This window comes from Chiloscyllium punctatum, chromosome 38 (genome assembly GCF_047496795.1).
Source record: "Chiloscyllium punctatum isolate Juve2018m chromosome 38, sChiPun1.3, whole genome shotgun sequence".
Classification (NCBI taxonomy): Eukaryota; Metazoa; Chordata; class Chondrichthyes; order Orectolobiformes; family Hemiscylliidae; genus Chiloscyllium; species Chiloscyllium punctatum.
Genome location: NC_092776.1, coordinates 27,825,513 through 28,084,368, shown reverse-complemented (window position 1 = coordinate 28,084,368; position 258,856 = coordinate 27,825,513). Strand labels below are relative to the sequence as shown.

At 39.4% G+C, this 258,856-nt stretch overlaps 1 protein-coding gene and 1 long non-coding RNA gene across 16 annotated transcripts; one reads left to right on the top strand and one right to left on the bottom strand.

The window, feature by feature from the left end:
* Positions 1-25,363: 25,363 nt before the first annotated feature.
* Positions 25,364-41,415, bottom strand: LOC140463476 (uncharacterized). Its single transcript, XR_011954686.1, has 3 exons — positions 40,529-41,415; positions 30,136-30,259; positions 25,364-29,973 (listed from the first exon to the last, which is right to left on the bottom strand). It is a non-coding gene; the product is annotated as an uncharacterized lncRNA (long non-coding RNA).
* Positions 39,455-222,879, top strand: LOC140463474 (fibroblast growth factor receptor 2-like). 15 transcript variants are annotated; one of them, XM_072557468.1, is made up of 20 exons: positions 39,455-39,597; positions 46,303-46,367; positions 46,750-46,800; positions 134,203-134,438; positions 157,345-157,611; positions 158,520-158,594; positions 169,003-169,172; positions 174,268-174,391; positions 190,556-190,746; positions 191,253-191,403; positions 194,198-194,401; positions 201,306-201,453; positions 206,959-207,080; positions 207,480-207,590; positions 209,458-209,648; positions 210,479-210,601; positions 212,911-212,981; positions 215,910-216,047; positions 217,192-217,297; positions 218,462-222,879. In XM_072557468.1, exons 4-20 carry the CDS (start codon positions 134,273-134,275, stop codon positions 218,624-218,626), a joined length of 2,523 nt encoding a protein of 840 aa, XP_072413569.1. In that variant the 5' UTR covers positions 39,455-39,597; positions 46,303-46,367; positions 46,750-46,800; positions 134,203-134,272; the 3' UTR covers positions 218,627-222,879. The 15 variants fall into 15 exon arrangements, with proteins under 15 accessions (XP_072413569.1, XP_072413573.1, XP_072413570.1 ...); XM_072557469.1 differs by lacking the exon at positions 39,455-39,597 and adding an exon at positions 43,792-43,917; XM_072557472.1 differs by lacking the exon at positions 46,750-46,800.
* Positions 222,880-258,856: the final 35,977 nt, after the last annotated feature.

Here is a 258,856-nt window from a genome sequence, read left to right as displayed (position 1 = left end):
TATTTGCTCTAATTACCATTGCTAGCACTTCATGGGATCTGTCATCTATATCACTATGTGGCACAGGGTAAGGGTTGTTTTAGGGTAGTTTGCTGCCACCAATCCTCCTTTGTCTATACAATGCCGTGGACCTTTCTAATTATCAGTGGTAGAGGATAAACCATTGGTGGGTCTAAACAGAAGAGGCTGTTGTGTAAGTGAACAATAGTTTATTGCATGATAGCAATAAATACAGTTTTTTGTTACTCATTACACATAATTACTAAAGACTCGGGAGTTGTACAGCATACGTCTGCTCCACAAGCAACTAGTGTCGAACTTCTTGCCTCCTCACAAAGACTATATGTATTGTCATCAGATTAGGTGGAGCTAATGCAACTTGAACATGAACTCTTTTAGAACCATTACCTTACCCATATCCCCTGGTGACTTCTCCATTGTTATCCTAAGGAAGGAAGTACTGTGTCCTTAGTTCCATATGTCTATTTGATTGCCTTAACAAAATAGTCATTTGGTCTGGCGATAATCATGAGAACAAACCCATATATTATTCTGCGAAAAGAACAGAAGTAGACCATTCACCCCATCTAGTCTGCTCTGCCATTTAATATGATCATAGCTGATTGAACATTTCAATGCCTTTTTATCCACACTCCCCAAAATCCTTTACACCACTGGCATCAATAGTTTATCAACCTTGAGCTTCCACTGCTCATTGGGGTAGAGAATTCCAAATATTCAGTACCATCTGAGTGAAATGAAACTCCTCATATCTGATTTAATTGGCATCCACTTTATTTTGAAATTGTGCCTCCTGCTTCTATATTCTCCAAGGAAACATAGCTCCTATGGCAGAACTCTTTGGGCAGCAACTGACCAGACTAGTTGCTCTCTACGATCTAGAGATCTTGGAATGCAGGTTCATAGTTCCTTGAGAAAGGAATCACGGTAGATAGAATAGTGTGGAAGGTTTTTGGTATGTTTCCTTTATTGGTCAGACCATCGAGTGTAGGAGTTTCGAGGTCATATTGCGGCTGTACAAGACATTGGTTCGGCCACTTTTGGAATGCTGTATAATTCTAGTCCCCCTCCTATTGGAAGGATGTTGTGAAACTTGAAAGGTTGAGAAAAGATTTGTAAGGATGTTGCCAGGTTTGGAGGGTTTGAGCTCCAGTGAGAAGCTGAATAGACTGGGGATATTTTCCCTCGACCATTAGAGGCTGAGGGTGACCTTATAGAAATTTATAAATTCATGAGGGGCATGGATAGGCTAAATAGACAAGGTCTTTTCCCAGGAGTGAGGGAGTCCAGAAGTAGAGGGTATAGATTTAGGATGAGAGGGGAAAGATACAAAAGAGATCTAAGGGGCAAATTTTTCAAGTAGAGGGTGGTGCATGTAAGGAATGAGCTGCCAGAAGAAGTGGTGGAGGCTGATACAAATACAACATTTAAAAGGCACCTGGATGGATATATCTATAGGAAGTGTTTAGAGGGGTATGGGCCAAGTCTTGGCAAATGGGACTAGATTAGGTTAGGATATCTGGTCAGCATGGACAAGTTTGACTGAAGGGTCTGTTTCCATGTTGTATATCTCTATGCCTCTAGTGTGATTCCAAAATGATTATGTCTTGTGATATATTGCTGCCCACTTTTTTTTTATTCTTTGCAAGCAATTTGAATCTCTATCAGTCATAGATAAAGACATTTTTTATTACATTTATGGGATTTTAGGATTTAATTTTTTAGGTTTGGGGTTTAAAGCAAAGCATATACATCCAATCTTTTTAGTAGAAAATGTGCTGAGATGAAATGTGGAGGAAATTCCAGTGAGCTAAGCTTGAAGCTCTTTCTCTAGACTGAGGACAATCATGATATTGGTCATTGACTTGAAAGATGCGCTAAGAGTAACCGAACTACAGAATATACTTTGGGGATTCATTAGAAAAGTGATTTGGAAACAATACTTCTGACCAAGCTAGCCAAGTTATCAGGCTAGATTTTAATGGTTGGCTGAAAGTCCTAATGCAGATCATTTACAGACTTGCAGTTGGATGGTGGAATATTTGCAGCAATCTTCTGCTTTGTGGCCAATTGGTGTCCAGCCAGCAGAAAAGCTGATCACCATGGGATAGTGGGCAGAGAGGTTAATGGCACAATCTTTAAAAGCCAGTCTGCATTCATCAAGCTGACTGCACACAGAGAGGCAAAGAAGAGGCTGCAGCAAAAAGAAAAATTATGGAGAAATGACTACATTTAGAATAAAGGTGGCTCCATATTTCGGTGGTGCCTTGCTGGAAGTGCTCTTGCAGGTAGTGAGGCATTCCAATATATAGGTGATCATCTGCACAAATATGGCTCCAGTGGTGCGAAAATTTCAGTGACCTATTAAACGGTTTTTCAAGGCGATAGCCCTGCATGCCTGCCTTGACAGCCAGGAGATGTAAGGTAAGGTGATTAACCTAAGCAATTGACTTACCAAGGATCAGTGTGTGCACTAAGTGGCCTCACACTAGAGAATTGTGGTCAGTAGGATGCACATGCTTCAGAATAAGCATGTATAACTGGGTTCACACTGATGTTTATGTAGCTCTTCTGTGGCCCTTCATGTTGATAGGAAGCTATGAGTTAGGGACAGGCAAAGAGAAATGCTTGGATACAGAAGCTGTTAGACAAGAATACATGTCTATCCCATAGTGGGTGAGTTGCCACTGAGAGCAGATTGAGGGGTCAACATTGCAATCCATTTGGTGGAGGTGCACCACAATGCTGCGAGGCAGGGATTTTCAGGATTTTGACCCAGAGATGCTAAAACAACAATGATATATTTCTCAGGATGATGAGTAACTTAGAGGGGAGCTTGCAGATGGTGGTGCTACCATGTATCTGTTGTTCTTCTGATGGTTGTGGTCATGGGTGTGGAAGGTGCTGTCTAAACAGTCTTGGTGATTTTCAGCTGCACAACATGTAGACGGTACACACTGCTACGACTCTGCATTGGTGATGGAGGAAATATTTGTGTATGTGGTACTAATCAAGTAGGTTGCTTTGACTTTGATAGTATCATGAACTACCTGTATCTACAGCCAAGCTTTTTTAGTACAGCTGCAACTATCTGACACAGCAAAATTTCCCAGCTATGCCCTGGCCACAAAAAGCAGAAGAAATTTATCTTGTCTAAGATAACACAGTAGGCTACCCTCTATCATCAGTTGAGTAGAGGCTGTTACCTAAGTTCGGTACCCATAGGGCGGGATCCTCAACCGGGACCTTGGGTTCATGTCACACTATAGGTGACCCTATTGCACTGTATATACATAAACACACACAGGCACTCTCTCTCACACACTAACACATATACAATCTCACAGACACTCACAAGCCCGCACCCCACACGCACACATACGTTTGTGGGGTGAATTTGTACTTGCAGAGTTACATTGTACTTTGCTCAAAAACTGCATGAATCCATGTAAGATTCTGTTAATTCATTTTTAAAATTAGAATCAGTCTAAACATTATGGCACAGACAGCATCACACAGGAGGCTAACACCTTCAACATATTGTCTGGGCTGGCACCAATTGTTCAAGTTAACCTGAGAATGTAACTTGTAAAAAAAGTTTTGTGATTTATATATGAAAGAAGTGAAACTAACATGGTCATTCTAACAGATGAGAGACTTAACAAACAATCAAGATATTTTTCAATGTATAATTTCAGTTCTACCACACTGTAAACTTTTGCTATAAATTCTGTCTTACAATTGTGTACTCCACAACCACCTGATGAAGGTGCAGCGCTCTGAAAGCTAGTGCTTTCAATTAAACCTGTTGGACTATAACCTATTAAATAGCACTTACATGCCAATAACTTTTTCACTGATATTCAATTTGGATTCTAACAGGACTACCAGCTTCAGGCTTCATTGCAGACTAGGTATAATAATGAACAAAAGAGATGAGAATGATTGCTCTGATTTGACTGAAATTGTTATTACTTGTAAACTTGAAGTCAATGTGCATCAGGGAAGAACACCCTTTATTGGTTGGAGTTATAGTTGGTACAAAGTAAAATGATTGTGGTTGTCGGATACCACTAATCTCAACCCTTCAAGGGACATTACCCGTCAAGGTAGCGTTCGAAGATTAATTGATGACTGTCCTTTAATCATAAGGTTAGAAGTGGGGATGTTCTTGTATGTTGCTCAGTTAGATTCACAACTCCTTAGATAATGAAGTATTCTGTGCTTACATACAGCAAGACCTGGAAAACTTCAAGCTTGGGCTGATAAGTAGCAAGTAAGTTTTAGTCTACACCAGTGCCAGATAATGACTATCTCCAACAAAAGAGAATCTAACTATCTCCCCTTAAATTCAACAAAATCACCATCACCGAATTCTCCACCGTCCCTGTTAATCAGGAACATAAATAAACCAGTCACATCAACAATATGGCTACAAGATATGGATAGGAAAGGATTAGAAGAATATGGGCCAAGTGCAGGGAAAAGGAGTTAGCATGGATGGATATTTTGGTCGGCATGGACCGGTTTGGGCCAAAGGGCCTGTCTCCATTCTATAGAACTCTATGACTCTAAGAGCAGAACAGAAACTTGGGTATTCTGTATTGAGTAACTCACTACCTAATTCCCCAAAGCCTTTCTTTCATCAAAAAGGTACAAAGCAAAATGTGATAGAATTCCTCCCACTTGCTTGAACTTGGAAATATACTGTTGTTCCTTCATCATCACTGTGTAAAGTGTATTGAACTCCCTACCTAGTAACACTATGGGATAAGTTACATGACATGGATTGCAGTAAATTTGGAAAACAGCTCACCACAACCTTTTCAAGCACAGTTGGAGATGAAGTACAAATACTGGCTTTGACGGTAATACCCATATTCCATGAATCCATTTTTAGAAGCTGCCTTGTTAATTGATAAACACCTCACATCCTTTGCATTAAGTTCCTGATCCCAGGCACTTGGCAGGAATTTTCCTGCCTAAACTCTCCCTGTCTTGTCACGAACTCTGGAATATAAAATTAAGGAATAATATACACACAGACACACAGGATTTTAATGAGAAAGACACTTAGGCTTTAAGCAAACTCAAAATTAGAAAGCAGAATCATAGGCAAATAAGTTGCTTAGATCTAGCAACATATCACACTGGGGAAAATCGGATTTAGTTTTTTGGCAGAATTGTGCAAACATATAGGGCAGTATTTTCCACTGGAATTAAGAAATGAACATCAGGTCTGTTTCCACATCCCAGTCCTATCTCTGGAAGAAGCTGCCAGAGTTCCAGATTTTCTCTCGAGCGGATTGTCAGTTGTTTGGAGGGTGGGCTTTGAAAGCAGGAACAGAAGCAAACAGAAGGAGAGCAGACCTGACCTGAACCCACCACAGCAGTTATTGGGGCTGCCACTTCATTAAACTGCAGTACTGTCATAGATGGAGCAGGTGAGGCAGAGCACTGGCTACAAGGACAGAGTGGTTCTGTGCTTTTTCGATGATGATGTGAAGGTCAGTCTTGAAGTAGTAAGGGAGAGAAGGACAATATTCTTTGAGTATGGCAACTTCAGAGTCTAACTGGCCTTGATTAAGGTTGTAGAAATATTATATTGATGAAATATCGTCTGGGTCCAGGTGCCAGAAGAAATTCAAATGGCCTTATTTGCTTTAATAAAGTGAGTGCGACACCTAAACCCCATTCCTCAGAACAATCTCTGTGTATTCAACCCCAGCTAAAGAAACCTGAAAGTGCATACTGCTCCTGAACATGGGAACAATGTGCACATAAGGGATCTACTGACACTTTAGCAAGGAATCCTCGAGCTACGTTGCTGTTGAGGACTTGCCAGCACTGATATGCAAAAGGGATTCACATGAAAATGGGTTGCTGCCATTGGCCACTGAGGCTAGCAGTGTCTTAACACTTTCACTTTTGTCTGCGCAGAAGAAACTGGCTCATAATGCATACTAAAATATCCAGATAGGAAGGGTGCTTTCCTTCTCACACACCATCATCAGATTGGAAGAGAAGTCGGGGGTTCAGCAATGTCATTGGACATGAGCAGCTGGGACAGCCAAGATTACCATCACTGTTCAAGTGACAATTTGGAATGTGCAGATTTAGGCGGACGGTGGGTATTTAGAAGGTGTGGGGGGGGAGGGGGGGGCGGCGGGGTTAGGTGTGTGTTTGGGGGGCAGGGGGGGTGGTATGTGGGGTGGGGTGTGGATAGTGAGTGGAATTTGTATATTGCACCACCAGCCCATCCAGCACTATGCCAAACACTGCTGTATTGAGAAGCTTTACAACTGAACAGCACAAATCTAAGTTCAATTCCACCTTTGGGCAACTGTCTGTGTGTGATTTGCACATTTTCCGCATCTGTGTGGGTTTCCTCCAGGTGCTTCGGTTTTCTACCTCAGTGGAAAGATGTGCAGGTTAGGTGGATTGGCCTTGCTCAATTATCCAGTGTCCAGGGATGTAAGGGCTAGATTAATTATCCATGGGAAATGCAGGGTTACAGAGATGGGGTGAGCCTGGGTTGGTTGCTCCTTGGATCTGTTTGATCTGTTTCCACACTATCGGGACCTATGACTTATTTCATCTTAGAATGCAACTAACATTGATAAGGCCAAACAAGTTTTAATTGCCTTTTGCAAGTTTGGGAAAATGTGTGGTGAAGAAACAGCAATTGCATCTCAAGCTAGGATGATGTGTTACTTGGAGAACTTACAGGTGATGGGGTTCTCTTGTCCTTCTGAGTGACAGATGTTGTGATTTTAGAAACTACTCCTGAACAGGCTTCAGCAAACTGCTGCAGTACATTTTGTTGGTTGTACACATTGCTAAAACTGTATGTAGATGATGGAGGAATTTAATGTTTAAGGTTTGCATAGGGTATCAATCAAGTACTTTGCTTTCAAGAACAAAAACAGAAATTGCTGGAAAAGTTCAACAGGTCTGGCAGCATCTGTGAAGAGAAATCAAAATTAACGTTTCAGGTCCAGTGACTCTTCCTCAGAGATACATTGTTTTGACTTGGATGGTGTTGAGCTGCTTGAATGTTGTAGCTCCACTCATTCAGGCAAGAATACAGTATGCTATCACATATCTGATTTGTGCCTTATAGATGGTACATATGTTTGATATTTCAACAGAGGGGTTACTCACCACAATTTCAAGTCTCTGATATGCTCTTATAGCAGTAGAATTTATTTGGCTAACTCAGTTTCTGGTCAATAATTACCTCCAGAATGTTGATTGTGTGCGATTCAATGATAATGGTATTAATGTCAAGGAAAGTGATCATTGTCTAGAACTTTTATGTGAATGTTACATTCCACTCATCAGCCCAAGCCTGAATGTTGTTTAATTTTATTGCATGTGGACATGGACAACTTCTGTTGTGGTTCTGTTTGCCGAGCTGGGAATTTGTGTTGCAGACATTTCGTCCCCTGTCTAGGTGACATCCTCAGTGCTTGGGAGCCTCCTGTGAAGCGCTTCTGTGATGTTTCCTCCGGCATTTATAGTGATTTGTATCTGCCATTTCCGGTTGTCAGTTCCAGCTGTCCGTTGCAGTGGTCCGTATATTGGGTCCAGGTTGATGTGCTTATTGATTGAATCTGTGGATGAGTGCCATGCCTCTTGGAATTCCCTGGCTGTTTTCTATTTGGCTTGTCCTATAATAGTAGTGTTGACCCAGTCGAACTGCCGGAGGAAACATCACAGAAGCGCCTCACAGGAGGCTCCCAAACACTGAGGATGTCACCTAGACAGGGGACGAAACGTCTGCAACACAAATTCCCAGCTCGGCAAACAGAACCACCACAACGAGCACCCGAGCTACAAATCTTCTCCCAAACTATGGACAACTTCAATACCTGTGGAGTCATGAATAGTGCTGAACATTGTACAATCATCAGCAAACATTCCTACTTCTGACCTAATGTTGGAGAGAAGGCCATGACAAAGCAATTGAATATGTTTGTCCTGAGATGCCCCTGACAAATTCCTGAGATTGAGATGGCTGATCTCCATTAACGACAACCTTTGTGATCAGTATGTCACCAATCAGTTGGAATGTTTCCCCTAGATTCCCATTGATTTCAATTTCACTGGAGCTCATTAAAGCTATTTGATGTCAAGAGAAGTCTCTGTTGCCTCACCTCTGCATTTCAGCATGTTCTCCATGATCGGGCCAAAGCTGTCATAAGATCAGGAGCTGAATGCCACTGGTAGAATCCAAACTGAGCATCAGTGAGCAAGTCATGGCTGAATAAATGCCACTTGTTTAGGAAAGATTCCATCACCATCTTGATTAAGAGTGGATTCCTGGGACATTATTTAGCTGATTGAATTTCTATTTTCTTTTTGAAAAGGTGATACTCCTGGGCATGTTTTCCTACATGTTAGAGATCTTTGAGGTGATGCTGCCATGTGTTGAGAATGGAGTCCATTCAGCTTTTGGACATTATGATGGCTCAGGGTTTAAGTGCATGAACTTCTTCACTGAGAGGATGCAGAGCTGGGCTGGTAAGTGGCAGATGGAGTTCAACCTGGAAAAGCGTGAAGTCATTCACTTTGGAAGGTCGAATTTGAATGCAGAATACAGGGTTAAGGGCAGTATTCTTGACAGTGTGGAGGAACAGAGGGATCTTGGGGTCCATGTACACGGATCCCTCAAAGTTGCTACTCAATTTGAGAGGTTTGTTAAGAAGGCATATGGTGTGTTGGCTTTCATTAGCAGGGGGATTGAGAGATGTGAGGTTATGCTGCAGCGCTGTAGAGCCTTGGTTAGACCACACTTGGAATATTGTGTCCAGTTCTGGTCGCCTCATTATAGGAAGGAGAAGGAAGCTTTATAGAGGGTTCAGAGGAAATGTACCAGCATGCTGCCTGAACTGGAGGGCATGTCTTATGAGAAAGGTTGAGGGAGCTAGAGCTTTTCTCATTGGAACATAGATGGATGAGAGGTGACTTGATAGAGGTGTACAAAATGTTGAGAGGCATAGATGAGTGGATAGCTAGAGACGTTTTCCCATGGGGGAAATGTTTATCATGGAGAGGGCATAATTTCAAAGTAATTGGAGGAAGGTTTAGGGAAGATGTCAGAGGTAGGTTCTTCACACAGAGAGTGGTGAGTGTGTGGAATTCACTGCCAGCATTGGTAGTAGAGTCATATACATTAGGAACATTTAAGCGACTCTTGCATAGACACATGAAGATAGTACAATGAGGGGTTTATAGGTTAGTCTGATCTTAGAGTAGGATAAAAGGTCGGCATAACATCAGGGTCGGAGGGCCTGTACTGTGCTGTACTGTTCTATGTTCTATGGGAGTCACCAATCTCATGGAGATTCAAATTTGACAGTACTTGGAGTGCATCCAGAAGTTGTGCAATGTGTGCTAAGGGATGTGCGTATGTGATTTGTACATTAACATTTTTTTTGGAAGAGTTTGGTTTCACACTAGTGGCAAATGTGCATCAGTCTGTTTTATGAAGGAGTTGAATAATTATCAAATCAGTCTTTATGGAGCCATAAATTCATTCCGGTACGTGTTAGACAGAAGGTGACTGCAGGGCTAATATTTTGTTTATATTGTGGGGTTTACAACATGAGTGAGAAAACACTCAAACATTAGTTTGCTTTTCGGTTTAGAATAACCTCAAGGATAGAGTATAGCTTAGAAAAATCCAGAGAGTGGAAAGTTATTGAGCAATTTGAAGGAGACCTGACTGAAGTCAGATGCAAGTGTAGTTTCTCAAAGATAAAAGAGATTGTTCAGAGCAATTAAGGAAATAAGTTACCTCAGTGAAAGGGTATAGTTCATGAAACCTTCATTCCACCAGTGTAAGGTTAGAAATCTGTATTGGATACTCAAAGCTGAGAAATTCCAAGATTTCAGTTGTGTGAGGATTCAAGAAAAAAGGTTCTCAGGTCACAGGCGGGCTTTTATATTTGGTACTTCTTTTAAAAATTCATTCGTGTGATGCCCCTGTTGCAGGCTCGGCCATCCCTAGTTGAACTCAAGAAGGTGTGAATTCTTGAATTGATGCAGTCTATGTGCTGTAGATAGATTCATTAGGATCTGTCATTAGGGAGGGAATTTCAGGATTTTGACCCAACAACACTGAAGGAATGGGGTGATATATTTCCAAGTCAGGAAGGTTCATGACTCTGAAGTTGTCCGTGTCCACATGCAACAAGGCTTGGAGGGGAGCATGAGGGTCGTGGTGTTCCATGTATCTGTTGCCCTTGTCATTCTAGATGGTAGTGGTCATGGGTTTGGAATCTAAAGAGCCTTGATGAATTTCTACAGTGCATCTTGTAGATGGCATACAATGTGGCTACTGAGCATCAAATGTGGAGGGAGTGGATGTTTGTGGATGTAGTGCCAATGAAACCAGCTACTTTCTCCTGGATGGTGTCAAATTTGTTGAGTGTTGTTAGAACTGCACCCGTCCAGGCAAATGGGGAGTATTCCATCACACTTTTGACTTGTGCCTTGTTGATGGTGGACAAGCTTTGGGGAATAAGGATATTACTCTCCATCCTTGCTGCAGAATTCCTAGTCTCTTGTCCTGCTCTTGTAGCCATTGTAATTATATGGCGAGTCAATTCAGTTTGTGGTAGACCAAGAGGAATTTCTCTGGTTTTTGACTAAAGGGAAAGTGGCCATTTCCTTCCCAGACCATAGAACTGCTCTCTTATTAGAGAGAGATACCTGGCGGTACTTTAACATGAGGATCACCACAAACCAGGTAAGACAAGAGGTTGAGAAGGACAGTCCTTCATGGTAACCTCAGCCAGTGCAGGAATTAAACCTACACTATTGGCATTTCACTGCATCACAAACAAGCCATTCACCCAAATGAACTAACCTTTTAGAACATAGAACAGTACAGCACAGAACAGGCCCTTTGGCCCACAATGTTGTACCAAGCATCTATCTTAATCTAAGATAAACCTAACGTACACACTCCTCAATTTACTGCAATCCATGTGCTTGTCCAGCAGTCACTTAAATGTCCATAATGTCTCTGACTCTACTACCATTGCTGGTAATGCATTCCACACACCCACCATACTCTGTATAAAGAACCTACCTCTGACATCTCCCCGTACCTTCCTCCAATCACCTTAAAATTATAACCCCTCATGACAGCCATTTCTGCCCTGGGGAAAAGTCTCTGGCTATCTATGTTATGTACACCTCTATCAAGTCACCTCTCATCCTTCTTCTCTCCAGTGTGAAAAGCCCGAGCTCATTCAACCTCTCTTTATATGACAAGCCCTCTAATCCAGGCAGCATTCTGGTAAATCTCCTCTGCGCCCTCTCTAAAGCATCTACATCCTTCCTACAATGAGGCGACCAGGGTTTTATAGAGCTGCAGCAAAACCTCGTGGCTCTTAAACTCAATCCCCCTGTTAACAAAAGGCAAAATTTCATACACCTTCTTAACAACCCTATAACCTGGGTGGCAACTTTGAGGGATCTATGCACTTGGACCCCAAGATCCACTGTTCCTCCACACTGCCAAGAATCCTATCTTTAACCCTGCATTCAGCCTTCAAATTCGACCTTCCAAAATGAATCACTTTGCATTTATCCAGGTTGAACTCCATCTGTTACTTCTCAGCCCAGCTTTTCATCCTGTCACTTTCTTAATATAGCCTGCAACAGCCTTTGACACTATGTACAACACCACTGACCTTTGTGTCATCAGCAAACTTACGAACCCACTCTTCCACTTCTTCATCCAAGTAACTTATAAAAACTACAAAGAGCAAAGGTCCAAGCCAGATCCCTGCAGTGCACCACTGGTCACCGAACTCCAGGCAAAATACTTGCCATCCACGATCACTTGCTATCTTCTTTCAGCCAGCCAATTCTGTATCCAGACAGCCAAATCTCCCTGTATCCCATAACTTCTAGCTTTCTGAAAGAGCTTACTGTGGGGAACCTTATCAAATGCCTTACTGAAATCCATATACACACACCCACTGCATGACCTTCATCAACTTGTCTTGTCACATCCTCAAGAACTCAATAAGGCTTGTGAGGCACTGGAACTGAATCATCATAAGCCTACTAATTGTCCTTGTGAGCTTAGATTTTGGCAATTCTGTACCTCTATCTTAGATTATCATGGAAGTGAATAGCTATTTTGGAAGTTGGAATGAAGAGCTGCACAGTGTGAACTGAATGAGGAGGAAAGTAAGAACACCAATGCATAAGGTTTGTATTCTGGCCACAGTCCAGCTAAACATTGAGAGAATGGAGGATCTTTTTAGAGATGATTCTTCCTGGGTGTGTACTTAGTGCCTTGATGGCTAGATGGGTGCAATCAATGATGCCCAGTGTTTGGGGATATCCAGCAATAGAGGTGATTATGCTACACTTTGTCATTGCGCTGCACTCTATCTGTAAATTTTAAGCATGGCACAGGTTTTGCAACAAGGACATCAGTGATTGGTGGGATGTGATGATATACAGATACCTGTGTGATGCTGGAGCAGTACACTCTTTAAAATGTACAAGAGATGAAGAAGTTCAAGGCCACAGTAACTTTGATGGCTCCTGGCAAAGGATGGTGAATCGTGGTGTGAGATCTTCCAAGGTGAAGACACAAATCTCTGTGACCATCTGCCTGAAGAGTTGCAGTTTCTCCCAGCATTGGTTCTCTGTCATTAGGTCATATTGGTGATAAATGCAATGTGAAGGTATGGCTTCTGTGGATTTTCTGACCTTGTGCTTTTTTTCTGCCCCATAATACCTGGACTATTTTCTTCCTGTGAAAGATGTTGCCCCTTATTGTCATTGGATGCAAAGATAGAGAGTTGTTCTCCCATTACAAGTTGCTGCCCCTGTATTCAGGTTGGAAGCCTTGACCTCTCCTCTCAGACCTAGCAGTGCCAGCAAAGTGACACTACTTTTGTTACCTGAGAACTTATCGACCATTCTTCCTACGGCATGCACTTACCTGATGGCAACTGGGCCACCCTCTGAAACATTCTCCTTTTTATACATTTGCTAACTTCTGAGGGTTACAATAGCTGGCTCCCCATGTGTATCTGCCTTCATGCACCAGGGTGGCTCTAAACCCGAGTACAGCTCTAAAACCACCACAATCTGAACATGGCCCTCAAAGAGTAAATTGACTCCATCTGCTTTGGTGAATCTTGCCATTGCTGGTAACTATAGCTAAAAACTAGCAGGGCAGTCAGCACAGTTTTTGTCATTCACCCACCTCCATTGTGGAGCCTAGAAATCCATCTATTGTGTGAAGTGAATGAAGTATGTTCTTTGCAACTATTTCTCAGACTGCTTGCTTGCTGCAATGAACCCAAACAACTTAACAATTCATATCCAACCTCATCATATCCACCTTTAAACTGGCGAGACAGCTTTACGAAAGAACACACACAAAAGTACCAGATTTACAGTTCACAATAAATTCTACTATTAAAACTTTGATTTATGCTATTGTGCGGTTATTTTGGCGTAGCAGAAGCATTATACAAAATATAAACATCCAATCGTTTACTCAATCTATGACCCAAACTTGTAATGGCTGGGTTGTGGATCATTCAGAAAGCCTTTTATAATAAACATCAAATTGATAAAGATAAATTTTCCATCATCTTCTCCCATGTGCTTGTCTTTTTTTTTTATTTGCTCTGTGCGTATCTCCAGAACTGTATGCCTTGCTTTAACATGAAATAAAATAATTCAAATCTCAGCTGGATAACTTAAATTGGTACAATTAATGTTCTCTCATAGTTTGAAATGCCACAATTTATTTATGCAGAACAACATTTTTTAAAAGAAGAAAGCCAGTCAGTTCTTACTGTTACCAAAATATGAATAAACAATCACTAATACCTCTCATGTTGAGCATGTTTTCAGAAAGTGGACTTTGTGCCTTTCAACAGGCAATCCAAATGATATCTTTGCAACCCAGCAGCAGAATAATGTTGCATAATTATAATAATTATATTACATTAGTGCTATTTCCAAAAACAGTATATTCTATGACACAATGAAGAATTGTCACTAGGAGAATCGTACGTTTAAAACTTTGATATTTGTACTTCAAAATATATAATTTCAGGTCAAGTAACACTCCTCAACCTTACCAGGATCGTGTTTAGCAGGTTGAGCAGGCTGCAACCTAGCCTTTGTTTTCATGACATTGTCACATGCAGCAGTAGTGCCTTGTTCCAATTTACCTTGAAACAACACTGCTATTTCACTACTAAAATATAAATGCAAACTATGTTGTATTGGGTATCTCAAGCATTTAAGGTGGGGGAGATATTCCCATTACTGTCTACTGTCCAGTAACTCCTATTGGTTGCACAATTGGATAAAACAGAAATTATTTTGTCTCTGATAGCTCACCACCAAATAGCATAGTGATTATGAAAATTACTAACTGTACTTGATGGCAGTGATACTGGTGCCCAGCTTATTGTGTGAGGAAGGTTTTTTTCATTTCTCAGCATCCTTTTTCAAAACACAAATGTTTAAAATTAACTTTTCTGCTGATTGCTTTTGTTTAAAACATTTGGGGAATATTTTGCCTGAAATGTTATTGTATTCAAGAGTATCACTTTATTAGGTAAAGCTGGCTGGCAGTAATAACTGAATCCAACATTGTGATTTAACAGAAGATTTATGTATTAAGATTTCGTGAGCCCAAAAATCTAAAATTAATTTCCACTGCTGTGGAAATCCTCAAGATTGCAAAGTGATGCTCCAGACAACATGTGCATTCTGGCTTGTGTTCAACACCTCAGGGCCATGTGTTTGAAATTAACTGAAGAAGGTTTTGTAAATTTTCCATCCCCATGGAAACTGTTATTTGTTTCAACATGATTGTTCCTTTAAATGTGAGCTTGATTTTAAAACATTTTTGTATTATGCTGTCCTGCAAAGTTAGCAGTCTCCATTCTGTACTCATGTGAGTCATGTGAGTTGTCATGTGACTAATATTATAAATTAACTTTCTCAGTGTGTTGTCAGACCACACTGCAATCTAAGGCATGTTTAGCTTTTATGAGACTTATCAGGGTTAGTGTGATGCTTTTAGAAGTACACCTCCTATGAGCTGATCATAGTAGTTCAGTAATTGCAACATTGCAGAAGAAATCTGTCGACCATAGACGGCTGCCTCCCTGGACCAATACGTAGGTTATGGTGGATGGAGGAGACCCAAAAGTAGAAAAAGCATGATACAATAGCATAAAAAAGTGGTACCCTTTTAGAGGGAGCAAATCCAATGGTAAATGTAGATTATATGCCCAAATTGGGAATAAACTTAGACCTTGTCTCTATTTTAATAATTTACAGTTTATGGCCTGAGAACAGGATGCTGATCTAATGTCAGCACAGAGGAACCTCGATCATCCTGCATTCGATTATCTGAATTTTGGATCATCCAAACAAGATTGCAAGGCCCCGATGCTTGGCTAAACTGTGTTACCCAGAATTTGATTACCCGAATATTTGATTTGCTGAACAAAATACTCCCCGCCCATGTCAGGCAGATAATCGAGGTTCCTCTGTATTCCATTGTTGGGCCTCTTGTCTCCTGCAGCAACCCTCAGGTGAATCTTAGGATTCCGGAAGGTGGAAAATAATGGGATGGAGATGGATCGAGGCTGACACTTGCTGTCAGGAGCATTGTGGAGTCAGATTAAGTATTACTCCTTACTCCACATTAATGTTTTTGTAAATCATATTTTAAAGTGCTAGTCACTGTTTAGGCGACTGGATTCTGGATTAGTGGTGCTGGAAGAGCACAGCAGTTCAGGCAGCATCCGAGGAGCAGTAAAATCAACGTTTCGGGCAAAAGCCTTTCATCAGGAATAAAGGTTTATTCCTGATGAAGGGCTTTTGTCCGAAACGTCGATTTTACTTGCTCCTTGGATGCGGCCTGAACTGCTGTACTCTTCCAGCACCACTAATCCAGAATCTGGTTTCCAGCATCTGCAGTCATTTTTTTACCTACTGTTTAGGCAACAGCAAGCTTGAAGAGTGACACAAGCCTAATTTGTATGCATCTGATCAACAGACTCTGATATATATACAAATAAGTAAAGATTTGATACAGGATGATTTGCATTCCAAATAGCATAAGTAGCATGCAATAAAGCTAAGCAATCCCAAAACTACTAGATAAAATCTAACCTCTGCAGTTCAGTACATCAAGTCATAAATAATGGTAGTCAGGTTGCTGGAGATGCTTCCACAATATCCCCGTCCTCGATGAAAGTGCCAACACCAGTGCAATAAACAAGACAAATCATGTAATAGTGCAGTATTGATCTCTCGATAGTCCAACAGCTATCAATATTCTGTTGGCATTTTTAAATTCATTTATGGATTTGGGTAGCAGCATTACCCATCCTTAATTGCTCTTGAGAAGTTGGTGAACCACTGTATTGAATTTCTATATCACATGGGCAGTTAGATATGCTCAAAGTGCTGTTAGGGAAGGAGTTCCAGGATTTTAACTTAGTGACAGTGAAGAAAAGGTGATATAATTCAAAATCAGGATATTGCGTGGCTTGGAGCATAACATTTAGGTGGTAGTGTTTTAATGCATCTGCTGCCCTTGTCCTTCTAGGTAGGAGAGGCAATTAGTTTGGAAGTTGAAGTAAAAGCATACGAGATAACCACTTTGGAACATTTAGATCAGGAGTTTGGAAACTGGAAAGGCCCTTGGCAACAATGGAATTTGTGAAGACTCTTGCAAGTGGAAGCGATTTTCTTCCAAAATGTATAATTAGTTAATATGACAATGTGCAACTCAAAGTTCTTGAATATAACATATTGCCGTAGTTGATATTGATGCTAAGGGAAAGGCACTGTCGAATTTTCCTAGGCAATAAGAGGCAGGTTTGAATATGATGTCAGGAATTATATCCACTAAATGTGATGATTTGTGATTTAACGGATGGGAAGAATCCTGACATCATCCTTCCTGCTCCAAGATTTATTGCTGTCAGATTGAAGGTAGTCCGGGAATGTCAGTGTGGGGCTTACCATTTGAAACTTCTTTGCCAATCACCTATCTTGCCCCCCAAGATCCTAGATTCTCTGTCTCTAGCACTGTCTATAGGTTTGCAGATTACATTTCTACTGCTGTTTTATTTGGCCACTTCCATCCACAAGTGTTTGGTTGGAGAGGCCTCCCATCCTTGTCTCCCATGATAATACCCATGAGGATGGCCTCAACCGGGACCTGGGGTTCATGTCACACTACAAGTGACCTCACTACACTATACATTCTCTCTCTCACACACACACACACACACACCCTTACATACTCATGCACTCACGCACACTCTCATACACACACACATACACCCCCCACACTCACACCCACGCGCACACCCTTATACTCTGTCACACTCACATACATACATGCTCACACACACTCACACACTCTCCTTCACCTCACACACTTTCTTTTTCTCTCCCTCACATGCACACATAAATTTATGGGGTGGATTTGTATTTGCAGATATATTCTATTTTGCTCAAAGAACACACAATCTGCAGGCAGTCACTGCTGGCAGTCTATCTATGTGATATTTTATAAATTCTGACTTTGGAAATAAAACCAGTCTGACTCAAGGTTGGAATACATACAGACTCTAACCTCACACCTTTAATGCATTATCTGAGCTGAGATGTCACCTTTTATTTTTATAAAATCTTGAGTTATCTTGGGAATGTGACTTGAAAGAAGTTCTGGGATTTAGACATTAATGAATCGAAACCTGTAACCCATTCTAAAACATGAAAGACTTAACAGCAATCTAGGTTTGTTCAATATATCGTATCAGTTGCATGACAATATGATCTTGTGCTATAGATTCTGTGTCCTATGATCCTGCCCCACTAGCTACTTGACGACACAGCAGCGCTCCAAAAGCTATACTTTCAAATAAACCTGTTGGACTATAACCTGATGTTGTGTGGTTTTTAACTTTGTCTACCCCAGTCCAACACCAGTACCTCCTGCAGTCCTCAGATGTCACAGTTGGGTTTTTAATTAGTCTGTACTACATCCTCTGCTTGCTGCAGCCTGAAAAAAATCCAAGTGCTGGAGAACCACTGTAACCCTTTTATTTTTAGATTAGATTCCCCACAGTATGGAAACAGGCCCTTTGGCCCAACAAGTCCACACCAACCCTCCGGACAGTAACCCACCCAGACCCATTCCCCTAACCTATATTTACCCCTGAGTAACGCACCTAACACTATGAGCAATTTAGCATGGCCAATTCAACTGACCAGCATACATCTTTGGATTGTGGGGGGAAAGCGGAGCACTCAGAGGAAACCCACGCAGACACGGGGAGAATGTGCAAACTCCACAGAGACAGTCGCCCGAGGTGGGAATCGAAACCAGGTCCCTGGTACTGTGAGGCAGCAATGCTAACCACTGAGCCACTGCGCCACCCCAGAGAATATCATATCAATATTCTCTGACAGCGACATGTGTTTTACAAAATTAACTCAAATTTGGCAGTCATAAAGGGAGGTTGTATGTGTTCAGTTAAATTTAGCAACAGTACAAATAAAGTTAGTTCAGCAAATGCAGTACATGAATGTGATCTGTTGAATTATTTTCTCAATCAAAAAAGTTGTTCCTCAGAGCTTGAAAACTCATTTGTGCCTACATTTTAGCATCTCTGCTAGAGATCTCTGTACATCTTTATATTCCTTCTCTTCCATATATTGTTGCTTCTTCTGAAGTTTGGTAACTTAGGTCCTTTTGAAGCATACAGCATACTGCACAGCAATGTATTTTGGGAACTGCAAGATCTTACGACACCAAGCAACCTAAGCATCAAAATATTACTTCAAGATCCTAAAAATTCACTTACTGCTTTTGTCATCATGTACTTGTACAAACAGAGGTTGAGAAATGTTAAAGTCACAAAATTCTAAATTTTAACAGATAAACATACGAGGTAAAAACAATGATTGCAGATGCTGGAAACCAGATTCTGGATTAGTGGTGCTGGAAGAGCACAGCAGTTCAGGCAGCATCCAAGTAGCTTTGAAATCGACGTTTTCCTGATGAAGGGCTTTTGCCCGAAACGTCGATTTCGAAGCTACTTGGATGCTGCCTGAACTGCTGTGCTCTTCCAGCACCACTAATCCAGAAACAGATAAACATAGTCTATTCAAAACCCGCCTTGAAACTTGTCTTCAAGATAGAACTGTGCTACAAAGCTTTGCCTCAAGAATTAGGTGCAATTAGTTCTATCAGGAAAGGGTGTATGAGTGAACAATTTTTGAAATGGTGAAAAGGGGGGCAAAACACATTCTATTGAAAAATGATGTGGGTGCCAGTGTTAGATTGGGGTGGACAAAGTCAGAAGTCACACAACACCAGGTTATAGTACAACAGGTTTATTTGAAATCACATAAGCTTTCAAAGCACAGCCCCTTTGCCAGGTGTAATCTCCATCAGATGAAGGGGCTGCCCTCCAAAAGCTTGTGTGATTTCAAATAAACCTGTTGGATTATAACCTGGTGTCATGTGACTTCTGACTATTGAAATATGACATTGCTAGTGCTTGTGTATGCAGTCTATTATATCTCACACTCTGGCAAAACCACCACAGGCACAAAGTTAAGACTGTTTCCTTTGTTACTACTAGCAACCCCTGCTGAGTTGAATAAAGGTGTTGTGATATTGGAGGTGGGCATCTGTGGTCTCTTTAATGCTCTAACTGACAGTATATTCATTCACACCAGTTATATTTCTTGCAGCTGCCTGGAATGAACCAGCAAAATGAAATTTCAGATATAAAAATGGAAAATACTAGAAACATTCAAAAGTCTGAAAGTATTACATAGAACGTAGAACAGCACAGAACAGTACAGGCCCTTTAGCCCACTATGCTGTGCCAATCACTTATCTTAATCTAAGATCAACCTAACCTTCACACCCCTCAATTTACTGCTGTCCATGTGCTTATCCAGCAGTCACTTAAATGTCCTTAATGCCTCTGACTCTACTACCACCGCTGGCAGTGCATTCCACGCACCTACCACTCTCTGCGTAAAGAATCAACCTCTGAAATCTCCCCTAAACCTTCCTCCAAACACCTTAAAATGATGGCCCCTCATGGCAGCTATTTCTGCCGTGGGGAAATGTCTTTGGCTATCTACCTATACCTCTCATTACCTTGTATGTCTCTATCAAATTACCTCCAGTGTGAAAAGCCATAACTCACTCAACCTCTCTTCATAGGACATGCCCTCCAATCTAGGCAGCATCCTGGTAAAGCTCCTTTGCACCTTCTGGTCACCTCGTTATGGGAACCTTCCTCATTTGTGAGACAGAAACAGAGTTAATGTCCTGGGTTGATGATCATTCATTATTTAAATCTGTTTCTTCGCAGATATAGCCAAACCTGCTGACAATTCTGTTTGGATTTCAGATTTTCAGCATTTACATATTTTTTGCTTTATGGCTATATCAAAATTTAGTGTGATTTTCACTTCCATTGCCATAATTAAAGCATCTCTAAGTCTAGTTGAAGAAGGTGGTATACATCAATGATTGGCACTTTTAGGTCGCTTGATTCAGTTGGTAGAATTCTGAGCCAGTGCCATCATTCTCACGACAGGAGTTAAGCACGGAATCTGAACCACCATCTATATACTTCTGGTACCAATTCATAAGCACTCAAAATAGCCTGTTCGACATCTGCATAATCTCTTGACCCCTCATCTGACAGCGCTGCAAATATCTCATTAGCACTGCCTACCAGTTTAGTCTGAACTAGCATTACTCACAAGTTCTCTGACCATTCCTTTTTCAAATGAAATAAAGAAGGTTTTGACATCTTTCTCATCAAAATGTGGCAATATTTTAACATATTTGATTACATCACTACCTTCACTCTTCATCTCATCCTGTTAACTTGACTTTCCTGACTAATTAACAACTTCTGAAGTTCAAATTCTCTCCCCCTTTCTCCTCTCTCTTTGCTCAGCTAAGAACCCTCTCTCCCTTTTTGCTCTTTCTTTCTTCTCTCATGGCTCTTGTTTCACTTTCTTTATCTTTTAACTCCATTTGCCTCAATTGTACTTTAAGTTTTTCAACTCTACTGCACTTGTCTGTTTCTCTGATACACCTAAGTGCTTGACCAACTCCATTACAATTTCAGCTTTCCTTTTGTCCCTGGTTAAATCCAATTCAAACTTACTTGCTAATTCTAAAAATATGCCCTTCCTCAGTCTTTATAAACTTTTTGGCAAATTTGGGAAGCATTTTCAAACTCCAGAGCCTCTTTAGCAATATCAAGAGGCAGTTCCCTCACTTTTAATTTAACCAACCACAATTAACCAAAATTATATAAATTGTCTCACCTACATTTTATTTAAAGATCTAGGACACTAATCAGCAAGTTTTAAATCTGCTGGGATCTTTTGTACCCCAAATCTGCCCAAATCTCAGATTGGATCTGTCTAAACCTGTCCAATTTCTAGACAAGCCCCCAAACTGTTAATTGAACCAAATACCCAGATAAACTCACCTCCCTCGTAATCTGTTAAAATGAGTGACAGAGAACTCCTAAATTCCAAATTTCCTCAAATTGAAAATAACATTAATTTATTTTTTAACTCTAAAAGTGAACATTAAACAACTATTCACAACTCTAAGCTCCCCTTTCTTTTGACTGCTTATTACCTGCCTCCAATTCTATAACAATATAGTGTTCCAATAAGACACTTATTAAACTTATATCAACTTAATTTCAAAACCACACAGAGGCTGTTGTCTCCAGTGTCTGTCTTCTTCTGGCTGAAGATCTCCCTGGTCATCTTTTTTACTGCAAATATGTTTCATGTGAAAATATACCTTTGATAGAGTGTTTCCCAATTTTTTGGATCTGTGTTGATGGCCGTTGCTCTGTCTCCAATTTTCAAAATGTCTGCATTTTTATATCCCTAACATTGGATTGTCTCATTGGTTCAATGTTGGCAAAACAATAAATTCAAACTCAATTGGGTTTTAGTACCCTGGGGCATAATTTAAATTGAATGGTTAAATTTGAATTGTTGTCAAAACAGCAACCAAACCTCAGGTATCCATTTCACAGCAAAATGTTACATATTTCCAATTTTCTAGTACACTCTGAGACTGTCATCCAATCATACCACAGGTCCTTGTAAGCTGTCAGTTCCGAACAGCATTCACTGTCTCTTACAGGTACAGTACATGTCTTCAACTTCATAACATGCATAAAGAACAATATTTCTTTTCCTTATGCCCTAACATTTATTCCTCAATCAATACTGCAGATAATTGCTTTTCTCTTTAGGGCAGCACGGCGGTTAGCACTGCTGCCTCACAGCGCCAGGGACCCAGGTTCAATTCCTGCCTCGGGTGACTGTCTGTGTGGAGTTTGCACATTCTCCCAGTGTCTGTATGGGTTTGCTCCGGTTTCCTCCCACAATCCAAAGATGTGCAGATCAGATGAATTGGCCATGCTAAATTGCCCATAGTGATAGGTGCATTAGGTAGTGGAATGAGTCTGGGTGAGTTACTCTTCAGAAGGCTAGTCAGGACTTGTTGGGCCGAAGGGCGTGTTTCTATACTGTAGGGAACCTAATCTAATCATTGTTGTAGATAGATTTTATTCTATGCAAAACAGCTGGAACATTTTCTTTCTTAATAATAATCATTAAGCTAAAAAATGAAGTGCTGGTTATATACATTTTAATGTTTCTGAAAGATGTGCTAAGGCTTTACCTAAATACCATAAGGCCTAGGAGTAGAAGTAGGCTATTCAGCCCATTGAGTCTGCTCTGCCTTTCAATGAGGTATGGCTGATCTGAAAATCCTCACATTCACTTTCCTGCCTTTTGCCTGCAACCTTTGATTCCCTTATTACTGACTAAAGATCTGTCTATCTCAGCCTTGAATATTCTTAAGAACCCAACCCTGACAGTGTGCAGTAAAGAATTCTAGATTCATGACATTCAGAGGAGAAATTGCTCCACACCTGTCTTAACTGAGATTATGCTGTCTGGTCCCACAGGGGGAAACAACCTCTCTGCATTGGTCCTTTGAGCTCCTTAATCATCCTATATGTTTCAGTAAGTTTGTTTGTAAATATGTTTCTGCTCATTCTAATAGACTCCAGTGAGTAAAGGTCTAATCTACTCAACTTTTCTTCATAGGAAATCCCTTCATACCCAGAAACAACTCTGAACTTTCTCTGAACTGCATCCAATGCCAATATATCTTTCCTTAGATAAGGGGACCAAAATTGTTCACTGTATTATAGGTGTAATCTGACGAGCACCTTATACAGTTTCAGCATAAATTCTCTATTCTTACATTGCATTCCTTTGAAATAAAGGCCAGCAGTCCATTTGCTTTCACTTTACCTTTTGAATTTGGGTGCTAACTTTTCATGATTTATGCACAAGAACTTTCAACTTCCCCCATGCTGCTGCTCTTTGCAACATCAATCTATTTAAATAGTATTCATCTCTTCTATCTTCTAAAGTACATGGCCTCACATTTTCCTACATTATATTCCAAATGCCAAGTTTTCAACTCCTCACTTAGTCTATCTATAAATTCCCTCTATTGACTCTTCTTTTGTCATCCTCACCATTCACTTTCCCACCTATTTTTGTGCCATTCACAAACTTGACAATAGTACATTCATTTACCTCACCTAAGTCAGGATTAAATATTGTAAATAATTACAGCCCCAGCACTAATCCTCTGTGGTACTCCACTAGTTACAATTTGCCTTCCTGAAAATGCCCACTTTATCCCAACTCTTACCTTCTATTAGTTGGCCAATCCTTTATCTATGCTGATATACTACCAGTGACATCTCAGACTCTGACCTTATTAAATAGCCTTATGTGTTGCAGTTTATCAAATGCTTTTTGGAAATCCAAATATATTTCATTGACTAGTTCTTCTTTATCCATTTGCTCCTTAACTCCTCAAATAATTCTATTAAATTGTCAGGCATGATTTCCCCTTCATGAAGCTATGCTGACTCTGCTTGATTCCATTACGTATTTCAAATGCTCTGCTGTTGCTTCCTTTATAATAGACTCCAACATTTTCCCAATGGCAGATATTAAGCAAACTGGCTTATTATGCCCCCAACCGCACCTTTCCACCTCCCATTTCAAATAAGGGTGTTAAAGTGAGTTTTTTAGTTCCTTGGGACTTTCCCAGAATCTCATGATTCTTGTAAGATTACCCCCATTAACATCTCTCTGCAGCTACTTTCTTTAAAATCCTAGCATTCAACCCATCAGGTCAAGGAGACTTATCAGCCTTTAGCCACATTTGTTTCCCTAGTACTGTTTCTCCAGTGCTAGATATTGAATTTATTTCCTCACTCACAATCCACTTTTGCCCTTGGATTCCTTGGTATTATTGAAATGCTGTTTGTGCCCTCTTCCACGAAAATTGACGCAAAGTATTTACTCAATTCTTCTGTCATTTCCTAATTCCTCATTATTATTGCCCCTGCCTCATTGTCTAAGGGTGTCTCTTTCTGAGCCTCAAGTCATCTTTAATATGCAGCACAGTGGCTCAGTGGTTAGCATTGCTGCCTCAGATCGCCAGGGACCGGGGTTCAATTCCCACCTCGGGCAACTGTGTGTGTGGAGTTAGGACATTGTCTGTATGGGTTTCCTCCGGGTGCTCTGGTTTCCTCCCACAGTACAAAGACATGCAGGTTAGGTGAATTGGCCATGCTAAATTGCCCATAGTGTTAGGTGGATTAGTCATTGGTAAATGTAGGGGAATTGGTGGGCTGCTCTTCGGAGGGTCGGTGTGGACTTATTGGGCCGAAGGGCCTGTTTCCACACTGTAGGGAATCTAATCTAATCTAATCATGCTTCCTCATGAAGGCCCGTTTAGGTGTGGTAAGACACAGTGTGGAATTGATCATGTACTACTTCTACTGCAGTTCCTTCTTCAGAATCCATATTAATTTGAGGCTTAGTACACTGCTACTGCGCAGTACACAAGGGCAGATTTCTTGCTACACCAGCTTCTTGGTTACAATACAAAATATTACAGTTCAAACAGTTTTTAATTGGCACAAAACAAGAAAATGAGTCACACTAAAAATTATAGATAGTGAACTTTAGTAGACTTTTTAAAGCTACTTTTCTATGGAAATAGCATTTCAATATGGAACATTCATGAAATTATAAACATTAATGCAGAATTTTCAAAGAAGAACTGGCAAGGAGGAATTACAACAAATGTTGGTGTTTATTAATAATTCATTGTTTTACAAAAATATGGTTTCTGTACAAACAAAAGTAATACAAACAAATATATTTAGTTTAAGAAAGTTAGGTATATTAGTGCTCACCATTTTGTTTCAGCTATATCCAAAGTCAAAACATTACTTACTGTACACCAACTGTGAATAGTGATAGTCAAATGAATGTTTGGTAGGCACATTTCATTAAGTTCCAAACACCGTCCTGTTTCTGAAAGGGAAATGAGGCAAAGTAGAACTACATATCTCTCCTGGAGAGAGGAAAATGGTAAGAGCTGTACAGTTTCTTGCAACTCCTAGTAACTGACCAAATATGAGCAAGGTGATGGCCCACTGATATCATCACTAGGGCCAGTTAATGTTCTGGGGACGCTGGTTTGAATCCCTCCATAGAAGGTAGTCAAATTTGAATTCAATGAAAATCCTGGAATTAAGAGTCCATGAAACCATTGTCAATTGTTGGAAAAACCCATCTGATTCAATCATGTCCTTTAGGGAAGGAAACTTTATTCACAAAGCCATCCTTATTCAGTCAGGCCTGCATATGACTCCACACTACAGTCATATGGTTATTTTTTAACTGCCCTCTGAAGTGGCCTAGCCAACTATTAAGTTATAACAATTGATAGAAAATCGCTAAAAAGGAAATGAAGCTGAACTTACCATGTGGTGTCTACCTAGGCACTAGAAACAACAAACTTGATTAGTCCTGCAAAGTCCTCCTTACTGGGGGCTAGTGCCAAGATGTGTCTCACAGACAAGCAACAGTCTGATATAGTCATATTCATGAGATCATACCTTACAGTCAATGCCCATAAATAACATCACCGTCCCTAGGTGTGTCCTGTCCCACCAGCATAGCAAGGCTCAGTAAAGGTAATGGCACAGCAGTATGCAGTGGAAGTTTCCCTGGAGTCCTCAAAATTGACACTGGACAGGATGAAGTCTCATGGCACAAGGTCAAATGTAGGCAAGGAAAACTCCTGCTGATAGAATGTGTTATCAACAGCATCTGCTCAGCAATAATCAGCTCACTGATGTGGACAGTTTCTAAAGCAGATTTTATTTCAAATAAGGAGACCAAAAGTGCACACATTACTCTGGATGCGGTGTCAGCAACACTCTGTACAGCAGCAGTAAAACATCTATATTTCTCTTATATCTTACCTTGGAGGCTTATTTACATATTAATTAAACCCAATCTCTACACAAATGAGATTGGATGAATGATGGGTAACAAAGAGTAGTGATAAATTGTTGCTTTTCTAAACAGAGGAGTTTTGTTGTCAGAATCCCTAGGGGCTTGTTCAGATCCTTGCTTTTCTTAATACATAATGACTTAAGTGTACAAGGCACAATTTCAAAATTTGCAGGTGATCCAAAGCTTGGAAGCAGTGAAGAGTATAAAAGTCAGAAGGATAAAGACAAGCTTATGAAATGACTGGACAACTTGCAGATGAAATTTGTGTGAAGTATGAAGTGATTTCATTTGCTAGAAAGAGGAGGAGAAGCAATATAAATTTGGGCAGCACAGTGACTCAGTGGGTAGCACTGCAGCCTCACAGCACCAGGGACTAGGTTCGATTCCAGCTTCAGGTGACTGTCTGTGTGGAGTTTGCACGTTCTCCCTGTGTCTGCATGGGTTTGCTCCAGTTTCCTCCCACAGCACAAAAGATGTGCAGGTTAGGTGGATTGGTCATGCTAAATTGCCTGTAGCATTAGGCGCATTAGTCAGAAGGAAATGGGTCTGGGGTGTTACTCTTGGGAGGGTCAGTGTGGACTTGTTGGGCCAAAGGGCCTGTTTCCACATTGTAGGAAATCTGATCTAAACTAAAATAAAGAAGGCCAATGAGCAGAGGAACATGCCAACTATATGAACACAAATCATTGAAAGTGTCAAAGAAAATTGAAAGATGGCTTAATAAAGATTGCTTAGGAGACAACCAATGTCTCACGTGGGATTTGGAACTTTACAAATACGACAGAATACAAAACAGGAATTTTACGACAAACCAGAGATCTAGCACGGGGATGATGGGCAAAGTAGTTCCATTCTGTGTGGTAATTACCCATTGTCCCCAAGAGACAATGGTCATTTCTATCCTTTTAGAAAGAGACAACTTGAGGGGCACCACTCTGCATCAATGTGGGTCAAGCCAAGGCAGGCCTCAATGAACTAAATACTGGTACAAGTACTTAACATGTGCACTGGCATTATTTTGTACCATCCTCTAGTCATCTGCCCAAATGAGTTTAATGCCATGCTGTACTATTACTACCAAATATTTTAGGTAATATGTGTACCTTTATCAGTAAGTATTTTGAAGAAACTTACAAACAAAGAAAACAAAAATTAAATCAGCTGATCTATATCTCTATCTCATTAACTTCACCGGTTATGAGAAAGTTCTTTGTGTGCTGAATGATTAAATTGTGCATACTGATATGGATAAACAACTAGTTAACTATTTACATAGTTCTTTGAAGTTTACCCAGTCAAAATCCTCAATAAGATTGTGATGATTATGATCATTTCTGTAATGCATTCCTTTTAGTCTGAAGTAGATTATTAATTATGATATCGTTATAACATTATGAAAACTATAACTAAGCATAGTCTCTGGGAAAATTTATGGTAAACAGAGGAACTGAAAATAGAAACAGATAAATAAAGATATAAAAATGTTCAGTGTGCTGCAGTCCAAATATTTCCATAAATCAACCCCAGAGATTTCCTGTCACCTAAGGCCCCTGTAGAAGTAGAGTAGATTTCAGGCATGATTGAAGGCTGAATTACCAATTATTAACTGTACTGAATTAACTTTGTCATTCACCAGTTTCAGCAATAATAAAATTCAATACAGGCATGAAACTCAGCTTAGGAGACAACCAATGACTCATGCAGTATCTCAACTATAATTCCATCAGATCTGTTATCAAAATAGTCCAAACACTGAATTGTCTGGCTGTGCAATTATGGTCTACCTGGACAAGGATAGATGTTAGGACAAAATCTATTTTTCCCCCAAATGTATATTTGAAATCACGACAGATTAACAAAATGTGGATGAGTATTGCCCATGTTTTTGTGTGCTATGATTGTTCACGATCGTTTAAAGTAAAGTCCAGGGTATTCACACAGCTAATTCTGGTGCAACTCATGGTGGATGAAATTTTGGTGAGGATAACAGTTAGCATCTTCCAGGACGTAGAGTAGTCAGATCATGAAATCAGCGTTCAAAGCTGATTGAATGCCAGTGCTGTTGTTTCAGAGCAGTGTTCCAGTTAGCATCCTGGCTTAAATGTTTGTTCAGCCTTAGATGATGATTAGCAGAAAAGTCCATTCCCCCAGAACTATTGAAAATGATCAGAACCATTTTCAGGTTTGTTATTGATTGTCACAAGTGCCAGTAGAAATCAATCAAAGAAGTCTTTGGTATATACAGAACTTCTTTAATATTTTTAAGGTATGCAATGAGTGATATGGTAAGTGCTAAAGGAGTTCATCCTGATTCAAGACTGTGGTGCCAAATTATGGGTGCAATTGTAAGTATTTCCCTTGCAAAATGGCATGCTTGGGAGAATGAGCAGCTGTAATACAAAGCAGAACCAGTTACTACATCAAGAAGCAGAGAAGAAAGAGCTTTCAGTTGAAGGACATATCTGTTCAGCATGCTCAGCAAGAAGTCTTATTACCAAAAGCTTAGCAAGGAATCTTGTGCCATACATTTATGCTTCACTGTAATATGTTATTATTATAAATTGTAATATTGTATGTACCTTAAATATGCTTTGTGCATTTTCTTGGTGGCAGTCCTCCATATGCCTTTGGCTGTTCTGATGCTCCAGTTTGGAGTAGTTCTACTCCAAAGGCTGAAGCATGGTTATAGAAGGCTATTAACTTCTAGTGGAGAAAATTACCTATGGCCTTGTAGGATGATATTTAGCAGCTCTGGGAGGAGATAGTTCAACTTTGCACCATCTCAGCGGACCTCTGGATTTGCTGGCTGATGAATAACAGCAAAGGCGCTGCTGAAATGTTAAGGAGGTTGGTGGCAGAGTGCTGTCAACCTGGAAGAGCTCCATAGCCCAATTGCTACTCCCCCAGGGCAGGCCTAACAACCAAGAAATCTGTTGGAGGACAGATTGCTTATTTTGCAAAAGAGGCTGAGACATCAGTTGTCAATAGCTATATGTTGGGTGGGTCCATAAGTGTGCTAATGGAATTGGTGCGAACTTACATCTTGCAAAGCAGATTCTTCAAGAAAAACCCTATTCCATGTTGGTATGGACTCTGCCAAGCACTTTGATTTTCAAGCAACCTTCTCAATGCTTCAATCATTGTCTTTGCCTTCAAACCTTCTTCTCTGAGAACATTGACGGTGTATTCTGAGTCTTCTACAGCAGATGTTGAGTGAGCTAGCATTAGCTAGATTCTTGCTCCATACACTGACTGCCAAACATTCGTGCTTGCTGTTTCAGCATATGTCGACCCCACCTCTAACCCTTGAAGATACCTGCATTGTCAGTTCTGAGCTGGTGGTTGAAAGTGTGAAATCAAGTGACAATGTATTCTCATCATCACTCTGTTCATAATGTTTCTCTATTGACTGGCCAGATTGGATCTCTTGGGTGTCTGAAAGGAATAAGATACAAGGGTAAGGCTGCACTGACAGGAGAGGGGTATTGTAAGAGATATATGCTTAGACTATCTGCAGAATGTAATGTAGAAATTTTTGTGAGATGAGGAAGCAGGAATGAGAAGGTGGATTAGGTAAACACCGCAGGATACCATTACCTTCAGTGGTTTCAGCCACATTTTCATCAATGGCCAGCACCATCTTCTCCAATGGGGTTAGATCATGTATGTCCACCTCTCCTGATCTGATTCATTAAGAACTTTGAGTGTACAACGCCTTCTTCTGCAAGAGAGAGAGAGAGAGGTGTGTCAATGAATGTGTAGCACAGTGACTCAGTGGTTAGCACTGCTGCCTCACAGCACCAGAGATCTGGGTTCAATTTCAGCCTTGGGACACTGCCTCTGTGGAGTTTGCGCATTCTCCCCGTGTCTGCGTGGGTTTCCTCCATGTGCTCTGGTTTCCTCCCACAGTCTAAAGATGTGCAGATTAGGTGAATTGGTCATGCTAAATTGCCATAGTGTTCAGGGATGTGAAGGTTTGGTACATTAGTCATGGGAAATGTAAAAATAACGGGATAGGGGTATGGATCAGGGTGAGATTATCTTCAGAGGGTCGGTGTGGACTTGTTGGGCCAACTGGTCTGTTTCCACACTGTATGGATTTTATGAATCTAGTTCTATGACCTTCCGTGTGGGTTTCCTCCGGGTGCTCTGATTTCGTTCTACAATCCAAAAATGTGCAGGTCAGGTGAATTGGCTATGCTAAATTGCCCATAGTGTTAGGTGCATTAGTCAGAGGGGGAATGGGTGTGGGTGGGTTACTCTTTGGAGGGTCGGTGTGGACTTGTTGGGCCGAATGGCCTCTTTATACACTGTAGGGAAGCTTGAAAAAAGATTTAAGTGATAAAATCCTGCCAAGATTGTTCAAGCTGTTCGATGTTGATGTGAGGGTTTCAGCAGGACTAATGTGAGTGTGAGACTAAGCATTATGCTTATTAGGAGTGAGTACTAATTGGTAAGACTGGAGGAAGTTAAAGGATGGAGAATGTGGTGAATTGAGCAGTAGTTAAAGCTAATCATGCAGTTGATGGAATTTGTCATTTAGAGATACATACAGTGTAGACATCCCAGAAACTGGAGACATGCTCTAAAACTAACCATATCCCCACCAAGCTATTCCAGTACAACTACAAACACTGACATTGAGGTTAAATCCAATCTAGTTAATTACTGCCTCATCAGCCTCCTCTCAATCATCAGCAAGTGATGGAAAGGTGTCATCATCAAGGTTATCAAATAGCATGTACACTGTAACAACTTGCTAAGTTTAAGTTCTACCAGGCTCGCATGGCTCCTGATTTCACAGATCCAAAAATTGATAAAAGAGCTGAACTCAAGAAGGGAAGCAGTATTTGATAAATTTAGTATCAAGGAGCCCTGGTAAATTTGAGATCAATAGCAACTAAGGGGAAAATTCTCCACTTAAGCACAAAGGAGGATGGTTGACTTTGTTGGCAGACAAACACTTGAGTAGCAAGACATTGCTGCACGAGTTCCTCAGAGTAATATCCTAGTCCCAATGATCTTCAGCTGTTTCATCAATGGCTTTCCCTCCATCGTATGTCTGGAACTCAAAATGTTTGCTGATTGCACAATGTTTAGTACCATTGCATACAACTTAATGCATCCATATCTATATGCAGCAGGACCAAGGGAATATTGGGTTGGGATGGTAAATGGAAAATAACATTTATGTCACACAAGTATCAGACAATGTCTACTTCCAACAAGAAAGAATCTAACCATCTCCCTTTGAAATTAAAGTGCAGGACCACCACTGAATCTGCCAATATCAATATCTTGGAGGTTACAATTGACCATTCACAGAAATGCTATGACAGGTCGTAGACTGAGGATTCAGAAACCATATAACCCCTGACTTATCACCTCCTGACTCTACAAAGCCTCTATAAGATACAGGTCAGTAATGCAGTTGAGTACTCTTCACATGCCTGGATGAATGTGCCTCCAATAACACTTAAGCTTGACACCAGTTGATGCCAGTTTGCTTAATCAGTGCCTGATCCACATTCACTCCCTCCATCACTGTGGTGTTGGTGTATACCACATACAAGAACTGCTGCAGCAACTCACCAGGTTTCTTCAACAGCACCTTCCAGACCCATGACCTCCAACACCAAAAGCTACATGGGACCAGAGTGGTAATTTCCTCTCCAAGCCACACACTATTCTAACTCAGAACTATATTGTCATTTGCTCACTTTCACTGGATCAGCATCCTGGAACTCTCTTCCTAACAGCATATTGGGAGCACATTTATTAGATGGACTACAGATGGGTCACCCCCACTTTCTCATGCATACGTATGCCAAGTCCAGATTCTCGAGTCATGTGTAGCTACTGAAGGTCATGTGTCCAATGTTGACCATAACAAATGAGTGATTAGTAAAGCTGGTCACTATCTACAGCTGGACATTCAACCATTCGTTGGCTTATGGCAGAGGAAAGGTGACTGGGCTGGTTGGAAGATTCAGCCCTTGCCCATGAAGGGTTATGTTAATCTGGCCTTGTGAGGGTCTGTGAGCTGAGTGTCCTGACTGAGCGGAGATCATGTACGTTAAAGATCTTGCTTAAACTGCACTGTTTTCACCACCACTGTGTCCACAACCAAATTATTTCTTTTGAAGCTTTTTTTAATTCACTCATGGCTGGGACTTTTCAGAGTCGCTGGCTGGGCCAGCATTTATTGCCTATCCCTAGTTGCACTTGAGAAGATGCATGATGAGCTGCCTTCTTGAACCACTGCATTCCATGTGCTGTAGGTTGACCCACAATACCCTTAGGAAGGGAATGCCAGGATTTTGACCCAGCAACAGTGAAGGAATAGCAACGTATTCCCAAATCAGGATGGTGAGTGGCTTGGAGGGGAGCTTGCAGGTGGTGGTGGTGTTCCTATGTGTCTGCTGCCCTTGGGAAGGTGCTGTCAAAGGAAATGTGATGAATTGTTATGACTGTGCTGATAATCCAGCTCCACTCCCCCTCTTTATCAATGTTTTGATTCAATCAAGTGGCCAACTAGTTCCCTTGGGTGTTGCCATCCAGAAAAAAAAGGCTTTCATCAGGCTTCAAAAGACTCAATCAATCTATTAGTAACACAAACGGTGGTGAGGTCACATTTGGAGTACTGTGCAAAGTTCTGAGCACCCTACTATAGGAAGGATATTATTAAACTGGAGAAGGTGCAGGAAAGATTTACAGTGATGTTACCAGGACTGGAGGATTTGAGTTGTAAGGAGAAGGTGGGACCATTTTCACTGGAGCATAGAAGGTTGAGGGGTGACCTTATAGAGATTTACAAAATCAAGAGAGGCATAGATAAGGTGAATAGCAAAGGCCTTTTCCTGAGGAGGGGGATTTCAAAACTAGAAGGCATATTTTTAAGGTGAGAGGAGAAAGATTTAAAAGGGACCTGAGCAGTAACTTTTTCATAGACGGTGTTTGTATATGGAACGAACTGCCAGAAGAGGTGGTAGATGTAGGTACAGTTACAATACTTAGAAGATATTTGGACAAGTATGTGAATAGGAAGGTTTTAGAGGAATATTGGCCAAATTGGGCAAGAGGGATTAGTTTAGCTTGACAAACTTGGTTGGCATGGATGAATTGGACCGAAGGGCCTGTTTCAATGCTATATGATTCTATGACCTGGAATTTAGGAGCAGAAGTAGGCAATTTGGCCTGTTGTTTTGCTTCACCATTCAATAATATCATGGCTGATCCAATTGTGTCCTCATTTTTCTGGCTATACCTGATACCTTTAGACTTTCCACAATCTGGGGAAGAATCCAGTCCCATTACTCTGCAGGAAAAAAAAAATTCTTCTATTCTCTGTTTTCAATGAGAGACCCCTTATTATTAAACTTTGCCCTCTAATTCTTGTTTCTTGCATAGTGGAAAACATCTCAGAATTTATCAAGTTCCTAAGAATCACCTCTGACTCTTTTGAAATGGATACAGGCCCCAACATGTCCAAACTTTCCTCATAAGGTAGCTCCATCATCCCAATAAACAATTATGTAAACCCTTTCTGAAATATTTCTAATGCAATTACATCCCTTCTTAAATGAAACCAAAACTACATAATACTCTTATGATCTCACCATGTACAGCTGTAGTAAAATATCACTGAGATACCTAATTCCCCTTGCAATAATAGCAATATTCCATTTGCCTTCCTTATCACTTGCTATATCTGCATAGTAACTTTTTTGTAATTCATGAATCAGGACCCTTAAATCTCTATCTCAGAATTCGACAATCTCTCTCCACATTAGTTGCAAGTCAATTAACCTACCTAAATCCCTTTGCAGTCTCCCTAAGTCCTCTTCACAATTTACTTTCTTTCTTATCATTGTGTCATCTTCAAGTTTAGCAACTATACATTTGGTCCTTTCATCCAAGTAATTTTTACAGATTAAATTATTGAAGCCTCAAAACTAATCCCTATAGCACATCACTAGGTATTCCCAGCTAGACTGAAAAATCCATTTATGCCTATTCTCAGTTCCCTGTTAGCTAAGCAATCCTGTAGCCATGCTAATACTTATCCTCCTACACCATGGGCTCTTATTTTGTGTAGTAACCTGTGATGTGACATATTATCAAGGGCAATTAACCCTTGATGCCAACATCACACGAAAGAAAGATGCAATATCATTGAATTTGAGGACTTTGTTCGGTTTCTTGGGCTCGACTGCTGCCACAGCTATCTGTCCCCACTGCTTTTTCACTATGTGTCTTGAAGACTTGCTGTAGAGTACATCTCTCTTTTTTTACCATCCCCTGTTTAAGAACTCAAATACAGCATTAGAAAATATGTACTTGTGCTCTCCAATAACATGGTAAATTTTCTGTGCTTTCCACTTCAGAGACCACTCAAACAGGTCTCCCAAAACTTGTTTCAACAACAATACATCTTCCCTAAAAGAGATGCAAAATAAGTAATATCAACAAGTATTGATTTTGGTGCCATGCTGATGAATGTAGCCAATAATCAGCAGGTTTATCACGAACCAATGGTATGAAGACGTTTTGTTGCTTGCATTACATTCATACATCATGATTCCTGCATCTGTTTTCAGGAACTTTCTAACTTGGCCCTCCCAAACCCCTGTAATGTTTGGTACTGGCTGTGATTGAAGTACTTTATAAAGTGCATTTTGGAAATTATGATGATAACATCAATTTCACTATCTTCCTATTCTGGTCATGGCCTTATAGAACTCCATGACACAAACAAGGCAGACTTCATTTTCTGAAGATATGCTAAATATCTTCAATAAGTATATAATTTATCAAGTTACACATCCTGCATGAAGTTTCCAACACAAAATAAATCACATTCATCCATAGTTTTGAAGGCCTAATCTTTGCTTTCTTAAATAGAGTCAACAAATGACCATTCTCTAGTTACAGAGAACAAAATTAGACCTTATTGAATTACTAAGGATATAAGCAATGGCTCATACTGGATTCCAGTGACTTGGAGCATTTTGAAGTAAGTGACATTATGCCTATTCACTATCAATCTTAATTCATTAATTATAACTAAAATCAATTCCAGTACTAAATGGAAGCAATTTTGTTGCACATCTATTAATTAACACTGGGATTGTAGAATTGTCTTCAGAAATTAACACTGAAGAAAAATAACATGCCATGCAACCTTTCCCCTGTTCTTTAGCTCTTTCTATCATGATTACAAAAAGCATTGTCATCATTGATTGCAATTATTTGTTTCCCTTTTATTTTCTAATGCTATCTCAGGAATTTAACCTTTTTTAATATTTTGGTGTTAACTATGGTTCAGAGGTAGCTCTCTTGGATGTAAGTCCGCAGTTCAAACCCCATGGCAGAAACTTGAATATTGAATCCTGGATGATTTGGATGAGAATATAGAGGGCATGTTTAGTACGTTTACAGATGACACCAAAATTGGTGGCAAAGTAGACAGTGAAGAAGGGTTTCTAAGATTACAAAAGGACCTTGATCAAATGTGTTATGGGCTGAAAAATGGCAGATGGAATTTAATCCAGATAAATGAAAGGTATTGCATTTTGGTACAACAAGCAAGGGTAGGGCCTTCGGTAGTGTTGTAGAACAAAAGGACCGAGGGGTTCAGCCACATAATTCTTTGAAGTTTGCATCATTTATAGACAGGGTGATTAAAAAGGCATTTAGCACGCTTAACTTCATTGCTCAGTCCTTTGAGTATCGGAATTGGGAAGCCATGTTGAGTTTGTATAGGACATTGGTGAGGCCTCTTCTGGAATACTATGTCCATTTCTGATCACCCAGTTATAGGAGGGATATTATTAAGCTGAAGAGGGTACAGAAGAGATTTACCAGGATGTTGCCAAGTATGGAAGGTCTGAATTATAAAGAAGGCTGGATAGCTGTGACTTTTTTCACTGGAGCATGGGAGGTTGAGAGGCCACCTGATAGAAATTTATAAAATAATGAGACTATACATGGAGTTAATGGTAGATATATTTTCCCTAGGATGGGAATTTCAAGACTAGGAGGCACATTGTTAAGGAGAGAGGAGAAAGATTTTAAAAAGATGTGGGGACAATTTTTTTCAAACAAAGAATGGTTCGTATGTGGATGAAACTTCCTAAGGAAGTGGTAGATGTGGGTACAATTATAATGTGTAAAAGACACTTGGATAAGTACATGAATAGGAAAGGTTTGGAGGGATATGGGCCAGGAGCAGGTGGGTGGGACTAATTTAGTTTGGGATTATGTTTGGCATGGACTGGTTAGTCTGAGGGGTCTGTTTCCTTGCCGCATGACTCATGATTTTAGTGGAACGTTGCTGTGCAACACTGACTTACAGTCAGAACTTAATTGGTTGTAAAAGGTTTTGGGACTTCTTGCATTCATAATTTTTTTGAAGGTAACAAATCATCCTGAACCCTATTTTTTCTTCAAATACCTATATCAATAATGATTTAGAATCATTTTTCAACATTAAATTAATAGCTTTATTTATCTACAAGACCTTACTATTCATTTTAAATGATATTGTACAGGAGTCTGCTCAGTTCCAAAGATCTTTTTCAAACTTAAAATGAATTTAATTTTTTTCATCACATTCAAATCTTTACTATGCAAAATAACTCAAGGAAGATAATTGGGTAAACTGATGTGAGGTTATCAACATTGCAACAAAGAAATCAAGCTGTGTAATTGGTTATCAATCTAAGCTGGGAGGCTGCTGAGCAAGGTGAGGGCCCATGGTGTTTGAGGTGAGCTGCTGGGATGGATTGAGGATTGGCTGTCTAACAGAAGGCAGAGAGTTGGGATAAAAGGTTCTTTTTCAGAATGGCAGCCGGTGACGAGCGGTGTCCCGCAGGGTTCGGTGCTGGGGCCACAGCTGTTCGCATTATATATTAATGATTTGGATGAGGGAACCGGGGGCATTCTAGCGAAGTTTGCCGATGATACGAAGTTAGGTGGACAGGCAGGTAGTACTGAGGAAGTGGGGAGGCTACAGAGGGATCTAGACAGGTTGGGAGAGTGGTCCAGGAAATGGCTGATGGAATTTAACGTGAGCAAGTGCGAGGTCTTGCACTTTGGCAAAAAGAATAAAAGCATGGACTACTTTCTAAATGGTGAGAAAATTAATAAAGCCAAAGCACAAAGAGATCTGGGAGTGCTAGTCGAGGATTCTCTAAAGGTAAACATGCAGGTTGAGTCCGTGATTAAGAAAGCGAATGCAATGTTGTCTCTTATCTCAAGAGGGCTGGAATATAAAAGCAGAGATGTACTACTAAGACTTTATAAAGCTCTGGTTAGGCCCCATTTGGAGTACTGTGTCCAGTTTTGGTCCCCACACCTCAGGAAGGACATACTGGCACTGGAACGTGTCCAGCGGAGATTCACACGGATGATCCCTGAAATGACAGGTCTAGCATATGAGGAACGGCTGAGGATACTGGGATTGTATTCGTTGGAGTTTAGAAGATTAAGGGGAGACTTAATAGAGACGTACAAAATAATACATGGCTTGGAAAAGGTAGATGCTAGGAAATTGTTTCCGTTAGACGAGGAGACTAGGACCCGTGGATACAGCCTTAAAATTAGAGGAGGTCATTTCAGAACAGAAATGCGGAGACATTTCTTCAGCCAGAGAGTGGTGGGCCTATGGAATTCATTGCCACGGAGTGCAGTGGAAGCCGGGACGCTAAATGTCTTCAAGGCCAAGATTGATAGATTCTTGTTGTCTAGAGGAATTAAGGGCTACAGGGAGAACGCTGGTAAGTGGAGCTGAAATGCGCATCAGCCATGATTGAATGGCGGAGTGGACTCGATGGGCCGAATGGCCTTACTCCACTCCTATGTCTTATGGTCTTATAAGCGACCCAAACCTGCACAAGCCTTAAGTAAATATACAGAGGGGGTAATACAAATGTTGGGGATGGCAGATCATAGTTTGAGGGGAGAAAACAGTGCAGTCGTCGAAATTTTGTCACAATACTAGTTTACAAGATGCAAAAATAGGCAAGAAAAGAAATATATTATTGTTCTAATTCCAATCAAAAACAGAAATTGCTTGAGAAATTCAGCTGGTCTAGCAACATCTTTGGAGAGAAGCAGAGTTAACGTTTCAAGTCCACTGACCCTTCTTCAGAACTGACATCAGTTCAGAAAAGAATGGAATATATGCTGAAGATAGGGGCCGGGGAACGGAGTGAGAGGACTAGCGCAAACGGAGGTTGGAGAGATAATGACTCGCTCTAGGCTCCATCTCTGCGTATCTGTTAACTTCCCCCATTTCCGGCTCCGCCCCATGTTCAGCATACACACCTTTTCCTAACTTCTGTCAATTCCAAGGGTCACTGGAATGGAAACAATTTAGCTTTATTTGCACAGATGCTGATAGACCTGCTGACTTTCTCCAACAATTTCTGCTTTTGTTTTAGATTTTCAGCATCCGCAGTTCTTCATTTTATTGTTATAATCTATATAGTCTCAATGAGAAAAAAAAATCAGAGTAGAACGTAATAATTCAGAGTTTACGCTTGGCAATTAATTAAATCAATAAAAGAAGAAATCAATTAATACGAAAACTGACTGGTTATTATCCAACTTGGTGATTACTATCAGGGGAAGGCAGCACAGAGGAAAATCTGCACGCCAATTAACCTGTCACAGACGTTTAACAGGTTTCTCTGATGCGACATTAGCACAGACCCAAAAGCAAGCTTTCTGCTAGATATCCCAAAACGAGTAATAACATAAGAACATGACAAGGAAATGGGAAGCTAAAGAAAAAGGAATGAATAAACATGAAAAGTGACGTCTTCACATTTGACACGCAAGCTTGGAGTGAAACAGTCGGAGAGTTGTTAGGAGTTGATAGCTTGCTGCCAGCGCCTGTGGAAAGCGCAGTTTGCTGGATGAGTGTTGCGGGCTGAGATCACGTGAGGAGAGCAGCCCTGGAATTCAGTTCAAATGGCAAGTGGCTGAAAGTTTACGATTCGCTGAACGCAGCCAAGAAACGCTGTTAGTGTTAACAAACATATAAACACTCAGGTGAGTGCAAAGCAACCTTTTGCCAATCTGCAGGCTTCCACTTCGCTGCAAGAAGAATAAATTGGACGAGTCTCGCAGATGTCAAGGGAAAAAAAACTTGGGAGCGTGTTGTTAGAAAGAAAGGTTGTTGCCAGTGCAGATTTAATCAGAAAGTAGCAGAAGATGGCGACTCGATCACCTTTTTTTTTAGTTGCCCTGGATTGAAGCGAATTGTGTCGATGTCCTCTGATAAGTAGTATGTTTGGAGAAGCGAGCTTTTACAATGCAGCCTCCCCCTCTTAATTTGGCGTGAAATGAATGAGAATCTAAAATGATTGGGGGGGAGGGTGAAGGTGGTTAAACTTCACTGTGATAATCGCTGCTCAGGGAAAATAAACAAGAGGCAGGTACCACTGCATTTCTATCACACTTAGCCTGTATTTCTTTTCATGTTTCCTCTCCCTATTTAATAAACATACTAATAATATTCTCACGTGAGGAACTGGGTGTACAGTCAGGTCTAATAGAGAGATGGAGAAAATTAGGCGTTCAATGCAAACTTATGTACCAAATGACAGCACGGATACGAAGCAAGAGTTTCCAGTTCGAGCAGGGAGGCGGGGAGGAAGATTCAGTAAAAACACTCCGTCCAAATGAAGACCTCGTTAACTTTAGGATGAAATAAGCTCTCACTCCGCCAACTTTGAGAATAAAGTGATGATTGGGGAGGTGGTGGGGGATACAGCAGCAAGTAATTTGGAGCGAGGAGTGGAGGGCAATACTTTTCGCTCTGGAGAGCCAAATTTTAATCATCTGAGAGACAGCGACGGAGGAAAAACGTTAGGGGGCCGCTGGGCTGAGGTTAGAAACTAGAAGGTGGACCGAATCGCCTCAAAGTCGCTGCTGTAGACTCTGAGCTGAACCCACTTCGATCAAAAAAAAAGAAACGTACCTGTAGAATGATCGGGTAAACGCGAGGAATTTAAAAAAACCTGCCGGGCAAATATTAAAAACACCAAACCGCATCGAAACGTCGCTTTTCTTTCCTCCAGCACTTTCTGCCATTCAATACAGCTCGGATTACTTCATCCATTTTCCGCTAACTACCCACCATTAGATGCCCGATAGACATTTACGATGGGGTGTAGTTTTTTTGGGTGGGGAAAAATGACCATTTTCTGATTTTGTTTTAAAAAATGCTTTTTCTCTCTTTCGGCGTGATGCTTGCACCGAAGGAATTTCCTTTGCTGCAAGTTCCCCACATTCGGGACTGACCTCCCGACAAAGGGAGGAGTGTGTTAGGACGGAGGGGGACGGTTGGTAACGGTTTATTTAAACCAGGGGCCTCCTCGCGCGGGGAGCGGGAGTTCTGTTTCCCTGTCTGTGGTCGCCTCGCGGCGGGGCGCCCTCTCAGGCTTGTCCGAGCTCAGCTTTTACTACGGAGGCTGTTTCATCGTTGGCACTGGACATGGGCGAAATGTTAATGGAGCAGACGTAGAACTACAACGGCGCCTTAGCATTGGGCATCCCTACAGTGCGGGAGCAGTCTATTCGGCCCATCGAGTCCAGACCGACCCTCTGAAGAGTATTCCACTCAGACCTACGCCATCCCCATAACCTTGCATTTTTCCCTAGCAAATCCATCTAGTGTGTACATCACAATCACCTGATGAAGAAGCAGCGCTTCGAAAGCTAGTACCTCCAAATAAACCTTTTGGACTATAACCTGGTGCTGTGATTTTTAACTTCATCTTTGGACTGGTGAAGGAAACCCATGCAGACACACAGAGAATGTCTGTGTGAAGTTTGCCCACCCCCTGATGCTGCCTGACTGACTGTGTTCTTTCAGCCTCCTGCCTGTCTATCCTGGCGCTTTGAGGAAGTAGTGCTAACCATTATGCTATTACCTTCACATAGATATACGACTTCTGCAAAAATGTGTTCAGGGTGGTAGGGTATTTGGGTAGAGTTTTATAATGAAACAAGCCCCTCTAATTTGCTATCTCCGTAGCTGCCTTTGGAAATTCTGATGTTTTACGTTTTAAATTTGTTTTTTGTTAGTGTGATGTTGATTGGTTTATCCAAATTAAAGAGAAGGGCGAGAAGCTGAAAATTTGGTAGACATCCTGGGGAGCCTTAAATGGTCTGGAAACATATGTATAATTGTTCTATATATTCATATCTTTTGATACCTTTGCAAAAAACGTGAAGATTTAATGTTCAAGGCAAAAATTTGAAATGGTCACCAAAAAGGTCTATGTGAATTTTTCAATATTTGTCAATTAGAAAATAATTGTTTTTTTTAATCCTGTCTTAACCATATGTTCCCACATTCATTTAGGTAACTGTCACGATTACAAGACCACCAAAGTTATGATCAGGTTAAGGATCAGTAACTTTCAAACAAAGTTTTGTACTTAACAGAGCCATAGGATTCTGCCATTTTGGACAAATAGTAAACTTTTTACAATACAAAGTTAGTAAAATAATATGCTAAATATGCAATTTAGACTCAACATTGAGGATTAACTTGAAATAAATATGAATTAACAGGCAAACTGGTCATTCCCACAGAGCATTATCAAATAATAGACACAGTTAAGATACAACCCACATATTTTACTGCTGCCCACCCAGGCATTGCTATGTGGCTCATCAAATCTCATTAAAGCTCCTGTTCTTCTGTTTCAAAAATTCAGCCTTGAAATTTGCTCAAAACTGCACTGTCATGGACTGCCTCAATGAATAAATAACCAGAACTTTTCCCAAGACCCCATTCCTACCAATTCCTGACATTGCTAGAATTTGCCTTTATATGCCAGCATAATTTCAGCTTTTTAACTAGACAGCTAGCTTCACTGAGCTGATACTATGAATTTCCCTGAACCTGCAAACCCTACCTTCTTGATTGTCTTTTTCATTTTAGTTGTCCTACTTCTGCGACTATATCACTCAATTTCACATAGCATCTAATCATTGACAGTTCTAGCTCTCTAATTGCTCTGAATAAAACTTTGTTCATTTTGTCCCAACTCCCTGCATCCAACTAACAGGATTATTTTAACAAGATGGAGTTAGCTTCCCTGATTCTTTCCCACTGACTCATGAACCACTGTTTACTGGTTGTGAATTTATTAATAGGTAATTCAATACAACAAGCCCAGGTCTTGTTCCTCGGTAGGATTAAATGTAAACATCAGTGGAACACCCTGTGCCTTGATTGTTATAAATGTACAGGATTGGATACAATTGATTGGATACAAAAAAAGGATTTTGTTACATAAGGAAATACAGATCTTCAGCCCATTACTACTTTGCCATTTCTGTTGAGAACACTGACTGCAACTAAACATGAGGCAAATATGTTGCCCTCTCAGTGGACATTTCCGAAGCAAAATGTAAAAAGATTGTCAGTTGAGAAGGCAGTATATTTATGTAATAAATGGAGCACTCTGAATATTAATACAGGAATGAATTAATGTTGCATGACACAGGACTGGTATTCAGTAACCAAGTTGATTAAATGAACTGGTATAGGTACATACTAAGGAAAAAAAAAGGAGTTCTGATTTGTCACAGTATTTCTTCTCTTCATCCTGTTTCTGGCTTAAACAATGACAGGAAAGCCAGGTTTCATTGCTTAGGTAAAGAGGTATGGTTTTGAATGCTAGTGGTAAGTATGTACACAAATGACAAGTATCTGGCAGGATTGCTCTGCTTTTTATCATACATTTCTCTCCTATTTGATAGATAAATAGCAGAATTACAATAGTTTCTTTCTCAGACTTACTCAATGGTACTTCACATTACATGCTTTAAATAAACACCCAATAGAAATAATATGAATGTCTTCAATCTGTAAAGCATTGAAGATAGCAACAGATGTGGGAGTAGAGCTCTTTTTAAAATAGCTCTTTATAATAAAATTTTTGTTCAGTTTTACATGATTATATTGATAGCAACGATTGCATTTTTCTTGAATATCACCAATGGCATCTCTAAAGCAAAAAAAAGCTTATTCTGTCCTAAGTTCTAATAATCATGCTTTTATCCAACTTCAATCTTTCAATGCACTTTATTTTTGAGAGATAAATTTGAAATTGCAGATAATTTATTTTCTTTTTTGAATTATGAACTTTCCATCCTGTCACCACTCTTACCATTGTACTCATTTCTTCCAGATTGCTTTCTTGCGTTGAAGTACAATTAAATGGTCTGTTTCGCTTACTCTTGGGTCTCTACGTTTCTTCTCTGGCTGCTTTTTTACATTAATGCTTTGGAATATCAGTCCTGCTTATTTGGACATCTCCACATTAAACATTGACGTTTCATCCCTGAGAGGTATGGCTATCCTCCTAACATCTCCAATCCAGTGTGTCTCTCTTAACTACAGTTAAATAGTTTTGTTTCTTTCATCAACATTGGTGTTCCTGGCAGCATTAAACAAATGTCCCTGAAATAAAGGATGACATAAACAATGACAAACTTTGTGCTATAAGACCACAAGAAATAGGAACAGGAATAGACCTCAAGCCTGCCACACTATTTAATAGGATCATGGCTGATCTGAAATTCCTCATGTCCACTTTCCTGTGTTTTCCCTGATTTCTCTACTGATCAAGAATCTATCTCAACCTTAAATACACACAAAGAATTTGTGCTTGCAGCTCCCTGTGGCAAGCTGTTCCAAAGACACTCAACCCTCTGAGAGAAGAAATTCTTCCTCATCTTAGTCTTAAATTGACACTCCTTCATTCTCTGACTGTGCTGTTTGGTCAGAGAATCTCCCAAGAGGGGAAACATCATCTCAGCATTTACCCTGTCAAGCCCCTTAAGAATACTATATGTTTCGATGAGATCTCCTTTCGTTCTTTTAAATTCCAATGAGTAAACTCCCAATATATTTGCTCATAAAACAATCCCTCCGTACTGTGGGATCTCCAAATGAGCATTCTCTGAACTGCCTCCAATGAAATAATATCCCCTTAAATTACGGGACCAAAACTGCTCATATTTCTCCCAAATTTGGTCTAATTAGCAACTTGCAGCAAGACTTCCTTACTCTTATGCTCTAGTGTCAACGTTCCATTAATGTCCTGATTACCTTTGTACTAGCATTCTCTGTTTTGTGCACAGGTTCCCTCAAGTCCTTTTGTGTTGTAACTTACTGCATATTTTCTCTAAATGGATAACACTCTGTTCTTTTATTCTGTCTTGCAAATGAATAACTTCACATTTTTCCACATGATTGAAGATTGTTAAAGTCCTCGTGAAATCCTAACATTTAAATTAGATAAACTAGAAGACCTTTGGGTAAGTAACTGAGCTAGAAACATAAAGAAGGACTGAATGGCCTGAAAGTTTGATTTTTGTAAATCAAATGTACATTTCAAAAAAAATCCTTAATGTGATTGGGGGGAATTGAGCAATAAGTTGTCGCATCTTTGGTTGAAGGCAACGAATTTTGTATGTGTGATCACTCCATACACAGAAATCAGTGAGTGGGATCCAGAGATCCCAAAAGCTTCAATGCAAATATGATGGCACATGTAGAAATAAATACAGAACACTATTTTCTACAATCTGCATCACTGGATTCCTATACCACTCTACAGTATATTTAATCAAACCTGCCATACTAAAGGTGAGTGTGGTGACTGATTGACAGGATCCTAGAGTGTGGGAAATTTGATACATCTTTGAAGTTAGTACGGTGGAAAAATAGCATCAGCTTTGCTAGAAATGTGAAGTTATGTTAGGTAACCTTTGTAAAACTAATATTCTATTTGTAAGTAATGCTAAAATTCTAATAATTGAAAGACGCGATATATTCACTACTCCATAATTAACTAATGTCACACTAGTTAAAGGCACAGAGGCGTAATGGGGATTATTTTGCTGAGAGTTAATATTTCCCTGTATTTGTTAAACTGTGTACATATTCGAGTTGTCCTGATTAGATTCACAATTTTGCCATAGTTGCCTTCAATATGAATTGAATTAGGGACACCTGAAAACAATTAATCCTGCTTCAGTTAATATGTGATTAATATATATATATGGGTGGTCCATGCAAGAAGAATTTTTATTCTGAAGGAAAGACTGGATGATTGGTGAGCAAAACTGTTACAAAATATTAGAAGTTATAGTCAAGAATTGGGTTATAGTTGAGAATTTAGTTGATTCTTTTCCTGTTTTACAGCTCTGTGCCAGTTAAGGCTGAAGTGTAAAAGCCCAATGCTTGCTTCAGGATGCCTTCCCAAAGTGGTAGTCTCTTCAGTGGACTGGGGATTGGGTCTCTTGTGCCTATGATAACTGACTCCACATGCAGCCTGACCAATGGTCCTTGAAAGTTGCATTTCCATGCATTTGGTTGTTTTAAAAAGTTTTGTGCCTCAAGAGCTCTTTAATTCCATCTCTTGAAAGCTGTTTTGTTTTGGGCGGGCTGTTAGTCGCTAAACTCATTGCAGATTTTGGAAGAGGACTAAAATGTGGATTTTAACATGGTTAATGTGTGCATAAACATTTAGGGAGTGATTGAGTCAAGGGTATTTTCTGACACATTCACTGTTTATTTTTATGATAAAATATAGCATCAAGACTGTGTTTGGATTACTTGACAGGAAATCGCCTTGTAAATTATTTTGGGATGTGGACTGCAGAGCTGCAAAAGTCCCTTTCTGTGATTTATTAAAATATTTAACAAGTCACTACATTCCTTTCCAGGCAAGATTATGCAATCAATATTCAGTCACTGGGTGCACTGCGTAGGCTTCCAGCACGTACCAAAGGTATGTACTCTACTAATATTGGAAGGATTTGGTGCATGAAAGCTTCAAGCCCCATTTATGACAAACTGATGCGTGTGCAGAGTTTGCATGCCATCACATGTTATGTGAAGTAGAGTCAACAGCTTGCAAGTTTCCCCAAGTAGATTTTAAAAGTTTGTAAATAACTATACCTACTGTTTTGAATTGCATATTTCATAATTGTTTACATGTGTTTAACAAAAGGAAGTAACTAACTCTGTCTAAATTGTTTTTAGTCATTGCTGTCAGTGCAGAATATCACAATAGTTACCATCAGATGAGAATATTGATCACTTCAAATCTTATTTTGACTGTAATGTTTTGAATTGTTTCTTCATGTCAAGTGCTTTTTTGACCATTTTAGATTAAAATGATTTGCCGTGAAGTACTTTAATTGAGAAGAAGGAACCTAAATGTGAGTTTAAAATTCATTTTCAGAAGGAATTTTGATTATATGAAATTCTTAGCCTTAACTCTAAAAGTGTAACTGCAAAATATATGTTTTGATTTCTGCTTCACTACTTTTAGATAAAAATTTAAGCATATGCTTAAATGAAAGGCCACACCACATAGTATTGTTTGGGTGTGGCAAATTCTGAAATGCAATCTGCAGTTGAAATCAAAATTTTTTTTTTCAAATTTAAGATGTTGTTCACAGCCCTTTGTGTAGTGAAGTGTTATAATTATGCTCTGAATAACATGAATTAGCGGAGCAATTCTTTTCAGAATATCAAACAAGTTAACTGAATCACAATCTTATAGTAAAGGAACAGGGACAAATGAGACTGCTTGTTCCAGCAGAATGGATAAAATAAAACTGAAATTGCAAATTAGATTATTAGTACTCAGAACACAAGAAACACAGTTAATAGATTCATCCCCTTCTTCATGCGGATTTCAGGCTGTGATGGACTGCAGGTTACATTAGAACTCTAGTAGTTCAACTGAGAGTCTATGCTTGAACTTAGCCCGTGATTGTCAGCATCTTGTTTGACAGTCTGAGCCAAGTCCAACCCTACTGTCATCCTTCATTGACATGCATGCGTTCAACTGGGAGAGTCAGAAAGCAGTCAAGACCAGGAATCCTGGCCAATTTTTCTACTCTGTCATCCACGGACAATTGTAATGCTGCATTATCATCCAGTTTCAGACCAGTTGGCATTACACTGAGTGCACAAAGCAATCAATCCAAGACCTTCCTGCTTTATATTGTAAAGAGCCAAATTATGCGTTGATTGTATTGTTACTTGCCCATTGACTCAACAGGAAAAGCATATCTGTACAGCTTATTTCTTTCTATTAGTAATGTTAAGAGAAGGTACTGCAGAAAGATTCAGTTTAAACATTATCTAATACATTGACTATAATTCAGTGGAAGTATGGTCTCTATTTTTTTAAATGCAAGTTTATGAAAAATCCCGATAACCATTCTTCATTCAGTTGGTTTGTAGTGACTCATTTGATCCAAACATTTCAATCTTCTTCGTTTATTGTAGATTTTTAACTAGTTATTCTGACAAAGACTCTCAGTTGATCTCCCAGCAAAAGAAAAAAGCGAGGAGAATGCAGCTTGTCTTTTTGAGAAATTGAAATTGTAGCTTTCCAGCAAAATAAAACTCTTAAGGACAGTTGGTTTTGGGGGACGTGAGGGAAAATGTGGTTGGAATAATAAATTACTGTGGTGTCTCTCTATCTCTGCTCTGTTTTTCCTTTTGAAAGTAATTCCTGCTGGTTACCCAGATCTTGTAAAGGGTATTCAGGTACTTAGTGAGTTTTCTTCAAGCAAAGAGAAACTCCACAGTGCCTACAGGTTGAAACAAAAGAAAATCGTGAAGCAAAACATGCAATCATGATTAGGTGATGTTCAGTTTGTCAACGGAGGGAAGAACCCAAGGCCTTTCGATACATTTGGAATCCTGGGAGAGAAACTATGTTCTCCATTCATGGAGTGTGGGTATCGCTGGCTAGTCCAGCATTTGTTGTCCATCCTAACTCCACTTCCTTTGGGAAGGAGTTGTTCAGTTGTTGCGTTGAACTGCTGCAGTCCATATGGAGTAGGTACACCACAATGCTGTTAGGAAAGGAGTTCCAGGATTTTGATCCAATGACTGTGATTAAATGGCAGTATAGTCCCAAGTCAGGATGAGGTGTGGCTTGATGCATAACTTGCAGGTGTTGGTGCTGTTGTGTGTCAGTTGCCCTCTTCCTTCCTTATGGTTGAGGTGGTGAGTTTAGAAGGTGCTGCCACAGATGCTTGATGAGTTAGTGCTGTAAATTTTTTAGATAGTACATATTGCTACTACTGTGCCTCAGTGTAGGTGTGTTGAATGTTGAATGTTGGGGTTCCAATTAAACAGGCTGTCCTGGATGGTGTTAAACTAGAATGATGAATTGTGTGATTTTAGGTATGTGAAATATATCATAGAATCCCTACAGTGTGGAAACAGGCCCTTCAGCCTGACAAGTCCACAGTGCTCCTCCGAAGAGTATGCCACCCAAAACCATTCCCCTACCCTTTTTACTTTACTTTTACCCCTGACTAATGTACCCAAACTACACATCCCTGAACACTATGGGCAATTTCGCATGGCCAATGCACCTAACCTGTACATCTTTGGATTGTGGGAGGAAACCAGAGCAGCCAGTGGAAACCCACACAGACACTGGGAGAATGTGTAAACTCCACACAGACAGTCGCCTGAGGCTGGGATCGAACCCAGGTCCCTGATGCTGTGAGGCAGCAGTGTTAACTACTGAGTTACCGTGCCGCCCCAATAACATTTATTTTGGATTTTTGAGTTTTGAGCTTGTGGCATATGAGTTTTCTGTGTGTCTGAGGGGATTTAATTAATAACGTGCAGGTATTTCGGTGGCCATGGAGATGTTTAAAAGATCCATTAAAGTGCGTTAGGGCATGCTAATGGAAATTTTCTTACTGGAAAGTTTTTGTATGCAGACAAATTAAATTGTTGTGCATTAGATTTTCAGTTTAGAAAGGTCTCACTATAAGAAAAATGAACAGGACTAGGCCATTCAGCCCTTTGACCCTGCTGTGCCATTCAGTAGAGTCATGGTTAATTAGACATTCCTCACGTTCTCTTTCCTGCTTTATCCCTATAATCCTTGATTCCTCTACTGATTAAGAATTTATCTCAGCCTTAAATATACACAATGACTCTGCCCCACAGCGTCTTGTTCCAAAGACTCTCAACCCCCTGAGAAAAGAAAGTCCTCATCTGAGTCTTAAATTGCCACCCCTTTATTCTTCTGGTCCTGGACTCTCCCTTGAAGTCAGAGGTATTTATTTCTTGTGATTTGGACAGCCACCAATAGGTTGTGAAAGAAAACATTTTGGTTTCATTTGGACTGTTTGCCCAAGTCTTTTCTGATACTGGATGTGTAAAATGGTTGCTCCTGAGAAGGTTCCAACTGTTAAGAAAGATGTTACCCCAGTGTGAACAGTTTAATTTGAAACTCCCTGATCAGACATGTTTGGTTACTCCCCTGAAGGGGCATATGAATCTGAGAAAGTGTAAGCACAATTTGTATGACAAATCAAAGAAGAGGTTATCAGATTCTCATGACCAGGAATTGAAGTAAGAGCTAACTTGCACTTTGTGGGAGAGAGAAAGGATTTCTTCCTGGTGTGAGTACCGCAGAGGAATATTTTTGGGATTAATTATACATTACCATGTGTTTCTGAATCTTTAACCATGTTTTATGTAAGTAGTTTGGTTTGTTCAATTTTATCTTTTCTTTTGGCTAATAGACTTCCATTTTATTGTTGAAATCAAATCTGTAGCATTCTATGCTTGTGTTTCAGTGAAGGTTAAAACTGTTTAAAAAAAATGTATCAAGCCAGATTTCAGTCGAGGATCTTGCTTGTCCAGTAATAACATCAGCTGGAATCATAACGAGTGTTCATTTCAAACAATGGGATGCACTTTAATAAGGAAGAACCATGTGAATTGAAATATTTGCAGGTTAACATCAATGAGAAAATTTCAGGGTAGACCAACGGTTTGAGAGAGCTGAAGTAATCACATGACTACAGTTTGGAAGCAGCAGGAAGTTTCAAATAGATAAAGTGGTTGCAGGTTAGAATTGAGAACTAATCAGCTATCAGATCTGCTTTTGATTTGTATTATGTCTAGGCTCATTCTTCTCCCCGTTCACCATGTATTTGGAACTTAAGCCTTTATGGAGAGTTATTGACGGAAGAAAATCGGTTGGCATAAAAGATGCAATAGCTTGTTGGAGACAGCTTTAGCAATGGAACAGATCTGGAAATGTGAGATGAAAGGTCTTAAGCAAGATTAATGATATTAACAGATGAAGTTCAACATGGGATAGATTCATCAGACATGAGAACTAGGAACTGTTTGTATTATATAAAAAGGAATTTTTATCTACCCTGTGGCGGGCTTTAACCACTTTCCAAAAATCCTGGGCTGTGATTATTATCCCCTAGCAGATGGATACCTGTCCACTTTTGACACAGTTTGAGCAGATATTTGAACATGGTTTTCACAAGGATTTCATTGTAACACTCTGTAATATAAATTGAGCAGTTAAAGGTTCTTGAAGTTCAAAACTGGCCAGCTTTTAACTTTCTCATCTTAGCAATCAATTTTTTTGGAAAAATGACTGTTTCCTTTAACACAAGAATTGGATATTATAAACAAGTATACCTATATCATGCAAGCACATTGTCAAGTGAGACAGAATAAGGTGAATTTGATAGATGGTATAACTTTGATATTCACTCCTATATTAGTGATGATACATGCAAAGGAATGAATAATGGAAGCAACCCACCTGAAGCCAAGATTATGATGCTAACAAATGAGCAAAGACCTATTGTCACTCTAAATTGGCTAGCCTTGCTTGAGTATCCAGTTTATGTACATTAAATATTCCTAAAAGTATGAATTTCAAGGTTGTTAAATACTTGAATATTTGAATTAAACAAGATTCCACCATGGAAGATGTGAAGGTGGGCCATGATGCTAATTCACAAAGCCACTTAGACAGGTTTGATTTTGGGCTACATTTTGAGTTTTGGGACCTACGTTTTCATTCTTAGAAACTTTCTATTAGGTAATACAGTCTCTTAGTAACTTCTGTAATTGAGTTTATATAGGAAATGTTTGGACTTACAAAGGAGCACAATTAGAAGAGTTCAACAATGTAGTCAAAAATCCCCACTGTTCCATTTGTTATAAAGCCACAGTGCACCAGAAAAGCATTATTCAAGACACCGCAGTATTTAAATTGGTATGCGATAACAGTCATTGGTTAGCAACAAATAATTTTTTAAAAATAAGACCCACACATACAGACCATAAACAAGCTGTCCATAGACTGGAGCCATCAGAATTAAATAATTGCATATTTGTCACTAACACATTCAGTGCATTTCAAGTAACTTATAGTATGTGAGGCTGTTTGAGATGTGATAATACCAAAATGTAAATGTTTATGAAACATAATTGTTCATTATTAGATTACTGTTGTAGTGAATATTGTGATTTGAATAATATTCATGTTATAAACTCTTGCTTTTAAAAGGTTAAAAATAGCTTTGTCCCTTTGCAGCCATTCTGCACCCCCAGTGCCTTTCTATAACCACATACAGCCACCTTTTCCATAACTGCAGCCCCTGGTCTTGCCAGCCTTGCTTCCCAGTGCCAAAGCTCATAGTTTTGGTCCTTGAAGATATAGTTTTGCTCAGCCCCTTGCTCCATTCTCACTTATCCCAGCTTTGGCAAATCTGTAAATCACCACCACCTCACTATATTTCTGTTCAAAGATTGATTCTCTGCTATGTTTTCTGCTGATAGACTCACAGCCTTTAAGGAACAAGCATTTATCTGATTGGTTGATCCCATGCTTGAATTTTCCAGAATAATTTTGGGGCTTTTTAGGTTAGATTTGCTCTTCTTCCCTCTGTATTTTGAGCTATGCCACTCAGATTGTGGGCATTGGCCAATAAGGAATTACTAACAAAATAGTGTATAAACACTATTAATGAGTAGAGTACATGATTGAAATGAATAAAGAATAGGAAGGGCTTTGGGATACTATCCTGGGAATTGTTGAGTTAAAAAAGTTGAAGGAGAAATTCTATATTCAGCACTTCTGTGGTAATCAGCGTGAGTTCAAAGATAAATTAAATAACCTTAAGTAAAACGTTCGGAGAAAAGCCTTTCTTTGTTTCTTGCATAGAAGGTGAGTTGAGAACCGGCTACAAGGTTTTCAAAATTATTGAAGTATTTTGAAAAGTGAATGTTTAAAGCTCCTGTTAACCTCTGAGTTGGAGATTTGAAGACTTTGAAATCCAGACTTTCTAGTACATTTGACTGAAGCATCACTAATAGGTTAAAATTAACATTCCCAAGAGATGAAACAAAACAAACACTTGTTTGTACTTTTTTAAAAAATTTTGTTTGCAAGTGAATTATTCAACTGAAATATTTATTTTAAGGATGCAGTGTGTCAAAATAATATTTTCAAGCTGTAGAAATTGCTACTCACGTCAAAATGAATATCTAAACTTCAAAGCACAGTTGGGAAAAGTAGCGCAACTATGTAAACCTGAGTATATGAGGTTTCTTGTGGATATATCAGAATTTTTCTTTACTGGCACTCAGCTCTTTCTTTTACTGCTCTTGTGTAGTCCACAAACTAGATGATAAAAGTTGGGGAGGAAATATCATTTGGTGTTTGTTAACTGCTTGAGTATAATTAAAGGATTAGCACTGTAGGAATGTCAAAATTATCTGCACTTTGTTTGTTGCAGCTAAAATGGTTAAAAATAACTAGGAAACTTAGTGCAAAATTGTATATCCCAATGTTAGTGGTTTGACTAGTTTTGGAAAATAATTTTATGTAGACTGCTCCTTAGAGTCATAGAGATATACAGCATGGAAGCAGACCCCCCCAGCCCAACCCATCCATGCCAACCAGATACCCCAACCCAATCCAGTCCCACCTACCAGCACCCGGCCCACATCCTTCCCACTCATATACAATCCAAGCACCTTCCAAATGCTGCAACTGCACCAGACTCCACCATCCACCGGCAGCCCATTCCACACACGCACCAGTCTCTGTACAAAAAAGCCGGCCCCAGGTCTCCCCCACATCTTTCCCCTCCCACCCCAAACCCAAGCCCTCCAGCCTTGGACCCCCCGGCCCCAGGGAAAAGACTCCACCCACCCACCCTATCCATGCCCCCCACAATTCTGCAAACCTCCACAAGGTCACCCCTCAGCCTCTGACGCTCCAGGGAAAACAGCCCCAGCCTGCTCAGCCTCCCCCCACAGCCCAGATCCTCCAACCCCGACAACAATCCTGCAAATCCCCTCTGAACCCCCTCAAGTCCCACAACATCCCCCCGACAGGAAGGAGACCATAAATGCATGCAAAACTCCAACAGTGGCCCAACCAACGTCCTGCACAGCCGCAACACGACATCCCAACTCCCGCACCCAACACTCTAACCAATAAAAGAAAGCATTCCAAACGCCCTCCCCACCATCCCATCCACCCGCGACTCCACCCCCAAGGAGCCACTAACCTGCACCCTAAGGTGTCTCTGTTCAGCAACACTCCCTAGGACCCCACCATCAAGTGTATATGCCCTGCAACCAGTATTCATTCAGGGGTAAAACCACACCAAAATATACTCAAAATAACAGCAATGGATGAAATATTCATGTGAAAGTATGGTAGTTCCCCAGGACCAAATAATTTCTATTGTAGTTTTACAAGAAGTGAGTGAGAACCCCATGTCCCAATGTTTGCTATATTTGGGAACCATTTCTTTCAATTGGAAAATTTTGCATGTTGCTCCACTACTTAAAAAAAGGTGAGTGGGGAGGAACGAACAAGGGAATTATAGACCAGCTAGCCTAACATCTGTTATTGGGAAATTGCTAGAGTCAATAATTAAGGATAGGATTACTGAGCACCTTGAAAATGTTCAGCTGCTGAGTGTGCTCTGGAATGGATCTATAATGGATGGGTCATGCCTGAAGGATCGGTTTGAAATTTTTGAAAAGGTGGCTTAACATATTGGACAGAACAACATCCATTCAAGTTACGTATATGAACTTCTAAAAGGCATTTGATCCTGAAAGTCCCTCATGAGTCACTGTTAGCTACAAATAAAGTTCATGATACTAAAGGCAAATTATTGATCTAGTGATGATATTGGCTGCGCAGTAAGAAACAGACCAAGAATAATAGGCAGGTACTCCAATTAAAAGGATGTTATTGCTGGTGCACCATAAAGATGGGGTCTCAAATATTCAAATTTGTGAACAATTTAGATATTGAAATATAAAACTACACATCCAGTTTTTCTGATGATAGTATCATAAGCAGTATGAGTCAACAATGCAGGCATTTGTGAAGTCATCCACTATGAACTTAAATACAGAACAGAAGTTTTCAAATGGCAAAAAGCTAGAAAAAGTGGATGTCCAAAGAAATTTGATGGTCCAGGTATATTGACCATGAAAATACCATGAACCGCTACAGAAATTAATTTGAACGGTAATGCTTCAATCATAAAATGGCCTGCTTAGACATTAACTGCAGTACTGACAGCACTTCTAGGCATCATACCTTAGGCAGGGAGGGAACACAGATCAGTTGAGAAATAGCCATCAAGAGTATACCATGGAACTAATGCCCTTCTGTGCTTTTAGTTAATTCAAAAAACACGCAATGCCCAGATCAGTTTCCTTCTCCTGCCAAGGTCAAGTCCCTATCTATGAATATATATATATAAGCTTTCAGCAAGTGGAAGTAAACTACATTGCAAGGACAAATAATAATCTTAAACTAGTTGTTAATGTAACTTTTATCACACTTCAGATGGTTCAGCAATTGATGTCTAATCATGGAATCAGAGACATTGTTTTGTAAGCATGGACTGGTTGAATACTTTTAGTACTCTATTAAAATTGTCAAAGGGACTTGCTGTTTTATATAGTCTGTCAGCTGTTGAAAGGTATGAACACACCTGGCATTGCACTGGCAGTGAAATTCAGACTTCAAAATGATGCTTGCACTTGGTCAAAGAAGCAGACATATAGATAAAAATTTAATATAGAAGCGTAAGTGGTAACATTTGGTAACAAGAGGGGCAAATTAAGGGACTTAATGTCTGTATAAACTAAATTAATTTAATTTTTGAAAACAAATGTATGAGCTGAAGGTTCCACATTAGTGAATATAAAGTAACCAAGTTAGGGCTGTAAACTGAAACACTGGTTTAGGCTCCATTTAGTACAAGACACTATCATGGTAAAGAATTTGAAACTTTCTGTAGGAATGCTTATATATTAGGCTGAAGTCAGTTACATATTTTCCTGGTGCTCATTATTGAGGCTGCATGATACTTTGGTAGATAGTGCTTCTTCAAACATTGACCATTTGATGGGAAGTAAATAAGTTATTGCAGAGAATGTACTCCTTAAAAGGTACATCATGTTTTCCTGTTAACTCGCTGTTGGAGATTTGAAGACTTTGAAATCCAGACTTTCTAGTACACTTGACTGAAGCATCACTAATAGTCCACCAACATTTATTCTGGAAATTGTTTGAGGACTTAACTTTAAAAAGTGCAAGTGCCATGCTACTCTACCTTATTAGCAGTCACTAGAAGAAAGATAATTAATTAATTCTAAAAGAGGTCACACGTGGTCTACAGTAGGAATGAGAAAACACCGTGGGCGGCACGGTGGCACAGTGGTTAGCACTGCTGCCTCACAGCGCCAGAGATCTGGGTTCAATTCCCGCCTCAGGCGACTCTCTGTATGGAGTTTGCACGTTCTCCCCGTGTCTGCGTGGGTTTCCTCCGGGTGCTCCGGTTTCCTCCCATACTCCAAAGATGTGCAGGTCAGGTGAATTGGCCATGCTAAATTGCCCGTAGTGTTAGGTAAGGGGTAGATGTAGGGGTATGGGTGGGTTGCGCTTCGGCGGGTGCGGTGTGGACTTGTTGGGCCGAAGGGCCTGTTTCCACACTGTAAGCAATCTAATCTAATCTAATCATGAGACCATGGCTTTGCTGCAGGCAAATGATTCCTTCCTCTACACAAATACACCCCATCACCACTCCAACCACAAATTCAGGTACAGGACATCCCTGCTCCTCTAGATCTTCTCCATGAGGATGGAGAAACTGCATCCTGTCAATTGATTGCTGTGTCAGCCAGCACATTGTACAATTTCAATGGAATCGCATGAGTAGAATCGATATATACTCAGAATGGAAATGAATTTGGTTCAAAATACCTATTAAACATTGGTTGCGGCCTGAATCCAGTAAACCAAAGAAGATTAAGTCATAAATGTTAAGAGTAAGTCCATTAAGCAGTCATTTTCAATTATATACCTAATAAACTGGTCCTTTAATTGTGTGGCATACCTGATTTTTAACCCATGAAAATTAATGGGTTAAAAATAATGTAGGGAAAAAGTGAGGACTGCAGATGCTGGAGATCAGAGCTGAAAATGTGTTGCTGGAAAAGCGCAGCAGGTCAGGCAGCATCCAAGGAACAGGAGAATCGACGTTGCGGGCATAAGCCCTTCTTCATTCCTGCCGTATCCATATTGCCGAATACGCACGGTATAGGCGAGAGTCATATTTGCTATCAGATCTGCTCATTTTGTAACATGCCCAAGAGATGATTTGGAGATGCTGGTGTTGAACTGGGTTGTACAAAGTTAAAAATCACATAACACCTGGTTAAAGTCCAATAGGTTTATTTGGAAGCACTAGCTTTTGGAGCACTTCATCAGGTGCTCCAACCACCTGATGAAGGAGCAGCGGTCCGAAAGCTAGTGCTTCCAAATAAACCTGTTGGACAATAACCTGGTGTTATGTGATTTTTAACTTTATATGCCCAAGAGAGTGAGAGGTTCTGCAAAAAGCCAATTGACCTGGTGATCCAGGGTAATTGAACTGAAATGAGTGAGAAAGGTTTTTCTGTGATCTTAATGGGGTGGTTTAAAGTATCTTTCCTTTTATCCTGGCTTGTTCTTGTAAATGAGTCTCCCAAGTTTTAAAATGAAAAATGTACAGTTTGAAGAAATGCTTACAGCAGTAATACTGAATATGTAAGTATTTAATTTATACTTATGAAAATTAAATTGAATATGACTGCTTGAGCAACAATCATATTCAATAACAGTCTGACAAGTTTGTATATTTTGAGTGCTGCTTGTTTGGATATTTAAGGTTGTACAGTGTTGAGGCTGTAAAAGTGTTTGCTGTGACCTGGTGGTTGTACCTCTGCCAGTAAAAATAGGGAACTGAAAGGCTAATCTAGAGACCTTGACAGCCAGCTGCCTGCTTGGTTTCGGTGCTATGAAAGCACCTGGCAAAGGGTGGAAATTTTCTAAGCAATAACAGTGGTTGCAATTTTTTTAAAATTGCAATTCAGACTCTATTGAGGCAGCCAAGAACTTGCAAAGAAAACTTAATCAAGTTTGTACTAGGGTGATCAATAATGATTAGCATGGACAAATGCAACTTTTAAACATAAGGAGCATATATACTCAGTGGGTGGGATTGAACCAACCAAATACTCAATGGGTGGGATTGAACCAACTAAAATGGATGGTGGGAAAGACCATGGGATATTAGTAATTTTGGCACTCATAATATTCCATCAAGCTAATTGACAACAAGGAAAGCTAGCCTTTTATTGGGAAATCAGATGCATTCAAATCTCCAGATGCCATGTTAAACATTATATAATGTGGTTTGGCCAGATTTAAGCAGTATGTAATTCCAGTACCATGATGTAAGGGAGCATGACATAGAGGCAGTGCAGGGAGGACCAATGAGGATGATCTCAATTTCATGGGAAAAATTGTAAGCAAAACATTCTGATCAACTAGAGATCATGAGTGAAACTGGAAATTGTTCAACCTTTTCTGCTGCCCAACATATGTCATCCTTGTACCGTGAATTACTCAACAGATTGCATGGGCATGCGAGCCACTAGTTCTCACCACTTATAAGACCACCTGGGTTCGAAGGGTCTTATGCTATATTTAAAGACCCACTGCCCATCATATCAGAGGCTGCAAGCCAAGAATATCTCCTCAGCCTGTCTTCCCAGCTACAACACAACAGATGCTAGCAAAAAGAACGTCAGTTAGCTCCCTGCTTCTCTCACAGTACTCTGCAGTTGTTATGGATAAAGTCATAGAAAGACAGAACATTCTTTTCCTGGTGGATAGAATCAAAAGGACATTGCATCATGCCTACTCAGTGTGGTGGCAGATAGCAGCACAATTCAGTGCTTTTGAACTCCACAAAAGAGATGATAAACAGTGACTGAGGAAAGGGGAAGCAGTCTTCTCTCTGCTATCTCACACTCTCGGAGCCCACTCAGTCTAAACTCTGCCAATGCAGTGACGCCTCACAAAGCCTCAGTCTGCAAGCATCAGCATCACGTGTATGCTGTCCACTCATGATCTCAAGCTACTAAGTCTTCCTGCCGTCTGCACTTTCTGAACAAAGGGCATCTGTGACCTTTTGGGCTACTGCAATAGAATTGCCTCCAGTCATTGAATGCAAGTCCTTGTTCACATGTTGGCTAATTGGAAATATGAGGTTATGCTCAAAAGTGCCTTGTTCCTATGTCTTTCTGAGGTCAGAAATCACAAGATGGTAATCAGTTGGACAGTGTGCTCCCCATCATTTCTTCATGAGTGCGTTTCAGAAATGGATGCTCTGACAAATATTGACATTCAGATTGACTGTGAATTGAAGGCAGATGAATATCATTGTTTAATTGTTGGAGTCATGATGACTGCAGTAGCCCCATGGAGGGCTTTGCATGCCAGCACTGCGCACTGGTCTGCTGAGCAAACAGTAAGAGAGATGACTGCCTTTTTAAAGGGATACTTGAACCCTGACATCCCTCAAAATGAAGCTGCATGTTATACCTGCTCAGAAGATACTTCATCTGCTTTGAATACAGTTTGTTTCAAACTGATACCTTTATTATGCAGTTGATTTCCAAATCAATATGGTGAGGTCCAACTTTTATGATTTATATGAGTGACTTGCAGGCTGCACATGCGAAATGTGATGCATGAATTAGTCCCTATTCTTCATGTCTTTTATTGTGTTATGATCCCTGTGCCCTCAATAGCCCTCACTCCTTAACCTCCCTCTGTTTTGATTGAGCCCTTTTCACATTACCATAAATGTACCTGCCTTATGCCTGGATTCCATATCTTTTGATGTTGTGGAGCCTTTGTTGGGCCTCACAAGTGACTGTAACTTGCCTCATTCCCCTGCTTCAAAGAGGCGCAGTCCTCTCTGACTGAAGCTACCAAATCAAGTCTCCCTCTACTATCTCCGATTGCCCTCCTGACTATGCCTATTCCCTTGGAGACAAACACTGAGACCGATTGACAGTCTTGAGCATGCCCATAGTTCCTCCTCTCAACCACAGGCTGCCTCTGCTTGCAAAAGCTACCTACGAGAGCATAAATGCTACCTACGCATACCTGGTAACAAACAACCAACCTTCTGAGGCTGATGCATTGCAGTTTCCCAGCTTTGTGAACCTGCTGCAGATTCATCTAAAGAGAAGAGAAGGAAGATGGCTTTTTAAAAATTTCAACAATATAGTTTATTCATATAAGTATCTTTATATGCATACACAGGCACTACAGCAGTTCACTAGAGCATATCAAGAACAAACAAACTTTGGAGTTTGACTCTCTCGACTGTCCCAACAACCCAAATGCATTTCTTAGTTATGCAACATATTATTTACGTATATTTGAAGAATTGGGAGAGTGTGATAGCTGAATGGACCCTCATTGTAGTTTGGCCAAAAGACTTTAGACAGTGGTCTTTTCCAACTGCACCTTGATGGCAGCTGCCCCAAGCTCTAGTGTGTCACTCACTGTCCCTGGAACTTGGAATGTGCCAGTATGCAACACTCGGTTAGGTCAACTCCTTGCTCCGGAAGACCAACAAGCTTCGGGCAGAAAAGAGCATTTTTCACCGAGTTAATGGTCTTCCAGGTGCAATTGTGTTTGTCTTGGTGTGCGTCCCAGGGAACAGACTGTAGAGCATAGCGTCCTGCATCACAGAGCTGCTTGGAACAAACCTTGGCAAAAACCACTGCATCTCTCTCCAGACTTCCTTTGCAAAGGCACATTCCAGCAGAAAGGAAGATGGCTTGCACGGCTGTGAACTACCAGGACTTGTGTTGAATGCCAGAGTGGGCTTCATGCCCCAAATGGCTTACTCCTGTTCCTATTTACTATGTTTCTATGTTAAGACTCAACACTGAACACCCAACTCAGAAGGTACCCTTTTGAATTTCATAGGTGAGCTTTTGAAGCATCAGAATTCTCAAATGGGCAGAAGTTATTTGAGAAGGAGAAGTTAATACTGATTTTTTTAATTAGTGAGATGCAAATCTGATGAAATAGGCTACAATTGGAATTTGATCTCACTACCTGAGGAGGGAGAAGTTAACTGTGACAGTTTAACTTGATAGGGAAGCAGTGGCGAAGTCATAATGTCACTGGTAATCCAGAACCCCAGGCTAACGTTCTGAGGACATGATTCGAATTTCATTGTAAAAGATGATGTTTGAATTCTATTGAAAAAACTGCATTAAAATGCTTGTCTAATAGTGACTACAAAAGTACTGTTGATTTGTTATAAAAGCTCACCTGGTTCATTAATGCCTTTTAGGTGATGTCATTTGGTATCTCTACCTGGTCTGATCTATAGGGGGCTCCAGGCCTAAAGCAATGAGGTTGACTCTTAACTGTCCAATTGGCAATTAATTCAATAAATACTGGCCCAGTCAGCAAAACCTTCATCCCATGATAACATTTATTTTTAAAACCCTCACACTCAGAATATTGGCCCAATTAAATCTTATTCTCACCAAGACAGGAGCGGAAAATCATGCCCATTGTCAGTGTTGATAAATGGCCATAAGCTAACATTCTACAGTATGATCTGCAATTTCCTGATGCTGATGGTCAAACAAAATTCTTTGCAGATGCAGGTAGTTCTCCTATAACGCATGTTCATGAAATGTGATTTGTCTGTAATGCAATTTGTGAATTGTCAATCCCATTCACTGTTACGCGATTTTCACCCCCGCACTAAGTGTCATGGTGTGCAGAAGACTGGAATTTGCATCAGCATCATGTGATCAGTTAGCTTGTGCGCTTTCTTGTGAAGGGCTTTGTGAAAGGTATTGTGAAATGTTTGCGCTTGTGGACTTCAAAAAACATCGTGAAAATGACTCAATAGCCTGAGGACAAGAATCTCGGAGAAATCTGTTAATGAAAAAACTTAGACTTGAGATAAGAGTGAAATTTCACTGGAATTGACTAACCATAAAAGGACAGTGTTAAGGAGCAGCTTGAATCTTGGCTTTGCTGTTTGAATTAAGAGCTGTTTTTCTCTGTGTTTGAAAAACATGTTCAAATGTTAAAGACTATCTGCAGACTGATGTGAATCTGTTTCAGTAACTAATTATGATGGTAACCAACTGCAAAAAATACCAGTACAGAGGCTTGAACATGGTCAGTCAGCTGCTCAGGGTGGTCAAAGTCAGGAAACTCTGCACATTGTGGGTGAGAGAGAGAAAGGTGGGAGGCACACTGTTAACTTCGGTGCATGTGTGGAGATGTCCTCTGGGGTGAGTAGGCTACGCAGAAGAGATTCAGGATTAGTCAGGGTCAGATGTTAGCTAGGATGAGTAGGGATGATGTTGCAAGAAATGGTAGATACAGTAGTAGAGATAGTGTGAGGTATTGACAAGAAGATGGTGGCACTTTCACTAGCAGAGTGGAGAAGATCATTGATCTTTATAGATTCTGTGCATTCCTTCAGATAATCGAGACTGCATTGGCCTGGATGGTAACTGTGGTCCAGGTTAGTGTGCTTCCAGTAGAGTGGCGTCCTCTGTCAGCCTGGGAGAAAAGGACATCCTGCCTCTGCATCATCTCCTCCCCATCAGCAGTATCACCACGTCCTTACCCACAAAGAAAGGCACCAATTTTCCATTGTCTGCCACATCCAGTGTCAATGTCAGGAGCAATGCAGGGCAGCTCTCGACTGACAGCCCTTGCCTCGGTGTACAATATCTATTTAAAGATGGTGCTACACCACAGATGTTGGTCAGTTCTGGGATATCCAGGAAGGGTGAGTTCTTTTGGAAATGGCACAGAGTATGATAGTGCTAGAATGTGTGAGAGGGACACCAAACAGTGGGGTAGGTAATAAATGAGGCGGATTTTGTAAAATAAGGTGATGGACGTCTCCAAGCATCACAATTTGAAATCCTCCAAAAAACTTGACAAAACTGATATTTAGCACAATAAGTTAAGATTCAGCTCTTGATCTATCAGGGCAGGTTTCATTCTGGGATCTGATTGATGCAGTGTTACCATTGGATAGGATCAGAAGACTAGCTAGAATGTAGTGCAGCCAGCAGATATAAATGCCAGTCGAGAGTAATCAGTTAAAGATTCTGATGAATTATACCATACAACACCACATAACAAGTCAGTTACAACAGGTCAAAATTTACTTAGACTATGCTATCGTTTGTACTAAGCTAACTACTATTTTTGTTTTGATTTTGACTGGTATTTTTGGTGGCTCGCCCCAACCCTATTTTTTTCATAGGCCCAATTTATTTCTGTTGTACAATTTTCTATAACAAGGTGTCGCACGAGAACACAACTATAGTGGTAGATTCTTATCACTTGTCATTATTCCTCAGTACGTACTGTTTTGTTTTATTCACTCATGGGATGTGGGCATTGCTGCCTGACCATGATTTATTGTCCATCCCTGGTTGTCCTTAAGAAAGTGATAAATAGTGATCTGCTTTCTTGAACCACAGCAATAATATGCTGTAGATAGACCCACAATGCCATGAGGGAGGGAATTCCAGGATTTTGACCCAACAACATTGAAGGAACGGTGGTATGTTTCCAAATCAGGATTGTGTGTAGCTTGAAAGGGAACATGCAGATGATGGTGTTTCCAGGTACCTGCTGCCCTTATCCTTCTGGCTGGAAGTTTGAACATAGAAGGTACTGTCTAAGGATATTTGGTGAATTTCTGCATTGCATCTTGTAGATAGTTCACACTACTGCTACTGAGCGTCTGGAAAAGGAAGTGGATGGTTGTGGTTGAACTGCCAATCAGTGGGCTGCTTTGTTCTGGGAGGAGTTAAATTTCTTGAGCATTATTGGAACAGCAGTCATGCAAGCACATGGGGGGTGTCCCACCATACACCTGACTAGTACATTGTAGATAATAGGCAGGCTTTGGGAGTTGGGAGGTCAGTTATACACAGCAAAATTCCTAGCCTCTGATCTACAGTTGAAGACACAGTATTTAGAGAGCAAGTACGTTGACTTTCTGGTCAATGGTTAATCCCAGGATGTCGATAGTGGGGCATTCAGAGATTGTCATCCACCATTTAATGGTGTTGCAGTGAGATTCTCTCTTGTTGGAAATGATTATTGCTTGGCATTAAGAGTTATCGAGATGTACAGCATGGAAACAGATGCTACGGTCCAACTCGTCCATGCCAACCAGATATCCTAACCTAATCTAGTCCCATTAATCAGCACTTAGCCCATATTCCTGTAAACCCTTCTTATTCATAAACCTATTAAATGCTGCAATTGTACCAGCCTCCACCACTTGCTCTGGTAGCTTATTCCATACATGCACCACCCTCTGCATGAAAACGTTACCCCTTAGGTCCCTTTCATATCTTTCCTCTCTCATCCTGAACTTATGCCGTCTAGTTCTAGACTCCCCCACCGCAGGGAAAAGACCTTGTCCAATCCTTGCCCCTCATGATTTTATAAACCTCTATAATGTCACCCCTCTCAATGTTACTTGTGGCATTGTCAGTTTTAAATGCAAGTAGATGCTCTCTGTAGATAACCCAAAGTCATTTAACAGCAGCAGAGAGCAAAGTATGCTGAAACATGTCATTGCCAGTCACAGCCCTGTTTGGCCGCATAATGGATCTCCAAGGGTTCTGACCAGCTCAGGTTTAGCTGACCTTACCTATCATAGAGTCATAGAGATGTACAAAGTTTGGTAGAAGATTTGTAGCTCGGGTGCTTGTTGTTGTGGTTCTGTTCGCCGAGCTGGGAATTTGTCTTGCTGTACATCTCGATAACTCTTAATGCCAAGCAATAATCATTTCCAACAAGAGAGAATCTCACTGCAACACCATTAAATGGTGGATGACAATCTCTGAATGCCCCACTATCGACATCCTGGGATTAACCATTGACCAGAAAGTCAACGTACTTGCTCTCTAAATACTGTGTCTTCAACTGTAGATCAGAGGCTAGGAATTTTGCTGTGTATAACTGACCTCCCAACTCCCAAAGCCTGCCTATTATCTACAATATTCATATACCCATCCAAAAGCGTTTTAAATGTTGCAATTGTACCAGCCTCCACCACTTCCTCTGGCAGCTCATTCCATACACGTATCACCCTCTGTGTGAAAAGGTTTCCCCTTATGTCTCTTTTATATCTTTCCCCTCTAACCCTAAACCTATGCCCTCCAGTGCTGGACTCCCCGACCCCAGGGAAAAGACTTTGTCTATTTATCCTATCCATGCCCCTCATAATTTTGTAAACCTCTATAAGGTCACCCCTCAGCCTCCGACACTCCAGGGAAAACGGCCCTAGCCTGTTCAGCCTCTCCCTGTAGCTGAAATCCTCCAACCCTGGCAACATCCTTGTCAATCTTTTCTCAACCCTTTCAAGTTTCACATCTTACCGATAGAAAGGAGACCAGAATTGCACGCAATATTCCAACAATGGCTGAACCAATGTCCTGTACAGCCGCAACTTGACCTCCCAACTCCTGTACTCAATACTCTGACCAATAAAAGAAAGCATACCAAACGCCTTCTTCACTATCCTATCTATCTGCGACTCCACTTTCAAGGAGCTATGAACCTGCACTCCAAGGTCTCTTTGTTCAGCAACACTCCCTAGGACCTTACTATTAAATGTATAAGTCCTGCTAAGATTTGCTTTCCAAAAATGCAGCACCTCGCATTTATCTGAATTAAACTCCATCTGCCACTTCTCAACCTATTGGCCTATCTGGTCAAGATCCTGTTGTAGTCTGAGGTAACCTTCTTCGCTGTCCACTACACCTCCAATTTTGGTGTCATCTGCAAACTTATTAACTGTATCTCTTATACTCACATCCAAATCATTTATGTAAATGACAAAAAGTAGTAGACCCAGCACCGATCCTTGTGGCACTCCACTGGTCACAAGCCTCCAGTCTGAAAAACAACCCTCCACCACCACCCTCTGTCTCCTACCTTTGAGCCAGTTCTGTATCCAAATGGTGAGTACTCCTTTTATTCAGTGTGATCTAACCTTGCTAACCAGTCTCCCATGGGGAACCTTGTCGAACGCCTTCCTGAGGTCCAAATAGATCTCGCCCACTGCTCTGCCCTCATCAAGCCTCTTTGCTACTTCTTCAAAAAACTCAATCAAGTTTGTGAGACATGATTTCCCACGCACAAAGCCATGTTGACTATCCCTAATCAGTCATTGTCTTTCCAAATACATGTACATCCTGTCCCTCAGGATTCCCTTCAACAACTTGCCCACCACCGATGTCAGGCTCACTGGTCTATAGTTCCCTGACTTATCCTTACCACCCTTCTTAAACAGTGGCACCACATTAGCCAACTTCCAGTCTTCCAGCACCTCACCTGTGAATAAGGTGATACAAATATCTCAGCAAGAGGCCCAGCAATCACTTCCCTAGCTTCCCACAGCGTTCTAGGGTACACCTGATCAGGACTAGGGATTTATCCATTTTTATGTGTTTCAAGACATCCAGCACTTGCTCCTCTGTAATATGGACATTTTTGAAGATATCACCATCTATTTCCCTACATTCTATATCTTCCGTGTCCTTTTCCACAGTAAACACTGATGCAAGATACTCTTTTAGTATCTCCCCCATATCCTGCAGTTTCACACAAAGGCCGCCTTGCTGATTTTTGAGGGCCCCTATTCTCTCCCTAGTTACCCTTTTATCCTTAATGTATTTGTAAAAACCGCTTGGATTCTCTTTGGCAAATAGAGTTAATGCATTGAAACAGTTAAGAAAAATGTTTACTAGACTGATACCTGGAATGAGTGGCTCACCTTATGAGGAGTTTCCAAGAGTCAGTTGACTTAACTGAAACAGACAAGATCCTGAGGAGACTTAACTAGTGAATGTGGAAAAGACAAATCTAGAAGTAGAGGTCATAGTTTAAAATTAAGGGGTCGTCCACTTAAGACGATGAGATGAGGTAGTTAGTTAAATCTTGATAACTAAGGAGATGAAAGATTATTGGATAAGCAGAAATGTAGATTAGATTCCCTACAATGTGGAAACAGGCCCTTTGGCCCAACCAGTCCACACCGACCCTCCGAAGAGTAACCCACCCAGACCCGTTTCCCTCCAACTAATGCACCTAACACCACAGGCAATTTAGCATGGCCAATTCACCTGACCCGCATATCTTTGGACTGTGGGAGGAAACCACAGCACCCGGAAGAAACCCATGCAGACACTGGGAGAACGTGCAAACTCCACAAAGACAGTCACCCGAGGCTATAATTGAACCTGGGACCTTTAGTGTTGTGAGGCAGCAGTGCTAACCACTGAATGACCGTGCCACCGAAGGTTAAAATCAGATGAGCCATGGTCTTACTGAACGAAGGAGCAGTCTCCAATGGATGAGTGGCTTACTCTTCTATGTTGTTCTTGTGTTCACATGGACCCATCCAGTCACTGATGTTCCAAACTCCTAGCTATGAGAAAATAGCTCCACTGCCTAATGGTACCTAGAGACAGTTGGAGGCTGGAAGTAAAGTCTGAAGCTGAGCCCAAATATTGACCAATTTCAAAACAGGACACTGCTTCAACAATTTCTACAACCAAACCACTGTCAAAGGTAGTGAGTGACATTCCTTTCAGACTCGATCTGTAAGGCTGAGATGGGGACCATGACATCTGTGCAGCCCAGAGCCCCTATAAAGTTTGTCCAGGCTTTCATTCTGGAAAAGACACTTTCGCTACACTGTATGGCATTAACATGATATAGCAGTAATGAGTGATAAGACTAACTCCACTGATGTAGAGAATAAGTGCTACAGGCTGTCTCTCTCTCTGGATGGAAGACACCATACTGATCAGCCACAGCCAATCTCGAGTCGGGCAGACCTTGACTAGTAAGGTGACGACTCTCCACAATCCATCTGCTTCAATGGGTAGTCAGTAAGTTAAAGGAATCTATATCACCAGGCAAAATAAGTTAAGATATTAGCTCTTCGATTGGCAAGCTGAAAAGTCAGGACCATGTACACAGGTGTGACATAAAACTTGAAGCTAAGCATAACCATTGTGATGGCATGGAACTGGATAGGTTGAATGTCGATATAATATCCCTACAAAGATATCAGGCTCACCATATTTATCTGATAGGAGAAAGGTTCAGTGGAATTGTGATTACAATGCAGGCTTCACTGTAAGGAAATTATGTCATGTGCTAGAACCCCATATAAACATTTCAGAATGTGTTCTTTCCATCAATCTCTCAATATAAACAGTTAATCTCCAGAGCATCCATGTTACAACTCTGATTGCAACGGGATCTTGATCATATGGGCCAATGGGCTGAGAAGTGGCAGATGAAGTTTAATTTAGAGATGCTGCATTTTGGAAAAGCAAATCTTAGCAGGACTTATACACTTAATGGTAAGGCCCTGAACAGAGACCTTGGAGTACAGGTTCAGAGCTCTTCGAAAGTGGAGTCGCAGGTAGATAGGATAGTGAAGAAGACATTTGGTATGCTTTTCTTTATTGGTCAGAGTATTGAGTGCAGGGGTTGTGGCTGTACAAGATATTGGTGAGCCCACTTTTGGAATATTGTGTGCAAATCTGGTCTCCTTCCTATCGGAAGGATATTTTGAAACTTGAAAGGTTTCAGAAAAGATTTACAAGGATGTTGCCAGGGTTGGAAGATTTGAGCTATAGGGAGAGATTGAATATGCTGGGGCTGTTTTCCCTGGAGCGTCAGAGGCTGAGGGGTGACCTCATCGCGGTTTATAAAATCATGATGGCCATGGATAGGGTAAATAGACAAGGTCTTTTCCCTGGGGTGGGGGAGTCCAGAACTAGAAGGCATGGATTTACAGTGAGAGAGGAAAGATATAAAAGGGACCCTAAGAGGCAATTCTTCAATACAGACAGTGGTACATGTATGGAATGAGCTGCCAGAGGAAGTGGTGGAGGCTAGTACGATTGCAACATTTAAAAGGCATCTGGATGGGTATATGAATAGAAAGGCTTTAGAGGGATATGGGCCGGGTGCTGACAGGTGAGACTAGATTGGGTTGGGATATCTGGTCGGCTTGGACGAGTTGGACTGCAGGGTCTGTTTCCATGCTGTACATCTCTATGACTCTCTGACTGTATTAGCATCCTTTTGAAAGTACGATGACCAGTGCTGTACACCGTACGCCACATGAGTTTCACCAATGTCCTGTATAACTAAAGCATACCCTACTCTTGCATTCAATTCCCTCTGCAATAAAGCATAACATTCTATTAGCTTTCCTGATTACCTTCTGTGCCTGCATACTCACTTTCTTCGATTCCTGCACTAGGACAGCCAGATCCCTTACCATCTCAGAACTCTGCAATCTCTCGCCGTGTTGACAATATTTTTTATTGTGTCTGTCAAAATGGACAATTTCATGCTTTCCCATATAACACTCCATTTGCCAGACTTTTCACTTGTAGGCTTCTTCTGTCCACTTGCTGAGATGTCTACACACTGTAAATCTGGCGACCAATCCTCCTCTGAAGTTTTAATGTGTGGCCTCAAGAGATCCAGATTTCATATGTTACCATGAGGAAGCACAACTGAGATGGACTGATGGAGTAGCTGTTTATGATGCACATTTGACTCTCTTTCTTTTCCGTTACTGCTAGCCAGCAAGTATGGGTTGAACATGAGAAGCGAACTAGCACACTAAACAAGTGAGCTGAATACTTTTACCTACACACTAGTCAAATCCAGTCAAGCTGTCATACACAGCATTTAGTAAACAAAGCCTCTAATTGGACAGTGCTCAGATTGATATTTAGAATGAAGAACCTTTGATAAAGGTTCAGTCTTGATAAATGTTGAGGTTAGTCAGAATTTGTCGATTGGAATATCTAGCTATTAATGCAGTTTTGTCACTGAAGAAGGCTCTCATTATTATCCAGAATCATCACCTGCTTGTAGAACAAACCTGACTTCTATTCATGAATTATTTGGTAATTCAAAATTTGATTGCTAATTTGGGTACAGATTGATGCAGCCCACCTTGATGTATACAAACCGGTAACAGTCCATTGCTAAGCATTGTTGTTCTTTCATTTACAGTCATGGAAATATCTGTTCTTATGATATAACCCATTCTGCTAGTGAGCCTGAATTAAGCATGATATCTAGTACAAATCGCTACTGATGCCCCCTTACTGGTAACTACAGTCATGAAGTGATAAAAGTTTGATTGCAAATTATATACTGGTTAGGAATGCATAAAATGTGCCTAAGTTAGTAAGAGCAGATTTTGAATAGAACTATAAATGCATTGGAAGTAGCACAGAGAAGGTTCTTCAATGATTCTTCAGATGAAGGTGATTTCTCATGATTGAACAAGTTGGGCTTGAATCCATTGGAGTTTAGCAGAATGGGAGTCAATCTTATTGAAGTATACAAGATTCTGAGAAAAGTTGAGTGTACGCTGAAAGGATGCTTCCCCTTATGACAGGGACAGTTTAAAAATAAGGTGTATACAACTGATGATGGGAATTTTTTGTTTGAATATCATAAGTCTATAGAACTCTTCCCAAGGAGGCAAGATATTGAAAGCAGAGGTCAATAGTGTACAAATCCAAATTAGAGCATCAAAGCAAGGAAAATATTGCTACACTTCTGCAAATCATTGGCTAGACAACCTTTGGAGTATTGTGTTCAGTTTTGGACCCCTTATTTAAGCAAGGATGTTAAAGCCCTGGAGAGAGTGCAAAGGAGATTTTATTAGAATGATACCAGGAACGAGAGATTTTAGAAACAAGGAAAGATTGGAGAAGTTAGGCTTGTCCTCCTTGAAGCAGAGAAGGTTAAGAGGTAACCTTCTTTAGGTGTTCAAAATTATAAATAACTTTAACAAGGCAAAGAAGGATATTCTGTTTCCACTAGTTGATATGTTTGTAGCTAGGGATCACAATTTTAAGACTGTCAGCAAGAGAGCTAGGAGTGAGTTGGTGAGAAACTTCTTTACTTAAGGAATTGTTTGGATTTGGAATGCACTGCCGAGGAGAGTGGTGGAGGCTGATTCTGTAGAGGAGTTTTCATAAAACAGCTGGATATATGTTTGAAAGTGATGAACTTAGAGGACTATGAAGTTAGGACTGGAGAATGGGACTCACTGGTTAGTTCTTTTGGGAGCCGGTACAGAAGTGTTGGGCCAAGTGGCCTCTGACTGCAATATAACGTTCTATGATACAATGATTCTAATAGATTCTTAACTAACAAGGAAGTCAAAGGGGAGATAGAATAGGCAGGAAAGTGGAGTGAGATCACAATTAGATCATCCACACTCCTATCAAATGGCGGAACAGGCTCAACGGGCCAAATAGCCTATTCCTGCTCCTATTTGAACTGATTGTGTGTGTATATATAAAGCTGCATTTGTGTATAATCTAAGACAAGTAAATTTTCATAGATAACCCCATTAATAGTATACTTTGACTGTCAGTTTTAGCTCCGCTGATGTCTGAAAACCATGGTTTCTACAAATTGTGGATTGCACAGTCAAAAACAATCCCATTAAATCAATTAATATTTTCACTAATACATAGCATGGTGCATATACAAAAGGTCAAATTATTTCAAGCAACAGACTTGGTCTAACAAAATATCAAATTGAAACCCTGTGTGGCATAACACAAAAGGAGCTGGAAGAGATTAATGTAATAAATCTCAGGACTTAGAGTAGTTTTGACTCTGCTTCATGGAGCTGAATTTTCTATCTGCTGTTCATTTTGAGTGAATTAATTGCAGATACAAAAAAAAATCAATTTTGCCTGAGAAGTAGCTGTTTCTACTGCACTACAATTCACTGTTTGTTTTCATGTTAAGTCATTCACGGTAGAAATTTTGACATTATTATGGAGATGTACAAGAGGTTGAGGGGTTAGTGAAACAGATGCAATGGCCTGGGTGGTTGACGGTTGGTGCCATGCAGGCTTTTGTTATAGCAACTGACAAAAAACACAGGCAAGGTAATGGAGGGAAAAAAGGGCTCTCTGTGGGAATGAGTAGGCAGCAGTTGCTGTGATTCGTGCTGTGATTTTGTTGCTATGGACTGCAATTCAGGCTTAAATGTTCATCACGAGTTGGTACCTTGACTTTAGAACATTTGCAAATTCCACAAATGAGCTCTTGTTCAAAGTAAGCAGTTACTCTCTGAATATCAATTGAGTGGTAAAGGTACAAATGTAAAAGTTGTACAGGATATTGGTCATTATGGTGTCATGGACCAAATTTGATTCAGAAATATTTAATTATTTGGTTGATTTTAAGATATCCTAATTTGTCAGGCACCCTAATGAAACTAAGGTGGTTAGGAGTGTGGTTGGTAGGTGTTCAGAGGATAGCGTATCACTGTCTTAACTCTAGGGATGTGTTGCATAGTTACTGAATGCACTTACATCAGCTAAGATATAAAGTGTTGAATCTAACTGAACAACATTGTGAAAGAAAATAAAGAGCTCATATATTCTAAACAGATTTCCCCCGTTTTTAAATTTTATAAGTATGGTGCTTTAAAATGCTAAGTGGTAGGTGCTAATTAAAATCAGATTGTCCGAAAACTGTTAGAATAATTTGGTAAAATGTCCATTATTTGCATTATGAATAATCCGAATAGACTGTAACATCTTCAGTTTCAGTCCTGTATAATAAACTACATAACCTTATTTTAAAAAGAAATATTTTACATTTTTATTTGTTACAAATCATTTCACGAAACAACTTTTTTCTAATTTTTGTAATATGTAAGATTGATTTAATGTAATTGTCAATTTTTAAGCTCATGACCCAATTAAGAAAGCTAATAACCTCTGAATTTATCATTAAATTTGTGGCATTTGTAAACATTCTGAATTGTTTTCACAGATGGTTAAAAGGTCAGGCAAGCTTCATTAATAGATGTATGATCTTCCTCAGCCAGTTTTCGTATCAACATTGTAAGATGTATGAAATATATTATGAAAATGCTTGTTTCATTTGTGTGTTTTACATGGTTTTTTTGAATTAATTAGAATTATATTTCAGAATTCAAAATTTTCTATTGTTTTTCAGCCTTTGTCTCAATAATAATATGAAATTAAATATTTCAGTGTTTTAACTGTAGAAATGTGACTAGAATTTGGCCTTGGTCATATGCCAAGAATTTTAAGATATTTTTGCTATCTTCCTGTTAAGTGTGGGCTTCTGCTGCAAAGATGTGCAGTATTGTACCATTGCAATATCTCAGCATTTGAAGAATAAATGCTTTGCAGACAGACTTTGGCTTATATAACTTTGGGAACTGCGGTCCAATTCAATGATAGTGTGGTGATTTAACTTGGAATGCTGTGCTGTAGACCACAAAGCTTGTGGTTGTCTTGATGGTTGGAAACAAGAAAGAAAAGTATTACCAGCAGGCTGTGTAAATAGTTTTTTTTTGGAAGGCTTAGACTGCAGAGTTTTACTTAATTTATAGTTTTGGTGGCTTAGCTGGTTAGAAGAAGGTGAAATCGCTTACTGCAAAATTTGATAGCTGCAGTTTTAACTGAAAACGCGTATATGACAGACTTTGCTGTTTCATATGTTTGGTATCTGTAGGATGGACAGCTGAAAAACATTTGCTTCAAAGATAATTGTGTGACTTAATTAAAAGTCTTGACAGTGGGGTGATTCTGTCCTTTTGGAAACTTTTGAAGAGACAGTGCTTTGAAGTTTGAGAATTTAAAAATAAATTTGTTTTTTCCCTCAACTAACTTTTTTGTTTTTATTGATTTTTTTTTAACCTGCTGGATATACTTACATTTGCTTAAGGAATCATTTTTATCAAATATAAACAATGAAACATGAAAATGCTTGAAATGTTTGTCATACTGATCAGAAGTAGAAAGCAAAGGAAAAAAATTAGCTTTTTAGACATGATTCTTTCTATCAGTGTGTGTCACACTGGAATAGTTGTATTCCTATACTGGTTCTAAATTTCCAGTAATATCTAGCTTCATTTCAGATATTTGTCAGTCATAACTTTTATTTTATCTCAGCAAATCATGCTGGTCTAAATTAAGCACTGCATATTCAAACCTGCTAGATTGTAATGTTGATTAGTGACATGAATGCAGTTGTGGTCTGGGAATGTTTATAGAAAATTTGTTAAAGGCTTTTTTAAAAAAAAAGTCATCTGACTGGACATGAGGCTGACAGCTACATGTCACCTTACTACATATCTCTAAATTCCACACAAATTACTTAGAGACCATGCCTCAATATGTAACAACTCTCATTTTGAAGATGAGAATTGTTTGGCAACTCATTGTGAATGTAAATTAGGTATTGACCATTGGGTCATAGAGATGTACAATGGAAAAAAAAGCCACAGGCCAAAGAATAGCTTCTGGAGTGCCAGTGTCTTGTATGGAACATGAGTGAGTGCACAGCTCACCCAGTAACAACATGCCAGCAGATAAAGAGCAAATCACTTTGAATCTTTTGGGGGAAAAGCAAACACCTCTCTATGCAGAAATTGTATAAGGATGTAAGAGGAGAGACCTCTCAAAGTGGCTAGGTCCATTACAAAATATTTGGGCAGTTAAAAGTTCCATGCCTGTAGATCCAGAAGGGGTGTGCGGGGGTGGCTGTTAAGTGAAGGAAGAGTGGACCAGGGTGTCCCAGAGGGATCGGTCCCTGCGGAAGGCGGACAAGGGAGGGGAGGGGAATGTATGTCTGGGGCATCTCACTGAAGGTGGCAGAAATAGTGGCTGATGATCTTCTGGATGTGAATGCTGGTGGGATAGTAGGTAGCGACAAGGTGAACCCTATTGCTGTTGTGGGAGGGGAGGGAGTAAGGGCGGAAGTGTGGGAAATAGGTCGTACTTGTTTGAGAGTCCTGTCGACATGCTGCTGGGGAATCCTTGGCTGAGGAAGAATCCTTGATCTTGATTGTTGTGATAGTTAGATTATGTAATTTTGAATTGTTTGGATTTTTTAATGAAGTAAGCATCACACCTGATTTTAACCTTTAATCATACATTTATGATCAGCATTACAGGTTGAGTTGCTATGTTATGCTCATAAAATTGGATAACTCTACAAATAATGTGTATACTTTGGAACAGTTCCAATGGATTTGGAGGGTAGCGAAACTTTTTTTTTAAAAAGGTGGTAGACAGAAAACAGTGAATCATAGACCAGTTAGCCTGACATCAGTAGTGAGGAAAATGCTAGCCATTATAAAAGGTTTAACAGCAGAACACTTAGAAAGGTGTCAGGATTGGACAAAGCCAGCATAGATTTATGAAAGGGAAGTCATGCTTGGCAAGTCTACTGAAATCTTTCAAGAATGTGACTCGTAGAATTGATAAGGGTGAGCCAGTTGATATGATTTACCTGGGCTTTCAGAAGGCTTTTGATAAGGTTCCATATAAACATTTTGGTTGTAAAATTAAAAGGCATGAGATTGAGGGTTTGCAGACGGGAAACAGATAATAGGAATAAGCAGGCTTCCTCCTTGAGTGGCCAGTAGTGACAGCAGGGGTATCGTAGGAATCAGTGCTAGAACCCCAGCTATTCACAATGTATGTTAATGATTTGGATGACAGAATGTAATATCTTCAAGTTTGCAGAAAACACAAAGCTGGAGGGTCTGCTGAACTATGAGGGGGATGCAGAGAAGCTTCATGACCATCTCTTCAATGCCAGTTTCCCACATAATCTATATATTCCTTGATGTTATCAACCTCCAGAAACCTATTTCTGTTTTAAACTTAATTGATAATTAATCTTCCACAGCTGTTTGTGGTAGAGAATTCCAGGGATTTAGCATCTTCTGAAAGAAATTCTGCTCATCTCAGTCTTAAGTGGCCTGCCCTTATGCTGAGATTATGTCACCAGCCAAGGGAAACATCTTGCCTATATTCACACTGTAATGCCTAATGAGAATTTGTAAGCTTTTCAATGGTATTATCCCTCATTCATCAAAACTCTAGGGAATACAGATCCAGATTTCTCCCATCTGTCATTATAAAGCAATCCTGCCATCCCAGATGACTCCAGAAGGTAGTCTATGCTTCTGTTCTTCCTCACACTTTCCATGTTGTGTCCCATCTGCCACTTCTTTACACACTCTGCTGGCATGTCCAGGTTCCGCTGCGGTCTTTCCACTACCTGTTCCTCCACCTATCTTTATCTCGTGTGCAAACTCAGCAACAATGCCCCCAGTTCCTTTGTTCAGATTGTGAATATATAACATGAACACTTGTAGTCCCAACAAGGACCCCTATGGAACTCCACTAGTAACACTGGCTGCCATCCTTAAAAAGACCTTTTTTATCCTTACTCTCTGCCTTCTGTCAGTCAGACAATTTATTATCCATGCTAGTACCTTGTCCCTAACATCATGGGTTCTTATCTTATTTTGCAGCCTCCTATGCAGCATCTTTTCAAAGGCCTTCTGGAAATCCAAATAGATCATGTCCACTGGCTCTGCTTTGTCGAACCTCCTTATTACCTCTTCAAAGAATTATAACAGATTTGTCAGGCATGATCTCCCCTTGACAAAGCCGTGTTGAATCAGCCCAGTTTTACCACGCACTTCCTAGTACTTTGCAAACTCACTCTTAATAGTAGACTCTAAAATCTTAGCAAAGACTGAGGTCAGGTTAATCAGTCTATAGTTTTCTGTCTTCTACCTTCCTCCCTTCTTTCATAGGGATGTTACATTATCCATTTTCTGTCCTCCAGGACCCTTCTTGATTCCAGTGATTCTTGAAAGATCAGCATCCATGTCTGTACAATCTCTTCAGCCATCTCCTTCGAAACTCTGGGGTGTGGTCTATTTGGTCCAGGTGGCTTATCCATCTTCAGACCATTTTAGCTTCTCCAGAACTTTCTTCTTCGTGATGGCCATTGTAATTATCTCTGCCGGCCTCAATGTCTTGAAGTTCTGGTATGCTGCTAGTGTCTTCCACTGTGAAAACTGATGCAAAGTACTGAATCAATTCCTTTGTCATTTCTTTGTTCCTCATTTCTGCTTCTCTAGCTTCATTTTCCAACAATCCAATGTGCACTTTTGCCTCTCTCTCTCTCACCTTTTTAGGTATGTAAAGAAACTTTTTCTGTCTTTCATATTACCAGCTAGCTTAATTTGATATTTCCTCATCTTGTCCCTTTCTTGCTTTTTCAAATTTTCTTATTGCTGGCATTTAAAGGTTTCCCAACCCTCTGGCTTCCCACTAATCTTCACCACATTGTATGTTTTTTCTTTTACTTTTATTCTGTCCCTGACTACCCTTGACAGCTGTTGTTGCTTCTTCCTCTCCTTAATAGTTTTTTTCTTCCTTAAGACGAATTTCTCCTGTGCTCTCCAGTGCATTTTATTTTATTTAATAATAATAAGACATTTTATTTAATAATGTCTTGAGTGATACCTTATCAAACATCTTCTGAAAATCCACATTCACAGATTCTCATTTGTTTATGCTACAAGTAACGTCCTGAAAAGCTCCAAATTTGTCAAACATGATTTTTATTTCATAAATCCATGTTTGCTCTGCCACATTTTGCCATTCTTTTCTAAATGTTCAATTATCGCATTCTTAAATAGGAATATTTCTAGAATCTATAGAATTACAAAATACAATCATCAATGCACCTGCTATTTCTCTATTGCTACTTAGTTCAACTTTTAGGGTGAGGCTCATCTCATCCAGGATATTTATCAGACCTCAATCCTGCAATTTATTTCAAGTACTACCTCTTTTTACTAATTTAGTTTAATTCTTCCGTTACACATATCCCCTACTCCCTTAGTATTATTGGGATGTTTTCTGTTTCTTCTTCCATGAAAACAGATATAAAGTTAACCATCTAATTTCTCTGCTATTTATCTGTTCTCCACTATAACTTCTTCTGTTACCAGCCGTAATGGCTCCACATTTCTCCTTGTTCATCTTTCTCCTTTCATATTTTAAAGAAGTTTGTACAGTCCAGCTGTACCTCACTAGCTTGCATTCATATTCTTTTCATTAGCGAGTTGTGAGAAGGTTTGTAGCTCAGGTTGAGGTTTTGGATGTAGATTTGCTCGCCGAGCTGGAAGGTTCATTTCCAGATGTTTTGTTCAACAGGAACTCTATCAACAAATACGTCGAGTTAGACCCCATCTACCATCCCCTGAGAAAAGTAACAGGAAGTGACTTCACCACAGGAAATAACATCACAGGAAATGACATCACCAACCCAAAGAAACCCAAACATATAAATAGAAACCAGGAATTTTCAGCATTGCCTCACCTGAGGCCCACTGAAGATGTTACCTAGTAGGGTAACGAAATGTCTGGAAATGAACCTTCCAGCTCAGTGAGCAAACCTACTTCCAAAATTCTTTTCATTCATTTTTCCTTTTTCTACCAGTTTCTTGGCTCAAATATACTAGTCTCGAAATTGTTCCCAATCCTCAGATTTGTCACTATTTCTGGAATTCTTCTAAACCTCTTCCTTTGATCTGATGCAGTCTTTAACTTTCCTTCATGATGGTTAATTCATCTTATTCTATAGGCATTTGTGTTTTGGAGAAATGTACGGCTGTTATAGACATTGTCATATTTGTTTAAATATCATTCATTGTCTCTTTACCATCAAATATTTGGGCTACTCTTTACAAACTACCTTAGCCGACTTGTCCTTCAAATCTAAACAATTTTGTTTACTCAAATTTAAGACCCAAGTTTGAGATTTAACATGCTGATTTCAGGATGAACTACGCCTAATATGAATTTTATGTATGTATGGATCCATACATACATGATCAATGTATAAACATAAATTCTGTATATTGTCGAAAACAAATATGTAGTTCAGCAGTACTCAAGAAGACTTGCAGTTGCTAGTTTCACAAGTTATTCAGCACCTCATAACCTGTTCTAGAGATTTCTCCATCTGTCTCTTCAGCCCCGGCATCCCTGCAGCTTCCCAGACACATTTTGTCTATTGAGATTGGGCCTTTTACATGGACTCACTGTTTTGAGAATTTTAAAGGACTTCTGAGTAACAATATGAAAGCTTCCCTTTCAGTATGATATCTGGTAAATGTTAAAATGGGACTGTATTTAAGTTCTTTTTACAACTTTTAAAATTTAAGAAACAGTCCCAAAACAAATGATGAAATTAAGCAAAAAAACAGTATTGCCTGGCAATAAAAATGGGAATAATGATTTGCCAATCCACTTTACACCTCACCTGGTTTTCTTTTCTGATTGAGCGATGCTTAAAAACTATCAAATTTCTATTTTTTGACCTTGGAGAGAATGTAGAGCAAAATCAAAAGAATCATTAGAAATTATGACTGCATTTACTCCCCTTGTCATAGTGGCTAGTGAGTGACCATCAAGCTTTATGTTGAGGGATTGTTCCTCAGGCCTATGAAGGAGATATAAGTCTTGTTACATAGCCTGGAGATAATGTTTTGGAGAAATTATGTGAGAAGTAATTTCACAATTGTGCTTTTCTAACACATGAATACATTTAAATATTTCCTGATCTATCCAGCTCGTACTATTTGGCTCTAAAAGTAAGCACAAACATTCTTTATCTCGATGAAAAAAATTTAAATATTTTAACAAGTTGACTTTGTTTTTCAGGAAATGCCTTTGTAATAATCAATCCCTACTTGTGAAAAACAACGTTGTAAATTCAAATTGCTGTGACGTTATTCAGTTTCTGTTTTGCAATAGTTTCTGAATTCACTTTGCAGTAAAAGTTGTAAACAAACAAGACATTAGTAATCAAAATATTGTCCTATTTTAGTGCTATAATAAATATTATGAACAGTTCAGCTTTTTATTGATGAGGCAGCTTTACATGTGAAGTAAATAATTGATACATGTTGAAAATAATTCTGGTGTTATGATCAATATTATTTTGGTTTATTGTATTTTTCTAAAACTGCGTATTCTCTGACGTAAGCAGAATGTCATCACGTCTCTTCAACTATCAAATCTTCTGCCATTTCTTTCCTTTTCAAGATCCTCCACCTTGACCAACGCTTGGTCACCTCTCTTGGCTGTAGCATAATACTTATTGTGCTTGTCTGAAAGCCCTTGTGATTTTTTCTAATGCTAAGGATATTATTTAAATGCAATTTATTATTGTACATTGCCTGAATCAATTTTTCAAAAATATATTAAATTTGGTAACAGTCTCTGGCAGGGCCCGTAGTGTTAGGTAAGGGGTATGGGTGGGTTGCGCTTTGGCGGGTCGGTGTGGACTTGTTGGGCCGAAGGGCCTGTTTTCACACTGTAATGTAATCTAATCTAAAGATACTATAGCCATGTATTGTATCACAATTTGGTTAGAGAAGTGACATTGCTTATTATTTTTCACACATTAACTTTTCAATCCCATTTACGATCTTACTAAGATGAAAGATACTATGTATAATCCCTCAGTTTTTCCAACTAAGTCTCAATTCCCCATGCAAATCAGTCTGGTTATTGTGCAATCTTTATTGGCAGCTGTTTGACATCTGAAGTTCTTAGAGATAGTTAAAAATCACAACAACACCAGGTTACAGTCCAACAGGTTTATTTGCGGGCACTAGCTTTTGGAACGCTGCTCCTTCACCAGGTAGCTGATGAAGGAGCAGCACTCTGAAAGCTAGTACTTCCAAATTAACCTGTGATTTTTAACTTTGTCCACCCCAGTTCAACACTGGCACCTCCAATTATGGTTTTTAGATATAGGTAACATTGGCAAAGCACAAATCTATTAATCTTTCCTCACATGCATTGTGTCAATCCTGGTCAGGATGCAACATTCCAGACATTTTTCAACTGAACAGATAAAATGCTCAGATCACGATCTGATCCTCTGGTACAAACTGTCAGGTGCATGGTCTTCCTGTGTTTTCAGGATTCAGTTTTATCTCTGTTTTATGTTGCTTCCAGAAAGAACCTCTGGAAGTTTATTTTTACTCTTACTGTCAAACAAAAAATTGACTTGTATTTGTTGGGCACGTGGCAGACTCCTAAACATACCAGGCGCTTGATAATTGTGTCCTGTTACAGCAGCCCTTTGTGTTTGTATCTGTACACACATTTCCTTCTGTATTCAGCTGTCCCATGCCTTCCTGTTGGTATTGCTTCTAGGTTATATGAGCTTGTAATCTGCATTATCAGGAAAATGATAATTGATCACCTTACAATTGGTGCCAAATCTTAAAAATCTTGTGCAAATATTCTTAGAAAGCATTAAAGATTCCAGACATTGTAAATAAATTACATTACATTTTATCTTGACTATACTGGCTCCTGCTCAAAGATACACAAGTACTTAACAAATGTATTGCAACTTGTAATATGTCAGGTATAGACAGGAGAGATCGAGTGAATCCTTAGCAGAGCATAAAGGCAGTAGGAGTATACTTAAGAGGGAAATCAGGTGGACAAAACGGGGGCATGAGATAGCTTCGGCAAATAGGATTAACAAGAATCCAAAGGGTTTTTACAAATACATTAAGGACAAAAGGGTAACTCGGGAGAGAATAGGGCCCCTCAAAGATCAGGCAGCATTTGAGGACCAGAAAAATCGACATTTCAGGCAGGAGCTCTTCCCAAATGAAGGGTTCACACAATTCGTGATGAAGGGCTCCTGCCCAAAACGTTGATTTTCCTGCTCCTCTTATGCTGCCTGACCTGTTAGGCATTTCCACCATCACTCTAATCTTGACTGTAATCTCCAGCATCTGCAGTCCTCACTTTCACCCCTCAAAGATCAGCAAAGCAGCCTTTGTATGGAGCTGCAGGAGATGGGCAAGATACTAAACGAGTATTTTGCATCAGTGCTTACTGTGGAAAAGGACATGGAAGGAATGGAATGTTAGAAAATAGATGGTGACATCTTGAAAAATGTCCATATTACAGAGGAGAAACTGCTGGATGTCTTAAAAAGCATGAAGGTGGATAAATCCCCAGGAACTGATCAGGTGTACCCTAGAACTCTGTGGGAAGCTAGGGAAGTGATTGCTGGGCCCCTTGCTGAGATATTTGTATCATTGATAGTCACAAGTGAAGTGCTGGAAGACTGGAGGTTGGCTAACGTGATGCCACTGTTTAAGAAGGGTGGTAAGGACAAGCCAGGGAACAATAGACCAGTGAGCCTGACGTCGGTGGTGGGCAAGTTGTTGGAGGAAATCCTGAGGGACAAGATATACATTTATTTGGAAAGGCAAGGACTGATTACGGATAGTCAACATGGCTTTGTGTGAGGGAAATTATGATTCACGAACTTGATTGAGTTTTTTGAGAAAGTTACAAAGAGGATTGATGAGGCCATTCCGGTGGACATGATCTATATGGACTTCAGTAAGGCGTTTGCCAAGGTTTCCCATGGGAGACTGGTTAGCAAGGTTAGATCTCATGGAATGCAGGGAGAACTAGCCATTTGGATGCAGAAATGGCTCAAAGGTAGAAGACAGAGGGTGATGGTAGAGGGTTGTTTTTCAGACTGGAGGCCTGTGACCAGTGGAGTGCCACAAGGATCGGTGCAGGGTCCACTACTTTTCATCATTTATATAAATGATTTGGATGTGAATATAAGAAGGTATAGTTAGTGTAGTTTGCAGATGACCCCAAAATTGGAGGTGCAGTGGAAAGCAAAGATCGTTACCTCAGATTACAACGAGATCTTGATCAGATGGGCTAATGGGCTGAGGAGTGGTAGATGAAATTTAATTTAGATAAATGTGAGGTGCTGCACTTTGGGAAAGCAAATCTTAGCAGGACTTATACATTTAATGGTAAGGTCCTAGGGAGTGTTGCTGAACAAAGAGATCTTGGAGTGCAGGTTCATAGCTCCTTGAAAGTAGAGTCACAAGTAGATAAGATAGTGAAGAAGGCGTTTGGTATGCTTCCTTTTATTGGTCAGAGCATTAAGTTTAGGAGTTGGGAGGTCATGTTGTGGCTGTACAGGACATTGGTGAGGCCACTTTTGGAATATTGCATGCAATTCTGGTCTCCTTTCTATTTGTGAAACTTGGAAGAGTTCAGAAAAGATATAAGGATGTTGCCAGGGTTGGAGGATTTGAGCTACAGGAAAGGCCGAATAGGCTGTGGCTGTTTTGCCTGGAGCGTCAAAGGCTGAGGGGTGACCTTATAGAGGTTTATAAAATCGTGAGGGGCATGGATAAAACAAATAGACAAAGTCTTTTCCATGGGTTAGGGGAGCCCAGAACTAGAAGGCGTAGGTTTACAGTGAAAGGGGAAAGATATAAAAGGGACCTAAGAGGCAACTTTTTCTCACAGTGGGTGGTGCGTGTATGGAATGAGCTGGCAGAGGAAGTGGTGGAGGCTGGTACAATTGTAACATTTAAAAGGAACCTGAATGAGTATATGAATGAGAAGGGTTTAGAGAGGTATCGGCCAAATGCTGGCAAATAGGACTAGATTAGGTTCGGATATCTGGTCGGCGTGGACAAGTTGGACCAAAGGTTGTGTTTCCGTGCTGTGCATGTATATGACTCTAAATAGAATCTATCAATGTTGTAAAATACATAAAATCAAAGTTGCAAAAAGAAGTACTTTTAAATGCTTTATACGAAAAACTGCAGAGAAATGTATGTTTACCAATTGAGCATGTCCGATGGATTTTCATAGAATGCCTGCAGTGCAGGAAGAGGCCATTGCCCATTGAGTTGGCATTGACTCTCTGAGGAGCATCCAACCCAGACCCAGCCTTAAAACCCCACCCTATCCCCATAACCCCCTATTTATCATGACTAATCCATTTAACCTGCAGACACTGGGAGAACTGCAAACTCCACACAGGCAGTCACCTAAGACTGGAATGGCACCCGGGTCCCAGGCACTTTGAGGCAGCAGTGGTAACCACTGAGTCATTGTGTTTGCCATGCATCCTGCTTTCTTCTGAGTCTCCATTTTCTTTCTGTTGTAACTTTCCTTTGGTTCCTTTTGTACATTGCTGGTTGAAGTCAACCAAAAAGCAAATATTGTGGCAACCCACTATGACCCGATCATCAGGAACTGCACTGTCATCACTGCAACTCCACTGTTGTCTCAAACTGCTGGTTGGCCGAACCGTTGCATGAGTGTAGGAGGAGATCCAGTCATTAAGAAGCCTGGGGCAGGCCTGCCACTGACAGCATAGGTGAGGTATGTCCAGAGCAGGCAGGTTAAAAAGTCTGCCTCTGTTACTGAAAAGCCTCAGTCCAGTAATTCTGAGGCAATTAATGACTCATTTAAGTTCAGTACACTTTTCTGACCATTTTAAAGGTCCCTTACCCATTTCAGCATTCACCCCCTCAGGTGTTATCCATTTTATGAACAGAACTGTTTTATGTAATTTGGAAGCCATTCTATAGCTCTTAAAGCTCTGCATAAACAAGCAAACATTTCACGTCAAATTAGTAAAAAATGTGACACACGTAAAATGATTTAAGTCAGACGATTCCATCTAAAAGTCGATAAAACGTGCTGAGTAAACATGTAGACTTAAGAACTTCAGTCTCAACAGAGACTAAAAATGTAAAAGCAATGGGAAAAAATTTAAACATTTACTCTCTGTTGTCATACTAGGCTGTCCTTTCAATGATGTGAAATGTACTTTGTTTTATCCATTTAGATGAGCTTTATAAATTAATCTGAAGATTTTTTAACATTGCAATGTTATTCTTTTATTTGACAGGAATAGCAATCTGGCAAACATTGTTGAAGGACTACTTACATCTTTCAAACTCAGCACTCTCATAACTCACTTCATTGAACACAAATACATCTCATGCTACCATGCCTCAAGCTGAATGTAAAGAAGACAAAATCAATCCATTTACCTTTCCAAATTCTCTTCCGCCTTTGATCCTTGGTGAATTTCTCCATGCAGCTAGTTAGTGTAAAACCCAAGAGTTACTGAAGTCTGGCCATCTCCATGAGAGTTTGCCCCAGTTAAGTTTAATTTTCAATGACCCCACAGTAAGCTTGCCTGTCTGCCATCTTTAATGTAATATAATTAACAATTTAATTATTTTATTCAGTTCTATATCTAATTACATTTTTCTATATTAACCTTTTACACCAGTTGCTATATTTACACTTTACACATTTTCAGCACTCTTTTTTTATTGCAGCTATTTCTTGAGAATTTCATCCTTACTTCAAAAGGTGTCCATCACCATTGTGATGCATGGGTTTTTTAAGAAGCCCTTGTAGAGCACAAGTCTACTTCTACAAGCCAGTCAATACAACCTGGGCTGGGTTGTGATCATGTACCCCCAAAGTAAGCTGTTCTCACACCCTTTGTCTGAACTAAAATAGAGAAGGCAGATATGGGAACCATCTCAAAGTCATAGTTGCCATTGAACTTTGGACTTCTGCACGAGAAATCTGAGATTTTTACAAAATATAAACAACCCTCTGAAAGAGAACTGTTATTTTCACTTTCCTTTGGCAACATGTCACTTTTGTCCCTAATTCTGCTCTCAAATTTCAGCCCCCTTGAGGACTTCAAGCCCAAATGCCTAATTATGTGAAAAAGGAGTAAAAGAAATAATAGGCTGTGCTGAAAAAATGAAGAAAAGAGGAGTGTATGACAACATTGGCTCACCATTCTTCACCTTTGTGTTCTGGCATTTATTCATTTCTGAGCATCTGTATGTTGAAGGATGTTCAGGTATTGCACTTCTTTGATCACTTGTTAATTTTTCACAAAGCCACTGATGGTATCCTGGCTGGAATAAATGAAATCCATTTAACCTTAATTTCACTGCTGTATGGTAGTTTAGCAGTTACAAGTCATTCTATACTGAATATAAATGTAATATTTTGACAATTTAGTACATTCTTAAAGCAAAAATATTAGGATGCAGTAAAATACTTATTGACCTCTCTGTGTTTCAATTTTGAAAACTGTGAGTGTGTATCTTTGTAGTCACAAAAGAATCTTCAGAATTCTGAAGCAAGATGAAAATGGGAGTGACTTAGGTTTATATAAGGATTATACTTTGGTATAGACCTGGGACAATTTTTCTGAGCAGTTTGAACATAATACAAACATTATATGCAATACTTACTAAATGTCAGAAACCCCCATCTTCTGATTTTGTCTTTTACAGCCCATTTGACATCCCTTCTTAAATATTTATACTATTCAGTTACTGGATACCAAGTAACCCTGATCTAACTTGGTGTGAGATGGTGGTTGATAAGAAATCTTAAAGCTTTGGGAACGGAATTAATCATTGTTTACGTGTGATGTACCCCAAATCTGGTGTGTGTCGTGTGATCATTTAGTTTTTTTTTGAGGACTCTTTCCCTTTGCATTACTATATTTTAAGCTGGGACATCACACTTGCATTGGCATTTGTTAACTTGGAAAGGTCAGAGCAGGTTTAAAGTAAGTAGAAATTGGGATAGGGGATGTGTGTGTGGGAGGGAAAACAAACCACAAGGAGGACCAGGAGAAGTACTTATGCTCTTTTTGACCCAAAAAAATACTTACTACTTGTTGTGGTTCTGTTCGCCGAGCTGGGAATTTGTCTTGCAAATGTTTCGTCCCCTGTCTAGGTGACATCCTCAGTGCTTGGGAGCCTCCTGTGAAGCGCTTCTGTGCTGTTTCCTCCAGCATTTATAGTGGCCTGTCTCTGCCGCTTCCGGTTGTCAGTTCGAGCTGTCCGCTGTAGTGGCCAGTATATTGGGTCCAGGTTGATGTGTTTGTTGATAGAGTCTGTGGATGAGTGCCATGCCTCTCGGAATTCCCTGGCTGTTCTCTGTTTGGCTTGCCCTATAATGGTAGTGTTGTCCCAGTCGAATTCATGTTGCTTGTCGTCTGTGTGTGTGGCTACTAAAGATTGAACAAGTTGAGGCTCCATTCTTTGGAATTTAGAAGAATGAGAATCTCATTGTGACATATTGAATTCTTAATGGTCTTGACAGGATAAGTGCTGAGAGAATGTTTCTCCTCGTGGGAGAGTCAAGGACCAGAGGGCATTGTCTCAGAAATAAGGGGTGCCAAGTGAAAATTGAGATGAGGAGGAATTTCTTCTCTCAAAGGATTGAGAGTCTTTGGAACTCTACAGAGATTTGTGGGGGTAGAGTCCTTGTGTATATTTAAGGCTGAGGTAGATGGATTCTTGACCAAGGTTATAGGGAATGGTCAGGAATGTGGCAGTGAAGTGTGCTGGATCAGCCGTGATCCCATTGAATGGCAGAACGGGCTTGAGGGCCCAAACAGCCTACTCCTCCTATTTTTCATATGGTATTATGAATATAGGGAAAATGTGAATAGGCTGTTGAGTTGGATGATCAGCCATGAGCAGCATGAATGATTTGAAGGGCCAAATGGCCTATTCCTCCTATTTTCTGTATCTATGTCTTTTCAAGTGTGAGTGTACAAATTTCCTACGCAACCTGACTGAACCTTCTCATTGTCTTTCCTTTAAGCATGAAAATATGCTGTCTAACTGCCCCAGTAATTCTTTATTAGTTAGTTGGACTGCAGGAGGTTTGCTATGTAAATTATCTATCTCTCCTTCTGCCACATTCTTAATGTCTATGTCATCCTCCACAATTTCTACCACCTGACATTTGCTGTTTTTAATTTTTGTAATTATGATGATATCACCTCCAATGTGTAGATATGACATAACCAATTATTATTCCTGTTATCGGGAATATCTACCAGATAAGTCATTTTACCAACCCTCCTAACTGCGTTGAATGGACCACTGAACCTCACTTTCAGAGGCTGTAAAACCAAGAACACTATCTCCTGTTTGACGTATTCTAGTTATAACATGATTGCTTGCACAGTCTTTTCACCTTTGCCTGAAGTTTTCAAATGCTCTGTGCTATTTGCATGCTCCTGTGAGCCTCTCAGGAAACAGGGACACATAATTCATCAGAGGATTTATCTCTATTATCTCTTAATGTTTCCTTCGTCAGTTTTACTAGATCTCTTATCTCATGACCATAGATCAATTCAAATGGATTAAATCCAGTAGAATTATTTGGAAGATCAGTGGTAGCAAATAATAAGAAATCTAACCCTTCATCCTGGTCTTATTGGTCTTCATGACCAAATGCTTTAAATATTGTTTTAAGAATCTGATGGTAATCCTCTAAATCTCCCTGTGTTTTCAGGTGATAGGTGGTGGGATTGATCTGTTTTTAAACCTGAACTGCCTAAATACCTCTTAAAAGTTGTTAGACATAACGATAGTCTGTATTTCAATTGGTAGTCCATAAGGAGTAAAAAAAACTGAGTTAAGTTTTCTACCATTACCTTTGCTGCAGTTGTCCTCGAAGGAAATTGGGTTGTCATATTCGTAAGTGTGAGGATACAAACAGGTATCACATTTTTGTTCTTGCTAATGTTCCTATACAGTCTGCTAACACTGGACAGAATGCTTCTTCAAAAACTACTTTGAGAATTAAAGATGCCAGTTTGTTGTATAAATGTTGAGGTTTTCTCACTAGCTGATATGCATGACCTGTTTTATAGATCTGCTATGCCCTTATGAAGTTTACAAAAGTTTCTCAATGCTTGAGCTTTTTGTATTCCTAGATGTCCTACCATTGGAATTACATGTGCTATCCACAATATCACCTTACAGTATTTGGGCAGTATCACTATATGATGAACAACCATCCCTCTCTTGTCTATTAGAATGTTTCCACATTCTCATCAGAACTATGTTTCTAATATAATAACACTGGATCTCCTTCAGCCTCCACTTCAGTGTGAGCTGACCGTATTAATTTTATTAATTGCAGATTTCCTTACTCAGCTTCAGTTAACAAAGACATAATGAGCACTTGCTCGTCTATGAAGAAGGTTTGATGACTCTAACATCTACTTGCAATATTGCTTCCACCTCTGATGATTGACTTTGTTTAGCCATTATTCTGGTCACCTCAAATAGTGTAAAAATATCTGGAACTTGTTCCTGTGACAGTTCCATCTCTTCAACTCATTTGGACTTTTTATAAATATAGAGTGTGGTGCATGCTGGAAAAAGCACAGCACGTCAGACAGCATTCGGGGAGCAGGAGAGTCAATGTTTCAGGCATAAGCCCTAGTGCCCAAAACATTGACTGTGCTGTTGACTCTCCTGCTCCTCTAATGCTGCCTGACCTTTTTCCAACACGACACTTTTTGACTCTGACTCTCCAGCATTTGCAGTCTTCACTTTCTCCTTTTTTATAAATATAGGTGAAGCAATAACCTTCACTCCAACCAAAGAGTAAGAGCAACTAGTAGTGTGATATGTTTGGATTTCCAAAAGATGTTCAGTAAGGTGCTACACATAAGGCTACTTAAGATAAAAATCTATGGCGTTATGAGTAGCATATTAGCATGGATAGAAGATTGGCTAAGTGAATGCAGAGTTGGGAAAAGGGAGGAATTTTCAGGATTGCAACCTGTAACTAGTGAAATGCCAGAGTGTTGGGGCAACAGTTAGTTTCAATATATATTCATGATTTGGATGACAGAAGTTGAATGCATTATTGCCCAGTTTGTTAATGACACAAAAATAGATGGAAGGAAAAGCGCTGAGCCTGACAGAGTCTACAGAGGGATATCTGTGATGAGTTGTGAGTGAATGAAATATGGCAAATGAACTATAATGAGGGGAAAGTATGAATGTATGAGAAGACAGTGGATTGAGGCTGAGTGTGAATGTCAACTGTTCAGACAGGGACATGAGTAAGTGCCTGGAGGGAAAACATTAAGTATAGCATTCCTCAGACAGACCCATGTTACTGCTATGTGGGAAAATGCTAGAAAAGGCAGAGTGTCCGGTTTGGCACCTGACCTTACTGTGCTATTCACCTTTGTTGCTCTCCTGAGGCCCTACATCTGCTTGCTGCATTGTCTACAGTTTGAAAGGGCCATACTTCTCCTGCGATTTCTTTGCCACTTGTCAGTCACTTTTACCGATGTGTGTTTGGCTGGCGAGTTTGTTGTCCTCCTCCTCCTGGCTGTTGTTCCTCTGATCCATCAGCAAGACCTTGAGGTAAAATTGAGAGGTCTGAGGAGCAGCCTTCCCAGGTCTATTTTCCGTTCATATGATAGCTGCAGCATTAAAATTTGAAGTCTAGTTGAGTCCTTCTAACCAGTGCTAGGGTTTGTTTAATCAGAACTTTCTTTTGGCACATCCAGCACATTATCCCATTGTCCTCCATCTACTGTATTTTGGTGAGAAAAAAAATCCATTTAATTACTTTTCAAAGCTACTAGCTATGCTATATTTCTTGCATATACTAAATTGCTCAGGTTCCAAATTTGTTATCACAAGGTCTGAGGAAGGATCACTGGATAATGATTATTCAAATGTACACTGCATCTTAACAGCACTGATGTAGGACTTTGCATGGTTGAAATTTTGGGTACAAGTTTTCTGTCCATTTAAGTCATGTTATTTGCACCCAGATTCTGGTTATGTGTTCCTTTCACGAGAAACCTGGCATCGGGAATGGTAATCTGATCTAGTTGCTACTTCAGGGAATTCCAATTGACATTGATTTTTTTTGTTTGTTCCTTCTCATGTGTCAGGAATTTGGATTAAGTTACCACCCTGATCCGGGCAAATAAATCTCAAGATTCTGATCTGACAAGTTTCATATGTGAAGGAAATAAATGCCTTGACAAGCCTTTACAAGGTGTTTAGTTGTAAAGATGCTTTTGACGGATCTGTTGCATACTTTCGTTTGGGGAGTTTTTTGCAGGTAGTCACTCATCACACAAATAAATGAGGGGTCTGTTAGAATTCTGATGATGTCAATGACGCCAACTGTAGCCAATGTTTTCACTTCACCATGCTAAAACCATCGCCCCTCTGTTCAGAGTGATTACAATGAGGCTCACACTGTGCGCAGCTGCAAATGAAGAGGACACTGGTTTATTTACATTATAATAAACGACAGTGCATCAGAATCTCATCACAAGGGAAGGACAGCCTGATAGCTGTTGCAATTCAAAGATGGGTCTCTTCAGCATTTGAGCATTTTTTTGAATAAGAGTAGCAAAAATACCATCTCCCTGCTGAAAGGTGTTTCACTTTGCCAGTATAAATCGAAGTGTTTATGGTACAGGTTGTAAAATGATTCTGAATGACATTACGTTCACTCCCAAGACATAAAGTCTGATGAAAATATGGTTTGAATGTAATAATATAAATGTTTCAGTAATGCTTGCCAGACACATTCTTGAAATATATTAAAATTGGCAGGAACCTCAAGGAATTCAAGCAAATCCAGGGAATTATCTGTAGGATACTGCCACATTCTCTTGAAGGGTTACATGCAAAACGTCAACTTCTCCACCTCCTGATGTTGCCTGGCCTGCTGTGTTCTTCCAGCCACCTGCCTGTCTATTTTGGATTCCAGCATTTGCATTTTCTTTGTCTCTAACATTGTCTTGACCAGCAATACATCCTCTGCAAAGATGAAGATTCCTTGTTATATTTTTGGGAACTCTTTGGGTCAGAATCTCTACTCATGTCTTAACAGACCAGTGACTTCAGGGAATGTAATTGGGAATAGGAGGAGTCAGAGGTTTTGCTATTTGGTGTTATCACCAAAAGCTGGTATTCCAAAAGAAAAGAGACATTCTAATCTTGTGATGGGCTCGATAGGCTACACCAGAGAGGTTCCAGGGAAGAACACTGAATTAGACACTCATGACTCACTGGATCGTACACAGCAAATTGAGTCCCGCTATTCATGAAGACATTACAAATTTGAAAAGATTTAGTCAAACTCTAAAGTCCCCAATTTACCTTACTGATGAATTGGGTTAAAAGAAAACACTTACCACACTTCAGTATTTAAGAAAATACCTTTAATGCAAACAATTTTTTTAACCAGTGTCATTTACAAAATATGAATTGCTAATTTATAACACTGTAGCTTAACTCCACTCTTTCATCAATTAACTCCATGGTACTTGCTTTTGCTCTCCCTGTTCCAAGAGAAAGCAAGATTACATACAACTCAGAGTGCTCCAATAGACATGATACATGATTTTTAAACTGGAGCCATCATTTTACTTAGAGTCCCTGCTTTAAAGTCGTACCTTTTCTTAATCCACAATCCAAAACCAAAGGAAATAAAAACATGTATTTACAACATCTGAGGAAACTTACAGATCCCATGTAACTGCCGATGCACAATTATAGTGGTTTAGCACTGGAGGGTATGTGATTCTGCAGATCAAGATCTTGGCATGTGCATTTTCTGGGCTGGTATTTAGTCCATGGTAATCTAATTGTGATGCTGAACGTAAGAGTAAAGATCACCTCATTGTCCTAAAGGAATGATGTTTTTGCAGCTGGTGATTTTTTTTTTAAAAGCGAGTTATTTTTATTGTTTGAAAATAACATATGATGCAAGGTAGCAATTTATTTGATTAATGTGGAGCCTGAAAGTATATTGGATTTATAATGGAGAAGTTTCATTCTTAGAATGCTTTCTTTGTACTGCGTTACAGGTGTAATTCATCTGCATGACTTAGCCCTTTTAAAAAGATTCTAATGTTTTCATGGGGAAGTTTAAAATAAGGACATAATTTATGAAGATCCGCATTTTATCCCATCTCTCAGCACCACTTTCACTTCTAATTTGAGAAGTTAGTATCCATTTGCAAGCCCCAAAACTGATGGACCATTCTCCCCAAAACTCTAACCTTAGAAATTGCTTCAGACTACTAAATGCCAGAACAAATTCCAAAACCCACGATCTATACCACCCAGAAGACAGGAACAACACGTACATGGGAACACTACCACCTGAAGGTTCCCTTCCAAACTACACAACATCCTGAATTGGAACTATATTGCTGTTTCTTCAGTATGCTGGGTCAAAGTCATGCAGCTGCCTCCTGAACAGTACTGTGGTGACCCTACACTTCAAAGACAGTATCTGTTCAGTGTTGACCTAAAGAGATGTGCTCAGAACTTAGAGCTTTAAACTAAATGAGGAGTAACTGTTTCCACTAGTTGCTAAGCCAGTAATTAGAAAGGAAAGATTACATTAAAATGAATGAACTGGGAGTTTGGAGGACAGTTTTCTGCATGTAAAGGTTGTTGCAAAAATTGTAGTAGAAGCAGAATTCATAGTAGCTTTTAAGATAAACAGATAAGTATTTGAAAAAGAAAATAAAGGAGAACAGCTGGTTCTTGAAATTGGGGTGTTTCCTGTGAAATTATTGGGATAATAATTGAGGGTTGTGGGGATGCGGTTGACTGCTAATCCACGGTTGCAAAATGACTGCAGTTAGTATGTGGTATACCAATAAGAATGGACAAAAGGTGGAACTGGAAAAAGCACAGCAGGTCAAGCAGCATCAGAGGAGAAGGGGGAGTAGATGTTTCAGGTTGGAACCTTTCATTGGGACTATGCTTGACCTGTTGTGCATATTCCAGCTCCAATCTTTATCCACTCTGACTGTCCAGCATCTGTCCAGTTCTCACTATCTCGAAGTACACCATTAAGAAATATGGTTTTTTTTCGGCATTTGGTAAGATGTGACCCAACGGTGTAAAGGGCTTTGTTTTCCATCTTAATAGGACCACTATCAGTATGCTGAGAAAAGTTTGTAACCAAATTACTCAGGACTAGCTCAGACATGGGCAGTGCCTATGATTATAAACGATGTAGATACCTGTTTATATTATAAAAGTCTATTGAATCTTTAAGTACTGTTATCCATAGTTCTAGTTCTTAGGTTAAGGGAGCTAACATAAGTATTGCCTGACTGGGTTACAACTACGCTGTAGGTGAAAATCCTATCTCTGTATCTAAGGCAGGTCATATCATGGTATAGTAGTAGTAAGCAGCAGTAAACTACTTATCAAAGACTCCAAGATCTCATTTGCTGATACTTGGAATTTTCATTGAAGATTAGACAGCCTTGGACTTCAAAGTATTTGGAAGACTAACAGCATACCTTTTTGAAGGTTTGGATCTGCAAATTAAAAGCCATGAAGAAGATTGGCCTCCTTTCTACCTAAAATTTAAGTCCCATCAAGCCAGAAGCCATGTAACTATGCATTTTCAGAAGTAAAATATCAGCCTGCTTATTAAAAATAAAAACAGCAGCCTAATGCTGCATAGTTTTAACATGTAACCCTCCTGTTCAAAATAAATAGCTTTTTAAGCTTTAAATCCTGATCTCGTGAACGAAGGAGGCCTACTTTTGTGCAGAGGCCAGTTGGCTTTTCCATTTTGTCCCTGATTCTAGCAGTGTTCTGTGATGTCATCACTCCTTATTTGGTATGAATACCATCTGGTGGCTGCACCCAGCTACTGTAGGCCTTTAGTTCTTAAAGGCATAATCCCAAAGGCATCAGTGCTCATGTAAAGGGACTGTGACATTGTACAGCAATAACATGGAAACAAAAAAGAAAAAAAGGGGTAGCAAACAAAGTAAAAGAAAGGAACAAACAAATCTTGCATTTAACTCAGAAAAAAAACGATAGTCAAGAAATTGAAGATGAGTATTTCATTGTGAATTTTAGCAGCAAGTCACAATTTCACTGAATTACAGCTATTTAAGCAATATATGCAGCTTTTCTTCACAGGTTAAGCAATACATAATCCTGAGAAGAGTTCTCTGAACAACTTGCTACTGGAAAGGAGGGGCTTGGCAGAATAAATGCATCTGCACTTTCAGAGTATGATAGAATAGATCCAGATCATGGACTCTTTTTGATAGTAGTTACTGCTGCTTGTCACCATGATATAACCTGCCTTAGATACAGTGAATGGATTTCCACCTTCAGCAATGAAGGGATTTTCCCCTTACCCAGTCAGACAATACTTATGGTGGCTCACAACGTAAGAACTAGATGTGGACAGAGTACTGAAAGATTCAATAGACTCTTATAATAGCTCAAATTGTGCAGGTATAAATTTGGGAAGAAAGCTTTGTGCCATAATGCTGAATAACGGCAACCAACAGCAAACAAGATGAATTCAATTTCGCCGGGGGAAAATATATGATCACCAGATCAGGACAAGTTTGTCAAGCTCAAATGTTAAATTTGAAATTTAATAAGGTTAGCAATTCAACTTTGTTTTACTTGTTTATATAATTATTGAATTGACAACACATGTTTGTATACAACTGTGCAAAACTGTTTGGGATTTATGTTTTTCTTTGGAAAAATTGGAATGTTTTGTTATGTCACACAATTAGTATGTGAAAATCTTTAACAGGCATTTTCATGCTATAGTCACCAAATAACCCAATGACATAAAAGACTCAGTCTCCATCTCACTGGGGCCACTTCTAGTATGATAGGTTGAGGGAAGCATGTTATAGTTTGTAACTGAGTTAACTCTGTACTAGGCCATAAACAATAATACCTTTGATTGCCTGATCAGACTGCGTTTGGAATACTGTGAGCAGTTTTGGGCCCTGTATCTAAGGAAGGATGTGGTGACTTTGGAGGAGGTCCAAAGGAAGTTTGTAAGAATGATCCTGGGAATGAAGGGCTTGTCATATGAGAAATGGTTGAGCATGCTGGGTCTGTACTGGATGGAGTTCAGAAGGGTGACAGATATATATATAGATACCAACAGCTGTAGTGAAGGTTTATAGAAGTACCACATTACCAATGTTTGTTAAGGGGGTTAACATAATTATTGGGTGACTGGATGCAAATGTTCCACTGAAGGCAAAAAGCCCAGCACTGCATTTCAACATATCAGTCTCCTTTCTTCCATTCTCTCCCACACTGAATTAAGCAGCCTTGTCATCACAGTACCTGAGCTCAGTAGTATATGCTCCCAATGCTGTAGGTAGGCCTATCAAAGAGACAGTCATGCATCCGAGTTTGAGGAAAGTTATTTAGTTTTGGTTGGGCAGGGTTTAGTATTAGAGGGTAAAGTATTGGTTGGTAGGAAGGAAGAAGAGTACTATCTTTTCAAAGGGTACTCTAATGAGCAAAGAACAGTGTTCAAACACCAGAAGATATAGGTGCAGAATTCAATCACTTGGCCCAATAAGTCTGCCCACCATTTGATCACGGCTGATTTATTTCTCAGTCCCATTTATTCTGCCTTCCCCCATAACCTCAGCTCCCCTTACCAATCAAGAACCTATCTATCTCTGTCTTAAATACATTCAATGTTATGGCCTTCACAGCCTTGTGTGGCAGTGAGTACCATAGATTCACCTCCCTCTGCTGAAGAAATTCCTCCTCGAACTCCTGAAAGGTTGACCCTTTCCTCTTAGGCTGTATCCTTGAGGCCAAGTCTTTCCTATTGGTGGAAAAATTTCTCCCTGTCTATTATATCCAGGCCTCTCAGTACTGTATAAGTTTCAATAAGATCTCCCCCTCATCCATCTAAACTCCATTGAGTACAGACCCAGCATCCTCAAACATTTCTCATAATGACAAGCCCTTCCTTTCCAGGATCATTCTTATAAACCCCCTCTGGCCCTTCTCCAAGATCAGCACATCCTTCCTTAGATATGGAGCCCAAACCTGCTCACAGTATTTCAAATCCAGTCTGACCAGTACCTTATACAGCCTCAGCAGCAAATTCCTGCTCTTGTATTCTAGCCCTCTCAAAATTAATGCTAACATTTCATTTGCCTTCCTTGCTGCCAATTGAATCTACATGTTAACCTTATGAGAATCCTGAATTGGGACTCCTTAGTCCCTTTGTACTTCATATGTCCAAAGCCTTTCTCCATTTAGAAAATAGTGTATGCCTCTGTTCTTCCTACCAAAATGCATAACCTCACACTTACCCACATTGTATTCCATTTGTCAGTTCTTTGCCCAGTTGGTATCCCCACTTCCTCCCTGCTGTTTTAAAAACATGTTTTAAAAATGCTGCACATTTCAGCCTGGCTGCCCATGTCAGCTGTTTTATGATGTTATAGAATCATTAAGTCATACTGCATAGAAAAAGGCTCTCCAGCTTACCATGTCTTTGCTGACCATCAAACACCTAACTGCGTTAATCTCGTTTACCTGAATTTGATCCATAGCCCACTATGTCCATCATTTTAAGTGCTCAACCAGATGCTTCTTAAATATTGCAAGATTACCTGCCTCTACCACCACCTCAGGCAGCTCCTCTCATTTATCTCTCCACCCTTCAGGCACTCTGCCTGTATTCCTGATGAAGGACTTTTGCCCAAAACGTCGATTTTACTGCTCCTCGGATGCTGCCTGAACTGCTGTGCTTTTCCAGCACCACTAATACAGAAGCTTGTTTAATATTTCTACTGCCCCCTGGCTGAATTCGTTTTCCTAAGATCTCTTCTAAACCACTTACTCCTCACCTTAAGCTTTATGCCTTGTGGTCTTAGAGCTTAGATCTGATCCATTGGTTGTGGAATCACTTGGCTCTGTCTTTCACTTGCTGTTTGGCTTGCAAAAATTCCTGTTTTGTAACTTCACCATGTTGATATCTCATTTTCATGTGTGCCAGATGCTGCTCCTGGCATGCCCTACTGCAATTTGCATTGCACCATACATTGGCTTAATGGTAATAGTAAAGTGGGGAATATGTTGGTACTTGAGGTTGCAGATTGTGTTGGAGTACAATTGGCTGCTACTGAGAGACCACAGTGCCTAATGAATACCCTGTCTTGAGTTGCTAGATCTGTTTGAAGTCTGTTGTTCTCTCAATGGTGTCACTCTTACAAATACTATTCACAGGTATTATTGGGATCAATGAGCTTTTAATGAACTTAATTGACCCTCAATTGTTTGTTTACATATGGTGGGTGAGCTGCTCCGTCTCAAATATGAGGTTTGCCACTTGCTTATTTTATATGTCCCGCGCTGAAAACAAACACAAGTCGCAGTGGCATGTGACATTCAGTCCCATAAGTCTTTCTTTAAACCAGTCCATGATGGATGGTCCAAATGGTTCACTCTGCAAAATTTCATCAAATATGTTACCGCAGCAAGTGGTGTCACACCCAGCTATCAAACATTCAAAATAAAATGCAACTTTCCCCAGCACACGAAGAAATATGCATAATACTCCATTGAGGTATTAAGCTATACAAATTATACTTTGTGTAAAATACAGTACACCTATATTATATTTCATAGTAATTTATTCGAGCTCATATTCCCTCTACTTCTAAAGCTCTACAATTATATAAAACGTCTTCCAGCATACAATTCAATCTCATTTTCAGTAATTTCAGGTTCTCATTTTTCGCTAACATTCAATATATCTGCACACTAATGATATATTCTAAATTACACCATATAATCCTCTCTTTATCAAGCACATGTCCTCTGAAATTGTCACAAATGATTGACTGAATGTTGCTTGTTACAATGTGCTAGATTATTTACAGAACAACTAACCATTGTAACTGAATATAGTAAAGAAAGTTATCTGTACCTTCCATTTCGTATAGTACAGGTTTTAAGGAATTGGGTATCTTGGCATATAATGAATGCTTTATGACTTTATTTATCTATTATACATAATAAGTCTTGAATGTAACACCCTTTGTAAAGTTTTCATTTCAACATCATTATCATTGTCATAGAATCAGAGAGTCGTACAGCATGGAACTTCGGTCCAATTAGTCCGCGCTGACCATGTTCCCAAACTAATCTCACTTGCCTGCATTTGACCCATATCCCTCCAAACCTTTCTTTTTCATATACCTATCCAAATGTCTATTAACTGTTGAAATTGAAGGAGCAAATTGCTGCAGATGCTGCAATCTGTACTGAAAACAACAAATGCTGGAGATCACAGTGGGTCAGAGCACATCCCTGGAGAGAGATCAAGCTAAAGTTTTTAGTCTAGATGACTTTAGTCAGAGCTAGACTCAAAACCTTAGTCTGCTGTCTCCCCATGGATGCTATCTGGCCCAAGTGTTGTAACTGTGCCTGTATCCATCACTTCCTCTGGCAGTTCTTTCCACACGTCAACCAGTGTCTGTGTAAAAATGTTACCCCTCATGTCCTTTTTAAAACTTCTCACCTTAAAAATATGCTTCCTAGTTTTGAACTCACCCACCCTAAGGAAAAGACCCTTGCTATTCACCTTATCTATACAGGTAAAAACAATTATTGCAGATGCTGGAAACCAGAGTCTAGATTAGAATGGTGCTGGAAAAGGCACAGCAGTGAAGGCAGCATCCGGGGAGCAGTAAAATCGACGTTTCGGGCAGAAGCCCTTCATCAGAAATACCTTATCTATTCACCCCAGTATTTTATAAATCTCTATAAGGTCACCATTCAACCTTCTACTCTCCAGTGAAAAAAGTTCCAGAACTAACTGGCCTATTTTTCTAACACAAACCCTCCAATCTTGGCAAAATCCTGGTAAATCTGTTTTGAACCTTTTCCAATTTAAATAATATCCATTCCATTGAGGTGACCAGAACTGCACACAGTACTCCAGAAGAGGCCTCAGCAACGTCCTATACAACCTCAACATGACATCCCAACTCCTATGTTCAAAGTTCTAAGGAATGAAGGCAAGCATGCTAAATGTCTTCTTTACTACTCTGTCTACCTATGATGCAAATTTCAAAAGAATTAGTGCTTGAACACCTGCATTGTCTTTATTAAATACATTAATCTCTCACAAATGTTTAATGTAAGAACAAAGCAAACTATTTGACGCTATTTTGTAATCCTGTTGATAGTGTATGTTTGCATTTAGAATTAATAGGCTGACGAAATTGAAGGTAGTATAACTTGTTTGTACTTTTTTCTAATACAAGCTGCTGCTCACAGTCAAAAGATCATCTTCAGATTGTAGTCCAAAACAAAAATTGATAAAATAATATAAAAATCTTGAAAAACCAATGAGCGTTCTGATATAATCATGCAATGTTTCAGCAATCAACTTCCTCTGTGACCACTTTAATATTACCTGAGCTGGAATTTGGGAGAATATAGCCTTCATTTTTGGCCATTTGCTCCTAAATATTGTAACAACGTTGGTTTGATGGTTTTACTGAAATGGTAATAATTTAAGAAATAAAACTTTGATTTTGTGGCAAACCAACAACTGCTTTGAAACAGCAAATTTCAAAATGCATATGCCTGCTGTAGTGATTATAATAAGGTCAGCCAGGTGGACCTCACAAAATATGAGTTCTCTGATTGGGCCTGTTAATCTGATCCAATCAGGGAGCCCTGGCTGACAAATAAGAGCAGGAGTGTAAGAGGTTTTGTTCACTCTGAGAGCTGGCTGTGAGAGAACTGGATCAGTGTCAAGGGCTGTCCATGTATAGGTAAAGGGTGACTTGGTGATGGGATAACTATATGGAGTTATTTCATCTGTAGAATGTTAAATTGAGTTGACTAAAATTTAGATACTTCCTTTGGATGTGTTCAAACATGTTTCTTAATATTTTTTAAAACCGAAACCTAAATGTCCACAAAAAATGAGTCTGTTCAATGTACAGTGAGGAATATTGTTTGTTATATGCATGAAGAATGTATGACAGGGTTGCAGTGATGAAGTTGCTGTATGTCGTCCGAGAGTCTGTAGTCAAATTATTCTATTGCTGTGTGGTGCTTTTGGCAAACAACTGTGGGAGGATGATTTGAGAATGGTAATACAGTAGTTTATTTTTACTTTGTTTTTAGTGAGGCCATAAGGATTCCCTGTGGTACTAAATGGCTTCTGTCTCGTTGAGACTTGAAAATATAACAACTCTTAATTCATTACTGTTTCTAATATTAGCCAATCTGAAAAATTGAGCCAACATCACCTATTGTCGTGATTGTTTAAATTATGAAACCAGCATTAGCAGTTTGCTTGTTGCATGTATGCGTATGTATCTCTTTCTCACTCCATGCCAGCAACTGAAATTCTTTCTCTTTTAGAAAGCAATATTAATCAAGTGCTTTAATGAAATTTGCCAGTTTAGTGTGAGAAAGAAAGGAAAAGTGCACATGAGCGTATTCCCCTTGCATTCTCCCAAAGGGAAATAAGGCCCTTGCAGAAGGTTTGAGATTTTTATAAATTGCTGTGTTGTTTGTAACCAATCATGAATGAATTGTATTGATGTAAGATAGGGATCTCTGAATTGTTGATTTGAACCTAGATTTCTAAATTCCAAATGTGCAACGCTGTGAAAGCAGCGGTACCTTTTATAATGTGATAAAATAGGTAGTTTCTCAATAAATTGTATTTCTCTATTAAGCCTGAGGGTAATTGTTCAAGTGTGCCGAGTTATATGGATAAATTGTTGAAGATTACAATTAAGGGAGGTAAAAACCAGGAAGAGCAAACCATTTATCAAAATGTTTACTTTTAACGTGTGAGTGAGCTTTAGGATTCCCGCAGTATTAATTCTAATCCCCCTAACATGTAGTGGAAGCAAAGGTTGTTTCTTATAATGTACTTAAATATATGTTTCCATGCTTTTTATTTCTTTCCTACCTTTTGAAGCGAATATAGCTTTTCCTTTCTTTTTAGGCTGTAGCATTTTATAACATTGTCTGTTTGGTAATAATATAGGCTTAGACGTTCACAACTTGACCCATTTAGGTTTGGTATAGAAACTTCAATGGTTCATGCACTATGTTGACAATTTCTAATACTGCATGATCGTTTTTGCCCATCAGAGATGAACTTTTAACTTGGGGTGAGGCTCAGTACTGGAAGAAAGCAGAAGGATAATATTTTTGCTGAGTGGAAATATATGTCATGCTTATAACTAACATGTCTAAGAGAAAACAACTATGTTAATTGGAAAATGATCTTTGCCAACTAAATTATAAGTTTCTAGAAAACTTGGGATCCTCATTTGAAATGTTCCAACAAAAAAAGCTTGTCCTTTTTTTGTGCTGTTAGTGTTTAGTACTAATCACATTTTTATAAAGCTTTGGGGAAGTTGAATGCACCTCATGGTGCAGTGATAATGTCCCTTTCTCTGAGTCAGGAGACCTGGGTTCAAGTCCCATCTACTTCAGAGATGTCTAATAACATCTCTAAATAGCTTGATTAACAAAATATCTTCAGGGAAGTTGATATTTCCATTCTTTCAGAAGATGTGTTTCACTGTGCAATTTGTTCATGAACCATGTTTTTCTGTGTCAAGCCAACTTCCTGAGGTTTGTAAAGTAGTCACTGAAGCATCTCTAATAATCCTGCTTGAATATTCCATGCTAACATGTTATTAATGCTAATATTTTGTGGAGCAGAGTTGACAATTTACTTACATTTAACTGTGAGCAAAGCACTACAGGCAACCTTTTCAAAACCCAAAACAGATGGATATGTAAAATTGCAACAGTTTTTGCAATACCACATATTGGACTTTTCTAAAAGCAATGTACTATCAATGGTGGAAACCTGAAATAAAAACAAAAAGTGAAGGTGAAACTCAGCAGGTCTGGCAATATATGGGAGAGAAAAAGCAATGTTAATGTTTGTGTTCAGTATGACTTTACAACTGGAGAATGCACTCAGACCTGCTGAGTTTGAATAGCGCTTCTTGTCTTTATTTATAATCTTTTCTGTTTCATATTAAATTTTATGGGTATGTGTCTGCGTTTCAGTATGTAGCATGCTTCAGTGCATAGCTAAGTTGTCCAAGCCATTATCAATACTTAGATGACATGGAAACTTGAATAATCCATCAAAAGTGTAGGTCAAACATTTTTATAACAGTTTAGTTGCATATATTCAAGTTAGGTGTTTCTGTTGTTTGAATTGCAGGAAAATTGCATATTTACACTGGCTTGTTGTGTTCCCTTTGCTAATACAGGCTCATTTTGACCTATGGGAGAATAACAGTTTCACGTTCTTGTGGTAATTGAATCAATTTTACTGATGCAAATATAGGAACCAGTGCTTTGCATGATCCTAGAATGACAGTGTAAAATGATTTAAGTATAGATTTGACTGCCATTTGAGTTCAAAATGCTTTATATCCATGACACTCGTTATCTTCTTGTGTGGATTTTTGTTTCGCAACTATGCTGCACTGTTTTTAACCTGGCTTTGTATTTATTGGAAGTGTCTAAACAAGAGTGGGAACAAGCTATTGAGTTGGATGAGCAGCCATAGTCATAATGAATGATGGAGTAAGCTTGAAGGGCCAAATAGCCTGCCCCTGTTCTTATTTTCTATGTCTGTCGGTCATGTTGAGAAGATTTCAGAATTTGATGAACCGCTCAGATTTCAGTCTTTTTGGTAAGATTCCTGTCAGATTTGTTATAGATTTGTTGGATGTCGGTTTGGTTCAGTTGGCTGAACAGTTGATTTGTGAAGCAATGTGATGCCAACAGCGTGGATTCAATTCCCAACACTGCCTGAGGTTACCATGAAAGACCATCCTTCTCAACCTTACCCCTTGCCTGTGGTCTGGTGGCCCTCAGGTTAAATCACTACCATTCATCCCTCTCCAATGAGACAGCAGCACCATGATCTGATAAGACTATGAGGATACAAGTCCAATGTAGATTTGTAGGAAACATCATTACAGTACTGTTCAATTGAACTTTTTTTTTGACTAAGCACAACCCAGAAATTCCTCTTTACATAACTCTTAAGGGTGCAATTAAGTTTCATCTGCTTTATCATCACCTAATACTTTTCTTTTATAATACTTTAAAAAATATTTTATAATTATTTTATTAAAGTCCAATTAATTTCTGAACATGCTAAGATCCTCTTGTATTGCTAATATTCAGAATGGTATTTCAATTAATTATAATTGGCGTGCAAGTACTACAAGCTCTAATAATTGTACATGGACAGGAACAAGAATGAATCAGGTAAAAAAAATTAGATAAATTGTTGCTAGAATTTTCCTGTTTGTGTGAAGAATTTCCTGTTTATCTTGCATGAACTTCAGCTTTCTTAAAATCCTTCCTTGTTTCATATAATAGACTGGAGTTCCAAATTTCTCTGCAACCGCAGGATAGTTTATTGTGCTACTTATTTTAATCAACTATACTTTTCATAATAGCACAGCAGTTTTTTTTTGTTTATGTACTCAAGGCGTTGGAAAATTGTTAGTAATTATTTGACCTCCAGTGAGAGTACAATGCTCCAAGGGGATAATTGAGCTACAAACCCTGCATGTGGGAACCAGAGAGTGAACAGCAAATGACAACCTCTGTTAGCCATGTGTTTGGAATGAAAGTTCAAGACTATTCTTTCTCCACTTCAGAGATTCAAAAATACTACAGGTACAGTGTTAGTTAAAGTACATGTGTATATATAGTACCACATAAATCAAGACACATACCTGAATTGTACCAAAAATTAGATAACTGTCAATTTTGAGGGTTTTATTGAGGGGTTCTGTCTGAGGGCTTCAGTGACTTCTTCCCTGCAATTCTCTGTAGCTCACTTCATTATGTGTGTATCATGATTCCATAGCACCCTGCTAACGATGTCACATGTTCAGCAATGGTGGCAGTATTTGCTGTTTTCGGGACTTCCCAGGATTCCTAGCACCATAGTTAAATCACAGATATATACCAGGTCACAGCTGTATACCAGAGCTATCCTTCACAATGCATGTAATCAATGTGGAACAAAAGGGGAAGACCTCTAAGGGCACATAGGTGGTTTGATATGAGGAATGGATTTATATATATTTTAATATTATTTATTTGAGAGCTTCAGATTTGAACTAGCGGTATTTGGGTTTTTGTGTGTCTGAACGTGTCTAATGATTAACTTGTAAGTACATTTTTAGCCAGGGTAACTTTTTTAAAAACGGTGTGAGAGAAAGACTTCCCAGAGGATGATGAATTTTTGTTCATATTGGGAAAACTTTGCAATTGATTAAAGTTAATGGTTGTGCACTAGATTCCAGTTTGGAAGATCCAGGACAGATGTATGCCTTTTGATTAGGAAAAACATCCAAAGCCTGTGAAAGACTTTTATTTTAGTTTGTTTGGCATCCTTCGGAGTTTGTTTTATGCTGAACCTGGATATGCTGAGCAGTTGCTCCCGAGAAAAGGAGAAGATAGTTTTGACTTGATTGAAAAGAGGTTAACTGATGGAGTTTAGTAAAAGTTTCAGATCAGAAATGCTTGTTTAAAACCTGGACAGAATTATTTGAAACTGAAAATTTAAAATCCGTCATATGAAAATTCAAGAAACTTGCTATCAGATTCTCATTATCTGGAATTGAGGCCACAACTCAGTCGAACTCTAAAGGCCGTGAAGTGGAAGTGCCGGTGTTGGACTGGGGAGGACAAGGTCAAAAGAGACACAACATCAGGTTAAAGTTCAACAGGTTTATTTGAAATCACAAAGTTTTCAGAGTGCAGTTCCTTCATCAGGTGAACTTCACCCAATGAAGGGGCAGTGCTTTGAAAACTTGTGATTTCATATAAATCCATTGGACTGTAACCTGATGTTGTGTGACTTTTGACCAAATTCTGTGTGGATTTCTTGTTCTCCTGTTTGAGTACTGTAATGTAATGTTCATGCTGCTGACCTTGATGGGATTGTATTTTTTCCTGTGCACAGTATTTCGAAACCTTTTATCATGTGGTATATAAATATTTTGGTAGGTTCTATCTCCATTTCTTTTTGTAATAAAATTATTTTTCACTGTTAAACTTGAATCTACATCATTGCTTGTTGTTGACTATAAGAGACTAGCTTATTAAAACTAATTTAAATAAAAAATCAATCAAGCCAGATTTGAATTCGAGATTTCACTTGCCTAGAAATATTACCGCTGAGGTCATAATAATGACATGAGATATACTTTATTACAAATAAAACTTATATTCTTAGAAGTGTTGCTATTCTTAGAATCAATGAATCCCAACAGTGTAGAGGCCATTTGGCCCACTGAAACTGCACCGACCCTACGAAGAGCAACCCACCCAGACCCATCATATCCCCATAATCCCACATTTACTATGGCTAATCCACCTCGCCTGCACATCTCTTGACATTGTGGAGTAACTTAGCATGGCCAGTCCTCTGCCTGCACATCTTTGGACCGTGGAACAAAACTGGAGCACCTGGCACAAACCCATGCAGACATGAGGAGAATGTGCAAACTCTACACAGACAGTTGCCCATGTAATGACATTGGAAAGCTTATCTCAACCCCACAAACCAGGCCTTGTTATTAGATAGATCACTGTTCCATACCACCCATTATTAGCCATTAATAGTCCCCATTAATATATATTCACCCTCCCAGCCCACTCATTATTCACTCCTTTGTCTGTCCAACTGTTCTTCTCTGTTTGGGCTCTATCCCCACCTAATATTTGCTCCTTACCCCTCCCCCCACCCTACCTTCTGCACATAAGCTGACATTTTCTTCACTGCCATCAGTTCTGAGGAAGGGTCACTTGACCCGAAACATTAACTCTGATTTCTCTCCACAGATGTTCAGACTTGCTGAGCTTTTCCAGCTGTTTCCATAATTGTTCTAGAGCTTTTGCAGTCTGTTTCCTCTTCCTGGGGCCTTCGTGCAACTGAACTTAAATTATCTCTGCTTCAAATAATCTTACAGGAATTTTACTATACTTCTTTCACTGAGGTAACCTAGTTTTAACATTCTAAATTTATTTCTTCCTTTCTCAGGAGCAACTGCTTTACATATCCAGGTTCAGCCAAGAACCCTCCAAAACTGCCAAACTGAAACCACACAAAAAAAATTGTTCCAAGCTGTGGATGTTTTCCCATCATTAAGAGAGAAAAAAGAACTTCCTGACCTTCTATGCTGGGACATTATGCACAATTATTTATTTTGGGAATATTTTACAAGTGAACAGTTTAACTATAAGCCCATTACTCTGCAGGAAGGTTTTTCTCTCAATATTTTAAAAGAATGATGAAACGTCTGTGAACAAATTTACCAGCTAAGCAAGCAAGTCAACAACCTCATCCACAACCTGAGTTACAAATTTTCTGGAATATCCTGTGTTTCTTGTTAGATGACATCAAAAGTCTCTCTCAACATCAATTTTCCAAGTTAGACACCTAGTAAAAAATATTTTGCTCTTCAATGCTTATGACTAATTTAACTAAATTTATACTTTCACAAAAGCAGATAAGAACAAAAATATTGGGGAAATGCAATAGGTCAGACAGCCATCTCTGAAGAGAGAAACAGAATTAACATCATGGAATACAGGGAGAACTTGCCATTTGGATACAGAACTGGCTCAAAGAGGGTGGTGGTGGAGTTTTGTTTTTCAGACTGGAGGTTTGTGACCAGTGGAGTGCCACAAGGATCGATGCTGGGTCCACTACTTTTCGTCATTTATATAAATGATTTGGATGCGAGCATAAGAGGTATGGTTAGTAAGTTTGCAGATGACACCAAAATTAGAGGTGTAGTGGACAGTGAAGAAGGTTACCTCAAATTACAACAGGATCTGGACCAGATGGGCCAATGGGCTGAGAAGTGGCAGATGGAGTTTAATTCAGATAAATGTGACGTGCTGCATTTTGGGAAAGCAAATCTTAGCAGGACTTATACACTTAATGGTAAGGTCCTAGGGAGTGTTGCTGAACAAAGAGACCTTGGAGTGCAGGTTCATAGCTCCTTGAAAGTGGAGTCGCAGGTAGATAGGATAGTGAAGAAGGTGTTTGGTATGCTATCCTTTATTGGTCAGAGTATTGAGTACAGGAGTTGGGAGGTCATGTTGCGGCTGTACAGGACATTGGTTAGACCACTGTCGGAATATTGTGTGCAATTCTGTTCTTCCTATTGGAAAGATGTTGTGAAACCTGAAAATGTTCAGAAAAAATTTACAAGCATGTTGCCAGGGTTGGAGGATTTGAGCTATAGGGAGAGGTTGAATAGGCTGGGGCTGTTTTCCCTGGAGCGTTGGAGGCTGAGAGGTGACCTTATAGAGGTTTATAAAATCATGAGGGGCATGGATAGGATAAATAGAAAAGTCTTTTCTCTGGGTTGGGGGAGTCCAGAACTAGAAGGCATAGGTTTAGGGTGAGAGGGGAAAGATATAAAAGAGACCTAAGGGGCAACTTTTTCACGTAGAGGGTGGTGGGTGTGTGGAATGAGCTGCCAGAGGAAGTGGTGAAGGCTGGTACAATTGCAACATTTAAAGTGCATCTGGATGGATATATGAATTGTGGAAGGGTTTGGAGGGATATGGGCCAGGTGCTGGCAGATGGGACTGGATTGGGTTGGGATATCTGGTCGGCATGGACGAGTTGGACCGAAGAGTCTGTTTCCATGCTTATACATCTCTCTTACTCTATACCTCTAAATCACAATGGCTACAGAAATACTCACAATGTTGATCATTAAACTCTCAAACACTCACACTACCTGTATGCTACCAAATTCAGAATCCAATCTCAAAATAAATGCTATGAAAATATGTAAAAATCATGCACCTTGCATCAAAATATAATCCAGTACAGACTCAGCCAAGTGGATGAATGGTACAACATGGACATTGATGTATAATAGCGTATGATGTATGTCTGAAGTGTAAGAATTCATAACATAGACCAAAGCACATGGCTGTATTTATTACAATATAGTGCAGAAATATTCATTGCATAGACAGTAACTTGTATTATTGCGCCTATCGTGTAAGAACATCTCTGAATTATTTTCAAGATGAAAAGTGGACCAGACTGTGAGAGACTTTGGCAAGGCACATAGATGCATAACTCAACATAACATAGAACAATGTTTATGTATCTCTTGCCATCTTGCAGCCTAATGGCAAAATGTGTCCATGGTAACATGTATTTTAAAATAAAGTGAATGTTTTCCTAATCTTAAGAAACTCAAAATATTCTTTAGCAGCACAAGAAGACCAAGAATAATGTATCTATATCTTTATGCCTTTTAATAACTTAGAAGTGTGTGTTTGTGTATAGTGGCTGTCATGTAGATATGTGATATAGTCCAAGTTGGGTATATAAATCCCACAACTTTTCTGTCTCATCCTTTCAACTAACTTTGCAGTGAAAAGTTAGAATTTGCTAGATTCACAATGGTTTGTAAAGCTATAAGCCACATTATAGCTGATTTATTTCACTCCTGTATAGAGCTTTAGATAAGTGACCCTTAATCATTGCAAAGATCAAACTGAATGAGAAATGATAACTACAGGATGTTGGCTAGTGTTCTGTTAGAGATTTAGTAAATCATACAAAAAACCTTTTCCGTTTTCATCATAGAAGCTGTGTGCACTGTAAACATCATGAAATAATTAGATTCTGTTTGGCTAAGACATCTCATTGGTTATTGTATGAAGCAGTTTGGTATAGAGCAATGACTAATTATTACGAATACAAATTTGTTTATGAGGTTTGAAACCATGTAACCTGTTGCAATGTAGAGGAGTTAAGTCTAATTGTGATATGCTAATTAGTATATACCATTACAGGAAGTGATGTGATCTTGCTATCTCACAGCTCTCGTGGCAAACTGCAGTAATATGTTTCTTAAATAAAGTGAATGTTTTCCTAATCTCAAGAAACTCAAAATATTCTTTAGCAGCACAAGAAGACCAAGAATAATGTGTGTATATTTTAATGCCTTTTAATAACTTAGATGTACGTGCAACTTTGAATCACTGCCGGAATTCTGTGATCTACCTTCAAAATTACGAAGTGATCGTCACTGCAGGTACCGCTTGGACATTCTGGAGCATAAATATGCATTCACAAAGCCCTCCTCTTTCCCAGAATGTTAATATATAAATGCAGGTTCTTTGTTTTGCACTCAAGTCTGGCAAAATAATGTATGCAGTCATCATGCACAAAACAGTGGTAGCCCAGGATGTGAGCAGCTGTTAATGAAATCTTGCTACAGTCTGTTTTTTGACAAGAGTTACTGCTGCTTTTAATTTGACTCAATTTTGCAAGTCTTTATCCTACTTTATAAGATGTTGTGTACTAAGGGAACTCTGCTTAAATTATACTGCAATTTATTTTTAAATTAAATCTTAAGTTTTCCAGGTGTATGTGATGAATACTGTAATTTCAAAGCTAATCACAGCACTAGTTCAATTGTATACTATGATTGGACTGTTAATAAAAGATGTGGAATAATAATAAAAAAGTGGGGCACAATTGGAAAAGCGCGTGGAATGTCGGTCATTTAATGGTCTGCCCATGTACCTACAGCTATCCTTTTACCAGGTGTGTCAGTACAGAGCTGTCATTTTGGTTGCTGAGTTGTGGTGTGTCATTTATTTAAATAATGCAACAGCATTAACTGTAGTGGATAAAATGTGTGAGATTGTATTCAATGCCTTTTCACAAATATTTTGGTATTAAGTATTTAATATTAGACATTCAAGTTGCACATTTCAAAACCTAGTGCACCGATTTGTTAGCAGTTGTAGGTACTTGAAGGTCCATTCATGGCTTCTCAGGCTCAGTGATAGCATTCTCCACTGAAGCAGAAGATTGTAGGTTCAGGTCCCACATTAGCCATTTTAGCACATGAACAAGACTGACATTTCGGAGCAGTTTTGAAGGATCACTGGATTGTTGGGAATGTCATTTTGAGCCTGAGGTTAAATTAGCATTCTGCCTACACTCTGTGATGGATGTAAAAGACCTGAGGGAACAGCAAAGACAGAGTTTCAAAAAAGAAGAGAAATCATGAACCAATGGTAGAATGAAAATGCTGAGGATTCCCTCAGGGCCCAACACCCTTGGTCTCAAACCAGTGTGGAGTAAGGATGGAACCCTTTTGAGAGACAGGGAAAATAACTGCCTCCAATGGAGCAAACACTTCAAAGAACTCTTAAATCGTGATCCAATCATTGACGATGGCGTAGTTCAGGAAGCCCTCAATTCCCCGTCAGAGATAATCTTGGACTCCCATCTAGTTGGCAGAAGTTGAAGTCTCCATGAAACACCTGAAGAATGGAAAGGCAGCAGGTGTAGATGGGATTTCAGTGGAGATTTTCAAATTTGAAGAAGAGCTTGCCCATCAGTTCAACCTCAACTAGTTGAAATCTAAGAAGTGGGCGGCACGGTGGCACAGTGGTTAGCACTGCTGCTTCACAGCGGCTGAGACCCGGGTTCAATTCCTGCCTCAGGTGACTGACTGTGTGGAGTTTGCACATTCTCCCCGTGTCTGCGTGGGTTTTCTCCGGATGCTCCGGTTTCCTCCCACAGTCCAAAGATGTGCAGTCAGGTGAATAGGCCATGCTAAATTGCCTGTAGTGTTAGGTATGGGCGGGTTGCGCTTCGGCGGGTCGGTGTGGACTTGTTGGGCTGAAGGGCCTGTTTCCAAACTGTAATGTAATCTAATCGAATAAAAAAAGAAAATGACACTGACCTCCCTTGTGGAGCTTCAGTATGTGGATGACAGTATCATCTCTGCTTTCAGAAGAGGACCTTCATTTCTCACCTTAAGGAGTTGCCCATTGTTAGTTGAGGCAGCATCGTAGCCTTCATGCTCATGTCAACCAGATAACCAGGAATGTTAGGGGGAAAGCAAAAACTTGTTATTTAGGGAAAGTCTAATCCCATCATATTCATAGACTTTTAAAATAATTGACATTACATATACTTGTAGGTAGACTGAATTTATAAATGCAACTAAAAAAAGTTAAAGAATTTAGCTAAATTCTTTTAGACAAATGGCTGTAGTTAGTTAATAGAAGCCCCCATCCTATTAGCAGGGGAATTGAAGGACAAATTGTGTAAACACCAAGGAATGAATGACTTATAATGAAGGATATAAACACATAACCTTGTGCTAGAACACCAGAAAACAGACAGCATTGTAAGGGGGCATTTCCACAACATTACTTAGTCATTATGACCTTTGGAAAATAAACAAATCACAGATTCACAAAGTAACAAACAGCACCCACTCAGTATGATGCAGTTGCGAAATGTCTGGGGAGGGGCATAACAGTCAGAGGGAATATGGCAAGCAACCATTGTAACATGGAATAGCCTGTACTTTATTGGGAAAGGTAGAGTGTCACTGAATTCGTATCTGAGCTGTGTTTTAGAGAGCAACTGGGCCCCACGTGAAAGCCAGATTCAGAGTAATCTCTGGCCTATCTCGCACGTGCACAAAAGAGCTCTAAATAAAGATTGTACTGATGAACACAGAACTGGTGTCCCCTCTTTGACATCTCTCCCTAACAGCCTTCATTGAAGCATACTGAAGTATCCGTCTCAGGCTTGACCTCCAGGCCACTCAAATCATTTATGAACCCATCCCAAATCAAGTTCCAATCCATCCCTCCATTAAGATTACTGAAAGACTTTGAAGACCATGACATCCTAACTGAAGATCCTTGTATGTAAGGTGTTACGACACGGGGTAAAATCTCCTGCTTACTGTAAACCAGTAATACAGAAAAGATTTATGCCATGCAGTAAGGTGTGAAACTTTGAGAGGCCAAGAATTATTTAAAGTAAAAATTAACAACTTTATTTCTTAAATTATAACAGAGAATAATTGACTAGTGACTATTTACAAATCCCATCTTCTAACCTATCTTTTACCTTCCCCTTCTCCAATACTAGTCAGATAAAACTCCCAAGTAAGATTTACAAAACAAAACTTCTTATCTCAAAAGCAGGCGGCTTTCAGTTTTCTCTGTATTCCTGTGTTCTGTTCTTTTTGGGGGGTTCTGCTTCACAGGTTGCTGATTGATTAAAGGTACCTTTAAGAGAGCTATTTTTCAGAGAGTCTTTATATACCAGTAGCTCAGCAGTTCTCCTCTTAACTGTTCAATTTTCCCCAGTCTTCTAGCCCCCAAAGCATCGGATTATGTCATTGACTTTGAAGATTGTCAATATACTAAACTCAAACTAGAGTGGAGTTTCTTAATTTTTGGGATATAATTTAAACCGCTTGGCCTAATTCAAATCTGTTTTGTCTTTTCCAGGCAATGAGCTATCCTAGCTTTCGACCCAGTGTTACATTGTTACCTTATTGAGAATGTTTGGTGCTGTCACGTATTTCTTCTAGCTTCTAACTCTCTTAAAGATACAGTACACCCACATCTTCATCACACCTCCCCCTCAATACACCCTCGAAGAAAAATGAACCATTATAATGAAAAGATTGCTTCATTTTTTTTCTCTATTCCTTGAACGCAATACTCTAACATACAGATAACTTTAATATTAGTTCACCTTAACTTATAGAGTCATAGAGCTATAGAGATGTACAGCATGGAAACAGACCCTTCGGTCCAACCTGTCCATGCCGACCAGATATCCCAACCCAATCTAGTCCCACCTGACAGCATCCGGCCCATAGCCCTCCAAACCCTTGCTATTCATATACCCATCCAAATGCCTTTTAAATGTAGCAATTGTACCAGCCTCCACCACTTCCTTTGGCAGCTCATTCCATACACACACCATCCTCTGGGTGAAAATGTTGCCCGAGATCTCTTTTCTATCTTTTCCCTCTCACCCTCAACCTATGCCCTCTAGTTCTGGACTCCCCAACCCCAGGGAAAAGACTTTGCTTATTTATCCTGTCCATGCCCCTCATAATTTTGTAAACCTCTATAAAGTCACCTCTCAGTCTCCGACGCTCCAGGGAAAACAGCCCAAGCCTGTTCAGCCTCTCCCTATAGTTCAAATCCTCCAACCCTGGCAACACCCTAATATATCTCTTCTCAATCCTTTCAAGTTTCGCAACATCTTTCCGATAGGAAGGAGACCAGAATTGCACACAATATTCCAACAGTGGCCTAACCAATGTCCTGTACAGCCACAACATGACCTCCCAACTCCTGTACTCAATACTCTGACCAATGAAGGAAAGCATACCAAAAGCCTTCTTCACTATCCTATCTATCTGCGACTCCACTTTCAAGGAACTATGAACCTGCACTCCAAGGTCTCTTTGTTCAGCAACACTCCCTAGGACCTTACCATTAAGTCTATAAGTCCTGCTAAAATTTGCTTTCCCAAAAATCCATGATGGTTAACAAGTAATGGTCCTCAGTTTTAGTTCTCGGGAGGGGACCTACACAATCAATTATAACTTGTGTGAAAGGTTCTTCAAATGTGGGAATTGGCAGCAAAGGTGCTGGTTTTATTATTGCCTTTGGCTTACCTACCATTTGGCATGTATGACATGATCGGCAGAAGTTAACCACATTCTTGTGCATTCCAAGCCAATCAAAATGTTTTTGTACCTTAGCCTGAGTCTTTCATACCCCTAGCTGACCTCCTACAGGAAGGTCATGTGCTACCCGAAACACCATCTGTTTGTATGCTGCCGGCAACACAACCTATTTGGCCCATTTGTCCTCTGGACTAACCTGCCGTGGTCTCCATTTCTGTCTTAGGATTCTGACTTTCAGATAACCTTGCAGAATGTTCTCTGCCTCCTTTTCAGAGTACGCATCCACATATATCTTTTATCGTCTTGTCTTGCTGTTGCAAGCCCCTTAGTCTTTCAGGAGTAAACACCTCTGTTTGACCTTCTGCCTGTTCAGGTTTATCCTGCACCATTACATCAAAGAGGATATCCACTAACTGAACCTCAACTCCTTCATTTTTTTCCTTTAGTTTTCACTTTGTGCTGTGACTTATGATGGTGGGATCTGATTACCATGCAATCTGGGAAAATACCAGGATATTTCTGTTTTAACTCCACAGTTTCTTGGTCTTTCTTGGGCTTCTCCACAACAAAGGGTGTCACTCCCATCTTGCATCCTGCTAAGTCATTCCCAAAAACAAACTGAATTGCTGAAACTGAAACTCTGTCAATCACTCCCACTGTAACTTCCCCAATCTTGAGTTGGCACTCCAACCTGATCTTATATAGGGGAACGCGATGTCCATTTCTGTCCATCTATTCCACAAATTGCCACACTCTTGGTAACAGATCAGGAAGAGTGCATATTCCCTCATCTCTTACTATCAGTGACTGGTTAGATCTTGTATCTGTCAAAATTATAAGATTAGATTAGATTAGATTACTTACAGTGTGGAAACAGGCCCTTTGGCCCAACAAGTCCACACCGACCCTCTGAAGAGCAACCTACCCAGACCCATTCCCCTACACCTAACACTACGGGCAATTTAGCATGGCCAATTCACCTAACCTGCACATCTTTGGACTGTGGGAGGAACCCACACAGACATGGTGAGAATGTGCAAAATCCACACAGACAGTTGCCCGAGGCAGGAATTGAACCTGGGTGCATGGCGGTGTGAGGCAGCAGTGCTAACCACTGTGTCACCGTGCTGCCCTAAACTTCTTGTCCTTCTCCCCCAGTTCTTGCTGAGTAAACTTTACCCACAGAGGTGAATTCTTTGTAGATATCAGGTACTAACTCTATATCCAGTCCTTGCCTAGGCTGTGCACTCTCCTGCAGCTCCTCAGCTCTTCTTGGGGTCTCCTTTACTAACTTCACTAATACCAGTGACTTAGCTTCTTTTCCCACATCTTTTCCCACACTGCCTTTCTTTAACAGCCAGCACAGTGTATTTACACGTCCCAGGCAGCAAAAACACCTTTTCCCAGTGCCCTTCTGAAACCACCGGCACTGTAATTTTCTGTGTCCCACTCCATTACAGTGAAAATACCCGAGGCCTTTTACCCAAGCATGGGAGACCCTCATTCAAAAGAAACTGACTTGGAAAAAACACTTAAATGGAGGAATATGTTTCTTTGAGAGCACCTGTTGGCAAAAGGAACCAGAGGAAGGAATGCCAATGATCTTAAGGCCAAGGACAAATTCCACCTCCAGGAAACACCTGCCAACTGTGGATCGGAGTTGCAGCTCTAGGATCGGGCTCATCAGTCACGTAAGGCCCCAAAGAACCCATGAGCAGTGACAGAATTTTCTAGACGGGCAATCATACTCACCAGCGAGTGATTGCTCAAGACAAAAAGATCTGAGGGCAGACTTAGAAGAAGCGGTGGAGTTCTCCCCATCGTGCTGGCCAACATTTATCTTTTGAATCAGATCGCCTAGTTGTTTATCACATGGCTGTTTACACACAAGATTCCCATTAATCGCTATGATTGTATTTGTTTGACTACACTTAAGTGACTACAGTTAAAGCATTTCACTGCCAAGAGAGTTCACTTAGATATCCTGAACTCATGAAAACTACCTTATGAAGTCTTTTCCTTATACCTTGTTCGGTTACTAAGAATGTGTTAAGTATAGGTTGGATATATCCCCAGTCTTGACACCCTTCAGTTGGTTGTTTGCAGATATGTGTTCCCTTAGTCAGGTTTAAGATCTATATGATGGGAGGGGAGAGATATGATATATGATGGGAGGGAAAATTGTAGCATGATAGCACATATTGTTGTCCAAAATTAAGGACATAAAGACAAAAGCTAATATTGAAAGCAGTATATTTAAAAAAAAACATTTCTGTCTGTGTCTATAAAAATGCATGTGTATTTCTGGATAAGAGAGGATGTTCTAAATCCACATGTGAAGAACATGTTATTTTAGAAGTCACAATAATTCACTACGTCTCTGAAATAGCCATTGCTATGCATTTTTCATAAGTATGAAATTGATCTGGGAAACTGTGCACTTAATGGTGAGTAAATTTTAATTAATAGCATTATCATTAAATTTAAACTAATTGCCTTCTCAGTATGCCAGAGAAATTCAATTTAATTCAAATGAATTGGATCCAGAGAGCATAATTTATTTCTTCAAGTGTCTAACACCAGATTGAGGAAATGTCTGCAGCATGCATTCCAGGATTTTTTGGAGATAAGAGGGTGAGTTGGACTGGTTTAAATTTGTGCATCCAGATGGTAGCCAGGCCCTGCCTTAGCTGTCAGGAGATACTGGCCAGAGTTAACAGTCGAAGAGCAGCATTATGATATGACATTTCTAGTTGGTTGCATTTCCTTTTTTTTTAAAAAAAAGTCATCATTAATGAACATATTAACAGAAACAGTATTGACTGTTCTCTAAATCATGTTTAAGTACATTTAATAGAGGAATGGATAGAATGTGAAGAGAATTTGATGCAGTGACTGTTTTTAATGACTGTGGTTTCTGTAAGTGTAAGACATTAAGTACTTACAGTTAGAAACAAACAATTTGTTGAAGTTTAAAACAGTTTAAAATAGGTAAATTGTTAGCTGGGTTTTACAGTGGGATGGACTCCCCCCTGAACTGTGTCGTCAGCTAGCACCATTCTGTCCAGAAACCCAGCTGCATTCCCAGTGGTAATATATTGGGGACAACCTTAACTGGGTCAAAGTGTGACTTCCCTGATCTGGGAGGAAGTCTCATCCTAACAGAGGCCGAATACTCTGATAGATGACAGCTCTGTAATCCTAGTAGCACCAGGATTGAATCGTGGCCATTGCTTAAACTAAAGGTAGTCCACAAAGATGAAGAGGAGATGGACCCTAGACTTGTATTGGATATATCAGTGAAGTCGATCAGTTCTGCTTGTTAGACCCCTGCAAGTGAAATGTGGAAGGCAAGGAGTGTGCCAAATTTTATTGCCCAGATGGGGTGAGATAAGGGGGTACAATTTTGGGAGGGGAAGGGTGGGATGGTTGTGGAGTTGCTACTGAAGAGCACAGAAGATTTCTTCAAAGAAATGAAGATCCCAGGCTACCCTCTTTTGCCTCCGCTTTCCCCAGCAGTGTATAAATTGTGACGGAAGGGGAATTAGGTCCTTAAATTTATAACCTTTGAATGGAGAAGTCAAAGCAAGTCAAAGCCATGCAGCAGAGTGGTGCTTTGGGTAAAGTCAAGCAGAACATCAGGAAGTGACTGAAAGTTTAATAGCAAAAACAGGCCTTATGTGACTAAGGCCTCATTAGGGCAAAATAATAAAAAATAAAAGATGCTATATTAAATGGAAGACACTATATATAAGTCGATGAATGAAAGACACCGAGTTAAACAGGTTTGGTCCAGTTGCCATTACTGACACATAGTTGCAGGGTCACCGAGGTTGTGACTAAACACAAGATGAACAAAATGGCAACCAGGCGTTGGGTAACCCTGATTAAGAATGAATGTGATAAAGGCAGCAGGGAGCAAATATCTTAATTCAAAAAAAGTCACAGTATAGAATCTATGTGGGTGGAGTGAGGAAGTAACAAGTGGTGGGAATGGTTTATAAGCAATAATCATAGTGTTGGACTGTCCTTAAATAAAGGAGCATTCAGCACATGTAATGCAATAATCTTGATGAACTATAATCTTTCAAGTGGTCTTGACTAATATTTTAAGGAACAAGTAATAGAGCAGGCTATTTTACATTTAGTAGGGTAAAAACAATGACTGCAGATGCTGAAAACCAAATACTGGATTAGTGGTGCTGGAAGAGCACAGCAGTTCAGGCAGCATCCAACGAGCAGCGAAATCGACGTTTCGGGCAAAAGCCCTTCATCAGGAATAAAGGCAGTGAGCCTGAAGCGTGGAGAGATAAGCTAGAGGAGGGTGGGGGTGGGGAGAGAGTAGCATAGAGTACAATGGGTGAGTGGGGGAGGAGATGAAGGTGATAGGTCAAGGAGGAGAGGGTGGAGTGGATAGGTGGAAAAGAAGATAAGCAGGTCGGACAAGTCCGGACAAGTCAAGGAGACCGTTACTGAGCTGGAAGTTTGAAACTAGGATGAGGTGGGGGAAGGGGAAATGAGGAAGCTGTTGAAGTCCACATTGATGCCCTGGGGTTGAAGTGTTCCAAGGCGGAAGATGAGGCGTTCTTCCTCCAGGCGTCTGGTGGTGAGGGAGCGGCGGTGAAGGAGGCCCAGGACCTCCATGACCTCGGCAGAGTGGGAGGGGTAGTTGAAATGTTGGGCCACGGGGCGGTTTGGTTGATTGGTGCGGGTGTCTCGGAGATGTTCCCTAAAGCGCTCTGCTAGGAGGCACCCAGTCTCCCCAATGTAGAGGAGACCACATCGGGAGCAACGGATACAATAAATGATATTGGTGGATGTGTAAGTGAAACTTTGATGGATGTGGAAGGCTCCTTTAGGGCCTTGGATAGAGGTGAGGGAGGAGGTGTGGGCACAGGTTTTACAGTTCCTGCAGTGGCAGGGGAAAGTGCCAGAATGGGAGGGTGGGTCGTAGGGGGGTGTGGACCTGACCAGGTAGTCACGGAGGTAACGGTCTTTGCGGAAGGCGGAAAGGGGTGGGGAGGGAAATACATCCCTGGTGGTGGGGTCTTTTTGAAGGTGGCGGAAATGTCGGCGGATGATTTGGTTGATGCGAAGGTTTGTAGGGTGGAAGGTGAGCACCAGGGGCGTTCTGTCCTTGTTATGGTTGGAGGGGTGGGGTCTGAGGGCGGAGGTGCGGGATGTGGACGAGATGCGTTGGAGGGCATCTTTAACCACGTGGGAAGGGAAATTGCGGTCTCTAAAGAAGGAGGCCATCTGGTGTGTCCTATGGTGGAACTGGTCCTCCTGGGAGCAGATACGGTGGAGTGCTGTGTAGTGACGTAAAAATAATTGGTAATCTTATTGCAAAGAATAATCTGGGGATCATGTACAATTTATTTCAAGATTGAGTCTGTTATGGTCTCGATAAAGATTGATAACTTTCAAAAGGCGATTACAATTCCTGTTGACCGACTCAAAAGAAATTACAGGACAGCAATTCAAGTTGTTACACATTTACTTTAGCAAGTAAACTAAAAACAACATCAATTAGACATTTCTTAGAGGTAAGTGATACTCAAAGCTATATTTTAAAAGGCCCTTGTTAATGTTTGAATGATAGACTCAGGAGAAACTCTCTATCATAATGTTTTTACACTCTAGATTTGATGTTCTTGAAAATCAGACATTACATTGTATTGAAAGGTCAGTATCCTAATGACAATCATGATCAGATTTTGACTATGGTTGACAATTGTCTTTCATGGTTTCAGGTTTTTCTAATGTTCAGATCTGTGAAGCAAGTCTTAGGCAGTCATACAAACAAATTGTTGTCCTCCTCTTTAAATGCAGGATTATTTTAAAGTTTATTCCCACAATTTAAATTTTATGTTCGTATCCAGGTTTAACTGCGCCTCCTACATTCAGTTCATTCTTCAGTAAATAAAATCCTCAGCTGCTTGAAGAACTTCATTAAAGTTACATCAGTGATCAGATCAAAGATCATGATGCTCTTTCTTCAGTTAGTTTGCATTCTTTTAATTGCTTTTGTTCTTGTTTTCCTACTCAGTATGAACTTCTTCTAACTCTTTTCTTGAATGACTGCTTTGACATTTTGAGGTTTTAATTTGCATTCAATAACACGGAATTCTTTCTTATAGTTCCATGATATCAGTATTCGTTACAACTGAGTCATTTGGTTTGAAAGAGCTGCTTCCCTTTGTTCCATCAGTTTTGATTGATACTACTGTCTGTGTTGATATCTCTTGCTTAAGATCTGCCTGCAAGTTTAATTCAGATAGCTGCAATTCCTCTCCAACTGCCATTTCTGTCAATTTGATTTTCCACTGGTGCTTTAGCATTGGTAGTCTGAGCTTTTGACTCACTTTTGGTTGAAATGTTAATTTTCACATTAAGAATACAGATAAAGATGTTTGCATGTTATTTGATTTCCCCTGTACATTTTCAAGTTCAACATCTTTACTGAACTTCTCTGACATAACTGGAGAAAGCAGCATTTTGTTTCCAGTGAGGACATTTTCCAGGATAAAATTAACACCACCAAGAAATAATTTTAATGTAATTAAACTACTGGAAATTAAATTTTTGATTAACTTCATTCGTATTCACCTCATCGCCTTCGTTTAAACATTTTTAAAAAGGGATTTTTAGATACCACATTCAGTAATTGTACTGAGTCTATACCTCCCAAGAATATTAATATGTTTGCCTGCTTTACCAGACAATAATGTGACAACTACACTTTTGAATTACAGTTTTCATAATTCTTCATGCTCTGTCTTTCCAACAGTAAATATATTTGAAGCTAGTAGTTTGTCACAAACTCCCCCATTGACACAGTATTTCCTGATGCCATGCTATGCTCTCTTACAAATGTCTAGGTTGTACATTTTAATTTCGAACAATCTGCCTTGACAAGACCCCCTTAAGACAAAAAGAATGTCGGTCCCCTTCAACCATACTTCTCCTCCATACTGAATTTTTGCTACTGTGACGATATCTGTCTTTTTCTTTTCTTCGTCATAGTGAACAGAACACTGGTTACAATCAGCTCTCTCGCCTCTCCCATTATCTGTGTGGGTCTGAAAACAATGTTCTGCTGCTCCTCACATGTTTGTGGGACAATTTGTAGTCATCAACCATTGTTGTAGCTACCCTAGTCATTCAAATTCTTCTAGGTTGGACCATATTCCCAAAGGGACACTTTTTAAGTTCTTTCATTAATCTTCTCTCAAACGCTTTCAAAATCTTACTTAATCTTCATAGCTCTCTACCACCTATTGAATATCATTTCCTTTTCCCTTGTAAATTCCACTAGGTGTTTGAGCCTGCCTTTGCTTAAATTTCTAAACTCTTGTCTGGATGGTTTGGACACTAAGTTGCTTCCTTACATTGCTGTTTTTTTTAAAAACTCTTTTATTCACTGTGGGATATGGGCGTTGCTGGCAGGGCCAGGATTTATTACCCTTGAGAAGGTGGTGGTGAGCTGCCTTCATTGACCAGCTGCAGCCAAATGCTGTCTAATTTTGTAGCAATTTTATTAAAATAATGCAAAATACATTTCAACTCCTTCATCAACTAATGTTGGCACTCCATGAATATTTCTTCCTCAATCCAAGCCATCATATGATCGAGACGTTTCTTTTGTTGATATCAATTTGCCTCAATTTCTATCCGTCTCTGGAATTTGAGGTTAGTGTTTTCTCATTTTTCTTCTCTCCTTCTCTGTGAAATTCAAGTTCAAGTTTTGCATTTTTTTTTTGCTTTCTCTTTTTCCCCTTTCTTTCCCTTTTGAAGTTCAGGTTACTGAATTTGTGACTGAATTCTAGCTAACTCATGTCTGAAAATTGGTGTTTTCTTAGATTATGTTTTGACATTGTGTCTTTGATTTCAGATGAGGTGAAGAGTAGCATATGTCCTGTACGAAGGTTTGTCAACCAACAGGCCTATATGGTGTTGCTGATAAAGATTAAAGATGCCTGAGTTGCTTTGCTGGAAAGAAGGAAGTAAAGCAAAAGAGGGAAAATTACAGACCAATTAGCCTAATCTTGGTTAAAAGCAAATTACTGCGGAAGCTTTGACAAAGGGTCAGTTAGACTCGAAATGTCAGCTCTTTTCTCTCCTTACAGATGCTGCCAGACCTGCTGAGATTTTCCAGCATTTTCTCTTTCGGTTTCAGCCTAATCTTGGTCATGGGTAAGATCCTGGAATCCATTGCGAAAGATGGGATTTCTGAATACTTGGAGTGTACGGTAAAATAGGGAAAAGTTAGCATGGTTTCCTCAAAAGGGGATCATGCCTGACAAATCTGCTAGAATTCTTTTTTGAGGAAGTAACAAGCAAGTTAGACCAAGGAGAGCCAATGGATGTTATTTACCTGGACTTCAAAAAGGCCTTTGACAAAGTTCCGCCCAGGAGGCTGCTGAGTATGATTGGGGCCCATGGTGTCAGAGGCATGATAGAAGCTTGGCTATCTGGCTGGCAGCAAAGAAAGGCGATAAAAAGGTCCTCCTCAAGATGGCAGCTGTTGACAGATGTTATTCCACAAGGGTCAGTGTTGGGACCACAATTTTTCACTTTATACATTAACGATCTAGAAGAAGGAACTGAGGGCATTCTGGTTAACTTTGCAGATGATACAAAGATAGGTAGAAGGACAGGTAGTATTGAGGAGTGGGGGAGGCTGCAGAAGGATTTGGAGAGGTCAGGAGAACAGGCAAAGAAGTGGCAAGTGGAGTACAATGTGGGTAAGTGTGAGGTCATGCACTTTGGTATGAAGAATAGAGGCATGGACTATTTTCCAAATAGACAGAAAATTTAGAAGTCTGAAGTGCAAAGAGACTTGGGAGTTCTAGTCCAGGATTGTCTCAAGGTAAACTTGCAGATTGACTCAGTGGTTAGGAAGGCAAATGCAATGATGGCATTTATTTTGCGAGGATTTGAATATAAAAGCAGGGATGTACTACTGAGGCTCTACAATTCTCTAGTCAGACCACATTTGGAGTATTATGGACAGTTTGGGCCCTATAATCTCAGGAAGGATGTACTGACCCTGGAGCCTGTTTAGAAGAGGTTCAAGAGAATGGTCCCAAGAATGAAAAGCTTAACATATGAGGAACGTTTGAGGAGTCTGGGTCTATGCTCGATGGAGTTTAGAAGGATGAGGAGGGATTTATTTGAAACATACAGAATACCGAATGGCCGAGACAGAGTTTCCATTGAGGAAGATGTTTCCATTGGTAGGAGAGACTAGTACCCAACGGCACAGCCTTGGAGTAAAGGCAAGACCCTTTAGAATGGAGATAAGGAGAAACTTCTTCAGCCAGAGAATGGTGAATCTATGGAATACATTGCCACAGAAGGCTTTGAAGCCAGGTCATTGATTATATTGAAGACTGAATGAGATAGGTTTTTGGAGATCAAAGGTTATGGTGAGAAAGGGGAGAATGGTGGTGAGAAACTAATCAGCCATAATTGGATGGTGGAGTGGACTCACTGGGCGAACTGGCCTAATTTCTTCTCTTATACAGGTATAGACAGGAGAGATCAAGTGAATCTTTAGAATATTATAAAGGCAGTAGGAATATACTTCACTGGGAAATCCAGAGGGCTAAAAGGGGACATAAGATAGCTTTGGTGAATAGGGTTAAGGAAAATCCAAAGGGTTTTTACAAATACATTAAGGACAAAAGGGTAACTAGGGAGAGAAAAGGGCCCCTCAAAGATCAGCAAGGCAGACGAGGTGTGGAGCCGCAGGAGATGGACGCAATACTAAACAGGGTTTTTGCATCAGTGTTTACTGTGGAGAAGGACATGGAAGATATAGAATGTAGGGAAATTTGCGGTGACGTCTTGAAAATATCAAAGAGAGGAAGTGCTGGATGTCTTAAAATGGATAAAAATGAATAAATCCCCAGGACCTGATCAGGAGTACCCTAGAACTCTGTGGGAAGCTAGGGAAGTAATTGCTGGGCCTCTTACTTAGATGTTTGTATTATTGATCGTCACAAGTGGAAGACTGGAGGTTGGCTAATGTGGTGCCGCTTTTTAAGAAGGTGGAAAGGACAAGCCAGGGAACTATAGACCAGTGAGCCTGATGTCGGTGGTGGGCAAGTTGTTGGAGGGAATCCTGAGGGATAGGATTTACATGTATTTGTAAAGGCAAGGACTGATTAGGGACAGTCAGCATGGTTTTGTGTGGGGGAAATCATGTCTCACAAACGCAATTGAGTTTTTTGAAGAAGTAACCAAGAGGATTGTTGAGGGCAGAGCAGTGGACATGATCTAAATGGACTTCAGTAAGGCGTTCGACAAGGTTCCCCATGGGAGACTGGTTAGCAAGGTTAGATCTCATAGAATACAGCAAGAACTAGCCATTTGGATACAGAACTGGCTCGAAGATAGAGGACAGAGGGTGGTGGTAGAGGGTTGCTTTTCAGACTGGAGACCTGTGACCAGTGGATTGCCACAAGGATCGATGCTGGGTCCACTACTTTTTGTCATTTATATAAATGATTTGGATGTGAACATAGGAGGTATAATTAGTAAGATTGCAGATGACACCAAAATTGGAGATGTAGTGGAGAGCAAAGAAGGTTACTTCAGAGTACAAAAGGTTCTTGATCAGATGGGCAAATGGGCTGAGAAGTAGTAGATAGAGTTTAATTCAGATAAATGTGAGTAGCTGCATTTTGGAAATACAGATCCTATCAGGACTTATATACTTAATTGTAAGGTCCTCAGGAGTGTTGCTGAACAAAGAGACCTTGGAGTGCAGGTTCATAGTTCCTTGAAAATAGAGTCACAGGTAGATAGAATAGTGAAGAAGGCATTTGGTAGGCTTTCTTTTATTGGCCAGAGCACTGAGTGTAGGAGTTGGGAGGTCATATTGCGGCTGTACAGGACATTGCTTAGGCTACTTTTGGAATATTGCATGCATCCTGGTCTCCTTCCTATTGGACTGATGTTGTGAAACGTGAGGGGGTTCAGAAGAGATATATAAGGATGTTGCCAGGGTTGGAGGATTTGAGCTATAGCGAGAGGCTGAACAGGCTGGGGCTTTTTTTCCCTGGAGCGTCAGAGGCTGAGGGGTGACCTTATAGTGGTTTATAAAATCATGAGGGGCATGGATAGGATAAATAGACAAGGTTGTTTCCCTGGGGTGGGGGAGTCCAGAACTAGAGGGCATAGGTTTAGGGTGAGAGGGGAAAAATATAAAGGGGACCTAAGGAGCAACGTTGTCATGCAAAATGTGGTGCGTGTATGGAATGAGCTGCCAGAGGAAGTGGTGAAGGCTAGTACAATTACAGCATTTAAAAGCATCTGCATGGGTATATGAATAGGAAGGGTTTAGAAGGATATGAGCCAAGTGCTGGCAAATGGAACTAGATTAGGTTAGGATATCTGGTCAGCGTGGATGAATTGGACTGAAGGCTGTGCTGTACATGTCTATGACTGTATGTCTTATGGTGTTATGGATGTGGTGTTCACATGTGAAGATATTGGCAACATCGCGTGTGCTTACACTGGTTAGACTGGTAACTTCAAATCCAGAAAGTTGCTGAGAATGTCATTGTGTTTAGAGATTAGTTAAAGAGCCTTCTGAGTTCATGAAATACAGTAGTTTTTGGGGAGTGTTAGAGTTGTACAGCATGGACTTTGGTCCAACTTTCTCATTCCTAAAGAAGGACTTATGCCCGAATTGTCGATTCTCCTGCTCCTTGGATGCTGCCTGACCTGCTGTGCTTTTCCAGCAACACATTTTTCAGCTCTGATCTCTAGCATCTGCAGTCTTCACTTTCTCCAACACATCCATGCTGACCAGCTATCCTAAATAAGTGATATTAATTCTGAGTTCTGAGGAAGGGTCACAGGACCCACAACGGTAACTCCGATTTCTCTTTACAGATGTTGCTAGACATGCTGAGCTTTTCCAGTAACTTCTGTTTTTGATCCTAAATAAATCTAGTCCCATTTGCCAGTATTTGGCCATATCCCTCTAAACTCTTCGTATTCATATACCCATCTAGATGCCTTTTAAATAATGCAATTATACTAGTCGACACCAGCACCTCTGGCAGTTCATTCCATGCACGCACCACCTTCTGTGTGAAAAAGTTGCTCCTTGGCTCCCTTTGACATCTTTCCCGTCTCACTTTAAACCTATGCCCTCTAGTTTTGGACTCTCCTCTCCTGGGGAAAAGACCTTGATTATCCTTTTCCATGCCCCTTATTATTTTATAAATGTCTATCAGATGACCCCTCAGTTTCCAACGTTCCATGGAGAAAAGCCCCAGCCTGTTCAGCTCCTCCCTATAGCTCAAACCCTCTAAACTTGGCATCATCCTTGTAAATCTATTCTGCACTATATCAAGTTTAACAACATCTTTTCTATAGCAGGGAGACCAGAACTGAACATACTATTCCAAAGCTGGCCTAATGAATGTCCCGTACAGCTGCAACATGACCTCCCAATACCTATACGCCATGTACTGACCAATGAAGGCAAGTGTACCAAACGCCACCTTCACTTTTCACTCCTTTCTTCTTTGGATTAGCATTACCGGCAACTTCGTTGATGTACAAGGTACATGATTAAAGAGGTGCATGGAAAAGCCTTTCTTGGTTTAGTTTTGTACCCAAGTAGGGGATATTCTTGTGGGCAGAAACCTTTACCCAAATCCAGTATAGTAAGTGTATTGAGAAACACGTATCAGCTGAGCTTTTGTTTTTGAATGTTTCATAGTACAGTATTTTTTGATTTCCAAATGGCTGCCAATGTCTATTTAAAAATAAGACTCTAGAGTTCCCTTCACAAGGTGAATTGTTTGTTAGTTTTTGATTTTCAAAAACATATGAATTTAGTTACCTTCAAATCTTTTCTGATGCAGATTTGCTCAAAGTTCTAAATAATATAAATCTCTGCTGAAAATGTGTTGCTGGAAAAGTGCAGCAGGTCAGGCAGCATCCAAGGAGCAGGAGAATCGACGTTTCAGGCATGAGCCCTTCTTCAGGAATCCTTTTCCAGCAACACATTTTCAGCTCTGATCTCCAGTATCTGCAGTCCTCACTTTCTCCCAATATAAATCTCTGCTCAATTTAAGCAAATATGGTTTGACAGGTAATAATCTAAAGGAAAAAGGAGAGAAGAGTTATGGTTACCAGAAACAGTATCAATAAACTGCATCCTTAAACAGAATAGCAGGTTGGGATTGGTAGTGTGATTGATCCCATTTCAGAAACGCTCCCCTCTGTACATAAGTTGATTCAAAAATGCAATTGGACTTGAGTTACTTGTCTTTTAAAGTCTCATTTAGTCCATTAGAAACTTTATATTCCTAAACCAAGTTTTTCACTCCTGTCAGCATGAGTGATCCTTAATCTCTTTCAAAGTAATTCAGATCATTAGAAAAATAACAAATCCTGGTGCCTGTTTGTAAAATCAAACAGACCTTTACAGCTGGTTTTGTCACTTAACTCAGTTGTATGAATTGAAGCTTTGTAATGAACTCGCAGGGCAACTTCGACATATTTACAGTGTAATGTGGTTGGGCCGAATTGCTTATTTGTGAAATATATTGTCTCTTTGGTGGTACAGTAAAAAAACACAACAATCGTGTGCATTGTTCCCAATTCTGCTAAGTAGAGAAGAATTTATGGAATTGGATAATAATGTAAGCATGCAGCTGTCTCTTTATCATGTGTAAATTAGGCGCCTTTTGAGGTGTGGTGACTTTAAAATAAGGATTACTTGTGGATAATGAGATAAGATAACTCCGCCTTCAGATATCTACCACAGAGGGAGCTATCTGTGCTTAATATGTAAGGGTAGAGTCAAACATTTTTGTGGTTTCAGTCATACTTCTGTAGGTGTTTATAGAATTGTTTCAAAGCTGTACAGGAGGGGGAGAAAATGATCCCATTGCAGTTGGGATGTCAGTCAAACAGATGGGCAAGTTTTGAGAGCGAGAGTTAAATCAAGTGGAACAACCACTGGACAGCCAGTTATGAACCAGCAATACATTGCGGACAGCTCCAGTGCAGTCATTTCTGGTTTGTGACTTTTTAAAACATTATATGTGATGTTTATTTTCTTTGTAAATGAGTGGAATTGCAAAATGCTGCAATTTTTTTATTATTTTGCTTTACTCTGTAAAATGTTTTATACTGAATTTTCACAGTCTAGAGAATTATTCGATATTCTACTGTTAGGGAACAATGGTTACTGGAAATTATTATTAGAAATTCAGGCAAACAATCGCATTCTACTATAGCAGAACAAGGAACTCGGTGCAGCCTTTGCCTGAATTTGCACTAAACCATTGCCTTGAGCAAAGAGTGCCCAAGTGCAGGTAGTGTAACATCAGAAAATTATACTGAGCATTTTTCAGGCAACAGGCAAGACCATGATTGGGCGCAACTGTAGGGCTTAACATTTTTGTACTTCCAGGTGCCAAGAGCAATCTGGCAGATCTGTCTAATTTTGCAGTGCTGCAAACTATGGATTTATGAATTCTAATCAAACAAAAGTAGAAGCAACCTCTAATGGCAGAATTGAGTACAGCAACAGAACAATTTACATTTTCCATTGGTTTCTAATTGTTTAAAATGCCAAGTTCATCAAACGTGGATACAGAAATAATGTAACTGCCAATCATCAAGTCAGTACATTGAATTTGTTAAGCCCGAGTGCATGTATATGCATTCGCTGATCACGATTCCCATACAAGCTCATGATCTTATTGTTACTCTGCAAAAAAAGTAGTGAGAAGAAACCACCTACTTTCTAGCAGAGATGGAAGGAAGAAAAACAGTTCAACCTAATCTATTCATCTTTATCACTCTGTATGAGTTTGAACAGAGCTCATCTCGGAATCCAACCATTTGAGGTAGATAATGTATGACATACTTGCTGCACTTTATTAAAAATAACTAATGTTTACTGTTTGAGATTGGAATGTGCTGTCCTGATAAACCTGTGGCTTGCATCCCGTAATTTACTTCTCTATTTATAAACACTATCACTACTAACTTGTGTAGTCAGTTTATTATGACAGTAATGGAGAATTTCAGTAACTCTTAGAACTGTTACAAATATATATAGTTTCTGATTGCTTTCGGACTCCGGTATCTCCAAAGGACTTTTGAGACTAAAGGCTCCCTTTGAAACAGTTCCAAACCTGCATCATACTCAATACAAGCGAACAATGTTTAGAAATAGTTTACATTTTAAAAGCTCCTCCCTTTTTTGTTTTGCCTCGCTCCCATACTGTCAAAGTGTACTTTGAAGTAATTAATAGCAGTTTGAAAGACACAGTATTTATTCTGTGTGAGAACAGGCTCTGTTCAGACGTTCTGGCACCATTGTCTGAATAAGTATTCTAAAGTAGCTTGTCTATTTGGATAATGTAGTGGCAGATTCTGCTGTTCTAAGCTTGCAGCTGAGACTAAAATGAGCATTCTCCTCTCAGAAGACTTCAGCATAAGGTACTATGTAATACCATGCTTCTTAAGGAACTTCGTAACCTGAATTTTTGATTCATGTTACCATAAATCTGTTTATGATTGTATTAGAAATGCATTTGAAATTAATTTGAAAATGAATATTTTTTGCTTTTCATACTTTTAACATTTTAACGTTAATTTATTTGTAAAATGATGCAGGACAGTCCCAAACCAGTACTTAATGTACATTGAGAAAAATGACAGTCATTTGATGTTGGAGACTGTCTGATTGATTTCCATATCTCTGGATCATGGAAGGCCAAGTAAACAGCTATTATTTGTGTTCATGATCAGTACTGAGTTAGTTTTACCATTATTTGGTAATGTTCACGTGTTGAAGCTTGGTAAAGATAGAATTGGGTTCAACTGTGATGCATCTGATGTTCTGGCACCATTGTCTGAATAAGTATTCTAAAGTAGCTTGTCTATTTGGATAATGTAGTGGCAGATTCTGCTGCTGTAGTGGCAGAGTCAGCGTCTGCCTGCGCTCAACGTTGACTCATGGTAAAACAATTACACTTTGGACAAAGTAATAGATCAAGAGGTAGGCATTCACTTTGAAGCATGATCCAAGATGATCCAAATTTTTCATTGGAGGAAGTGACAAAATCGGAGGGTAAAATTTTCTGGTTGTTTCTTGGTAAATGTGACAGTGGCTGTGTATCCAACTTGATAAAGGGCATTTGTAAATGTAATTCTAACAGGCGATGAAAGATTAATTGAGTTCTGTTGCCTAGAGATGAATAACTAATATAACGTGGTTCTTGTATTGAGACAAAACTTAATCTTTCCTTGCAATTGACAGTGCATTCCAATTAAGTGTTAAAGTGCTAGCCTACCCTATCAGAGTTTTTCTGCACTTTATTATCGGAGAGCTTTGTTCAACTTATTCCCTGTCCTGAATTTCTCGGCTGCTTATTGATGTTTCAGTATAAAATTCAGAATGGCAGTTTTTTTTATAAAGGAAGTCCCTGAGGTCTTTCAAGAGTTTGATATATTGTTGGAAGTAGACAAAATAAAATGGACCCCTCTTTTTTTTTTAAAGGGGGTGCAGATACTTTGAATGGGGTCCTTGTCAATCCCAGCTCTTGTTTAAGACTTGAGGCTATTGTTGTCTTTGCTGGCTGAAGGCTGATGGCTTTACTGTCCTTGGTTCCAAGTCTGTTGAGCAGTGTCTATTTGTCCATTCACACTCCACTGGGGGGGGGGCTCAATAATAGGCTTATTAGGTTTACCATTCGCATTCAATGGGACCTTGAAGGAGGTCGAAAGCAGCCAATCACTTTACAAACTCTGTGAATAGATTATGGTTCTATTCAAAAACATAACTGGCGTGAAGGATCCCTCAAGCTTGCTGTGATAAGCTTTTCCCTCAAAATATCCCATAATGGAATTGTTTACTATGATCATTGTTTTTATATTCTTTGTTGCAAACACTCCTTTTTATTTTTCCACATTGTGTAATTGCTATCCTTTTAAGAAAAGCAAGACATTACTTTATTGGTAAGTCATTTAGCCAAATGAGCTGCTGTTGATTGATTGCTGTTCTTTCAGCCTAAAGGAGTATACTCCCTGAATTGCTGTTAAAGGAGAAAAAAAAATGCCGTCTATCTTGTCGTGGTGTAATCAAAATGCTGCTTTCTAAAGTACGAATAGGTAGATGTTAGTGAATGTGCCAGGGTCCCATTTCTTGTGTCTGCATTCATTCTGAATGCAGCAGCTACTAATCTTGGAAATGTTTGCTCATGTTGTAGGGAGTAAACTGAATTGGGGGACATGCCAACAAACTGTACGCCAAATTCTACATGCTGTGAACCAGAGGAGTTACAGCCTGGCCCGCAGAGTTAAACATTACTGAAAGCTGATTTGATTGGCAGAGTCCGTTCGCTATGTTTGTTTGATGGAGCTCCGTTCAGGAACAGGTTCAGATTACAAAAAAGGGGAGTGACCAAAGAGGGGAGAGAGGGGGGAAGAAAAGATTTACAGGCATCACAAGGCTTTTGAGTTTGCAGCGAACTTGTGAATGAAGTGTATCCAGCAGAACCAGGGCTGCAGTGTCTGCTTTTATCCTGTAACGTTGGCGTCTTTGTTTTCTCACAGACACACCAGCAAGACGATTTTAATCGCTTGTGATTTAAATTCCTCTTTAATCAGGAAAGAAGTTGCTTAGAGAAATGGACACTCTTTGAAAATGCGAGAGCCGCATGTTGGATGTGTGTTTTTGGGTCATGTTTTCACTGATCCCAAATAATCGAGTTTTCCTCAGAAACTTATGGCAGTTGGATCTAAGTAGTCCAGGCACAGCTTTGTTTCTAGAGGACTACCCAAGGGACCCCGCATTCCTTACTTTAATTCATCTTGTGCGCTCGCCTGCTGCGGGGAGCGTGGGTCATATTCTTGCTGTGGTAGTGAAGGTAATTCTACCAAGTAGTGTTGGATTCCAGACAATTATTGTATGCCAAAAAGTTGCACTTGAATGTAATCTGTTGAAATCAAAAAAATTCTTATTTCGTGTTTTATTTGAATGCTACATTTTAGTGGCCGTCAGGGACAGAAAAAGGAAAACGAGCTCAGGCTGAAAAATAATGAAATGTCTGTGTGTGTGTGATAGTTTATTTGAAGTTAAATTACATTAGTCCACTGTAGAACAAGTGCTCACTTGCTTACTATGCGTGGAGAGACTTTTTTTTATTTGGCTTGCAGGAATGCTGTACTTGTCTCAATTTAGCCGCCTTTCCCATGTTTAGAATGAATTGGGCAGGTATGTGATGAGGTGAAAATGGCTTGAAAAACGGGTGGCATTGAGGCCATCAATCAGATTAGTTTGACAGCTCCTCCCCAGTGTAGTCTGTGGAGGGAGACAAAGTTCCCTTTTAAAAAAAACTGTAGCTTTCACTTTGTGAGGAACTCCGTGAAGGATTGCTGTGTGTATGACTGCAAGGAGCCAATATGTGAATACTCAGGAGAAAAATGCTGTGATCAACTCGAGGTATTTCTTAAGACCAGTATATCACTTTTCTAAACATAATTTTCTTTTTACTTCTCATAATGTGATATATCTTTGAGATTGTTTCATATATTTCTGTTTTCAAGTAAGGAAAACCTTCAATTTTTATACCACTGAGCTGGTCCAGTATTGTTTAGCAGCATGCTTTGATGTCATTTTCAATGGAAGGACTATAAATTGTTACTTATAAGAGGAGGAAAGAATTTGCAGTTTGCTACAATCTAAAGTCTTCTGGCAATGCAATGGGGTGAAAAGGTAGACCAAGTGTGGAATGAATTTGACGTTGTAGAAAGAGACCAACTGACAGCCTGTCAACCTGTACAGTTTGCAGAAAATACTGTTGGGCTAAAAATGGAATAAAATGTTTACCACTATTATCGATTAAATTTGTAACTCCTTGTAATAGATATAATTCAATGGTGTGAAGATGTTCTGTAACTGTAAATCATCTTAATTTTGCACTGAGTGCATTAAAAGTTAGATGAATATTTTAAGAAAGCATTTTCAAAAAATGTTAACAAAATTTGTTATGGAAAGAGATTGTTTCTTTTTTCATGTTAAGGTTGTGATCCATTAGAAATCTATGTTCTGTCTAAGATTTAAGTATCAAGTGTTATGGTCAGATGTTATTTTAATTAGTATATTGATCTGGAATTTTGGATTGTCTGATCAGAATAGTAGGTAAAACAATGACTGCAGATGCTGGAAAACCAGATTTTGAATTAGTGGTGCTGGCAGAGCACAGCAGTTCAGGCAGCATCCGAGGAGCAGCAGAATCAACGTTTCGGGCAAAAGCCCTTCATCAGGATAGTTGTCAATATGCAAGTTAAATGTGTTTGAGGATCTAAAGTCCGCTGAACTGAAAGATCATTTTGAACTAGGAGTAACTTAATCAGTGATCACCATTGGAACTTCATAGAGTTGTGCAGTATGAACAAATTTAATTTTCATTAATTTCAGCTGTTACTGGTAGGTCACTTTAGAGAAAAGCCAGAACTGGAATTAGATTTCACTCAAACTCTTCAATCAAACAAAGGTAATATAATTTGTCATTGAAAGGGTTAAATGGAGTTTAAGTGAACCTTTTTTTATGATCAAGATTGGAGCCAGATATCACTGTCAGAGACATTTATTCTCAAACATTGATTTTATTTTCATCAGTTGTTTTTCCAATTATGTAAGGCTGCTGTGTTGATGTATTTTGACCCATGTGTTGACTCAGGTCAGAATGTGTATTCCTCAGGTTGTGCAGCTTTGTTTGCTGTCGCAATCTCACTTGCCTTGTTCTTGTGCTGGAGGACAGTTCTTTGCATTGGGTGAAACTGGGTCCCTTTGCATTTGCATCTTTGATACCATCTGGAAAAAACTTGAGTATGTATGCATTCATTTTACAAGTGTATAATTGCCAGGAAGGTTTTTTCTTGCATTTTTTAGTACAGCAGTTCTAACCTCACTTTCTAATAAAATATTAAAAATCCTAATTGCAGAAAGAGTGCAAGAGCGAAATTGAATGAAGACAACTTCAGTACTAATTATGAATTCTTTTCACTCTTTAATCCTCTTGATACATTTCATCGTAATATATGACATGAATGCTCAGCTTTCTAAGTTTGATACAATAGGAAAATGAAAAACTAAAGGTCACCCAAGTTATACAGGGCTAGTGAAGTAACCTTTTTGAAAGTAGATCCTTTAGTAAGTTCTTTGTCTGAAAATTTTAACCAATGGTTTTTCTATCACGAGCAGTTGCTGTCACAGTTTAAAACTAACATGATTTTCAGTTTTGGACTGCAGATATTCCCATTTGAATTGAAATAAGCTTCCACAATCATTCCCCTGACAGGCTAATTCTTCTTTCTGCAGCTTTTCAAGTGAGGAGCCACACAGTAAAGAAGAGGACATTGGTCTTTCATGCCTATACACAAGAATTCAGATGGGATTAGAGTCCAAATGGAGTTCCAGCAGCGGTCTAAGGATCTTCACTAAAAGGATGCCTAGTTGTTGTTACTTAGTCTGCTGGGCCATGTTAACCATGGCAGCACTAGCTGTAGCAAGGCCGCAGTTTAAGTCTGCTGATAATGGTGCATCAGAAACTGAAGGTAAGTTAAATTGCATTGATTATACCTCAAATAGAAGTTATTGCACCAAAGAAAACTAAAGGCAGCTGTAATGTAATTTACCATTTTACTTTTTCTTGCATATTTTGTGTTGAACTGGCCTCCAATAATTAAATTCTGTATCTTGCTTCCTTTATGTTGGGATAAGTGGAAAATTATTTTACTAGAATAGGCTTTTGAGCTTGATGTTTTGCGTTTAATTAATGTACATTTGCTGACATATTAGTTTATTTTTGTAAAGTCCATGTCTTCAAAGTTTCTCCTATTTTGAAGTTACGTTTTGTTTCTTGTAAGACTTTCTAATTTCTCCACAAAAGAAGTCACAAGCAAGTATTTAAATACTTAAAATGGCAATAGAATGGGATTTAAGTGCAGTGCATTTAATTGTGATTTCGATGTAGCTTTTTCTGAGTGACTTCCAGTGATTGAGAAATCACCCTGATATAGCATCTACTAGGTTTACTTGAATTGCTGATTATAGAGATTCCATGTGGCCATTCTAGGAAGTCAGTGGTAGATGCTGTTGCATTAGAAATGCCAAAGGTGGATTTTAGTGTGATAACAGCAGCACTTTTAAAAAAGAAATGAAGGTATGTCAGGGCTTCTGTCAGTACTCTTATTTTTATTTCGCTGATGATCTTGGTAGGTTTGTAACTCATTAACATTGCCAATTTCAGATTGTAACCAAGGATGCAGGTATGAATGGAGCTTAACATTACTCCATTGTTTACTTAAATTAGGTTTTCTTAACTGATGGTTAGATAAATGTATGAAGGCTAATGTCTCTGGTTCTGTCGACAGTCAAGGGAAATTGCAGTCAGTATTTTCACTTGGAGGTAATCTGAGAATATAGACAGAGCAGTTAGGTTCTCATCACCATTTAATGAGACCTATATTACTTTCCTCTTGTTGGTTACTCGAGCACTTTTGGGAAATTGTTTAGTGATAATCTTATGCTGATCTCAACTGGTCAACTGCACCAGTCATTTGGGTTTATATACGCAAGAATACAAGAGTAGAAGTTAGTTTATTGCAGAGTAGGATTTCCAGTTTGAGTTTTTCAGTTAACTGCGGTACTTGAGGGTAACAGCAGTTCTATAAATTCCTTTTTTGAGAAATGAGGCACTGCTAAAGTGCCTGCTTTTATTTTGCATATGTTTCAGCAGTACATTGTTAATTGTGAAATATTGAAAGCCGAGCGCTTGAAAGCTTATGTAAATGCAGTGCTAGTTCTGCTGTTTGGTGAGATAAAGGAAAGGAATGCTATTGAGAAGTATTCATACAGCAAATTAAAAGACCAGGTGAAAACAATGAAAGCTAAAGCTTTAATGGAACTATCAGTCCTGCAGTTTTATTTTTTTCCATTCCCTTCCTTTGGGGAAATGCCTGGCCTCCACTTGGCAACTGCCCAAGTTGAAGTATTTGAAATCACAAATTTACTGTGGGGAACTCTGGGTGCAGACCCTCATCTTATGACTGAATGGTGTAGCCTGCTGGCACATTCCTGAAAGTGGCCCCACAGTAAGACGCTTTTTGGGATTGCAGCCCTAAAGTGAAGCATGGACCTTTATAGCCATCCTGTTTAGCCCATATGTCATTCTACCTTGCATTTTCAAGATATTCCATGTAAAAAAACTGGAGTGTACGTGCAAAATCTGCTTACTTTTTCTCTTTATTATTTTTAAATTTGAAGTAAAAATGTTTATTGTGAGGTTCCAACTTTTAGTTTTATTAGAAGAAGAATGCAAATGTACTCTGCCCTAGTCTTCCTAAGCTTTTCATATTCTGACTTAGAAGGCAGTTGACCAGCCTACCTTTGCCTGTGCTTATTTCTGAATAAGTTGCTAGGAAGTTTGAGAAAGTGATCAGACAATGATTTTTCTCTTTTGTCCCGTCACAACATTTGCATAATGCTTCACTCTGAAAAGCTGTCCATGCTGGAGATCAGAAAGGCACTGACATAAGCAATGAATGCTGTGTTCTCCTACTGTCATGGTCTCTTAATTTTTTAATATTTAGCTGTGCAATTCTCAATTGAAATATCAAGGACACAACTTTTGCAATTCGTCACTGCAGTAACAGGCTTGTAACAATGTAGATTCAGCACTCTAAAATAATAATGACTCTTTCAGAGTCAAACCCTAAAACACATCAGTCTATCCAAGCATGTTTAGAATGCAAATATTGGCTTATACACCACCTTCTAAAAGCTTTTTTAAAAATTTGAGCTTGTATAGCTCCCCATCTTTAGAAGTGTCAAAATATATACTGAGATATTGCACATCAGAGGTTTGGATTTGCTCTGCAATCCCTACAGTCTGATTTGCATCAGTTTTGTACATCTGAATTATACAAGTGTTGAATCCAACACAGTTTGAATCAGACTCCTTTGGAGACTTTGCGCCACTCTGCCATTAAAATAGGTGTTGAGCTCAAGTATAACTGTCCTACATTAACCTCCCTTTCCATTTCCATTAAACTGAGCCTGGAGCACAGAAGCAGCTCTTTGGAGAAATGAAATGAAAAACTAGAGTTGGCTGGTCTTTCAGGAGTTTTTTTTTAAACTCTTTTATGCCCATTTAGCTTGTGCTTCAGTGCAAGGGGATTGAAATAGGCACCTGGCTGATGAGCATTCAGCCCCTGCAGGTTTTTCCAAGCTAAGGGCAGAGCTTTAGCAAAATACTTGTTTGGATTGTGAAACAGGAAAAAATCAATACAATTTGAAAGTTTTTTTGGGTGTTGTATAGCTTTTTGTAATCATGAATTAAAAGAAAGACTGATTGCTTCTTCAATACTGCTCAGAAACTCTGAAAGTTAATAAAATTAAGACCTGTAAAATATTAATTTCACAATTCAGGACAGTTCAGACAAAACAAATGTGGTCCTATGTATCTTAGTTTGTCAAACTTAGCTTTTCTTCCATTTGAAGGCAAACTTAAACCTTTTTCTGAATCTTTGTGTACAGTGAGAATACACTCTAATGGTTTTTGAGAAGATTTGTAGCTCAGGTTCATAAGTTTGTAAGTTAGATGGAAGATTTGTTTTCAGACGTTTCGTCACCATATTAGGCTACATTATCAGTGAGAGTCTCTGGTGAAGCAAAGGTGGTATGTCCTGCCTCTCTCTTTATAGGTCTTGGTTTCTTAAGGTGGGTTATGTCATTTCTGGTTTGTTGTTTTCAAGGGAAGATCGATAGGAACTGAGTTGATGTGTTTATTGATGGAATTCTGGTTAGAATGCCATGCCTGTAAGAATTCTCATGCATGTCTTTGTTTCCCCTGTCCAAGAATGTGTGTGTTGTCTCAGTCAAAGTGGTGTCCTTCTTTGTCTGTATGTATGGAAACTAGTGATAGTGGGTCGTGTCTTTTGGTGGCTAGTTGGTGTTAGTGTATCCTGGTAGCAAGTTTCCTGCTTGTTTGTCCGGGATCCTTTCGTTTCATTAGCTGCTGTTTATGTTGGTAGATTTGTGGGCTACCATGATGCCAAGGGGTCTGAGGAGTCTGAAAGTAATTTCTGATATGTCTTTGACGTAAGGTAACGTTGACTATAGTTTTTGGTTGCGTTGTGACTGCTTGTTTGGGTTTGTCTCTGAGGAATTGGCAGATTGTGTTTAGCTTATTGCACTATATTACAAATATTCAGCATTTTCTAAACAAAATGGATATTATTGAACAGGGCAGTGTCTGCTTGGCAAAGAGTTAGTTGATTCAACCTGCATCTAATTAACAAGGTCACCAGATATGTAAATGCTGCTGGCAGTTTCAAATTGTTTTTAGCATTAAGCAAGTTAAAGCCAAGTCAGTGTTTTTTTTCCCCAGCATTGTTGTGTTCAACATTGCTCCCAAATAGGGGATTATTGTACATTATTTATAATGTAAGTGGATACTGACGTGGCTACTAAAAATGCCAAGTAGCCTGTTTAAAACTTGAAACCAAGTGGGTAAAAGCTTCTCTGGACTTGTTTTTGGCAGCTGTGAATTTGATGGTGTCAGATCAGTGATGTATAAAAGAAGAGCAGCCAAGTGGATTTTGCCATTTGCCAGTTTGAGCATGGAAGCAAAGCCACACAGTGTAAATACAGAGTTTGTTCTGTGGTCTGACAACAGATTCCAGCCTGATAAAGGGATTTGGGTATAAAGCAAATGTAAACAAATATTTACATTAAACAGGTAAGGGATTGGGCTCCTGGTGTAGAGATGTGGAAGATTACATACCTCACAATCAGATTATTGTAGTTCTAAATTCCAGGGCTGCCCATCAAGCACTCCAGTGTTTCCATTAAGCAGTTGTCTCCTATGGGGAAGGAGGTTTCTTCATTTATATGAGACGAAGGACTTTATATTTGTCCCACAAACTTTCAGCAGTGTAAATCCAGTAGCCCTATCAAAGCATTATTGGCAGGTATTGTGGAGCTAATTTTGGGGTAAATGGTTCATGTCGAACTTGTGAAGGTTTGAAATGTGTGGTGAAGTGAAAAGAAAGCTTTTCACATTATACACTGTGTCACAACCTAATGTAAAACTCTAATCACTTCGTAAAGATGAAAACAATACCATCAAAACAGATAGTTAATTTATCAATTAGTCCTATATTCAAATAAACTAAAAAAGTTTTCTTTTTTTTAAGAAAGTAAGGATACAAGCCATTATTAATCATGTCAAGATTTTACAGAAAAGGCACTAGCCATAAATTCTCAAAAGCTACAGAATGAATTAATCAAACTTAAAGAGGAAACAAGAGTGCCTGGGTTACTGCAGTGTCTTTAAACAATAAATGCATTGTATAAAATGTATCATTTTAAATAGTTCTGTTCTGGTATAGAGATGATATGTGATCATGTTAGTTGTTGCTTACTCAAATAGCGGTTGCTTACTCTGCTACATGTTAAGTTGTTAAAAATCAGCCTTTTCAGGTTCTGTCGTTTTGAGGATGGCATGTTAAGTAGTTATTTGTTTGAATAGCTTTCTGTGCTGCAGATACTGTCTGTTACATATCAAAGCAAAATTTTACATTTGCTAGGAATCAAAAATATAAACAAAAAGCAGGAATTGCTCAGCAGGTCAGGCAGCAGGTGTGATGGGAGGAATGGAGTTAACATTTCTAGTTGACTTTTCATCTGGAGAAGATGACAATGTGTTTTTATCCTACAGAGGCATGGGAAGTGGATCTTGCCAGCAATGTTGGGACATTTGGAAGCACAAATGGATGGGTAAGGGGTTGGTCTCTGATAGCCATTTCCTTGTCCTCACCTCTGACCCCCCTGAACCCCCTTTCCTCAGGTGTCTACCCCTACAAACACCCCATGACAGGAAGATAAAAATTGGAACTGAGGAATAAGCCTCAACTAATACACATCAGGACCCAGAAACTGCTGGTCTCAGATCATCAGCTTCTGGTGACTTCACTCATGTTGAAGCTGTGACAGGATGAGATACTCAACTTTGCTCACATATCAGCTGTTCATGAGTTGATTAGCAAATGATCAGGAGAGTTATCTTACTGTAGGGTGACATGATAATATACTCGCCCCACACTTAGAGTCAAGCATTGAAAATTCATAGCCAGATCCTTGCATCTGATGAAGGGCTTATGCCCAAAATGTCGATTCTCCTGCTTCTCAGATGCTGCCTGATCTGCTGTGCTTTTGTTGCACCACACTCTCAAATCTGTTAGGAAAAGGCAGGTTATGATTTTTTAGGATGGACTCACTGATATGTATAGAGTTCTTAAGAGTGCCTGAAAGAGGCTGTTCTCCGTCAGTGACTGGAGAACTTTGAATTTTGGGTCATAGTCTAAGAATAAGGGGTCAGCCATTTAGAAATGATGAGAAATACTTTAGTTCAGAAAGGTGTGAAACCTTGGAATGCTAAACCCCAGAATACTCTGTAAATGCTCAGTTGTTGATTATACAAAGATCAATGGGTTTGAAATGAATCAAGATAGAGTGGGAATATGGACTTGGTGAAGATCAGCCAAGATCTTATTGAATGGATCTGATCGGGATAGGTTTATGTCATTGAACCTAATTCCCCAATCAATTCCCCATTCCTTTCTTTGTTAAACTGGGGAGATACTGGGTAGCAATTTGGAACACAAGTAATGCCTGAACATTCTCTTTGTCTATATTACTCCAGATAAAAAGAGACAATTAAAATGAGATACTTGACTGCATGCATGTTTAGATCTATATGGCTATACACCTAGTGGCAGAAAGAAACAAAAACATTAGTATTATTCTTCCTTGCACACAGGATATTCCAACGCAATTGACAATATGTGAATTATTTTTGGAGCACGTTTTGTAGGTACATGCAGCATCCAGTGTATGCCGGACAAGCATCAATGAGATGAGTAGACTTTGCCAATTCTTGTTGGTATTGATCAATGGTTAAATAGTTAATTTGGCTGTTTTTAAGTAATGCTATAATTTCTATCCAGTCATGAATTCCATTTCAGGGATATGTGCTTTGTATACCCACCCAGTTGAAGGATGTATTTCATCTGTTTCTGTTATAGAATCAGACTGGAGACCAAATGGGGTTAGCAAAACTGCTTCACAAATCTCTGCTGTGAAGATTTGATTACCTCTGTTAGAAACTGTCAAAGAAGATGCTTTAATAGTTTGTTTTCTTTACCTCTATGCATCCAATGTGGGGCATGCAGCTTTAAACATATAGCATGACTCAAACTACTGCAGATTCTGGAGATCTGAAATGAAAACAGAAAGTAGTGGAGAAACTCAATAGGTCAGGCAGTATCTGTGGAGAGAGAAACAATAGCCTGATAGTGCAAAATGTAAACATTACGAAAGGGTGACCTCTAAGTCAAAGCTTTTCTTCTTGCACTCATCAGGACCAGAACTAGCCTGTTTTATTGCATCCTAGTCCTGAGGTCTGTGCACAACTGCAGTTTCTGTAAGTGTTGGCACACTGTTTAGCATGTGTAGAATCTCCCAGTGGTAGTGCAGCTCAGAGGGAATACAGTATTAGCCAGGTCTGCTGAACTTCCGAGCACTTCCCATTTTTGTAGCATAATATTGACCTCACTTTTAACTGTTATTGATCTGGGTCATTATTAGCAGAACCATTCCTGTGTGCCTTCAGAGCAAACAATGCCCTCAGCTGTCGAGAGTGAAGTATTCTTTCACTCCTGCAAAGGGTTGTTTTTTTCATGGGGCCAGCACAACCTCTAAAAGATGACTCCTTTGCATTCTTTGATTCCGTGAATGATCCTCATTTACTGGGAGATTGAAGAATTAATTTTTGTAAAGCCATAGCATCTCCTATCTGTAGATGTTGAGGCACACGACTGATCAATCACTAGACCTCACTGACCTGGCAGTATAATATTAGAAACACTGGCCACAGTTGTTAGGAGTACAAATGTGATTTATAGTTCTTTATTTATTTGTGGTTTGGTCATTTTTCAGTTTCTTTTGGGCAGTATAAAGATAAAGAAGTGGAATGTCATCTTTCATTGTGCAGTGGTGTAGACAGTTGGAACAAAGAATTAATGTCTGCTCTGCTTTCCAAATGTTCTACCAAAGCTTGTCAACATTAGCATCCCTTTCTTTAAAAAAAACAATTGCAATGACTTGCATGTCTCTTTGTTCTACTTTCCTGTTTTTGTTTAAACAATTGCTGGTTCCACAAAAGAATTGAGCTGGTGGAGTTGTTGAGCCTGGCAGTACAAGGGACTGTATAAAAATGCATTCAACTGTCTGTGTGTGTGTGTTCCCTGTTCCTCACGCCATCATTCACAGTAACTACCTGAGATCAGTTCCATTCAATATTGCTAACATTCATAATTTTAAAAAATTACAAGAAAAGCAAAATCAGACAAACAATTTTGAGATGAATGATAATGTTGTCATTTTACAAATTTAAATGCTTGTAGCAAGGCCTTGAAACCTTTTAGTATTCAAAGTTTAGATTTTAATGAATTAAGCTTTAGTCCTGTTGGAACACACTCTGAGCCAAGCTCATGTTTTGAATCATCTAAGAAATTGACCTGGTTGAGTGTCTAATGTGGAAGACAGGTGTTCCAAGCTTCCTCAAGTGTATGGTAAAGTCATTGTATAACATGTTAATGTAGGGCTTGTTTTCTCATTTCCTTATTCATATATTTTCCCTGGCAATTTTTGCAAATGGTCTTTACAGATGAAATGTGTAGTGTTTTGAACAGCCAGGTTACCAACTATAATTCTAAAATCAAAGTCAATAAGATGAGCTATCTTAACATTTTTTAGACATCTGAGATCCAATGGCACACCTTGAGCCAAAAGTAATTAAAGACAATGCTGTATGCAACTCACTAAAAGCGGATACATTGCAACAGGAAATGAAACAGAATCAAGTTGAACTGGTCAAGGAAAATAGATTACGGAAAGTTGTCTATTTCATAAAAATGCAAATGAAGTCTTATAATTTCCTCAAAGGGCTTCGTAAATGGAGGAATGCACAGGGCATCCCAACTTCTTTTAAGAGTGTTTTGTTTTTAGACAAACGGAAAATATAATACCAGAACATTCAGTACAATATAGTATGTTTAAGGTTTACCATAAAAAAATTCTAAATTCAAAACGTACTGTAGGAATTCATATATTCTGTTTTAAACGCTGGCTGTTGTAATCTTTGTGCTTGCACTCTTGTAAAGTTTTTAACAATGGAATTATAGAACTAGTAAGGTAAAACAAGTTTTCAAAACACTACTTAACATTATAAAATTACTTTTTCTGTGTACAAATGAAGCTGACAGACGAGGAAACCAAATTAGTGGTCTCTAGCAGTCAGTTGTGCCTATCTGATGATTCTCTTTTGTTTTTCATTATTCATTCATGGGATGAAGGCATTGCTGGTGAGGCAGCATTTATTGCCCAGTGGGCATTTAAGAGTCAAAAACATTGCTGTGGATCTGGAGTCACATGTAGGCCAGGTAAGGGACATTAGTGAACCAGATGGATTTTTCCTGACAATCAAATTCCAAGTTTTTCTTGAATTCAAATCCACCATTTGCCATGGCAAGATATGGACCCAGGTGCCCAGAACGTTATCTGGATCAACAGTCCAGCGATAGTACCACTCTACCATCGCCTCCCTCTTGGAAAGTCTAACTCAAGTGCCCCATGAGATCCTTCAGCCATTTACTGGAGAGGAGTAGCTGAAGTAGTTTGCTGCTGACACTGTCATTGTTTAATCTTCAAATTTGACTTTTCCCGAAGGGAACAAAAGTAGACCATTCAGCCCCTTGAGCCCACTCAGCTATTCAGTAAGATGATGGCTAATCTGTTTGTTTAAAATTCGAGATTTCCACCTCCATAACCTTTTGATCCCCTGCCCTACAAGAATCTGTCCACTTCTGTCTTTAAAACTATTCAATAATCCCACTTCACTGCTTTCTAAGGCAGAGAGTTCCAAACTCTCTCAAGCTTCAGATACAAAATCTCTCTTCATTCTATCCTGAAAGAGTGACCACTACTAGTAAAATAATGGTTCCCTATTTCCGAATTCCTACTCAAGAGGAATTGTCAAGAAATTGCTTTTCTTGACAATCCTACCAAACCCATTCAGGATCTTAAGCATTTCAACCAAGACACCCCTCACTCCCGTGGAAGCTTGTTAAACTTGTCCAGTCTTTCTTCATAAGACAACCCATTCATGCCAGGCATTTATCTAGAAAACTTCTCTGAACCACCTCCAATGCATTTTGAAGGCTTCCTTAAATAAGGAGACCAGATTGACCCTGTGGTTTCACTAATGTCCTGTATTACTGAAGCATAAAATTCTTACTTTTTAGATTCAATTTCTCTTATAACAAAAGATAGTATTCCATTAACCGCCTTGATTGTGTGCTATACCTGCGTACTAACTTTGTGTCTCATGCTGGATCACCTAAATCCGTCTGCACCTTAGATTTCCGCAGTTGTTCTCTGTTAAAGTAATACTCTGCTTTTTCATTCTTCTTGCCAAAATGAACAACTTCATGTTTTCCCACATTGTTTCGTCTGCCAAATTAGTTTGGGAACATGGTCAGTGTGGACTGATTGGTCTGAAGGATCTGTTTCCATGCTGTATGACTATGTTCATCAAACTCTTCATATCTTTTACTTCCCAGTCTATCTTTGACATCTGCAAATTTGCCTATCATGCTTTTGCTCCGCTCATGTAAGTAATTGATATAATTTTTAAAATGTTGAGACCTTAGCACAAAATTCTACTTGTTTATCTTCAAGGTTAACCTGCTACACCTACCCTTTACAGTGGTGATGGGCATCTTGCACCCAAAAAGTTTTTAGATTTGCCCTAAATATCATTTAATATGGGGAGTCATTACACTGGTCTGTATTTATTGGGCTGTCTGAGGAAGGTCTAAATTACACCTTTCTGACTTGGAATATTGAACCATTATGACTCTGTCTGGCTGTGCATAACTCACTAACTTCAACCAAGTATTTAAATATCATGTTCTAGTCTTCACTTTGGAAAATTTTATTGAGAAGCTGTCATTGACATTATATAATATGCTTCTCCTTAGGTGATGTTTAGTCTCTATATATAAATTCTGTGGTGTTTTTCAAAGTGTTGCCTATTTGGCATTTACTTTTATGATGCATGGATTCATAGAAACTCCTACTCTAGTACTGAAATATCCAGAATTAAATCATAAATGAGTATAGATTGCAGTGATATTTTTGAGCTGATATTTTGGCACTGCCCTCCAACTCATAGCAACAAGAGCAGTTTCGTTAAATGATTCAAAGCTGTCACCGAGGAAATGTTTTTGAGAATTTGGGGTATGCATCATTTCCACAGTGACCAACTCTGAAAATCGGTAGTGGCTCTATTAGTTTTCTGTGATAGCCTTAGTGGAATGTTCGTAGTGAGGACCTGGTAGTATCAAGTGGCCAGTGATTTGTACAGAGCAGATCTCTGCTCATCCTTTGCAAGGCATGCGTCATTGGGAGTCAGAATTTTAAGAAGAGGAACCTGCTTGGAGCCCCTGTTTACTTGGTTCCATTAGTACCAGACACATCTCTGAGCCTTTATTTCAGTAGAGTTCTTAATTGGTTCTGTATAACCCAGACTGAAGTGACCAAGTTTAGATTAGAGACCATGTAAGGCCCTGAGCAAATTCCAGTCTGCACCCCAATTGTGTCTCTGCACTTAAAGTTGAAAAGCAAGTAAGTTGCAACATGCTACAACACATTATAAAGATTATGTCAGATATATCAAGGCATTTTTAAAAAAATGTTTAGATTTTTGGCCTGTTTTAACAAGAGCTTTGTTTACAGTCTGTTTTTTCAGAATGTTGTAACATTGTTATTTCATCAAGTGCCTCGCAGCAGTGGGAAAGTTCATTTGCATTAAAAAAAATTAAAATTGTTTTAATTACAATTTTTATCCAAGACAAAATAGGTGTGCACAATAAATGTATGCTGTAAATCAATGGCAGAGTGCTGTTCGTTCTGGAGCGTCGAAGCACAATGCTGTGAGGTAGAAGAATATTGCTTCCTTTGTACTGCCCCAGCCTCACCATCTCCATTCAATTGATCGTGTCAATGTAACAGGAAATAGGCCAATCTAGGATGCAAGAAAGACAACTCCTTACTTTGGCAGTTGACGACCTGTAGGGATTATTGCGACCCAAACCTTCACTGATTATATAGTAGGACTAATGGTGAATAAATATATGTGGTCACCATTTTCACATGAAGTGTAATGCCACGATACAGATGAGCTTGTTACAGATGTACCTGAACAAGAACTGCTTAATGTCTTTATTTGTACCTATCATCACTTCAGTTGTTCATTATGCTTGTTGCATTCTAATCATATGCCACCGTGTTCCGTTCTTGGGCACTTCTTTTTTATTTGAAGGTGCATTACTTCTTTAGGGTTTTTTCTTTAAATGCGGAGATGATTTAACCACCCTCCCACTACCTTCGATAATAAACTTGCATATTGCGTAGGGCATGACAAAACATGCAAGTCTAGTCAGGCATCTTGCAATGTAGGTAAAAACAATGACTGCAGATGCGAGAAACCAGATTCTGGATTAGTGGTGCTGGAAGAGCACAGCAGTTCAGGCAGCATCCGAGGAGCAGTAAAATCGACGTTTCGGGCGAAAGCCCTTCATCAGGAATACAGGCAGAGAGCCTGAAGCGTAGAGAGATAAGTGAGAGGAGGGTGGGGGTGGGAAGAAAGTAGCATAGAGTACAATAGGTGCGTGGGGGAGGGGATGAAGGTGATAGGTCAGGGGAGGAGGGGTAGAGTGGATAGGTGGAAAAGAAGATAGGCAGGTAGGACAAGTCATGGGGACAGTGCTGAGCTGGAAGTTGGGAACTGTGGTGAGGTGGGGGAAGGGGAAATGAGGAAACTGTTGAAGTCCACATTGATGCCCAGGGGTTGAAATCAACCACACCACCCTGTGGCTCAACATTTCAACTCTCCCTCCCACTCTGCCGAGGACATGGAGGTCCTGGGCCTCCTTCACCGCCGCTCCCTCACCACCAGACGCCTGGAGGAAGAATGCCTCATCTTCTGCCTCGGAACACTTCAACCCCAGGGCATCAATGTGGACTTCAACAGTTTCCTCATTTCCCCTTCCCCCACCTCACCGCAGTTCCCAACTTCCAGGTCAGCACTGTCCCCATGACTTGTCCTACCTGCCTATCTTCTTTTCCACCTATCCACTCCCCCCCTCTCCCCCCCCCCCCCCCCCCCCCACAACCTATCACCTTCATCCCCTCCCCCACGCACCTATTGTACTCTTATGCTACTTTCTCCCCATCCCCACCCTCCTCTCACTTATCTCTCCATACTTCAGGCTCTCTGCCTGTATTCCTGATGAAGGGCTTTTGCCCGAAACGTAGAATTTACTGCTCCTCGGATGCTACCTGAACTGCTGTGCTCTTCCAGCACCACTAATCCAGAATCTTGCAATGTATCCTTGCCTCCATGTTAGTATAGAATGTCCTACAGCAAGAGCACAGGGTTTAGTTTCATAAATGACTACTGTATATCATCCTGACATTACAAAATAACTCTACCATTAATTGAGTGCATTGACTGTAATATGCATATTCTAAGGTCCATGATAAGATTAAATAATTTAAATTTGCCCTAACTACTATGTGTACTTGGCTAAAACGCTCACTTGTTTCCTTTCCCTGTGAAATGTTTAATTCATGGTTACAAACCTTCCACTGATCTGTTAGATTCAAAAGTCACCTTATTTTTCTATGCCATGTTTTATGTGCTTGTTTCTTAGCTAACTGTTTTTTAACTTCATTTGGAACAGTTCAAAGAGCAGCTTCAAAAGGTGTACTACTTGTCATCAAGAAGAACAGCCTTTAATTGATAATTTTGTTTGACTGAAACTGTAAAGCGGAGGTATGAATAAAATGCGAATTAAGAAAGTGTAAAATAGGAAAATAAGGTAGTCTATCATCTGTTGTTCTTCAGGGAAGGAATGCAATCTTTTGTTAATGCCTTTACCCCAATTTGGAAGTCAGAGAAGATTACCACATTGAAGGAAATAGGGTGTACAAGAGTCAAAGAGCATCTTGGTCTTTTATGCATCCTATAGAAAGTTACTTATCTTAAAAAGTTAGGCAATCAATTGATTCGTTTCAACATGAAAGAATGAGAACATTTTCAAAATTGTGGAAATCTTTTTTTTAAAAAACATGTTCTAACTGCTAGTTGTACTCAATGGGCCTGTGATGTAGTATTTGGCACTTAACTCTTGTCTCTGTGGTTCTAGGTTGTTTGAATAAAGTTGGAGCTTCTGCTTCTTCCTGTCTGTTCTGACCATTTGCGCCAGTTGCTTGATGGTAAAACTACTGCCAAGGAGGAAATCTTTTAAGAGGCTGTCATCTTTTTTTTTCCTTTAGTGACATGTAGGACATTAACAGACAGAATTTATAGCCCTTTCAAAACTTAACAGTAAAATGGATTATATTTGCTGTTCTTTTGAATGGCTACATTTATTACTGCGATTGCATTTTATATTAATTGACAGACCCAGCTTTCCATGTTTTGTGTTTTTGGACAGCCTGGCAAAGGTTGCAAATTCTCAAGAGAAAATTGGATTGAAGCTGTCTTTTGTTAGTCTATGACATCTTGTCCTATTTTAATGTAGCCTCTTGAAGTTCAGTTCTAGAATGAGGACCTCAAGTAATCATAAGTAACTGTGCCCAAAGCAATGAAGCAATGGAGATTTTGTTTTATTATTGCACAATATCAATATTTTTCTTTAAAGGTCACAGCACCTTATTTGGCTATGGACCAATGGTGAGGAGCAGAAAAGGCCAAAAATTCCTAGATTGAGTTCAGGCAAATTTTCTACACCAGTATGTTTCCAGTCCATTGAGAAAGAAGACATTGCTGGGGCCTTATTTTTCGAGAAAGTGCAAGTCGATCAAATGTCAGTAGGAAAAGGTTTTTAAAAATGTGATTGTTGTATCATAAAGTGCAGGTTGGTTCTGGAAAAGGACAAGGGCCAATGCAGACTGAGAACCATTAACTGAAGGAAAGCCATTTTCAATGGAGTAAGAATGAATTTGGTCCTGATAAATTATTTTCAAATGTAAGTGGGCAAAATTGGAATTGGATGGTGTGCTTCCTTTAAAGATGAATGAGTTCAAATGCAGTCAAGATATCTATCCACTTCATGGAACTGTACTGACACCCTGGATGGCAAGTTTAAGATGAAGCCGAAATTGTAAGCTTATGACTGATAATGCACTTGAGCTCTAACACATGTGTAAAAGATTAGAGAAGAATTGGGGGGATAAAAAGACCAAAGACAAAATGAGAAGAGACTGGCAGCAAACAAAAAATAGTTCAGAAGTCTTTTGCAGATATATAAACCATAAGACGGTGAAAAGTGGAGGAGTGGGGCTCATTAGGAGCCAAAACGTTGATTTTTACATAGAGGCAATTGCATGATTGAAGTAATAAATGAGTACTTTTGTATCTCCTTTGCCAAAAAGAAGATGCTGCCCAGGTTATTGTGCAAGTGTAGGTAGTTAAGATATTCAAATGGTTCAAAATTGAGGGAGGGGGTCTGGATGGGCTATCTTGTACTTCAGGAGCACTGGAACTGCATGAGACGCATCCAAAGGTACAGAGGTGGTAAGATTAGAATTATGAAGTGATTGACCTGGGTTCAATTCCAATCTCAAGCGACTGTCTGTGTGGAATTTGCATGTTTTCCCCGTGTCTGCGTGGGTTTCCTGCAGGTGTTCCAGTTTACTCCCACAATCCAAAGATGTGCAGGTCAGGTGAATTGGTCATGCTAAATTGCCCATTGTGTAAGGTGCATTAGTCAGGGGTAAATGTGAGGTTGGGGAATGGGTCTGGGTGGGTTATTGTTCAGAGGGTTAGTGTGGACTTGTTGGGCTGAAGAGCCTGTTTCCATACTGTAGGGAATCTAATCTTTACACTGTTGTTTAAAAAAAGGGAGTGGAGGTGAGACCAACAAATAAGGTTAGATTAACCTTTTTATGGTGAAGAAAGCTTTTGGAAGTGAATTCAGAACAAAATTAGAAATAACTTGGGCATATGCGCGTTAGTTGACGGAAGCTAGGACAGACCTGTTAGTTGAAAATAGTGTTTAACTAACTTGCTTGAGATTTATGATAAGATAACAGAGCAGGTTGGTAAGGGTAATGGTATTGATGTGTTATTCACAGAATTGTGAAATGTATTTGATAAACTACCACATAACATACATGTAAGCAAGCTCTGAATTGGGATGATAACAATGTGAATATAAAATTGCCTGAGTAAACAGTAATGGTAGCAGTTGTTTTTCAGACTGGAGGAAGTCTCATAGTGGAGTTCCCCAAGAGCCTGAATTTTCTTGATACCTTGAGGTACAGGAGATGATTTCAAACTCTGCAGATGATATAAAACTCTAATGTACCATGAACCATAAAAGCAAACTGTTGAAAGCAAACAGGAGCAGAGGAACCTGTGTGTAAATGTGCTCATCCTTCCATAAGGTGTAGGGAGCAGCCCATCGAGTATGCATCGTCATTCACAGATCATGGCTGATCTGATAATCCTCAACTTCATTTTCCTGTCTTTTCCCCATAATCCTTGAATATTCTAATGATTAAAAATCTGTCTATTTCAGCATTGGATATGCTTAATAACCTAGCCTCTAGAGCCCTGTGCAATAAGGAATTCCACCGATTTTGCTGCCTTCTGAGAGAAAAAAATTCTTCTCATCTCTATCATAACTGGACAACCCTTTTATTATGAGATTTTGTCCTCTGGTCCATGGTGTTCCAAAAGGAAGGAACCTTTCCATATTTATCCTTTCTAGCCCCCTAACAATTTTCTGTTTCAATGAGATGACCTCTCATTCATCTAAACTCTAACGAGTGCAAGCCCAGCATACTCATACTCTCCACGTCAGAAAATCTCTCCATACCCAGAACCAATATAGTGAAACATCTGTGGACTGCCTCCAATGTGAGTACATTTTCCCTTGGTTAAAAGAACAAAAAGAGTTCGCTGTATTCTAAGTGTGGCTTAAAAAGTGCCTGGCATAGTTTCAGGCAATGCATAATTTCCTTTGAAATAATGGCTGACATTCCATTTGCCTTTTCCTGCTGAACTTGTACACTAGCTTCTTGTAAGTTATGCACTCAGACCCCTAAAACACTCTGTGTTGTTGTTTTCTACAATCTTTTGCTATTTAAATAATATGCACCTCCTCTAATCTTCCTGCCAGAGTGCATAACCTTATGTTTTCTCACGCTATGTTTTAGCTGCCAAGTTTTTTGCCCATTCACTTAACCTGGCTGTATCGCTGCCTAGTTAGTGTCATCCTCTCTACTTGCCTTCCCACCTAACTTTGTGCCTTCTGCAAACTTTACAGTACTACATTCACTTCCCTCATCCAGATCATTAATATACATTATAAATGCATATGGCTAAACACAGATCCTTGTAGCAGCCCAATTATTATTGTTTGAAATCCTGAAAATGCCCCCTTTTTCTAATTATTTAATGGGACGTGGGCATCGGTAGCTAGGCCAGCATTTATTGCCTGTCCCTAATTGCCCAGAAGATAGTTAAGAGTCAACTAAATTGCTGTAGGTCTGGGGTCTCATGTAGGCCAGAACAGATAAGGATAGCAGTTTCCTTCCTTAAGAAACATTAGTGAACCAGATGGGTATTCCCTGACGATCAACAATCAATCACCATTCAACTCTTAATTCTAGATTTTTTTAAAAATTGAATTCAAATTCTACCAATCCTGCCATGGTGGGATTCAAACCTGGGTCCTCAGAACATTACCTTGGTGTGTAAATTAACAGTCCAGTGATAATACCACTAGACTGTCACCTCCCTATGTTACTGAGCCAGTTTTTTTATCCATTCTGTTGTATTACCCCGACATCATGGGCTTTAAAGTACCACAGAGAAGTCTACTTACTTAACAGGTGCATTTTGAAAATTCAAATACCTCATGTTTATTGGTTCCTATTTATCAAACATGTTTGTTACCTCTTCAAAGAATTCTGATAAATGTGTCGTCATGATTTTTTCTTTCCTGAAGCAAGTGGACCAAGTACTTTGGTATTATGTCCTCTTTATTATATTGCTAACATGTTCCCAGTGACCTGAGTTGAGCTAACTAGCTTACAGTTACTTGTTGTTATGTCTCCTTCCTGTATTGAATAATCATTTCTCACTCTCAAACGAAATGTTAAATTGGCAATTTTCCAAACTTGTGGCATTTTTCCAGAATCTACGGTTTCTTGGAAGATCATTACCAGCGCATCCACTATTCCTGCAGGTATTGCAATTAATCTCCTAGGATGGGACGCATCAAGTCCAGAGGATTTCTCAGCTTTTTGTCCCATTATTTTCCCTAGTACTTTATCTCTAGTGGTAGTTATTGTATTTATTCCCTCTCCTTCTTTTGCCTCTTTATTGCTTCATTTTTGGAATGTTATTAATGTCCTCTACCACGAAGACTGATGCAAAGTATTTATTTAACTTCTCTGCAATTTCCAGTTCCTATGTTTTTCTCCCAAAGGGCATGGCCTTGGTCTTCCTTTTTATATATGTAAAGAAGCTTTTGCTGTCCATTTTAATATTCCTTGCTAGTTTACCCTCAAAATTTATTTTCTCCTTTATTTTGGTTACCTTTTTGGTTTTCAAACTTTCCCCATCCTCTGGCTGACTGCTAATCATTGTCATGTTGTATGATTTTTCAGCTTCCAGCATGATGCTATCGTTAGCTTCCTTGGTTAACCACAGTTGGTTTATTCCCTCCTTGAATCAGTGTTCATAACTGGGATTTTTTTATTTGTGAGACATGAACTATTTCATTAAAGATCTCTCTCATTGCTCCTCAACAGTCTCTTTTTCTCAGTGACCTTTCCAAGTCCACTCCAACTGACTCTGTCTTGATTTCTTTGCCTTTACCCTCATTTAAGTTTAGCAATGTTGTTTCCAACCCACATTTCTCACTCTCACACTAAATGTTGTATTTTAACATGTGGTCAATGTTTCATAGAATTATAGAACCCCCACAGTGTGGAAGCAAGCCATTTGGTCTGTCAAGTCAATACTGACCCTATGAAGAGCATCCCACCCAGACCCATCCCCTTAGGCTATTCCTGTAACCCTGCATTTTCCATGGCTAATCTGGATTAGCCTGCAAATCCCTGGACACTGTGAGCAATTTAGCATGGCTAATCCACCTAACTTGCGCAGATCAGAGAACCATACATTTTGTCTTTACACCCCCCACCACCCCCCCTCCCCTTTCGACCATGTTTGCTCTTTTTTTCTATGTTTGTACACTCTCTCTCCCTTCCTATTCCACTTTGGGTGTCATTACCCAAATAATTACACTGTAGTGCTGCCATACCCTTTTGATTTGACCCCCCTCACTCCCCTGAACCCCCCACTCCCATTAGTTTATAGTTCATTCTATAGCCATAGTTACTTGATTAGCCAGGACACTGGTACGAAGATGGTTCAAATGAAGTCTGTCTCATCAGAACTTCAGAAGTGGTGTCGTTACTTCATGAACTGAAACCCATTCCACCCGTACCAATTTTTGTGCCACACAATTAACTCCTTGACTTTATTTACTCTATGCAGGATTTAAAAGAGACATGAGGGGCAACTTCTTTTTAACAGTGTGTGGAATGTAATGCTAGAGAAAGTGGTGGATACAGGTACAGTTACAACGTTTAAAAGATATTTGGATAAGCTCATGAATAGGAATGGTTGAAGGTCTCTGAGCCAAATGCAGGCAGGTGGAACTAGTTTAGTTTGCAGACATGGTTGGTGTTGACTGGTTGGACCAAAGGGTCTCTTTTATGCTGTATGACTCTATGACCTATAGTTCAGGCAGTAATCTCAAGACTACTACTTTGGAGGTTCTGCTTTTTAACTTAACAGTTCGTTGAAAAGCAATGAATAGGTTCTCAGGTAGAATAAAGGCTGAAGCAAGTAATAGAGTTCAACCACAAAACATCGGAGCTAAAAGCAACCAGGCAGGAAGAATGTATAGGCTGTCGAATGACAAATGACACTGGGTCACGTTATCCAGGACTCATGTATGAAAATATGAACACATGTTTGAGTCAAATAAAAATAGGTCAATGTTTTTGTGATGTGTATAGTTTCAGAAAGAAATTAAGGATTAGTGTGTTGTTTTCTGCAGTCTAAAATGATATGATTTCAAAGTAGGTTTTCAAAAAAAAAAGAAATCTTTAGTCATAAGCTGAAGTTCTAATTCACATGCAATTTAGCATTTGGTGTGTTTTTTCAGGTTTTTTTCTGAATGTATATACAAAATAGCTATATGCATTTATGTATGGAATTAATATAGAAGAGGCGTTGCATATAGAAAAAGGGGTTGAAGGGGAAGATGGTCACAACTTCTCAAGAAGTAGCTATTTTGAAGGGTGGTCCAAAGCTTGATCAGAGAGAGAAATTTTAAAGGTGGAATGGGCGGTGGACCAGTGAATGGGTAAAATAATACATGGGTATATAGGCCTCTGCCAAAATGGGGCTTCTAGCAGAATGGGGTCTGGCAGAAGGTATTGACATGTAATACAGTGTGATCTGACAGGTAATCAGTATGATATGAGTTAGTTCATAATTGATGGAGTAAATTTTTGTTCACTTCACTACTCATTTGCATTTGTGGCCTGAATTGTCTATGGCCTCAGGACTGCTTATACTTGCTGAGGATTTCAGACCATTTAAGGGAGTAGATCAGTCTTGCGTATAATTTAAAAAACAAATCAGGAAAACAGAAAATCTCAGTTTTACGATTTCTTTAAGAAATATTGGCGATGATGTCACTATTTGGAAATATTGCTTAGAAAAAAGAATTGAGTGTAGTTTGTTCACTTGTGTGGTATAGCCCAACTAATGCTGCACTGACCATCAGTCTGCAGGCACAGCTAGGCTTTGCAATAGGATTCAATATTTTTTTGTGTAAAAGATAGGCAACATGTTTATGGTTCTTGTGCAGAAAATATTGCCTTTTCATTACATAGAACACTAGAAACATGTTTGAAATGAAAGGTGTAAAAACTTTCCTTACAATTGGATCAGTTCGCCTCTTTGTGATTTCATTGGAGTGGGTTGAATGTAATTCATATACTTTGTGTATGAAGTGATTTATATTTCCATTGTAAAATGTTAAACATGGATTTTGATATACATTTGTTCTTAATATCAAAGTTTTGTTGTCTTTCATGTTTCCGATAATGCTTTTAATCCTGAGTAAAAAGAGATAACATGAGGTTGAGTCGATCTCAGAGGAGTTGAAAATGCACCATTGTCAGTGTTTCGTTGTATGAATGGGATGTTGGAGGGAAATATTTCTCCATTAAAGTTTATTTTTACATAAAATGTCTGCACAGATTATTAATTTGCAAGAATTGATGGTAGGAAGATTAGAGCTCATTGCTTAGAGAATCTGTTAATGAAAAATTATTATTTGTATGTCTCCAAAGAAGCTTGCCTTATGAAATGTCGTTCCTTCAAGGCTTTTTCAACCAGAGCACAATTAAAAGTAATTTTGCAGTCACTTTGTCATCTGGGAATGTAAATGCCAGTCATATCAAATTGCCTCACACAGTCTTGGTGGAGTGTAGTGCAAGAAATACTTGGTGATTCATTACAGCAGTTCCTTGTTGAAACAAGAAAGCCCAGGAGTAATTTTCTTAACGTAATTACAGCTTAATTAAAGAGACATGTCTAGGACAGGTTTCTCTTAACAGATGTCATTCTGTTGGAAAATGACTTCTGGCTCTTAAGCAATTTCATAATTTAGTATGTTATATAGACTGAAATAAAACATAACTTCAAGACAGTGTAATATATTTATGTATGCTGCATAGCTGGAAGGACTATGAATTTGATGTTAATTTTTTGTGTCTGTTTCCACAATATGGATTCACCATGCACCTCCTATGTTAAAGCACAGTAGTTATTTGCTCGGATGGTATACTTGAGCCAGGTACTGTAAAGAATCAGCTGTTAGTTCAGTTACAACTGTCTAACTGATTTTTCCCTCCTGCACTTGGCCTCCCCTCTCTTTTGAGAAGTGTATCTTCAGCCTCTCCTCCCCAGTCTTTCCTATTGCATTTTGGCTCAGTTGTGGAATTAATAGAGGCAGGCCTGTGCTTGAACTCCTTTATGTGACCAGGGATCCTATGTATACTTGTATACTTTGTATACTTGAGGCTTGCCTCTGGCACCTGTGAGGATTTACTCAATAGTGTCTCCTACATAGTAGTCGAGCCTAAAAGCGCCAAAGAATTTTAATTTCAACTGCCTTTTTGATGCCCTGGAGTCACTTCAGTGAATCAAGGTGATTGATCCATTCTGTATAAGATCGCAAAAAGACCTTGGATGACCACAATTCCAATGTGTTCCCCCAAACGTTTCAAGAGCATTAAATGAAATAATTAGTTGTGAAACCTAGGAGCTTTCTTTTCCCCCACAGTTCTTTGATGGGAACAGAATTCTGATTTTCACACTAAAATTGCTCGTTACAATAGTGGAATCCCATGGGAGTCAGGATCCAGATGATGTTCTATCCCTTCCCCCAGGTATAGCTCTTAATTCTACTGTCATCTGCCCAAGAATTTCAATTTTTGTTTAATCCTAGCAATTGTTTTTATCCTAGTTTCATAGAAACTTAACATTTGACCTTTGTTTTCTTGGAAGCGTTTTGATAAGGTGTGCAATTAATGACCTTTTAAAGCAGTGTTATTCGTGCCATTTCCTTGAAATTATCTTCAAGTTCTTTTAAGCTTTTGCAATGTCATATCAGTTTTGTTTAAGTGATACTTTTTACAGACATATGAAAATCTCTATCTATTCAATATTTAAGGCAACGTTCATAAATTACATAGTGTCTAATAATTACACATAACAATTTGCTGGGAGCACGGAACAAATAATTCTTTACTGGGAACTGTAATTGGTCTTAGTTTAAATTTTGTTGTGGTTTGAGGTTTTTTTTAAATTGGTTGTATCATCCCCTCTACTGTGTGCTGCTTTTAGTGTGTGTAAGCAAAGTCAATGGGGCAATTTTATCTTTTGTTGATGGCATAAAGTGGGTGATATCAGATTGGCCACATGCTTTTCCCAAATTTCCCTCCGCTTGACCTCTGGTATTGAACATTTTTGTTCTGTTGCAAAAAGTTTTTAAATTACCCTTGTGAGTCTACTGGCACATGTGGTTTCATTTCTAATGTTAAGCTTTGGCTTGCTATTGCTTATTTTTAAGGCAACACGGGGCATCAACTGAAGTCAGATTTTCTGACATATATTGCAACTTTCCTTTTCCTTCCCACCCCTTCCTTCCTTTTCTTGCTTTGCAGAGCCTCCAACAAACTACCAAATCTCTCAACCTGAAGTGCACACGCATCCTGGAGGTTTGCTTCAGTTGCAATGTCCGTTGAAAGAGGATGTACAGAGCATCAGTTGGACTAAAGATGGGGAACAGTTGGGGCACAGCAATAAGACTTACTTAATCAGAGAGTACTTGCAGATTAGTGATGCCACACATGAGGATTCGGGCCTCTATGCTTGTACTGCAATTAGACCAATAGGCAGTGATACCGTGTACTTCGTTGTAAACATTACAGGTGAGTAACATTTGAACTGGATCCTAGAAATTCAGTGAAGCTTGACATTTATACTGACCCTATTGCACTCCAAGTGACCTCCAGTTAAGGCTTTTAGGAAGGGTGGGGGTGGAAATAATTTACTTGGCACCATGGACAAATACAAACTGAAACCTGAACTGACAGACTGTGGCAGGATTAACTGTCTGGAATATGACAGTTTTCAAAAAGGTTGATGCAGGTGTTTTCTGGACTTATAAGTTGTTCAGTTTCAATAGCTGTAAATTTTTTCTGTTAGCATACATTACATTATTCACAAAAAACCAAGCTTGCCACCTATCAAATTATTCCATGTGGATGCATTTTAATTAAATTTGTCTCGTTTATCCATTTTTAAAGAAAAATATTTTGTTTCGTTTCTTGATATTTTAGTGTGCAGCTGGAAGGGCTGTTCAAATTACCTCCTGTTTTGTCAATATCTTTTCAACGTAGTAATTATTGATCTTAGTGCATTTTCAACTTAAAATTTAAGACCGTACTGTAGCCAGGATTGCCCCACAAAGCTAGTTCCATATTTTGGCTGAGTCATCAAAGGGAGGAGTTGAACTGCAGACAAGTCATGCCAAGCATTTTATGTGACTCTCCGTAGGCAGTGGGTGGAGGTGATTAGGTTTTGAAGTGGTGTTTGGCCTGGGTAGGAATAATTAAAAATCTGAAACCAAATAAGACGGTAATGTACGATATCTTGTAATAGTGCCTGATGTGGATATTGTGATATTTTAATTACTTTGCACGATTATTGTTAAAAACCAGTTGTAAAAAGGATTAATGATCATCTAGGAAGAAAATGCTTTAGAAATACATAGCAAATATCCATTTATCGAATTTTCATTATCTTGGGGAGATTATAGGTTATGGTTTTCTTCCAGATGCCATTTCCTCAGGGGACGATGAAGAGGACAATGATGGGTCAGAAGAGACAGCCAGTGATAGTAACAAGATAAGTAAGTACAGGGTGAGGAGACTGTGTCTAATTAATGTAATAAAGTCAACAAGAACTTCAGTCCTTTAAGAGGATCTCTTTTCTTATAATATACAAAGTTGTTATCAGTTTATAAATTAAAGATGGAGAAATTTTTATAAAATGACCTTGAAAATTAATTTATTTGTCGTCTTTAATCTGCACATATTTTCTTTTGTGCAATTATTATCGCACCTGGTCTGGGTATATTTAATTTCAAGTATGGTTATGATTTATTGTATTCTCTGAGGAGTTAAATTTTATTGAGCTGATTTTAGGAATTGCCCTCTGGAGATTACATTGCAAATCTCATTTATGAAGATAATTTCAAAATGAATTACTCGGGAATGTACTGTTCTGTCCAATAATTGTGTATTCCACAGAGTCCTTTCACCATATCTGATTTGTGAACTTAACTCATGATTCTAGGCTGTCTCTCACATTATATGGCTCTGTGAGCCCATTTAATGTAGACTCATCAAAAATAGCTTGGAAACAAAATGAAAGCAGGTGGAGCACTGTAGACTTTACTTACTTATGACCCTTCTCGGAGTTATTGAATTGAAGCTAAAACCAGATAATGAACATATAGTTTGAGATAATATTTTAATACAGTATTGAAAGAACACTTGGAATGAAATTTTAAACTATGGCAGCATCTGTATATCGAGGTGTTTCAGGTGGTTAAAAATCCATCGAGGTCAAAGTAAAGTGATCTGGAGAAACATTCCTCCTTCAACCAATTCTTCTGTTAATCAGTGGTATTTAAGAACCTGGGTTGCTTATTGTATAGCAAAAGTGCATGCTGCATTTTCCCCACTTAGTCACTGTAGCTCAAGCATTTTTTCTTACAATAAAGGATCTTATATAATAATAACTTTGTAGAACAAAGAATGGGACAGAGCATAAAGTATATTAAAATGCACTATATCTTGAGGAATGACATGCAAGTTCACTTTTCCTCATGGCTGCATTGCATGCCAGAGACATATTGCCATAGGCAAATGTTAAATGCAGGGTCTAATTAGAGTGGTGTAGGAAAAGCACAGCAGGTCAGGCAGCATCCGAGGAGCAGGAAAATCAACATTTCGGGCAAGAGCCCTTCATCAAGAATAGAGGCAGGGTGCCTGCAGAGTGGAGAGATGCAGGCACCCTGCCTCTATTCCTGATGAAGGGCTTTTGCTCGAAATGTCAATTTTCCTGCTCCTGGGATGCTGCCTGACCTGCTGTGCTTTTCCAGCACCACTCTAATCTAGACTCTGGTTTCCAACATCTGCAATCCTTGTTTTTACCTAAATATTAAATGCATACCAGGCAGCTTAATATGGGGACAAAAGTCAACCCAGTCATGCCTGGACCTCCTTATGGTTGACTCAGCATTGATAGAAGTCTGGGAAGAGATTGCCTACCACATTGAATGCATGGTTTATAGGAATTGGGGACTGCAGCACAGCTGTAGAAATTTGTAGCATCAAAGTTGTTGTGTGGGTGTAAGAGCATACATTGAATGGGAAACACTTTTTTAATAAACTCATATAAAATGTTAAAAAATGTTGAAGTAGTATTGACAGTACTGTGGAAACTAGTATCATTTGATTTTTACATTCAGATGGTTAAGGCTAACTGAAATATTTTTACATTTTACTCAATCATTTTGACATGATAGAACAAATATATTGGAAGGAAAGGAAATGCCTTGCATTTTTTGGATGAGATATAGGTTGTAGTGAATATAAGTGTATGAAATTTGTTAGCTATATGTTTGATAAATAAGATGTTAAAGTAAAGCCATTATAGAGACCCACTTTTGTTTTGTAGTTGATCATATCTGGAATTAACATGTGGAACTATATATCTAGTGTGCATGAATGGTGCCATTGTTTAAGTAAAGAATAATTTAAATCTGTCTTTGGGTTTCCATTTGAAGTATTATAACAAGCAATGACAGGAAGCAATAACTAAGCTCAGCACACACCTAATACATAAGGACATAGTCTAACTTGGCACTTAACTAGTTTTGTAGAAGGGCAGTGCATGAACAAAAATCCTATATATATCTAAAAATTGCACTTATTAAAACTATTTGTGGTTTATTGGTATTGTACGTTTTGCATCTTCTGTTTTCCAACAATTTATTTTACCCTTAACATTGGAATATTTTAAATTAAAACCTGCTGAACATAGTATGCAATTTACACTCTGTGCAGTGCCAGTACCAAAAAGGTATGAAAATTCACATAACTGCCTAAAAACCACGAATCGATTGATTTTTATGTCCAATAAAAGGTCTGAGTTTTTTTAATGGACCTGCAGTACATAGAAAAATGTAGTTCATAATCACAATTCAGAGCAGCTGTAATAATGCATTTTCTTTTGATTCCTGCATCAAAAATATGTTAATAGTGTAAAATGCTAAATTACTTGCTCTGTCTGAATCATCCTCCCTATTTTAATTCAACGTTTTGAATTTAAAGTACTTTTTGGGTCTTATTATATGGAAACTGTTTTTCCTCAATCTTGTATCTGTAATTGCTAGATTGTTTAGTAACTACAAATGCCTTGGGATTTGTTATTTACCATTTATGCACTTAATCGTTTTGAACTAGCTTCAATGAAATCTGACTCTGAGGCTATTGAAATCATAAGCATACTGTAAATTAAGGGGAAAATGCACTTGCCTTCAGCTTCGCACTAACTTCCAAACAAGAAGAATTCATCTAATTGCACTTAAAAATTGTTAAATAATGCAAACAGATCAAATGGTAACTTGCATAGCTATTTGGAGCAATTATACTATTGATTCCGTCTGACAGGGAGCTTAAAATACAGGGGTGATAAATGTAAAAGGAGATTGTACAAATATTGACATTATTTAGTGTTAGTATCAACCAGAAATTCTTGTTTGTTTTACTTTTCCTACATTGAAACAAGAACTATTGTGCAAATAGCATAACATGGTACTGTACAGCCATATTTATTGCATTAAGCGTAGGCTTTTGGTACTTAAAGAGAATCATTGTTTCTGATTTAAAGTAGTTCTTGAGACAAAAGTCTAGTGTGTGCCCTGACTCGTGTTTTAATAAATATGCTGTATAAAAGACTTGCCTATCCTATAAAGAAAACTTTAGAGTTTGAAGAATCTGACGTTTTCCATTGTAGGCTTTATGTTTAATTAAACTTTCGAGGTGAAAGCTGGTATTAAACACTGAGGAGTTAATTGAGAATAAAGCTTAGCTCATTTGGAATATGTTTTTCATAGTATAGAGTTAAAATACCATGGAGTGGATTTTATGGCTGTGGGGTGGTTGGACTGGAGGGCCTCATGTTCGTTCTCTCTCTCTCTCTCTCTCTCTCTCTCTCTCTTTCTGTCTGTCTGTTTCCCTCTCCTCTCTCTCTCTCTCTCTCTCTCTCTCTCTCTTCCCCCCCCCCCTCATCGCTCTGTCTCTTTGTCTGTGTGTGTGGCTTGAGACCTCTGCAATCATGGGATTTTTTTTCCTGCAGCAGCCACAGATTACTCTGTGGCACTGCTTCGTGCAAGAGCTGCTAGTCTCTAAGTGGCTGGCGGCAGGCTGGAGTTGCACACGTCCTGTCATGATTCCACGGGAACGACTGGTCTTTCTGGCACTCGATTAGGTATACCTCTCCAATCTGAAAAGTACCCATCTATCCAAATCTCAATGCTAATACATTACCCTGATACCATGAGCTCCTATGTTATGCAATATACCTTTTTGTGGTACCATATCAAATTCCTTCTGAAAGTCTAAATATACTGCCTCTACTGATTCCCTTTTATTAGTTCTGCTTGTTATATCCTCAAAGAACTGTAGCAAATTTGTCAAACATGATGTCCATTTCACAAAACCATGTTGACTCCGTTTAATTGAGTGAAGCTTTTTCGAACACTGTGCTATTTCTTCCTTTTAATAATAGCGTCTAGCATTTTCCCAACAAACAATGCTGAGTTAATTGGCCTGTAGTTTCCTGTTTTCTACCCCTTTCCCTCCTTGAACAAGAGTGTCATATTTGCAACTTCCAGTTCACTAGAACCATCCAGGAATCCAGTGAGGTCTGGATTATTTTAACCAATGCTTCTAATATCTCAGCAGCCACTTCCTTTAAAACCTTTGGATGCAGGCCATCAGGTCCTGATGACTTGTTTGCCTTTCCACAAGCACATCTCCATGTGACGAGCTGCTGAACACCTAGTCTGTGGTGGAATGCCTTGGTGTTTCGGTGGAATGAAATTACCTGTCTTCTATTTTTCATTTTGAAAAGGGACATATCTGGAATAAATATTTGAAATAATAAGCAGTATTCACCATGTCATTTGGAAGATAAGTCTTTCTGTTGGAATTTATAAACATCTGGAACTAAAAAGTTAGCTGAATGAGAGCGTGAAACCATTGCTGATTGTCTTAAAATCCATCTGATTCACTAATGATCTTGAGGGAAGGGAACTTGCAGCCTTTACTCTTGTCTGGCCTGTATGTGACTCCAGCCTGACAGTAATCTAGTTGATTCCTAACTTCCCTCTGCAATGGCCTAGCAAACCACTCAATTGTATGAAAAACTACACAAAGTCTAAAGGAAGAGTTGAAACCAGATAGAGCATCCAGCATCAGAAACAGCATTGGATATTCGGCACTGTCAAACCTGCAGAGTGCTCCTTACTAAAATCTAGGGTCTTGTGTCAAAACTGGAAAAGCTGTCCTGCAAGCTGATCAAACACTTGCCAGATATAGTCATATGCAGAGAATCATATCTTACAGAAAATGCCTCAGTCACCACCATCGCCATCCCAGGGTGTAACCTGCACACTGGCAGGGCAGAGGTGACAGTACAGTTCTAAGGAGTTGGGAGAAAGTTACTATAGGAGCCTTCAGCATTGTCTCCAAGCTCCAAAGTCTCATGGGAAGAAGTCAAACGTGGGCAAGGAAACCTACTGCAGTTTACCACATATCACTTCTTAATTCCAGGTGGCATGACTCAAGCTGCTAAATTGGGTCTGCATCAAGTGGTGAACGAATTAGCAAGAGAGAAAACTTACTTGATCCTGTCTTTACCAATCTACCTGGAACAAATGAACAGTATTTATAGAATTCTTTACTTCATAGTCATTGTGGAGACAAAGTCCTGCCTGCATATTGGCAATACATGGGACAAGCTTTGAACAGATGTAACTACACAAAATCAGACATCCTTGAGGAAATGAGACATCAGCAGCAGGGTTATATTCAGCAACTATCTGTCACCTCGTGACCTGGCATATACCCCACTCTGCAATTACAATCAACTGGGAATGTTAACCCTGGTTCAATGAACAGTTCATGAGGGCATGCCAGGAGCAGCACCAGGCATGCCTAAAAATTAGGTGCCAAACTGGTGAAGTTACAATGCAAGAAGTGCAAATACTGGAAGCAGTTTACAGTAGACAGGGCTAAGAAATCCCAAAACCAATGGATCTAAGGACAAGAGCTTCTCAAGCTCATTTTGGGATGGACAAAAATGCTGGCCTAGCCAGTGACACATATCTCATGAATAAATAACAATAGAATGTAAAGATCAGACCAGCAGAACTGTGTCAGTACATAGACTTATTTTGGTAGATTTTCTGTTCCATGCCAATCATCCCCAGACTTGTCAGTTTGTTTAGGAGGAGAAATCTGAGAATCAACTGACATTGTCCAAACAGATTCCACCACCAACAGAAAGGCAGGTAAGTAGTTATATAGTTTTCCTCAAAGGCTCTAATTTGCATATAAAGAACAAATTTATTTTAAAACTTTTTTTTGTGTAATACATTCTAATTAATTTTTTTGTAGTTTTGTGGTTCAGCTTTTATTCATTGGGTGTTTCAGTTTCCAATGTTGTGTATGGCTCTGAAAGAGTTAATACTGAGGAATGCCATAAGCAGCACCCACCATGAAGTCATATGGACTTGTGGGCAGAACAGCTTGAGATCTGGAAGGAAAGAGACCTAACATCTGGTCTTCATCAAATCTCTACAATGTCTATCATACCAACATAAAGTGACTCTTCGAGATAGAGCAAGAAGTGGTTTTCCTCAAACACACTAGCCAAATCAGGCCCTTTAGCTTCCAACACGTTAAGCGAACTATGGCAGCAACCTTCATCACAAGCAACAGCTTATGCAGTGTTGTGATTTTGTGTACCCACGCAACACTCCAAACATGTTTCTCTCCACTGTTACACAACGATGTACAATTCAATATATAAAGAAAAATTGCAGTTCCAGTTTCTGGGATACAAGTCTTAACAATTTGAACATTTTAAGTACGAGTGATAGTTTATACTGCAAGGATATACAGATACTTGGGTACAGTTATGTGCCTATTAAGATATAATTTGAAACACATTCACAGTATACCTTTTTCAAAAAATGTGTATTCATATTTCATTTGAAGGAATCTACAGTTCCACACTTTGTTGAATATACATGCTTCCATTGTTAATCCTTGAGTCAAATAGGTAGTCAATGATTTAAGTTCAGATAAAGCCTTCTCTGTTTCAACATTTCAGTGATCAAATTATGATGTTGAAAAAATATATAACATTAAAAGAATCCTACTTTCTGCTGGTAATTTAATTGATGTAGTTTAAAATCACAAGCAGTTAAAAGACAATTGGCAATCAGCCGTTGATGTGCGCAAAGAATGAAAATAGACAATAGGTGCAGGAATAAGCCATTCTGCCCTTCGAGCCTGCACCACCATTCAAAATGATCATGGCTGATCATCCTTAATCAGTATCCTACGTTATTTTAAATGGAGTCATTCGAAGTCATGGGTGGTGGCATGTTTAGTCAAGAAAGTTGCATTGCAGAGATTTTCAAGTTCAGTTGAGTATATGTCCGGTAAACACAGAACTGCTTGTCAGCATTCACCTAGGTGTCTATTGCCAACATTGTGTTGGGGAGGATAATTAGTGCTCAATGTTGCAGTGTAATTGTGTTCTGTGCTGATGTTGTAGTGACCTAACAGTTCATACTTAGAAACAATTATTTGATTTGGTGTTCAGCTTTCATATTGGTGGATTGTAACTTTGAAGTATTAAATGGGTGTTGCAATATGGTCTGGAAAGATCAGCATTCTTTAATTTAGTGAGAGAAAATTGGAGCCTTGGTGGATTCTTAATGGCTTCAACTATATGTTGTATACATTTACCAGTTAACTCCCATTTCTATATGTGTAAGAGTTCCAGTAACTTCGATTTATATGTATGCTTTAGTTTAATCTTGAATTAAATCTTCTTTTCTGAACTATTGAGATAGCCTGTTTAGTCCTCAGCAATTGTTGTGATTCTATAATATAAATGATTTTTTGGTTATTAAAAAGAACCGTGGTTCTTTGATTTTTTTTAGGTGGAAGTGATACTTAGTATTGGTCTGCTTATGAATAGATGCACCACTCTACAGGATAGCTTGGGTTCTTTTCTACTTGGACATTCTAGTTAGAACTAGAGGGGAACGAGATAGAGGAACGGTCCTCTTTACTGTCTTCTCAACCCCGCTATTACCACAAGAGTGAAGGGTAAATTTGAGAAACAAATTCTACATTTTGTGGTTTCACAAGTTATGTTGTTCTGGTCATTGTGTTAACAGTATTAGCAATAATATGTTTCTGGCCTACCACGTACAATCGCATGGAAGGCTAGGTGGGGAAAGTACCAAAAAGCAAGAGGGGACAGAAGTAAAAGGTTAGATGAAAGGTAAAAAAGAACTGGATGTTTTCATCTGTCTTCCTTAAACAAATTTATTCCTGATTTCATAATTTGGTTTCAACACCATTACTTAGAAAAATCTTCAGTAATTATCAAATAGATATAGCAAACTATCACAAGGAGGAAGCTTTAAAAGAACGATAACACTAAGATGGAACGTGAAGCATTTTAGATGAGTTAATGATCAGTTTTAAAAGTTCGAGGCACTTGGTTGGACAAAGCTATATGAACAAAGAATTCAAAAGGTAAATCGGTTTCTGTGACGATGGTAGAATAAATAAATTGCATGCCTACAATATTTAATATATATGATATATTTAACATAATGTGAGTCAACTGTGCTTTGTGAGGTTAAGCGCAACCCTTAGTCTTGAGCGATTTGACTTTAGCTTGTGTGACATAACCTCCATGAATCACTTATGAGATGTAGAACTATATTAAGCATAGAATAGGTCCAGAAATTCTGTTGAGCTGTGCTGAAATTATTAAGGAGATCCAGGGTCATGGGGAGAAGGCAGGGGAATGGGCTTGAGAAACATATCAGCCATGATTCAATGGTGGAGCAGATTCAGTGGGCCAAATAGCCTCATTCTGCTCCTATATCTTATGATCTTTTGATCTAAAATGGTCAAATGATTTGATATGAAATTAAACATTATGATCTGTACATAATTTTCTGAAGTGCAGTCATTCGTGCCATTTTCGACAGTTTCATCATCTAGCCTCCTAACATTTTAAAAGATCATTCAGAAGTTACTATTTTCCCCATTAGCTATCATTGAAACGAGATGGCTGAACTCGCATTGTTTAAAATTGCCTGTCAACTTTTCTGTTCCACAAACAATTACGGGAATATTAAGGAGTGATTAGCATTTGAGTTGTCTTCGAAGGGAGTAACTGACAGTACTTTGTGTTACTGATGTCCTTTGAGGCTTTTTCTGAGTTCCTTTATAATAAGGGAGCCTTTAAATCAGAAACATTTGAAGTTTTTCACTATTTATGATGGCGCTGTAGTGTGGATTCATTGTTAATGGTGCGAAGACTGTAGAATGGAAACCACCATTGTGAGTGATTGTGGAAGAGGCCCAAAAAGGAAATGGATCAGGGTCAAGTTTAAGCCAATTCTATTTTTTTTAATTCCACATTAGTTTGATTTATTTCAGGAAGTTCAATTTGAAGTTAAAAATGAGATTTCGCATAAAACAAATGTACAAACAAATTATATTTTCTATTTATAAAGCCGAAGACATATTTGAGCTTTTTCTGAATTTTCTTAGTTTTACAAATCCTGAACAAACACAAGGGAGTTGTTTTTGTCTGGGTTCAGAGATGGAGAGTTTCAGTGAAATTCTTGAGTTAAGAAAATTAGTAGGCTGTGCAACATGAATTATAGTTAAGAGATTCTTAAAAGCCAAGGAAATGTGCAACGAGTTCAAAAGGTAAAATGAGTAAAAATAAAACGTAATTTGCATGACTTTTTCACAAGACATCTAGATGTTTAAGATTTCTAGAGTTAGGAGTTCATTCATTTCTGTGTTGGAGGTATTGAGTTTGCAGTCTGTTTCCAGGTCTGTATTTTGAATGCATTCTTCATTACTCTGGAGCATGTGCAGTCTTGGCACATCTGTAGAATCTCATTTCAAACTGCTTGAAATGTGCACATCAATGGAAAATAATTTGTTTCCAAAGGAACATTTTAGTGCAGTTTTGTACCTTGAGGTTTGCTTCTCCTAGTAAAACCCACGTTTTATTTTCAACATCCTTTCGTTCTACAGATGAAAAGGATAAGTGCACTTGAAATGACTAATGTGCCGCTACTTGCTTTCCTGGAAGAAGGAAAAATACTTTGCTAGTTTTGCTTCAGTCTAATCAGTAATTTTTAAAAAATTAATTCATTGGACTTATTGCAAACTTGCTAGTTATAGAAGCACTGTGATGTTTTTACTTGGTAAACTTAAAAGGAAACTCAGCTATTTTAGTTTTTTGAGTGTATAATCAACATACTTTGTATAACCCAAAGTTTATTAAAGTCACATGCTGTTGAATTCTGATCATCTTTGAGGTGTATATTGGGGTGATTGATATTTTTAACTTCTCCCTCAGTGGAAAGGTGGACAATATGGCAGAGAGCTTGGATGCACACCTGACTCTGTTTTCAAGAGACTTTTAAATAGTCAATACAATTTAATGGCCTGCCTATAAATGGGCAAAATAACTTAGTGTGCGCACTAGTTGGTGTTTCTCAGCATTAAGCAGCCTAACCTGCAAAATTTTGCTTTCTAAATCAGAATATTTTGCAGAGACATATTAATTGTGCTGCTCCTGGCCCACACACTACTTCAGTTCATTCGCCCTCTGGTTGGCCAGCTCTGTGTAGTGGCCGAATAATAGAGGTGCAGCAAAATGCTGTTTTGGTCACTGCTGCTTGTTAATAAAATTTACATGAAACTTGATTCTTGAACCTAGCTTTCTCATTCAAACTTTGAGCATGTGGCCTCTGCCGAAGTAGTTTGTTTTAGCCCTGCTCAAGTATCTCTCATTACCCCCACATCCAATCTGATAGGCTTTATTGATGTGCTTTTAGCTGCAAAAAATATATATGGTTTAAAGCAGTATTTAATATCCATTTGATGTTTGTTTTAAAACAGGTCCCCCATACTGGACACAACCTAATAAGATGGAAAAGCAGTTGCATGCAGTACCGGCAGCCAACACTGTAAAGTTCCGCTGTCCAGCAGCAGGAAACCCAAAGCCAACTATGCGATGGTTAAAAAATGGCCGAGAGTTCAAACCAGAATATCGAATGGGTTCATATAAGGTAAAGATATATTTCTCCAATACGTGAATATACAGCAAATTGAAAAATGAGTAAGCAGCCCTACATTTTGCTGAAGGACCTCTGTAATCTAGCATCTAATACAATTCTGTGGGTAAAACAAAAGCTTGGAAGTTTCTACAGCAGAATATTACCTATCATTGCAGACTATCTGGTAATATAGTATGCTAGTAGAGATTTGTGGTGTTTATGACTTGTCTGGATTCAATGCACTGATTGTTACACTTGGCAGAAACAATGGGAAAATGCAAATTTACTCTTATACTTGCAGCTATTTGCGATTTACTTAAAGTAGACAACAATCTGCAGTTATAATGCATCTTTTACTGTGGGTAAAATATCCCAAGTTGCTTTACTATGCGTAATGGAAATGGACACTTGGGACAAATCAGAATGGAGGCCAAAAGTCTGGCTAAATTGCTGGGTTTCAGAGCAAAGATCTAAAGAACATTAGGGAGGCGGAGAAACTGCGAGTTCTGGAAGGAATGTTTTAGAATATGTGGGACCTTGGTGGCTGGAGGCATGACGACCAGTGATGTGAAAGGAAAGAGAGTACACAACTCCCCTGAGACACGAACATTTGATGGGGAAAAGCCACAGAGGGATCAGAATAAAAGATGAAAATGTTAATGTTGAGGATTAGAGCTGGTGTGTAAAAACAGGAGCAGATGCAGACTAGCAAGCATGATGGAGTGTGGTGAGATGCAGGCAGCAGGGATGACTAAAGGTTTATGTATGAGTGTATTGGAGTAATTGGAAGCCATTGTCTATAGCTGGACACACATTTATCACCTGAAAACTGGTCTAAGTAAATGAAAATGTGTGTTCTGACTGTTACCATAAGTTAAAGCCAGATTCCTATCAGGCCTTTTGTCGCATTTAAATGAAGTCATGAAGGGCATACCAATTTTCAAGCTGTTTTTCAGATTTTGTGCTCATTTTAGGGTGCAGTTGAACATCATTCCCAGTTTATTTGGGAGCAATAGGGTGGCACAGAAGTTTGCACCGCTGCCTCACAGTGCCTAGAACCGGGATTCGATTCCAGCCTTAGATGACTGTCTGTCTGTGTGGAGTTCACACGTTTCCCCTGTGTCTGCATGGGATCCCTCTGGGTGCTCCATTTCCCTCTCACAAAAATCCTCAGGTTAGTTGCATTGGCTGTGCTTAATTGCCCTGTAGTATCCAGACATATACATGCTAAGTGGATTAGCTGTGGTAAATACGGAATTATGGAGAAAGGGTGGATCTGGGTGCGATCCTCCTTTGGAGGGTCGGTGCAGCCTCTATGAGCGGAATGCCCTCTATCTGCAAAGGTGAGATTCTATGATCCTAGTTTGATTTTTATTTTTGACCCCCCTCAAATGTCAAGGTACTGAAACCAAATGTAAGACTCCCATACAAGATAACTGAACTGGGCTGAAATATGGTACAGATATGATCATTTCATGCCACGCCTTGTATGGCCTGTCCGGTAATACAGAGTTAATCTTACCAGATCTCTAAGGTTTTGTCTGCAAGGTAGTTGGATCATTTTCAGGAGAGACAGAAAGCTCTTAATAACAGATCAGCTGCTTCTGTATACACTGTCCAATTTTTCATTGGCTTAAGTGGAAGAAAAACTCAGGCAGAGCATTGTAAGGGGCAGCTAGCCTGTTCCTGCCCAATTTTTGGCTCTGCCAAAGTTGAGAATTCTCCCATGCTTTAAAAGTGTACAGATCCTCAACTATGAGTCATAAGCAATACTTTACAAAGGACTTCTGTTACTAGGAGTGCAGTGTACAAAATGAAGAGTCACTGTTAGCTGAATTATATAATGTAGTGTTTACTGCAGTTATGATACGACTGGTGCTTTTCAGTGAAGTGTACTGTTTGAATGATGTGGACATGTTAGCATTAGAAATTATGATTTCTGCAACATGTGTATGTGTGCCAGAACTATTTGGATTACGATGGATTTCTGGAAACCATCCTACAATTGAGGTTTATACACCTCACCAATGTAAACACTATAAAATAAGAAACTTTATTTATGAAAACAAATGAAGGTTATTTGCATTTCAATAGATTCTGTTTTAATGTTGGAGTACAGAGCATTGTGTGTGCCAAGTGTTCTATGTGCAAGATGGAGCCAGTCACTCAACAGCAATTGTCAAGTCAGTCATAAATCAGAAAAGGAGGGCACTAGGTGTTAAACTACTATACATGAGACAATCACAGAAGATGTTTAGTCTGGCCTGTACGGGCTAAACTTGGTCTGTTTTGTTAGAAGGGAATGGTGGTGTGAAGTATTTCTTGTGCAAACTCTGTGAGAAGAGTGTTTGGTTCTCAAAGTCCCCATGGACTTGAATCTAAATTGGAATTTGGTATCTAAAGCTCGCATGTAGTGAATCATTCAAGATGAAAAGGCACCTTTCATTTCTGGGGATATCACAGTGTAGCTGTGGCAGCTTGGTCCCTATCTTTCAACACTTTGAAAATTGTTTTCACATAATGAGAAGCTGACAGAGTGGACCTCACACTATGAATGAGACATTGTGTGAAAAACACAAGTTCAGCCTTCTCTCCTCCTTCTGATGCTTTTACCATAAAGTTCATGAATAAAATGTGACAGGCAGATTAAAAAAAATGTGTAGTTGATTTTGTTATCATGTGGTCTTTTAGTTTGTGTGATATAGAGTTCAGAATAATTGTTTGATTTCAATTTCTTCCACTGAGGCTGACACAACAAATGAAATGTGCAAAATGGCATATTTTGGTGCTATATTGTGCTAACTTTATTCGTGCCCCACTTGCCGCCCTCCCGCTCCCCTTTATCATTACACTCAATAAAAACTGAATTTTAGTTCCTGTGTCCCAGTGTGGATACTGGACTGAATAGTGGATTGGAACACTGGAAGAAGCCACATAAGAAACTGCCTTCATGCATCCTGTTCAATTAAAGAAAGTGGAATTCACCGGGGGCATCCAAGGCTCGAAGGATGAGGTGGGTTCTGTGAGTATAGGTGGGAGACCATGTGTGTACTTTTAAGGCAGAAGCACATCTGAAGACTTGTAAATTATTCAAATTATATTTTAGTCACTGCTGACAGGCCATCATTGTGGAGAGGGAGCCCTTTCGTAGGATGCTGTCCAGCCATAACTAGCTTTCCAGTGGGCTACTTGGCAGAAAGTACATCTGCTCTTTCCTACTCAAACTGCCACTAATCTTCCTAACCTCGATGGCCTAGAGGTATTATTGCTGGACTGATAATCCAGAGACCTGGGTAATGTTCTGGGGACTAGGTTTGAATCCCACCATGGCAGATGGTAGAATTTAAATTTTTTTAAAAATCTGAAGTTAAGAGCATAATGATGACCATGAATCCATTGTCAATTATCAGAACAACCCATCTGGTTCACTAATGTCCAGTCAGGAAGGAAACTGCCATCCTTAAGCCTACTCTGGCCTATGTGTGACTTCAGATCCACAGCAATGTGGTTGACTCTTAACTACCCATTGGTTATTTAGGGGTGAGCAATAAATGATGGCCTAGCCAGTGACATCCACACCTCCTGAGTGAATTTTTAAAAAAGCTTGATGCTCTGTTGTACAATAGAACTTTCTATTGATAAATAGATGCACTACTCTAATAGTTGCTAGTGAAACACAATATGCTGTGCCACTATGCCACTCCATTCCAGCTCTTGAACGTGTGCACATGAAAGTATTTGAAGCATGTATCATAATAGTTGGCAACACCCACCCACACCCCCACCCCCAGAATACAAGTTTTACATAATACTTTCCATATTGATCATTGGGCACATTTAGACACACTGATGTGAGAACAGTTTAAATGATGAATGTTTATACTTGATTCACATATCAAATGATATGTACCTATTTTTTATAGAGGTATTGAATTCAAACTGTTCTGAGGACCACTTCGTAAGATAAAAGATCAATTCTGTTGACTTGTCTGCCAACTTATATGTGTATTTCCATCAAAAAAGGAGTAAGATGAGTGTGATTATTTTAACCAGCCAGAAATGTTAGGTATTGTTAAGGTTATTTTCTGCAGAAACTAAAGATAAGGATTAATGAGTTATTGAAGCACAGTACATGATGGCTACACTGATTGAAAGTATTATCTTCTGTTAGAGTCGATTGGGCTGAAAATGATTTTTCGTGGGGAAAATATGTTTGAATGGTGTCTGTGCATCCAGTACTTCCAACAGTATTGCTTGAGGCCAAGGTGAGGCAAAAGTTGAGGTAAATACATTTATTGCCTTCCAATGGTTGCCCTTCAGAAGGTGGTGGTGAACGGCCTTCTTGAACGACTGCAGTCCACTTGGTCTACATGCATCCACAGTGCCATTAGGGAAGGAGTTGCAGAATTTTGGCCCAGTGACACAGAAGGAATGGTGATGCATTTCCAAATCTGGGTGTTGAGTGGCTTGGAAGGGAACTTGCAGGTGGTGGATATCCCATGTATCTGCTGCTCTTGTCCTTGTAGATTGTTGTGGCTGTAAGTTTGGAAGGTTGGTGCTTCCAAAGGAAGGAAGGAGCTTTGGTGAATTTCTGCAATGTGTCTTGTAGATGGTAACACTGCTACTGAGTGGTATTGGTGGAGGGACTGAATGGCACCACATCCACAAACTATCAAGTGGGCTGCTTTGCCCTGATAGTGTCAAGTGTCTTGAGAGTTGCTGCAGCTGCACTCATCCAGGCAAGTGGGCAGTATTCTATCACAAAGGTTACTTACCACTTGTCGCCTCTAGCCTTATATTGTCCAGGTTTTGCTGCAATTCGGCATAGATTGCTTCAGTGTCTAAGGAATTGTGAATGGCATTGAACATTCTGCAACCATCGGGGAACGTCCCACTTTTGACTTTATGATAGAGATAAGATCATTCATGAAGGAACTGAAGATGGTTCAGCCAAGGACACTATCCTGAGGGAACTCCTGCAGAGATATCTTTAAATTTTGAACAGTTCTGGCTGGGATAAAGTCTGAATAAAACTGAGGTATTTTGTTGGATTAAAATTTTGCATAATTATGTCTTTCTGAAACAAAACTCATTCTGTTTCTGGCAGATTCGGCCTCAGCATTGGAGCCTCATTATGGAAAGTGCTGTTCCATCCGATAAAGGAAACTATACATGCGTGATAGAAAATGTCTATGGGTCCATAAATCATACCTATCACCTCGATGTAGTCGGTAAGTTGACATTTAAACACAAGACATGGAAGAAAATGATTTTGTGCATAAGAATCTGTGGCACCTTGTGAAATTTTGTCAATATAAACACTATGATCCATGTAACATAACGTCAGCATAGAAATAACATATAAATGAATTATTCAACACAGGGTTCCAGGATGGAATGTTACTGTGCTCTGCTGCTTTGATTACGCAAGAACCTAATACAATATGAAGCATCTTTTGGTTGTACAGTTTGCACAGTGACTTTGTTCTGAAGGAAGGTCACAAGACTCAAAATGTTAACTGTTTTCTTTTCACAGATGCTACCCATCCTGCTGAGTTCCTCCAGTGATTTCTATTTGTTTGCTGCACCACAACTAAATTTTATGTTCTAATTTATAGAAAATTTGAGATTTATTTTACGTGCAAGCTTTCTTTACAAGAAACTCTGAAGGCCTGACTGACCAACAAGTGCCATTGGATTCACATTACAGCTATATTTTCTTTCATTAACAAGGGAAAAAAAAACGTTGAGCTGAGCATTTTCAAGTCATTAAATCATATGACCCCTCCAGTGCAGAAAAAGACCATTCAACCCATCGAGTGTACGGACCCTCTGAAGAGCGTCCCACCCTATTCTGTAACTCCACATTTTCCAAGGCCAACCTGCCTAGCGTGCAGTTTACCATGGTGAATCCTTCTAACTTGCATATCTTTCAACTGTGGGATGAAACCAGAGTACCCAGTGGAAACTCTTGCAGGCATGGGGAGAACGTGCAAACTCCAGTACAGTCAATCACCCAAGGTTGGAATCAAGCCCAGAACCTTACTGCTGTGAGGCAGTCCTACAATAGAATGTTATACAGATATGTTAAGGCTAGTACAAACTATTTTTAAAAGATATTGCTATAAATTTAAGGTGTTTCTTGAACTGTGATCGATCAAACCATCAAATTTCTAAGTGATGATATATGCCAGAGATTAATGAGGCATATCCCTGTTTCCATTCCTAATTGATACAGTTACCTATTTTAAAAAAAACACACACTGTTGTTTATTTTTAGACCATAGACACAGGAGCAGAAATTCGATAATTCAGCCCGTTGAGTCTGCTCTGCCATTCAATCATGGCTGATGAGTTTCTCAACCCCATTCTCCTCTTTCTCCTTGAAATCCTTGATCCCCATGACAATCAAAAACTTATCTATCTCCATCTTAAGTATACTCAGTGCCCTGGCCTCCACAGCCTTCTGTGGCAGTGAATTCCATAGATTAATCATTCTCTGGCTGAAGATGTTTCTCCTTATTTCCGTTCTAAAAGGTCTTCCCTTTACTCTAAGGGTGTGCCCTAGGGTCCTAGTCTCTTCTACTAATGGAAATATCTTCCCAACATTCACTATGTGCAAGCCATTCTGTATTCTGTAAGTTTCAATTAGATACCCTCTTATCCTTCTAAACTCCATCAAGTATGGATCTAGAGTCCTCAAATATTCCTTATATTTTCATTCCTGGGACCATTCTCTTGAATGTCCACTGAACCTTCTCCAGGGCTAGTACATCCTTCCTGAGATATAGGGCCCAAAACTGTGCACAATACTCCAAATGTGGTCTGACCAGAACCTTTTAGAGCCTCAGAAGTACACCTCTGCTTTTATATTCAAATCCTCTCAAAATAAATACCATCATTGCATTTGCCTTCCTAACTACTGACTCAACCTGTAAGTTTACCTTAAGAGAATCCAGGACTAGAACTCCCAAGTCTCTTTGCACTTCAGACTTCTGAATTTTCTCCCCATTTCGGAAATAAGCTATGCTTCTATTCTTCTTCCCAGTGTGCATAACCTCATTACTTTGAACATTGTACTCCACCTACCACTTCTTTGCATCATGGTAGTGATTTTCCAATCTTCTGGGAGCCTCACTGACTGTAATGATTCCTGAAAGTTGACCACTGACGCCTCCACTATCTTCAGCTACCTCCCTTAGAACTCTGGGGTATTGTCCATCCGGTCCAGGTGATTTATCCTCCTTCAGGCCATTCACTTTTTCTAGTACCTTCTTCTTGGTGGTGGCCACCATACTCAGCTCTACCCTCTGGCTATCTTGAATTTTTGGGATATTACTCGTATCTTCCACCATGAAGACTGACATGAGGTAATTGTTCAGTTCCTCAGCCATTTCATGTTCCCCACTACTATCTCTCCAGCATCATTTTCTTACAGTACAATGTCCACTTTTGCCTCTCTTTTGCCCTTTATATCACCTTCATCAACAAACAAACTAACAGAACACCCATGGGATCTCCAAAATCAGGGTTCTTATTCTTAGCAGAGGCGGTAATACAGATACTCGAACAAACAGCTTTGGGTCCACTATGCGGATTACACCTTTGTCATCACTAAACAAAACAGATTAGAGGAAACTTTTAAGACCATCAATAATACCCTTACTGGCATAAAATTCACTAAAGAGGAGGAAAACAATAACAAACTGTCATTCGCAGTCGAGTGAGCAGCCAATGAGGAATTTCAAACCAGCGTCTACAGGAAAACAACATATCCAGACCAAATGCTGAACTACAGAAGAATCATCCCAACACCCACAAATGAAGCAGTATTAGAATATTATTTCACCGAGCCACACCACACTGCAGCACAGAGGAACTACGAAGAGCAGAGGAAAATCACCTGTACATAAAGAACGGGTACCCAATGAATACAGTCCACTGATTTCTCAGCAACAAACCCAAACAAGCAGACAAAATGCATCCAGAAATCCTAGCCACTCTCCCCTACATCAAAGATATCTCGGAAATGACTGACAGATTACTTAGACCTCTTGCCATCATGGTCGCCCACAAACCCACCAACACACTAAAACAACAGCTAATGAACTTGAAAGACCCTATACAGACAACAAGCAAAACTAATGTCATTTACAGAAAAACCTTGCAAGGACTGCAGCAAACACTACATTGGACAAACAGGCAGAAAAGTAGCCACCAGGATACATGAACATCAACTAGCCACAAAACGACATGACCCACTCTCACTAGTATCTTTACATACAGATGAGAAAGGACACCACTTTGACTGGGACAACACATCCATCCTAGGACAAGCGAAACAGAAACACATGCGAGAATTCCTAGAAGCATGGCATTCCAACCAGAACTCAATCAACAAACATATTGACTTGGACCCCATTTATCACCCCTGAGGAAAAAAAACAGGAAATGACATCACCACAGGAAATGACATTACCAACCCAAGGAAACCTAAACACATAAATAATAAATGGTTATTCCGCCAGTGCTTCACCAGAAGCTTATTGATGATGTTACCTAGTATGGTGACAAAATGTCTGAAAACAAATCTTCTAGCTTAGTGAGAAAACTTATATCCTGCCCTTTATATATCTAAAGAAACTCTTAGAGTCTTCCTTTACATTACTGGCTAGCTTCCCTTCATTTCTGACCTTCTCCCTCCTTATTTATTTTTTTCTTGTTGCCCTCTTTGTAGGCTTCCCAACCCTCTGGTTTCTCACTGCCCTTTGCCACATTATATGCTTTTTGTTGCTGCACCACAGACATCTTCAAAAAATCCAAATAAAGCCTGGATACAGAAAATTCCTTCCAAGAATTTTACACTTGCAAAAAGTTGAGAGAAGCACAATAGACCTCAATTTAAAGAATAATCTCGACTAATTAACATTTTCTACATAAGAAAAGGATGTTCAGTAGTTGCTATGTTTTTGCCATGTTGTTTATGGCCCATTTAGAAGGGAGAACGGGAGGCATCGTTCAACAGAAAAGTTAGTGAAGTACACAATCAATTACCTAATGCTGAAAGTTCTCACAGGCAGAGATTTATTGTTTTGTACAAATCACCTAAACAATAACCCTTTTCTTTACTCCCAAAGCATAATTTATAGATTAAACAATTCCTGTTATGAGATACCTTTGTGAAATATGTAAACAGTTGTTGGTCTGCCAAATAATGACTTCACAAAGTGTATTCATCGATGGTAGAGCAACCATAAATAGAACGATTCTTGGCTAAATAAGTCATTTTCAATGGCAGGGTTTGATACAGCTTGACTTAGATTATTCAAGAGTACAGCAGCATGAAAGCTACACAGTTAAATGCTTTATCATGATGTGGATTTCATTGCAAAGAACTTTATTTTGGATTTTATATACATCAACACATGTATGTATACTGAAAAGTTATGAGTTTTCTCTCTTTCGGAAATCTGCACGGAGAGAAGTTATAGCTAGATTGCAAAGGTCAATAAAGTTTTACATGTGAACCATTATTCCGGATTTGTCTGTCCAAAAGTATTGTAGATTGTATTTTATACAGCCTCAGTTAGCTATTTTATCTAGCATTATCTGATTCACCTGCTAGCTCCTTTTATACTTTTTTTCCTCTGTTCTTTTCAAATAATGGAAATGACTCCGTGAAATGTTACATGCAGTGTTTTTTTGCAGGAAACGTGTTGAGAAGATTGTAACTGTTTAAACCTTTCTGTCAAATATGAATCACTTAGATTTGCAAAAGCACTGATTAGATTAGATTAGATTAGATTACTTACAGTGTGGAAACAGGCCCTTCGGCCCAACAAGTCCACACCGACCTTCCAAAGAGCAACCCACCCAGACCTAGTTTGTCGAAGTTTTCAGATTTAACACCGTAGGCTGCTAACAGAATAGTCTGGAAATGTTAGTTTGAATCTATCCAGTTTTGTTTCTGCCTGATTGACTATTGAACATTTATCAGTTGAGTATTACTGTAAAATATGGTGGTGGAATTCTGAACTAGTGCACACCCATCATTCATGCAAAACAGACTCTGTGCAAAAGCATTATTGGCAGTCAAGTGAACTTTTAATTTATGTTGTTCTCTTTGTGTGCATTTGATTCTTGGATCCTTGTGACTGTCAGGAGTTGTAGTTCAACAAATTTGTGTTAAATTCATTTGAAATACATCTAGAAGTTTAATGTGACATATCACCAAATGTGCAACGTAAATGTTTAACTAAGAGTCCCACATTTATATGACAGTTCAGATAAGTGGAACAATTAACCAGGATTGACGACTAAGTCAATGGTTCAGCCAACTTTCCCATACACTGAAGACTGTTGGGTGACTAAGTTGGTAGTGTCATGCTGTTGATTCAAGCCAAGTTGTAAATTGTTTAAAATTGATGAACACGTCTATCCAATAGCTTAATTGGGAAATGATTCCAACTCCCAACCAGGTTACAAGTTCATCGTCATTCCCAACAGTTAGTTGGCTTGGGTGAACTGGCAGTTCTTCCAGGCTTCTGAAGCAATGCCTATCTGAAGGGAGAAGATTTTTAATATGAGAAAGGTATGCATGATTGGTGGGATGTTGGTGCAGTGATGGATGTTGAGATGAGGGGCTTTGCAGATTTGGTGCAGATTAACCATCAAAGTTTTATTGTGAATTTGATAATGGCCAGGGAGAGGTGTACACATTAGAAACAGACAGAGAACAGACTGAGAAGTTGCAGAGCAAATCCAAAAAAAATTAAAACAGAGAGCATAGCAGAGAAAAGTATTGCAGTTCTCATAGTTCTGATATCTAGTCAAAGATGTTTGATCTTATTTCACTCCCTCTCCTCAATCTGTTTTGGCTGCAGTGCCATTTTTGATTAATGTATACTGTTGGCATAATGATTAAAGTTCCAAATTTGAAGTTGCCTTTGGCAGCAAATCAAGTACTGACCAAACCTTGATTCAGTGATGTAATATTCAATGAACAAGGATTCTTCATACATCAGTCACTTTTGAACTGCTAGCTATAAGTTAATTTTTTTTTTCTTTTTACTAATCACCAGTAAACGTTTCAATTCTTCATTTCATTTTGGTGGAGATTTATGTTTTGACTGTTTTATATGGAAAATAAGAAAAATTCTAGGCACAGTATGAAGAGCATTAAATGGTTTTCTGATAATGTACAGATCAAATACTTACTCGAAATTGGAGATGTTAGCTGATGGTTACAAGTAGATTCCAAAGCAAACCTCAAAGGCTCAACTGTTGAAATGAAGAAATAATCTGATCCTAATTAAGTTATTAATATTTTATTGAGTTTAGATGTGTGTTTTTTAACTTTTGTTTAGAAGCGATGTTGTTGTAGGAATAAATAGACCTTAGTAACAGGTTATGTTAAAGGGAGTTCTAAACTAGCTGTTTGCATCTCTTTTTAAGAAACCACAATGTTCAACTATATTTCAGTACTAATGCACCACTGAGAAATTTCCAGTGCACCCTCTTAATCAGTTTCTATGTCTACCCTGTAACTCCATTTTAGGGGCAGGTTATGAGACCTTGAGTGAGCAACCAGTCTTCGATCATTGCTCCATTTTAAGTAGCATTTTCTTGAGGCTTGACAGGAATAGCTGTGAGACGAGGAGGTATGGGGAAGTTTCCTAGATACTCGATTTGTGCAGGAAAGGTCTGGAGGTGTCTGAATCACTGATTCCTTTCCCGATCTGATTGACCCAACTTTTCCATGCCCTGACTTATAATCTGCCCGTGGATGCTCACTTTCTTCCAAGCCTTGCTACCACAGTTCCCATTCTGTCTTTCCCCTCCTCTCCTATCCCTGTTGTGAGGCTGTGCATCAACTGTTGCTCTGGGCTCTGTCTGTAGTTCCCCAAGTGTTCTAGGTGGCCTCTGTCTTAGGTGGGTCAATGCTGGGGCCACAGTTGCCAGCCAGTTGGTTTGGCCAGCAGCTCTGAGGTAGTATTTCTGTGTAGGTGAGGGTGGAACTCCTCTATCTGGCCACAGTGGAAGTGGAGCTACTAGCAGGGAAGGAAACCGTCATCTGTAAAGATTCAGCCCCAATTAATTTTATAGATGCGATGGACCAACTGGTTCTTTTGCGCCATCGCAAATCAGTGATTTGATCCAGTTCTGCACAGCAAAAGCTGTTGAGCCACTTTTTAAAATGGAGGTAAATGTAAATAGAAGAAAAGTTTAAATGTGTTGGTAGGCCAGCCCGTAACACCCAATTTTTTTATTACCATATTTGGTCACATTTTCAACATTATGGTTTTGAAGATTATTCCAAACTTCTATCACACTTCAAGCAAAAATGTTCTGAGCATGTATTTGAGTATTTTATTTACATTCTTTGATTTTAATCTCTACTATTTAAAACTTAATATGTCTTGCATCCCTCTTTTAATCATACTCTGTTTTAACTGATAAATTTGATCTCTAATATTTCCACATTGCTCTAGCCCTCTATGCTTTAGATCTATGGATGTTATTCCCTGTTTTTGTCTCTATAGCATGTACATTCTCTGGATGCAGCGTTGTGCTCTAAATTTTATCTCTTTAACACGGTGCTTAATTTAATTAATCCTTGACTGCATTTTAAAGATATTGATAGTAATGCATTTCTCAATCCATTTGGAGCTTCTAACCATCACTATTGCATACTTACAATGCACAGTGTAAAGTAACACTGGCTGAATGAACAGGCTGGCGCAGAAATTTGGCTATTCTATTTTGAAAGGCCTGATTGCAATTATCATCTGACATGTCAGATGTAGTTTTAAATTATCTTTACAACCTACTGAATGAGATTCTAGAGCACTTGTGTTTGATGAAACAAAAATGCATAATTAAAATAATTGTCCCAATTCCTGAGATTGTGATATAGTTTTCAGTAAACCCTGGCATTAAAGTACCATGGAAACAACAAGTGATTATTTTCTGCCCTTGTTCTTCATATTGTTTGTCGGTTATTTAAAGTAGGCAGTTGAAGGACTACTGTAAGTTGTCTCATTTGCAGGTTTTTCAGTCTGCTTCACCTTTAGATAAGTCAACGATTTAGCTATTGATCAGTAGGAAATTTAGTCATGTGCAATATATAGGATGGTAGATTGAAAAATTTTGGTAAGAAAGAAAATAATTTGTCATCCTACCCACTGGTCTATGAAACCTGACCATATATTTTGCAAAGTAGTATAAAACTTGGTGGTGTTACACTTCAAAACTTCTATTTATGATTTAATGCTGAAACCTGCAGAACTTTAATCCATTATTTAAATAGACGTGATATATTCTTCTAACTTTAAGAGATAAAACAAACGTTAAATTGCCACTTTTTTGGGGTACTTCTAAAATATATTATGCAACTGCTGTAACATAAAGTGAGTTCATAATGACAAAGGCCTTTCTAATTAAAGGCAGATGTACATGAGTAGTCAAAGTAGTGTGTGTTGCATAGACTTTTCTGTAATACCACATTTGGGTCAGTTATGTTTTACTTCATCCTGTTATGTAGTTAATACCATAAGTTTTGCCTTTAAATTGAGTCTGCTGTTATAGATTGCTGTTCGTCCTTTCACTGAAAATGTACTAGCCTGATTTACACTTCGTATTGATGGGAATTGTTTTCACATTATCATTACTGCAATAAGAATAATTAATAAAACGTGGGAACTGGGAGGGGGAAAGAGGTGCATTCCCTATACAAATTTACATGTATACCTGTTTTTATGCATTGCTACTGTCTGGTAATTTCTAAATGGTGCATTGCTGAGTGGTCCTGAGTGATGTAAGTTTGACAGGCCAATTTGTGGCTGTTGACTATGTCCTGTTAGTGATGAGCCCAAGTTTGATTCTTTTACCTGAGAGCATTAGTCCTAAAATAATAAGAGACTGGGTCCAAAGCACAAAGGAATCTATGCCACAACTGGCCTCCCAGGAAGTTTGTTGGGAATTGAATCAAGAGTCTTTACTAAATCCATTGACAACTGGTGGTATGTGATTTACACCTGGCTGTAACTGTTGTTGCATTGCTATAAGCAATAATCACGCAATGTTTTAAAATCCTATCTGACAAGGTCTTGTTCTAGTATCCGGATAGTAATTTGAAGATGCAGACAGGGGAGTTGACATATATTTTGCTGAAAATTCAGCTCATTATTACTAGCCTCATTGCTTTTCGATGTAGATTTCAGATGCAACCTCATCTTCCTCTTTGTAAAGCCCAAGGCCTCAAAACATCATAAGTATTTGGCAGTAAACTTTGCCGTCCACCTTAGTTGAATTTACCCTGAAGTCACATTGATTATTTGCATTCAGCTTGTCTTAATTCTCTGGAATGTTTGTTCCTGTGCGGTGTACTTCTCTGTTGCAAGAAATATGCATAGCCCATCTAATATGCACTTTGAACAGATACAAAGGAAATCTGTTCTACCTCTCTATTTTAAAACATTCAGTTAAATTGCCATTCTGCTGACATTGAATTCTCTTGCAATGAAATCATAGTAGTGATTTTAATGCAAAATGAAAACAATAAAGGATTTGTTCTTGAACATATAAAACAAAAATACAGTTACACTCTTTTAATTTTGAGGCTGTATCTTTTTTGAACAATATATGGCATAAGAACAAGCCTAGTAACGACTCCGTTTTACTTCATCACTTAACTGGTCTCAGATGCTGGAAAGATAGACTGAACTGTCTTAACTTGTGGGTCTTCTGCCCTAAAATTGTCTGATTAAATTTAAAAGCAAAAAACCTCCAGAAAAATTTAAGATGTCATAAGTTTAAAAAGTTAAGTTGAAGAAGTAAATTAATTTACAGAATGTTGTTCAGTCAGTTACATTTCAACGGCTGGAACCACAAGAGTGGTGGTTAAGATGCAGAATGGTATTTTTATTTATGGCTTAAATGACCATGAATATTAGTCATGTACAGGTTAGTGTGACCACAGACGTTCCAGACTCTCTAATGATGTCTGAATGTAATATTAGTCAGGTTAGCTTGACCTTTATTGTGTCTCAAAATGATCTGCTAGCTAACCTGAATCTAATCTGGTATCCATCAATCTTTAAAACATTGAAATCCTTTTTTTCATTTTCTCCTCTGTAACATGGATTGAGCCACTAACTTCCTTGTATTCCACCTGCTCAGAAACGAACCATTGAAATGTGCTCAGTTAATTGATCATTGATCATTGATTAATAAGAAAATTGATTGTACCAGACCGTTATTGTGCACTGCAGCAATGATGCCTCATTTACGAAGCACCTTTTAACTACGGCAGTGTGGTCCAAAGTGCTTCACAGGGACATTACAAAGCAAAATGAAACACTGAGCCACATTAGAAGGTATTTTGTAGAAGACCAAAAGCTCGCTCAAAGGGAGGTTTGAAGCAGCATCTTGAGAAAGTGATGAAGCTTCAAGAGGGAAACTTATGATCTTGGCAGCTCAAGGCACAGCCAACGTTGTTGGAACAATTTAAAATCAGGGTGTTCAAGAGGCTAAATTAGAGAGGCACTGATTCTTGTGCAGCTGAAAGAAATGGTAGGGGTAGGTGGGCTAGCCAAAATAAGTAAAATCTAACTTTTAACAGCATGTGTACTTTGATTCTTTCTGCCTGTTATGTCATGTTTAACCCAAGACCTGGGAACTCCAAAGGGATCAGTTCCCATTTATACCAGTGTTTCGTTATGAACAGTGAAACATTAACTGCAATATTATGTTGAGGTCTTGACCGTCAATATATAATAATGTTACACATAGTGCTTTTCTGTCAAATCAGAGTTAAAAATAATGGTTGAATCAACTTATTAAAGTTAATTTAACATTTTCAAGGTTTTTTGAAAACATCTAATAAAATGTTACAACTTGAGAATCTACATATAGATTAAATATTTGATACTGTGAATATTTTTCACAGGTTAAAAGGAAATTAGTATTTTTAGTATAAAATACTTACTATTTTTAATAATTCCAAAATGTAGCATCATTTATAAAATTGTGGAATAGTGCTTGTTTCATAGAGCTGTTTAGCCTACTGAACTTTTTGAATAACACTTCAGGAAAGCCCACACGAACCTTTGCCTTTTTCCAACAGTTTTGTTTCTACTTAAATGTTTTATACCTCAGATACCTCTCATTCCCTCTTAAGCTCTGCTGTTGAATCTATGCACTTTTTATTTGTATGGCCAAGGAAGTAGTTCTAGTTCGATGCTGAGGTTAAGCTCACAGCTTCAGCTAGTGCAGTGTGAATGATTGTGATGTCATCCGGAATAGATAACTCAAGGCAGAAGTCCATTCTGTGGATTTGGTCTGACCCAGATGACCCAGACACAATTGAACTGGTTTTCATGTTACAGTTGTAGAGTTAGTGGCCACATTTTCTCCTGGCCCTTCCTCTCTCAATGAAGCATTACCCACATTTTCTGTGCAAGGTTAAAAACTGGGACTTCATCCCTTGGGTAACACCTGGCTGCGTTGGCTGTTTTCAGTGACCAGGAGGTGAGCCATCAAGAGGTGAGTTTGTCAACCAGATTTCAGGAAACGCGCAGCAGGTCAGGCAGCATCAAAGGAGCAGGAGAATCGATGTTTCGGGCATAAGGGCTTATGCCCGAAATGTCGATTCTCCTGCTCCTTGGATGCTACCTGACCTGCGCTTTTCCAGCAACACATTTTTCAGCTCTGATCTCCAGCATCTGCAGTCCTCACTTTCACATGCTTATGTTAGTCTTAGAGGTGCTGTGAAAGGCACCTCCTTGGAAGACCATAGCAGAAACCCCACTGAAGATCTTTAGAAAGGTAAGTTTTTGACACATTTAGATGTGTTTTGGAGGAAATGTGTTTTTGATCCAGGAGCTCATCAAAGGGATCCGTTCAGACAAGGTAAGATGATCCTGTATATTTGCTCCCATTATCGTGTATTACACTACGTTATTCATTGGAGAAAGTGACATAATACATTAAATTGTGAACAAAATGTCCTATTAACTTCAGTTGTCATATGTTCTGATGTAATTTAAATCGTCTTGACAATTGCTTTCGAACTAAATCCATGTGTGAAAGTTGGAAAACAAATATATACCTGACCCCCAGCTTTTATTAATGTGTACTTTGGTTTGGAATGGAAATAAGCTTTGAAAGACTTTGACAGCAGCAGCCATTATGACTATTTGGCTGGGTTTTCAAAAGTGTTAATGACTTCAGCTCAACGATTTATTGAAATTTTTAAGAGGCTATAATGGACAAAGTCATCATTTCTAATTTACAACCCTAATGATTAATAAATAATACAATAATAGTAATACAGTAATTATTTAATAATCGATCATAGAGTACAAAAGCAATGAGGTAATAATAAACACTGGCTTGGCTTCACTTTTGAAAAGTTGCAGAAAGGATTCACAAAAATGGTTTAATGGAAGATGCATGTCAGTTACAGTCAGTAAAAAGGTTGAAAAAATTGGGACTGTATTCCTTGGTGATGACGGTAAGACAGTTGAAAAGAGACTTGATAGATGATGGATAGGGAAAAGGGAAAACTGTTATTGTTCTTGGAAAGATCAAGAATTAAAAGAAAACTGATCTGACATGAAGAAAGTTCTGAGCAAATTTACACATCTGTCAGATTTGTCTTTTGGGAAGTGTAGAAGTATGCAGGCAGGGTTTCCCAAACCCATAGGAAACTACATCCCTTGGCCACTGTTTCTAAAACTCAGAATTACATGTGCTTTGTCAAATGCTTTGTTAACCAAACACGTCATCTTCAAAAATTTATACCGAAATATTCTAGTCATTTCTCCCCTTTAAAATTGCAGTTGAATTTTGTGTGGTATAGTCTCATTCTTGTCATTTTTTTATAATATCCTGAGAAGTTTAGCAGCTTTCTGATAAATGTTAATGAATTGTTAAAATAATCAATATTTTAGGTTGAAGTTAACTAGATTCTTTGGATTGTTTTGTGTATGTGACCTGCAGTTTGTTGTTGAAAAAGTGTTCTCTGAATTACCCAGAATTTGTAAAATCTTATTATTGTATCTGCCACAGTTGTGGATTATTTTAGGATTATCAACTTGCATTTTGCAAACTGTAATATTATAAGTCACAGATTTCTGGCTCACATTATTTTGATGGGGAGTATGTTATTGTCAAACTTGGAGTTTGAAAACACAGGACAAGCAAAAATGATGTGAGCCTGGCAAGAACCTTTGTTAATATTTGGCTGCAGCTCCATGACCTTAATTAGTGGCAATCCAGTGCCAACCAGCTGCCTCATTTATACTTTACCCCTCCCCCTACACCAGTCACTCTCAACTTCACCTCATCACATCATTGAACAAACACAATGGAATTAGCTTGTTCCCTGAGGTTTTTCTTCAGGGACTGATGGCCTCGGTTAGCAGCAGGCATATTTAATTGTCGAAAGTGGAATGAAGAATGCTTTATCTCTATATCTCATAACCTTAGGAAAACAATTATAGCCTTTGTTTCATAGGTCTTCCAGGAAAGAATTCCACTTATCTCCTCCACTGGAAAGCTCTGAAGTTATGATACCAAGAATTGCAGTAAAAGTGTTCTTTCTTTAATTGCCTAAATATCATTTTTTTTTGTAAATTGGATTACTTTTCATTAAGCTGTTTGAACATCAAGTTAAATTTCCAAATGAATAACCAATATACTACTTCATGTTACAAGTTTTTGTAAATCAAGTGTAATTTATGAATTCTGCGCTCTGTATGAATATTTTTTTCAAAGTCAAAGCTTTATTTTTGTGATACCTTTTTGTTGCTCCTGACAGTTATCTGCTACTAAAGCTGAACTGAGACTGAGGACAGACCTTTCAGGTGCCAATAGATGTGGGAACAGAGATGGATGAGCATGTAATTTTGTGATTTGACGAGCATGCCACTCAAGCCATTTATGGGAAAGTCTGGGCAAAATTTGGATTCTTGGAAGGACCCCAACTTGTGCAACCTGAAATTTTCCAGGCTGTAGGAGGACCCCATGTTATCAGCCAAAATATGGACTTCAGGGCATTCTGGCAGTGGGGAAGAATATGCTACATTTAATCCCAACTGAGGATCTGTCCCGTTGCATCAGTGATGGCCTTCAAGCCACAAATATTGGACAGGTTGTCCTTCCACAATCATGGCTAGGCATTTGTGGCCTTTTTCAAGTTAAATTTTTTTTAATTCTCTTGCTGCAGGCATCAGCAGCTTCTGCCTGAATGTCATCTCTGGCAAATCTCCTGTCAATCCTTCAGCCTTGGGCAACTGCCCAATACCTTTTATTGGACAGCAAATGGGCTTTTTGTCCACTAAATGTCTAATTCTACAAAAATAATTGGTCGGTTTACTGCTTCTGGGACCGAGTAAGGTCAGTACCCCTATTTAACCTTGATTTAGGATCCCAAGCAAAAAGAAAAACCCTGCTCTGAACAGTGCTTAGTAAGTAACAAAGCTTTTATTAGGTCTGTTTTATATAATTTCTAAATCCCAAGCTTCAACTTAAATGTTTGTACAGAATTGCTCAAATTTCAAATGAAACAGGGCCGCGTTAACAAATTGAAACTATTCTAGCACAAATCCATGACAGTTGCTAAAACAGACATCAGTGTATGTTCAGATGTGAGAATAATGCTTACCTCTTGTGAGTGATGATGTTTCATTAGCCACAGTGAGTGAATATTTGATAAAAATAAAAATCGATCAAAAATCAGTGATTTGTCAAATGTTCCATGTGTGCAGAATCTTCTTTATCTTTGGACCAATCACTAGTAGTTAGATGTCCGCTATAATGATGTAATTGATTGTTGACCAACCATAATATTCACCTTCATCTATTGAGTTTGTTTTTGTTTGATTTTGAGATGGGAAGCAATGACTAAGTCACTTTCATTTCCCAGTTGATCTTCAGGCAACACTTGTGCAAGAATCATTCATTTCTTTGCCATTTAAAAAAAAATTAACTCAGTGACAATTTCAGGCCCATTATCAGAAATCCAAGCTTTTTTGTCTTTCATACTACTGAAATGATCATCTTTTACTTTGTTAATATTTATTAAAAAACAACAAAAACCTTTTGTTTAAGTAAAAGTCTCATATATTCCGAAGATTGGATGCGGTACATTTAAAGGAGCTTTAATAGATTTCAGAGTAAAGGATCATGTGCAGAAACTGGAGATGTGATAACAAATAACTTAAGAAATCCTTCTATTCAGAAGATTGAGAAAAGTGAGAATGCTTTTTGCTATGAATCTGATGGCAACTAAAACAGCTTCTGTTTGGATCTTTAGTAAAGTAGGAGCAGTCCTTCACTTGTGAACCTCTAACATGTATGAATGTAGAAATAAGAATGTTTCATGGACTGTACTACACATTAAATGAGCTAACTGTGGCCTTAGAACAGGGCAAGGTTGCCCTACACATTAATTCCCAGTAGATGCCTGCATTCAGCCAAATATGCTTGATTATATACAAAGGTCTTATTGTCAACCAGAGGCACCATTTCTTTGCAATGTAATCAAAATGTTTGCTTGTGAAAGAATCTGTTGGCAAATTCAAAACACCCATTTAGAAATGCTGGCAAGCTAATAAAAGTAACATAGACGATCATGTTGGTTCTCATTTATGTTTCTAAGCGTGTTCTTCATACATCCTGAAAAGTTCTCTTTTCATACCTCTAATGTTTTCTTTGGGGGGTCCATAGCTGCTTTGTGGTCTCCTTCAAATGTTTAAAGGAGTTTCAGTGCTTTTTAAACTGAATTATTTTTACAAGCCTCATAGCTATTAAAGTGGGATGTTGCTTCATATGTAATGGAAAAACAAAAAGGAATAGCTTAATTTACCAGCCAGAGACTGAAATGCTACCTATATATTTAAGATTATATTTGCATGAAGCAGAACATAATTTGAGACTGAATATCTCACAATGACTGAAGCAGCTATTTATTCTCAACATGGATACACTACAAAGAAATTTGCTGTTTCTTAAAAAAAAGGAGATATTTTAATGGAACTGATGTTCTCAAGTGATTAAGAATCCATGAAACTAAATGTTCTCATCAATCATTCTCAGTCAATTTAGAAGTCATGCTGTGCAACTAAAATTAAATTCCAATGAAAACAGCAAAGATTAAATCTGATTTTAAAAAGTGCACAACTTCTTTGCAAAAACAGACTTGGCCTCATCAAAGGGGAGAGGGTCAAAGCGGAAACTCACACAAGCTCCATTTTATCAAACGTGCAGTTATTTCCCTTTAAACCCCTATTAACGGAATTTGAAGAGGCGGGAAATGTCAAAGCATACTGCAATTAATTACAGTTATGCATCAATATAAATTAATTTTTCATTTTTGTAATTTATTTCAGAGCGGTCACCACACAGACCTATCCTGCAAGCGGGGTTACCGGCTAATAAAACTGTATTGGTGGGGAGCGACGTGGAGTTTGTGTGCAAAGTGTTTAGTGATGCCCAACCCCACATACAGTGGCTGAAGCACGTTGAAAAGAATGGCAGCAGATATGGTCCAGATGGATCCCCTTACGTCAATGTCTTAAAGGTTCGCGAATTGAGAAAAAACCTTCTGTACGTTTGTGCATAATGGAAATTGTGAAAGAGTGGTGTTCATTATCAATAAGGCCAAGAAACATCCATACTTAAATTACATTTTTAACTACAGATGTTTTCAAATATCCAGTTTCTTTCACTCCACCTTAATTTTGATTTATCTCAATCTTAGGTATAGATTTTTTTATTTGAATTTATTTTTTCCAAAGTTATATTTTGTATTTCCTGAGCAGCCGCAACACATTTTATTTAAAATATGCTGAAGAAAACTGGCACAAACTCTTATGTGACAGTCCTTTTAATTGTATTTTGATGTTATTTACTCCATTTATTCCTTCATACCACAAAATTGTCAGATGTTTTGGTAGACAAAATAGCTTTATTTATTTCATGAAGTTATTTCCTTTAGAGGACTGATGATGCTGGTGGTGGGATATTAGCTCTGTTCATACCAGAACAGCGGTTATATTGTTATCTTCTGTTATTGGTTTATTCTAGCATTCGGGGATAAATAGTTCCAATGCAGAAGTGCTGAATCTATACAATGTGACTGAGGCGGACAGTGGAGAATATATATGTAAGGTCTCCAATTATATTGGAGCTGTCAATCAGTCTGCTTGGCTCACTGTCGCTCAATTCTCCCCAAAAGGTAACACTTTACAGGACACACGTTAAAAGCTCTGCCCATGGTAAATGAATTTAGGAAACGGCTGACTCATGCTGGGAGATGCTTGGAAGATTGCAGGCAACTTAGGGGATCTTTGGGCTTTGGGTTATTCATGGTCCCTTAACCTCTTTCCATGATGAAACTTGGTGCACGCTAGACATGGAAAAATACCCACAATATGTAGTGAAACTATCCCAAATTACATTCCAGCTGGAACTTCCACTTGCCAAGTCTGTTCTGTCTGTCTTCATCTGATTGCAGCCTTTTCTTCCTCCTGTCAATATTTCAATATTTTTATTTACCCCTTGCTTCTTAATTAGCTGGTAGTACATTTCCATCTCCAACTTTCCATTTTACACACTTTATCTTCTCCTTTATTTCATGCTTCCTTTATTCTAAGAAAAATAGGATAAAGAAAACAAATTATTATGGGCCTATTTTTCCATGAGTTAAATTGCATGCCTAGAAGGGTGAGTTAAAGTTGGTGATGGTTATCTGATTATTCCATAAAACAAGCTTGAAATTGGGAGCAAGCTTTGGATGAAAGGTTGTGGATAGGGAGTACATAACTCCATCAGATTACTGCATCTCTACTATTAAGCAGTGATGGTGGTTTGTTGTCCCTGTCCACAAGTATCTCATGTTGTCTTGCTTGTATTTTTTTTGTTTCTGCTTCCCTTTTTCTTCTAGACTGCCGGTGTTAACACTACGGACAAAGAAATTGAGGTGCTCTATTTACGGAATGTAACTTTTGAGGATGCTGGGGAGTATACATGCTTGGCTGGTAATTCTATTGGGATTTCACATCACACTGCATGGTTGACAGTTGAGTCAGGTACATATGGCTTTCCTTCAAATGGTTCACCTTTTCCCCTTTTTGCAAGATTAACACTGCCTCTGAAGTGGAACTGGCAGCAAAATTGTAAAGCAAAAAAAAATCCCAGTTGTGTCTCATGTCTTCTTCGTCTTTCTTGATTGTATATAACTATATTTGCATATATATTTGGGGAAAAAAAGCCAAAGGGTTAGTCGCACTGACTATTACTGCTATTGCCATTGAAATGCCAGTTCCCCTTCTGTAATGAAGCAGTGTTATATTATGGGAATTCACTCAATGAATCAAATTTGTTTCTTCAGTGATTGCATGCACTCAAAATGAGATTCTGATTCATTTGCAACAGAGAACATGCAAAGTCTTACCGAGCATGTTGAATCTGATGCTATTTCTCTCCCTTAAGAAATGGTCATCAGTGGTGTTTTAACTGATTGATTGATAATTGACAGAGAAAGGAAGTTGGTGACTCATAATCCAACCCAGATAAATCTTTCAATTATCTATCCTCAATACACCTGTTTGGTAATTCCCTTGTGAAACTTCAATTCTATTGAACAGTGGTGGTTATCAGATTTGCGGGTTGCAATGATGGCTAATCCTTTCTCCCTGGAGAATGTGACCTGCAACCACACTGTTTGATTTGAATGAAGTGTTGAGGTTTTTCACCACATAACATGATTGTCTCTTTAAAAAACTGCTACAAACCTTTCCTGTGGTCTCTAATTTCACAGACAATCAGGCGAAAACCTTCGGTGCAGCTTTGCTTTCACTAGGAATCTGGGATATTTCTGATTTTGTTTGCTTCTTGTCTCACCTTAAAGCCTTCAGTGGGCATTTTATGCTTGGTAGCTTTTGGCAATGCTACTTGTTATGGATGGCAAAGCTTGAACAGCATTCATTATGCTAAATACGCTGTAGATGTAAAGTAATGATAAAAGTTGCAGCACGTATAACATATTGAAGTGGACTCTGCTTGTGTGAATTACTTGAAATTTTTAACAGTCTATTTATTTTAGCAAAACAAGCTGGTTCAGCTTTAACCTTTGGCTATAAATGTCTTGTACTTTGCACCAGAGCATGTAAAGTTTTAAATATATTACCTGTGTTTATAACTGAATGCAAATGGAGTAGAGGACTGAAATATTTGCAGTATTGTCAGGCTGAAGAAGTCATTCATATTTGTTTTATTTATATATTTTGTTGACATTTTCAATTCTGTCATTTACTCACTACCAGTTTCACCTGTGCGACAGCCAAGACTGTTGGAAAGTCTTCATCCTGAAGAACTCTCCACTTTCTCTGTACAAGACTTTTAACAGCTACAAGAATGAGTGTGTCTTTGCAACACCCACCATACCCCAATTCTTTGCAGTTTCTATCACTCCAGCATTTGATATAATGGTACACCACCACTGATATATACCATTGGTATAGTCATGGTTCTTCCTCTATCCTTTGTTTCATCCCTCTTCTCATTGAGTTATATGATTGCACAGATATCAGCAGCCTGCTCACTAAGTGGCTGTGATGATTGACTATCCTGTCATGGGATCATGAGGCCAATCCCGGTAGTGACTCCTACTAGAGTTCCTCACCATGAATCCAGAGTGTCGTACATTTTCGTAGGAACAAGAAATTTTCCCTCATGGCCTGTGAATGCAGAGAGCAATTATAACATCACAGATACCAACTAACTATAGCCATCAAGCTCACCAAGCAACAGCGTGTTCCTTCTGTGTGAGATTCCATTTGGCACCGATGTTATCTATTATCCCTGAAACCATCAATAGAATATTCACTCTTTTTCTTTCTTATTGAAGTTGTAATGAGGTATAGCTTTGGAAGTATTTACCAACTGTTCACTTTTTTTTTACAGTTTCAAACATTATAATGCAACTGAATGTTAATATCTGATGCATTGTTTCTTCACGTGTAATCCAGTTCCTGAAGACAAACCAAAAGGGTTGACCTCTCCTGACTATCTGGAAATAGCTATCTATTGCATTGGTGTTTTTGTTATCGCTTGTATGGTGGTGACGGTTATTATTTGCCGGATGAAGAGCACAACAAAGAAGCCAGATTTCAATGCCCAGCCGACAGTGCACAAACTGACCAAACGCATCCCTCTGCGCAGACAGGTAACAGAAAGTAGATAAAGAGTTCAAAAACCCTTTTACATGATTCAGTGACAGCTTTATCACTAGCTACACCCAGATTTCCAAATCTTATTTCAGAAGTTATTATAATAAGGTGTTAAATTTCCTTTACGAATGCCAATCAAAACATTGTCCAAATTATAAAGAGACTGATGTGATTTTGCCCACATTTCTAATGCGAGGCTGCCTCCCCCAATAAAAAAAAATTAAATAATTGGTTATCTTAATAGTACTTGGTAAATAATATTCACCAACAGAAATGGCTGCTTCTATCATATTCCATTTAATTGTGAGCAAATGCAAAGGAACTTTAAAAAAAAAATTGTCATGGCATTCTTCATGGTTAGTTGGATTTTATTAACTTTAATTTTAACTAGTATATTTTTGCCTAAGAATAATGAATCAAAAACGTAGCAAAAAAATTGAAGAAGCTTCACTTTTATGTCATTGCAACTGAGGTTTTAATGTATCATTCAGTATAAAATACTCCATCCAGGATCCTGCTTCCAGGCTAGAAAACAGACTCCAGCCTGGTGTATGGTTTGGGCTAGGGCTGTGTCAGAACGATGTCTAGAATTTTAACCAGCTATCGAGGCAGGACTTGTAAAATTCCAAAAGAGGACACAGAGAGAGAAGTCCAGTCTCTTCCCATTGTCACGGAATGATATCAGAAATGGGGAACAACAGTAACGTCATGACCTGCTTACAGAGCTGGGCAGTTAAATGTGGTAAGTTAATAGCCTGGCATTTGACTGCTTCAGAATAGCTGTATGGGGAGACTCTCTGATACATTGAGGCAGTCTCTCCGTGGGGGTGGGGAAAGGAAGTGAGGGCACCCCTCCTTTTCTGGCTGATCCATGTCTGCTAACGTTCTGATGGCCCTCTCCACATCTCTGATACTAATGTTGGAGAGCATTTTTTTCCCACTATCTTGCAGGTTGCCTCACTGTGGAGCCTCTGTAGTGATTGCCTCAGTTGGTGGCTCCGCTGACCAGCCAATCTTCTGGTTACACAGAGATGCCTTGGCAGCAGGCTCTTAATTGAACACTGCTGGGAAAATGCCTCCTGTACCTGCCATTCATTCATCTCAGCTTGGGACCCAGTTTCAATGCAGAGAAAGGCCTGTCTATTTGGAAAATTCAGTTCAGGATTTGTGTCCTTTCCCACTCCATCTTCCTCTGGTGATAAAGAGAGGCCTTGGGTTTAGGAAGTTATAACTCTACTATTTCTATTCGTATGGTCCTAGTTGCTGCTTTGACAGATCTCCTGCCTTCAGCTATTCTCCCCACACACAGCTCTGCTGCTGTGTGAAAGAGGGGCGCTATATTTGTATTTACAACGTAAGGCATTTGAGCTTCTCAATGATTTATTGTTTGTGAAGGTTAACTACTGTGTTTTTAAAAAAAAAACACATGGAAGCAGTTTATCCCTAAATGCATGATGGATACTGAGGGTGGGGAAGCAGAAGCCAAGGAATAGTAATTTTTTTCTTTAGATTTAAGGGTCAGAATGTGCTGCTCCAGGCTCCATCACTTCATTGTGGTTCCTCCTGACTCTCCACAAGTCGTCTTCTGCGACGGAGGAAGCCTCTGAAACTTGATACTTTCACCTATTGATGGACAGGCTCCACACTATGCAGTTCTTCACTAGTGGGTTTTAATGAGGGTTGGATAGCAAAGTGACTTTAGTTTCTGGTGCAGTGGATGACTTTCCTGCTTCCCACCTGTCCGAAGCCTGTCGCTTTAAGAAACAAAAACAGACATTGCTGTAGGAACTCAGCAGGCATGGTAGCATTTCTGGAAAGAAAAAGCAGAGTGAACGTTTGGGGTCCAGTGACACTTTTTCAGAACTCCTCTTGGAATTCAACTTATTTCAGAAAGTGCAAGTGAAAGTGAGGTGATTATAGTGTCTGCACGCAGTGTAATTCGCTGCAATTTATGAGTTGTCAGCTTTCTAACCTAAAGATAGACTAATTAACAGCTAACTCAAAGTGGGTTGCAGAAATTTGCAGAGCATTGAAAGGCTAAATGATAAGATTATTACAATTAATGCATTAACATTTTGTTTTTTCAAGTGTTCCTAGCTTCTGCATGCTGCAAATAAAACCGATTACACTTATTCTAGACATCTCCATGGCCTTTACTAATGTTTTAGAAGAATGTTATTGTAAGGTTTTCTGGAATGTAGCCAAAAATAGAACCTATGTTCAGGTTCCCTCCTATCTTGTCAGTTGGGCATCCTTCTTCTAAATTGGTACTTTTCCTCAGAACCTGGACAAAAGCAACAGCTCTAAAGGCAAGAGAAAGGAGATGATTGAGTACAGTTGTAAACATTCATTAAGGTTAGATTTCAAATCCAGCTCTGTCCCTTTGCACTAAAACTAACACTAATGCCCTGTGGATTGCTGCAGTCTGTCTCTGTTGTGAGTGCTAAAACCATAATGATCTGATGGGACTATCTTTTATCGTATTATTTTATAGCTAAAGATTTAATATAAACTCCATGTTCATTAACCAGGAAGTGCTAAATGTCTTTGGTATTTTTCATATTGCACACTAGAAAAAATATAATTTTTTTTCCTCCTGTTAAATGTTATAATAGTAGGGAATTACACATTTTGTTCTGAGAATATATTTTTCATTGTTGTTACCAATGTGGTCTTGTCCCTAAATAGTTAAAGACTTAAACCCTACTTGCTGCTCATGGTGCAACCCTCGTGACAGGATGTGATAATACCAAAGGAATTCTACGTATGTACACATGACCCCATTCTGTCACCTCCAACTGCCAGATGTCACCCCAAATTATATATCCTTCGCCTTTCATCCAGTCTTAATAGTGTGAATTAATTGCTGTTTTTACTATCGACACCAACATGAGTGCATATTAGAATCACTTTTTTCAAAAAAACTATCTTATTAAATTGGTCTAAGAAAATGCCTCAGTCTTTTCAGTATTTTAGGGTATATGGTTTTAATAGAAACAACTTTCACTTGAGTAACGTTTACTACTTGTCCATTTCTCATTGCAATCTGTAACAGGCAAGGAATGTGCTGACTTTGTTTACAGAATTTGTTTGCAATCACAGCAATTAAAAAGTTGTCTTCTTAAACTTGGAACGATGTGTTTGAAAATTGAATTCTAATTTATCCTAGGCATTAACAAATTTTCATGAGTGTGAGACTGATAACTTTAATTTCCAGTGACGAGCTGGAAGGTTAACACAATGAGTTTTCAAGTTTCAGGACTTCCACTGCAACAAACAAAAGCACAATTGACTAATGCCTATTTAGCAGGTAACTTATACTTCAAAATACAGGAAGGTTTCCCTAATTTACTTCCAAAATGACCAAAATGCCCCCTCCAAATTAAAATTTATGCGTCTTCAAGTGAACGCTTTGATCTCCAGGAATCCATTCCAAGTTATTATTGGTCCCTGAAGGTTGCTTCACTGTCCCTTTCCAGTCAGGTAATCTCTAATCCGAGAAACCAGCTTTCAGTGCAAGTTTTACAATAGGTATTCTTTCTCTCTTGTGAAAGTTAGGTGAATATTCCTGCTTCCTGTCATTTCTTATGAACTTGATCACTTCAGTATGGAACTAGCTCCCATCTGCAATGTACATGATGAACAACAGGGTCAGTATTTTCTCTAGTTCAGACGCAAGGCTAGCAGTCCGTCTGTGTCTCTCTTATTTTCTCTCTCTACAATGACTTGCTACAAACTCTTCCTTTGCCAAAGCCTATTTCAATGTCAACATTAATCCCGTGACATGTATCTAGTTGTGAAAATGCCCATTATCTATCCTGTAGACTACCAGCTCCATTCTAGTTTGATATTAAATAGACAGCTCAATGTATAATCATTTATAAAACATGATATTACTGCCATTTCCCCTGTGAGTGCTGGAGACTAACACAGGTGTGAACATCTTACACCTCTCAACAAGTCTCTTGTTCCCACATGAACTCACTACTCCGATTCACCTTAAATTACATAACAGTCCTAAAAAAGAACTTGAAAATCTTATTTTTAAAATTTGTTCATGGGATGTGGGACTGCTGAATAGGCTAATATTTATTGCCCAACCCTTAATGCCCGGATAGTAGTTAAGAGTTGACCATGTTGCTGCAGCTCGTGAAAGTTACATGTAGGCTGAACAAGGTAACAATGGCAGATTTCCTTCCCAGATGGATTTTTACAACAGTGGTTAACAGTGGCTAAATTGTTGCCAGTAGGCTGGCTTTTTGTTCCAGATTTTTGTTGAATTCAAATTGCACCATCTGCTACGCTGGGATTTGAACTTAGGTCCCAGAACATTATGCAAGGGGTTGTGTATTACTAGTCCAGTGACATTACTGCAACCTCACTGCTTCCCGTAGTACATATGACATTCAGTTTTGGAAACGTTTGCCTCACTTTATAAGAATTACACTATTTGCTTAGCTACAGTGCATGAAAGGGAAATTTTGGATTGCCAGGAATTTGTAGATATTTAACTAAGTTTTCTAGATTTTGATACTTTTTTTTTAATAATCTTATGATTTCATCATAACTGGTAGTTATTCTGATGCTTTTTGTTGTTTCACTTATGTAAGTAGTTGATTCAGTGTTAACCAAGAAAACAATTCAGTATAATAATGAACTTCTAGTCATGAGTTACTTGACATAATTGTGCAGTTGGGATTTTCAATTTTTTGAAAAGTCAGACTGATGGATTTATAGAGAGCTGCTGATGAAAACATCTTGTTAGCATTTATCCTGTTAATTTTTTTCATGTCTTGTCAGTCCCTTGAAAATAATTACCAACTTAAATGCCTTGCATTCATTGGGGATACTGCACATGGTGCATGATTAGTAATCATATATATGAATATAGTGTGGTTCACAATCAGAAAGGAAAAGAAAACCATCATGGGAGGTGAAGCTGTGGAAAAAGCTATGCCTGGATGACCTCCAGGAGTTTCAAATACCCTATAACAAACATTGACAGCATGTGTACTTCATGAGCCACAGTTGATGGTTTAGGTTAAAACACGTAATAAAAATTAGAACCAAATGTGCCAGAGTTGATTGTGCGACTGCCAAAGGATTGGTGGTATAGTCTGTAAACAAAAGAAACAAAAATTAGAAAAGTATGGATTTTCACCTAGAAATTGATTTGTTTCTTTAGTCATTTATAATACTGTATTTAACATATTGAGGAATACATATTTTAAAATGTATTGATTAAATGGTTAAATAAATTTATGTTGAAAGACTTATCTCAGTGCCGCTAGCTGTAATGCATTCAAACAGATTTGGTTTCAATATAGAATCATAGCCCAGTACAGCTATACCTCTGTAATGATACTGCTTCACCTCACTCACGGCTTTTGTTTGGGATAACTGCTATAATGTGAGCTTCTCACTGCTCTGTGTCTTTCATTATCTATAAGCTAGTTAATTTTATCAAATTACTCTATAATTTGCTTTTTCAATGTTGTCGTTCAGTTGACTATTGTATTTGCTTCAAATAATGTTTTTCAAAATAAGCATAATCCAAAATATTCCTTTCTGCTTTATGTACTATTCCTAATTTTAAGAGATAACTTTGTCCAACCAAGACTTTGAAATGACACCCATTCATTCCTGATGATTTCAGGCTATTGATAATCACTGTAGGAAAGTTGGTGTGTATTGGGATCATGTTTGGTTTAATGGATGCATTTTTGTTTGGAAGTGTGCTGACTACATCAGTGCAGATGTGCACTGAGCTGGCAGGACAAATTCTGACAGCATTTACTCTCCTGGGAAGTAGAATGTTTCACATTCAGCCAGTATTTTTCATTTAACAAACTAACCAAGGACAGGTAGATTTGAAAGTTGGCTGAGGATGGAATTTACATTTTTGTTCTTTTGGAATTTGGGGTTGGGGCAGTCATTCAACTGGTAAAACAGTAGATTTTCACTTGCTTTCTTTTACCACAATGTCAGGTCTTTTCTTGCAGTACATTTAGTGCAAGGTTCAAAGAACTCTCAGCTAAATGTTCAGTTGTACCTTTGAGCTCATAGGTTCAAGGCTGCTGGTTTCTACACTTCCTAAGTTCTCTAAAAGCCTAAAATTTGAAATGTGTATTTCTTTACTGAACTTGCAAGATGTTTCATAATCCTGTGTCATTGTTAACTGGTTGATTTTATAATTCATAGAGATTGGTTTTAACTCTTGGGCAGGAACATGACCCAGTGAGAGGTCAGCCAGTCCAGGAACAAATGTGGGGAGGCCCAACTGATTTTTAAAGGCTGCGCATTGCTATCATGTTGCTGGCTCTGTACTAACCAAAACCGGCAAGGTAGTTGATGGCAAGCAGCTGCCTAACCAATAAAAGTTTGCAACAGGAGGCAGCTACCTAGGACTGCAACGAATGGTCCCCACCACAAAGGTAGGCAGTAATTAGTGGGGATTCTAGAGGTGATCTCAGTCAGGTGAGGGGAAGCTGGATTATGGGAGGTCACTAGGTGTCTTGTGTGGCCAAGAGGACCATGTTAGCTTCTGACCCATGGAGAAACTGCCTGTTCTGACTCGAGCTTCATTTCCTGTTCGGTTTGGCCTTGCAAGAATGCCATCTAGGATCTCTCAAGCCTGTGGATAATACTGACTTCATGTCCTTGACACCGGGCCATTTTAAATTGCAGTTGGCATGTCAGAGTTGTAGGCAAATGGAAAAGCCACCTGTTCCAATTTAACTGCATTTAACTCCCAAGTACATTTGTCACTAGATAGCAACATATAATAATAAATGTATTTAATAAATACAGACACCTTGCAACAGCGTAGTCTACAGATGTAGTCAGTTATACTGTATGGTGACACTGCGGATCATAGCCATGCTTTTTCTTCGCTGAAAAATACAGGTTTCTGCGGACTCTAGCTCCTCCATGAGTTCCAATACTCCTTTGGTGCGGATCACTACAAGACTCTCATCTACAGATGCACCAGTGCTAGCTGGAGTTTCAGAATATGAACTTCCAGAAGATCCAAAATGGGAGTTTTCACGGGACAAGTAAGTACCCACTGCAATATTTTCCCAATTGTTTCCTGACTGTCAAATACATTTAATTTAAACTTAAAAGTGTCAGATGTTTGCTTTACTCAGTTGCTGTATAATTAGGAGAAAACTTATAATGGGTAAGTTATTGAAGGGGATTCTGAGAGACAGGATCAAGATTCATCTGGAAAGGCAAGGACTGATTAGGGATACTCAGCATATCTTTGTGCGTGTGTGTCTTGCATATTAGATTCTGTTTTTGAAGAGGTCACCAAGAAGATAGAGTGGTAGTTATTGTCTACATGGCCTTCAACGAGGTTCCACATGGCAGACTGGCTCATAAGTTTAGATCATACAGGACCCAGGGAGAGCTAGCCAATTAAATGCAAAATTGACTCATCGGTAGGAGACCGGGGTTGGTGGCAGAGGGTTACTTTTAAGACTGGAGGCCTGTGACCAGCAGTGTGCCACAATGATCAGTGCTGGGTCCACTGCTTTTAGTCAGTTATTTAAAACAATTTGGAGAAGAATATAGGAGGCATGGTTTTAAGTTTGCGGATGACACCAAAATTGGTGATATAGTGGACAGTGAATAAGGCTATCCAAGAGTATAGTGGGACTTTAATCAACTGGGCGAGTGGGCCGAGGAATGGCAGATGGGGTTTAAGTCAGATAAATGCGAGGTGTTACAATTTGGTAAAAAACCAGGGCAGGACTTCTACAATTAAAGGTAGGCCCTCAGGAGTGTTGTTAAACAGAGGGTGCTAGGGGGGTTAGGTACATAGTTCCTTTCGAGTAGCGTTACAAGTAGACAGGCTGGTGAAGGTGTTTGGCGCACTTGCCATCATTGATCAGAGCATCGATTACAGGAGCTAGGACATCATGTTACAGCTGTATAATGGTGTGGAGGTGCTGATGTTAGACTGGGGTGGACAAAATTAAAATTTGCACGACACCAGTCTATAGTCCAGCAGGTTTATTTGAAAGTACTAGCGTTTGGAGTCCTGCTCCTTCACAGTGTACAACAGCTGTGTAAGACATTGGTAAGGCCACCTTTGGAGTACTTGATACAGAATGGATGTTATTAAACTGGAAAGGGTGCAAAAAAGATATATAAGGATGTTACTGAGACTGGAAGGTTTGATTTGTAAAGAGAGGCTGGACAGGCTCAGAGTTTCTCACTGTAGCAGAGGAGACTGAGGGATGACCTTCTAGAAGTTTATAAAATCATGAGGGGCATTGATAAGGTGAATAGCCAAAGTCTTTTCACCACGGTAGGGGGAGTCTAAAACTAGATGGCATAGATTGAAGGTGAGGGGAGAAAGATTTAAAAGGGACCTGACTGGCAACTATTTCACACACACGGTGATGTGTATATGGAACGAGCTGCCAAAGGAAGTGGTAGAGGCAGGAAAATTACATTTGATAAAACATTTGGACAGGTACATGAATTGGAAAGGTTTAGAGGGATATGGGCCAAATGCAGGCAAATGGGACTGGTTCATTTTAGAAAACCTGTTCAGCATGGATGAGTTGGTCTGAAGGGTCTGTTACTGTGTTGTATGACTCTATGATTGTATTCAGAAGACTGCTAGTAACATTGGGAGTTTTCCAAGGATGGTCCATGTCTCCTTACCTTTTCATAGCCATTTTTATGAAGAAAAATGAAAAGACTTAGATAAATGTCACACCTGTCATGTCCTCAGGACAATCCAAAGCTTTTCACAGCTAATCATTATGTTTGAGATAGTGTGCTTACTGTTAACAAACACGACAGCCAATCTGTATGGAACAAAGTGAGACGTGATTGTTTTTGTTGAATTTGTTGAGGGATTTTTATTGATCACACCACACCCCTGCTCCCTTCCTCAATGAATAGTCCTATTTTGAATCTTGTACATGTGCTAGGGAAAGTGGTCAGCCCTCCGTTTCACATCTCTTGAAAACAATGGCATCTCTGAGGATGCAGCACTCCCACATTATATTTTGAAGAGGCAGCTGAGGTTATTATTCCAGTCCTGGATTGGGATTTGAACCTGTAATCTTCTGACTCAAGTTACAGATAACCTGTTTTTATTTTAAAGTATTTCAGTTTTTATGCTCATCACAATGAGAGTAGGTTGCAGAAAATTTCACAGTCCAAAACCAGTCTAATTCCTCAAATACCAAATACAATGACAGTTATTCACAGCTCCTCCCTTTGTTGGACACCTCGTCACCATTGAGACAATTTGACATTTAGCTTTCAACACCAGTGTAACCTAGTGTCTACCTGAGGGAGATTGCCTAATTGGTGTAGAATGACACTTTGTTTTTGCTGTGAGGTAAAGGCTTCTGGGAACAGTGCTGGTCTTTTAAAATAATTTTGCTTAAAATAGCCAAGTAGTAAGTAAAGTCAGAAAACCTTTAACTAGTCTGCCTGGACTAAATTGGAATCATTCTGTTAGTAGAGGTTTAGCAGAAGTAGAAGGAAATTGGGTGGTGTAATGTGCAAATATCAAAGGTAGTAAGTTCTGAACGTTTGCTTAGAGCTCAATTCTAAATGTTGAGTGATTTGCCAAGGCTGGGGAAAATAAAGGAAAATAATTCCACAATCTTATATTGGCTGTTACAGAAGATGCTAAACTGTTACTTAGACCAATGACCAGCTCACCTTTTCTTCCTTACCTAAAATGTCATAAAACTGTTATGACCCTCGGCCAGGCTGCCAATTTTATGTTATGATCCCTATCAATCAACAAATTATCTTACAAACTGGTTAGGGACTAATAACCTTTACTGTTTAAGTGTCAAAAAGTGATATCCAGTGGACTTAGGAAGAGAACAAAACCACACAATTCCATAGTTTTGAACAAACAGTAAACTTGACAACACTATCTTCAGTGCACGTATACAACTTAGGTTTAGCACTCAACTAACATGCGGTGAACAGAGATATATTATGATCAAACAGTCCACTGCATACATCAAATATCAAATGTAACCAGGGCAGACCTGACTGACTTGTGAGTAATACCAGACTTCAAGATGTTAATGTTACAATGGGTATTCAAATCTCACTAACTTCATGAGTGATGACAATTCTTCAATTTTGGTGATCTGGCCCTGAAACTCGCTCCCAAGGGCCGTCCTGATCTGGACTGCCTGATTGCTCTGATTTGGTCAACCACCCCTCTGTCCAGGGTTCATGCATTTTCCTGAACTTCAAAAATGCCCTCCAGTACTCATTCGCAAGCATTACTGTAGCTCTGCAATAGCTCACTTTATTGAGCCACTCCTGCCCCTCGGTTTTGACCTCGAACACTGTTACAACAAAAAGATACTTGAGATTTTCATCCGGCACACCTCACCTGTGCTGAAGTGTTCTTGCTCGTCGGCTTCTTCCACGCTTTTCATGGGTTTTCCCAATTGGGAACCAGTGAACTTCCCACTTTCTCAGTTCCTGAGGATGACTTTTGAGTCCTGACTCCAACTCTTAGCTTCCTACTAAATGCTAGAACTTATTTCTTGTATTTGTTCTAACAGCACAAAGCTATCCAACTGCTTTTAGGACATGGAACTGTACAGCACAGGAATGGGCCTTTCGACCCACAAAGTTATGCCAAATATGATGTCAAATTAAACTAATTCCTTCTGCCTGTCCTGATCCCTCCATTCCTTACTATTGACTTACCGAGATCTCATGCACAGAATCTGAGTTGTTCAGCTGCTTTCTCAGCAGTATACCTATCTGTTGCATTCCTGGAACTGGAGTCTGTGTCTCCTTCCTCTAATAAAATGTGTCCCATTAGTTGTCCAGTGGCCTCTGAACTATTTGAGTGACCTATAGGCCCCTGTCCTATTCCTGGACAAAATTGAATATTTCAATTTAACAACTGTTGAAACAGAGTGTGCGCTGAATGTTGCGTTTCACAGTGAATGCTGGCTTGCTCAGTCCAATTGGAGATAACTGAAGTGTTTCATCGCATAAATCTGTAAGGAAGTGCAGTTACATGCCAGCTTTTGTTTTGAAGATGTGTTTAATCTTTTTTTTTAAATGTTAATATGAATTATATTTGTGACCGTCTAATAATTTTTGTTTTGATACATTGAATCAGAAACATTAATGGCACTGGAAGTTTCAGCCTATTGTTGGGCCTACTCTCTCTCTCTCTCTCTCTCCTGTTTTCCACTGACCAGCATGTTATAGTAGCAGCGGAGGATTGAGGGCATGAAGTGGGCAATAATTGTACAAAGAAAGGCCTGAGTGAGCCGATGGATGTGCAGCCTAGTGGATGTATCCCTCTATAATATGGATTGGGGTAGAAAGGCAGCGAGGTTGTGGACTTGCCAACCAACATCATAAACAGATGCCCCACTCCACTAGATTCAGGGGGAGAGCGTAAAATACAGCTCCTCGATTGAGCACTGTGCCTTGTAGGTAATCAAACCTGGGTCTTCCAGTCAGTAGTGTCAAGGATCAAGGCACTGAAATCACTGAGTGTTTTGAATATTGATAGTTTGAGCAAGTTCCATTCCTGAGCAGGTATTTCTGGGTAGCATTCAAGACAATGACTGATCCAATCAATGTCATTTGTATGGCTCTTAGATGAAATGGAGGGAGGTAGAGTTGTGTAGTTTAAAGAACTGACCTCCTAAATGTGCTTTGAGAACAGTATGAAAATAATTTTAATTTTAACAATTGCCTTGTCTTATTTTTAAAGTTGTACAGTTGGAGTGAGAAAATTCTCCGTGGGGGAAACAAAGTATGCAGTCTTCTTGGTCTTTTTGTTCCCAGCAAGTATTTCAATTAAATTAGATGGCTCGAAAAAGCAGAGTGCTCTAATTAATGCCTGCATTATTCTGGTCACTGCTGCAGTCTGTGAACCTACTTGTTGCCTAGAAGCCTCGGGGGACGTACTAAACGTGGAAAATTTTAGTGCATCAACATTTAAGAAAACAGTGGTTAACGCTAATGTAGGTGGAGCAGGCTTGCAATGAAAGAGAGCTTTGAGTTAGTTATTAGATCTCGGGCACATTTCTAGCACAATGAAAGGATTGTAGAATTCTGGTAAATACACTATCTAGTGGAACTTAAATTGACCACCTGCAAATGTCAATGTTTGTATAGCATCAATGTTTAAAAATGCAATACAAACTACCAGACCTTAAGTGATGTTGGCTCAGTAAAATTTAGATGTTCATTGGGATTAAAAGATGCATGCTTTATGGCAACATAGCGAACTGATACAATTATATTTTAAAACTAAGTTAAACTGAGCCTCCAAATGCCTATTCTAAATTGTACACCTGTAAAGCACTAAAATGGTAGATGTTACTCTAAGTGGATGACTTAGATCATCAGTGCTTTCCTAGGAAATTCTGGCAACAAGTTAAGGTGCTGTGCAAATTTCCTAATTGATAGAGGGAGCACTGTTCTTTTGGCTATGCAAGACATTGAAGTTTCCATTTCTGTAAAACTGTATAAGCCAAACAATGTCTTTAATCCAATTTGTGCCAACCTTCTGTTGTCATGTGCAGGCTGACACTTGGAAAACCTCTTGGGGAAGGCTGCTTTGGACAAGTTGTGATGGCAGAAGCTGTAGGAGTTGACAAAGATAAACCTAAAGAACCAATCACTGTGGCTGTGAAGATGCTGAAAGGTAACGAGCAAAGTTTAGATCACATTTACTTAGTTCTGCAGGTGGAGAGGAGGTCAGAGTTTCAGAATCCTGCATTTATTTGGCATGTGTAAAATGTTTTGACTAATTAGACAAACAGTTGTAAGAAATTCAAAGGAATCAAACTTAACAAACTTCAGAATTCCTACACTAACTAGATAGTGGTGTGATTTTTTTTAGAACTTTCAGAAGGATTCTGGCCTGTTTTTGTATTTTGTATATTATTGAATCAGTGAACGAGATGCACAACCAATAAAATGTGTCTTCAATCAAATGTTAATTTCAGAGTGAAAGTAGCATTTGTATTAATTTCTGAATTAGTTGAGTTACTTGTTCTTTTAAGTTTTAACCAAGTTGAAATATTGAATTCAATCTTCTCAGATGATGCCACAGAAAAAGATCTCTCGGATCTTGTTTCTGAGATGGAAATGATGAAAATGATTGGAAAGCACAAGAATATAATCAACTTGCTAGGAGCCTGCACGCAAGATGGTAAGGAGAGAACCAGCCAAGCTGAACACAACCCCTATGAAAAGTAGAAATATCATGGTTTCTGCAGACAGTATGAAAGCGGGAGTTCATTGCTATGACTCCTGGTTTTTGCCAGCTTTCCTAACATAAACAAATGGAGATTAAATTAGGGAGGAACACAGCAATGTTATGCAAAGCACCGTACCTAACAATTGCACTTTCTAGACTAGATACTGAAATCAACACAGACCTGAGAACAGTTCACTGACTTTCCCTCTTGAAGAATTATGTCATAAAATATGGAGGGAACACAAACAGCAAGATTCACATGTTCAACAGGAAGTTCTGTAAAATTCAGCCCTTGGTTTCTTTAAAGTGTGGAATTGATTGTGTTTTTAAGTTCTCCGTAGAGACCGGTAATTTTTAAGAAGGCATTTAAACTCATGGTTGATGACATGACAAGAGTTGCTGCAAAAAAAAACTCACAAGGGCTCCTTATTAAACACTGTTTTTGTACACAACTTATCCTTCAAACTACAAAACCAGAATTTCTAACACAATCAAAGAAAACGCTCTCTGGTATATGATCCCTAAAACATCATTTGATTCTCCTAGAATTAAAGCAGAATGGCTTTTGGATCCTGAGGGTCTACTTTCAGTTTTTTTTAATTGTTCGTGGGATGTGGGTGCCACAGGCTGGGCCAGCATTTATTGCCTGTCCCTAGTTGCCCTTAAGGAGGTGATGGTGAGCTGCTTTCTTGAGCCACTGCAGTCCGTAATACTATAGTGTTGATGTGAAGGGAGTTCTAAGATTCTGTCCCAGTAACACCAAAGCTATTTCCATCTGGATAGCGACAGAGGGTGAGAGAGAGAGACAGAGAGCACACATGAACTGAACAGTCTTTCACAGTGAGTTTTTCTGGATAATTCTTGTTCTAGCTAATGCAAGGCAAATCTTCCAGTCTCATTCAATCTATCGCATGCTCTCTGTCTGTCTCTGTTGCTGTCCCCTTTGTAACCTTCGCTTTCCTGGGACTTCTAAGAATTAGTCTATCCACTGCTAACACATCTACCACACAGGTACCTACCATTATCATTAAGTGTAAGCATCTCGCACTTTCCCAGTAAAATAATTTGGTCCTCTTTTAATTTCAAGCAATCAAACCAGGCAGACTTTAGAACAAATCACGTGACCTACTTCATCTTACCCTAAGTTAATGACTCAGTCTCATAACTTCATTGTTAGATCTCATAATTGTAATATTATTGATATTGATTTATATGCATTCCCATTGAAGTGCAAAATATAGGCTTCAGTACAAGTAAAGAGAAAAAAGTTACAATTGGAAATAATTAGATTCTGGACGAATAAAAATGCTAATTAGCTTCCTGTGGCCTTCCACTGTTTTCCATTTCTGTTTGGTTTTATCTGTTGAAAGTGGTTTCTATTGAATTGAGATGAATTTTGTACAATGATGGAAATAAATCCTAATTACTACACAGCTTTCCCAAATATTGTTAGTATCTTTATGTTCTCTTGTTTAAGCTCTCAGGGCTCACTACAGAATCCTCATGAGCTCAGTCACAAGTTGTAGGAAGGTCTGGAAAAAAAAATGTAACTTCAATGTACAGGATAAGCTAGTGCTCATCTCCTGACCGTCCATAATAAATTCGGTTTGGTTAGGCAAAAATTAGTTCAGTTATTCAAGGGGGGGTTAAACATGACTCCTGTCCCAGTTTTCCTTTTAATCTCAGTCAATTTGCATTAAGGATACTTAAAATACAACAGAGTAGTGTGTTTGGATATTTTTCCAGTGAGAACGTTAGAGTATGATTGTGCATATATGTTCTCTGTGTGTATATTTATCATGATGCCTGTTCTGTGCAGGTCCATTGTATGTCATTGTCGAATTCACAGCCAAAGGGAACCTGCGTGAATACCTGCGTGCAAGGCGGCCCCCTGGTATGGAATATAATTTTGATGTAAACCGTGTATCTGATGAACAGTTAACGTTCAAAGACCTCGTATCCTGCACTTATCAAGTGGCAAGGGGCATGGAATACTTGGCTTCACAAAAGGTATGTAGCCTTGAAGAGGGCAAAGTCCGTTGAATTGCAAATGTATGTAAATATTAGATAAATGAATACAAATTTACAAAGTTTGTTTTTTTTGCGTAATCTAGATCTTCACCTGATTTGACAGCAAGCAGCATATCAAACTCTTCTAAATATTGTGAAGAAGCTAAATGTTTATATGTAAAGTGTTAACCCTGAAAGCTAAATGTTTATATGAAAAGTGTTAACCCTGGAATGGCGTTGTTGTGCTGTTCAAATTGTTCCTTGCTAAAACTTGGAGAATGGGGAAAAGATGGAAGACTATGTTTGATTGTTGCACTGATATTTTGTTTTACATGGCCACAGGATTGAATCATTACTGATCACCTGTGAAACTTAAATTTGAATCCAGTCTGGCGAAATGGCTGTCTTACTGGCATTAGCTACACATTAGTTTTGGCCTAATTCCCATTGACAGTCCATGCTCTGAAAACTGATCCTAATAGAATTCATAGTTTAGTAGAACCTTCTGAAAAGGTACAAGGTTGTAAAACTGTGGAACTGAATCATCGGGTGAAGAAAAGGAGTTGAGGTTCTTTTTAAAGAACCACATAACTTCCTCTCACCACTAAAATAATAAATTCCTTTATTGTAAGAAGTGTTTCCATCAACTCTTGTCCTACACCATCCTAAATACTGCATCACGTGTCATCCCTTACCTTTTCCCTTGTACTCAATGTTACTTATAGCCCTCACTTTCCCACACCCCACTTCTTTGACCGAAAAAAAGTGTAGCAGCAGCAGCAAGTTTCTAGGCCTTGCTTTCCAGCATAAAGTATTTCTTTTTGTTTCAGTGCATTCACCGAGACTTGGCAGCTCGAAATGTTCTTGTTACAGAAAATAATGTAATGAAAATAGCAGATTTTGGACTAGCTCGAGATGTCCACAATATTGACTACTACAAAAAGACAACGAATGTGAGTTTAATTTTGGTTATACAGTAACTGCGGCCTTTTGCCATCTTTGCCTTATTACAGTTTTCATTTTCATATCAAGTACATCAGGGGGTAGATTTATTCCCTGCAGATTTCTGCATGTTAAGTTCCTCATTTGAGTCATCCCACCAGTCACTCTGGGAGGTACTATTGCAGAGGTTAGTGGTGAAATTCTCCTGATGAGTACGGACAGGAAGAATTTCACCCCTTAGGTGTTTCTGCACTAGGAGAGAGTGCATTGGCCTCTGTCAGAAGACATTATCTACTAGCCGCTGCCTCCTGAGAACACTTTTTTTGGCTTTCTTGAAGAGGGATATATTGAGAGAGACGACCATGAAAGGCTACTAAACCACTAACCTCTCAGTTTCTTTCCAGTGGATTATTAAGGATAATGTTAAATCCTTCCTGTTTTGTACTTTTTCTCCACATTTTTCAAGCTTGCATGCACTCTTGCAAAATTGTGAAGCAACAATTGCAATTTTTAATTCAAAAGAAGCCAGAATGCCTATAAAATTGCAGTCAAGGTCACTGAAATAGTGACTGCCATATTTATAGTGATTTTATTACCATGGAGTTCCACTTGACCAGTTATCTGATGAAATCTATAAACTATTGAAGTAAAACCTTCTTTACTACACAGCCTTACGCAACTGTTTTGGCTACAATACAGTAACAGAAAAAAACTGTACTGAGCTGTTTTACTCTTTATGGACATTCGATTTGTAATACTTTATTCTATTCATTGGTATTTTGCTGAACTGACTAAACGGCGAGACTGCCATCAGTAAGTCAAGGCTCAGCTTAATGTTTTTCTCTTCCTTCAACGCAGCCTTTACCTCCATTTGCTTTCTACAGGATTATGTAATACAGTTCTCCCTTACTGTGCACCCTCCCATGACAAGTTTCTGCCTTGCTTATACCTGTTGTTGCAGCAACTTGGACATTGCAAATGAGGTCTGTCCAGCGGGGTTTGAGTAAGAGGGTGCCTTAGGTATAATCTGTGTCTTGAGTAATTTTAGAATTGGTGTAAATATGGTAGAAACTTTTCTCTACAATGAGAGAGAGAGAGCACTCCTTTTAATTGCATCATCCTGCAAAAGATTAGTTGAAGGGAGGAAAAAAAACACTAAGCTGAATTACCAACAATGTCAGGTGTTGGCATTGGCTCACTGATAGCAATCTCTCCCTTTCATCAGAAATTGTGGTTAAAATCCATTCTCAGACACTTGACTATAAAATCCAGCTGGTACTTCAGTGTAGTACTTGGGGAAAACTGCAGTGCTAGATAGCCATCTTTCAAATAAGACATCTGCCCATTCAAATCAATACAAAGATCTATGATTATATTTAAAGATAAACGTGAGCATTCTATCAGCATCCTGCACAATATTATCTATTGACTGTTGCCACTAATACAGGTCATATGGTGTCTAAATTGGTGCCTGTGATCCCCAAATTCCCTGGATGTGCCACTGCAATAATATCTTCGAGTAAGTGTTAAGTCATCTCTCATCTACAAAATTGATTGATATAAGAGAAATGGAAGTGAATATCCATTTTAAAATATTAAAATAGGTATACATTCTGGATACTTTAAAAGCTGAAATTAGTTTACAGTTGCTGATATTTGCAGTTAAGTAGATTTCTGCAAGTTGCATTGCCCTTGTCATGACCTGGCCGCAAGCTGCAGGGACAGCATCATTGGAATAATTGGGGCAGGTGACCCATGCCTATTGAGGCACAGCAGAGGCACCAATCCTGCTGTGCTGTCGGAATCTCTGAGACGAAAGCATTAGTGAGCAGGGAAGATCAAAGCAGGAAAATAAAACTTTCTCCACAGGGAACTGTGACTGGCATTTTGGGATTGATTAACTCTGTGCACGGCCCTATATGTGCTCCCATCGGAGCATCCTCTTCCACTCTGCCTAAATTCTGTTGGTAAAAGGGCTGTTAACTGTTGCTCCTGACCTGTTGAATGAACTGGCTTTAAGATAAGATACCAGAGTAGACCTTCAATCTGAGTGTTGAGAATTGAGTTAGCTGATTTGCACCTCAAATCTATTTCCCTGCCATCCGTGCAAGTTCTTTAATACACATTTCTTCACAAAAGTATTTCAATCTTAGACTTGAATATTTAATTTAACATTCTTGGTCTTTTGGCATATATTTAAGATTTACACTAGCCTTACTGCAGGTTAAGTGCCTCTGATTTTAATCCTGACTGGCTTAAGTCTATTTTTGCAATAATCCCCTTTTTGTATTGCTGAAATATTTTTGATTGTATGACCTAGGGTCGACTGCCAGTGAAATGGATGGCTCCAGAAGCTCTTTTTGACAGAGTCTACACTCATCAAAGTGATGTGTAAGTACTGATGACTCCAACAAATAAAAATATGCTTTCTTCCTTTTAATGATCTATTTACAATAGTCATTTGTCAATGCTGCCAGGATATGTGTAATTGACACAAAAATACTGCTGATTTCTTTCTGTGCGGTTTTGTAAACAATGAAAAATGAGAATATCATATTGATAAATGTCCAGATTACCTCATCAGACACTGATATGTACAATTAAATAATTGAAAATGATTTTAGCTTAACAATTCCGGCACTACGGCATGTGGCTCAGTGGGTAGCACTGTTGCCTCACCGTGCCACTGATCTGGATTCAGTTCCACCCACTGTCTGTGTGGAGTTTGCACATTCTCCCCGTGTCTGCGTGGGTTTCCTCCAGGTGCTCCAGTTTCCTCCCACAGTCCAAAGATGTGCAGCTTAGGTGGATTGGCCATGTTGAGTTTCCCCATAGGATCCAGGGAGTCCAGGCTAAGTGGATGAACCGTGGGAAATGCAGGTTTACGAGGATAAGGTGAGTCTGGGTGGGATACTCTTTCGAGGGTCACTGTGGACTCAATGGGCCAAATGGCATACTTCCACACTGTAGGGATTCTATAAATTCTGTTTTCTTGTCCACAAATGTAAAAACAGAAAACAATTTTTATTGCGTCTATAAACTTGGGTTTGATAGTTTATGCAAATCTAAGAGCGGGTATAAAAGTTTGCTCAGAGGAACATTCCTACACTGATGCTCTCTTAGTTAGATTTCTTGAAGATCAGCATCTACGTACTGTCCCTCTCATGATATCTTAAGTCCTTTACCCTGGAAGCAGAATCATATATCATATGTCCTGTTTTCTATGGAACTCAGTGCCACCCTGTTTCTGGCCCAATTGAGTCCGCAGCAAGAAGACCACCAATTTAAGCCCTTGCGCGATCGATGCCCCTTAATGCACAAATGTCCACTCAAAGGACTCATTCTGCCACCACTGCTATTTACCAAGCAGTGGGCAAGGGCATTGCCAGGCGGCAAGCATGACATATGTGGGACTGCTTGGCAAACTCATTCAGATCCAGCATCAGAACATTTAGGGGAGTGTGGGGCAGCCTTCTGGAAACAAGGCAACACAGGTACCTCCCCGTCTCTGTAGCCAGAAACTGAAGCCCCATTGCTGCCTCCATGCGATTCTGCCCAGGGTTTTACCATTCTGAAAACAGGGCAGGGGGGTCAACTCACTAATGTTTGTTCAGGCACCGACTTAAATAGCGCTGCATTGAGGCCTCAGCAGAGCAAGTTGAGGAATATGTAGATCAGAAGCATGAAAGGAGATATAACCGAAGTATCGAACACTGAAAAGTTGTCACTGGATCTTCTTTTTTACATTCATTCACGCATGAGGTTGTCACTGTCTAGGCCAATATTTATTGCCCGGAGAGCAATTACATGTCAAATCACATTGCTGTGGGTCTGGAGTTACATATAGGCCAGACCAGGTAAGGATGGCACTTTCCTTCCCTAAAGGACATTGGTGAACTAGATGGATTTTTATTGCATTCAAGTTCCACCATCTGCCGTGGCAGCAGTTGAACCCGGGTATCCAGGACATTACCTTGGTTTGTGGAGTAACAGTCAACAACACTGTTACTAATCTACCTAAAGCACATTGAGAAATTAAATTGTAAGCTAACCTGGTTACTGTAGAAGGTTTTACTGGAGTTCACGGACATCAGGCCAAAGAATGAATTTACTGTTGTCTGTCCAGCACATACTTCATCCTGTCAGTAACCTACACTTGTTAATCTTTGGATTTCACATTGAAGAGCTCAATAGCTTTTTGTCTGATCTGGACTGTCAGCAAGTCCTGTAGCTTTTAAATACATGAGATCTGCGTAACTCACTGAGGAAGTGGGATATCAAGTTGATTTTTTTTAAACAAACACCTGATTGTTTTAAGAAAAAGGAATCATACCTGGCAATGGCTTAAAACTCCAGTGGGACTCATTTGCTGTTTTAATAAAAATGCAAGTGCTGAATTCTGTTGTGTTAATTTAAGGAAGGAAGGCAGTGTAACTGGAGGCCAAATAAAATTGTGATTTGGATTTCTTAGTGAAAATATGAGTAAATAGAATCATCACTAACCCAGTCAAACTGTCAAATCATGAAGTACTCAACTGAGATGCCGTAACTGGTCTACTTTGGTCACAGTGCATAAAGCATTGTGGTATGGTACTGCATAATAGAGAGTATGAATTTCCAGGTTTCAATCACTGATTTATGGTCCTATCAGAATGGACATGAGAAATGGTCTCAACATCTCTAAGCTTGATAACCGATACGTTATTGATCTCTTGGGGTAGGGTTTAACGTGCCCTCACTACTGATGTGTTTGAAGATGGGGTTAAACCTAGCAGGCAACTGGCCCACTCCCCACCTTCCTTCCCCTTCCCCACCGTAAATTTATCAGCAGCTGGAGTGGATCAGGTGACCTGATCTCCAGTAGCTCAGTTAATGCCAATACAAGCAGCTCATACTGCTCCCTCTAGGAATTAAATGGCAGGAGAGAGGTTCATGTCAAACAGCCAGCTTAACCCGAACGAATCTCCCAAACACTTTTCAAATCCTGGTCCAATGCAGGACACTTCCATCCCCTCCTGATAGCACTACTGCTCCCCATGGAATTGCTGCTGGCCTCTGATGACTTGCAGAACATTTTATTACAGCAAATTAGATTCCGCTGTGATACTTCGCTAAGAGGTGACTGAGAAAATAACTTCCAAGATGAGGTGATAAGATATTTTGAGTAACTACGTCCATAGAATTGTACTGTTCAATAAGTCATTGCCTTCAGTACGGTCAAAGTGGGGGGAAGTACGTCGTGGAGAAGGTGAAAAGAAAGGCAATTTGGAAGCAAATGAACTTACTAGAAACTCTTGCTAATGCTTGTTAATGTTGCAGATGGTCATTCGGTGTGCTGATGTGGGAAATATTTACTCTGGGAGGATCACCATACCCAGGCATTCCAGTTGAAGAACTTTTCAAACTTCTCAAGGAAGGCCACAGGATGGACAAACCAGCCAACTGTACCAATGACCTGTGAGTTTTTAATACTGTTTGTCAGACACAACTATCAAATAGAACAGAGGTGAATGGCTCAAAGATTGCAAGCCCAAGTATCTTTATACTTTCCACCCATGAATGTACCATCAGAACATGGTGGGCACTGGGGACTAGAGATAAACTGAAAGAGATTTCTTCTGTGTCTGACTATTACACCTGATTTTGGAATAGTTAAGAGTAATGCATAGTGCCAAAGTTAGAGAGGCTACAACATCCAACAACAATGTAAATTGGAAAACTTAAAAAAGTTATAGGTATGTTCAGAAGTTTAAAATTCTATTACACAAATGATAGTTCCAAGAATGAAAATTTTTGGAATATTGTTTGAAATATACTATCCTTTGCCTACAAGGCAAAGACCTGTGGGTGCCACTTTAAGGCTGTGTCTTGATCTGCAACTATTTGGGTGTTTAGATGGTATTTAGGAAAATGCGGACCGCACCTAATGGTGACCTATTTAAATATGATTACTCATGCTGCAAGTGCCTAAACTTACACCCATGAATCAAACCTTCAACCTCTTGAAACATTCAGCAGGGAGTAACAGCTCTTTTTTAATTGTTTATGGTAATTATCCTGCCAAAAATCTGAGCACCTCACCCAGGTCTTGGTTCATGTACTAGATAACAAAGTTATTATATATCGTAAACAATGACTTTGTGTCACTAACTCTTAGCAATCCTTAATTATATTCTTATATTCAATATAAAATTTGACTATTTCACAAGATGCAAAACAAAATGCACATGATGGGATTTCTTAATTTTAAATTTCAAAGCTGTCCAAACATATTTCTCCAATCTCCAGGCTACCTGCCAATAGTACACTCATCTGAAAGTTTCCCTGGATGCTAAACTTTAGGTTAAAAGTCTTGGAACTACAGATATTTTTGATCACTGAAAGTTGATGACGGATTAGAAATGTAAAAAATATATAACTTAACCATTATTCTTTACACAATGAGTTGGCTTGTGATTGCATTATAAAAATCTGTGGGGGATTGTAGAAAGTTGCTAAGCAACAGAGTTTAAAAAAAAATACTATTTGTATTAATTGCTTTACCAATTTAACTGCAAAGTAGCATGATATGAGAAAAATCCAGTTATAATTGATGTTGTAGGTACATGATGATGCGTGATTGCTGGCATGCTATTCCTTCTCAAAGACCAACTTTTAAACAGCTAGTTGAAGATTTGGACCGAATTCTCACATTAACATCCAGTGCGGTAAGCTTACAATAATAGTTGATTCTAATATTCAGCTAAAATAATTTAAATGAGTTAGGCAAAACATGTGCAAAGGGCACTATGTATTATAAAACCAGCAAAAGCAGTTCTTTTTTATGTAATGAATTATGCATTACAGACCATGCAGCCATGACTGCGAGACAATAATCTTGATCAAATGAAGACTAATTGTTTGAAGAAAAGCATTTTTATTGGTGCCAACTAATTGGCACCAACAATCAGCAATCTTTCTCAAGTGACATCAAATATTGATAAAAAGAGAAGATTCCCAGCTGATGCTTGCAATCCACAATGGTATTCATGATCACTGAAATACTCTGTAGTGACCTTTGGCACAGACTGCGCTGAAAATCTGTCCACTTGATTTTGGAGACTATCTCTTACCACTGTTTGTTGGTGAAGAAAGCAAATGTACCAAATCTGTGCTCTTGTTATCAAAATGTTTTAAAATCTCAAGTCCAAAGCTAATCATAAATTTTAACTGTAGCTTTTATGCCACAATGTTGACTTCTTAGCAATCATAATTTTAATTTTGAGAATATAGGTTATTATTGTACCCATGAGCTAGATACTATTTGCATATTGATAGCAGTTCAGACTTGTAGTCTGCACTTCTGCCACACTTATGTTAACGGGGTTTATGTTTACAGCATGAACTATCGAAACTTGTGGCAAATATTTCAGGTAGGAGATTTTGGATTGAAATGAGCATTTACTGGATGTTTACATTTACAGTCCTGTTCTTTGATATGTTATTACATTTTGGAATATTGTGTAGTGTGAGCAGATAACAAACATACATGAAATCTCTGATTATAGCCTAATGCACTTTCAGTACTTTGAGCAAATCAATTTCTGGACAATAACATTTCAAAATCAAAATGAAACAAATACATAGGACTGTAATAGGAATTTTTTTCTACATTATCTTAACACTTTTATTGCCTTACTAGGTGGAGTTATAGGTTAAATGTAATGTACATTAACTTTTCAGTAGCTATGCTAATGTCTTACGGCATCTAGATAAATTTGTTTTGGTTTTAACCTAATTAATCTACTAAAATTTGATTCTTCGATAGTGCATTGTCAAGAAAATAAATTACATTGCATAATTTTAACAAATCTGCACCACTCTATTGGCAGGACTATTTGGACCTCTCTGCACCTCTGGAACAATATTCACCCAGTTATCCTGATACAAGAAGTTCTTGCTCATCGGGAGACGACTCTGTATTCTCTGATCCTATGCCCAGTGAGCCATGTCTTTCAAAATATCAACCGCACATGAATGGCACCGTTAAAACATGAATAAAAAAGCCACCATTTGCCAAATTGACTTTAAATATGGCCTTTCCTGTTTCAAACGTATCTTCGTGGAACTTGGGGGCTCCAGAATGGAATGTTTGTTCGGTATGGTTATAGCGGAAACAATGCAACACAAGGACTGGAACAGAATGTTCATGGAGAAAATGTGCAGCCAAATATATTTTGTTGCTAAGGAAGACAGAATAAGTCTTAAGACCGACATTTTGCTTTGGTGACGAGGCCAATTTTCATTCCATTGCTGTTTGGACTTTAGGCAAGACCTGAAGTAAGAAGTTTTGCCTAGATTGTTAATTTTGTAATATTGGAAAATTTATCCAGCATAGAACTTCAGAGTCAAAATATGTGCTGGCTGTAATGTAAATATACCCAAATATGTATAAATATATATATTATATATATTTACAGTGAATTATTTTTTGTATGGATATAAAGGTGAGTCTATTGCAATCAGAAATGAAAGCAAATTTTGTTAGTTAATCGCTTTTGAAAAATGCTTCTGCAGCGATTCCTAGCACTTCAGTTATGAAACATTTTCAAGACACTTAAAATATTCTTTGTTTTCAGGGAATAATAATTTATTTAACTGATTTGGTATTTAACAGCAACAATTAAAACAATTAATCTTTGATGTTTCTTGTATTTTGTGTAGCTTTTGCTAGACAGCATATAGACTGCCCTGTAGAGCACAATGGAATGGATGTTTTCATTGCGTTGTTTAAGTAGTTGACTGACCAAAACATTATGGTAGGAAGCTGCAGATAGAGTTTCAGTTGAGGGTCTTATTAATATTTTCAAATTGTGCTGTGTACTGGATTTGAGCACAAGCTAACATACAAACTTAGCAGTCCATTAGAAAATTACTTGTGATGTTGTTTTGGATATGATGGCTTGCTTCTCCTATAGCATGCTAATGGTGAACAAGGGTTGCCGTCAAGGGGGACGTTGGGTGTCAAGAGTAACTTCATTCTTGCCTCAACCACAACATTGTGCTTTCCATTGGCCCTTTCTTCGCCAAAATGTGTACATAAATGTTGATGATGGTGGTGTATTGAGAGGGGTGAAGATCCATGTCCATTTATTTCCTCAATGCCACTGTTGCTAGCATCCGCAGATACAGCTTTGTAATGGTGGCAGTGACAGTAAGTTGCCAAAGTTCTTTAGTGGAGGAAAGCCAAGTAAATGTTGCCCTTCACTCCCTATATGCTCCAAAGGCTTCTCCGAAGACCTTCTTTCCTGTTCATGTTTCTTTAATTGACTGGCTATCTTCTCACATGCTGTGATGGGTACCCTGTTGCAGCAATACCATGATTCTCCTTTTTATCAACAATATGGCCTGCAGTGGTATTGGAGCAGGAAATTGCCTTAATTGACCTGAATGTACTTGATTTGACCCTACTGGGTTAAGGGAATTGACAGGTGCATTGCTGTAGACATAGATTCCTTTTGGTCCTGTTTGGCGTATTAGATCATGTTAGCAACAACAAATCTGAAAGTTTTATTTGAGTAGTTGTACAATGAGCCATTTTTTAAAAATGGGAAATTACAATTAGAATTTTTTTAACATTAATGCAAGCTAAATGTGTACTTTATGAGACATGCAAAGTTACTTTATCTATGTGTTTTTGATGTAGATGATCTAATGTCTGCTTATGCAACCTAAATTATCTGGGGGAGAAAAACTGCTTTATTCATTAAAATAAGGTCCAAAACTGGTCCCTTTTGAAACTCCTAACCGCATTATTATGAACAGGTGTCAGAAACGGACACACGTTGCGAACATTTCAAGTCCATTGTGAAGTAAGATCAAAATCCATTTGACTTGATAAAATTTTGAAAACAAAATAATTTTGTGAAATATGAATGTGCTACTTTCTACATCAGTATTGCTTGACATTCTATTCAAGTAGGTTTAAGATGGAGACATGTAATGTCATGTTTTATTAAGTATCATTGAAATGAATGTTTGGGGCAATTCAAATGCCCTGAATAATTACTGCCATAATTTTCAGTATTGTAATAACCCAAGAAAGATATTTCTTATTACATTAGAAATGTATGCCCACTGTATTACCTCCAATAGTGAGCTTTCAAGTAGCACCAACATGGCCAGTGAAGTAAGAATACCTTTGCAGGTCATCAGACTTTCGAGAACACAACACGTGACCTCAATTGCCAGAATGCACCTTCTTCTGTGTACTCAGGACCAAGCATAAAATGTGCCCTTTTCAAACTTCTTTACCATCTAAAACAAAATGTTTTTGATCTTGCATTCATTTATTAAAATAATATACACTTGACTAAAGGATATTCTGCTAATTATTGGTGGGTAAGTGGGCCAGATTTCTAGAATGGTGTGATTTATCGTGCAAACTGACCTTATTAATTAGTTGTTTACTGCCCTGAAAAATATGCTTCTTGCTTTCTAACATTAACCTATGTTTGTCAAGATTGGAAAAATCTTTTGCATTTTTTGATGTTCTAAATAATATGCATTCAGCTTAAATAATCCTCATTTGTGATTGTTGCAAGTATGACCTATTTCTTGATCAAGATTTTAAAGTGCACTTTAGAAAGAAAAAGCCAACAGCTATCCAAATTCGATCACCTTTGTCAGAAGAGGTAACTATGGTACTGCAAATTATAGGTGTTGTCATTTAGATTAAACGTGAGCCAGTTGATAAATTCTCATACATGACACAGCATGTTGCTTGTTCAGTTCAGCTACGAAACCTTGCCAGTTTCAGTGAAAGCAAAACATTACCAACTCAAGATAATGATGGATACAATCCAGCATTTTCTTCCAAATTATTGTGTCAAAGTGGGATTGAGGAGAAGAAACAACAATGCGAGATTTGTTTGCCTGAATCGAGATCCATGAACTAATTAGATGATGTAATACGTTGTGAGGGGCAGGAAATCAGCAAGACCAAACTGTAGAATAGCTGCTTTGCTTCCATGAGAAAGAGCTTTGTTCCCTCTTTTTTTACATTCCAGTACTTTGTATATTTTTATAAAGCATTTACGATCCTTTGTGTTATAATGTTCAGATTTGTGCATGAAATTCATAATACAATGTATATCTAATTTATTGAATTTTTTTTTACAAAAAATTTCTATTTTGTTGTTACAATTTTTCAAATAATTAAAAGCCTAGTTAAGGCTGTAAATGATTTGTTTATATTAAAGATTTGCTTCTATATGATACTTTCTTTTTCTCAAATAATGTTGGGCACACTTCTATTAAGCAAAAAGAAAATGTAACCAAAACCTTTTACCTAGTTTAATTTGTCTTTAAAAGCCAAGAATCACGCCCACTTAATTTAAATGTTTATAGCTTTTCTTCCCAGGAGTGTTCTTGTAAAATTGTTGACCAGCACGGAGGTATTTAAATGTTTTGTATTTTGTTGATGCTGATAATTTGAGAGATCTTAAAGGAGACAATAAAATATTCTATGCCCACAGTGGAAAATAGCAGCCTTTTGTATTAAGTGTTTGGCCACTAATAAAAAGCAATAAATCAAAACTTAGCTATGTGTCATCAAGCTGTTATGTTTGAAATGGGTAATTGCTTAGGAATATAAATATCGACTTTGTTTGAATATGGGTGTTAACTTCATCATTTGTACTCCACGATAAGAAAATGATGGTGTTGAACACAAGAACTTTGTCCATTCAAGTCCAGAAAGCATTAAGTATTTTCTAGGGTATATTTACAAAATGTTACAAGTGGTAGATTGACTTATATTACAAGTCAAAAGACTATGGGGATGATTATAAACTAGAGGTCACTGTAGTAATTTGAAAGCATATGTTAGCACAGCTAAAAGAAGATTGTAATTGCCATTTTGTTACATCTTTACACCATTGCAGCTCACCTAATGTTGGAGTGTTTCATGCAGTCATGTTATAATTTAGGTCATCAAGTTCTGTTTGTTCGCCGGGTCAGTTTCATAATGTAAAATGATTCTGGCTTCCCACACAATCTGAAATACAGGGTGTTAAGTGCAGCTTACATACTGTTAGTATGTTGTTGACAAGAATTTTTTTGAACCAACGACCAATAAAAATTCTAATATCAGGATATCACCAGACTTTAGAGTAGGTCTATACCTAACTTGGGCCAATTATCCAACAAATGCTTTCTATTTTTGCCTGTTACTCTGATAGCTGGTCTTCTGTCACTGTAAACAAATGGACAATAAAGTAGAAACTGTTCTACACTATGATTCAGCAAATGTTCATTAGTCATTATTGTCACCACCAGTCGAATCTGCCCATTACCTCCACCTACTGCTAATCCTGCTGCTAAAGTTTTATATAACTTCACAACTGATGACAGTAAGAGCAGAAATGTTTTTTCGTGCATCTAATGAAAAAAGCCATTGTAAGGATTTTTTTCTCCAGTGTTTTAAATCTTGCAACAAATGTTCGGTGATTTCAAAGCTTTTACTTATCTATGGTATTGAGATGTGTTCAATTCATCATTGGTCTGTGTTCTGGGAATTCGGATTGCAGCCTAAAGTGTAATGATTCAAACACTCCACAAGAAAGGCTAGCCACTCACAAATGGTAGATTAATACCTCATCCTTTTAGCGTAGATTTTACCAATATGTCTTAATGATACAAATGCACTGCAGAGGAAAAGGAAAACATTCCTGGTATCTCATGTTTCAGTAGATTGATTTGCAACTTAATAATCATATACCGCGACTGAAGTAAAGATTGGAGAAGCTGAAAATTAAGAAAAATTTGAGATTCTCTAGACCCTTTGCCAAAGCGTCTGGAGATATGACACTGGGACAGGACGTACATGGACAGTGCCAAAGAAGAGATTAGCCTCAAGGTTCTATTCAAGATACATCTTAAGGTGGAGGTTGAAGGTGGCAATATCTTTGGTAGAACATTTATTTTAGGATTGAGTAAGTTAGTAACACTGTACAAACTACATATTTTCTAATGTTGACAATAACCATTCCTTGCATTTATATAGAGTCTTAAGTTTAAAGCAAACCAAGGTACTTTACAGGAGAATTATCAAATAAAATGTGACATTGAGCTACAGAAGGTATTAAGGGGCAGTGTGGAAAGATGACTAAAGAGGTAGGTTTTAAACAGTGCCTTTGAGGAAAGAAAAAAAAACTTGAGAGCTTTAGGGAAAAAGAATTCCAGATTTTAGGGCCTAGGCAGCCAAAGGCATTGTTGCCGATATGGGAAGCATTTCAGTAAGCTGGACCTGAAGGAATACAGCTGTCTTGAAAGAGTGTGGAGCTGGAGGAGGTGACAGGGATAGGGAGTGCCAAAGGAACACAGGAATCTGAAAACCAGGCAGAATATTTGAAACTAGAGGTATTGCCTAACCGGGAAAAGAATTGAGTCAAGAAAAACAGGGTGCTGGGTGAATAGGATGGTGCAGCAGAGTTTTGGATGAGTTTAAGTTTATGCACCGGATGATAAGAGGCCAAATGAAATTCTGTAGTCGGAGCTCGATGTAACAACAGCATTGACGTTTAGGTCATCAACAAAGGAGCTGATTGTGAAGTCAGATGAGGTGAAGCCAGGTGATCTTGGTGATGAGAAGACTAGGTGGTCTTCTCACTAATATCACTAATAGCATCAAGTTTACAAACAAACTAGTTCAGCTTCAGACAGTTGCTAGGGAGAGGGATGGAGTCAATAGCTGCGGAACAGAGCTCATAGTGAGGACGTGAAAACAATGACTTCAGTTTTCCCAAGGATTTAGTCGGTGGAAATGTCTGCTCATTCAACACTAAACGGTAGACAAGCAGTCAGGCAATTTACAGACAGTGCAGGAGTTATGAAAGGTGAAGTGGGATAGAACTGGGGATGTTATTATACATATGGGTAAACTTTGGATGATGTTGTCGAAGGGTAGTGAACAGCTGTGAAATAGGAGGGATTAAGAATAGATCCTCTGAGACAAAGGAGCTAATGGTGCAGGAGCAGGAAGAGAAGTTATGCTCTGGCTGTGACTGAATAGATAAGAATGGAACTAAATGAGAGGAGATAATTTCAATTGGACAACAGTGAAGGATTGATGTAGTCACACAGTTCAAGATCAAGAAGGGTGACGAGAGAGATTTTACAATAGTTTATAGTCACATTGGATATAATTTGTGACTTTGATAGCCATTTTGGCATCACGGCAGAGGTGAAAGTCTGATTGGAGCCATTCAGTTTGGAATTGTCGGAAAAATAGGCATTGATTTAGGAGATGGCAGCATGTTTCAGGGCATGAGAGAGAAAATAGAGATTGGATATAGGACAGTTTAAGATGTGTTTTAGAGTCAACATTGTTTGAGAAAATTTATGTGAGAAACTCGAGATAAGTTCATGTTGGGGCTAAATTAGAAGTTTGGCCGGAAGGAAAGGGGTCGAAGCAGCAGAGGAAACTGATTAGATAATCTTGACCTTAGCAGCAAAGAAATGTCAGCACCCTCAGACTTGTAGGTGTAGGTGAGGGCAGAGGAAATCTGGTCAGGAAGTCATCAGTTAGAAGACCGTTTGCAGTGGAGAAATGAAGTCAAAAAGCACAGTTGGGGGGATAAAAAACAAAATATCTGAGGGAAAATGGCTATCACTAAATGGAATTTTTTATTAAAACAAATCACTTTTATTTCATACTTTCATGAGCTTGATAAGTTTTAGACAAGACTTTCAATGCACAAATATACGCAAATATTGTGACTAGGCAGATTGTTATTGCTTTACATGGTCTTCCATTCCAATTTCACCCAGTACAGTATTTGTCCAGTTCAAGGTTCTTTGCTTCTCACAAGACCTGGGTTGCAATCTTTGTACAGAAACAGTGAGATATTGAAATATATCCCATCCTGCTAACATCCTTCCTACCATTTTGTAGTAGTCCAGATTATGGAGTCACTGAAATCCCCTCTACCCTCTTGGATGAACATAAATAATCTAATGACTCATTTTTTCTTCAACCAATGTCATTAAGACAGTTTAAATGATAATTTAGTACATCTCTATTCCTGGGACATAATCATGCAACATTGGCTGCTGCATTTTCTGTCACATACAGTCCATTGTTAATTTGGCTCTTAAAGTGCTTTTGGTCGTCCTGAGGTTTGAAGGTTGCTAATTTAATTAAGAGATGGAGATGTAGGTGAAGGAACCACCATGGCATGCGTGATATGACAATTTAGGTTCTGTGCCTCTTCTCAAAGCCAACAAGCTATCTCCAAACCTTTCTGTAATACTGCATTATAGTGTCAAGTGATGTCAGTGAGGAGGTTTTGTGGCACATCAAGTCCCTGCCTCAGCCTGAAGGTCTAGACTCCATTCCCACACCACAGCTTGTTACAAATATAGCCAAATGGGTTGATATCAAGCTGCAAATCCTTCCAACCTACCTTTAACAGAAGGAGAAAGTGAGGACTGCAAATCAAAGCTGAAAAATGTGTTGCTGGAAAAGCGCAGCAGGTCAGGCAGCATCCAAGGAGCAGGAGAATCGACGTTTCGGGCATAAGCCCTTCTTCAGGAATGAGGAGGGTGTGCCAAACAGGCTAAGATAAAAGGTAGGGAGGAGGGACTTTGGGGAGGGGCGTTGGGATTGCAATAGATGGAAGGAGGTTAAGGTGAGAGTGATAGGCTGGAGAGGGGGTGGGGGCGGAGAGGTCAAGAAGAAGATTGCAGGTCAAAAAGGCGGTGCTGAGTCCGAGGGTTGGGACTGAGATAAGGTGGGGGGAGGGGAAATGAGGAAGCTGGAGAAATCTGCATTCATCCCTTGTCGTTGGAGGATTCCTAGGCGGAAGATGAGGCACTCTTCCTCCAGGCGTTGTGTTGCTATGGTCTGGCGATGGAGGAGGCCAAGGACCTGCATGTCCTTGGCGGAGTGGGAGAGGGAGTTAAAGTGTTCAGCCACGGGCGGTTGGGTTGGTTGGTGCGGGTGTCCCAGAGGTGTTTTCTGAAACATTCCGCAAGTAGGCAGCCTGTCTCCCCAATGTAGAGGAAGCCACATCGGGTGCAGCGGATGCAGTAAATGATGTGTGTGGAGGTTCAGGTGAATTTGTGGTGGATATGGAAGGATCCCTTGGGGCCTTGGAGGGAAGTGAGGGGGGAGGTGTGGGCGCAAGTTTTGCATTTCGTGCATTTGCAGGGGAAAGTGCCGCGAGTGGAGGTTGGGTTGGCAGGGGGTATGGACCTGACAAGGGAGTCGCAGAGGGAGTGTTTTTTTATGGAAGACTGATAGGGGAGGGGAGGGAAATATATTCTCGGTGGTGGGGTCTGTTTGGAGGTGGCGGAAATGATGAAGGATGATACGATGATTCTGGAGGTTGGTGGAGTGGTAGGTGAGGACCAGTGAGTCTGTCCTGGTGGTGATTGGAGGAGCAGGGTTCAAGGGCGGAGGAGCGGGAAGTGGAGGAGATGCGATGGAGTGCATCGACAACCACGTCTGAGGGGAAATTGCAGTCTTTGAAGGAGGAGGCCATCTGGGTTGTTCGGTATTGGAATTGGCAGATGCGGCGGAGGCGATGGAATTGGGAATATGGGATGGCGTTTTTACAGGGGACAGAGTGTAATCCTAGGTAGCTGTGGGAGTCGGTCGGTTAATTGACAGAAGGTAACAGCAGGAAAGACTCCTGTTCAGCTATGCTTGACATGGGGTGGTGTTCCTAAAGTTATAGCCTCTAGTTTCAGACTCGCAACCTGTGCCAGGTAAAATAAGCTCTGAAATACTGATCTAAGCATGTGCTTTATCTACCTCCTGTCTCTGAATGTGGGCTGTCCATACCCTGTGACACTTGCCAGCCTTGCCAGGCCCTAAATGGCAGATATTTTATGCTTAGCACTTGCATTTAGCAGATATTTTACACTGATCTGGATCAAGAAATTATCTGGGCAAGTCAAATACTGAGTTCATGAGTCCTAGATACTCAGAAATGTGTAAACTTTGCAACATGGAAAGTGTACCGTTCCATGTCATCATGTTGCCACGCCCATTTGTTCTTCTAATTTCCACAGTGTGTCTTACTCTGAAACCATTTGACACACTTTTTCAGAATCCCTAAAATGGTGTTTGCAGTGTGAGGTGTCTGATCCCTGCACATTTTTCTTGGGAATATACTATTGAGGCCCTAGCACAAAAGGAAAAAGGACCATTTATGTACCCAGGGTATCTCTTGATTCACCAACTTCTGTCCACCGTCTGAAAGGCACAAGTCAGGAATGTGTTGGAATACTTGCCACTTGCCTGGATGGATGCAACTCCAACAACACTCAAGAAGATTGACACCATCCAGGATAAAGCAGCCAGCTTGATTGGCACCACATCAACAAGCATCCACTCCCTCCATGCCAATGCTTAGTAGCAGCAGTGTGTACTCTCTACAAGATGCACTGCAATATTCATCAAACATCCTTAGATAGCACCTTCCAAGCCCTTGGCTGATTCCATCTCGAGAATCTGGCACTAGCCAGCTCCTACACCATGAATGTATGAATGCTGACCTATAATGCAATTCCAGGCCACTTTCACCAGTGAATAACCTTTATAGATTTGGACGTTTTTTAAAAAATGGATGAATTATTTTAACTTCTGGATGTAAGCTATTAAAATTTCTTTATATTCTCATATAGTTTGTTCCATTAAATTAGTAGAATGTTTAAACATATAAGTGGGTGTAAAGTTATGCTGTTTACTCATGAAAATATCAAAAGATGTTGGAACTGTTGGCAGTTATAAACCATAACCTTTATTCACATCGATAAGGTATATTACAACATGTTCGAACATTCATTTTCCAAAGCAAGGGTTCTTCTGGATTTTGATACATGCCATCAAGACCTGAAATGATGGCTAAATAATTTTTCTCCTGAAAAGAGATTTTGTCCGAGAATTGAAACCTGGTGTTTTATGTCTTCTAACTACAGAGTATGTATTCATTGAGTAGCTTAGGATAGCCCAGCTCTCCAGGCTGTAACCCCTACACACACAGAGACACACACACACACACACACAGAGCAGCCAGAAGACAAATTAGTGTTTTCTTTGTCATAAAATACTTTGACAGGCTTTGACATAAAATACTTTTTTGTTGTTGAGTAAATGCACGTAACTAAACTAAATGCAAGAAGAGGCTCGTAGAAATGAGTATGCCATGAATCACTTGCTGAAGTAGGAACATTGTGAAGTATAATTTCACCTGGAGTTAGCCTGAATGATTGTTAGCCCTTGGAAACATTACAGATCTCATATACAGACATTCATCTGAAAGCATTGTTCAGAATTTCGCAATCATTGTAAAAAGCTGTTTGAGACAACACTACAGATTTGCATCTGTTGGACTGGAAGTTTGGTTATTTTACCTTCATGTGGTGTACTTACGGATTGGAAAATGTATCATGAGTTTACAAGAATAGAGATGAAAGACAGACTTATATTCTGGTACTTTTATGATTACCAATGCCTCAAAATACCTTATAGTCAATGAAATACATTTAAAGTATAATGGAGGAGTTGTAACAGTGTAGGTGCACATACAGTCACTCACGGACAGCAACGTGACCATGAACAAATCATTTGTTTTCAGGATGGTGATTCAGGGCATTGGGAGCACCTCTCATGCTCTTCTTTGCAATACTACCAGGGATCCTTTTATGTCCACATAAACAGGCAAATGGACCTTAGCTAAACATTTCCCAGAAGCATCACTCTCTCAGTATTGCACTGGAGAGACCGCGTTGATATTTGTGCTTCAGGTCTGGAGTGCAACTTGAACATGGCTCAGATCCAGACTGCAGCCGAACCACAGCTGACACACAGATGCCTAACACATTTTTATGTATTTCCTTTCCGTGGTATTCTGTTAGTGAAATTAACATTTCTTCGGAATTTTGTTTCCTGCTAAAATAGCAGACAGAAGAATGGCCACAATGAGTGAATGCTCGTATACAAAGCATAATTTTGAAGCCGACATTTCAGCAACCACGTGGGTTAGATAATGTTTTGATTCATGCCAACTTTTAATTTGACAGGAACTTTTAAGTTCTGTCAATGTCTCACAAGAAAATATAACATTTTCATTAAAATTGTAGATCATTGGTAACGACAAAACAATTTATGACTGGGACAGAGGGCGTCCGTTCCTATCTGATATGTTGGGATAAATGCCAATTAAAAATAAAATACACATGCAATTGATGTCTGTTTTATGAGGTTTAGACCCCCATTCTGTTCAAAGTAGTGCAAGTCTTTGAAGGTCAGTATGGTGTCAGAAGGACTTCAGCCATTTTTGGGCCATGGGTCATTATTGATGTAAATTCACCCCTGACCCCAGGTATCTGAGAAAGCTAGGGTCAGAGGAGCAAAGGATACAGGGTGGGAATAAATGGGTGAAGTACAATAAAAGGAGATAGAAGATCATGTAAGACTATGAAGATGAGCACAAGGATTGTAACTTACATGGACAGCAAGCCAACAAAACGAAACCTTTTTTTATTAAGCTTGGGGATTTATTGAGAACATCACTTTAAATATTTTTCCTACAGAATGGCCAATAAGAGGCTGGATGAGGTTTTATTATCATCATTCTTGTTAGTTATTATTGCTTTGGAAATTTCTGCAATCAGCAATCTTATTACTTTAGTAGCAGAAGAAGATATAAAGGTGATTTGAGCTATAATATCTCATTGACTTATTTTTATCACTTTCTCTAATTGCAAGCAAAGCATAACACATTTATTTTTGATAAATTGTAATTGACATCACTGTTCTTTTTTCCATCAATTTCCTCCTCTTGTCTCCACATCCTGAAAGTATTAATGACTGGGTTGGTTGCATTTCTGTGGGGAGCTGGCTGCTTCATTCAGTTTCCTATTCTTTGTGTGTGAGCCGTAACAGTGACACTTGAAGTACCGGAAAGCATCACAGTTAAACTTGATGTTGATCTTCCCCATCACCCAAGGTCATGAAATGGCAAGGGTCAATGGAAAGTTATTTGGGTTGACAAATCTTCCTTGCTAGGAGAAAGTGAGGACTGCAGATAGAGTCATAGAGATGTACAGCATGGAAACAGACCCTTCAGTCCAACCCGTCCATGCTGACCAGATATCCCAACCCAATCTAGTCCCATCTGCCAGCACCCGGCCCATATCCCTCCAAACCCTTCCTATTCATATACCCATCCAAATGCCTCTTAAATGTTGCAATTGTACCAGCCTCCACCACTTCCTCTGGCAGCTCATTCCATACACGTACCATCCTCTATGTGAAAACGTTGCCCTTAGGTCTCTTTTATATCTTTCCCCTCTCACTCTAAACCTATGCCCTCTAGTTCTGGACTCCCCGACCCCAGGGAAAAAACTTTGTCTATTTATCCTATCCACGCCCCCATAATTTTGTAAACCTCTATAAGGTCACCTCTCAGCCTCCGATGCTCCAGGGAAAACAGCCCCAGCCTGTTCAGCCTCTCCCTGTAGCTCAGATCCTCCAACCCTGGCAACATCCTTGTCAATCTTTTCTGAACCCTTTCAAGTTTCACAACATCTTTCCAATAGGAAGGAGACCAGAATTGCACGCAATATTCCAACAGTGGCCTAACCAATGTCCTGTACAGCCACAACATGACCTCCCAATTCCTGTACTCAATACTCTGACCAATAAAGGAAAGCATACCAAACGCCTTCTTCACTATCCTATCTACCTGCGACTCCACTTTCAAGGAGCTATGAACCTGCACTCCAAGGTCTCTTTGTTCAGCAACACTCCCTGGGACCTTACCATTAAGTGTATCAGTCCTGCTCAGATTTGCTTTCCCAAAAATGCAGCACTTCACATTTATCTGAATTAAACTCTATCTGCCACTTCTCAGCCCATTGGCCCATCTGGTCCAGATCCTGTTGTAATCTGAGGTAACCCTCTTCGCTGTCCATTACACCTCCAATTTTGGTGTCATCTGCAATCTTACTAACTGTACCTCTGCAAACTTACTAACTGTACCTCTATGCTCGCATCCAAATCATTTATGTAAATGACAAAAAGTAGAGGGTCCAGCACCGATCCTTGTGGCACTCCACTGGTCACAGGCCTCCAGTCTGAAAAATGACTCTCCACCACCACCTTTGAGTCAGTTCTTGTTCTCAATGGCTTGTTCTCCCTGTATTCCATGAGATCTAACCTTTCTAATCAGTCTTCCATGGGGAACCTTGTCGAACGCCTTACTGAAGTCCATATGGATCACATCTACTGCTCTGCCCTCATCAATCTTCTTTGTTACTTCTTCAAAAATCTCAATCAAGTTTGTGAGACATGATTTCCCAACACAAAGCCATGTTGACTATCCCAAATCAGTCCTTACCTTTCCAAATACATGTACATCCTGTCCCTCAGGATTCCCTCCAACAACTTGCCCACCACCGAGGTCAGGCTCACCGGTCTATAGTTCTCTGGCTTGTCTTTACCGCCCTTCTTAAACAGTGGCACCACATTTGCCAACCTCTAGTCTTCCGGCACCTCACCTATGACTATCAATGATACAAATATCTCAGCAAGAGGCCCAGCAATCACTTCTCTAGCTTCCCACAGAGTTCTCAGGTACACCTGATCAGGTCCTGGGGATTTATCCACTTTTAACCGTTTCACGACATCCAGCACTTCCTCCTCTGTAATCTGGACATTTTGCAAGATGTCACCATCTATTTCCCTACAGTCTGTCTTCCATGTCCTTTTCCACAGTAAATACTGATGCAAAATATTCATTTAGTATCTCCCCCATTTTCTGCAGCTCCACACAAAGGCCGCCTTGCTGATCTTTGAGGGGCCCTATTCTCTCCCTAGTTACCTTTTTGTCCTTGATATATTTGTAAAAATCCTTTGGATTCTCCTTAATTCTATTTGCCAAAGCTGTCTCATGTCCCCGTTTTGCCCTCCTGATTTCTCTCTTAAGTATACTCCTACTTTCTTTATACTCTTCTAAGGAGTCACTGGATCTATCCTGTCTTTACCTGACATATGCTTCCTTCTTTTTCTTAACCAAACCCTCAATTTCTTTAGTCATCCAGCATTCCCTATACCTACCAGCCTTCCCTTTCACCCTGACAGGAATATACTTTCTCTGGATTCTTGTTATCTCATTTCTGAAGGCTTCCCATTTTCCAGTCGTTCCTTTACCTGCGAACATCTGCCTCCAATCAGCTTTCAAAAGTTCTTGCCTAATACCGTCAAAATTGGCCTTTCACCAATTTAGAACTTCAACTTTTATATCTGGTCTATCCTTTTCCATCACTATTTTAAAATGAATAGAATTGTGGGCTCTGGCCCCAAAGTGCTCTCCCACTGACACCTCAGTCACCTGCCCTGCCTTATTTCCCAAGAGTAGGTCAAGTTTTGCACCTTCTCTGATAGGTACATCCACATACTGAATTAGAAAATTGTCTTGTACACACTTAAGAAATTCCTCTCCATCTAAACCTTTAACACTATGGCCGTCCCAGTCTATGTTTGGAAAGTTAAAATCCCCTACCATAACCACCCTATTATTCTTACAGATAGCTGAGATCTCCTTACAAGTTTGTTTCTCAATTTCCCTCTGACTATTGGGAGGTCAATAATACAATCCCAATAAGGTGACCATCCCTTTATTATTTCTCAGTTCCTCCCAAATAATTTCCCTGGATGTATTTCCAGGAATATCCTGCCTCAGCACAGCTGTAATGTTATCCCTTATCAAAAATGCCACTCCCCCTCCTCTCTTGCCACTCCCCCTCCTCTCTTGCCTCCCCCTCTATCCTTCCTGTAGCATTTGTATCCTGGAACATTAAGCTGCTAGTCCTGCCCATCCCTGAGTCATGTTTCCATAATTGCTATGATATCCCAGTCCCATGTTCCTAACCATGCCCTGAGTTGATCTGCCTTCCCTGTTAGGCCCCTTGCATTGAAATAAATGCAGTTTAATTTATTAGTCCTATCTTGTTCCTGCCTGCCCTGACTGTTTGACTCACTTCTGTTCTCAGCTGTACCCATCTCAGATCGATCTCTTTCCTCACTATCTCCCTGGGTCCTATCCCCCCCTCCAACTTACTAGTTTAAATCCTCCCAAGCAGTTCAATCAAATTTCCCTGCCAATATATTAGGCCCCTTCCAATTAGGTGCAATCCGTCCTTCTTGTACAGGTCACTTCTACCCCAAAAGAGATTCCAATGATCCAAAAATGTGAATCCTTCTCCCATACACCAGCTCCTCAGCCATGCATTCATCTGCTCTATCCTCCTATTCCAGCCCTCACTAACTTGTAGCACTGGGAGTAATCCAGATATTACTACCCTTGAGGACCTCCTTTTTAAATTTCTGCCTAACTCTCTGTAATCTCCCTTCAGAGTCTCAACCTTTTCCCTTCCAATGTCGTTGGTTCCAGTGTGGACAATGACCTCCTGCTGGCCCCTCTCCTCCGTGAGAACATTCTGCACCCTCTCTGAGACATCCTTGATCCTGGCACAAGGGAAACAACACACCATTCTGCTTTTTCTCTGCTGGCCACAGAAACGTCTGTACCTCTGACTACAGAATCCCCTAACACAATTGATCTCTTGGAAGCCGATATACCCCTCGTTGTATTAGAGCCAGATTCAATACCAGAAACTTGGCTGTTCGTGCTATGTTCCCCTGAGAATCCATCACCCCCTACATTTTCCAAAACAGCATACCTGTTTGAAATGGGTGTATCCAAAAATAGACTCCTGCCCTAGGTGCCGACCTCTCTCACCCTTTTTGGAGTTAACCCATCTATGTGACTGTATCTGAGACATTCCCCCCTTCCTATAACTGCCATCCATCACATACTGTTGCTGTTGCAAATTCCTCATCGCTTCTTTCTGTTTCTCCAACCGATCCACTCGATCTGATAAGATTTGCATCCAACAGCATTTATGGCAGATATAATCCGCAGTAACCCTTAAACTCTCTTTAAACTCCCACATCTGACAAGAAGTACATATCACTACAAGGCCATTTTTGCTCCTTCACAGTCTACAGACCCAGAAAATAACACCATCTTATTCCTCTACAAACACTGCCCAAGGTTAAATTAATAGCTATGGCTTATATTTTAAGTTTAATCAAGAGATTTATCTCCAAAAACATATAATCAAGAAAGAATCCGCTAAACTCACTACTGTAGCCTTTCTCTTGGACAGACTTAAAACAACAATTAACTTATCTGATTCTGTGCTGTGAACTTCACCCAACAGTTCCTCCAAGATTAGTTGTGAAATTCACTGTTTGTAAATTTTCCCAGCTGCACTCTAATGGCCAGCGATACACGAATTCAAACAGCAAAGGCAGTAACTGTGCAGGTTTTCTCTCGCTCTCTCTCTCTGTCCTGCACTGTCCTCACCATGTTATAAAACAGTAATTGCTGCTCCTGGAATTTGAAGAAATCACCTCCAATACCTAAAATACCTCAAAAAAAGGAGCAGCTCTTACAGCCAGAAATTTTTCCCGTCCTCCATCTTGAATTACCCAGAATCCGCTGCTGGAGATCAAGTCGAGAGTGTGGTGCTGGAAAAGCACAGCAGGTCAGGCAGCATAAGCCCTTCCTGATGATCTTCAATCTTCCTTGCTATAAACTGAAGGTCATGAGGCCAACTTTTACCCCCTTTCCACTGTTCTGTCTGTGTGGATTGATTTCCACTCCACTTGGGAATCAGCTGGGCTGTGTTGAGGCAATGGAACACACTCATTGGCTTAAGTTTTTGGCCTGGAATATTTCCCACTAAGGTAAAAAGTAGACTGGTAGCATTTAAGTGAGTACCCAGAATTTGAATACCCCAGGTCTGAAATAGTGATGAAGATAGTGCCAAGGAGAAGATTGAGAAGATCTTGGACAGCCACCAACTGGGAGGTAAGTGCAGGAAGAAGGAAGGGGGTTATGGGTAGCTCTGCCAGGAGGTAAAATGCTGGTTTCCTAACCAGAAGAAGCAACAATTCGTACCAGATCCCCACAGTGAAATGATTTGAATTACTTTGGGAGCCTCTACATCCTTCTCTCCTCTCCTTCTGATTTTAATGAAGTTGACGGGGAAATCAAAGTGATTCCACTGCTCATGACTAACCTTCCCCTTAGCTGTGGTCATGCAGCAACCCCAAAACTCCACTGCAGATCATGTGCAATTAACCCCTTCAGTCACTGTGCATATGAAGCCAAAAAACTTTAAACGGTCTGTGCACTTAAGCAGATGGGCCAACTATAACAAAGAAGGATTAGAGGCTATATTCCATAGTTAAAATGTCATTGAAATCCTTCGATCAGACTCAATTCACAGAAATTCACAAGTCTCCTGCCTATGTCTACCTGCCCATGTAAGCCTGCAATAAATTGGTGGGTCAGTGGTTAGCACTTCTGCTTCACAGTGCTTGGATTTGATTCCAGCCTCGGGCAACTGTCTGTGTGAAGTTTGCACATTCTCCCTGTGTCTACGTGGGTGTCCTCCGGGTGCTCTGGTTTCCTCCCACAATCCAAAGACGTGCAGGTTAGGTGAATTGGCCATGCTAACTTGCCCATAGTGTTCCGGGATGTGTAGGTTAGGTGCATTAGTCAGGGGTAAATATAGGATAATAGAGTTGGGGAATGGGTCTGTGTGGGTTACTCTTCATAGGGTCAGTGTGGACATTTTGGGCCAAAGGGCCTGTTTCCATACTGTAGGGATTTTATGACAAATTCAAGCTTCAATTGTGCAAGGAGCTAGTTTGCTTTTTAATTGTTAGCTCTCTTGGCTTTAATCAGGTTTGTAGGGTAGAAGCATTTCCATGGAATCAAATCTAACACTTTCCTGGTCAGAGTGATTCAACTACTGGGTAAACTAACTGAGCAATAGCAATTCCTTTAGGATCGAAATCAACTGGACACAATCTAAACGACTTGAGCCTTTCTTAAAAATTCCTAAGACTTGTCTGCTACTTTTCTGGCAGTGAAATGAAGTCATATTTGCCAGTAATCCCACTAGAACTAGAGAAGGAAATGTACAATATTTTATAATTCGATAGAATAACAGTGTATGTTGTGTCAAAAAAAGGTAATTAAGATGCTTACAATTTCTAATTAACACATTAAAATGGGGTACAAGACTGGCATCTCTTCTAGTCAGGTTAAATTCCTGATTGGGATATGTTAAAATGGACCCAACTGTTTTATGAATGGTGGTGATTTGGGAAGACATGACAGTTGAATCAAACGAAATACCAAGCGCTCAAAGTCTGATGATTGGTTATGTGTTGAGTTAGCTGATCTATGTGAGATTAAGAATTTCTTTATTCGTTTATGAGCTGTGGATGCTATTGGCTAGGCCCATCCCTATTTCCCCAGAGGACAGTTAAGAGTCAACCATGTAGCTGTGAGTCTGAAGACACATTTAGGCTTGATCTATGTCAAGATAGTGGACTGGCCTCCCTAAAGGACTTTAGTGAACCAGATGTGTTATCACAACAATCTACCTTAGTTACCTGGTCACCATTTTATCGCCATGATCACTTTTTATTCCAAACTTTTATGGAATTCAGATTTAGATCTTTGAGTTCATATCTCCAGGGCATGAGCTAGGGGCCCTGGATTGGAATCCAGTGTCATTACCACTACACCTCCACCAATCAGAATGTTTATGTGGAAAGGTGATGTTATCTAAAATGAATCATGACATGTTCATGATGACCCTGCAGAATTGTCATTTACTGCATGTTCTCACCCAGATTGAACACCCAGCTAACCAAACCAGAGCTCTTTTGTTCACTAATGTTTAAGAATCCACATTTTGAAGGAATACCTGAAACACTCCCCTAGATTCGTGGAGATTCTGTTCTTTATCCAAGTAGCGCCTGGAACCTGAATTTAGAGTATGCCACCTTTCTGACAGATCCCATTCTCATTGGTAAAGATATGTGGGGTGGGGAAGTCCAAACCCAACAGGTTTTGTGAACTCAGTATTGAGGCCAAGCAAACTCCATTCTTGCTTGAGTGAGGTCCACTTCCTGCAGGATACGATTTACGATTTTTGAAAATAGATATGAATGTTTAAAAGGGGGGATAAAAGCTTCGGAACTGTCAATCTGTTGAATTATTTAAATTCCCTGCTCTTTGCTAAGACTAGGTGAGTAGAGGGGAACCACATTCTTTTTTTCACCCTATTTGTTCGGTCACAACAGTGTATTAAGTTCCTTTTAGTACAATGTTATAGCCCTCTCCAATTAAAATGTAGTTAACTATATTTTACCTGGAGCCAGCCATAGGTGTTCTTGAATTAGAAAAGTGCAAGTTCATTACCTGCCAACCCCAAGAAAAATAATAAAGAGGTGCTATCAGGCACACAGCCTTAGACCAATCACTTGGACCTTCACACACGAGTACCATGTTAAAAGGGATAATGTCCAACACAAAAGGAATGTAGTAGGGTCCTGGCTTGCCATCAGCCTGCCTAACAAAGTTGCTTTTATGCCCTCTATGCCCATAACTTCCAGGACCAAAAGATCCACCCCAAAGTCCCAGAGTGCTGAGGACGGCATGTTAGCCAGCCAGGCTCAATACAAGGAGCCTCCATGGCTCCCTCTGAACTCTTTCCAGGGGGTGGAAATGGGCCCAATGCCAATCTGCACCCACATCCTCCCATTCCAAATCAACGGGCCTGTCATTTCAGGAGTTTTCCCATGAGGGTGTAGTGAAATTTCTGTGCACCCGCCTTGGGAACAGAAATCCAAGTCACTCATCATGCAAGAAAAAAGGACCACTTAGTCACCACGTGGGGACCTCAAAGGATTCTGACTGAAGTACAATGAACACTATTATCCTCTGGCACCTCACGCAAATACTCACACATTGGGAGTGAATCTAGACAATAAATGAGGTTATTCAGTCATTAAGACATTCTGGTTGAGCTCCAGGTTTCAAAAGGCATCCACACACCTCAACTATGCAGATACTGATCAGCTATCGAAAGCAGGAATCCAGGCTAAATTCCTCCTTTTCTAGCCTGGGGTGTTGAGATCAACAGTTGCAGACTAATTGTTTACCTGCTTGAGATCAGCAAGCTCATTGCAGAGCAAGGGTCAAACCTGGAGCCTCCTGATCTCTGTGACTTATTAAACCAGCAAGTTTAAGGCCTAATGGAGACAATTTTCTTGTCATTACTGAAGAACTGTCAGCACAGGTGGGTGCAATGAACTGCAAAATAGAGCAGAAATGACATCTGCTTGATTTCTATCCAGTTAGCACTTAGTCTAATTTTCCAACAGGTCTTGGGAAAGGGCTGTGACAAGCAGGACCAGTATTTATTTCTTAAAATAAATAAGGCTAGCTGCTCCTCCTCCTCTCCCCCAAATCCTACTCCAGACCATACTACAGATGGCAGGTATTTTGGATACCAAGCTCATTGTGCCAATTGTCTATTGAAATTTGACAAGTGTGGCACTGTTCCATTAGCATAAGAGAGATTATAAGACAATTAAAGTGAATAAAAGTGTTTATGGTTGTAAATGAAATTGGGGGGGAGGATGTATAAAAATTTTGTTGATTGATCTCGTTCGTAGGAATAAGATAAGATTAAATACATAAGCTTAAATATAAAAGGTTTAGGACAGAGCGGGAGGATACGTTTTAACACTTTGCTGTTCAGTAACTACTGTTGTGTACTTTAGGTGTCAGGATGTCTCTGAGGCTGTTGATTGTAGAACCCAGAGGTCGCTTCCTTAACAGCGACAACAGGCAGAATGTTTGATCACTGGTGAGGTGGGACTGCTTGTTGGTGGACTGCTTGTTGGTAAACTAGTTTATGGCTTTTTTTTCACCTTCGGGCCATTTTGGAACATGCTGGTTCACTTGGAAACCCCTTGAATGACAAGTAGCCTAATAAGACTCTATTCTGCTGTAGGTCAACTCGAATTTTCCAATCAATAAGCAGCCAGCCACCCTCCCAGCCCCCACCCCATCCCCCAAACACCAATGCGGTGGCTGGAACCTAGTTGGAAGGGGCTGGGTTGTGTGAGAGGAGGAGGAAGTTTTCCAGCAGCAGACTGAAGGGACGGTGCTCCAATTGGCTTTTTAATGTCTCCCTCCTCCCATGTAGCTAAAGACATTTTCTAATCAATCTGTTCAAGGAAGTAATTCCGTGCTCTGGGGTAGGTGGGACTTGAACCCAGGCTTCCTCCTCAAAGGGAGGAATACAAGCACTCCACAATAAGAACTCTCCCACATAACTAAAAACCGTATCTATTAACCTGAGACAGCTGCAGCTCCCCTTCACTACCACAATCTGGTAGCTGTGACCAATTTATATTGACAAAGGGTCAGTTAGACTCGAAACATCAGCTCTTTTCTCTCCTTACAGATGCTGCCAGACCTGCTGAGATTTTCCAGCATTTCTCTTTTGGTTTCAGATTCCAGCATCCGCTTTTATCCAGTGTTTAACCCACCACCACCTCTCTTCCAGGAATGCCTACCCTGAAGAAGTACTGTTCTTCTCTCCGACAGGATTTTCGTTTGTCTCTCTTCCCCTCTCCACCTCCACTGCTTTCCTTTTCTCTCTCAGTGTTAGACAAGGTATTTACTAAGACTTGCTTCCACAGCCATATTTCCTTCCCCAGTGACTATCTTTGCCTCCAACGTACTCCACATGGATTTCAACTCAAATTCCACCCTGCATGCAGCCTCCATACAACATTTTTCCAACTGCTGTTCTCGCCGCATCCTAAAAGCCACACTCAGGACCATCAGCCGCCACATGAAAGCACTCGACACCTCTCTCCAGCAGCACCGACTTCCTCTCTCTCAAAGCTGCCTGGTCCACAGTTTCATTTCATCCTTCGTATTATTCGATGCCTTAACTCCAAACTTTTCCTGTTTCTTGCAGATGTTAAGGAACGCAAGTGTCAACTTCTCATCCACATCCCTGCCCAACCTCCACCTTCCAACAGTCTCAATCCCTCAAACCCCATCTCTTCCAGTCCCAGCCCTTGCCGTGTGTTCACCCTCTGACCTTCCCCTCTCTGAGGCTGAGCATGTTCTTCTCATAAAAGGACTCAGCTTTGTACCCTTACGTTCCCACCTTAATGAATTCCGGGCTCGACATGATGCTGAGCTCTTCTTCCGTCACCTTCGCCTTCGTGCTCACTTCTTTGGGTAAGAGTCCTCCCCCTGCTCCACAGATCCTTTCACATCCCTCCAACTTTCCACCTCTAATTGGACACCCTGCCAGGACAATTTCCTGCCCTCGATCTTTTCATTGACAATTGTTGACGGGAGATTGGCCGCCTTAATTTCTCTGCCCCTCTTACCCATTCCAACCTCTCTCCATCCGAACTTCTGCCCTTCGCTCCCTGAGGTCCAACCCCAACCTTGTCATCAAACCTGCTGACAAAGGGGGTGCTGTTGTCGTCTGGCGTACTGACCTCTACCTCGCAGAGGATGAGCGCCAACTCTCAGATTCCTCCTCCTACCTTCCCCTGGAGCATGACCACACCATTGAGCATCAAGCCATTGTCTCCAACACCGTGACTGACTCATTTCCTCGGATGCCTCCCCCCCACAGCTTCCAACCTCATAGTCTCCCAACCCCGGACAGCCCAGTTCTACCTAGTCCCAAAAATCCACAAGAAGGACTGTCCCGGCAGGCCCATTGTGTCAGCATGCTCCTGCCCCACTGAACTTATTTCCTCCTACCTTGACTCCATCCTTACTCCTCTGGTTCACTCCATCCCCACCTACATCCGGGATTCCTCTGATGCCCTGCAACACATTGACAACTTTCAATTCGCAGGCCCTAACCACCTTCTATTCACCATGGATGTGCAATCTCTTTACACCTCCATCCCACACCAAGACGGCTTGAAAGCTCTTTGCTTCTTTCTTGAAAAGAGGCCCGAACAATCTCCATTCACCACCACTCTCCTCCGCCTGGCTGAACTTGTTCTCTCTCTCAACAACTTCTCGTTCAACTCATCCCATTTTCTCTAAATCAAAGGTGTAGCAATGGGTACCCGCATGGGTCCTAGCAATGCCTGCCTTTTCATGAGATATGTGGAACATTTCTTGTTCCAGGCCTACCCGGGTTCCCTCCCACAACTGCTTTATCGGTACATCGATGACTATTTCACTGTGGCTTCATGCTCTTATCCTGACCTGGAAAACTTCATAAACTTTGTTTCCAGTTTCCATCCCTCCATCACCTTCACCTGGTCCATCTCCAACACTTGCCTTCCTTTCCTTGACCTTTCTATCTCCATTTCCAGCAATAGTCTATCCACTAACATCCATTACAAGCCCACTGACTCTCACAGCTATCTGGACTACAGCTCTTCTCACCCTATGTCCTGTAAGGACTCTATCCCTTTCTCTCAGCTCCTTCGTCTCCGCAGCTTTGACAAAGGGTCAGTTAGACTCGAAACGTCAGCTCTTTTCTCTCCTTACAGATGCTGCCAGAGCTGCTGAGATTTTCCAGCATTTTCTTTTGGTTATCTTGAAGATGTTTGTATTATGTTAGTATAAACTCTGATGAAGGGTCTCCGACTCTCTTTCTCTCTCTCTCTCTCACCTGTGTCGCCAGTGCCCACCTATGCCATTTCTCAGTTCTGAGAGTTCTGGTAATGACCTTCCAGTATTGAGAACCCACCTACTGTCCCTAATTGGAGTTCATATCTCAGCCAGAATCTTTGATCTGGTATTAGGACTCAGAATGGTTGAGGTTCTGCCCCAAAAATGGACATTTTACCCATGTTAAGCTTTAAGGATAAATTTGAGAGGTAATCAAAGGAGAGAGGAGTTAACATCTGGAGGATTTGCACCAATTTGAGTCTGTTCGGTTAAATGGCTTATGTTTAAATTTATTGAAAAGAGGGAGTGCTCCAAATCCTCCTATACTCCACTAATACTGGAGAGAACAGTGATTTACTTCACTTTGGCCAGCATTGGTCTGAAGGAGGTTATTTTCTTTCTCATAGATGGCTGTGATCACAACTCTTCAAAGGCTTCACAAAGAGTATCTGACTAAGTGCTGTATTGGATTGCTCTCAAAAAGGGCCTTAATTGCAACTGCACATAAGAGGGGAGATCATGGTGTAGTGGCAATATCACTGGGCTGGTTATCTAGAGGTACAGGCAAATATATCTGGCTGCTGGTAGAATTTAAATTCAATTGATTAAGTCTGGAATTGATAGCTTATCTCAGTAATACTGAACATGAAACAGAGGAGCTTTCACATGTGAAATGAACTTCCTGAGAAAGTGGTAGATGTGGGTCCAATTACAATGTTTAAAAGACATTTGGATAGCTACATGAATAGGAAAGATCTGGAGGGATATGGGCCAGGAGCAGGCAGATGGGACTAGTTTAATTTGGGATTATGTTCAGCATGGACTGGTTAGATCAAAGTGTCTGTTTCTGTGCTGTATGACTATGAAATTTTCATTAATTGATATTAAAAAGCATCTGAATTATTTTTGTCCTTTAGGGAAGGAAATTTACTGTCCTTACCTGGTCTAACCCGACATGGGACTGCAGATCCACAACAATGTGATTGAGTCTTAACTGACTTCTGAAATGGCCTTGCAAGTCATTGAATTCAAGACCTTCCCAGCGGTACCGACACCCTTTGAAAGAATGAAAAGAAAGAACAAGGGCATGATAGGACGATGAAGAACCAAATCTAGGAAAATTATTACAGTCACCAAATTCTGCAGCCGCTGGACAGCATACCTGCCAATGATCTGTGACCTTGTTTCCATGATTTGTGTCAGCATCAGTAACAGAGACAGAGCCATCTCGTGATGCTGCAGGAATGTCTGCAGTTACTACGTGTCTGGGGGGATTCGCAGGAAATGTTATGGCAGATATGGCCACTTGGCTAGATGCTGAAATGGATGGTACTAAGGAATGGCACAGAAGCTAACTCCTAATAGATAACAGGGGAGTAAATGCTGGGCTGCATCCGTTAGTTGCCTATAGACTGAGGGCTGTACCTGGTTTCCTTTTCCTTTTTTTTGCCCAACACTCGTTATTATGTGCCCCTTCAGCATTGACAAAGGCTGCTGATGAGTTGAGGATCTTTTAAGAGCCTTTCAAAGCTTTTCAAATTTGTGTTCCACATAGTAAAAGACATTGTGATATCTTTTTACGTGTTCCCACTCCTTTTAAATTTGATTTTAAAACTATTTTATTTCCCTGTATCATTCCAATGGAAGGACCCATCTGAACCTGCAGCTGAGCTATGAATAATGGGATAGATTTCACTCCTACTGCTCCAAAGTAACAGTGAAGGATATGGATGCTTATTCGGTATTCCTGAGGAGCTCCTGCTCCCACTTAATTTAACTGAAAACAGGCCCAGGAGGAACACTATATGCAGCAAGTTGGGGCCTACTTTACATTAGAAATTGGTAGCCTGATGATCCAATCAGTTCACAGCCGCATTTCAGCTTCCAGATTTAAAGGGCCACATGAGGCCAATCCTGACAGACAAAAGACTTTCACAGGAAATATGGAATGTCCCAGGGAAATTTAAAAATCTAACTTCTCTGCAGAATGCTTGAGGGCCAAGAGCAGCAAACAATATTGATATTTTTCTGCTTTTTTGATAAATCTGGAAATAAAAACATTAGTTTATTTTGTAAATCTGGAGACGTAAGTTAACATTGGAGATGAAAATCACATTCAGTAAGTGAAAATCCTAATAAAAGTTTGTTGGTGATTTCTATCTGATATTTTGAAGTATATTTTTTAAAAATTAATTCAAGAGCTGCGGGCATCAGTGATTAAGTTAGCATTTATTACCTATCCCTAATTACCTCTGAAAATGTAGTGACGAAGGTGAACTACGTTCTTGGAATGCTTCCCATGGGGTTAGATATACCCACAGTGGTGTTGGAAAGGGAGCTGCAGGATTGGATGGCACGGTGGCCCAGTGTTTAGCACTGCTGCCTCACAGTACCAGGATCCCAGGTTCGATTCCAGCCTTCGGCGACTGTCTGTGTGGAGTTTGCACATTTTCCCTGTGCCTGCCTGGGTTTCCTCCGGGTGCTCTAGTTTCTCCCACATTCCAAAGATGTGCAAATCAGGTGAATTGGCCATGCTAAATTGCCCATAGTGTTAGGTGCATTGGTCAGAGGGAAGTGAGTCTGGGTGGGTTACTCTTTGGAGGATCAGTGTGGACTGGTTGGGGCCACACTGTAGGGAATCTAATCTAAAAAATTCTAATGACAATCCAGTGACAGTGAAGGAACGGTGATATTGTTCCTAGACAGGATGGTGCCTGGCTTGGAAGGGAGCTTGCAGATGATGGTGCTCCAATGTATCTGCTGCCCTAGTCCTTCAAGGTGGTCACATAATTGAAGGTGCTGTCTAAGGAGCCATGGAGATTTCTCAGCGCATCCAGATGATACACATTGTTACCAAAGTGCATCAGTAATTGAGGGGGAGTGAATGTTGGAGGTATTGATCGGCAGTCAAGCAAGTTGTTTTGTCCTAGATGGTGCTAAAAATGTGTTGCTGGAAAAGCACAGCAGGTCAGGCAGCATCCAAAGAGCAGGAGAATCGACATTTCGGGCATGAGCCCTTCTTCAGGAATGAGGAAAGTGTGTCCAGTAGGCTAAGATAAAAGGTAGGGAGGAGGGACTTGGGGGAGGGGCATTGGGAATGCGATAGGTGGAAGGAGGTCAAGGTGAGGGTGATAGGCCGGAGTGGGGTTGGGGGCGGAGAGGTCAGGAAGAAGATTGCAGGTTAGGAAGGCAGTGCTGAGTTCGAGGGATTTGACTGAGACAAGGTGGGGGGTGGGGAAATGAGGAAACTGGAGAAATCTAAGTTCATCCCTTGTGGTTGGAGGGTTCCTAGGCAGAAGATGAGGCGTTCTTCCTCCAGGCGTTGTGTTGCTATGGTCTGGCAATGGAGGAGTCCAAGGACCTGCATGTCCTTGGTGGAGTGGGAGGGGGAGTTGAAGTGTTGAGCCATGGGGTGGTTGGGTTGGTTGGTGCGGGTGTCCCAGAGGTGTTCTCTGAAACGTTCCGCAAGTAGGCGGCCTGTCTCCCCAATATAGAGGAGGCCACATTGGGTGCAGGGGATGCAATAAATGATGTGTGTGGAGGTGCAGGTGAATTTGTGATGGATATGGAAGGATCCCTTGCGGTTGCAGGGGAAGGTGCCGGGAGTGAAAGTTGGGTTGGTGGGGTCTGTGGACCTGACAAGGGAGTCACGGAAGGAGTGGTCTTTTCAGAATGCTGATAGGGGAGGGGAGGGAAATATATCCCTGGTGGTGGGGTCTGTTTGGAGGTGGCGGAAATGACGGCGGATGATACGCTGTATATGGAGGTTGGTGGGGTGGTAGGTGAGGACCAGTGGGGTCCTGTCCTGATGGCGATTGGAGGGGTGGGGCTCAAGGGCGGAGGAGCGGGAAGTGGAGGAGATGTGGTGGAGAGCATCGTCGACCACGTCTGGGGGGAAATTGCGGTCTTTGAAGAAGGAGGCTATCTGGGTTGTACAGTATTGGAACTGGTCCTCCTGGGAGCAGATGCGGCGGAGATGAAGGAATTGGGAATATGGGATGGCGTTTTTACAGGGGACAGGGTGGGAGGAGGTGTAGTCTAGGTAGCTGTGGGAGTCGGTCGGTTTATAGTTAATGTCTATGTTGATTCGGTCGTCCTAGATAGAAATGGAAAGTTCTAGGAAGGGGATGGAGGAGTCTGAGATGGTCCAGGTGAATTTGAAGTCAGGGTGGAAGGTGTTGGTAAAGTGGATGAACTGTTCAACCTCCTCGTGGGAGCACAAGGCAGCGCTGATACAGTCATCGATGTAGCGGAGGAAAAGGTGGGGGGTGGTGCCAGTGTAGCTGCGGAAGATGGACTGTTCCACATGGTCCTAGATGGTGTTGACCTTCTTCAGTGTTGTGGAAATGCATTCATTCACATGCCCTAGATGGTGGACAGGCCTTGAGGAGCCAAGAGTCCGGAGGTGAGCCGAAATCAGTATTCATACAGTAGAGAAAACTTGATCAGAATCTCATTTGTTTCATCCATACTAACAGAAATAAGTGTGTCAATGAAAGAAATAATTCATCTTTTAATTCAGTCAACTCTTTGTCATATCGCTATTTTTGTGTGTCTTTCTTGAGTAAATGTTGTAAGGTGAACCTGTAGAAAACTCCAGCTTTTTCTTAAACAATAATATATACGAAGTCAACTTTGATCCTAAAAAAACTTCAGGATGCAAGACAAGCTGAAGTCCTCAAAAATCAACATTTCCTCTCTTCGGCTGTGCTATTTCTGTATCGTTGCACTAATATTTTAATGTCCTCTGGCTTTTTTTCCTCAGATTTAGTGTGTTCATTTTTCTGTTTTCACACATCAGGCAGTACTTTGAGCAGACTAGTAATGGCTCAATTTTGAAAGGAGCTTTGTGCTGGAATAGCAGTGCTATCCATCAGATGTGTCATTTCAGGAATGTGGCCAGATGTATTGACTTTCTGGCAATTGCATTGGTGCCATCTGGCCTGCTGGAGGCTGCATTTGAAAGAAATAAAAGCTGGAGACAAAGTTATGGGATTGTATCATGTACTGGCTCTTAGGTTTAATATTGTCTGTGCTATATTTATTTTAATAGTGCCTTTAAGTTTTCAGTAAATTTAGGAAGGACAGCCAAGTTTACTTCATAAGATAATTGCGATAGGGTATCCTTTTATGTTTACATTATATTCATTTTTGCCCATGTCGGATTATTCCTGTAATTATACAGTGTGCTCAGGTTTAAAAATACAGACCACACAAGAAAACTATTTAGCAAAAGTGTGGCCCATAATTAAGAATTGATAAGCGACAAGTAAACTGTGTATGATAAAAAGCATAAGGATTCAACAGTCCAGGAACTTGAGTGAATGAACTAGACTTGTTACTAGCAGGTCAGGAGTTCAAGTCCAAAAGAGACATCTTCTTTTGAATGATTACCAGAACACCCAGAGATGGATAGTTCTGTAGTGTCTGAGAGAAATGACGAGCAAAATGTCCAATTTATCCCACCTTAATTACATTTGATGTTCCTCAGTAATACAGAGAATCACTGATGGTGGTATGAGAACAATATGCCTCCCTTTCTGGCACTCAGAGCATATATGGTACTGTCCTCTCCCTAGGGAAGGAGTATGGGAAATCAAATATGTTAAAAAAACTTCAAAAGCACATTATTAACAATGCTTATGTTTTAAGTAATGTCTGAACTTAAGACAGAAACTAACAGTTTGTGAAACTCAGTAAATCCAAAAGACGGACTGGATCTCATCAACCTCACAGAATTCAAGTCCCGAGAGTGAGAGCTGTTTATTTCTTGCCTGAAAAATCAGATAAATGGCACAGAAAGGCTGCATGGTGACTTGCACTCCTCTTTGCCCACCTGATTCCATTTTCAGGCTACCCTTTGAACAGAAACATAAAAAGCCAGGCCAAGTGTTAAATATTCTATCTTTTCTAAGCTTGAAAAATAAATTACGCTGTTTTCATCACTGAAAGGCCCTACAGCAAATTTTGCTTCTACAACTAAATACAAACAAATGTTAAAAGGGGAATTGAAATGAGATTAACTGCAATTTTTAAGGTTACTTGAGTCCCTGAACTGTCTATCTTGTTGGTACATTGAATGATGATGTGACAACTGTTGCAGATCATATTGACATTACAAAGGGGTTTGATAGTGACTTTATTCAAGTTGACTTCAATTTTTAAAAATCAAGCCTTCATGAACTCAAAGGCTATATTGTGAAAGAAACCTTAATAATCAAGTGGCAAGTTATATTGTATAAATGAGTATAAAATTGGTAATCATTCTGAGACATGTTCTATTTAGGTGGGTTGAAGTTTACAAATTTCTATGAGAAATATAATGCAATGATTTTGTATTTTATTTGTAATTTTAATTCAACAGAGCGCTTAATGCAATCAACTTGCTTCATAGGTAGTAGTAACATACACAGAAATATGCCAGCCTATAGACTAAACCTTCCCTCTTCAGCAGTAGTTTCCTTGCAGTACGTGTTTTACCTAGAAATCTATTCCAGCTTTGTAATTCATTAGTGACATTTCTTCACCTGTTATGTATTTTCACCAAACTGCAATTAATAGCTAGCCATTGCAACACTTGCTCCTCAATGGCAATTGTTTATCAGATTCAGACTACAATTCACATTGTTTGTTAGGCAGGAGCTATTATCATGTAATGGTGGGTTTCCAACAGCTGCTTTTATTTTATTTTGCATTCATAAAGCCTTTATGTCAAATCCCATGACCTAACCTATAGTGTTCATTTTCCTTGGCATGTTGATTGATTGCAATGTTGATAAAATCATATTAAAAAGTTGATTAAAGCAACATTTCATTTGGTGTGGCAGAATATTCAGAACTTTTCTTCCCTGTTTTACAAAACTCGTTGCCCGTATTGAAAACATCAGCCAATTGACTTAAAAGGAAAGAAATAATTAATTAAATTATATTACCTAGAAACATTTAATAACTCATTAATATTGAACCGTTATTAAACCATCAAGGTGAGTGAATTCAACAATTGTTAATAATAGTGAAAGAAAGTGATAAAGGGAAGAATCGAAGAAAAAATAAATGAACATTTTAAAATACTGGAAAGCTACAACAGTTCAATGGCAACTGACTGAAAAGAAATAGAATAATTACTGATCCACATTTTTGTAACACAAAAGAGATGAACTCTTTCAGATGTTAATGGCGATGACAAAGTTAGTAAATGATTAGTGGAATTGTAGAATCACAGCTTGAGATACAATGAACTGGAGGTCAAAATGCACTTAGAGGAAAATCAAAATGGATTGTACAAAGCATTGTTCATCCTGAAAAAAAATTAATTATGTAATTGTACATGATATCAGGTAACACTACAAAATGAATTAATTAATTACTTAATGCGGGAACTTTTAATCATTCTTTGATTATTTGTGCTATTGTTATTATTTTGAAACTTGGGTTCTACAGTAGAGAAATAATGTACAGCTTTAAGTTTCATTTATATTTCTCTGTTGTGCATGTCAAGAAAGGATGGACATAATTTTAATTTCATTTGTGAATGCTAAGAGTCATTTTGAGTTGCCTGGACATTTGTTGATAACCTTCGTTTTAGTGAGGGTTTACAGTAACAGACAGGTGTTTAAGGTGAACAGTTTAAAGCATTAGACATTATGGTAGAAAAAATGCTATTGACCCAGTATCAGAGCAATCTAGTAAATTAGGCCGTGTGTGCAGGTTCGGTCAGAGTGAAAAGATACTGTAGGAATAGCAGTCTCCAAAACATTCAGAATTGAGAAAAAATGAACGAGTGGTGTAGAAAACCTCGAAGCAGAAAACTGCTGAAATCTGAGGAAATGAAAAACCCATCTCTTTCTTTTGAAAGTGTTTGGAAGTTGGTAAGAAGGAACTGACCAAAGAATTTTAAAGTGGAGACACAGGGTGACCGTTCACTTGGATTTGAGTATCTATAAGAATCAAAAAATGTGGCTCTGGAACAATGACACACTTTTTGACTCTGACCCTCCAGCATCTGCAGTCCTCACTTTCTCCTTGTCTTTGTAATTGTAATTGTAATGGTCACATTGGGGAAACAAAGGCTACGACAACGGATGAATGGGCACCGCACAACAATCAACAGACAGGTGGGTTCCCTCCCAATTGGGGAACACTTCAGTGGTCCAGGACATTCAGCCTCGTTCCTTTGGGTGACCATCCTCCAAGGTAGACTTCGGGACAGGCAGCAGAGAAAAGTGGCTGAGCAGAGGCTGATAGCTAAGTTCGGTACCCATCGGGAGGGCCTCAACTGGGACCTTGGGTTCATGTCACATTACAGGTGACCACCATTGCACTATACACACATGGATACTCCTACACACACACACACTCACACACACACAGGCACTCCTATACACACATACACACAGACACACATACACACAGACACGCACACAGACACCCACACACACCCTTACAGACACACACACTCCCACACTCACACATGCACCCCGTCACAACTTAAGACATCTGCACTCACTATACACACACATACACTTTCTCACACTCACAACCCCCAACCCAGCCAGACAGACACACAGACAGACAAAGACCCACATGCACACATATATTTTGTGAGGTAAATTTGTACTTGTAGAGTTATATTGTACTTTGTTCAAAAACTGCATGCATTCGTGTAGAACTCTGAGCTCAAAAACTGCATGAATTTATATAAAACTCCGTATCTCATTTTTTAGATTAGAATCAATCTGCTCCTTGGATGCTGCCTGACCTGCTGCGCTTTTCCAGCAACACATTTTCAGCTCTGATCTCCAGCATCTGCAGTCCTCACTTTCTCCTTAACAGGCAGGTATGTCTATTCTGGCCTGAAGCATGACTCCATGCTATCCACCAGTTATTCTGTTGATGTCAGTGTTTCCAAAGTAGTTCAGGAAGATGTCTGACCACCACCTTTTGAAGGGCTATTTAGATGGCCATCAAATACTGTGTATGACTGTGGTGGCCTTGCGCCATAAACAAATAAAAGACGTTTTGATTGTCCTTACAGAGCTATCTTTAGCTCTAGATGCCCAAAATGAAGATGAGATGTAAGGCAAATGGCTGAATAATGATACCTATGCTGACATTTCAGAGAGGGTAAGAAAATCAGAAGCAATCACCTAGCAGTCTTTTTAAAACAAGATTGCCTTTGGAAAAGGAACTTCAAATGTGGGAACAACTTACCTCCTTGCTTTCTCAGCTGCAGGCAGTGTGTGGTTTACGGAAACTAGAGAGAAGAAAAAATTGGTCAAAAGGCATCCTAGAAAACATCTTAAGGAAGTATTGTGTGGTTTCTGAGGTGAAAGTGCAGACATACTGATCTGATGTATAATTTTGCTTTTGTATTACCCAATGCAGAATGTAATGGCTAATGTTTAATCTACAATAAAACACATTGAAACAGTTTCAACTCGAAATTTTTTGTGCTTTTTCATTCCAACTTTCTATGCTGTTATCAACTTTAGGAAAGAGATCTTAACTATGAGAAGTAGTCACTCTAAGCTCCTTCCACTTTGTTTATTGCAACAAGAAAACCCACCATATTCTTCAACTACTCTCAAGAGTCTTTAAGACTATTTTGACAACCTTACTTATTTTCCAAAATCAGCATTTTTCTATGTTTCTTGAAGTACAAAGCTGAGAAATAGATCAAAATGATAAAGAAAATTTTGTATTTAGTACTACTGTTGGAAGTCCACAAGAACAACAATAAAGACAGTAGCAACTTGAGGCTAGTAAAACCAAAACAGTATCAGAGACAAACCAACTGCATTAAGGAGCTACGAGCAAAAGGAGGACCTTTGACACCTCAAACCTGTTCTGTTATTTCATTAGATCATGGACCATCTGTACCTCCATCTGATTATACATCTTTTTATCTTCTTACCTTTGAAAGAATTTTGATGTTGCTCTTGGAAACACTAGTTTTAATTGATTTAGATAGACTTAACTTGATAGACTTTTGGCAAGAAATTTCCAGAGTCATGATTGTGTAAAAACATGCTTCCTAAATTCACTTCTAAATGCTTTACCTCAAATTTTGAGATAATGTTCCCTCATTCTAGTTTCAACCACCCACAGAAATAATCCCACTGTGTCTAACCATTCAAATAACATTAATTATTTTAAATACTATAATTAGATAACCTTTAAACAATCTAAATTCAAGGGAATAGAAGACTGATTAATGGAACTTGTCCTCAAGATTTAACCCTTTAAACTCTGGTATCATTTCAGTAGGAGTACAGTAGCAGACTGGTTATATTACTAAAAAGAAATTCAAAGGTCCGGACAAATGATCTGGAGTTCAAATGCCATCAAAATTACAGGGAAATTTAAATTCTGTGAATGAAATAATTCTGGAATAGAATATCATTGAGGGAATGACATCCTTTCCTGCTCAGGAATCTTTTGCTGGAAAAACACAGCAGGCCAGGCAGCATCCAAGGAGCAGGAGAATCGACCTTTCGGGCATAAGCCCTTCTTCAGGAACGAAACGTCGATTCTCCTGCTCCTTGGATAATTGATGACTAGATCGCCCCTTTTCTGTTGCTGACATCTGTAAGATATTTATGCTTTTTACCTTAAGATTGTTTTGCATAGCACACTGTGAATCTCATCTTTTATTCATTCATGGGATGTGAGTGTTGTTCCAGCATGTACTACCTAGCCATAGTTGAAAACATGAGAGTAAATTGTTTTCTTGAACCAATGCAGTTCATTTGCAGTTCATTTGGAGGACGCCCTTTGAGTGGAAGGGGCATAGGGAATGTACTCTGGATGTGCGGACATCAGGTGAGTAACTTCAATGTCCACTACGAAGAGTAACACCATTACTGACAGAATTGGTCAAGTCCTAAAGAATGTTGCTGGTAGATTGAGTCTGTGGCAGGTGGTGAGGCAACCAAGAAGAGGTAAAAACATACTTAACCTCATCCTCACCTGCCTTCTGCAGATGTGTCTATCCATGACAGTTTCTGTAAGAATGACTGCTGCACAGTTCTTGTGGAGATGAAGTCCTGTCTTCACTTACAGAACACTGTGTTGAGAACATTCTGTGGCACTATCACTGTGCTAATGGAATAGACTTTATAAATCTAGCAACTCAAGACTGGGCATTCATGAGGCACTATGGGGCATCAGTAACTGAATTGTACTACAATACAACCTGCAATCTCACACCTGAACATATCCCCCACTCAATTATTTCCATCAAGCCAGAGGATCAAGCTTGAAGACAATATCCAGGTTTGCATTGACAAGTGGCAAATGACATTCATATCAAGCAAGTGCCAAGCAATGAACATCTCCAAAAGAAGAGAAGCTAACCTTCACCGTTGACATTCAATGGTATTATCATGGTTGATTTCCCCACTGTCAACAATCTGGAGATTACCATTGGCCAGAAACTGAACTGTACTAGCCACTTAAATACTGTGGCTACAAGAGCTGGTCAGAAGCTAGGCTACTTTGCAGCAAGTAACTCATCTCCAGGTATACTCCCAACTTGTCCAGATGAATCAGAACAACAACTCCAAGCACATTGAAGAAACTTGACACCATTAAGGACAAAGCAGTTCACATGATTTGTACCACATCCCTAGAGATTCATTCTGTCTACCAGCAACATTGAGTAGTAGCAGTAGTGTGTACAAGATGCACTGCAGAAACTTATCAAGTCCCCTTGAGACAGTAGTTTCCAAACCCATGACCAATAAATATAAAAGGACTAGGGCAACTGAAAGCTGGGAATATCATCACCTGCAAGTTAGCTTCCTATAGCCATTGCAATTTATTTTAAAACATAGCTATTTTGTTCTTGGTCTCCAACAACTAATGGGATTTTGTTTACACTGGGAAGGTTTTTGAGTGAACAAAGTGCACAATGTGGTGCTTTAGGCTTTCTGATTGATGGTTCTGGACATTTTTAAAGCGAACGCAGAAAGACCATAGCTTGGAGAGAACACTTGCAGCTTTCATTTCAGTTTGGGGCAAATCTGCAAACATCTTAACTGAAGATGGATGTGGAAAGCAATTGCTCCTCAAAGTTGGAGAAAGTATTTTAGAAATATTAAAAATAGATTAACTCAGAGTAAGGGGTCTATTAAAAGTCCCAGACTAACAGTGTTTGAGTAAATCTTGAATGGATTATTTGAAACTGAGAAAGTTTCAACTCAAATGTAAGAAGGCTCCAGGAAGGACCTATCAGATTCTCTAGGCTGGGAGTTTGATTGATTTATTGTCACGTGTACCGAAGTACACTGAAAAGCTTTGTTTATGAACAGTACACGGCAGAACATAGTAAGCGAAGATGTACAGATCAAAAAGACTTATACTGAGGCATACAAGTTACATTGCACAGGGCGTGACACAGTTAAGTTAAACTTTTCCAGGTGATAGATTCTCTCTGCAGTGAGTACAGAAAAGATGTTTTGGGTTTTGTAAAGAGGTGTTTTGAGGTTGGTAAAAGAATGTTTTCAGATTAATGAGATTATATTTTTGTGTTTCACAATTTTAAATGTATGTGTGTAAATGTGGTTTGGTTTCTTATATTTTATCTTATTTATTTTCTGTTTTCTTATTAAAACCAAATCTGTAACATTATGTCTATGAGAAACTATCTTGTGAAAAACTAAAGAAACAACAAAATATGATCAATGGAGTCAGATTTGAACCTGGACTCTGACTTGTTCCAATAATAATGTCAGCTGGGATCATACCATAATTTCATTACCATGTTGTTAACTTTCATATGTAGGAACATGTGAATTAACCCCCTCCCCAATCACTACTGTTAGTACAGGATATTAGTGAATCTTAGCTGGCTGCCTTGTGAGAGGTTAGTGATTGGCTGAACATAATGGAACCACAACCATTGTAGCCTTTACAGTTTATTCACCTTTAATGTGCGCTGCGCTGATTTTTTTTTCAGTGCAGTATCATTAATGCACTACACAAGCAGGGAATATTTCCATTTTGAATTTCAATTGTTTATTTAGGATGTGTGTTCGCTTTGCCACATGCAAAAATAAAGGTCTAGGGCAGTGTTCGTTCCCATTTGTGCCTCACTGGGGTAACATTTACAACAGTCAATGACAGCTCTAAGGGAAGAGGTAGAAGTTTAAGAGGACAGTTAAGGAGAATATTTCTCACTCATTGGCTGGTGGGAATCTGGAACTAACTGTCTGAAAGAGTGATTGAGCCAAAAATACTCATGCCAGATATACATTCCCATCAGGTCCAGGAATCTAGACCAAAAGCTCGAAGATGGGTTTAATGTAGTCAGATCTCTGACTGGCACTGATAAAATGGGGTGAATGACCTCCTTCTGTGTTGTAAACATCTATGAGTCTATTGAAAAGACGCTCAGCCTTGTTAAACAGAATAGGTTTATTCTAGATGTTATATCTGTTTTATCTATAGATGTTATAATAACTAGATGTTATATCTGTTTTCCTCCTCACTACCCAAGGCCCCCCAACGCACCTTTCAGGTGAAGCAGCGATTTCCCTCCATTTCATTTAATCTAGTCTAACGTATTCACTGATCATCTCTACATTGTGGAGAGAAAACACAGACTGGGTGACCTCTTTGCCAAACACCACCTCTCCAACTGTAAAAAATCACCCTGAGCTTCCAATTGCCTGCCACTTCAATACATGGTCTTGATCCCATGGCAACATTTCTGCCTCCTGCAGTGCTCTGGTGAAGCTCATCATAAACTGGAGGAATAACACCTTTTTTTCACTCATGCACCCTACAGGACGCAACATTGAGTTGTACAATTTCAGAGATTGAAACCTCCCTCCTTGGTTGTTACCCACCCCCACACTCCCAGGTCCTCTTCTGTACCACTGCTCCCAGCGCAGCCACCTGACTTTTTTGTTTTATGTTACAGTAGTGCCTCGACATACGAGTGACCCCGTTCACGAACAAATCGGTTTACGAACAGGATTGTACATAAAATTTTGCTTCAACACACAAAATTCAAGGTTCGAGCGAAGGTACGAGCGCAAAAAGTCCATGTGCGACCACGTGGTTTCATTGTTCTGTTTTGCTACGTGCTTGTTGAACGCAAAATCTCTCAGCCCCGTGTGATCTCATTCAGTTCGTCTTTGGCGCGTGCGCTGTGAACAACGTTCGTTGCTCCGTCCAAGCATTCTTACGCTATCCGAACAATGGGAAAAATTGATTCAGTTCGTGAACTTTTCGGTTCGCGAACCGGGTCCCGGAACTGATTATGTTCGTAAGTCGAGGCACTACTGTATATCTGAATTACAGGAGAGTCCTTTGTAAGACCATGGGGTAGGCTTAAGAGTAGGTACACAGCTTTGTTAGCTTGAAACTTAGAACACGACTGATCAACCCCAGAACAATCTTGCATAATTTGATGGGCGGAACTTATCTCATGATGTCAGTTAACCCTTTCAGATGTCAACTGCCTTATACAGCAACTATGATGCCTTCATTGTTTGACAATTCTAGTTTGTGCATCCTTTTCAGGAAACATGAGGATGGTTGTTGGGATTATGTTGTGTCAATGTGTCTCATGGATCTGCATTGTAAGAGTAGGACGAAGTCAAAAATCACATGACACTGGGTTATAGTCCAACAGGTTTATTTGAAACCACTGACTTTAAGGAGCCCTTAAGGTAGCTACCTGAAGAAGAAGCAGCGCTCCAAAAGTTTGTGGTTTCAAATAAACCTGTTGGACTATAACCCGGTGTCATGTGATTTTTGACTTTGTCCGCCCTAGTCCAACATTGGCACCTCCACATCATTGTAAGAGTAGGACCAATGTAGCAAACAAGAGAATGGAGTTGTTATATAGATGACTTTTGAGGTCTTGCAGTGTTGTTTACATAGCCTGGATCAGTCATGGTGCTTTAAAATGCAGAAAACCTTGAATTTGTCTGAAAGGTTATGACAACCTGCGTTGTGCTGTGCAACATGGTGAAGGGGAGGGACAGCACTCTGTGAGGCACCACAGCTGGAGCTGGATCCAGATGAGAAAGATTTTGGATGATGACATACAGGCAGCTGGTTTGGCACAAAGTGGAAATATTTCCCAACTCTAGATAAATTAATTTTTTTCTCATTGAATTAAATGCCCTGAACTGTACAACTCAGCTGAAAAACAATAAGATGTTTATCTTATACTGTTTATAACAGCACGATCTAGGACAGCACACCCTTTCATCTGTCTCTGATGTTTTCCCTTCACCTGGTAGGATCCCCTGGCTTCTTATCTGTGCTTAACTTTTTACTGTCGATTTACTTTGACAATTGTCATTCTCAGTTTCTTTTCTATAACTCTAACTTGTCTCCCATCTGTCCTCGTTGTATTCCGTTCTCTCAGATTGAATCTTCACACTTATCAACCTGCTGCCAAGGGTGCTGTTGTTGTCTGACGTACTGACCTTTACCTTCCAGAGACTGAGTGCCAGTTCTCTGACACTTCTTCCTACCTTCCCTGGTTCATGACTGATCCAGCGAACATCAAGCCATTATTTCCACTGGACTATTCTTTACTGGAGAACTTCCCTCTACAGCTTCCAGCTTGTAGTCCTCCCACACCAAAAATCCTGGTTCCTAAAAAACTACAAAAAAGAATTGCATTACTGGACCCATTGCTTTAGCCTGTTCTTATCCCATTGGGCTTATTTCTTCCTAAGTTAAAATACAGTGGTGACCCTGGAATCCGAACACCCTAGTGTCTGAACAGCTTGGAATCCGAACAATTATTTCGAGAAAATTTTGCCCTAAAATCCGAACACATTTTCAGAATCTGAACACCACATATCATTCAGGTCGCACATTGTTTGTTCAGTTCATCCCGGGAAGTAGTCGTGAAAACATCTCTCGTGTGTCCATCACTAGTTTACCTTGTGTTTTCACCTTGATTTGTGCTGTTTTTTTAAAATGATCACCCTTGTGCATTCACCATGGCACCCAAGAAGAGCAGTGAAGCAAATAAGTACATTCAGCATTAGCACTCCTCACGAAGGTAAATGAAGTTATTTTCATGTTAGTACATTTATTTCTTGCTTTTATTATTATTACTTCTTAATTAGGTCATTTACTCATCTTATTTTACCTTAACCATGTGTATTTGCAGTTAGAAGTGTCTTGAAAAATTTTTTTGGGTCCAGAAATGGATTAATTCACCTTCCATTATTTCTTATGGGGAAAATAGTTTCGGAATCCAAACTTTTCGCAATCCGAACAGCCTCCTGGAACGAATTAAATTCGGATTCCGAGGCACCACTGTATTCTGAAGAAGGATCACTGGACCCGAAATGTTAACTCTGCTTCTGTCTCCACAGATGCTGCCAGACCTGCTGAGTTTCTCCAGCAATTACTGTTTCCATTTCTTCCTATTTTGACGTTGTCTATTCTCCTCTTTGTCCTATAGTCCCTCACCTACTTCTGTGACTCTTCTGGAGCCCCACGTCGTTTCAATAGTTTCTGATTTCCTATTCCGGAGTCCCTCCCGATCATTATGGATGTCCTGCTTCCTTACACCATCATTCCCCACCAGAACAGTCTAAAGATATTCTGCTTCATCCTTGCAAAGAGACCCAAACAATCTCTTCCCACTACCCCACCGTCCTTCACCAGACTGAACCTGCCTTCTCA

What these genes read in the sequence shown, in the direction of transcription:
- LOC140463474 (XM_072557462.1), top strand. Translation starts at nt 132,263, where the DNA reads ATGACTGCAAGGAGCCAATATGTGAATACTCAGGAGAAAAATGCTGTG. An exon ending in CTTACGTCAATGTCTTAAAG is followed by an intron (nt 190,747 to 191,252) that starts GTTCGCGAATTG and finishes GGTTTATTCTAG; the next exon opens with CATTCGGGGATAAATAGTTC. An exon ending in TGGGAGTTTTCACGGGACAA is followed by an intron (nt 201,454 to 206,958) that starts GTAAGTACCCAC and finishes TGTCATGTGCAG; the next exon opens with GCTGACACTTGGAAAACCTC.